We start from the raw sequence: 288,358 nt of genomic DNA, 5'->3' as shown, positions 1-288,358 counted from the left end.
TCAGAAAGGGCGATGGAAAAAACCCTCGCTCTCCAAACTGTGGGAACAATCCAGCTTGCAGCGCTGTCAGATTGCGACTATAGAATTTCATAGTTTCAGTCACGTAGCTAGGAAGCTGCGCAGCCTCCTCGTTGCCATATCGCAGACTCTCTAATGTAGACGCGAGCCCTTTGATATCTGCATACAATTTATTTAGTAGTTCTGCGTTGACCTCAAACGCAGGTTTCTGTTCGCGCCCGTCTGGCGAGCCGGTGGACAGCAGCCGCCGGTGCAGGTCAACGTTCGAGCTGTGTCTATCTCGACTCCGCCGAGAAGGGAAGGCGGCGTCACAACCGTTCACCTCACACGGATGAAGCAATTTTAAATGATCATTTCTGTAATGCATGCGCAGCGTGAAGTGGTTTTGAAATACTTTCCCGCAAGCGGTACATCTGTCGGGGTTCTCGTCGTCTATTGGGATTTCTAGATCGTTGATATCTGACCTGTCATCTGTCCTATCGCTGCTGGCTGACGGGGACCGCGCCCTCGCTAAGCGCTCTTCCAAAGTATGCAAGTCACTCCCGCTGTCGCTCGGGGTATACAGATCCGACCGTAATCTAAGACCTTCGCGGACTACGCTAGGGGCACTCGACTCATCGTCCGATTCACTCTCAGCTTTAACACGCGTCACCGATTCCGAGTCCACAATAGTTTCCTCACCGTTCTGAAATGGCTCCGTGGTTTCAGGTTTTTGTTTTTTGAGCGATAAAGGTTCCTCCTCAGCACGACTGGAGCCAGGAGTTGACAAGTTTCTAAATAAATCTGCGTGATATTCTTCATCAGACACGTTATATTCGTTGTTTTGTGAACACCGGGTGGGGTTGCCGCTCTTCCTCTTACGTTTGTTAGGAACGTGGGCAGACGTCTTATCGTCCGTAGCGGTGGGGTCAGCGCGGCTGTTTACACTATCAGGTTTCACAACAACGGGTTTGGTATCGTCTCTGTTTTTATTCACACTCAAGTCTTCAGGTTCATCTTCGTAGTTTAATCTTTCCACGACAGGTGAAGTAGTCCGTTCAACAGAACGATCTTTATGTTCATCATCGGAAACATCATCATTAATTTCACTATAATTATTAGACTCTTCTTCGTGCACAATATGAGGTTTGGCAAGATCTAGCACACTACGATGATGATCTTCTGCATGTGGAATCTTTCTGTACATTTTCTCAATTTCACTGAAATTACGGAGGTCGTCGAGGGGTACACGTGGAGGTAGTGGTGTCGGCCCCGGAGGCCCGGCGAGTGGAGGCGGCAGCCGAGCAGCCAGCTCAGGCGGCAGCAGGCCGGGCGGCGGGATGGGGAGCCGCGCCAGGGCGGGCAGCAGCGGGAACGGCTGTGCAGAGCGACCGTCATGTGCAGATATTTTACGTCTCACATGCGGCGAGTGTAGCTTCGGGTTCGGGTTAGCACTGTGTCGGTTTCTCGACCGTCGCGAACTGAACATCATGGTGCATCCTTCCACTGTACACTTGTGCATCTCTCGCAGGTGCACCGCCGAAAAATGAATTTTCAACGCGCCTTTATCGCAAAAAGTTTTGAGGCAGACGTTGCACTGAACTCTTTTCTTGCCAGTTGCGGGGTTGACGAACTGGACACCGAGACCGAGGGGCCACGGGGCCGGCGGCGGGTCGCGCCTGTCCGGCGGGTACTCGGGCGATCGTCGCTCGTCGCTCTTGTCGTCATCTCGGCCACTGAAGCTGGCGCCGAGCTTGCGGAAATCGAACTGAGGCGCAGGTTGAGTCACTCGAGGCATCATAAAATAGTCCAGGCCGGCCGGCAAGCCGGGAACCGCACCGTACTCTTTGGGTTCCATCACGTCACTGTCATAATATGCGCGCGTAGTGCGAAGCGGGTGGCGCGCGTCGCGGCCGCTTTGCGACTGAGGACGTGCGACACAGGTGACCGAGCGCGGGCGGCAAGCGACAAAGGCCAGCGGTGCGGGGGTGCGAGGGCGGCGCGGCGGGCGGCAGCGGGGGCGCCGCGGGGGCGCGAGGCGCGGCGGCCGCAGGTGGGAGGAGCGAGTGCTGGGCGGAGCGGATCGATGCACGGTGGGGACACGCGACACTCGCGCACTCAGCCACTGTAAACACTGGAGAACTAAAGCATCGCATGCCGTTACGTAACTAGGCGCACTGCCACATACGCCACTATTGCACATAACCATACACGGACGATTGCATACCGACTCAGTTCCGTGTTTAATTATAGAGATGTCGACCACCGCACTTCATGGACGAACTAACCTGATTTCTAAGAATTGGACAATTTCATGGAACACACTCAACCAGCTGAAACTCATCCACAAACTGCCATTACACTACTCACATAAGTTACAAATATTTCCCTCAGTGGAACTACACTTCACAACAAAAACATAAACAATATAGGTTTCTGTGAAATACCTACTTCGTGTAGTTGAGGCGAAAAGCGTTTCTCGGAAACTGAAACTTGAACTTGTACGTAAATGAGAATAAAGTAGGCTGTTCACATGTGGCTTGAATTAGACACGTTCAGGGCTTATGAGCATTTTTATAAAAAATCTACTAGACGAGTAACTCCCTTGGTTACTAGGTACTAGCCCTACTATTCTTAGCTTACTGAAGCTAGGAACTGTCCTAGACCGGGCAAACTATACTTATCTACTGAGGTCACCTTCCACTACATAGGACGCGGAGATGGTAAAATTGACTTTATTATTATTGTACAAAGTTGTTATATTACTGAATACTTTGATATAAACATCCTAAGTATTCAAGTAAAGAAATTACCTGTAGATAGGTACGAAGATACCTATGTGTAACAATAAAAATATACATAAGCATAATAATATAACGATGTAGATAGAAATAAGTAAGTATATTTTGTCAAAGGCAAGTTTGCAGGTACCTATTTAGGTACCACGATATAATTTATGTTTATTTTTTTTACTTATAAATATATTTCTGTAATGTTCTTGTGTCTAATTAAGCTAGTTCTTTCTAATCAAGATAATCATAATTAGTTTTTTAGTAAAATGATAGTTTGTTGTATTTAGCATATCGACAATATAAATCTTTTTTTACAAGAAAAGAACTACCGAACAATACGTTTCGGGTTTAATTAGGTACTAAATAACTTAGCAATTTATTGAAACTTTCGGTTTACACAAATATCTCAGGTTTCGGACTAGAGTAATTTCCTATTATTTGAGACTTATAACGTAATCGGTGAATGGTGATGGTAAATTAAGGAGTGTATTATCTCTTTAATGGCAAAGGATCAATAATAATTGTTATGTTTCGTTTGCCTCTGTTTTTTATACTTAATTACCTAATCATTATTATAATTTCTATCTATTGGGGACTCACAATTAATCTGTTTTTGTTTCGACTTATTTTATTTTGGGTAATTAGTTAAATACCCTTTAATATGTTGTCAAATGAAATTATTATTTATATAAATTGAAATTAGATGGTTTTATATATTGTTTGGTTTCTACATATCGCCTAAATTATTGCACCTCTAATTAAGTCTAAGTAACGTATAATCAATGACATTATTGTAGAAATTATATTTTTTGCCCATAGACTTATTTACACACTTCGAACCTAAGTACAAAGAAATTCCTAGGCATTTACTAGAATAATAGGTTTGATTTATTTATAACTATTGTAAAATAATACGTCAAACAGTACAGTACCAATCAATCCAAAGTTACCTCTAAAAACTACCACCAACGCCATCTAGTTTCACCCAACGGAACTAAACACACATCAATGAAGATCCTCGACTCGGGATCACGCATGTCAATAAATCGTTGTTCTATATTTGAAAACATTTTGAATCTATCGTTTAAATAAAGAACAAACATGGCGGTTGTAATAAAATAACGGATTTACCAAAGTTTTTTTTTTGTTTGATCTTCAAGGAGATTTTTGTACAAATCAAAGTTGTTTTGAGTTCGACCATCAAACGGTTTCAGTCGATACGTGGTTTCTTAGTACATACTTTATTATGATTAAAATTATATTGTTCAGCTGTTAAATAAAATAGAATAAACTGTACGGTTACTTTAAACTTCGTATGGGCCTCATCAATCTAATAAATAGGTAGTTGCTTTTGCTCAATAGTAAAAAACGCGACAGCCTCAAATTCAATAGACACTTAAGTGTGACAAAATTTAGATATAGTCAATTGGTCACCATTTTAAAGAAATTATTACGCACCTGGATAGAAATATAAATAACGGCATAAATAACTGCTTGATTTTAACTAAAACCTATAGATCAATCTAAGTTCTTAACATAAATACCGTATAACTAAAGCAAAACCAACGTGAATCTAAAGATTTGAGACATTAGGTATATCAAATCTTTGAATTTATTAAACAATTTTTGGTAATAGACTAAATTACTTAGGTAATACCTAATGTTTATTATAAAATCTAGAAAAATAGAAAGAAATAATGTTAGGTAGGTATGGTACCAGATTCATCAAAATCTTTAATCCAAAACCACTTTTCCATATCCCTCGACAAAACTTTACCTCTTGCCTCACTCACATCCAAACCGAAACTGCTATCAATTATCCGAGATCCGAATCAAACATTCTTCTAGAACAAACAAATACTCTGTAAACGGCCGCTTGTGTCAGATTCGGTCCAATATCTCTCATTCGCGGGAAATAACCGTCAGATCGGTTCTATCGTCTGTTCGATGTCGTATCGCGCTCACTCGATTATTTTCCATCTCGAAATCTGTTACACTCCACTATCGCTCCTCGCTACGCGCAAACATAGCTCTTTTATTGTTTGGTGTAAGTTGTAAGCATTTGAATTATATTTGCGTTGATTAATAGAACTGTTATTTTTGTAACGAAAAAATTATTAGTATTATTCTCTTATGCAATTAGAAATAGTTTTGGAAGTCTTGTTGGAATTCCATTTTCTTATTAGAGCCTGTTAGTTATAATAATTGAGTTTTATATCTTATTAGACAATTTTGTTGGAAATAACGATTAATAAGATTTGTTGTAACCTGTGTGGGAGAGCGATGCCTCGACACGAATGGGCCGGTTCGACCGAAGTCCACGGCCTCACAGAAAACTGACGTGAAACAACGCTTGCGTTTTGAGTGAGATTACCGGAAACCCAATTAACCTACTTCCCGATCTTCTCGATCTCCGATTCCCCGACAACACTTAAATTCCTAACCCCCAAAACGCCAGCAAGGCACTTGTAACACCTCTGGTGTTTCGGATGTCCATGAACGGCGTCGATTCCTTACCATCAAGTGATTCGTCTGCTCGTTTACCGGCTTATACCATAAAAAACCTAATAAGAATTAGACTAAAATCATTACACAACACGCCCGTAGGATCTATGTTCACTACAAACATCGCGTGCTCGCTACCCCGCTGATCGCTTGTATCTTGAGCCGAGGTACAGTCACCCATATTATACTCTCAGTTTCGCGGTACGTAACATAAACAAGATCTCTTTTTGTCCTAAGTGATCCGCCTCTGGTCAACGTTGATTTTTATATCAGATTAAGAGGTTTTTACACTACGTTTTTATTTACGTCAGTATCTAATAATGTTCTTTTGAATACATAAAAAAAATATAAAATCTATTTAAGTAGTAGTAGTAGGTTGACATGAAATGTTTTGAGGCTAAGGCAAGTTGAATAATTAGTTTTGTTAGGTATTTGCATTGGTATGTATCAATAATTACCTACTAAAATAATGAAAAGTCAAGGTAATGAAAATATGACGGTCAGAAAATACCTACAGTTTTATTTAAGCGCTGAGCGACAGTTAAAAATGTCATAAAAAGGTGCTCAGCAGTTTATTAACACTCAATACTGTCTTAGTACCTATCTAATGAATGAAATGCAATAATAAACTGAGCACCTACCTAGTAATATTTTAATTAAATACGCTATCCATTAATATCTCGAATAACTTAAAGTTTTGAGTTATAATAATTAGTTTATGAACTGAATAACAAAATAAAAGTGAATCTCCATAATGGATTACACTAACGCGCGTAAACAAGGTACAGGTAGCGACATCTGTTGCGGTCGTTAAGAAGTAAACTTTAGGTAAAGTTTTATAAATTTTGTTTTCTACGCAGCAGCCGTAAATAATTCTGTATTTTGTTTCCATAAAATAAAAGTTCTTGGGAAATCGTATTGGATATTCTTAATCGTAGTGGTATTATTTATAAATAAATGGCTTTCAAATCAATCATTCTTACTTAAATACTGTATAGGTAGTCAGTCACATAATTATCAAAGGGTGATGCCAGATTTTCTATGAAATCTGGTCCCACCTTCCAATAGCTATGTGTTACATCATTGGATAGGTAATTTTGAGCTGAACAGAAGTTACTATGCCGCCAAGTTCCAAATCTTAGTCCTTTCAAAGTTATTCTTTATTAAACAGTTTTATCAGTACCCAAGTAATGCTATTTTACGTGATTATTGCATTTATGCTTTATACACGTAGTGTAGAATTTTTATAATTTAGGACTCAATTAGCTTAATATATCTAAGAAACACCTGATTTTCCTATTATTTCACAACTTATTACAGAAATCAACTACCAAAAACGCTGTCACTAAACCTGACCAGACGACAAGCACCACTAATCTACAACCCTCCTAACCCAATCCGACCGACATATTTATTTTGAAGAGCGCCGTATTTTGTTTGGATTAAAAATATTTTTGGCAGCACTTGCACACGACACTGTACTCGTACAAGTATCGCCCTGTACAAAACTGGTCAGTCTTAGATTCGGGCGATATACACGGGCGATATACACAGTACATTGTATACTGTATACTTTTTCCAAGCCTGTGACGCACGTATATCGAATGGAATCTAGATATATCAGACCACATTACTCTCCCCGTCCAAATCTCCTTCTTGAAGTATATATCAATGTGTTTACCCCCAATAATTATCGTGTGAATGGCATAATTATGTTTTGTATATGTTTGACGTGATTGGTTCGTTTGTTAGTTTGTTTAGCCGCCGTATGTATGAATGTGGATGACGTCTTTGGTCCAAGGTCATTGACTTGGTGTGTTCAGATGCGACAAGGATAATATTTGTGTTTGTTAGGACGTCAAGTTAACTGTTAAGTTTTAGCTGTCAAGCTGATGATTAAGTACGTGGCGCTGTGATCGGTTTTCGGGTTGAGTAAGTTAATGTTTGGTACATATTTCATTTTCTATTCTGAAATATGCTGAATGAACAGAAAGCACTAAATTTGATTTTGAAATCTGCAATCAATAGACACTAGCAATCGATCTACTTATAATGAAAATACCTATTGAACACTTACCACCGTACTAAGAGCCATTTAATGGTTACTTAACCCAGTCCTCAGCAGTAGTTTTCAGAACAAAATCTACTACTACTACTACTTCGTTAATAACTAAGGAATAGATTAAGTAATCATTAAATGTGTCTGAGTGCGACAGTTAGTCTGCTTTAAGGTATAACACAATATTCTAGACTACAATAGTAGTATAGTAATATGATTATGAATAAAAAAACTACTTCTACCGCAAAAACATCATGTACCAGAAGCAAGAGACAAACAAATAATTTCCATTTCTCTTCCAATACCAGTAATGGTGGAAGTGTCTTGAAGCCAGTAAGTATGTAAGTTACACTCATACATAACACTTTCGTTGAACACGGCCGGTCAGGCACGAATCGCGTGCTCGTATACAACATCCGGCTGCGCAGTGGCCACCGGAAATTGTTACAAGTACATATCTGTGGCTTCAGGGTTCTGTGTGTAGTAGAACTTGAAGTCCTATGTCCCCTAGATGGGACAGAGGGCGTCCACAGAGGCCGCCAAGCAAGCAGGAGTAGGAACGAGGTGGTTTTTAGTCAGTAAGAGTCTGACGAGACACTCTCTCTCGCGTCACCCAAGGTGGAAGTAGTGATTGGATGATTAGATAAAAAAAGGGTTTGTGAGCTAAGTATTGAAAGAGGTGATTGGGAACTGAGCGGTGATTATGATGACAAAATTTAACAAGGGGCAGTTAATGTTCGTGATAATGGCGAAAAAAGTGAATAAGGAACAGCTAATGATCTTTATAGTATAAAGCCCTAAGTCTTAACTAACTGCTGATGACTACCTAGCGGGTTACCGGCACTCCGGTTCGAAAAGCAGGAGTAGGAACGTGGCTTTTTTTGTCAGTAAGAGTCTGACAGTCTCTCTCACCTGATCCAAAGTAGAACAAGGCATTGGATAATTTTCAACCCTTTTAAAAAAAGTCTTAACTAACTCTGTTAGACGTGTGTTAACTATGAAATCACATTTTCATGAGTCCAAATTTCAATTTACGCATTTCAATTGTCGCAAAAAGCGATTGCTGAATAAAAAGTTTCTCGATTATCGTGTCAAGTAAAGTGTTATTTGGATTCTAATTTTTAAAATTCCAACGAAACCGAAAAATACAGTTAATATATAAAAAATCAGTTTCAGTATATATTATATCAAAGTCACTTCTTAAGTAGGTAGAACGGAACCGATATACAATTTTTCAGCACATCCTTAGCATATTTTTACATGTTCAAGCGTTACACAAATATCGTGTACACTGTCATTAAAATCAAGTTTCCTTCGGCAAGACATGTTTATTATCTCGTGGAAACCACGAAGGTTATACTGAAAATATTGGAACTGCATGAAACATCTGAAACTTCCGCTAACACTAGCGATCACGATACACTTAAGTAATAATTACGAGGTTTTAATATCTGTATTTTTTTCATAATGTACATAAATTATTAACTTGTCTTAGTGTTCATAATATTGTTTTAGATCCCTTATTTTGGCCTGTTTTTTTGCTAAACCTAAGTTAACTCTATTAATTATAAGACTATAATATCTTTCTTGTTCAATTTTCAAAATTATAATATTTTGATATAAACCGAAAGAGGTATGTAAGACGCAATAATAGCAATTGACGGTCCATCGTCTCTGCCTACCCCCATGGGAGGCAGGCGTGAGATTATGTATATACGATATTTTAGAATATTTATTAAGAGGAACTTGGATTGCTTTGTAAACCGTATTTCTGTTAGTTATTTCAAAAACATTTTTGTAGAACATTGTGTTATCATGGCGTAGGAGTTGAAATACTCTTCAAAACGAATGGTGATTTCACTAAAAGGATAATTTTTTGTTCTATTTTTTTATTATCTATCTAATTTTTATAAAAGTAAACCCACCGCCCATCGTTTCCGCATCATTTAAAGGTCAAAAGCATCTCTGAGTTACTAAGGAGCCAATTTCTATTTTGAGTTTGACTGGCATTTTGCTCATTTACTCTTTTTTTTGTATTTCATTTTTATAGAACAGTAGGTATCTAAGTATTCAGAACAGCCCATGAACGCTCGTAACACTATAGAAATTATAAGTACGTTGGCGGCCTTTTAAACGGTACCAGCTACCATATTATTGTATCGTGTATGTCTTATTTTTGTTTATTAAGGTCCAACTATCCACCGTGTCTGCTACTACTACTCAATACAAATGATACGTTTTATTGTTCTAAGGCGCGAAAGCGTCCCTTTTAGTTTATCTGTCACGCTTTCTCTCCTAAACCACTGGACCAAATGTGATGAAACATACAAAGATTGTTTGTAAACAGTCGAATTTCTAACAGACTGTTGTGTTCGTTACATTGATATGGGATTCAAACCTAATCTTAGATGTACTGATGCAATTCAAATACATATGTACCGTATATTAATGAATAGGATTAACTGTGACGGACACCTTTTCCACGGGTATAAAATAAGTAAAAACCGCAGGCCACAGGTGTTGAAAGAACCGACTTTAAGGTCTTCACATTTACAGAGACAGATCAGCAGTATTTGACTTTCTGTGATAATTAACAGTTTGAACCCAGTTGTAATTGACACTTTGAGCCGAGCAGGTTATGGTAAACCCTCATACGGATAAGAGGTCCATAGTCCAACAATGTGCTGTGTCAAGCTGTTGATAAAGTGAATAGAGCTGGAAATGTTTTTTTTTTAAAGGAACAAGCCGGTAAACGAGTAGACGGATCACCTGATGGTAAGCAATCGCCGCCGCCCATGGACACTCGAAACAACAGAGATGGTAAGCAATCACCGCAGCCTATGGATACTTGAAACACCAGAAGCGTTACAAGTGCGTTGCCGGCCTTTAGGGGGTTACGGTTAGGAATGGCGTTTGGGAAGAAGGAAATTGAGCCTCCGGTAACCTCACTCATACAACGCAAGCGTTTTTTCACGTCGGTTTTCTGTGAGGCCGTGGTATCACTCCGGTCGAGCCAGCACATTCGTGCCGAAGCATGGCTCTCCCACAAATAGACCAATAGACCAGTCGTAGATTCCCAAAGGCCGAAGATTGAAGACGAACTGAAGAGTGTTAGAATGAAAATGCACCATGCGGACAAACCCATATGCGTAGCTAGTAAGCTAATATTATAAGTCATATCCAAACTCTTTGTTCGTACAACCAAGTCAAGGATACATCCTCGCGTGCTACCAGCCACGATAATAACGCTCTGATTGTCAAGTGGTACGGATTTGGGCAGCCATACTTGCATTTATGTTTTACACTAGAATAAATTATGATTATGTTAACATAATGCGTGTCTTTAATTGGAGTTTCTGTGATTTTTGTTTGCCTTGTTATTAGATATTTATTGTTGTTTTAGTGGTTCGGTTTTTTGAATTAATTAGTTTTGTTTGGTTTTAGGTTCTAGAAGGAGAATCTTAAGGCTTGATGATGATGGTAAGGTAGAATATACCAAATAATAGAATATACCTGTGCGTTCCGCGCGCTCCTCAAATAGCCAACAAACAACCACAGATGGGGCCTAGTAGGGCTCATGCCCGTCTCTGGAAGAGGAGCGAAACCGAGGAGCTACGGACTATCTAGCGGGTTACCATGGCTTCGGCTCGAAGAGCAGGAGTAGGAACGATGTGGTTTTTAGTCAGTAAGACTCATCCAAGGTGGGAGAAATCATTGGGTGATTTTCCGCCCTGAAAAAATAAAAGAGTAGAATATATTTGCCCTCACCCACCCATTTGGTATCTCTTTTTTGATCTGAGAAATCAATCATCGTGTAGAAAAAGAAATAGAATTTTTAAATGCACATATTAGAAACATGTGACTGATCAAAGTCACCTGATGGCACATGACTGCAAGAATTTTGAATGACAACAAAAGATTTGCGTTCTGGGCTGAATTCCAGATTTTTGTTCTATTTACAGTCAGTTTTGACATCATGAAAAACTCAATGATATCAAACATTTCATGAAATTCAAATCCGATATTTCATCCTCAACATGACCTGTGAGTTTAGTTTGACTATCTAGAATTTTCCTTCAAGAATTTGATCATAACCGACGAGCATGCACGAAAATACTGATGATTGTTGATGAAGCGAAAGAGGTATGTACGAATTGAGGCAATTGGCCTTCCATTGTCTCTGCCTACCCCCATGGAAGACAGATCTGAGGTCATGTATGTATGTAATTTGATCATAATTCAAGATTTTTTGAAGCATTATCACTTATCTACCTAATTCCTAATACATGACCTTATTAACTCAAGCAAGTCAAAACTGGTCAGATTTCATTCAACAACAACAACAACTAACAGCGAATTCACGTGTTAAATTAACATAATAAATCAATATAATCACAATACATTATGTACACAAAAACTACGAAACCATAACGTCTTTAATTTAAACAGAATACGAAGTAAACAATGATTAATTGTTCGTCATTCGTTTTCAAGCAACATTTACAAAGCCCTGACAAAATCCGCTAGCAAAGGAAACTATATATCACCCAAGTATATCAGTAATATTACGAAATTATCGGCAGTAAAACGATGCCAAATGAAATCGCATCCTTAGCCATAGGACCTCCAAAAATAATGACAGGACAATCCGCCCAAGTAACTTTAAAACTGATGAAAATCTGATAAAAATTAAGAACCTTAAGATAAGGTGGTAAGGTTGTAATTAAAGTTGAAACTAAAGTTAGAAGTATTGTGTTTATTAAGTAATTCGGTGCGCGGGAGTCGAGTAGTGTAACGCCCCTGCGGATGCTACAAGTAAAAGCAATGATACATCGCGGATTTCGTCGCGTTCTTGGTGTGTTCTGCTTGGAGCTGAGTAGTTTGAACATAAATATTATATTACATTTTATCACCAATCTTCTAAAGATCTTCTTCTTTCTTAAATAACGTATCCATTAGGTATTTTAAGTTATATGCTGAAGAGCGCCGTCGTCGATGTAAAATCCTTTTCAAATAAAAATAATTAATATGCTTTCTTGCCGTTTAAATCGGTAAACAAGCAGACGGATCACCTGATGGCAAGCAATCGCTGTCACCCATGAACAGTCGAAATACCAGAGGTAATAGAAAGACGTTGCTGGCCTTTGGGGGTTAGGAATTTTAGGATTGTTGGGGAATCGGGGATACGAGTAGACAGGCTTATAAATGTGATACCCATAAAAACAACATATTATGTTGTTTTTAGATGTGATGTGAGCTTGAAATTTTCTTTCTAACTAGGGTAACCACTGTTTTAACCGGGGTTGTGAAACGTGGAACATTTCAATTTCTCCTCTGGTGAAGACGTTTTCTTGTCGTAAATGTTTCTTTTTAATAGAAAATAGCGATCCAATACAACTAGTTATAGAAGGAGCACATCATTGTCGAAGCGAGGACGTATGTACACACAGAGGAAGTGATTCAGGCGAGGCCTGCTTGTTCAGCGAAGCAAACAGCGGCTTGCGCAATAACCCGCGCGCACACACTCCCGCGCACGCGATCCAACGCAACGTATATTATGTCCACTTGTCTTGGGCTTGTGAGACGGTGGATGAAAACGGTATTTTCTTCGTTAGGTATAACTACAGAAAGTAAACCCATAAACCAAAGATCGACATTACGTTTAGCTTATTGTATTTAGGCATATACCTACATTTATATGGCATCGAGTAATAAACATGTCGTTATTTCGAAAGAGACCAAAGTTAATGAAAATTCCTTAGTAATTTTGTTTCTACCTGCACTTACTCTCACTTGAATTTATGCCTTTTTCAGCGTTGATAAGTCTACGTTTGGCCCTCAACCCGCTTAATATTAGGACGGCGAAGCGAAGATGTGTCTCATGGGAAGCATGGAAAACGTACATCTAATAAACAAAAATAAAAAACATATCACAACTTACAAAATAACCGCCACGTCGACTGGAGACCGACGCTTAGCGAAAGATGTTACTTCAACAGTTTTCTTTCACTCGATTTCTTCGCCTTTCTAAATATCTTCAAACCCTCTTACTAAACACAAGTTCAGCATATAATTCGCGAGTAATGCAAGAAATGATCACCCCAGACAATGACGGTGTGTTCAATGTGCCGATGCTGTGAAAATTTATTGTTTCTGCTTGTGCCTTTTAAGAGGTTTCGAGTCGTAAACGTTGGAGACGCGATTTTAGGTAGCGATCCTGTGGGAGATATGCTAGCTATAGTTTGTTTTACTAGATCTCGTGAGAGTTAAATGTTAGTACAAATTAGATCACACCCTTGAATACTAAATCGGATATAGAAAGTTTTTCATAATATAAATCACATGTACTTAATGATGCGCTTATCTTAGTACCTATACTAAGAACAATTTCAGGATATGCCTATATTGTTAAAAAACTAAAATTTCCAACAGACATAGCAATCGAAATTCCTTCCACATATAGGTGAGAAAGTACAATGGATCACGAATAAAAAACTTCTCATAGAAACAAAAACTAAAATATTAACAAACTGAAAACAATCTCCTATCCTATCTATCACTACTCTGCTCACCCCAAATTCATTAAAAGGTTTGTCGTAGAAAAGCTCAGTCACTGCTGTCATTTATTATGTCGCGTTCAGTCGCGACATTTCGACTTTTCATTTAAAACGTTCAGTCAAGTCATTAACTGTCGTTAGTTAATTTTATTTGTGAAACTTTGTGTTAAGCCGTCGATCATTAGACGCTTAATGTGTATGTGTTGTTTTGGTTTGGAACAAAGAGTGGGTAGGCAGAAGTGTATGTGTGTCGTAGTCAAAATTGAAATTGAAAATATCATGTGCTTCTAGAAATCTAATACTGAAATGCTTCTCAATTTACTACAGCAGCAGCAGCTACGCGGCGTCTGTGACTCGAGTTCCTCTGTGACTCGAAACTAGTAAACCTTTTCTCCATTAATGTACGTGAGTAAACCGTGATTTTTAGTGAATTTAGTATGTCTCACGATAGTTATTATAATAAAGAAATATTCTCAGCAAGAAATTGTCAAATTCTTAAAATAGAGAACAGATCTTAAATCTCTTGTTCCTAAAAACTAGCTCAGAGTAGTTGTTTTAGTACAGTACTCACTCAAAAAACCAACAACTCCAAAGAAGATTTCACTCTGATTTCACAAATAACATTATTTCGTCTCTTACAAAAACAAAAGGCAAAAAAGTCGCCGTCCAAGGGTGGTATCCACTGACTCGAAATAAATGTTTTAATGACGAACATTATGCAAACACATTAAGGGTATCACCCTCTACGGCCATCGGATTGGAAATTGGTGCGAGTTAGAAGAGCGAGCGATATCTACTTAGAAAGATAAAGAATTGCTACAATATTGAAATTCATAAGGTTCTCTTATTATCTATAAGTATTTTACTATAGGGTGTATTAGGATAGGAAAACTTAAAGTTGGTTACCTAACTCTGATAAAGATAGACAAACAGCTTCTTCTGTATTATTTATTACATTTTTTATGGCATAAGCCGGTAAACGAGCCTACGGATCTCCTAACCGGCCTTTTGGGGGTTAGAAATTTAAGGGTTGTTGGGGAAAATCAATCTCCGATTGATTCACATAACGAAACATTCTCAATATGGTGCATTTTCTAGAAGGATTTTCCAAATTTCCTTCTCTACTGCCAAGTACAATTATTTATATGACAATTTGAGAAGATTAATGGAAACAATTTTTTCCTTTTATAATTCACATATCTATTGTGATGAAGATACGTACACGTTCCCCGCTCCGCTTATTGCCCCGCTTCATTATTTTCACTTGCACTACGGAGCATTTTTCCTCACCATCTTGCCCACTAATGCATTCGAAACACAGCAGTTATGACGTAATGCCTTCGAAAACGTCGTAATACCGTGACTAAGCCGGATTAAGGCCGTTTGGGGACGTTTAAATTAAAACGGCTAATTGATTAAGGAAAAATGTGTATTTGTATTTTTTTTAAGATAGCATTCGCGCTGCTATTGGCGACTCGAATTTCGCGCCCATCAGTTACATGAGTAAGTCGATAACATAATAATTAATTTAGTATTTCTCACGAAAGTTATAATAAAAAGATAGCATTTGTTACAGAAGATACGGTAGTATTTTCAAATTGTGTTCGGTCGTCGCCAACTATATTAAGTTGTTATATTAAGTTTACACAGAGAATAATGACTTTTATTATTTCCTAATCCTGTTCATACGATATTCATTGGAAGCTACACTTATTTCTTTAATTTATGACATTTCAAAAGTACCTATTTATCGTATCCTAATAAATATTCTACAAACGATCTGTAATGACTGCTTTTCTCTTTTAAACATCTCACACTCAATTTCCAACATCGTTTTTATAGCAAAAAATACGACATAACCAAGAATAAAAATAAAAACGTAACTTCCAACCATTTTATTAAGCATTTCCTGAAAGTAACAGCTCCCCTTTTCCCTTTCATTTTCCAACAAAAGTATTGTGACTGAAACCTCCTATTCAGTCATTGTTCGATGACATTCACAAAAGCCGGACTTGTCGCAACAAAACCGATCAACAAGTTGTTTAAAAACCCTTGTTATGCTTGTCACCATAACAAGAACTTGTTAGCAGAGAAAACTAAACCTTACATCGAAGAAAATAAAACTGAATGTATAATTGTCTTGTGTAATGCTAAAAAGATCACAGTCTAAAAAGATTCTTACAGTTATGAAACGAAAATGTTGTATGTTAGAAATTTTGCAAGTAATTTTTCTACTCTGTGACTCGACTCAACCCTCTATGCGACGCGATGGGTCAATAACAGAGGGGTGTTAAAAAATTTCTTCGTCGAAAAAAATAATAATAACACAGGACTTATCGCCTTCACACTGCGGTTCCGTACATAAATAATGATAAAAGGAAATTAAATCAAAGTCTTATTAGAATATTAAAAGTTTTTGTGGGCGTTTTTTTAATGTCTCTCGCGGTGTTAAGGGATGCATATTTTACTCAATTTCGTAAATGGAAAGTCGGTGTGTTAGTCAGCGGCTATTAGAGGGTTGTTTGTAGGTTTTTAATATTTTTTCTTTCGGATATTAAAAAATGCATTTATTAATTACGAATTATGACATTTATGGTGTCGTTAATTTTAATAGTTTTTGTTTGTTTTTTGGCTAAGACGTCGTAATAAATTCATTTTTTTTAAAAGTATGAATTGGGCATTGATTTTGTACGTAAATTATTATTAGAATGGGTTTTCTTTAGAATCTCAATCTTAGCCAGATTACGCTGAATATGAGAATTGTGAGATCAACAACGCCATTACCAATCAATTTTATCCCTAGTTGTGGATGGACGTCTACTGACTGATTTTTTTTTTAATTTAATAGTAGGCAAACATAGCAGCAGGTCACCTGATGGTAAAATAATACCAGAGGAGTTATTGATGCATTGCAATACGCTCTTTTTTAAGTTTTCTTTATCATCAATGATGAAGAAACCTACATTCAACTGAATCTGTTAAACACTTAAATCCCTAAACCGCAGTCCGCAGTCCGTATCTAATCAAGACCTAAGTCCCAGACTACCCAATAACCCAACCAATAGCTCAGCAAAACCATTGAAATACAAGACATTAATACATTAACCTGTAAGGTAATCTAGGCATACATTACACGGCTAGTTGTACTCGTATCCCCGGTAGAGGCCGCTGTCTAGTGCCGGCCATGCGTCTTGTCTTTACTGGCCAACCGCGCCCCGGATGTATCGTGTCGTGTGTAGTTGGAGGCGGTAGTTTTGATACTTGTGGCGGTTGGAATATTGCTGAAGAGGGTTGTTAAATGAAGTGACTGTTTAAATATAGGCTTATGAAAAGCCTATATTGAAATTGGCTATTTCATAAGCCTATAAGTAAGTTCTTTCTAAAAGTTTTTTTTTAAGTAATTTTTTATAGATCTTACTGACTGACTACCTCGTTGGTCGAGTGGTCGCAAGTGACTGCTGGGTGGGCCCGGCAAAGGGTCTCAATTCCCAGGACGGGCAAAGTATTAATGGACTTTTTCGGTTTTTAGAATATTTCTCAGTAACAGCACAGAGTCTAAAATTTACCTAAAATGGTAAAAAGTGGGTGTACTTTGTATAGCGGCATTACGTGCCGTAATGTGCACCTCTGCCTACCTCTTCAGGGATAAAAGACGTGACGTTGCACATTATTAATAAAATATTAGCAGTGTGATTTGACGTCATTATCCCTAGTTGTAGGTCCTAGACCCAAGTAATTGCCGCATACCTCCGAAAAAGTATCAAGTCACCTCCATCCTCGTATACCGCAGGCAACCATTAGGGAAATCTGCGCGGCAGCGAGTACTGTTTAATTTATACGCGGGAATATTCTTAAACTATCGGTTTTGTGGTCACTGTGGCGATTCGGCCTTTATTTATGTTCGGCCTCGGCTTCGGCCGACGCGAAGCCGAATTAGCGACCACTCTCAAGGGATTGTACCGCTCTATTTTGTATTTGGAAATGCTTAGAATTAGTTTTAGTAAGGTGAAGTTTTGTAAGATTTAGATAGTTCGGTTAATAGGTAGAGATTACTTTAAAAAAATACTTCGTATGGAATTCAGTTTCAATTTCACGTACCTACCATAAGCATCTCTGTTTTTGTTCTTAGCAAAGCAACAAAAATATGTTGTGGTAAAAAAACCAGCCAAAAACTGACGACAATTTAACTTCACAAACAATATTCCCTATTACACTTTTTTACCAAATAGCAAAACCAATATTAACGAACACCCAATCCCCCAAAGCCCCCACCAAAACCTGTATTACGAGAGACCTATCCCAATCTGATTACCATCCCAATTTACACATTTCGGTCACAATTCATATTGGACGCATAAAAAACCAATTTCGAGGCGAAAAAGGCATAAAGGCCAATGTGTAACATACGAGGCATAATATCAATTTGCCTTTCATACAATATTCATGACGTGACGTACAAAGTCATATAATTTATATGTTAGAAACAAATTCACGAACGATTTGGCTGAGGTAAGAAGCGGAATATATTCACGGTGCGCGGTCTGGTGGGCAAGCAGAGCCGTATTATGCATGCGAGGTATATGCCACTCTAGGGGGCAGTTACTTATGCCACGTATATCTGAATTTGAGAATATTTTACGCGGAGGGGTGGCAAAGGATTGTAGCTTGGATAGATTTTTACCTTGTTTTTCTAGTGTTGCTTTTTAAAATTTTCAAGTGATTATTGGTTCTGACCATTGACTAGTTATATACATATTTCTTTTCTCTATAAATATGTGCGAAATACAACCAGGTTTTTAGAATAAATATCTTATTCAATGTTAAAATTTTATTGATTTCGGTGTAATATAATTTTTCCTTTATAGCTAAAAAATACATGCATTCTTTCTTAAGTTATCCTCATGCTCCTTTAAATTAATTTTAGTTGAGATGTTTTCTCAAAATAAACAAGCACTCACACATATTTTCCTTATACAAACAAAAAAAGCAGTTACAACCTTATTCGCGCAGCCCTAAAGTTTCGCACGTGGATTTTCCTGCTCATTATAATTCGCGACATACATCATTCTTGTCAAGGTGTCACGCCACATTCGGTGCGTGACAACACACGAAATATTGAGGCAATTTTCTTCTTTCTAACATAAAAAGAAATTCGTGGTTAATTCAGTACCGTACCTATAAGTGATGAGCATGAGTGAGCAAAGTACTTCTTTCTTTGGGTGAGTATTAAAGGTATACTGACAGCACGGTAGGTACGGTGGCTGGGCAAGCGGCTGCTGGGCTGTGGTGTAGCTGGTTCGATTCCCACACTGAGCAACTCTTTGTGTGATCCAGAAATTGTTGTTTCGGGTCTAAGTTTTAAAGATTTAAGCATACAAAGGGAGATAGTGTTTTATACTATGTAGTGAAGACTTAGTTTATGAAAAATAACCTTCCAAATATACTATGATACTATATCTAGCCTCAATTTTCCTACATGTAACCGTAGATAACTTGTAATGGAAATAAATGTATATATGTGATTGGTTCTGATTGGTAGCCCGAGGCCGGGCGTTGATCAAGCGATCGCAAACACTGACCGGCCCTTTGACAAGGATTCGGTAAACATAAATATCATTTATACTGGTAATGGAACTGATTGAGGACCGGTTTTTAGGAGATGGGACTTGGATGGGATAGGTTTGTAATAGGTTAATAGAAGAGGTTATATTAGGGACTAGGGACAAAATTAAAATCAATACAATAAAATATACGTAAATAACGGTCTACACACTTCTTTAACAACGCTCCCGAAAAACGCTACAAATAAACGTTTTTATTTGTTTTTATAATTTCAATCGTTATTTTTCTCGTGTTATTAATGAAACGTCAGCCTAAAGAAGTTGATTACAAATATTATTACGTCGCGGGCGGGGCGCGTGCATAAAATACACGTTGAATTTCGTTTTTTTTTTTAAATATACACTTTTTTTACACGTCACCTGTTTTTTTTTTTTTTACAGGGGGGAAAATCATCTAATGACTTCTCTCGCCAGGGCAAAGCGAGAGGGAGTGTACTTGACTCATTACTGACTAAAAACCAACCCGTTCCTACTGCTGCTTGTCGAGCCGGAGCCCCGGTAAACCCGCTAGGTAGTCCGCAGCTCCGGATTAAGCATCAGCCCTACTGGGCCCCATCTGTGGTGGTCTGATGGCTCTTTGAGGCGCGCGCAGAACGCGACGCGCCGCACGCACGGGTCTGGTTCTGGTCGGGCGGCGAGCTACCCTTGCTTCGCCGTCCGCAGACCCGCACTTTACGGTGGCCGGAGATCGTCACGCGATCCCCGACGCCCGGAGTGTCTTAAGCTCGCGTCGGTTAGGGCGTGAGGAAGTTCGTTCCCTCACGCGTCCCGCCTCCTCCTTAGCTAGCATAACTGCTTCGCAGAAGGAGGAGACGGCATCCCAGTCCCCCTCGCTCCGCACCATGGTCTGAACCAAAGCCGGACGCGAGAGGTCGCCGTCGCCGATCACTTCCCTGAGGGCACGGTGGTTTTCAGCCCACGCAGGACAGACCGCAACCGTGTGTTCCACCGTGTCCTCCGGGCGGTCTTCGCAGTGATGACACCCGGGCGTTTCCTCCCGCACAATCAAAAACAGGAACCTACCGAAACTCCCATGTCCGGTAAGCACCTGCGTCAGGCGGTAGGTGAGGAAGCCGTGGCGCCTCTCTAGCCACTCCTCAAAGAGGGGACTTACCGCTGCAATGACAGCGAGCCCAACCGTCGCCTGTTTGCGGCGTTTGGTAGCGTTCCGTTTACAGCCTGTATATATAAATTATAGGTAGCAGTTGATATTTTTCGCTACTAATTAAAACTTCAAGAAAACGTTGTACTTACTCATTTTTCAAAAGCCGTCGACGCCCTTACTCGACGACGCGACGCGCTGATCACTTACCATCAAGTTATAGTACTTAATAATTTGCTTTCTACGCGAAAAAGTGTCTTGATGCATTTTCATCTTGATATTTTTATAAACTTATCTGAGTTTTAAGTCAAGATTAACACCAAGTCGCTTCATCTTTCACTACCAATACAAAATAAACATACATTTCTGGCCTTTTAAACTCTTTAATATGTTATCAGTACTGGTGTACGAGTAACACATGCGACTACACGCAAACCTTACCACCAAACTATCGAAGCAGCACACTAAATGACAACACAACCTATTAACTAAAACAAAGACTGTCTCCTCATCTATAAAACAGCACATAAACAAGAGCTCTCTTTCTTAACTACGAGCAACTAAATTAGCAGTAAAGTAAAGACTCGGAGGGGACCGACAGAGGACTGAATAAACCATGTGGGATGTTCCCAGGAGGCCGTGAGCGAGATGAGTCTCTAATAGCTAAGCGACAAATGGGTTCCTACTCATTATAGTTTAGTTGTTGTCTTTTTTAGGACCTCTTCGGTCATTATGGGTATGTCTTACCCACAAGTTAAGAGTTTCTAGTAAAAAAAAATATTTCCTTAGTAATATTAATATCACAGTATAATGTATTGGCTTCTATAAAGCAGCTATAAAGTTATGCATATTTTTTACTAATAAATAAATATACTAGCTTTTTGTAAAATATTATTGGTAAACACCAATAATATTTCATTTTAAAGGGTTTTAGAATTAGAATGTGAAATGATTACCAGCGATTGCAAAAAAATGATGAGATATATTTATAAGAATAAGTTCTCCAATGTCTACATGGACATCCAGTTCCAGATTTCTATTCGACCTAGATATTGTAAAATAACTTGACGTCACAACAAAAGACGTGACGTAACGTAACGACACATGTGATCATTCCCACGGAATGAAGTAGATAATAGTTTTTCAGTAGACTTTCCTTATCAGTCGTCTGAGGGTGCCTTTTTTCTAGTTAAAAATGCAAGTTTGTTTTTTATTTAACTAATTGGGAATAAACTGTAGAGTTGTAAACTTTACTCTCTTTTCCCAATTACCTACAGTATGTAAGTACTTTCATGAGAGGCTGTACGATCTTTCTTTCTTTTAAATAAACGTTGCCCCACACTAGTATTTTCTCCTGTGTTGTGGGTGATTTTACAAACATACAAGTTCACATACACATGACACCCAGACTCGAAACAACAATTTGTGGATCACACAAAGAATTGCTCCGTGCGGTAATCGAACCCGCTGCACGTTGCACGGCAGCCAGTTGCCCAGCCACCGCACTAACCGTGCATTCACTTCCAATTTTTATGGAATTCAATGTTGTTTATATCGAATGTCGTATTATCAACTATTAACTCATTATTATTATTACACTATAAGAGCAACAATTTTTCGATACTATATCGACATCTGTAGTGGTAAAAAATATAATTCACAATACAGACCATAGCAAGCAAACCCATAACCATAACCAAAAACACAATAACAACAAACTGACTTTCAAATTAAACTTTCAACTTGTGCTTACCCACTTAATACGGGGCTACATAACAGTGGACCCGTCCTCAGTCGGACGTCAAAGTTGGGAACAACGTTCCAACACTTTTAACCCCGTAACTACATGTTTGTAATTATTTCCGGTGAATGAGCACAATGCTTGGTTCAAAACTACCGTATTGACGGGGGATGGAGTTCCGAAGTCGAGATATGATGGGGTGTTTGGATGTGGTTCTTTTATTGCTAATTTTGAAGAAAAACAGAACTCGAGTTACCGCTGGTACATTAGATAATTTTTACGGTATAAGCCCTTTATCGAGCTGACGAGTTACTTGATGGTGAGCAATCGCCACCGTCCATAGACATACGCAGTGGAAATGGTTCAAGTTTCGCAAGGACGCTAATACCTAGTCACTGTAGAAATTAAATGTAATCGGTTCTTACGACGCCAGAAATAGATTGCGAGTGAGGAAAAATATCTTTTCAAATTATTCTAAATAAAACTAGGTACTGTGTCTTACTTAGTTCTTACAAAAGAGGTCCAAAAGAACATAACCTATCCATTCTCCCTCCCACATCGCAGTAGTAGACGGATTACAATTGAAGCGTGTTCCGATACATTTTCACGTAGAGGGTGAGTAGGAAAATGCCCTCCGTTGCGTTTTAAACTAAAACCAACACTAACTAAAGCTGTTATGAGTTTAACTACTGCCAGTTGGCCCACTAACTAAAACTATGGAACACTCACTTTTTATTATTAGTACCAAGTAGGTAATATTGTGGTAATGGATTTTGCATCCTTTGTAAAGTGGTCTCAAGTGTGATTGCGAAGCAAGAGGTCGTATTAATATACTTAGAGAAATATGTGACTACTCATGGACAAGTATTTTCTTTTATTAGCACGTTAAATATATGTATAGTTACGTAGATTTCATAGACTGATCTTAATCGGACTATTTTATCGAAACTTGAACTCATTGGATGATGTTAGGTGCTACTAATGAGTTCCTAACATCAGCTATATCTCTTACACTTACATTTGTTACTGATGTCATTACTTGTATGCAAACTTATCCACATGTCGACTAACCACTAAATATGCATTAAAATTAATACAAATTAGTAACAGTCTAATTACACATCATCCCGAAACGATAGTATCTACTTACAAAATAAATAAACAACTTACGTTTGCAAACAGCTCAATTATCCATTCATTCATTCACTCACCGCCATATTGAACGAAATGAATGAGCGATACTATTTGCAAGCTATCGCCTGTCGATCTTCTGTCGCTGATCTACAATTATTGCCCATTTATGCAAATTCTATCCACAATGGCTACATAATTTTATTCAAAAGGTATGTCCAAAATATTGAATTGTACAGGACTACTCTTAACATCCTTTTCTTTTAGTTACAGCTTATAGACGAATTAATTCTCATTTTACAAAATAAATATTTGATGACGGCATTATCAACTCTATCAAATTAATTTAGAACATACGACCTATTTCAGTAACAACTACTCTGTTATAATATAATGATTTAAAGATCAGCTAATATAGAGAATCAAGTTTTAAATGATATTCTCCCTAATTTTTTTAATGTTCTTAAATATGTTTATTGGGATAATGTAATTAAAATGTACGTCACATTTGACTACAAAAGTATAAATATTAATTTATAATTTAATTTAAATTATAAGATAATTGTGCGTCCATTATAGAACAGTCATTGTCAGTTATCCGCGACACCCACGTAAAGAGATGAAGACGTTAAGTTAAGCTGAGCAGACAAGTGTAGTAATTTGCAGACGCTGTATTATTGTATACAATTAAATAATTGTGGGCTGAGTCATCGTGAGAATCTTGTAGCTCTTTACACACATATAAAATGAATGTAGTTGCTACAGGCCTTTCTTCCTAACTTTGAAGATGCTTTTCTATCTGTGAGGATGTAATAGCTAAGCTGTGAAACCATGTGAGCGTTTTCAGTGATACTAAGCTATGTAGAAGTGCGAGTACATTGTACTCTCACTTCTACATAGCCGTCTTCTACATGTGCCGCCGCAAAGTAACTGCAAGAGAAAGGTGCGCAGTTCGAGTATCCAATGTATAGTAGAGAAGCCATCTATAGCATTTATCGATAGACCATCCATAGCACTTATCCATAACTCACATATAAAGCACGCATCTTTCCATACAAAAAACATATCTGAGTTAAACCCGTTTCCACCAGTGTTTAGCTATGTGTACCAATGAATATGAATCAGGAAACACAGACTCCGGCAAGGAGTTCCACTCCCTAGCCGAAGTCCTAGCATACCACATCAGTGTCGGAAAAGCAGCCTAATGGTGCTATGAACATTATTTTATTTCGATACTACATTATATTATACAGTTTTCATTAAACTCTGTATCATAAGTTAACAAAGTAAACTGAACCCAATTAGGAATACACGCATAATAACGACTCTAATATCTGTACCAATAGATTGTACCAACTTCTAACTTCCACCAAAATCTCGAGAAACCTTAACAAAAACAAACAACACTTCATTTGTATCTAAATCACCTTTACGACAAAACTTCATTCAGGGAAACTCAATATTTACATAGAACTCGAAAACACTTAACCCCTTCGAAACTGCGTGGGGTTTTTTCGGCCCCTATTCGCTCAAATTACCTTTAACCCTTCGCAGTGGAAAGCTGTAAAATCTCGAAAAACTCCCAAAAGACATTTCGAAGACAACTTCAAGGACATAATTCATAATGAAAAAGTTAATTTTCACGGAGCGAAAACTCATTTACATATTTTTGAGTACGATGTTCAATTATTTGAGTGTGCTCTCTTTCGTAGTGAGCCCTAATAGCGGTCCTCTGGGCCTCGTTCCGGACGGTAACCCTTTCGGAGAATTAATTTTTCTTAGCCAATTAGCGAGCGATGTTAAGAGGATATTTTAATATCGATCTGCTTCTTGCTCTAAAGTTTTTGTTATTAAGATTCTGGAAGCTAATGTTTCATAGTTTCATATCTAATGTAGGTAAGTAGGTATATTAGGTATACCAGCTCAAGTAATTTGGTCAGCTACGGATTGTGTATAATGATTAATTTTATTTAAACAATTCCAATAAAAAGGAACTAAGGTATTTAAAAAAATATTATCTTGATTAATTATTACGTTTTTCGGCTTACTCACGTAATTATTCGACGAGGAAATCGATTACTTTTAAGCCATGCTAGAGGCTCATATCGATGAGTAGCATTCCACGATACACGACATACATCGCCACGTAATAACAAAAGTTATAATATAAAAATAAACTTACTTACCAAAAGCTTTTTAATATAAAATTATATCCAGATTTGTGTAATTTTCATATACAAAACATTAACAACAGATGGCAGACTGAAACACCCATAGTTTAGTTACATAGTTTAGTTAGCTTCACGATATCTATCAATTTGTCACACCCAATCATTTTAATGTAGACGCGTGCCTCAAGCCAGGTCACAATATTATCTTCTAAGAAGCGGCACTCGAGACCAGTGTGATAGCTATCAAGGGCCATAGAACCACATCATACGACCGTGGATAATGTCTTACTTTGTAACCGAAATCAGTAAGTACGTACTTCATTTCCACGGTGAATCGAAAATGAAAGTGAATCTAGAATTCTAGATAGATGCTGTTGTTGTGGAACATCGACAATGTTAATATACTTATTTATGTTCAAACTAATAGCTTAAGTATGTCGAACTTTATTCAAACTTTGAACAAAATGAATGACTTTGGTACTTACTTTAAAGCTCTATAAACGAATGAAGTTTGCAAGCACATTGTGTCATTTCTTTATTTTTATGGTATAAATCGGTAAACGAGCAGACGGATCACCTGATGGTAAGCAATCGCCGCCGCCCATGGACACCCGAAACACTACACGTTGTTGTGTTTCACGTCGGTTTTTGTGAGGCCGTGATATGACTCCGGTCGAGCCGAAACCTGCATGAAAAAGTTATTCAGAAAAACAAATTTATTTCGACAACGACAGAAAAGTTATTTTTCGTCTTTTCAGTACAGAGAACAGAAAATAGAAATGTTTTCACATATTTTTCAGCTGGAAAACTGGAAACATCGCGAAAGTAGACGCAAGTAACAGCATCCGAGACATCGCAATACAAAACACGCTCTATTCGAAATTTCGTGAAAGGGCTCTTTTGGGCGAGCACTCTAATTGAGACCTGTCTACAAACGACCCACTCAGACAGTATTGAAGATCCAACACGTATACATTTTAATAAATGTATCGTCGGTGAATGGATCCTTTTATCAAAAAGGAGCTTGCTTACGTAATGTAAAAAATATACAAATTAAGTGTAGGTGGTTGAATGGGCCCCGAGCGAAAATAAATGAATGGTTTTGAGCGCGAGCAGTTGGAGGGTTAAGTACACAATATTGGCGCATTGAATTGAGATGTTACTTAATAACACGGTAAGTGCTCGCCGTAAAGAGGTCTTAAAGTTTAATTCTTTTTTTTGGGGCTTTGTAATTATGGTCGTTGTACTTACTTAGCAGCTCGTATGTTCGTGTATGAGACTGGGTGTATTTAATAAATATAATTATTACATATAATAGCAGATTTTGGACAGATACATTTTGAGGTGATGAAATTTATATTATAAAAGCAAGCAAGCTTTTTTGCCGACTCCTAAAATAGAAGGTTCTCAGTTTGACCTGTATGTATGATAGTGCGCGATTGTCTCGCGTTTAGCTGAACCGATTTTGACGTGGATTTCAGCGTATTATTTTTCAGACTTGGCGAGAAAGTTTTAGATATTACCCAACTTAAAAAATGGAGGTTAACACTTTAACTCTTTGTAGGCTATTCTTTGTTGTTAAAACAAGTTTTATTAGTAATTCGAGTGGGGAAATGTCACAAGATTTTGTAATGTAAGTTGTAAAAATTCATCTCAGATTAGCTATATTAGATGTGTTTTCCAAAACAGATAACAGAGCGACAGGATGTCGGTACATCCTAACATATTAATTCAGAAACCACAATACTTGTAATTTTCCACCAGCCCACTACAACGAACATAAAAATCGCCTCAAAAAAAAAAGAAGGCTCCTGACCTAAAAAGGTTCAACTTCAATACTTTTTCAGGGAAGTGAACAAAGGCGAGGTTAGTAAGGAAGGCTCCCCCCACCCCCATTTACCCCCCAGCCACCCCCAAAAGGGGGGGTCAAGATGCGCCAAGCCTTGTCGTTTATATACATCATTATGGTTTTATATCGTACCGTGGCGTTTAGGGAGGGATCGTGGATAAGAGTTAAAGATATTTTTAGACTCACTGATAAGAAGGGGTGTTAATTAAAATAGCTGTTTGTTATTTAAAATAGAGGCGATTATGTTGAATTGAGGAAAGGTTATTAAAGATAGAGTTTAAGGATAAAGTGTTTCTATAGAATGTTTCTTAGAAAACTTTTAAAGTTGTACACACAACGTTTTATTCTGTGAGTAATTGCGTATCAAAGCAGAGGTTTGATTGTCATACAAAGTGTGCATCACTTCGCGATATATGAAATGTCATCAAGATAATTATTTTGTAGCGTAAAATACTTTTCTTAGTGAAGATTGCTGATACTTTAGTAAGCTTAGATATACATACAACATAATAAACGTAAACTAAAGTCAAAGTAAAATATTAATGCTTATGACAAATACTATCTATATATTAATACGTGATGCAAAAACTTTATATCACTTTTTACGAAAATTGCGCGGACGTAGGAGCATAAAATTTGGTACACTTATAGTTTATGTGTAGGAGAAGTGCAGAACGCTAATATTTTTCAATAATAATGTTTATAAAGTGCATTAAATCAATAAATAAAACATTACACACACATGCATAGTATCTGATCGTATTTGACAAAACGTCAAAATTGACAGACATTGCGATGATATTCTCACGTCTTATAATTATGAATAGAGTTTTATAAAAGAGTTTGTTTGAGTTTGAGTTAAATAAAAATTATCCTTGAACGTATGTTAAGTGGTATTGTAAATTAAATCGTATATGGTCGAATTTCGGCCACTAGGCGACCACTAGTAAAATCTATTACATCTATGTATCTATTTAAACAAGCAAACAAACTCTTTCGAAATTCATTACATACTTATGCATTCTAGTATAAAGTCCACCAAAAGCCATCTTACTTACATACATACATACGTAGTACCTACATTAGAATAATACTATCTACAGCGTACTATACATACTATAAAGATAAGCATCACATATACGACATTAAACCTTCCACTAGGACCCAAACCACCACGCCTTTAAACTTTTTATCACCACTAAAGCCTCCCACTTGCGTAATGTCCTCGTAAAAAACTTTCCAGACTGTCGTGTGATTGGTGGAAAGTGTCGCATTGGGCGTGGCTGCAGGTTTTGTCGCCAATGGGCGTGGCAGAGGGAGACAACGTCGCGTTGTCACTGCGGAGCCTTAAAAAGCCTCCATCCACCCTCCGAGGGATTATGTACCAAGTCTTATGTGATCGCAATGTGGCTTTAGAGGGTGGATTAACTTAGAATGTTGTAGGTGGTTTCCTAACATTAACTTTTATGTAACCTTTAAGTGAAGTCTTGTAAGGTTCATCCCAATAAAAGCTTGTTCTAGAAAGGCAGAAGTAATCCCATTGTTACCGACAAATCTTGCACGCAAACTCGAGTCTAAAGATCATAACCGACACGGAACAATCAAACTTAGTCTTTCATTAGTATCAAATAACCTATAAACAGATGCACCTATAATCAATCTAGAACTTTCTGTCAATTAGTCCATTATACTAATCTAAAGCAATACATCCAAATTAACTCCCTATTCAGCACAAACTATGCAAACCTTATACACCTTAATAAAAACCCATCTAAAACTCGACGTCCCATAATACGCTACGAACCTAAATAAAAGTAAAATAAACATAAAAATAGCAACATAATATCACCGCCCAAGGAGGTGGGGGTATTTTGGGGGGGTTTTGGGGTGCGCGGGGAGGGGGGGGTGTGGTAGCAAAAAGCTCAAGTGCAGGAGGCTGTATCGATCCACGGACGGCGACCGGCGACATGGCCGGGTCACATCGGAGACTCTAACACATGCTGGTAAGCTGAGCGGGGAGCGATTAACGGGGATTATGATCTGTGATCACTTGTAATAATATAGCGTACGCTTAGATTATAATTTTATTGTAACTTTCGCGAGACATACTAAAATAATAGTAGTCAGTAGCAGCGCGACAATCGCCGCGTCGTGTGTCGCTAAATGCTGCTCATGAATATGAGCCTCTAGCATGGCTTGAAATTAGTCGAGTTCCTCGTCAAAACAGTACGTGAGTAAGCCGATAACAGAATAGTTAATACACTTATAGTCGTATCTGCCAATGGCCTCATAGCCAAAAGCCTCGACCAACACCTGAGTAGGCTAACGTTAGACGGTTGGATCAAGAGCCTGATGCAGAAAGCAGTACTTCTGGACACGGCGCGTATTGTCCGGAAATTCCTCTCTCTTGAGCCCTGACCGCCGGTAGCTTGGATTTCTCCCGTTACTGGTGGGCTACTGCTTTTTATATTTTTAAATGTTTTTTTTTATAATTAAATATTTAAAAATGTAATAATCAAGTATAAGAAATAAATACACTTAGATTATAATTTGTGATCACTTCCTATTATAATGTACTCTTGTACAGTATACTGTTTGGTTTTAAACTATAGATGAAGAGGTTCATAAGCCTCGGTGGATTTATTTATAATGAATATAAAAATGATAGATACAATTTAAAAAGTAACAGTAACGGCTGCTGTGCGACGTGTAGCGGGTTCGATTCCCACACGGAGCAACTCTTTGTGTGATCCACACATTGTTGTGAAAAATCATGTGTAAGTGAAACGCATTTACGACACAGGAGAAATAATATTGTGCGGCAACGTTTTAAAAAAATATATTGCACTTGATTTCTCATCAGACGAATTACGTCTGATGAGAAATCAAGTGCAATATATTTTTCAATATATATCATATATCATATCATATATCATATATCATATCATAAGACGTAATTCGTCTGATGAGAAATCAAGTGCAATATATTTTTTTAAAACGTTGCCGCACAATATTATTTCTCCTGTGTCGTAAATGCGTTTCACTTACACATGATTTTTCACAACAATTTGTGAATCACACAAAGAGTTGCTCCGTGTGGGAATCGAAGCCGCTACACGTTGCACAGCAGCCAATAGCCCAGATATTACTGTTACTTTTTAAATTGTAAGTGAAACGCATTTACGACACAGGAGAAATAATATTGTGCGGCAACGTTTTAAAAAAATATTGCACTTGATTTCTCATCAGACGAATTACGTCTTATATAGACTTATTCCTCATGTGCAAAACGTATTTTTCACAAGGAGTTGATATAGACCCCTGGACACGCAATGATTCAAGTTTCCTTGTAATAAATTAAAAATATATATCACCAAAAAGATTACCAAAGCGATGAAACCCGTATAAAATTAAAACAAACAGCGATTTTAATTCGGAACACCTTCTTCGCAGAACTACTGCAAGTCCGTTAATAATTACCGGAGTAAAACTACCTGGGAAATGTAGCCGACTCACCAAAAGGGATGAATTCAAGTTTAAATCTTCCTTTAGTAAGCGCTGAGTTGGCTTGAAAATACTTTGGAATGAGGCACTATCTGCTATCTCTATAGAACTTATATACAACGTGTAACAAAAAGGGGGTATACATATCAAGTACACGGCTTCTAGATAACATAACAAACGATACGGTAAGGGATTTTTAAACTCATGTTTTCATGGTACCAAGTTATGAATTTTTCAAATCGCGCCACCGCCTGATTCAAAATTAGTTAGACAGGTACTAGGCGATTAGATTGACAGAATAAATGTTTCGTAATATTAGCGAGTGATCCCTGTAGTGTTGTGACACGTTTGTATGGTTTATAATCAAGAACATCTTTGTAAAGACAAAGGATTATTTGTATAGCACTTAACCGCCGCGCTGATTAGAACTTGTAAACTATAGACCAGTAAAACACTAAGAACTACTAATGTTCTATCATTCCTTTTAGCTATATACGTGTTATGACATTAAAACAAACTCGTTCAGTATAGCAACAATAGATAATATAGAATGGTTGACGCGGTGACTGGGCAACTATCTGCCGTGTAACATGTAGCGGATTCAATTCCCGACCAGAGCAACTCTATGTAATCCACAAAGTCTAGGTGTCATGTCGATATGAATTTGTATGTTTGTAAACGCACCCACGACACAGGAGAAAATCCTAGTGCGGGGCAACGTTTTTAAATAAAAACCCTTAATAACTCAATAAATAAAAATCACAATCAAACCACTCTACAAGACACAAGACAAACTTCAACAAACCGATAAGTCAACAGAATGAACTGCGAAAACAAAGAACAAGCGTTAATTCATTCCAAAATAGACAAAAGACGCTGTCACTAAACAAAATAAAATCCAACGACACCGAGGGGAATCAAACAGAATATTAACAGAGCTAATACACGACAGGAGAAGATCTTCTAAATCATTCAGCGCTCGCATTTTCTTTGGGAATGATATTAATAACTGTTTTCTTCGTCTCCTCGGCAATTACATTGTTGTCCGTATCACTGCTCTCGATTGGTGTCATAGAGTAGGAAGTGTAGATGCGACATTGTTCTGAAGCAATCCTATTTTGTGACACAAGGTTAAGACTATGCCAATCTTGCCATAAGTTTCATGTTTTTTTAAGGCGGGAGAGTGATGACTTCTCCCGCAATGCGCGAGCCAAGAAGGAGTGTCAGACTCTTACTGACTAAAAACCATCCCGTTCCTACTCCTGCTTCTCAAGCCGGAGCCCTGGTAGGCAGTCCCCAGCTCGGTTAAGTTTTATACTTGGTTTGGACATCTCAATTTGAAAGTTTCCCATTTCTCAGAAAATTCTACTACCCAATCTCTGATAAATATTGTAGTTTCTTAGATAGTAGTATAGGTACTTAACACCCGTGAAAAAGTAGGCATGACATCAAACATATTCTACATCATTGTCATCACACGGCTACTAATGCTAGACCAACTAGGAACAGCTAAGAAACCAAATCTAATACGTTTACACAAATTCATACCTAACAGACCCTCTGTAGAAACACAATAGCAACTGCTTACTCTGTGCCCCTGCCTCAAGAGAGGCTAATTTGACTCGCGACAACCGGGCGATTAAATTTTAATATTTGAAAAGCCAAGTCGAGACGCCACGGGACGCGATGGGGCATGTCGCTGTTTTTACGACTACAACTGTACAATTCTGTAGAGCTACACCGTATTCGCCATTACTTTTTACGCGCCTTTTTTCAAATTAGGAACGGAAACAGGTGTAATTCTTTTTTTTAGAATCTTTTGTTTTATTTTTATTTATTTTTTATTTGTGTGTTGGTTTCTATTTTTAAAAATTTTGTGGTAGTGTTATGTTTTTTGCATTAAAAATTTGTTACTTATCGTGTGTAGATAATTAAAGAACTTAATTTTCTTAAATTGCCCTTGTAGATGCTTCTTGGTTAGCAGTCCTTTAACTTTTTAATAGAAGAGTTTGCCACAACAACATAAAAAAACCATAACCTTAAAAAAAAGATCTAATCAAAAACAAAAATGGAAGTCGTCCCATTAATTCACTTCCGAACGGTAAATGTTCAGTAACAAATATTTGGTAATATTTCGCCAATTACTCGGGGCGAGTGCCAAATAGGCATGGGGTTCGAGTTTCGTAATAAAGAATACCAATCGGGAGGTCTCTAGGGAGGGCCTGACCTCCTCGGAAAGGGGTGAGATAAAATACACGTTCGATGGCAACGCTTTAGTATTTTTTCAATTAACTAAATAGGGTTTGTGGTTTGACTCGTTTCCTTTAGATGTGGGAGCTTTGAACTGATTTGTAAGAGAAAAAAGGGTTTTATTGTAAAGGGATTCAGTTTTATTGAAGTTTTTTGTAAATTAGCTGACAGGATAAAGGCGGGGCTTTGACGGAAATGTTAAAATGTCGTACTGGAGGCTGTTCACGACAAAATTGACGTGATTTTACATTACATTACTTTTATAAAATGTAATAAAACTTAATCTGTAATAGGGTTGAGCCTAAGCCCATATACTGGACACAATTCCAGACTCCAGGACTGACTTTTGACTTTAATCCTATTATCAGTACAACAAAAAATCATCTTAAATACAAAGTAACAAACAATACTTTCACATATTCCTTATTCTGGAAGACTTCAAAAGATGATAGGTAATAACATTTTAAATATAATGTTCAGTGCGTTTTAGGATGGTATGGGATGCTTAGTGCGGGTTAGCATGCGATACACATCCCGGGGCGGGCAAAATAAAACATATCCCAAGGCGTAAAACAGGTAGCCGGCAATCATTTCATTTGGTCGCAACCGCAACGGTTGGCAAGTCTTGATACTTGAAAGATAACTTTAGTAGTGATTTAAGTCATGTTTGCTTCATGAAATATAAAACGAAGCGCTGAGTACAAAGAGAGAAAATGAAATTCTTCAAAAATTTAATCAAAACTAATATTTATCAAAAGCGATTAGAAGCTAATCACAATGAAAAAAAAATTAGTGAATTACCTATTCACATATCATCTATATACACGTCGAATTTAATATCCATACACAAGGGTAGACAATGCACATTTTTTTATGGTAAAAGCCGGTAAACGTCCAGACGGTTCACCTGATGGTATGTAATCGCCGCCGCCCATTGACACCCGAAACACCAGAGGCATTACAAGTGCGTTTGCCGGCCTTTTAGGGGTTAGGAATTTAAGGGTTGTTAGGGATTAGGAAGATTAGGAAGGAGAAAGATTGGGAACACAACGCAAGCGTATATTTCACGGCGGTTTTCTTTGAGGCCGTGTTATCACTCCGATCGAGCCGGCCCATTCGTGCTGAAGCGTGACTCTCCTATACTTAAAATATGTACCTATAATGTCAATGATTTCAAGTATCAACCACGTTTACAACACAAACCCAGCAAGCAGCCATCAAATGGTTGTTTATTGAAATTCGGCGATTATTTTAATAGGACATCCGGTTAAAACGCGATGCGTAGAACATCAGACTGTAATGGCGATACACAGAAAACCGCCAAAATCTTTCTGTATTAGAATAATAACATGGTTCGCGAAAATCTCAGCTTTCATTCTGCTCTGTAATTAAGAAATTAGATGGTTTGAGCTCTAATCTCGTATGCTAATGTACAGGTGGATGTGCGATACGCACTCTTGGTAATGACCAGATGATTCCCACCTTAGGTATGGTTTTGCACAACTTAATGTGATCGGTAGGGATCGGTCGGTGCACAATCGGATATGGAATAACCGAAGCAATGATTAGCTTCAATTCGTTTGATGAATCAAATTCGTTCAGGCTACTGTTTTTTTTTAATGGTTATCTTTTTGGTTCTTTTTAAAACGTAAAGCACAGGATACTTGGTCAATGTGGAATATTATGGTCTTATAGTTAGCACAGTTAGATTTTCTCGTTAGTCAACGAAGTTACATGCTAAAAAAGATTAAGAGACAATGAAAAACATTGAAATAATAGTATAAAAACTTATAAAACTAACAACAACCATGTAACCGACCAAAAGTTTATGAAACCATACATATTTGCAAAGCGTTCAACCGAGGATTTTTCCCACCGTTACCAATCTTCCCCAACCGGACTAGCTTCGTCTGAGGAATTCCCAAAACGCCCGAACGTGTCCGAGATCCCTCACAGGGGTCTCATGACCCCTCTACTAGTGTGCTACATACGAATGAATAGATTGACAAACTTTCTATGACTAAAATTATAGTGTAGAACATTTCTTTTCAGTCTATTTCTATTTTATTTTATTTTTATTACTAGAGATCCAACTGCTCACATAGATGCATGAGGTAATCAGGGTAAACTATAAAAAACTAAATACGTTGAGAATCTATGCGTAACCTAGAACACACAAGATAATTCATTTAAGTAACATCTACTTTAGGCATACTTGACACCAAATTACAATACAGTGTAACTAATAACACAGATTACTGTTTAAAAACACCCACTTTACACACTAACCTTTAACTCTAGTCTTTGTGACAAATCTGCATGACCCAACAAGAAAGCTACCCATCCCAGAGCCCTCTACATCGTCCCCACAAAACCCACGTATGTGTCACCCGTCATTTAGATTGTCGCTTTTCATCACACGTTGAAGGGGACCGCCAGAATCTGTATTGACCCTTACAACTGGCATTTTGTTGCAAGTGCCCATTATTTTTTCCTACCCATAAAGGTTATGGTAATGCCATTCGGATGGGGTTAGTGCCAGGGTTGGAAAGTCGTGGAAAACAGATGTTTTCAACCATTTTCACTGTTAGTATTGGTGTAGATTGCGATTTGAAGGACATGTTGTGAATAGAAATGGTTGAACTTTGTTTATTGGTGATGTTTCACAGTTTGGTTTTGGTGAAGTTGTGTTTAGGAATACTGCTTATAAAAGAACGTCAGGTATTAATAGTAATTATAATTACGTGTCAAATGCTCTGTGAGTCTCTATAACTAAAACGTGGTTTGACAAAATATATGTAGCTTAAAATTGGTACCATAAATTAGTACCAGTTTTTAATCGTAGGCAGCAAAAAGTCCTTTTTTAGGTAGAACGCAATGTACAAACAATTGATTTACCACCGTACTCAGCGTCATTTAATTATTACTTAACCCAGTCCTTGTTTTCGATATAAAATCGATACTAAATAACAGTTTGAGTAACATTAAATGTAACTGTTTAACATTAAATATAACCACAGTTAAGTGAGTAAGCCGATAACATAATAATTAATTTAGTATGTCTCACGAAAGTTGTAATAAAATTAACATTAAATGTCTCTTAGTGCGACAGTAAGCCCTACAATGGTCCCAGAGATTAACATTACACTATTCTTATACTTATCTCTCCAATACAGAAATAGAAAAACCGAACATTATTACAACGTAATGTCGTAGTGCAATAAGTATATTTTCTCCAAGGGCCGCGAGTTTCCGCGAGTTATTGTACAAACTTATCTCTTGCATAATGGATATGCCCTGATAGGTTTCCGTAAGTGATTGATAGAGTCCGTCGTTTGGTGTGCTCTGGGTTCGGTTGGGGGATTTGGTATTTGTTTTTATTATTCTCTTTAGTTGTGGTTTTTGGAGTAACTTCGCGTGTTATGTAAGAAGAGGCCTCTACTCTGCTGTAATAAAATTACTGATTTATTATTAATCAGTCATTTTATTACAGCTCAACCATAAATAGGTACTTTTAAAATGTCAACAAATAAAGAAATATATAATAGTCTGTCAGTTCGTTCCAAAGGGTAGTTTCGAAAAAAATAAACTTATAATAAATAAAAATTACCATTATATTCTTTATTCTTTTTTATTCTTTAAAAAAACGTTGCCCCACATTAGGATTTTCTCCTGTGTCGTGGGTGCGTTTACAAACATACAATTTCACATGCACAGGACACCCAGACCCGAAACAACAATTTGTGGATCACACAAAGAGTTGCTCCGTGCGGGAATCGAACCCGCTACCCGTTGCACGGCAGCCAGTTGCCCAGCCACCGCGCCAACCGTGCAGTCAAAATGATATTCGACTTCAAATCCAAATAAATCAACGTTTAAAATGATCTTATTCAAAAAGAAGTACAACTCTTCCCATTTCATATTTCTTTCAAATAATATTCAAGTAACTTCCCATCGTTGACTATTAATACCCTTAGACGACTTTAAGGGCGTAATATGATATTTATGATTTTGACATACCTTAAGCATATTTTATAATTCTACAACATACTTAGGTACTCCTCATCACAGTCACTAGAAACTTTAAACCTTAAGCAATTTTATAAATGTTTTATATTTCTGTAACATACTTAGGTACTCCTCATCACAGTCACTAGAAAAATTTAATATCATTCCATTATTGTCTCATCTAGCCACTATCATTCAAAATGTTCCCAGTACCAAACCCTCACCCCTTACCGGGCACAACTCTGATCAAAAGTACATCTCCATTAAAATATATCAGTAGTCATGGTATGACGGATCGGTACGCTTTGTTGTGCTAATGTAGCCTCAGTGTTGCCATGTTAGCCACCAAATATATGGAAATAAAGTTTTTAATGTATCCGCGGCGTATCGAAGGACCATTGGGAGTTTCTTATACCAGGAAGCAGATTTGGAGATTATTTTTGGTATTGTTCTTGTGTTTATTGAGAAAATTCGGTTCTTATATGGAGAATCTAGTTGTGTCTACATACGTTTTTGAATATTTCTATTAAAGTAAGTTATGGTTTTGTAAGAATATTATCATCATCATCAACAGCCGAGAGACATCCACTGCTGAACAAAAGCCTCCCCTTAGTCCTCCAAGTAGAACAACAAGCCGCCACCTGAATAGAATATTATAATGAAAAGTAATTAGAGTACAATGAGCGGTCTTGTCACACACGGCAATTTCTTCCAGGCAAACTCTTTTTAAAATGATCTAGGAATGGGTAGTGCGTGAACAATAATGCAAAAGGGAAAAAAACAATACCAACTAAAGATAAAATTTACAAACTACACTAAAATGTAATCTATGGCACTCCAGAAATAGTAAGCTTCCCAGTGATTTAGTTGCCCAATAGTTGTTGCCTATTTCTAACTGAAAAACATTGTATAAGTCCAATTGCATCTCTATAAGAACTATTCACCCCACAATCCTAATCAATTCTCAAACACATACAATAAAGATTCATTTCAGATTCAACCCCACAACACTACTTCTATCAGTGCATTACAATTAAAGCTGCCATCTTGCCACGTCATCGCGTCACGATTGTCGATGACAAATGATCTGTCACCGCTGGGGCAGAAGACTGCTCGAAATTAATGCTCTCCCTCACGCCTCGTTTAAACTGCTCAGATTTGGAAATGAGTGGTTGGTTGTCGAAGATTTAGATTTTGAGAAAGAAAGAAAGAAAAACAATTTATTTGAAACCGGGCCTGATGCACCAAAGAAAAAAAACAATTGAAATCTAGTTAAGTTTATCCAATGATACTTCTTATTGCAGAGTGTGTCCCATAGATAATAATCTAAAAGTGCATAAACATAATATAAACATAAAGTGTGCAACCAGATGCAAATAAAACCAAATAAAAAAGGCACACAGCGTCACAAATTCTAATCCACAAAATTGCCATTGCTACGCAAATTCGATAGAGGTTAAAAAATTGACACCAAATGCTACAAACAAAAAGAATCGAACCGCGATGTAAACAGATTCCGAAGTCAATTTCCAAATTGCACCGAGTCGCGACTATAAAGTCAACCCTCCTTAATCCAATCACACCCCGGCCTTGTCAACGTTTTGTTTCCTCTTTTTGATAACCTGCCATCGTAACAGGAACTCGCAACTAACAAACAGGATCCCCTCTCACTAAACAACACACAGAGACCAAGAGCAACGAAGGAGCTCTAAACAAAATGGTCGCCGAAATAAAGGAACGCTCAAAAAAGGTTGAAATTGTTTTTGAAAAAAGAACACACGAAGAAAATAATCCATTTAGTCGCACGGCGCAAATGCCTCTAACGTTAAGGGGATGCAACACTAAAAAGATCAAAAAAGTCGTTCGCATTCGGAACGGGATTCTATTATTTGGACCAGTCAAAGCCGGGGGCTCGTTTAAAATGTACTTAAATTCAATTCCTATTTCCGTTTCGGAAATGTTTTACTTTTTAATTTTTCGTATTCGGACCGGTGGGTTGTTTTGGTTCATTCATAGTTAACGTGAGTGATCTTTTGTAGGGGCTCTCTGTGAAATTGGAGAGGGCTGTTTTTCGACCTTTTTGCGAGATCAAAATTGCCTCTCTCGTGTCCTAGTGTCTCTGACCGTTCTACTGTGATTACTACTTTTTATTTCTTGTCCAGATTGCTTTACGTATTGGCTTTATGAGTTTCCAATATCAATAGAGCGTTGCATTGCATGTTTACTCACAAATGGATGTTTATTTGGAACTCTGAATAGGAATCGGTTTGAGTGAAATATATCGTTGTAGTATTTTGTTCGAAACATGCTTATCTGGTTAATAGTTTTCAGGTCGGTCAGAGCAATATATTGTTTTGTAAATCTGTTTCAATAATCTAAACCAATAGGGTAGATTACTATTTTTTATTTTAATATCCGTCTTGTAGATTATTTTCAAATATTAGACACGTATTTTTTATTTTTTTACGATAACAAATACTTTTGAAGATATATCGATTTGAAATATCGCGTGACGTCACTTCTATCTAGAAGTGATGAAATGTATCTACATTTTATGCGTAGAAATGACGTATTTGCACCCACTCCTAAACTTTGATTAGTTTTATATCGAAGTATCTTGTATGACAAAAAAAAAATCGTGTCTAATATTCTTTTGTTACCTAACTGACGGACTAAATAGGTTTTTTATTTTCACTATCCCTTTTCTATACAACTTACAGCCACCAAAACACATTCACTAAAGCACAAAAACTACACGAACATTTCCTCCACCTCTAGTTTTCAATTGACGGCAATTTGATTCGGATCTCGTTCCCCAATACTCCGTATCAGTGGAAAACACTTTAAAATCCACTCGATGTCCCCCCTCGTTTCGGTGAAATGTGGCTCCTCGACCGCCGTGACATACATTCTAATAGTTTTATTGGGGGAACATTGGAAAACCTATAAGAGCCTGGTTTTATTTGAAGTTTTTTTTTTGAGAAACAATGAGAAAGGATCCTCGGTAAATCGTACGTAACCAAGCTAGAACTTTTTTTTAGTGTTAATGATTATAATAATGAAATGTGTCTTTATTAAGTTTGTATAATATCTATCGTGAAACATAATTATTAAATGAATTAAAAATACTGTAAAGACACATTTTGTGAGCACGAAGTGTCTCTAACTAACACTACTTTTTTTTACTAGGTACTTTTTCAGAAGTGAGTTGAGTGAAACTTCCGTAAGAAATGAAGGATCCTCCGACCAGCCTAGGTGATTGTGCCTGGTGGGCTACCCAGCTGTTGTTCGTTGGGATTTTCTATCTATGTTCATTCGCAAGTAAACTTCACGTGTAGGATTTATGTCGTCATCCGTTGATTTGCTCGTCAATCGTCTATGTGTGGCTTCTGTCATCTATCACTTGTCGCCTCATGTTGTTAGCTCCTTGTAAATTTACAGAAGGGGAAAATAGCAATTCCAAACTCTACTGCTAAGAATGTTGATGGCAAAAGACTCAAACCTTCTGATAAGCAATTACAAGCATTTTAAATTATATTTCTAATTCTCCTATCAATCCAAATACCGACTTTCCAGTTAAATTTTCTTCCAAAACTCCCCCATTTTATACCACGTACGGGTCAAGTGAACACCATGTCTAATCTAACGGAAACCATTCGCGAAACATCACTTAAAGGAATTCCGTGTTCGGAAAAAATCCGGAAATTCTCAATTGAATTTCTAAGGAACGTCACATACGGTAGATTAGTGGCGGTCCGATCTCGATACACTTGTGCGGCGAACGTTAATCGTGTGTAAGCCGATGGGGGACAGAGGGCAAACGTCCAAATTGAGTAGCTTGGAGAATTTTTAAAGAGGGAGCGGTTTTTGGAATTACTGTTGAGTGGACTTTCTTGAACATTTATTTGAGGTAAAATTGTGTGTAGAAAGTAAATAAATACTTACTTCTTTTTTCTGTAGGAACTTTTGTTGCATTTAAAAATTATGGATATGTTTCTATTATAACTTTGGTAAGACATGCTAAATTTAATATTATGTTTTTCGGCTTACTCTCGTAATTAGTTGACGAGGAACTTGACAAGTTTCACGCTATAATTGCCATAATTGCAAGCCATGCTAGAGGCTCATATTCATAAGTAGCATTCCAAGACACACGACGCGGCGGCTCTAGTCGTCCATACTCTAGACTCTAGTCGTTTAGATAGTAGTAAATCAAGTTCCTCGTCAAATAATTACGTGAGTAAAAACTAAGATTGCTTTACATTCAAGTTTAATAAAAGACAATACGTTGTTTAATAAAAAGGTAATCAAGCTGTTTAATAACTTTCCACAACAATTTTTCGATAAACATTAATTTTTTAACAAACAGTTAATGAAATCTCCTTCCCGAAACATTAATTTAACGCTAACCCGATTTCCATTAAAATGTTCATAAATTTATTAATGTGACAACGATGATGACGTCAAGCGAACAAATTGCCATAAACAGGACTTTGTGTCTTCTAATATTAAAAAAAATATAAAAAAACAATTTTAACTTTACACCCGTCAAACCGCCAACAAGAGAAAACCAACCTTTGTTACTAAGAAATAAAGTTACAATTTCAAATTCTTGATCTTTATGAGTCTTAATATAAGTTTGTAAATGTTTTAGGGTGAGTTTGTAAGGTGAAGTCGCATGTCTATGGCTTTACATCGCGACAGGAGGCCAAGTTTCCCTCGTCTACCCCAATACATGCAGCTAATATCAAATGTACCTTATCCTGGATCCATTCTCGTTACTGACTTTACATAAATTATAAGGGTAATAACATGTCTTAAGTACTTTTAAGTTCTGTTTATGAAGAAAAAAAATGCTACCATGTAATTCTTTAAAGTCAGTTTTCATTCCAACCTACCTACCATCACACTTCTCACGTGATTTAAGCGTAAAGAAGAGAGAGAGACGTGAGTTACTTTCGTGTTTATATCATTTATTACCCACTGCTTGACTCCTATTGGTCATAGCGTAATGTTTACCTTATATTCTTCCTCAATAAATGCACTATCTAACACAAAAATAATTATTGAAATCGGACTAATAGTTCCGGATATAAGTGCGTTCAAACAAACAACCAACAAAACTCTTGCTATGTATATTAGTATAGATATAGATAAATGACAACAATATAATAACTAACAATACATTTTATTTAAAACTTTAATTCAAATAATCAAAGGAATTTTCTCTTTACCCATCCAATGTACCATAACAAGAATACCAGGAGAGCATAACATTAAAGGACTTCTTTCTTCCCTCGTCCGATGTTTGCCTGGCATCCCGCAAATGTCGTGGCTTTGCTCCGAAACGTTGAAATTTTCACCACGTAAACTTTTAAACAGATAATATTTCATACTTCTTAAGGGTTGTGATCCAGTACGAGTTGTGCTATAAACGTTTATGTATCCTTCTTTCATTTAACGTTCGTTGATCTTTTTTTAGGGGGAAAATCATCGTATGGATTCTCCCGCCCGGGTGAGACAAGAGGGAGTGTCAGACTCATACTGACTAAAAACCACCCTGTTCCTACTCCTGCATTTCGAGCCGGAACCCTGGTTAACCCCTACTTTATCTACAGCTCAGGATCGTGAACGTTTGTTTGTCTAGGATAGGCTGTAAAATATTATCTACTCAGTTATATCATATCAGCGTCATATCATATCTTATTATCTTATCTTTAGTCACAGGTGTAATACATACTTACATACCTGTAATTAGCTTATAAATCATCAATTAGATGCAAAATTTTACTCTAAACCTTACTCAATACATAATCCAGTTTATTAAAAATTATAAAAAAAAAATAGCATTGTAAAAAAATAAATTAAAAAGAAATGTATTGCCGGTTAAACTCTAGCCCAAGCTATAATTAAATAAACCTGTTCATTCAATGTTATAAAGCTCCTAATTTCTAGCTACACACAATACTAATAATGCTAAAATATAGCATATACGCCTTACATATCCTATCCCAAAGTGTAACTCCGACTTAATATTAAAATAACAGAAGTTCCCCAGCGTTTTGTTTGTGGCATTCTTCGCTCGCGTTGTGAGCATAAATTAATTTTAATTTTACATCTCTGTCGCCATTCTTGTTTTTGTTTTCTTTTAAAAAAAGAATCTTTGTCAACTTCGGATTGTGGTCTTTTGTTTTATACTTTGCATTCTTTGTTTGAATTTTTGAGATGATTCATTTGTTTATGACAAGACTATCGCTTGAAAATACATAGAATTGAGTTTGCAAGGTCAAAAGTAATTATTTTGACATTTCAATATAATAAAATATCCCAAAATAATCTTACTTTCATTAATTAAATTGACGATATACTTATTTATTATATCTGTTCTATTTGACGCAAAAAATATGACGTCATAAGTTGCTGCGATCTCCTACAAAATTCATAGAAAAGTAACGTTTTTGACATTTCGATAAAAGTATTAAATTTGACAAGGAAAGTACCGTACAATTGTCTGCTATTCTTTGAATTTGTGAACGAGGCAGCGTATACTCGACTTGAAGCAGGAAAATGTCTAGTACTTATATTTATTTACTATTTACAAATTATTTTGCTATTTTGTATAGAAGCACTCTTTCAGATTGTCAGTACGTATATGTGAGGACCATGGAAGATCAAAGGATCCCTCAGAATATTAACATAGTTCTACTATTTGTGTTGCGCGTTGCAATGTCTCTGCATTATTCTCACATATACAAGTATATACAATTACTGATTGGAAAATTGTAAACATATGTTTTTTAAAAGAGTAACGAATAAAGTTTCTTGCTCATTCTTCTCCATTCGAAGCTACACTTTGGAACGAGCACCTAGCTTCACTGACGGACAGACTGACAAACTATTACCTACTTATTTCTTTCGTTTTTTGACGTTTTAAATACACACACACAACTTCACGCCTTTTATCCCCGAAGGGGTAGGCAGAGGTGCACATTACGGCACGTAATGCTCCTATACAATGTACACCCACTTTTCACCATTTGTGTTTTAAGTCCCATGTAATGGGGGGTGAGCCTATTGCCATATTCTGGACACAATTCCAGACTCCGTGCTACTACCGAGAAATTTTTCGCAAATCCGAAAAAATCACAGTAATACTTTGCCCGACCCGGGAATCGAACCCGAGACCCCTTGTTCAGCAGTCGCACTTGCGACCACTCGACCAACGAGGCAGTTTACGTTTCAATTATACCTAAGTAAATAGTTTAATTGGAATAATTGATTTGACTTTAATTTCATTGTAATAGATTTAATAAACCGCTGAAATAAACCAATAAAACTTATTCCTAACCAAAAAAACATCCCAACATTTGACAGCTCACAAACTAATCCGTATATGGCGCTAGTGTGGCGACATCCGGCGGCGATGACGACCGCTCGCGTCATTTCCGTTTCCGCAGGGAGGATATAAATAAACGGAGCGTGTTTCGCACTTTGCGTGAAATCAATCGCGCGACTAATATGCGACGCGATTTATTTGTCTTTCGCTGAAGCGTTCAGCTGTCGCGTCTGAAAACATCTTTATCCTGATTCATGTTTTGCAAATGATTCTGATATAAGCAAGTGTAAAATAACAGTGTTGCAATTTGGAGGAGACGCAGTATTACTAAAGAAGAAAACTTACACATGATATCGTGTGACAAATCTAGACTAATCCAAAAATTTGAAATGACTGCTTGGTTGACGCAGTGGCTGGGCAACCGGCTGCCACGTAACATGTAGCGAGGTCGATTCCCGCACGGAGCAACTCTTTGTGTGATCCACAAAGAGTTGCTCCCTAAGACACAAGAGACATTCCTAGTGTGGAGCAACTTTTTTTAAATAATGTGTGATATGTTTTGAAAAATTTTAGGAAATGTTGCTGAAGACTACAGAAGACCCTGTCCGAATCTAACAAAAAAGTAGCCTTAAACACAAAACCACACCACGCAATCTCATATAGAGTTGTTGAGGTAGGAAAAACCATTGCAACAACTCTAAAGAAAACTACCATCCCTACCACAAACAACAAAAGACTTCATCAAAACAGAATGACATACAACACACAACACACACACACACACACAGACACATACACAGCACCGTAAACACAACACAACACAACTAATCAAGCAAAACAGAATTCGGCAAAAGTTTACCGTGACGCGGCCATCGACACTTTATTTCCTCGTTTACTGAACAAAATGACAGACCTTTCCATCACTGGGTGAAGCAAAAATACAATAAGTGTAGTTTCCTTGTCCTATGGACCCCGGTGACCCAAGGAGGTCGTTTGGCAAGCCAGCTAATGAACCAGCCATATTGGCAGGGCGCGACCAACTTCGTGATCGGAGGTTTGGTTGCTGGAAGTGGCTTGGTAATCTTGTGAAAATGAGGTTCGTATAAAATGTAGTTAAGATTATTAGTGGTCATCTATTAGACTATAGCCTAGCCATAATCTTCCCGCTGTGCATTCAGGTTTGATCAGCTTTCAAAGTTCCAGTTAAATAAGGAAGTGCTCCTATCTGTTCCCTTAAACGTATAAAATGCAGTTAAGATCATTAGTGGCTGTAGCTGTCTATTGGACTATACAGCCTTCAGTTGCATAAAGATATTTCCAGTAGTGTAATTTATTATACGTTGGGGATCCAAGACAGTCATTCAAGTCCAGGGACGCGCTGGACTAAAGTGTATCAACCATGAAAATGGTTGTATCTACTGTAGATCCTGGCTAATAGGAGTTGCAGCTGTATGGGAGGTTAAGGCGGGATTGTAATAAACAAAGTATTTCACACCGCATTTGCTACTATACGAAAAAAATTAAACGATACGTTGATACTTAACTACTAGTTTCTATTGACCAGACACTGCCTTCGTTCTACCACATCTAGTTTCTCTATATCAGTGTATGCGGGGACGGTCGGACATTGGTTAATTACGTGCGATAGTCGGCGGCTGCTCACGAGAGAATGATTGCCGCTCTGTAACGATGCTCCTCACATACACCAACTCTACGGAGACTCTTAAAACAGCGGACATTTTCAAGATAATTAGAGACATTACCTATGTTCCTTATATTGATGTAGGTTCAGAGATCACAATTCATTATTTAAGAAAGAATGAAAGAAAGACAAAACATTTATTCGACAGAAGACACGCACACAAATGAAAAGATTATATAAAAAACACACACAAATACTAATATAATACAAAATAATAATAACAATAAACGTGAAAGAGTAACTATACAAGAACGAAGAAACAGTGAAAAAATACTAATACAACTCGTCGAATGCTATCGACGACTTTAAAACTAAAGCAAATAAAGTAGCAAAATAAATTAAGTTTAAAAAAACGTTAATGTTTACTAGTAACTGTACACTACAAAAATCATGGTCTAACCTGAAATAACTCAGAGTTATTTTATGACAACTTAAACTATTCCTTCAAGTCTGGGTAACTATAAACTACCAGTACCAGTACAAGTAAGTAACTATAAACAACTACAGTACAGCGGTAAATAATCCAATAAACAATGTGAATACTCCATAGTATCATGACTGCAAATAGTCCAAGTATAATCTGAGTTTTATGTCTTCATTTGAAGCTATTACTGGTCATAGGTACTAAAAGAACAAAAGACAAGAGACACCGCAAGCGACAAACTTGTATACAAAACCTTACAAAGATAACACAAGAGTCATGTCAAACTTTATATCCACCATTGTAACAGAATGTATCATTAATCCTTTTAAAATTAACTTTAATAGGAAGACAATAAAGTGCATTCTCGTCTACAGAATTAAAAGAAAGTGTCCCTTGACTCGCTGTCTTCATAGCCACAGAATGGCGGCACGTACTAGGTAATGTCATTCGGCATTCGACACAACAACTAGTTTATGGAGGCATTTCGTTGTCCACACAACTGCTCACACCAGCTTGTTGTTCCCTTATACTTAGTTAATAGATGTCTTATTCGCTGTTACTAGTTAGAGATTGTAAAGGTAATACTTTTCACAACAGTGTAAAGATCTTCAAGAAATGTTATCTTGCCAGTGATATACATATATGAAATGGTTCTGAATTTATTGTATTCAATGGAACTTATAACAGTTTCATTAAATGCCGTATTATTGCCACCTCTGCCTATTCCTTCAGGGATAAAAAGCGTGATAATAAGAGAGGGTTCTGTCCAGAGATGAAGAAAACAGTGAGAATTTCTAAATCTATGATTTCTGTGATTCTATGAACTCGTAGATTTTCGTGACACAAAATTTACAATAGTAAAAAGTTTAACTATAATCTGCTCACGACTGTTGCTGTTTTAACGACATGGATAGTTTTTCAATAGTTTAGTAACAAGAATGAAATTCTTTATAAACCCTGAATCAAAATACAAACAAATAAACATAAATCATTCCACACAAATAAACAACACAACCAAAGACAAAATGACGAACGCACCGCCCAAACACGTATGGCATAAACGTTCGTTAAAATTAAATTTTAAAAAATTACACCGAACCCATTAACAACATGGAACAATTATGTTGGACAGAATATTCGTACAACATCAATCTAAAAGATCATTAAACTCAATTCCAACGGATCACATAAGTCACCCTCAGGCGAATACAGGGAACAAGGTACCCTCAATGCAAGAGACCAAGTGACGAACACATAAACATTTGTCACTGAGTGGACTGTCCAAGTAATTGCGATTCAGCTTACACACCCACCAGAATCTCTTGACCCCTCACTTCTGTGCCAGAGAGAAGAGAAAGGGGTCGTCTGACTCTGGTCTTCATATTACTTATTGGTGCCCCGAAACGTTTAACCGATCCCGTTCTAAATTTGAACAAATAATTTACGAACGGTCACTCTTGACACCGCTTTTAGATAGGGTTAACAGTAATTATGTTGCGAGAGTTACATTGGAAGTTGGAAATCACTTTAGCTGCCCCTAAACTGTAATTGATCTACTAAAACTACACTGTAGGTACTTAAAACGTAACATGAAATATATGAGATATTAACAAACTTATCTATCAAATCAAAATGCAGGCAAACATAAACCCTATAGGTAACCTTGAATTATGAACTGAATTCCAATATTTACTACGAAAATCCAATCACTAGATAGTCTATATCACCATCGATTGATAAAAAAGAATAGCTGCGACACTCCAAAACATTCAATGATTACTCGAACTATTCCTTAGTAACATTTTTGTACTAAAACAATTGGTAAGGTCTGGGTTAAGTAACCATTAAATGACTGAGTTCGACAGTAAAGTAATTATCATAATTAACACTCTTATTCCAATAAAAAGACAAACGAAAAACGCCCTACACATCTATTTAATAAGACTCAACAGAAAAAATACATGCAAAAAATGTTTTTGTAACAAACACTACATAAGTTTGAAATGTACGAACATTTTTCCAATGGACTTTTTGCAGCTGTATCAACCCTACAAAGTCGATGAATAATTTGGAGTATGTCCCGCGAACGTGGGCCGGCTGTGCTCATTATTGATGGGGACCTCGTCACAGCATCCCGGCCGCTATAGCAGAGTGAAGTTACATTAAAGAAGGTTCAGATTAACATTTAGCTTAACTATCTAGAAAATACATTTTAATCAAGTTTAACGCATTTTTGTCAATTTTTGTTTTTCTGACCAGTTTTTTATGGTATAAGCTGGTTAACGAGCATATGGATCACCTGATGGTAAGCAATCGCCGCCGCCCATGAACACCCGAACCACCAGGGCATTACAAGTGCGTTGCTGTTGGGGAATCGAGGATTGGAAATCTTGAGAGGTCCCACCAGTTTTAATTAAGCTAGGCTATTCTGTAATTGTCAATCAATTCGAAACATTTGAAGTTAGCTCGATCGCGGTCCGCTTTGTCAAGAATAACCGCGATCACGACCAATGATAGGCAAGAATGCGATCGAACTCACTTCAAATATTTCGAATTGACAATTACAAAATAGCCAGACTGATTTTGGCTAATCCTTCAATTTCGAACACAATATTGGACTTTTACGCTGGAGAAAATCCTCTATATAATGTAACTAATATGAAACAAGCTAAATTACTTTTAATGTACCGCTTAGGCTTCTGTCAAGTCTGTGAATGTCAAGTCATATCGGGGCTCATTATTGAAATCTTTTTGTTACCTTGCAATTGATTACCATGTATAAAGATAGGTTAAGTATATATCAGAAAAAAAACTATATCTAGTTATAATTAGTCGTTTGAGCTCATTGTTAGTAAACCAAGTTCTTTATAAGTAAATAAAAATAATCAGTACTTAATTTTTGTTCTAAAACTTTAATTTCTAAGTGAGACTTCTGCTCTCCATCGCAGCAGTAACCTACAAAATCGCCTAAAATCAAAAAAATAATAGCTGCATAAAACTTTAGCAAGGTAATGTGACCGCCATAATCTGATAATACCTATAATTTCCGCTCTTAAAGATCGTTAAGGGTGAATTTAAATAATTTCCCTTAGCATAATACATGGTATGTTTTATTTAAAGCGTTACATCGGTTAGGTTCTACAAAAAGTATAGTATAGTGACCTTTTTCATTGAATATAATATGCTGCACAATGTCTTTTTTATTTATTTTTTTAATAAAAAAATGTTATGGACTGGTGGTAGCTTTAAATGCCATTTATTTATCTTAGGTGTAATTTCACTACATAGTATAAAACAAAGTCGCTTTCTCTGTCCTTATGTCACTTTGTATGCTTAATCTTTAAAACTACGCAACGGATTTTGATTCGGTTTTATTTAAACGAAAGCGTTTCTCAAGAGGAAGTTTTATATTATACTAGCTTCCGCCCGCGACTCCGTCCGCGCGGATCGGTCTCGCGCCAAATACGGCGAGGCCTACAAAAATTAAGGAGATCCCCTATTGAGCTACTGCTGTTGAGCTCGCGTTCTGTAGAATAAAACTGATAAATAAAGTGTTTTTTCTACGTATTTTTCCAGGACAAAATGCCTGAACATACAGACAGACAGACAAAAAAAAATTAATCACATATTTGGGTTTGGTATCGATCCAGTAACACCCCCTGCTATTTATTCTTTCAATATTTTCAATGTACAGAATTGACCCTTCTACAGATTTATTATAATATGAATGAATGAATGAATGTTTGAATGAATGAATGAATGAATGAATGAGTGAATGAATGAATGAACGATTGAATGATTGAATGAATGATTGAATGAATGAATGTGTTATAAACGTAAGAGTCGACAAATATAATCAGAAAGCTCCGAACTGCTAAGCTATCGGGAGATATACGTATTATTGTGAGTCAACCATAAGAGATAGACACTTGCTGTCGTGGAATATTTTTTAAACAATCTTAAGGAGAACATTTCCGTCATACATTATTTCTGTGTAGCTTTAACTATTAAGGCAGCACACGCAACGGAAGCTCAAAAAATGGAGTAAGTTCTCCTGTTTTCCCAACATTTCCCTTCACTGCTCTGCTCCTATTGATCGTAGCGTGATGAAAAGTATACTATAACCTGCCCAGGAGTATGAAGAACAATTGTACTGTGTTTTTTATTTCTATAAAGAACATACAGACAGACAGACAGACAGACAGACAGACAGACAAAAATTTTTCTGATTGCATTTTTGGCGTCAGTATCGATCACTAATCACCCGCTGATAGTTATTTTGGAAATATATTTCATGTACAGAATTGACCTCTGTACAGATTTATTATAAGTATAGATAGATAGATTACGCGAAGCTGGGGTAGGTAGTGGATTATAAAATGAAAGATGGAATCGAATTAAATTATCAACATTGATTTGTATGCAGAAGATCGTCTAAGAAACTCAATCATTGCTAACTTATAGTTGCTCTTAACTTCTAACTCAAATATCACCCAAAACAAAACAAAACTAGCAAAAGATTGCCACGTCCGAATCACGACGCGGGTTGCCAGGATAATTAATGTGAAGACGTCGTTACGTGTCTTGTGGACGACCCCCCACTTCCTCACCCCTTCACTTCCCCCTTAGAGACCCTGGATGGTGACCACAGACGTCGTACCAGGAGTTCATAACATTAACTATGGTGAAACTAAACTAATTGCAAATGAAGATTTTGTTTTGGCGGCAAGTCGAAGTCCAGATTTAAAAATCGAATATGACGTTCATAGTGACATTTGTTTTTCTTTTTTAATTTAAGGTTTTTTTATTTCTTGCCAGTGCTAGCATAGTTCGTTTTTGTAATTAAACTCCTTTCTTTGTGAGTATAATAAAAAGTTTTGTTCTCATGTTGATCATTTGACGCAAGTGTTGGTCAACCTGTAGTGCAATAAATATTAAATTGACGTAGTTACCGGTAAAAGTAAAAGTCCTCCAAAGAGTTCCCCACATACATATATTACACCCCCACGCGTGTCCGTGGACCTCTCAGCAGGGCTCCATCTGTTCTCCCAGTAATTACAAGTGCGATTGTCTTGCGTGACCGATAAATAACCGCCATATTTATTTGGGGCCAGTGACAAAATTATTTGCGGATGGCAACCCTCGTGTTGTTTTTTTTTTGTTGTTCGATGATGCAAAGGTGCTGAGCTTTTGCGTTTAGTTTTGTATGATTATTTATTTTTATTTATTAATGTTAAGGAAACTATGTCTTATAGTAGTGTTTAGTATGGTGGAATAATATTTAAAATTACAGTGAATGATAATAATCAAATCATGGGTTTTAAGGCTAAAGGGTAACTTATTTCTACGTAACGTACTGGCTCACGCTGCTTAGTAATTTTATTCTCTTTGCTGCACTAAATATTCCTACATGCCTTTCACCTCATGAAGAAGTCTTAACAACACAGACATTAAGAGACCTCCTAAACAAAAATGATGGCCATCCATAACAGCACCTGTAGGCCTTAATGTTAAATTAGGTGATCCATCTAAGGGCAAGGGCGCTAAGGGTCCAATAAATTACTTGGGGACACTTGGGATAATAAACACGGACCGAATGGCCGTACCAAATAACTTGTTAGGAGTGGCCCTCCCTCCCTCCCCTATTGACTAATTACGCCACTTTGTTTTAAGCCACCGGTGAACGAATGAGAGTTTGTTGGCGAACTTCTAACAGCTGACGAATTGTGGATTCCAAGTTTAAATGAGATGCTATTGAACTTTTTTTTAAATTGGGTGTTAATTTTTTGAATGTTTTGTTTTATTTTTAGAAGTCGCTGGTTTGTTGACTGTTCCATTGATTTGTTGATAACTGTTCCGCGTATTCCATTTCTGGATATTTTGACAATATAGAGCTTTTGTAACACTTTTTTGTATATCGTCACTCTCACACGCCGTGCTACTACTGAATCAAAAAATCTAAAATAGCCTAGCAATACTTCGCCAGACTTGGGAATTGAACCCGAGACCTTTTGCTCGGCAATAGCACTTGGAACCACTCGGCCAACGAGGCAGTCTTATCTAACCTAACCGTTTTTCTGTTTACTCCTACTCCTTTTTCAGCAGTATATTTAATTATTTTGTTTTCCTATAATAAATTGTTACGCTTATAAATAACATGAACTTTATCTGTGTACTTTTAAGTCATCCTCTAACTCGTCACCTAACCTTTGTACCTAGCAAAACATTCAGCATACTTCCCTATCCTATTCCTCCACCTAATGCATACTTAACCAAGTACGACGCGAGTACACAATGCATTAATTCCGCCAACAATGCACAACTTGCAGTATTGTCACCTCGGCGATAAGATGCGGTGTAGCTATCGCCGCTGAGTGGCCATCCTTGTACTACAAGGAGGTTCCCTTTGCTCGGCGCCCGCGCAACCAACGGATTTATGTGCAACTTGCCGCCAGCTACGTAGATTAGACTGATAGATGCGATCCAAGGAGTTGTTATTCGATAGGCTTTTTGATAAGTTCGCTTTTTGTTTTTTTGTTGGGTTTTTCGATGTAGTTTTTTATAATAGGTTTTTTTTTAAGGGGGACAAATCATCTAATAACGAGACGAGAAGAGACGAGATGGAGTGTCAGACTCTTACTGACTAAAAACTACTCCGTTCCTACTCCTGCTTTTCGAGCCGGAGCCCCTGTAAACCCGCTAGGCAGTCCGCAGCTCCGGATTTTATTATAGGTAAGGTTTTGGAGAGATGATGGGGGATGAAACTAAGACTTGCCACAAGGTCGTGATCCAGGAAGAGGTAAATGGATGTGTAAGTTTTCAATAAACCACCGATTTTACATCAGTTATGAGTCCATGAAGTGGAGTATGCTATTTCTGAGATTTTTTTTCCTCAAAAGTTTCCAACGATTATTTTTCCGGCTTCGACGAATCAAATACGGAGAGAGAGAGGTTTGAGATCAATTACTAGACAAATGCGCTTGCAATCAATCGACTTAAAATCGAATACCCAAAAAACTAATACAAACACTGCTCATTTCCTCAACACAAAACAAAACACCAATAAAACAAAAGCATCAATGTACAAAAAGTAACAAAATTATAGTTAGGGTGACAATATCGCGAATATTTCTCCATACAGTCCCGCGTTATCGAATTACGATTTACAATGTTGACAATATCTGTTGAAGCTCATGTCGCCTTCGCGTATTTTTATCTTTCTCACATTGTCGTCGTGAAATATCTTCTGCGAATAAGCATGGACACCCCAGGGTTTTGTTACAAGCTTATTTAAGATGGTTAGTTGACATATTTACTGGTTTATGTTTAACACGAGAATAATTTAATATTCGGCTCGATTCGCTTTTTGCTCACGATGTGGATAGACTGGGTATTTATTTGTGTTTGGTGATTGTTAGTTGATTTTTAAGTTGTTGGTTGTGGATATCTATTGAGGGTTTTTAGTTTGATATGGTTTTTAAGTTTCCATTATTGAAAAGATAGTGTAAGTTTAAATTCGGGTGCTGTCATCGTAACTACCAACTGTAGGTACAATTTTCTGGTGTCGAGGAATGCGAGAAAGCTAGCGGTTACCAATTTCAGCAACATACAAGATAAAAATCATATAAAGCCATTGTTCTAAGATAAAATTACTTCGTAAGTGCATCGTACCAATTGACGGTCCATTTTTTTTAATCGTTTCTCCTATGTCGTGGATGCGTTTACAAACACACAAGTTCAGATACACTTAACATCCAGACCCGAAACAACAATTGGGTGGGATTTGAACCCACTACGCGTTGCGCAGCAGCCGTCACTCAGCCACCGCGCCAACCGTGCAGTCATTGTCTCTATTGCCTTCCCTAATGAGAGACAGTCGTGAGGTTACGTAAGTGTGTACAATTGTACATCATAACATTTCATATCCTAAAAAAAACAATAATCCAAATCGAGAGTAACACACATAAAACGAAAACGAGTACAACTTTAAGTATCAAATCACTCTCAAACTCTCAATATCACTGAGAGGTCCCAAAAAATCGCCATCAACCCATAAAATACGGTCATAAGTTTGATCCGTAAACCCGGTCCACTCATAACCGTGTTTTACGCAAACATGTCGTTTGTGTGAATCTTTCAGTAGCACGATGTATACCGATCATGGTGTTCTGTGGAACATACTGTATGTCCTGCTAAGGACACGGACGGATTTAGGCTTTAAAAGAAAAATAAATGTCTTGCTACACTTAAAAGAAAAAGACTATTGTCGTAAACTGGGCACATGTATATTGATATCCCGAAGTAGAAGTATATATATATAGAGTATTGAGAGAGCAGTTATCTATTTTCACCTCTACTGCCTCGTTGGCTGAATGGTCGCAATTGCGACTGCTGGACAAGAGGTATCGGGTTTGATTCCCAGGTCGAGCAATTCGACACTGGGATATTTTTCGGTTTTTCGAAAATTTCTCAATAATGGCATAAAGTCTGGAAATATGCCCGGTTATAGGCTCACCCCTTATTACATGGGACTTAAACACAAATAGTGAAAAGTGGGTGTTCATTGTACAGTGGCATTACGTGCCGTAATGTAGACCTCTGCCTATCCCTTCGGGTAAAAAGGCGTCACGTTTACGTTAAAATCTTATTTTATCACTACTAATACATTTCAAAAACTCATAATAAAAATATCTTGATTTTCTTTTCTTTTTCTTCAGCTCTCCCAAGTCCGTCACCACAACCATCAATACTAACGCCCACCCCAAGAGACTCGTAGTCGCAACGAAAAATCATTCCAACGCTAAAATATCAATAAAACACAAACGGCAAGTACTACACTTGGGACTCGTTCGCTTCGCTCCCGAATTACTAACGCGTTTCAAGTGCGGCCCTGCCCTTTAGTAGGACACTTTATTTTTTTGTAATAGCCATGTTGGTACATTACGGGTGTTTCATTCACTCATGTTGCTTTTTATTGGTGGGTAAGGAAAAGTCATTGCGTGCGTGTGAGAAATTCTGAAAAGATTGTTGACTAAAGCTTTATCTTGTGGTTTTTTAATAACAGTCTAACAAATGTCAGGGTACGTGTAATGTTTGTGATGATGACGCGTCTGAATTGTATATTTTTCTCATATAATTTTATTCGTTTAGAACTATTTACACAAAAGCAAAAGGTTAAATGCGTGTCGGACTAGAGCTGTTACTAGTATGAGATACTTATTGTGTATCTGCAGATATCTATTATTTGACATTAGTTGTATGGAGTTTTTGTCAAAAATCAATCTTAATCTACAATTTCCTACCTTCCCTATTTACCAATACACCAACAACCCATAAATTCCTAATCCAGAAATAGTTAAAAAAAACAGATTTTGAAGTGACCTATGCTATTTATTCATTTTGGCCGTACGTTAGTTTAAACTAACTATCAATTTGACTTAATTTTCCATTATTTCAAAAGTTTTATTACTTATTACACAATATTAACCTAATCTCCGACAAAACTGTAACGACAGCAGCCATCATTCAGTCCACAACCCACAAAAGTCACTCAAAATACATCCCTGTGTCCTAAATGGGACACTTTATTCTTGTAACGACCATTACAGTCACATTGCGGTTTACATCTGCCCGTGTCTTTTTATTGCCATAACATTACATACAGGGGTGGGAGGGGGGAGAGAAAATCACTCGCATCGTGTGAAAAATTCACAAAATTGTTTCTGGAATTTTCTTTGCTTTATTGATATGGTTTTGGTGTTATCATATTTTATGATTTTAGCTGTGAGAGGACTACGCAAGGTGCGGTTACAATATCTCTGTTTGGAGTTTTGATGTAAGATATGTTATTCTAAATCTTTACTTGATAATGGCTTGCGTTAAAAAGGAGTTATTTTATAGTCATACTAGCATCTAATAGCGGCTTCGCTCGCGTTTCCGTAGGATAAAAATTCACCTACGGGTTATTCCAAACCATTATCCACCTCTGCTCCAAATTTCAACCCAATTCCTTCAGCCGTTTTTACGTGATTGTGTAACAAACATACACACAAACTATCGCACACAATAACTTGCATTTAGCAAGATACAGGTAACTGTACTTATAGGACCAACACATATAATCTAGAAAAATCTGTCATTAAACTTTATTTATCTCTTACTCCTTATAACCTACCAGTAAATTGTCACGGTCACTGCAGTTTGCAGACGCCTGCAATGCAGTCGTTGCAGTTCAAATCTATGTCGTTAATTAACCAACCAACGGAATTACTATCACGGATCTTGGCAACGGAAGCTAGAGCTATTTATCGTTTACTAAATTCTTCATCTACACTTTATTAGCTTTTTGCTAGTTATATTGTTAGTCATTTTACTGGATAGGATAATGGAAGGTAAGACTCTTTCACGTTTCGGGGAGATATTCTAACTGCGTGTTTCGGAAAAAATTCAAGTGCTCTGCAATATGACTAGCAGTATGATGAGCAGACAGATCATGTGATTGTAAGCAATTTAGGCGTTACAAGTGCGTTACCGGTTTTTTGCGGGTTAGAAATTTAAGGATTATTGTGGAATGGGGAGTTGCAAATATTGAAAAGGCTCCTGTAACCTCACTCACACAACGAAACAAAACGCAAGCGTTATTTCACGTCGGTTTTCTGTAAGGCCGTGGTATCACTCCGGTAAAACCAGCCCATTCGTGCCGAAACATGGCTCTCCCACACTTGAATTGTTCGGCAAACAATCTTAAAATAAATAACAAAATATGGACCATCCTTATGATAATTTTATTTACCTCTACTTAATCTTAGCTCATCCTATATTGAAAAACATACAAAAACTAACGACAAATACACCTTTACCCTTTCATACAACAAAAGGCAATGTTTACGTTATTTTCCGTAGGTTCGATGTCATTGTAAATCGAGGCACAATGTCCCAATGCGATGTCTTCCCTATCTCAAACAGCGGCGGGTCGCTGAGAGCCTATTTATTGGAGGTAATTAAAAAGAAAACAGACAAAAGGCCCGCAGCTGACTGGAACGTGCCGGGAACACTAAGTGATAGGGTTGGGGGAGCTATCGATGGTTTGAAGAAATTGATCTTATGTATGTAAGACTAACAGTACAGATGCCACTGGTAACAAAAGCTGGTAACTGGAGTGCTTATGGGTAGTTGTATTCCGTCGTTGCCGATGGCTTGCATCACCGCTTTGCACCAAGCCCAGTGGCCTTTTTTGAAGTCCGTTTAAAAAAGAGATCTAAAAAATTACATAAAATGTTAATTTTGACTCTTTCCAGGTTTTGTTTCATATATTCGATTAACTTTCAATTAGGAATGATAAACGATTAAAGATATTAGAAACAAACCGTTTCTTGACAACAGTGAAAATATTTTAGTTTCTTATTTTACTTTTTAGCTAGCCACGATTAGCTTATTGTGTTGACGTTATATTTTTATTTAACTCCACAAGCCGTTACACCATAGTAAAGGACAGTGTCAGGCTTTTAAAATAAATATCAGATCATTATCGATAACATGAAAATCGATCACTTCTACACATCACTAGCAAAAGATCACAAGTCGGTCGTGCGAAAGAGGACTTTTATCAGTCGCGACCGATACCAATACTCCTAGATCCCTACACTTTATTTATTGCCACCCTATACATCACCACATTATCAATCCACCCACATTCGTCCTTATAACACTACACATAAGGGCGATTTTAGCTTGCAAAACTGCATTAAAAGCTTTGCAATAACCTACCAAGCGTATTTTTCATTTAAATGCAACCTTATTCTTTGAACAATAAAGATGATATTGCTCTAATTGAGAGTGTGATGTAAATTTGTAAGAAATGACCCCTGATTTAGTGAAACGTAATTGACAAATAAGTCATTTTTCATCGTCAAAGTGCTATAAATGGTCAACGTTGACCAGAGATTGATTATTTTTTTAACACTTCGTTTGTGTTTAACAATGTGTGTGGAACCAATTGCTGACAGTGGTCAGATAAAGGAAAGGGGTCTGAGGGATAAGTGGTCCATGTATGTGGGTGATATGCTTGAAGATTTTAAATGTATTTTCTCATTACATAACTGTCTGACTGCCATTACATAACTGGATATGATTTATGAGTTTTCTGTGATTTGTGCACTGTTAAAAAATACTCCTTTTTTCTTGGTTTTGCAATTCATCGTTCCTGAGCTCGCGATGCAGCTTGTTTATTAAAGTACCTACTACTTTTACAGTTGATCAGCATTCGTTCTGTAATTATTTTATTTAAAACGTTGCCCCACACTAGGATATTCTCCTGTATCGTGGATGCGTTTACTAACATACAAGTTCACATAAACATGACACCCAGACCCGAAACAAAAATTCGTGGATCACACATGGAGTTACTCTGAGCGGGAATCGAACCTGCTACACTATTACCTAGCTACCGCCATACGTGCAGTTAATTACAGTATATCATCATCAAATAGATGGCGCTGATATCACTTTTCATCCCCTCTGACAAATGAAATAAAAACCGACCTCGGTGTTGAGCTCTGCGCTCAAAATTCTCACTTGGAATATAGATCAGTCGTGCAAGATGTACAGCACTGTGGGGACTGAGATATATCAATATGTTACCCGACACACCTGACTCCTGAGTAAGTTGCTCACGACTTCAAGCTGCCAAACTATTTGAGCGCACTCTTAACTTCTGAGTTCCGCAGAATACTTTTGATTTATGGTTTTCAAAGTTTTTATGTATGACAAAATGTTATAATGCTTTTTCGCATTGGAATAACGTTGTGGGATAAATTTGTAATGTTAAATCGATAAATTTGTAATATCTTACTGCCTACTTAATACATGTCTCTGAGTACGGCAGTAAGATATTATATATAATTACTTAACACATTGAACGCCGTGGTGGTCACCGGTGACCGACGTTAGCGGAAGATTTGCCTTCAACAGTTTTCTATTAGCAGTTTTACTGCCAATAGAAAACTATTTTTAGCAACGATTTTGTATCGAAAACAATAGCTAAGGACTGGGTTATGTATATAATCATTAAATGACTCTGAATGCGACGATAAGTGTAAGATTGAGGTAACCTATTAATGCAATTTAAGTAAACTTTTAGAAAATGTATATTGTACGAGTATTAGATTTCTAATTCCATTTTGAAAACACATTTCTCAGAAACTATCAGCGCTATTAGCAGTATTTAAATGAATCAAAAGCACTTTCGTAGTATTATCTGTAGAAACGATTAGTTAATACTATCTTAAAGACATTGATTCAAATGCTGTAGATAAAATTGTAGCCAGCTCTTATATCCTCGTTGGTCTAGTTGTAATGAGCAAGGTTGCTGAGCAAGAGGTTATAGCTTCAGTTTCCTGTGATATCCTTCTATATCAGTTTTTGTGCGTCATCTTCACTTATAAACCTGAAAAGCTACTACTGGACAACTGTACAGAAAGGTTTGCCTCATTCTCCACATAAGGCAGGAGTCCAGGCTCAAATTGTTCAGAGAACACACACACATTAGATACACACATCTCATCAACGGAGAAGGTTTCAGCATTAATCACCACGCTTGCTCAATGCGAGTTGGCGATTTCCGATTTATAAGCTCAGGTTTCCTCACGATGTTTTCTTTCACCGTTTGCCAGTGGTATCTAAACATGCTTAGAAAGTGCACATAACTTGAAAAAAATCACATTGCCATTGATAGCTTTCGAAACCGAGCCCTCATGCATGAGGAGTATTGAGGAGTGTCTTAAACCTCCGGGCCACCGGCCAGTCATTTTGACCTTAGTCTCCTTCCTTAGTCCTTAGATTTATACAAGTCGTGAGAAAAATAGTATAGTGACATAAACTCACCCGTTACCAACACCGACAAAGACTAAGGATACTGAGAGGAAAGGTAAAGAAAAAGAAACCAACGCTTTAAAGAAGTGCAGTCGCCATTTTGATAAAAATCTTCACACGTAACGAAATGTATCGCATAAATAATAAAAATTGCGATCATAAAGACAATTGATACGTTATGAGTGGAGCCGTGTTGGCACGACACATATTTATGGTTAGTGGCCCTCATCGACACGGGTTCGATACCCGGTTCACGCAAAAACGCGTCCAACACATCGCGAGCGTAATATAATGTGAAATGATCGTTCGTAATGTGTGTACGGTGCAAAATATTGTGGTACCTCCGTTTCGGAATGGAAATGGCTCTACTATAAGAAAACTATTTAAGAATTTTTAATAATTTAAAAATAACTGTTATTGATCCTTCTGTATTCAAGATTTCTATCAGTAAATAGAGGCACAAAAGTATTCATTTTGATGACACAATCATGTATTTTACTACTGGAAGCAATCTTGTTTGTCTCCAACTCACCATACCATGAGAACGTAGTATTATGAACAAACAATTAGCATCAGTGCTATTCCAGTAGCAGCCGTGTCTATGTCTAGTACCTTATAAAGCAAATAAAGGTAGACAGATCGATTATTAAAACTTGTTAATACCTATAAAAGTGGACAGAGAGGTTATTGAAATTACTTTAACCCCTAGTCTGTTGATATATGAGACACATTACAAAACACATTGTGCCTTGCGTAGACCTGCGTTCTGACTTGTTCCGACTTACAATAGTTACACTTTACTTGAAACAATTATAAAGCAGAGCCACCTTCCAGGTTATCCGCCGTCATCGTCCCACGGTGAGGTTACTTTATAGTCATGTCATATCAGTTAATGGCGCGCGCCTTTGTCGTAGCGCCGCCGGCTGCCGGGCGCGTACATCAGCCGTATCGGCGCGACATCGAACCGCGCGGAAAACTGAGTAGAGCAACATTCACGACGTTTACTTTTATTTTATTTGCTATGCGGTTTTTTTTTTAAGAATTGTAAGATTTTTTATAAGTGACGGATTTTTCACTATTATGAAGTTACTACAACACAATCGTCAGTAAACGCGGTTAGTCGAGATATTGCTCTAAGCAGAGGTCGATTTCAAACTATTACTACTATTTATAATTAAACTAGCTGACCCGCGCAACTTCGTTTGCGTGTATCCCGCTACTTCGACAAATACAGTCAACGCACCAACACATATTGGATACTAATTTTCAATTCACAATAACTTCTCTTTCCCTTAACCGCGTTTAAAATATTAAAATGTTTTTTGGTTTCTGTGACTCTTCTTTGATCGCCCCCCCTATCAGTTTTTGGAAAAAATATTTAAGTAATGTACAGATTTTTTTTTGTCTTATATGTATAGATCAAAGTCGTAGTACCTACTTTTTAATATTATTTATAGGGACGCTGCCCCTGATCTGTCCGCCGGTACCGTGCCGCAATACTAATATCGTGATATCTCCTAAACTATATGTCTAAATAACACACTGTAAACTGCAAAAATAATCTAAATTAAATGCTCGTGATGATGAACTTACTTATTATGATAAGGATATATGTATTATTGGTTATATCACCAGTTAAACATCACCCAACGAATTAAATGTTTTTTTAATACAGAAAAGTAGTTTTTGTGACTTAAATAAAAAAGCTGGATATATGTCATCGCGGACTTTTTTGTAGAACTAATAAAGACCAATGTTTTTGCTATACATTGTTCTTACTTGTATCCAACGGTATAAGCGGCGCACGCACAAATGCAATCTTCAATTAGATTTTTTTCTGACTTCTTGGACATAAATCGCTATAACTCAGCTAATATAGTTTCAATGTATTTCAATTATATATAAAAACCTGTCGGAGAAAATACTCTTTCTATTAGTGAAAACCGCATCAAAATCCGTTGCGTAGTTTTAAAGTTTTATGCATACGAAGGGACTACAGACAAAATGGGCGACTTTGTTTTATACTATGTATAGATAAATAAACTATAGCTACAGTTATTAAGCCTTGATCCACGCGAGACACAATGTTTTTTCTACTGTGTCTTATATACAAAAGGTTAAGGCTTCAGCCGAACTTGCCGGGCACCTAGTTGAGAAAAGGATCATATCAGGAAAAGACATTATGACTAGCATGTAAAAGGCCCTTGCAAATCCTAAGGATCTTGGTAAGTGACACCTCCTCTCTTTACTTTTAAGGAAGGCATAGTCCAGTAAATACCTGTCATGGGCGATTGATGATGATGAATGATATCACTGATCTGTCTCTCGGTATCCTTGTGGTTCAGTAATCAGGAATTCTTCAAACAAGCGGACTTAAAACTTAAACCAATAATTTGGATCTGTAAATCATAATTTTAATATTTTTTCTGCGCAGGTAAGCTCATAAAACTGTAAAATTAATAATAAGAGGCAATAAACAGGGGTGTCACCCAATAAATTAAGCGCGACATTCGCGACAATGTTACACTGTGTTCTTAGAACTTGAGACCAGGCAACTAAAGTTAGGGTCACCACGCAGTTTCTGATGGCAAGTCACAATTATTTCCTACTATAAAATTAAATATGAAGTCTGTTCTTATGGTAATCATGAAATGAAAATATTGAAATAAAAAAATCTAAATCCTTGAATATTTTTAAATTCCACTCTTAAAATTGTGCATAAAAATTAAGGAATAGATGATCAAGACTAAAATATTGTCTGAGCGCCGTACAAGTCATGTCAAGCCATGAATGAAGTCGGTTAATAAAATATCCCAACGAAAACTTCATTGGGATATTAAATAAGTCAGTTATCACCAGACAATAAAATTATTAGTATCTATTGGTAATAAAAGCAAATGTTATTAAAAAAATAATAGTAAAGGGCAAACTTGCTAAGTTTCAGTTTGTGATGACCCTACGAGCACCTCTCCAGGCGACTTACTCACACTACTTTATGTGACACTTTATTAGAACTTTAAGGACATATAACAAAGAGGAATATTCGGTTTCTAAGAACGATTCTGTCAACGACACATATATTAGGAGCTACATACCTACATATACCTTCTACAAGGAATATATGGACGTCTCCATACTTTGTACACATTGTGGCGGTGACACATCGAGGAAGGAGTCAGGTGACCGAAATTATGACGTCATACCTTAATACCATCTCTCAACGATTCTAAATTAAACTTTATATGGTAGAGATAGATTATAGCCTGGTCTGGTAGAGATAGATTATACATACAGTTAGTATTTTTATCTCGATTACTCATTGAGTGTTTACAGATCTCTGGATACCTCTATTCCTGCTGACCTCAGCAATAACAAAAGCGTCTAAACGTGGCATTACAAGGCGTAATGTGCAGTTGCACCTTTACCTACCCCTTTGGGAATAAAAGTCATGAAATTGTTATATTTTATACAAAACAGAAACACTATGACTTACAAAATATAGATTAAAACAGTCTCCTTACTACAATCTTACACTCAACTAAACAACTTGTCCCAACACTAATTGAAAACAATTTAACGTCAAGACAAAACCGTTTCACTGCTCCGTAATACGTAATCCAGAACAGCTCTGGCATAAGTCAATTCCCAAAACTAATTAAGTAAATAGAGGCCAAGTTTGCAGCTATCTATGTTAATCCCAAACTATACAATCTAAATAACTTTAGAATTAATTCGTGATGGGACAATGAGGGACAATGGCTAATAAATATTAATATCGGTCAGGCATAATATCTCGGACATGAATAAATAATTGTATGACCACCGTGCAGTGTAGTGTTGCGAAAATTATCAATTTCCCGGTCGGTCCCGCTTCCCGCGTCCCGGGATTCAGACAGACAACCCTTAACTTCGGGACTGTTTGACTTTGTAGGGTTGGCGCTGATGAAACTAAACAATTATTTGACAAAGGATGTGTGAGTTTATTATTATAAGTAATGTAAGTACATGGATAGATAGTAATATGTATACCCCTAATCATATTATTTTTGTTCATCATAAAATAGTAAGACAAATACAATAAAAAGAAAACATAGTAATAAAACTCCAAATAGTATCAATGCAGCAACATACCTTCTGTATAATGTGTAAGACAATGGTCCAACTTCCGTACTCAGATAAACTTAATGATTACTTAAACTATTCTTTAGTAACGATTATGTTCCTAAAACGATTGCTACGGACTGGGTTAAGAAACCATTAAATGACTCTAAGTACGGCGGTTACAATATAAATAAACACCACAAAATGAATCAAATGTACCAACCATACAATAATTCTTGACTTCTTCCTTCTGTACAAAATTGCATCAACAATACAACAGCCCTACGCATCAACCCTACGCCAACCCCTTCCCTCCGGGTCTCATATCAAGTACAACATAAAAGCAATTCAGCAAATTGTTATTGACATGTTAATAGTTTGAATGTCGCGATGTCGCCGGTAGCAGGGTTAATATTATGATATGTTCCACGTTAGGGGTTATTAAGACCCGGGCGGCGGAAGGTTAAGTCGTTGTAAGCAATTATTTTAATTGAATTGTTGGTAATTTTGTGTTTGTTACGAAATTTGTGTTGTTTTTGATCCAGTATTCTCATTCTTAATGAGTTAAGATGCTACGGAATTACGTGTGGTAAACATAAGTGTTATTTGAATGGCATGCAATATCTTTAGAATTCGTCTTGTTGTTGCTATCAACATTTTAACAGGATAAGTAGTAAGACTTTATGGGATATTAGGAAAGTAAGAGAGAAATGATAAGGGTCAATCTTCCAAACGGTGATTCGTGTGATCGCTCTGACGCTTTTCAGATTACTATTTGAATATTGATATTGTTTTATATATGTTCAATGAGATACATAATTACCAGTAATTATTTACATCTAAAAAGTACCAGAGTGAATACGCCCGTTTTGGAGATTGACCCAGAAACGTGTTAAAGATAAAAGTAATTGTAAGCCATTTTTTAAATCATGTTTTCCTTCCATGTAATGTGCTATAGCACGAATACTCAAACGCTACTCAATTTTAAGTTGTACTTAAATATATCTATCTCTGTCATGTTATAAAGAATTGATAGTGACAGAACTACATTTGAGAGCGTCTTAATATTGAGTAGCGTTTGAGTATTCGGGCATAAGATTTTTAAATAAAGAACAGAAGAATAATAGAACAGAAAAGTGAATATAATACTGTCTTGTTGTCTTGTCTGTCTATAAATGTATTACATTTAAAATAAGGAAATCAAACCCCATCAATACCAACACACAAAGGGTTACACAAATTAATAATATCAAGTTCATTTTTCGATACAAAATCAAATTATTATAATAACACAACCCTTTATCCGTTTACGTAACAAGCTTCCAATTAGCCACGCAATCCTGTTCCTCCAAGCTATTCCGCAAATCCTCCACTCCTCAATTCCTCCGTTATTCCTCCGTCCGCTAAGGGATTGTAGATGTTAGACAATTTTGAAGATAATGAACACAGCCCGAGGACATCACTAGTGTTTGTGCTACGTGCCATCTGTCACAACCCTACGATGTAGTGTGGCTATGATTTAGTTTTGATTAACGAGGACAAATAAATGCAAGTTTGTTTGTTGATTTTAGTCGTATTGAGTTTTTTACAGTGTCTGTGTTTTGTGTCACATGCTGGTTGTATCCGTATCGTAATATTGTATTACATATTTTACATGTTCGATAATAATTAACTGTCGGTAAAAGAAACTTAATTTTTGGATAAAATATACAGAAATTAACAAGATTTTTAATTTATTTTACTTTTTAGTTGTAATTTATTTTTCACTTAATACTGACGCAACTCTTTAACTTTCTACTAAGCAATTCTTTAACAGATATCTTCATTATCAGTAGACACCCTCTTGACTGCTGTACAAGCCTTTTCCATAAGGAAAAGACCGAAAAGACTTTGGAACTTATTATGTACCCAGTTAAGTATAATTTTAAAGTAAGTCCACTACTACATAAAACAGCCTACTCGAAATTCTATGTTCATTATCACGGACAAAAACCCAATATGAGCAGATGGCATGGTCACCGCGGCGACTCTGTATAAATAATTCAACTCATTAGGGATCGATTGTGACCACTCCACGATGCCCAATAGCTTGTACACTAAGTATTACAATATGTTTATATTCCACTAGCTGAACCAGTCTCAAACATTTTTTTTCTTACCTTTCAAGCCTTCCCTGGAGTTCCACAAATCATTCTAGACCAAAATTTGTCAAATCGGTAAAGCAGTTCTCGAGTTTTGGCGATATAAGTAAACATATGGACAATTATGCTATTATTTAAGGCTAAACAGATTTTTTTATGTCCAAAGCAACTGAGATATTGTAACTATGTAGCAAGAAGCGGATACTATTGGTTCATCTAAAGTCTAAAAGGCCCACATTATCCTAATACAGAGTTATAGGTACGTGTTTTAATATTTAAGTAGGTATTACTACAGTAAAGGGAAATTATCTAATCAAAATCTAGAATAAGTTAAAATATTCAAACGTAATTAGTAGGTACTTATGTAAGCACCGTTAAGTCTGGAGCTCTGTGGAGGCTCACTTGTAATTTCCAATTATCCGCCTATGTGAATGTGAACGCTCTAGCTATTTAACAAAGCCATTTCTCTAGACTGGCGTTTATAGCTTATTGTCTGTTTTCAAATCGTTCTAGTCAGTTATAAATCTCTAGGCCCTAAACTGACCATTCCTTCTTGAATTAAGTAGATGCTCGTTCATACTTTTACAACGTTCAAGTTAGTGTCCAATGCTTGCCGTTCAGACGAACGAAAAACAACAAAAAATCTGCGTAACATGATTTATGCGGACAAAACGGCGTCTTACAAAATCTCGAGCCGTCATTTAGACCCCAGACAAGACATTTAATTACTCGTAATTTATCGCCGACACTAATCCGCGAACTTGTGGCCAACAAGAAAAAATAACAAAAAATCTATCCCCTTGATTACAAGCTGCCACGTCGTAGGATTTTTCCTAAGCCCTCATTTTAATTAGTCACGTCGGTTTGTACGCGTTCTCGAGTGGAGAACATCCATTTTCTTAACTACTGTAATTGCCCCCACCTCTGATGTTGCCAGCCGCAAAATTTATTGCTTAATTACCTCAAGAAAACGCGTCGCGCTCAACATCCCCGACAGATGTTTTTTATTCGCCGTGGAAAAACAAGAACGGTTTAAGAATGACATTAATTAATTCTTAATGAAATTCATCTTCACCCTCGGCTTGTTTTAAATTAAACGCTCGATTTATTACTTGTACAATTTGTCGCGAACACCAGCCCTCGTAATTAAAACACGACCATCAGTTATTACATTTATTAGCGACACAAAATAGTTGTAAAAACTCCATTTTATATTACAGACTGACACTAAAATAAATACTACATCGATATTAAATGCTGTCGAAGGTTAATAGCTTCACGTGTTTAGACGTTTGTGGCTATTTTTTCAAATTGGTTTCTTTTGAAAATCGAGCCAGAAACGGTGACTTATTTATTTTAATATTTTCTTTGATACGGTTCGTCGACTGGTCCGTGTAAAAGAGGTTCGTCGTACCGAAAGTACGAAGTATCTGCTCGAACTATATCTGGATAACTCTTATGTGAAATTGGTTCATTATAGGAGTCAGCGCTATCGTGGTACTGGTGGCTGTTTATAAGATTTCTGTTTGCATTCATTGAAGTCTTGAATTTGTCTTCTTTTTGAGGTAAAATCGGTGTCGGTGTTACTTTATCTTCCACTTTCTTGTCTTTAGCTACAGTACCTGCTCCGGCTAAGTCTCTATAGTTCCTCTCGTCTTTTCTCAAAGGAGCATAAGGATACCTGTTTCTAAATCTATAGTCATATCTTCCATTCCTCGCGTAAACATCGTCATCAAAACGCCTGTAGGGGTCTACAGAATATCTGTACCTCAAATCCACACTAGGAGGAGTACGGACAACTTCTGGTAAGTGAGCATAGTAAATAATCCTTTTCGGCTTTCTAGGTACCAGGTTATCATAAGGCTCGTCATATCTGTCCACTCTTGGACCGTAGTAAGGATAGTAGCGTCTTCGATCGATCATATCATAGTACGGATCCCTTCGATACAGATCATCTGGCACTGGGTAGTATCTGTCATCATAGAAGAACCTTCTAGATTCTTCTGGAACTGGAGCATTGTAAACAGCCTGTCTTGGAAACACTGGTTTGTACTTATTCCTATCTCTATCTCTCTCTTCATCGGGCCTCACGAACTCTGTTCTTATTTCATCGGTTCTTGTCGACCTTTGCACAGATTCTTTGTCATTACGAGATTCTGAAGCTTCAAGTGCCTTGTTCTGAGTGACGAAGTTTACTCTTGGCATTCTAGAATTGATCAAGTCGCCCGAAGGTTGAGGTGGAGTAAGGATATTGTCTCTTTGATCCCTTTGTTCTCGTTGATCTCTTTGATCTCTCTGGTCTCTTTGGAGGTCATCATGACCGGGTATGGGTAGTTTGATCCAGTTCTCATTGGACGCTCTAGCTCCTCGTCCAGTTGGTTTGTCAGTCACTCTCTCTGTCGTTTGATACAGAGGTAAGACTTCTTTGACTTCATTAGTAATGGATATTTTAGTGGTAGGATCTTCTGGCGGTAAGGGTCCAGGTATCCAAGGTTGGTTCATGTTCATATTGGCGTCTTGCCGATGAGACTGCATGTTGTAGTACTTCTCTTCTTCGATAACTCCTCGTCGACCTCGAACGGAATCAGATTCTCCGGTGACCTGGAATTGTAAAAGCAGGTGTTGTAACAAACATGATGTGAGTCGAGTAATAGGTTTTCCCGAACATTTCACGTTATTATATTTATTTGAATTCTTAGAAGATATTCTTTGAAGTATCTTACAGATGGCTCAGTGCACGTAGGTGCACCATGCGCATAAGTGCACATAGAAATGGTGGGCAAAAATTGTGTGGTAAAAAAAATACAGATTAACATGTTTCTAGAAGAGTTAACAATGCTCTCTTTATTAGCTCTTCTATATTATTAAATAAAGCTATCTTCATTCAACACTTTTGCCCAACATGTTTCACATCCAAATTCCTCATAATCCGCTCCAAAACTTATTTCTAGTCCTTTCTGACGCGAAACACCGACATTCTAAAACACATGTGTGTTAATCAATTCAAAGATTTTTTTGCATTTAGCAACATATTGTATACAAAATAGCGTGTATATTGGAAACAGCTGTAGGTTTTTCCAGGTGGGCTGCGAAGAATCTAGTGGGCGGTAACTCTGTGACCTGTCTGCCTTGTTGTAAACACTGAGTCACGAGTCGCTATGAGAAACAGTACTATTCTGTATCTACTTCGATATTAACTAGGTACTTAAATTAGAGAAACCTGGCTACTGATGACTTGTGTGACCTGAATTGTATGATTTTGGTATGGTAATGGTATGGAATGTTGGCTTTTTTATAATATAAGCCAGTAAAAGAGCAAACGGATCACCTGATGGTAAGCAACTGCTGCCGCCCATGGCACCCGAAGCGTTACAAGTGCGTTGCCAGCCTTTTGGGGCTTAACAATTTAGGAAGCGGGGATTCTAAAGATTGGGATGCGGGGTCTCAGGTAACCTCACTCACACAACGCAAGCGTTGTTTCACGTCGGTTTTCTGTGAGGCCGTGGTATCACTCCCATTCGTATCGAAACAGGGCTCTCCTACACTTAAAACTGGTAAGCGATCAGCGCCTCCCATAGACACCCACACCCACAACACCAGAGGACACACAGGAGCGTGAATGAATTGAGACGTGACACACAAAATGTGTAATGAAACATAATTATAATTCGGAAACTGGATTCCATTCGCATCTTCGTATACGACTAATATGAGAATAGCACCGTGGCACATTTTGTTTATTATTTCATCCCGGCTTAGGTTAGCCGGTCGCTACTGATAGAAACAAGAGACCGGGTGCGAACGGCTATGTATACAGGGTGACAAACGACGTATTCCTCTCGGGAGGTGATAATACAACTAATTTCCTACAAAATTAGTCCTGAGGTCCTTGGGCAAAGTGGATAGTTTCTGAGATATTCAACATTTTTGGTTTTAAAAAAATCCCGTCGGTGTACAAAAACATCAATAAATAAAAAAATACTTTATTTTAGTTTTAATCGCTTGCTTTATAACATTTTGTTAGAGATTTATCGGTTTATGGCCGCGTGTGTCTTGTCTGTTTTGAGGTTATGTGTCTACAAGTTTGCGTCAGGAACCTTTTAAAGGTTGCCAGTCTTAGTGCCTACTGGCTGACTGCCTATTGACTTCCGTATGTAATGTCTCGGGCTCGATATTAGACAAAATAGGATCGTGGTATTGGAATTTACGATTTCAGGATTTTTTGTTTTAATCAAATGTTGGGTCTGTATATAACACTTAGCATGATTATTAAAATTGGTACTTAACCAACATGATTAGAAAGATACTCAGTATTAATTGACTTCTTACGAGGAATACCCCTAAAAGGCCGGCAACGCACTTGTAACGTTCAGTGTTTCGAGTGTCCATGGGCGGCGACGATTGCTTACCATCAGGTGAGCCGTCAGCTCGTGTACCGGCTTATATCATAAAAAGTGAGATATGTATAACAATAACTTACTTCGGTTTGTTTCTCCAAGTCATGCGGTACTTCCATGGGGAACACGACTCGGATGAGCACCCCGCACCACAGCAGTATAGCCTTCGAATTCCACATCGTTGGTACTGGTGTTATTGTTCGCTGAAATGTAAACAAGAATGGTATATCAATATGGACTGTAAAAAAGAAAATAATACGTTGTAGGTACAATGTAAAGAAATTCTTCTCTCGCACTATTCCTATTACGAAACTATATTCTAGATCAGGGTTACTCAAACTGTGGGTCGCGACCTAATAGTGGGTAGCAAGCAAATTTTTAGTGGGTCTTGTCTGTAGAAGACGCACTAACCAACCGTTCTGTATTTGATTTTTCACATTGGTAACGGTTTAATTCCCTGAAGGTAGGTCCTGAGTTTGGGAACTTGATTTAGATAGGTCGTAGTCCAGATAACTTTGGGAACCACTGTTCAAGATTTCTTCGACAACAAGCTTGGTATATCTAGGCTGGGTGTCGAGGAATCGATTTCTGGTTGGATTCAACAACATTTTTGTGATTATAAAACTTGATGAGAAACATATTCGAATATTTTCACATTTCCAGCCCAGTAATACTTCGCCCGACCCGGGAATCGACCCCGGGACCCCTTGCCCGGCAGTCGCACTTGCGACCACTCGGCAAACAAGGCAGTAGGTCACTTTAAAAATTTAGCATATAAACTAAAACTCTAGTAAACTAAAAACCTAAACTAATAAACGAAAAACTGGGCAATACAGTTGGTGCAGTGACCGCGGCTGGTCGGAAGTGTGATGAAATCGACGGAAGCGTGGCGGCCGAGCGTGACCCTTATCTGCGCCAACATGACCAGTGTCCGACCAGTGACCGACCAGTGACCGACCAGTTGGACGACCTCGCCTTTTAGCAATACAATTTTCACTGAATTTCCCATTTTGTTTAGTATGTTTTCATTTAGATGTACCTTATAATATTCTATTGTGGATTTAGCGGACAGATGTTCTTATTTTTGTGTCTTGCCCCACACTAGGATTACCTCCTGTGTCGTGTGTGTGTTTACAAACATACAATTTCACACGCACATGACACCCAGACCTGAAGCAACAATTTGTGGATCATACAAAGGGATTCGAACCCGCTACACTTTGCGTGGCAAGCGGTTGCCCAGTTAGTAGATAGCATCAAATGTAACACCTAATTTCTATTAGTTGTACTACATCAATTTGTGCATTTAAGTCCCATTTAGTAAACCCTAGCAACCCCTTTGTACCTACAAAAATCCATAATCTATGCTATCACTGATAATTTCAAGAAACGAACTACCCAACAAAGCATTTTCTTGCGTTAAAAACAATGAACCTTGAGATAATTCGTGTGAGTGACAGGACATTTAACAAAAATAATAAATACATGGTTCTAGTACAAGCAAAATATAAAAAATCATATACATAGATATATGTTCAGATATTTCGTAAAGCACTGCATTTATCCGTGTCAATAGCATGATGTACAAATGATGATGACTATCATCATTTTAGAGCAAGGACGGTAAATCATCGTTATTGCCACATAATACCCATGTGCGTATGGAATGCTCGATACATAATTTGATGTCTAATTTCAATATCGCACTTTTGTATATAAATGTTGTAATATGCGATGGATATTCAAAACATAGGTACTTCACTGTTGAAAAGTCTATTTACAAATTATAAATAAGTACCTATGAGCTCTTCCCATCGTCGCACCACCAGATAAACAGCAAAACGCCACTGCTATATGGTGGATATCCCACCACACGAATGAAGTATTGCGTATTCTTATGATATAAGTCGGTAAACGAGTAGACGGATTACCTGATGGTAAGCAATCGCCGCTGCCCATGGACACCCGAAACACTAAAGGCGTTACAAGTGCATTAACGGCCTTTCGGGGGGCTAGGAATTTAAGGATTGTTCGGGAATCAGGGATTGGGAAGACGGGTGACTGGGAAAGTGGCTAAACGTCGATGCATCGCCCATATAAAAAAACCTGACATGTTAAACGAGATTTCCTCGCACTTCATTTCCGATCTGGTGAAAAGTGGAAAGTGTAGGTTTTCTAACACTTCGAGAATTTGATAGCAAATAGTTAAGGTCCCAATCTATCTATACTACCAATTAGGTGCACCCATATTTTCCACTGATAACGTTTTAGTGGTATGTGGGCGAGTCTATGGCCGTTGCCTAAATTAGGCTGTAGAGGAAATAGCACATTGTAGTGTTGAATAGCAACCTGACACTAGTTTCCAGCTATTGTAAATGAATTCAATAGTTTACAGTTGTAATGGAATCGTCAAATGATTACACCTATGGGAAAATTTGCAAAATTCCGTGTACCTATATCTATTTCCAAGTATGGGAGGGCCATGCTTCGGCGCGAATAGGCTGGCTCAACCTGAGTGATACCACGGCATCATAGAAAAGCAGGGTAAAACAACGCTTGCGTTGTGTTTCGTTGTGTGAGTCGGATTTCAATCTCCCCAATCCCCAACAACCCTTAAATTCCTAACCTCTAAAACGCCGTAAACGCATTTGTAGCGCCACTGGTGTTTCGGGTGTCCATGGGCCGCGGCAATTGTTTACCATCAGATTATTTCACAACTCCCAAAATCCGCCAAACAAAGTCGGTGAACCCCGAAAATGACCAAAGAAACCACGACAATGACCAATGACCCACCATCCGACCCATCTGACAATGAGTAGAGGATCCCATAACCGTTTATTTGGTGACAGACGGCATGTTCCGGTCGACAGAACAGCACAATTGTATCGATATACCGTTATCTATTGAAGGCTCTCTGACCTAGTTTAGGGCACACCATTAGCCCTGGTCATCACTATTCAAATAGCCTGGGAACCGCTTTGTGGGTGAAATCTTGATCGATTTTATACGGTGATACAGTGTGTATGCTAATCGATTGATTGAAGTCGCGGAAGTAGGATAGTTTGGATTGTTTGGCTATTTAGCTAGTGTTTGTTTTCGTCCTTGCGTCTCCCCCAGTTTTATAGCCAAAAACTTTCTTCGATAAAAGGACTATGCAACATAAAAATAAATATTCAATTCGGACCAGTAGTTCCGGAGATTAGCGCGTTCAAACAAACTAACAACAATACCTGAACTCTTCACATTTATTATTAGTATACATATAATTATATAGATTTCAAAATCTACTTTTAGTTTAAGGCTACTTAGCAGGAAACTGTTGACGAGGGAAAAATCAAATCTTCCATTAATACTGGTCACCGTGACCTATGCTGTGTTCGAACTTTGATGTATTAAGACTACCATGATTAAATTCGGTTACAGAAGATTAATTCGCTCATTATGTATGCTATATGCCTCTAGTAGGTAATGAAGGGTAAGTGGAAGACACACGTGGTTTCCAAACACAAATCGCTGACCGACGACGCCACGTGGTTATGTTTAGGTAGGTACCTAATTAGACTGATAGTTGACAGGGACCCTCGTCTTAACTAGAGTGCTATTAACTTCTTGTCTGTCGGTATATGAGACATAATAGAAAAAATATTGTGTCCCGCGTAGATGTACGTTCCGATATACCCCGGGTTAGTAAAGAACAAGCTAGTCATTGTTTGTGTTGTTCATAGATAACACCAGTACCCTTAACCAACCAATCAGAGTCTGTTTTACGTATAACGAGATCGAAACAAGAGCGCGTCTGGCGCTCTGATTGGTTATTTCATTCGCACCGTCTAATCAGAGCGCCGAAAGCGCGTTCGTTTCGTTATTGTTCAACATGAAGCAAACTAGCTCTCGTTTCGATTACTTTAAACGTAAAGCAAACTCGTACTAAGGGTACGGACTACCAAACTTGACCAGACATGTTGAAAATGAATGCTTCGGAAGCTAAAAATATTCAATGGACAGCACTGACAATCATGAAACTCAAAAGCGACATTTATTTCGACAGATGCTCATACGATCTAAGCTCTAACACCACTCAACCTAGTTGCACCAACAATTTACAAGTGCAATAAACACATGTTTGTAATCTGATCTATTTGACTTCATCATCGGCTCATCCAGATCAAATCGTCAATCAGATCAGAAAACCAATATGGCTACTAGTATTAACTAAATATATGCGAGTTTAATCGCAATAACACATTTATCTCCAGAGGTATAGGTAGAGATGTAAATGCCAGTACACATCAATATACCAATTACATATCTATGTTATTAGACACGTAACAAGTTTTAGAAATCAAAATTGCAGATTGCAGGACCCACACGCACTCCTCCATGGAGTAATGTTCCACCACACCGCTGAGGTGTAGCAAGGGCGAGATTTCCATAAGTCCGCCAAAACCCAGACCTACTAAGACCTAATGTGTCTTTTGTGGGAGGGTAGAGAAAATGCAATTTCCCTTTCTATATTTCCTTCAGGCGTCACTTCTTCGCAAGGAGACACGCATACACGCAGAAGATCAAATTTAAATAAATCTGTCTTATCCGCCTGTTTTTTTTTTCTATGTGTTTTTGTTATAATTCTTACAATAAATTGTAATATTAATTAAACTACTTTAAATAAATAATTACAATACCACACGTTCTATTACTCATCCAAGTACCCACCACACACACAGAATTTTGATTTAATCATCAGATAAACCAATTCAAAACAATGAAAAATAACAAACAAAAAGTTGAAACCAACCAACTGAATAAATTATTAAAATAATACAAATAAAAAGCTTCACGAGAAACAAACAAAAACAAATCCTTAAAGCAATGCCACCCCAATTATTATAACTAAAAATAAAAATAAGTCCTTACCTTCGCATAATCCTATGATCGTCAGCAGCCACCTGTCGCAGCACAGTTCGCTGGTGTAATGGCTGTAGGGTCCTACACTCCTACTTACTCCGGTCACGGCACACGACCGTATTGTTTGTGGACACAATCAAACACCGTTTCCATTGTCAACGACGAAAATCTATGTGATACGGTTGATGGGAAAATGTTTAGTATTGTTAGTACGTATTGAGAGTACAGAGTGTTAGAAATAGGAAGGAGATGGAATATCTAGTGCTGTCTCAGATTTTGAAGTTCTTTTTAATCAGGCATTTTATCAAAATTTTCTTCCGTCGTAGTTGAGTTTACAAACACATATCTTATTAAACACATATGTTATCGCCATCGCCCAGACCTGGATTAACCATTTATGAATCACACAAAGTTTTGTCCGGGCTGAAATCGAATCCACAACCAGCATTAGTTGATTGCTCAGCCACTTTATGCGCCTAACGTAAAACTGAAAAAAATAGGTACCTACGTAACATTGAAAATCTTGAAACCACTAAATTACTTCCGGAACTGCAGACTACTTACCGAGGCTCCGGCACAAAGAGCAGGAGTAGGAAGGGGGTCGTGTTTAGTCAGTAAGAGTCTGAAACTCCCTCTCGCCTCGCATGGCGGTAGAGGACAATGCATAATTTTCCCCCCTAAGAAATCCACTAAATAACTTACCTTACTTTGGAGTAAGGTAAGTTATTTAGTGGGCATGCATAAATATGCAATGCATAACATGCTTGGGCATGTTACAATAAAAAAGGAGCTTAAGTAGGTAAAAGCTCACTGAATAATAATATTTTAAATAAAAACATCAATGGAAACACATACGAATAACTGTAATTACTTTTATAATGTTTGGCAAACAATGTGCACATACGACCGTGTCGCCTGTCGCGCCACCACGCTCTCTGCCGGGCCCCATATCTGATGGCGCGCAGATTACAGATTATCTAACATTTTAGTTAAATTCCCATCGTGTACGGAAATACACACATAATACTTTTCATATTATTTATGTTGTAATCTGATTATTTGATTGTTTTTCTATTGTTAATTCCGGGATTGAATTTTGGCTGCATATTTTACTAGCTATTCATTATTATAAAAAAATATTATCTACATAAGTTTACATAGCATTATGACCTTTATTGCCCAAAAGTCAAAACAAGATGCATCAAATATTTGCCTATCATTCATATCATTAGTACCATATATGTATATGTAGTACCTCAGAGAGAAGCCCTTTGCAAATTACCAGGAATTTCAGAAAACATCAGTCGATAAATAATTGTAACAGATACCCAATGAGCCAACAAAAGCTGATCGTAGTCATACATTAGCAAACTTCAATTATTATTCTTAATGCAGCCAATAAAGACTAATTATAGTCGTACATAAAGCAAACTTAATGCCGTATTATGGCAGCCTCATGTAAACATTTAGCATTTTTACTTTTGTTGCAGGAAGTTCGTTGACGCATACGATCATACCATATTCGCAATTGTACACCTTTGCATTACTCATCGAGTCGCTATCTATGACGAGATTAGTTTGTACTTTACTACGCCTTTCCACTAGATTGATTACGTTTTATTTGCACTATTGCACCATCTTAACAAGATGATGATAACATGATAAATAAAACGATTAAAAATTGTGAGTAAAAGTTTAATATTAAAATATCAATGCTCCATATTTGGTTTAGGTGAGACAATAGAAACTTTGCATACACGACAGAAAGAAAAAACCAAATAATTGATATATAAAACGTTTAATACTATTATTGTTCAGTTTTAAAATAGCCATTAATGAACTTAAATGCACTCTTGTGTACAGACGAAACAAATTGTGATAAATAATAAGAATATACGTAAAGTAAGTAACATTAGACAATATTTCGTGTTGGAACTCTAAATTAAGGCATCGTTAGCACTAGATTATGCGAAAGCTAAATCGTATCGCGGAACAGGTATTTTAGAACACCGTATAGTTACACGATAATTATAAACTAGGTATTTAATACAGTTCCAAATTGTTTTAAGAACTAAATCTATAGTTGTGATACTCTTTCGGGTTAGGCCTGACGTTTTAACTTGTCGTTCACACATATTCTTACTTATTTAATGATTATAGTATTTTTTGGATGGATTCGAGTACAAGGTGTGCTAATGTGCTTGGGTAAGCTAGCGTACTAAGCACAACAACCTAAAACTGGCCAAAGTATGTAAACCTAACGCTACCTAAGTTCTTTACACATAAACATAATCAAATGCTAGTGAACTGACACATCTTTGTCACTGGGCAGTATTGTATAAACAATAAATAGTATTCACTATTCAGTAAAACGTATTTTATTCTCTTTACATTGTAATAATTACAATTACGAGTTAAATAGTAAAATTCAGAATGACGTAGCAACTATGATGCTACAGCTTGCTACGTCATTTTGGTATTTCAAATGAGCTTTTTTTAAGTATCCCATGGTAATGTCAGTATGAGTATGTAATGGCTATAGATTTAGTCCTTGCACAAGTAAATTAGAATGTTTATAACTAGGCTAGTGTTATTCCATGCCGGCCATCTGTCCGGGCGTGGCCGGTTCGTTGCCGCCCTTCTTCTTGGAGCCAGACACGATGTCGTCAATTCTGAGGAGTAGGATCGCTGTCTCCACCGCTGTTTTGTATACCTGGAAGAATTATTGGAGATTAATTGGAGATACATTTTGTTTTGATTCGTATTTAACTTCTTTTTATAGAAAATAATTATGTTCAACAGACAAGTATGATATGAAATGAATTCCAGTGTAAACTGCCCAGCCACCGCACCAACCGTGCAGCCAAATAAACGAGACGATTACTGCTGCGATTTTAAACAATCTGCGCCACCTATGAACTAAGGACACTCAAAACGCTAGAAAGGAATTAAACAACGTAATTCTGTTACCAGCCTTTAATTTGAGGGTAAGCGCGATTGGGCTTCCAATTATCTTACTTACACCAACATGAAAACAAACTTTACAAACACTCTGGCCATGGTATTATCTCGATGAAACCGACCCGAATATACCAAAGCATGTCTCTCCTGATACATAGTGTTAATAGAATAATTTAATACATTTTACATAATAATTACCTGCAGTTTAACAGCTAGTGGTTCCCAGATGCCCTTGACGGCCATGTCGACGATGTCGCCGGAGTCGCCGTCGATGCCGGCGGTGCTGCAGGCGGCGGCGTGTCGCGCGCGCAGCGCCGTCAGCGTGCGGATCGTGTTCGCGCCGCAGTTCTGCGCCAGCGTGCGCGGGATTATCTCTGCAACAAGAAATAATGTTAATTGTGGTCGCGATACCTGACACTTGAGTACATTCATGCAAACATATACAAATTGTTATCCTTATAATAACAAAAAAAAGAACAGAGAGGTAATGTTGTTTCAGTTTCTGTAACTCTTATAAATTGTAATAATGGAATACTCATAGTTGAAGATATAAACACAAGCATCAAGCACTAAATAAGGAAAGGAACAAAGGATATTGGTTCCATCCCAAATTCAAGCACGCAAATGTCTAACTGGGACAAACCCTCAACCAACTTAATTTATTGTTAAGGATACCTTCGATCTCATTTAACCACATAATATATTTGATAATCTCTCCATATCAACAAAAATAAATTGCTGTGTGTTAGTTTCGCTAAAACTCGAGAACGGCTGGACCGATTTGGAAAATTTTAGTCTGGATATAATTTTTGGAAGTTCAGGGTTTTAGTCAAGATTTTAAAGATGAGAAAAGTATGTTAGAGGCAGAACGAAGTTTGCTGGGTCAGTTATTGACAAAATATATAAAGTAAATGTTACCTAGTGCCTGTGCTACCGCGCGGTACGGCGTGTTGTGCGCCGCGTTGGCTGAGAGAGCTTGCGACACGGCCATCTCCACCGCGCCACCACCCGCTACTAGGCGTGGGTTCAGTACCTGTAATACAAAGGACATTCAACATATTATGTAGTTATTTTAAAACATTGCATTAAATTAAGTAAAATAATGATTAACTAGTTTATTACAACGGTTTACAGGGAAAATATTTTGAAGAAAACCATTAAGTTAGTATGCAACTGCTGTTAAATTGATTTGAACTATAATCTTATAATAATATTTATAAAAACCATAAACTGTTACTGCCACATTTAAAGACATTTAATAACTACTAAAACTATTCCTTAGTTAACGACTTTGTTCCGAAAACAATGGCTAAAGATTGGTTGAAGTAACCATTAAATTACTCTGACTACGGCGACTATTTTATATTAATAATATAAAAATATATATAAAATTATGAATAACTGAATAATTAAAGGAATTCAGAACAGATATCTATGTATGTTATACATAATTACTTACCAAGTTCTTGGCAACATGGAGAGCGTCCTGTAGATTCCTCTCAATCTCGTTAAGTACATCCTTTGACGCGCCGCGCAGTAAGATGGTACACGCCTGTTACAAGAGAAGAATTTACCTTGTTGTTATCACAAATTATTCATGTTCATAGTAATAAGAAAAGCAGTTTACAAAGTCAGGAATGTTTGCTCTGAGAATACATTTTCGACCAGTTTGCTCAGTTTTTTGGTTTCCCAGTGTACTTACTGAATAAGAAGACAGCGTGATGTTGATCTTATCAAGGGTCTCCTTCACACATAATTATGTGAGTTTGTAATAATCAGCATGCCACTTGGTGTCTATTTATATTTATACTAAATTGTACAGCCCCTTATATAGGCTAGGCATGCGGTAAGGGCTTAATTTTTACAACACTAGCAGGAAGTGAAATGGCAGTAATGAAGCTGGCTAAACATAGGTGCAGTGTAACCACACTGCTAAATTACTGCCTACTCTAATATATTACTAGCTACTCCCACGCAGCTTCGCTCGCTCTCCTCAGCTCCTATTAGTTGTAGCGTGATGTTTTATAGCCAATAAGCTTCCTCGAAAAATGGACTAACTTCACGTCGACCTAGTAGTTCCAGAGATCAGCGCGTTCAAACAAATAAATCTTCAGCTTTATGATTAAACAAAAAGAAAAGTATAATATAAGATACTTCTTACCTTAGGGTTCTTGCACTCGGTAACAAAGGTGAAGTACTCGTCTCCGATCTTCTTGACCTCGAACTTGCCGGCCTGGGTGCCCACGTCCGACTCCTTCAGTTCCTCCGTGCGGTTCACGATGGTGGCGCCGCATGCACGGGCCAGGCGGTTGTTGTCCGTTTTACGAAGTCTATGGAACAAATATAGAGATATTTTAGAATTTATGTATGCTGTATTGTTGATTTATGTTGTTTTATATGCAAAGCCTGTTTCTAGCTGCAGTTGCCTCTTATGGCCGTTATCTCGCCTGATAGTAAATAATGATGCGGCCTACGATGAAGCACGTCTGTAAGCAACCTACTCACTCAGGGTTTGAAGATACCCAGGTTATACCCAACAGAAAACACAAAATCCGGTAAAGAATTCCACTCCCTAGCAGTTCGCATAAGGAAGCTTGAAGCGAAGCGCTTCGTGTTTAGGTTTATTCAATATGCTTATAAGTTTCGGATGCATTTTAGTGGCAACCCATATTTATGTTAGCTCTGATTTAAAAAAATAAATAATTTTGAAAAGCGACACCTGTTATCTAAATGCATTTTTTGCAATCGACTTTACAAAAGGGCGAGGTAAGGAGTTAGCGAAGGGCGCAGTTGTTGTATGTATTGATTTTAAAATTCGCTAGATGGCGCTGTGTAAAAGTTACGCCGAGTTTCTTAAAATGGACATGAGCGCGAAGGGCGTGCTACACTGGGTTATAAAAATAAATGTGTAAATGAATTTTAAGTAACTTATTAACTTAGTCAATCTTATTAGAGAATTTTGTTCTTTATATTCATCATAAGTCATAACTGGATTAAATAAGATTTTAAAAGAATTTTAACATTCAATCAGTTTCTATTTTAATCAAGGTACTGTGGTAATGTTTTACCTGCGAATAGCTGTAATGCCGGCCTTAACGAGGTAGTGTTGCGCGAGGTCAGAGATTCCCTTCTCGGTGAAGACAATGTCTGGCTTGAGGGCGATGATCTCCTCACACTGACGCTGAACGTGCTCCTCTTCCAACTGAAGCAGTCTTGTGAAGTCCTGGACGAGATTAATGAATTAATAAGTATAATGAGCAACTAACTAATCAATTAAAAGTAAGAATTTTGTTCTGTTTCTATGTTAGGTTAAGTGTACATAAATTTGTTTTAGGTGGGACTTTAACAAAAACAGATGATGAAACATGTTTCCATGGTCATGAACATTCATAACATCACACTTCTAAGTTACTGTAGTTTTAAACTGTTACCTAGTAGTAGGGCGATTTTTTTGAACATTTATTTAACAAATCATTAATCTCTCGCGTTATTAAGGATCATGGTAGCATATCATCCTTATTTTGATTGGATTTGTTGAGAGCAGTGTCACAGTTTATTTTTTGAAACCAAATTTTGAGTTTCAATCGGCAAAATTGTTAACTTTTGGTGTGGACAATGACGTCATTAAGGGTGTTTTTTAATGCTCAATTCTTCTCCGGAAAATCACCCCGTAACAGGATGGATATAGGCTCTTGATTATTATGATACTGATGATTATATTTTAGGTACCTGTTCTCCTAAGATCTCAATGTTGGTCTGGCTCTCTCCCTTCTTGTACTCCAGAGGGCAGTCAAGCAGGATGATGCGCGGGTTCTCGATGTAGCGCCGCATCTTGGCGTGGGTCACATCCTTGTTGAACATCACTCCGTTCAGTACTTTGGACTCTTCAATTGTACCACCTGGGATCTTCTCTACTTTGGCATAGCTGGAAGTTTCAAGTTAATGAATATTTGTTATATGCATAAATTAAAAAGAAATTGTTCAATATGTTGCTTGAGTAACTTGGAGTGTGGATGGATGAACCAACTAGGCTATATAAGTTTCTCTCATTAATTATGGCTTCTGCCTGCATCCTTGCAATGCCTACTAAAGCCTATTTAAGCAGAAGTTAAGTTTCATTGTCAGGACTCGAAATCCAAGTACACAAATACAACACATTTTGAGACTCTAAGCAGTAGAAGTTTTAACACAGCAATTGATTAAAAGGTAGAAAAGAAATCAGATATACTAATCTATGAAGACTTACTTTTTAATGTCTACTTCAACTCGTCCATTGTCATTGATGGTGACTGTGTTCACTGCATCCAGTGCAATATCCACAGCAAGGTCGGCCCAGCGACCAATGTACTTGGTACCCACACAGGAACGGATCTGAAATACAAATGATGTCATCATAAGCTCTAGAACTACATAATGTTTTTTTTATTATTTACTAGGTGGCCCGGCAAACTTCATATTGCCTCCTCCATTTTTTTCTCACCTTTTAAACCTTTTCGTAACCTGGCAAATCTGGGTCCAGCTGTTCTCAAGTTTAAGCAAGACAAATGAACAGCAATTTATTTTTCAATAATATTATTTTATGTAGCCTACGCTAAGATTTATACCTCAGCACCTCCCATCTGGCATGCAATACAGTTGCAGCCAGATGTGAAGTCACCATGAAAAAAATACTTTTGAGCACAAACCTATTGGTAATAGAGTAAGTATAAGATGCAAACTAGTAAGTTTTCAAATGAAGTATACAGCAAACAATGATACTCACAACTTCCTTTAACTTGTCTCTATCATTCAAATCAATGGGTATAGAAATCTTGTCCTGAAGCAGTTTGACAGCGTCTTCCAGGGCCTGTCTGTACTCCCTGATGATGACTGTTGGGTGGATGTTCTGGACGAGGAACTGCTCAGCAACGGCCAACATTTCTCCGGCCAAGACGATGACTGAAGTGGTGCCATCTCCAACCTGAGGTAAAATATTGTATTATATTTATATTAATCTAGTTGTGTCAATGTTTTACAAATCACAGTAGGAGATTGTAAAGCAGAATCTATAGTCTTCAATTTTATTACTTTTCAATGTTAGTCTTGAGATGTTTGTCACAAAAATCTGTCAAATTCACTTTAAACAAAACATATGTTTAATTTTTATATGAAATAAATTTAAATAAATTTTCGCAATAAATTATTGCAAAAATTTTGTTAACTACATCTAACAAGAATATCTTTTCCAGTATTTATTATATACTGGTCATACTTATTTCTAGTTATTATATACAGAAACTTATCTAGTTATTAGTTACTTCAAAGAAAACACTGAGAAAATTTTAGTTTCTAATTTGTACTACTACTACTAAACTTGATCTGTACTTTAGTTAATATTCAATACTCCCACACATAAGTTGACATGCACAATGATTCATAAATTAGGTACAAAAAAAAAGTATTCCACCAGTGGGGACAGTTTGGTTTCTTATTTCAAATAGCCATAAGTTTACCAAAAATTGACATGTTATACTTTTTTTGTCTCTTTTTCAACGAACAAAGGAAATAAATCTATGATTCTAGAGTAACAACCATTAAAACACAAATTTTTCTAACCTCTTCATCTTGTGTTCTGGCGATTTCAATCATAGATTTGGCGGCCGGGTGCTGCACGGTGATCTCACGGAGGATAGCATTGCCGTCGTTGGTCATCACAATACCTCCCATCGGGTCCATCAACATTTTCAACATAGCCTGAGGCCCGAGGCATGTTCGAATAACGTCGGCTATCGTCTAAAATACACACAATAATAAAGTCATTACTGCTATATTCGACAGCTTTCAATGAAAATTTTTCATTTCTAATACATTTAGCATCAATTCACCTTTCCAGCATTTATATTCTCCAGTTGAACCTTCCGGCCGGAGTCACGTTTTGTGTTTTGGCCTGAAAGAGATTCACCACTGTTGAATGGAAATCACAAATTATAACGATAACATCACATCAATTAAATCTTTATACTTACTGAGCACTAAAATAGGTTGTTGGCCGAACATTTTGATAGCACTTTTATTATATTAAATTCCGTGAATCTAAAATATACTTCGAGAAAACCTACGAATTTTAAGAGATTCACGAAAATCGCGTGGTGACTGAAATGTTGCCAGACTGAATATATAATTATAACTTTAAAACTTGAAAAGTTCGAATTTTGCAAAATCAATAATCTTATTGATTTTAGTCCGTTATAATTATAACATTCAAAAATGATTTATTAATTAAATATTTGGTTTTCAAAATAGTGAAAACTTAATAATGATAAACCAAAGAATAGTACAATATCTTTTTTGAGCACTGGCAATTATTAAAGCGCTGTCAATTTTTATATTTTGTTACTAGTTAAAAAAAGAGTCAGTTGTCAGCGTTAAAAAAGAGACAAAATGGAAAATCGTTTTGCAATAGTTTTAATTTTTCACAATAACTTATTTTTATAATCCATTAATATTGTTAATATTTTAATTTTGCTGTTTAGAGTCTTTGAAGTTGAATGTAAAACATTGATCAACTTACCAACAATAGATGGCGGTAATATTTATTCATATTATTCTAATAAATAGATGGCAGAACAAACTAAATTTTAAAATATTTGCTCATAGATGGCGCACTCAACCAATTTATTTTAGTCCAAGCAACAAAATGTGTGATCGCAGTCTTGATTCTACGTAATAAATATTTATGTATTAAGTTGGCATAATATTATGATTTAAATTTTTCTTCAAATAAAAATTCTAAATTGGGAGTACAGGATCATCGATTTCCAAAATTATCTCGTGATAACATTACGCTTTCAAGGACCAAGCAGCAGACAGAGGTGCACTGTTCTTACAATGTAGGCAACACACAACAAACTTTTGAGTAAGCCTATTGCCACATTATTTATCTACAGACATATAACACTGAGTAGTAAAACCAACGGGAATCGAACCCAAAACCCCATTGTAGTAAATATAATTGTAACCACTCGACCAACACGAGGCAATTCTTTTTAGGATTAACAGTATGTTTTTTTTATGATATAAGCCGGTAAATGAGCTGATAGATCACCTGATGGTAGGCAATCGCCGCCGCCCATGGACACGAAAAACACCAGAGACGTTACAAGTGCGTCAGCCTCGGGGTTTAGGAATGTAATAGTTATTGGAGAATTGGAGATTAGGGAAGATTTGGAAGGGTAATTAAACACAGTAATTGATACAGATAATTTTAATATGAGGATCAATTTTAATATAATTTCTAACTAGGTTCGTAGGTACATTTAAATATTATAGACAGATATAGAATTAGGTACAGTACATACAATTTTTATACAGTGACTAAATAAGTAGGTACAATCAGTTGCAAAATATCTGTCCGATCCAGCTAACTATGTAACTGGAGGTACCTAGAAAAAGTAGTACTTTCTCCACTGACAAACGATGAAGGAAAATATCGTGAGGAAACCAGGGCTTATAATTTCTGATTATAAGTTATAAATCACCAACCCACATTGTGCAAGCGTGGTGATTAATGCTCAAACCTTCTCCGTGTGAAAAGAGGCTTTGGCCGCCGTGGCTGTGATGATGATTTTTAATAGGTACAACATTCTTTATTGTAAGTATGTGACTAGCGATACACACCATGAACAAACATGAAGATTTAAACCTATGCAGATCGGACAGGATTTATTTAAATAGGCATAGCATTTTATAAGGATATTAATTTATTATATTTAAAACTAGAAGTAATTTAAATATTTATAATCATAATATAATACTTATTTGTAGACTAGACATTGAGATCATTTATTTGTTATAGTATTCATAAAAACATTAAAATATTTGGTGCAGAGAGGTTACCTAAGCGAATTTCGTAAATGGTGCATTCGGGATGCATATTATTATAGGATATATTTTATCACATTCTACATATATGCATGTTATTATATCATAGGTACTTATTATAGGCCCAAGGCATGTCTGCTTATTAAAGTCGGAAATATAATAACTAAAGGGAAATATGATAATTAACCATCTAGGTAACATGACTATTTGCATTCTTCCGACTTTTCTAGGCTAGGCTTTCCCACCAGAGATGTGCTATGCTACGTTGCTGTGCGTGCGGCGCGTCGTCGCGTTCCGCGCGCGCCTCAAAGAGCCATCAGACCACCACAGATGGGGCCCAGTAGGGCTGATGCCTGATCCAGAGCTGCGGACTACCTAGCGGGTTTACCGGGGCTCTGGTTCGAAAAGCAGGAGTAGGAACGGGGTGGTTTTTAGTCAGTAAGAATCTGACACTCCCTCTCGCCTCGCCCAAGGCGAGAGAAGTCATTGGATGATTTTCCCCCTAAAAAAAAATAAATGTTACGTTGCTGTAGGTGCGTTTGGTTTCTAGCAGTGATATTCATTGGCACACATTGCTTAGCACTGGTGGAAACGAACTCAACTAAGCTATGTTTTTTTATATGGAAAGATGCGTGCTATGTATGCGTGCATATATCTGGTGGAAAAGCACCCGAGTCAATTTCAGTAATGTTATGGGACTTCGGAAATTAATAAAGGTTTCATTAACACAGTGGTTCCCAACCGATGAACCGTAGATTAGTAGTGGGCCGCAGAAGACGAAATATTGTCCGCGAAATAAAATAAAACACATCTTGTGTTTTTTACAGAGGTGTTGTCTAGTGTTTTCAATAAATACGACGTTAGAGCTAGGATAAAACTTATGTCAAAGGAGACAACTGAGAAGACCAACAGATTTCCCAATCAAAAATCACCAAAAAATCACAATTTTTATGAGAACGGACCTTACGATTCTAGAACAAATCTTGAGAAGGACCACATAGAAAAAGTAATAAATACTTAGTAATGTAACAGTGGTCCTTAACCTAACAAATGTTATAAAAGTTGTCCGTGATCAAAGGTTGGGAACTCCTGCATTAACATTGTTTTATCCTTTCGAAATATTTTAAGCGAACTGCTATACGTGTAGCTAATTATTTTTAAATTGATTACATTTAGATAAATCTTCCTAATCTATAATATCTTCATCATCAACATCTGACGACTCAGCTTTTGTGTCATCATTCTTGCTGACTTTGGCACTGTCTTTGACATCTTGCGTGCTATGAACATCTTCGTACACACGTTTCAGATTCCTCATGATGTAGGACGTCCCATTCGCATTGCTCGCTACCTTCGCACCAGTATGCTCGAAATACTTCTCTGTTTCTGGAACGCTGCTTGAACGAACTGGTACAGAGAAGGCTGACACATGTCGAGGTCGCTGAACGAAGTCTCTAGCAAGCCTCTTGTCTAAACTTTCATCCCTAGTAGCCTCCTGTGTATTCTCCACGCCTTCAGCTAAAGCCCTCTTCCTATCGTAAATGTGTCCAGATACACGCAGATCTATGAAGAAATTCAAAGGATCTACGCCGAAACCTCCAGGATTGTACAGAGGTGGATACCACATTGGTGGTGGAGGAGGGAGAATTAGGTTTGATTGGGGTACCGCTGACGTCTCAGTGCTTCGACCAACGCATGGAGAAGGCTTTGGAAGTTCTTCTGTTCCAACGTCTACATAAGAAGATTGCCGACCTGGTGGGCCAGGGCTGCTGCTAGGCTTGGCCTGCTCAGCCTTCGGAGATAATTGGCGCGGTGATGGCTCACGAACTCTAGTATGTTTGTCCACAGTCAGCTCCAAAGGAACCTCAGGCCGCGTCTCTGGTTCTTTCTTCTCTTCCTCATGCTTAGGCCATTCACGTCGCCAATCGTTTTCATTTTCAGCGAAATATTTGTGCGTTCGGCGCTTGAAGCGGCGATGGTAATGTGGTGGTCTGCAGCCGTGACGTGCATTTACAAAGGATCGAAGCATTTCACTGAAGAAGAACGCATGTGGTTGCAGCGGTAAAGCGCTGTAGAGGTAAGGTGGAGTGGCTGCTAGAAGACGTGACACCAGTTCTGTGTTCCTCAACTCCCGTACATGAGTTTTTGGTCCCTCGGTAGGAACCTTCTCTTCTTGCACGGAGCTCATCCTGCAACAATAAAAGGATCCATGTTTGAATGTAAATCAATTCGCAAATGAGCGACTGAACCCTGTCGGGGATCGTGATGTGAATGAGATGCGATGCACTTGAATGAGGGGAGGCTGAAGCCGTTTATATTGTGCGATTCGAGACTTCACGATATTTATAAAATAAGTTTGTGCATTTTTTATGTAAGGAATATAAAAATAGAGACATTAATTTCTAACGTATAACTGCGTAATGTCAAAAAACAATACTATACATATAGGGACCCTGGTTCTTTCTTTGTAAAAATGACTCCCTAATATCTACAGCTATAAATGCAGATATGTGAGTAATAAATTAAACATAACAAATGAGCAGTATCTAATGATGAAAACTTATACACATCAACTACCTACATTCCAGCCTGTCTCATCCACAGACAAGACACAATATATACCAATCAGCACTATCAACTAAAACCTATCACAAAACCATGACCATTCGAAGAACAATAGCATTAATCTGAATACGATTCCTATTCTAAAGATAAAATCGCAGTCGTGCGATGTAAACGCGCCAATCTCAACTAAGCGTGAGTGCGGAACGAGTGAACGAGTGAACGAGACAGTCGGCCGGTGATTATCGCAGCTCTTCGTCCACGAACAATGCGTCCGACGCTATTATGTCTAAGTACTGCATTTGTGTTGATGAGATACCCACTGCGACTACGTACTTACTTCCAAGCAGAGGATACGCTTTGTCTGCTCTGCAAGATGGGATTTATACTTTTGTTGATGAGATGCTTTCGCAAAATGATCTCTAAAAACGTTTAATATGTGTTAAAATACATTACAAAGTTCCCCAAAACAAACACTATGTAAACGCTGCGTAACTAATAGAGAAAATAAACCAGCGTAAAACAATATTGGTTACACGACTATTAATCAACAACATGTTAACTAGGAAAACAGTGACGCATGACGTCACAGCACGCCATCAAAATAGAACAAAATATTCCAAATTCAAACTGGCTCTACCGTTGCGAGTGATATAGTGACTAGTGACGTTCTATATCCGCGGTGTCGGTTCGTCTGTCCACATCGATTTTTCAGCTCATCGGTGTTTTATTGGCAATATTCGAATGACGATACATCCGCATTCCGATAGCTCACTGCGGATTTGTTTTTGGTTTCCTTTTTCGATGCAGCCCGCTCGACTGAATATAATTTTAAGTCTCTTTTGAACGGAACGCTGGCATTTTCCTTCAATTTAAATTCGTCTGGTTTTTTCGAACGACTATTGGATATTCGTTATTAGCATTCGGAAGATATTAGCTACAGCTTATTTGTTAAAAAGAGTTCTTTAAAGCCTTTAAAAATCTCCATAGCTACAGTCGGTTCATTAATCGATTTATTAATCGTAACTCGTCTCTATTGAATCAACAACAAAGGGCTTCTCTAATAAGGGTGGAACAGGAATTAAATGTCACATTACCATATCACTGAGTTTGAAGAGAAAGCGATATATCGGATTTGCAACAATATAGCGAGGATGGGGAGGCGGGGAGATGTTCACAATAAATTCAGAGTGGTGTATATCTATTCAAACAGTTGATGCGAAGCGTGAATCTTACGTACGCGACGATGAGCAAACATGACGCGCCACGGCCCCGAGTGTACGTTTAAATGTTCGCTACTTTTTTTTAATACAGACAACACAGGATTCGTTACTTTTTTTATGAATGAGGTTTGTTCTTGGCTGAATGCTGCAATGTTTTGTCTGTTGTTGATATAATGGGGATAAAAAGGGATTGCATGTTTTTGTTTTCTGGATTTATTCACATAAACAAATATTGTATTATTTTATAATAAAAAGAGCTTTTTGTTTCTTTACAAATGCAAATAGGATAGTATGTTTTCAATGTGTAAAGAACAAATATATAATCTTTTTCCAATGATTCCTAGATAATATCTGGACCGATATCCCACAATCAAATCAAACTACTCCCATCAAGCTAGGTTAGATACAACTTGAAAAGTAGCTCAAACACAAATCCCTCACAAAACCCGACAGCGTTGAATTAAACACACGAATTCACAGCGAGAGAAAAAAATCCAAAGCCATAGTAAAAGTACATAAAAAATTCAATTAGGCGGCTCAGAGCAACGCGTGGATTTTAGCGACAAATTCGCCCAACATTCAGCCGTAGGTAAAACCGTGTTAAATTCACATTTTTACCAAGCAACATTTAAAGGAAATTAAACCTTAAGTCTTTGTAATAAAAGTGGGGAATAATATGGTTGTGGAGGTGTTTCGTCACACGGCAGCGAACGTTAATTTCCATATTAAAACCGTCACAAAGGAAGCAGATTCAAAAACCGCTCCGCGGGCGGTGTTTAAGCGAGGATGTGTGAAGAATATTGATGCGGTATTTTAATGCTGTTGCACCCGTGTGACATAGAACTAATCTTGAAAAAAATGTTTTTTTTTTAATAAACGTGGTTTAAATTAGTAATTTATAAAAAAATGGTAAATGAAAACACACCATTTAGAAATGGCACCAGTTAGAAATGGTATGTTTTCATTTTTGGGTGATTCACATTGGAAACAAAAAAAAACAAAATTGATGGTCAATATTACGAAAAAAAAATTAAATATGATTAAACATCTACTCTTCTTATTCTCATATTTTACCAATCACCAATAAACAACCAATACAACAAATAAATACAATCAACTTAAATCGAAAATCACAAACAACACAGCCACAGCCGTATCCAACCCTTCGAGACTCGAGAACGCAAACAATATTGCTCGCAGATACCGGCGGGGTATGATAATCGCGTCAAAACGCACGTGAAGTGCCTCTGAGGGGGTAGGCAGGGAGCCTGGGGAGGTGCTAAGCCGATGACGGCTTTAAAACGTACAGATTATCCCGACAAGTGCTCTTTGAAAAGGTATGATTTATAGCTACCTCATTGTGAACGGATTAATTTCTTTATAACCGTTTTATTGGATGCTCGGTTATGTTTGAGTTTGGACAAATTGATGGATGAATGCTGTTCGATTTTGTGACTAGTAATAATGTTGCGGTTCATTGACAATCTTGTGTATGGTTTATGTCTGAGTTTAAAATAAAAATGAAGAATGTCTGAATAAGTTTTAAAACTTAAAAGTTGATGTATCTAACCAAATCTTACGCATATTTAGATTTTTACGGCTTTTACACTTCAAACACAGCTTCCAGACTCCAGACCGATCGTAATCTGTTTTTTGCGACATTAAAAAAAGAAAAAATAAAACAGTTTTTCTTTTTTTAAAACGATAGTCAAACATGGCTCTTTTTAGACGTCCGTCATTGGGTTCCATTTACAAATAAAAACAAAAAATAACAGTGTTTGTTTAATGACTGGCAGGCTGGCACTGCTTTTAGGAGATATACTCATATTATGTAGTTTAAGCTACATGGTAATGGTTTAGGGGAATTGATGTTTTTTAAAATAATGATTAGTTTTGTATCTGACAATTTTTTTTTTTATTAATATATTATACGAAATTGATTAAAAGCTTTTATTTCTTTCCTTTTTTTCTAAGCGATAAGATCATCTAGATGGTATCTAATAGAATAAACCATAGAAAGGTCTTAATTTTTTGTCTCCTTTTTTCAGTGTTTCATAGGACATTACAAATACAGATTTGCAATAACCCAACGCCACTGGTGTTTCGGGTGGACGTGTAAGGCGGTGATTCCTTACCATAAAAAAATACCCATTACCAACCAACTCTTGGAACCCGGAATCACGGCCCACTAATCAACCAGACCAGTCGACCAGAAAGCTGAATGTACCCAATTTCCTAACCAGATCCATCTACAGATAACGATTTTTAGCGAATGAATGAACGAGCGAATGTAATGACGCTTGAATGAAAGATCGGGGAATGAAGTGGACTTTTTGTGGTGGTAATGTATGGGTGTAGGTGGACGGAGAAATCACATTTGTTTATAGATGAACGGTGTATTTTTTATTGTGTAGCAATTTATGAGAGAGACTTGGTCAGAACATTTGCAGAAACTGCGTCAATGTAGTAAAGAAAATTTACAAATAATTTGTATCATACCTTAGTGCGGCAAAATGTAGTAAACAGACAAATAAATAAAATTGCACCATATAGTACTTTTATCAATAGATAGTCTAATTCATCATTAACAGCATATTATAGCTTAAAAAACATAACAATCCACCGAGATTACCAGTATAAAATAAAAACCGGCCAAATGCGAGTCGGACTCGCACATGAAGGGTTCCGTAACAGCAAGTAGATGACATATTATAAAAGTTATAAAATAACTTGGTTTTACATAGTGTTTGTATGAACGACAAAGTTATATTTGCGGTTTTTGAAAATGTTTTATTTCTTAAAAACTAATAATGATATCTGGTTCAAGAAAATTATTTGTCATCTTTACACATTATTATTATTATGTTACTCTTGTTTATTGATGAACAAACACTCACACGCGTGTGAAGCCGCTAATTGTGTGTACTTAGTGAGTTATTAATTAATGAGAAAACGACGCGACGTCTCGCGTCTTCTCTACGCTTAATTAAAGACGGTATTAATGTAGTGTGATGTGATTTGTTTTCGTTAACGTAAACTTGTAGCTGTCGAGAGAATAGTTTGTTTTCGGAACCCTATCATAGAATTAGACTCGTCTCAGTCAACAAGTTATTTGTCATCTTTACACATTATTATTATATTACTTTTATTGATGATCCTGCACTACCACTTTCTTGAAGCCGCTAATTGTGTGTATTAGTGTGTTATTAATTAATGAGAAAGCGATCGCGACGTCTCGCGTCTTCTCTACGCTTAATTAAAGACGGTAGAGGGAGTGTTAGGCTCTTACTGACTAAGAATAGTTTGTATTCAATCATAGAATTAAGGTGCTTTTCCACCCGATATGTGCTATTTAGCTATGCTACGGAAATGTAACATAGCTGTTACACTGTTGCTGTTAGATGTAACATAGCTGTTACATCTATGAAAATATGCGACCGTTTCCACTAATACTAACATGCTGTAACTGTACAAGCAAGATGCGCAGCTCGAGTATGCGATCTATCGAAAATAGGGAAGCCATCCATAGCACACATCTTTTCTTTTAAAAAAAACATAGCATATCTGAGTCCGTTTCTACCAGTGCTAAGCTATAAGTACTAATGAATATGATTGGTGGAAGCCAAACAAGATCAAAACTAATCATGATACGTATCAAGCTTGATATACATTATGTATTTCGCATAAGGTGATACAACACGATCTTCCAAATTATAAATAAAATCTTTTTTTATAAAACAGTTACTCTATTACTGAGAAAAGAAATAAAATAGGTTATTTTCTCTTCCAAAACTGGAACGTAATCTCAGTATATAAATGTTTTTATGATGTGCGTTTCTCTGCCTACCCCCGCAGCAGTAGCAGTAGCTAATAATAATAAAAGCGTTATCGTATCGCTACACAATGCCACGCCGACGTTTACATTTCGTCAAAGCAATGCACATGGAGGTTCGAAGGTAGGAAAATGTATTTTATAGTAATATTTTAATATTATGTTGGATTTTACCATTATGATTTCGTTTATTTATGACTGTAAATAAAGAAGGAGAAGTAGATTACGTATAGCAAAATAAAATACATACAAATGTACATTCCTTACTATTTTATAAACAAAACTATAATACAACTATTCAAAATTAAATATTTAGGTACGATCACTAAAGCATTTCTTTGAAAACATAAGTTTTAAATATAATACCACATCCAAAAACTTTATACATCGCTGTTAGCTATTCAAAACCGCGTAGCGCGGTTTCTTTGTGTCGTAGGCAATAAAGGTACGTGCTACAACGCTACGCTGCTACGCCGCTACGCCGTAGACAACACAGCTACATACCGCCAGAGACAGTTTCATGAAAACTTTATATATTTTCTTTTAATATTAGCTTTTAAAAGTTAAATGTGTTATTAATAAGTACGTATATTTCCTTTTTTCACAAGCAGAATCTACTAATCGCCTAGCAATATCAAGTAAAAAAATCTATTTTCTGATATACGAGTAGTAATTACATCAAGACGTTTTTACATAGCTTCAATGACTGACTGACGGACAATTCATTTTGACATTTCAAAAGCGCCTAATTTAGGATTAACTGAAATAAATGCTTTGACTTTGACTTTGAATAATTTACCTGAATCCATAATAATAATATTATATGACTAAAATATTACCAATACTTCATAATTACTAATATCTACGTTTAAAAATAAAACAAAAAATATCTTCCTCAAAATCTACAACACTGTGAGTTCTTTTTTTTTTATTTCCTCTAAACATTTAAAACCTATTTCACATCAAAATTACTGGCCGATGTTATCAACCGCAATTCTTTTCTTCTTTTTTCAAATTCGGAACGCGAATAAAAATGGCGATCTCTCGGCGGGAGTATCGTGTTCCGACAACGTCACGGATCCCGATATACCCGATAGATGGAACATGCAAACCCACTCTTGTATTTAAATCGTTACACGACAACTGATTCGGTAAACGTATTTTGATATCACAACACGTGTGTGGATAGAAGATTGAGAGTAACTTTGTGTGTAGCAAGGGATGATCATATTCTTTAGGGCTCGATTAATAAATTATGCGGTACCCAATAACTTGAAAATGCTTAGTCTGACCATAAATACTGTTAGACTTAAAAAAAAATTACATTTGAATTTCGAATCTGTCATTTTTATACGATTGTTAATTGCGTTTTCTCATTTTGGCGCCAATACATTGTACAATATTTTGCTATAATAAAATGGAGTGGGGTGATAAAGAGAACCGAATCACTGTGATTGCATTACACAAAGTAGGTATGGAGCCAAATGCAATTTTTAAAACTCTCCATACACTTGGTATTAGTAAAATGTTTGTGTACCGGGCTATTAATAGGTACAATGAGTTTCTGCACTATATTTTGACTAGAATTCCTATGCCTAACTCAACTTTTCAATAAAATTTTGCATGTAAGCCACAATTTTTGTAACACGTATCACAAAATTGGAATAGCAGACAGACACACGACATGTTTATAAATAAAAATATGCGAGATATCGAGTCTCGATACTCGAGTCGATTTGATGTCGGCGATACGTGTTTCCGTGCGTCGATTTGTTATATGAAGCCGTCTGATATTTGCAAAACATTGCGTACCAACACATACGACTAGATGTACGAATGTGGAGGCAGACAAATATGTAAGAGTAAACTTCTTTCTTTTGATACATGCCTACCAAATACCGGCTTGACTGACTTTATGTAAAGTAATCAGTAGATACATTATTGGCGTCTAAAGATATCAAGTCTTGTCCTCCAGCTAGGTAGAATGACGATATCCGCAAGGTAGTGCATCCTCCAGCTCCATGGTTGGATGCGTAGAGCTAAAGATCGAGCTCAGTGGCGTGCCATTGGAGAAGCCTATGTCCAGCAGGGGACAAGAACAGGCTGATGATGAATAGACATGTGAATGAAAAACAGCTAATTTTGACTTTATAAGTCGTAACGTTACTCATAAACCCCATACCATTAAAGCTAATACCTTTGAAGTCAGAGAAATTCTAAATGTTTCTCGGAATCATCTTAACAAAATGTGGTATGTAACTAAGAAGTAATTAAGACATACAAAACTTTTACCTTATACATTTTTACATAAATCTCTTACACACACACACACTCGTGCATGTTCTAGACGGTTAACCGTATAAGTCTGCGACAAATCCGGGTAAATCTAATGAGCAAACATTGGCTACAAAATTGAGACTTGGTTTACTTAGGGGGAACTTACCTGTCTGCAAGAGGAAATTTGAATGAATTAAATATGTTATGCAGGAATTTATGAGAGAAAAGGTTCTTTTAAAATTATGGTTAAATCGTTTGGTTTTTTTTTGGGAGTATTTTTCAAACCCGTCAATTTGGACTACATTAGAATGTGAACGAAATTAACGAGATCCTCGTCAGTATTCTATGCAAATCCAAAAAAAATATTCCGTAAGTCTTCATTCCTTTTTTACTCGATCTATACACTGTTCTCGTGAGAGATACCCACATCACCGTGCAAACTGGAGAAACTATTAAAATGTTCACATTCATCTATGTAGATATGTTCAGACCACCAGCAATTCCGTAGTAAATAGACTTTCAACCAAATCTACCGAATATACAGTATAAACCTATGTAATACGTAAGCTACCAAAATAAATAATTCAATAAAATGTTGCTGAATTTCACGTAATGATCAAACTGATTCGATTTTGAAAAAGTCACAAAAAATAAAATTAAGTCACGCCAAAAATAGAACTTTTTGGTGTGACTTTTTATTTTTGCTAAGAACCCATGGGACACCTACAAAATAATAAAATTGCATTAGAATCACGATTACTTTGAACTCATTAAGTAATACAAAAATAAGCTAAGATATTATCCATCTGTAATCTGGGGGCACGGCAGTGCCCCCGAAGTCGAGCAAAAAAAAACGGCACGGCCGTACCATCCTTTTCTCGAAGCAATTCGGGCCTTTTTCGACCCCCTATAATTCGGTTGTGGATAAAGCAAGAAACCTGAATCTTCAGTAACTAATCCGGCATTGTATAAACACGGAATATTTAAAATTTCAGTCAATTTGAACCAGTAGTTTAAGAATGACAACTTGTTAAAGTTTCTAAATTTTGTCACTCACTGACTCACCGATCATCAAAAGTCCAAGGCACTTCTAGCAGACTTAGAAGCTTCATATTTGGAATACATATAGAGTTTAGTGTCTTAATCATGTGAAAACTTAAATATTTTGTAATTTCGGTCCAGTTTTCCAAATACACCAACTGCATCAATAACTTTGTAATCCCATATAAATATATGGGATTACAAAGTTATTTATGCAGTTGGTGGTTGGTGGTGGTTATAAATTTAATAGGTGTAGATAGGTACCTACCATATGAGGCAAGGGATATAGGGTGGGTAAGAGTGTGTTATGAATTTTCAGGATCAACCTATTAATTACAATATGCGTTACTACGTCCAGACTTGTCAAAAATTGAGACATCAAAGCCTCCGAGAAAAGCCCATAGAGACAGGGAGTGGGCTTTGAGAAAAACTGTGGCTGAAGCTCAAGAAGTAGTACCGGAAAAGAAAAAGAGGAAGACTACATATAAAAATAAGAAAATATCATAAGACCTTTAACAAAATTCGTTAGAAGTAGATGGTATCAAAAATAAAGGCTCTACAAAAAGAAGTGAGATCCCATCAAAAACATCCAGTAAAAAACCCAAGTCTCGCAGCTCAGTCTTTCTACCGTCAAAAGTTGTGAGATCCATGTAATACCAAGTCGGTTAATCTATTTAGTGTCTACTTGAAGGACCTTTGTCTTAAGTTATTACATAAGTTATTATCATGCCAATATCTAAAATATTTAACGTTTTAAACAAATAGATCGACTTGGACATCGCTTGATTTGATTATTAGTATGTATCACACTACACAGCACGACGGGCCAGCGACCAACAGGAACGAGAGTTTCAATCGCGTGAGGCGCGAGAGACTAAAGAATCTAATATAATATTGTAATATTCATTTTGTTTTCATGCGATGTCCAAGTCGATCTATTTGTTTAAAACGTTAAATATTTTTAATATTGGCATGATAATAACTTATGTAATAACTTAAGACAGAAGGTCCTTCAAGTAGACACTAAATAGATTAACCGACTTGGTATTACATGGATCTCACAACTTTTGACGGTAGAAAGACTGAGCTGCGAGACTTGGGTTTTTTACAGGATGTTTTTGATGGGATAGAAATGGTCTGTGAGTATCTCTAAAGCCCCCAACACACGGTCTCCAGCGGATGACGCGACAGTCGCAACGCAAACGCAACAATAGCGCGGCGACGCGGGAAACGGTTGAAGCACGCATTGTTTCACGTCATGTGTAAATAGACAGACGTTTGGTACGGATTTATAAGTGAGAGTTGGATTGAATTTCTAGAATATATTATTGTTTTATGATCTAGAACTAATACATGCAAGTGTAGCATCAAAAGTTTATAGTAGAAAATTAAGAATTATTAAGTAATCATTATAATATTTGGAATTAAGTGTTTAGTGTTAATCGCCAACATAATATACTATACCATCGTACTAATATTATAAATGCAAATGTGTATTTGTTTCTTCTTTACGTCAAAACGACTAAAGGGATCGAGATGAAATTTGGTACAAGGATAGAATATGTTCTGAAAAAACACATAGGTATTTTTATCTTACGGAAACGCGGGTTAAGCCGCTGTCAGAAGCTAGTAAATAATATATTGATTCCTATGAAATAAACCCATATTAGCGAGATTTGTTCTCATAAGAAACGCTGTCGGCATTTAACAGTATTCGCTTAAAACAAAAATGGCATTAACATTTTATACATAAAATCTGCAATGTTGTAAACAGTTTTTCTCCTCACATCCGTGGAGGCAGTGGACAATGAGTCCCGTGCGACTGTTGCAACAATGGACCGACGGCAGCTCGGGAAGCCGGCGCTGTATTGTGTGCGGCGCGGTGACGCGTGCGGACCGGCCCTCGTGTGCCGTGTGGTAGCGCTTTAACTTCAATTAAAAGGGATATTTTGTTATGTGTAGTGGTCAAGCTAGTGTGTTCTTTATTTTAGCTGGCTCGGTGAATTTCGTAGCTGCGTCTAAAAAAATTTTTTTTCAGCAAAGAACTTCTTAAAATATTTCAAAATCAAAATTAGCCAAATCAGTCCAGCCGTTTTCAAGTTTTAGTGAGATTAACGAATATGCATTTATTTTTATAAGATATTTCTTAAAATTGAAACCAAAGCCCGGTGTTTATTTCTTTTACTTGAGGTTTAAGTAAAAAAGAATATTTACTTAAGTGATTTTAATGAAGATAAGCACGAATTTTAGATTTGCCATTACATGTTTGTCAACTGTGTAAGATCTCTGATTATATGTTGTTTATTTATATTGGTTTTCTTATCTTTGTTTTCCACATAATTGAGTTCAGATCATTAAAATATGCCACAACAATCAAAGCCTTTTCAAACAAAAGAAGTTTTGTTTTACCATCGAATGAAAACTAAAAAAAAAAACAGCAAATGTAGATGAACATGGTAAACCATAATATTGACAATGGGAAGCCTACACCAGGGGGCGCCACGTACACAAAGAATGAATGAAATCCTCATAATGCTTTAAAATGATCGTGGGGTTTTTAAATTGCATACACTCCACATGCCTCTCACTGGGAGAAAAGGGGGATCTAGGAAAAAATGGTATACAATCAATATCACGAAATATTTTGGTTAGAAGTCTATTCGGAATAAATATTTCTGTTTGTATTTGAAGTTTAGTGAATTAAAACTATATTGGGTTATTATTATTACATGTCATACAATCTTTTAAAACACGGAATAACTTTAGCTGCTACGCTAATATTACGAAGCTACACCTGGGCTAGATTATGTGTTGCTACGAAAACGTAGCACTTTGCTACGAGTGTCGTAGACCAAAAATGATGTTCTTAAATTATGTACTAGATGCCATCCGTCTTTTAGGACAAATCCTCGGTTCGTACAAAACACATCCTTCTACAGAGCACTGTTACTTACCTAACTTACTACAGCAGTGCTACACAATTACTACAGCTGTGCTACGGAATACTACAGAAGTGCTACGCGATGCTACAGCAGTGCTACGCGATACTACTTATATAGTATAACTATATAGCATAGTTACTACATCGTAGCACTTGATTCAAGTATCATTGTTTGAAGTGAAGGGTTTGTAACGGAAACTCACAACATAATTGATATTACGTAATGGGTTTTGAAGTTGTATATGCTTGTTGGAAGAGTTGTTGGTGAGCGAAGAAAAATTAACCACCTAGGCAGTAGACACGGCAAGGGTGATTGCTTCCGTTAATACGACGTCTGTGTGTTTAAGTGTTTGTAGAAGGTATTTGAGTGAAATAAATTATGACGACATTATGATACAAAAATACATTATAATTAGATGCCGTAATGTGCACCTCTGCCTACCCCATCGGGGATAAAAAGGCGTGACGTTGCGTTAGATACGATTTGACTGCTGTACCAATTACCAAAAGATACCTAGAAACCTTTTGCGTACCACCCACAATAAAATGATCCCACATTTAGTTAATTCATAAAACCCCAATCAGTCGCTGAACAAAATTAGCGTCGCATTCAGACAAAAGGGGCCAGTGAATGCGACAATTGTGAATACCGTCAAATCTCATCTGCAAATATCTGAAGTAAATCTTAATCCGCATCCCCTGCCCACCCCTTTCACCACCCCCGGCTTTTGTCTACCGTTAATAACATGAGTTTAACCACTGTGCAGTGAAATGATAACAATATGCTAGTTGATATCTTCGTTTAATTGAATGATTTCACTGTGAGTAGCAAAATGGTTTCCGCCATTTTAAATGTGTTTGATAGTGTAATGTGATGTTATTATAGTTTAGGTTAAACGAATAAATTGATATAACTATGTAATTAATAGCATTATTTTATTTATCTGAACTTTAAACGATTTAATTACAATTCAATATTCTTTACTAGCTAGCCCGGCAAACTTCGTACCGCCTTAAACATTTTTTCTCCTTTTAAACCTTTCCTGGATTTCCATTAATAATTTAAGACCAAAATTTTCCAAACCTGTCCAGCCGTTCTCGAGTTTTAGCGAGACTAACGAACAGCAACTGATTTTTATATACATAATCTCTATTGTCTTATTATTTTCCAACCAAACCGTTTTGATAAAGACAGTTTAATATACCTATAGAAGTCAATTATTATAAAAGTCAAATACAAAACATTCACACACACATACTCAAAGAAACACCATAGCATAGGTACTACATTCTTATCTACCTACCTGATACATAATTCAACTACAACTAACAACAGAAGTAGAACAAACTACAAACCAAATTCACGTCCAATTTGAATACACTTTCAAACTTAAACTTCTGTTCCATACCTACCCAACATTAGGCGTCGAATCTTAAGATAGAGATATTAATTTAATGTAATGGGTGTCGGTACCCTGGAGATGGCCGCAAGTGCCCGCGGCTGGAGACGTGTGCTGTTGATTTATGTCCCATTGTCAAACAACCTCACTCAACTGTGCCAGTTTTCTATGTAATGATTTATTGTTGTGACTCTAAGATCGGGAGTTATAGGTCTGTATGAATATCTTCGTGTTTGTGGGTTATAGCAATTAGAAATAGAGTATAAGAGTAGGCTGCTCGACGTCGCCTCGTCTGTGCACGCTGCTCAAAATGAAGTGAGCTTTTCTCCAATAATTTACGTGAGTAAATCGTGATTTTTAGTTAGTTAAATTAGAAATGTCTATGCAAGATGGTACTTGTTTTGGTGGTATTGTAGTTGAATCATTAATTGATATCATCAATGCAAACGCCCGCCCGAATCAGCTAGTATAGCTAGGGTAATTTAGAACATACACATTATTATTGAATGTAATAAGGTAACTACTTTCTAAGGAATTTAAGAGGATACATACATCACATACTAATTATTAAAAATTACAATGCAAATATATTAAGCAATTTAAAGTAGAAATATGTATTTCCTTCAGGTAATAAAGAGAGTTTAAAGTCTATCATGCTTTAATATTCGTAAGAAAACAACAATCTTTACTTGTTGATCGTCCCCCACAGAGAAAATAATCAACCCTATCCCCTGAAACTCGTCGCCAAGAATTTATTGCTCAGCCATAAATATTAAAAAGTTACCGCATAAATCTCTGGTTTTATTAATAAAGGCTGTGCAAAGAGGTAAGTTTGCGGTGACGTATGCTAAGGCATTCTTGGTTACTCGCCGCCATCTTAGCAATAAATCAAACATTTCATAACTCATGCGCTCCTGGTGTTTTCTAAACAATTTTTGAAAGTAAATATTGTTTAGTTTGTGTTGTGCATCTAACTTTTGGGCCGTCAATCTTACATAGTCATAATATGAAACACAGGCTCATTCTAAGAAATATATTTTTAGGATAAGTAACAAAAGTTTTAATGCACGCTTGAATTAATCAGTTTACATCACAAAAAATGTCTGGAACAGCCCTAAAATATAAAATCCTTGTCAATAACCAAGCAAACACAATAAACAACGGATTAAAACTTGAAGGGAGCGCCCACAATAGAATTGTCGAGACGCAAAACAAAAATTCAATCGCAAACCGCTCCACAAAGGAGAACATTAGCAGATAAACTTCGCGGGAGGGAATAAAGTCTATGGAAAAACTCTCCACGGAAATCAAGGGAAGGCGAGTTTTGATTAATTAGCGGTATTCTTTTCGCTAAGACCGCCGAGACGCGCCAACTCCCGCCATTAATAAAATAAATAAATAAAAATGATTTTATTGTTTCTCAAACATTGTCATGCATACACGTGATTGAGACGTCCCCAGTAAGTTATAAAAATACTTGTGATGGGGTCGCCTCGCAACTTCCCTCTCTTACTTACTAATTTTACAATGTTGAGTAGAGTCCAGTATAATAAAGAAATAAGGCGAATGATTTTAGAAAAGAGAATTCGGCAGCTCGGTTAGTGTGCGTGTATGTATATGTGTGTGTGTGCATGCTGTTATGCAGTGTGCGTGTGCGTGCAGTTATGCAGTGTGCGTGAATGTGTATGAATAGGATAGGTGTGTGTAAGGGTGTGAATTTGCATCAGTGGATGTGGTTTGAGTAATTCTGTAAGTTACGTTTTGGTGTTTAACAGATTCGGGTTAAGATTAATTCTATTTCCTCATAACTTTGTGTTTTTAGCCAGTCCGTTACCGTCTTTTTGCAGTCATATAGTAACATAGGATACATATTCAATTTAAGGTTGAGTTTATTATATATATATGTCGATTGTGTGTTATACTGTCGTCTAGCAAAGACAGTACGAACCGTTGGGGAGTGGGCCACAATATCTTTCCGTCTCCTATCAAGATTTGCTGGGTTAAAAAACAGTGTTTTATGCAGGTCTAAAATTATGTTCAGAAGATACAATTTTCTAACAGTCAGCAGACCGCTAATCCTATAAAGATTATCTGTAGAGTACTTGTAAGGTTTAAAATACATGACCTTGATGAGAGACCTCTGTGCTCTTTCTACATCTAAAAATTTGATTTTTGTGGCACCTCCCCAGATCGGAATACAATATGTTATCACTGACTGGGCCAGGGCAACATATATTTTATTGAGTATCTGTGCTGGCATTATGTGACGCAGCGCTTTAAAAATCCAGATAAGCTTTCTAACCCTGGTCATAATAATTTCAATGTGAGGGTGCCAGGACAATCTTTGGTCAACTGTTATACCCAGATATCTAGTGGAACTCACTTGCTGGATGTTTTGACAATTACAATTAGATATCTGTAGTAGGTTGGCACACCCATGAATCACGATCCCAAAGTCAGCACCTGGCTGTGTCCTTTGATTAGGTGTGAAGCAGATAAAGTTAGTTTTATTTATATTGAGGGTTAAAAGATTTGCATTTAGCCAACTAGCTATTTCCTTTAGACCAAGTTCAGCAGTAACTTTCAAAGTATTCCATGATGTACCAGTAAAAACTACCGCAGTGTCATCAGCATAGGAGAAGATCCGCCCGCCACTGCTCCGAATATTACATAACTCGTTAATATAAATCAAGAACAGTGTCGGGCCGAGCACACTTCCCTGCGGGACTCCGTAGGTTATGTTTTCTTCGTCACTTATCAGGTTACCAATTTTAACTTGTTGTATTCGATCACACAGATAGCTTTTGAAAAGTGACAGAGCCACTCCTCTGATGCCGATGGTTTCAAGCCTGTGCAGAAGGATAGGGACAGAAACGGTGTCAAACGCTTTTTTAAGATCTAAAAAGACTGTTAGGCATTTGTTTCCTTTATCCACATTGGTAATGATTTCATTAGTCAAGGCCTTAACAGCATCTTGTGTAGATCGCCCCCGCCTAAATCCGTATTGAGAGTTGGATAAGATATCGTGTTTGTTTAGGTAACTGATAAGTCTGTTATTTAATAATTTTTCTATTATTTTAGAGAAACTTGTTAGTACGGATATCGGTCGGTAGTTATTGACATCGCTCATATCCCCCCCCTTGTGCACAGGAGTAATCAGTGATCGCTTAAAAGAGCTTGGAAATTTTCCGGTTGCAAAATATAAATTAGCTAATTGGCATATTAATGGTACAATAAAGTCCCTAGAGATTTTCAAGAACTTGGTCGGAATACCGTCCCAGCCAGGTGAGCTCCCAGAATCAAGACCCATCAGTATGCCATCCACTTCTTGTGGGTCGGTGTCAAGTAGTACAAATGAGGCAGCCTGGGAGTGTGAGTTTAATGTTCTGTTAGGGGGACCAAATTTGTTAATTATATCTTCAGCTAAGATTTTACCTATTTTTACAAAGAACTGATTAACACGATTTATTGAATCAAGAGGGTGCGGTGTAATATTTAAAAGATAAGCATTAGAGGATTTGGGGGATGTACATTGTGTAAATTCATTGATTTTTTGCCAAAGTTGTTTAGGGTTTTTCATTGATACTGATAATTGATCTCTTTGATATTTTCTTTTTAATCTTTTAATTAAGTTCACACAAAAATTGCGAAAACGTCTAAATGTGATTTTTAGGATTATATTATGCGGTTCTTTCCTTGATCGTATTTGCATTTTATTACGAAGTTTTATACAGCGCAATGCCCCTACTGATATCCAAGGCTTTAGTGTACGCTTACAACCAGAAATTAACCTAGTCGTAGTATTGGGAAGCAGTGACATTTTGATCGCATGTATCAGTTTATCTGCTATAAAATCCGGATCTTTTGACAAATCAAGAAATGTAAAATCAGTGCTTATTAGGCTCTTGTAGGAATTATCGAAGTCTATGATGGTTTTATATTTAACCTGAGTTTTAGTCTTTATTGTAGGGGCTATGTTTGTTAATACCATAGCGTGATCTGTAATAGATGTGTTCAAAATAGCCACAAAGGCCGAGTTATTGTTTTTGTCTATTTTGAGAAAAGTATGGTCTAGGCAGTTTTGCTCTCTCGTGGGTAGACAATGTCCTGGGAGTAGTCCGTGCACCGCTAACATGTTAAGATATGTTAACCTATTATTGCGTTGCTGAGCTATTTCTGTTGTTTTAACAATTAGGTTAATGTTTATGTCTCCCACTATTAGAATATTCTTTTGTGTCTTGATAGTCTCTAGGTGAAGGTTCAAAGAGTTTATAAAGTTATCAGCACATGAATTAGATGGGGATCGGTAAATGCCTAGGATGGTAAAGTCAGAAATAGATACCTGAATAGCAGAGGCATGTGTCAGTTTAATTTCTAGTACCTGAGCTAGGTGGTCATTTCTGACATACGCTACCACGCCGTCATTTTGGTTAAGTTGATTTATCGTGAAGTAAGAAGTGTAGTTATTAAGTAATGGTATTTGTCTGTTGTAATTAAGCCTGCACTCGGTTAATATCAAAACATCCACGTCACATTTTATTAACGACAAGTTCAACTGTAAGTCATCAAAGTTACCGTAAATACTCCTGATGTTTTGTGTTACCACTGTCAAATTGTGCTTATTTCGTTGCAAGTAGTTTTGTATCTGCTCAATGTTAATAATAGCTGAGTACGCGATTTCTGTACTGTCTAATTCCCGTAAGGTATTAAGATTGCTATCCATATTCGTATATGTGAGGCGCATGGTGCTTCATGTCGTTTACGATCGTGTATAACAGCTGATTAACAATTTTGTGTCGATATTTCAATATAAGTGTACGATAAAGATTGAGTGTATTGTAGGGTATGGAAAGTAAGTATGTGTGTATGAGGAGGTATGATGGTGTGTGTGAAGTGTAAGTGGGAGAAAGAGTTTCTGGAAGTGTTTTATAATATTGTATATTGGTTGTGTAAATAGTGAATTTTGTTACATTGTATTTGAGCCACACAAATTTAGTTTTTAACAAAATTAATTTAGAGCCGAACAACTTTGGTTCTTTCTCTGAAGTATCAATATAGAAACTTAGGTTACTAGTACAAGTACATGCATAAATAATGAACAAAAGAAATGGGATAAAGATTTTGACAAAACTTAGTCACAGGTTTTGCAACAATTGATGTACCTGTGCCTCACTTTTGATAATGATAGCTCGGGAGTTTTCATCTTTTTTTACGAAGACCCGGCCGAATGCAGTCCAGCAAAATTTATATTTATTTGTTTTTGCTAAGTCTCTCGCCAAGAAGAACAACCGGGCTCCCTTGGCAGTCAGCTGTTCTGATATGAATACGGGAGTATCCTCGTTACTAGTGAGCCCGAGGTGTTTTGCCTGGAGTTTTGTTTTGTTTTTTATGTTATAGGACTTTGTTTTCCTTAGCATGTCGGATTTTATTATTGATGAGCCAAGTTCAACAATGATGGGGGTGTTGTTTGTCCCCACCTTCTTTCCCTGGACCCTGTGAATATCCTTTATATCCTTCGTAACCAAGTCGAGGCCTATTTTCTTTGAGAGACATAAAACCATGTTTATTAAGTCATCACTCGTTTCCTTGGGTGCCCTAGGAACATTCTTCAATTCAATACAACTTTTTCGCGATGATCTTTGCAGATCTTCTACTGTGTCTTCCAGAATGGCTATGTATTCTCGGTCTTTCTTCGCTTGTAACTCAAGAGATTCTATTTTCCTTTGGAATTCTTCATTCTGAGTGGACAATCGCGCAACAGAAGCTTCTATATTAAAGTTCGTTTGTTGGATCTCCTTCAGATTAGCAGTAATCACTTTAAGTTCAGTTTTTTGAGCGGTCATAAATGATTTAAACATCTCTTTCATCTCCTCTTTAAATTTACAAAACTCTGTAGGCAAGTCTTCTTCTCGCATCCTTTTGCTGCGGACGGAAATATAGTTAGGCGGTGTTCTATCGTTGCCAACTTCAGCAACATTAGGATCCGATAGCGATTTATTTAATTGCGCGGAAGACATGTTACTAGGATTGCAGTACCTGTGGTTATTTCGCTCACTCTCTCTTCGTGCTCAAAGCTTAAATGCTTATTGGTTGTGATTCCTTCCAAAATTGTGATCGCACCGAGTCGCAGCTGTGTGTGCTTTAAGACGCCAGGTGAAAATAAATAGTTATGTATGCAGCTCCACTTTGCCCACACCTTTGGATCAGGCGTTTTCAAAAAATGTGTGTCTAGTTGAGGGTGGTAGTTTTTTTTTTTTTATGGATAATCTCTGGTCACTGGATTAATTTGTTTTGGTCGATTTAACTTGTTATTCACTGCACAAACGCCACTACCCAGATTCCCATAGGTCACCAGTCACTCGAACAGTCCACCAACACAAAGTTTTCACAATTTTAACAGTGTTTTGCATTTAAAGTTATTATATTTGATAGGAGCACTTTTAACATGAACCAACTGTCAGATCGCCGAGAGGGGAGAGGATTAATCCGAGTAAAACAATATGGCCGCTTTATTGGGACATATCCTGTTGCAAGATGTCTCGGTTGTTAACTTTATAGGGTTTCTTATTGTCGAATATTAATTCTGGTGATTTTATTGGATTTGAAAATTGTTTTATTTCAACTTGACGAAAATGATATCATATCAAGACATATCAAGACTAAAGGCAGACCACTTGTCTGCGGTTTCTAACCTTGTGTGTGTGGCTTTTAACCGGTTGCAAATGTAATGTAGATTATTTATTGGTATACATTGAGGATTGTGTCAATATTTACTTATCCAGTTATCCTATCTTGAGTATTTTTATTTACCCTACGTACAGTCAAAGAACATTGTCAAAAACAATCAAAAATAAATTCGTAGTAGGTACTTGACATTATGCTATAATTAGTTCTAATTCATAAATAACATTTAAAAGGAGATATTGCTACATGTATTGGTTAGTTCTATTGATACGTACCACTAACAAAAATGTATGGAGCCGTAAAATGATCTCCTGTAATCACCAGAAATTGTAATATCTAACTTATTTTACCACCAACACGGCTGCCAGCCGTCAAATCTAAGTTAAAAAGTTTTATTTGTTAAAATGAACATCACGCCGTCGCCATCTTTGCCGCCGCCGAGGTAATCAAAGGAAGGGGAGGAATTAATATCAGTCACCGTTCGCTCACCGCTAATTAATGACAGACTAACAATCCGGATCCCTTTCATTAAAATATAATTGTTTTTAAAACATTTCCCCTGATATTATTGTTTTAAGTTTCGTTTTGAAATGAGCGAATCTTTCGATTAATCGGTTTTTTAAAGTTCGACTGTAATAGCTTTAATAATGTGTAGATACTGTCCAATGCTGTAATTAAATTTCAGAAACACATAAAAATTACAGCATTGAACAGTATTATGCACGTTTAAACATATCCAAACCTACATTAAATATATGATAAAATATGTTTAAAATACAAGCATTCACTTCAAGTGTGGGAGAGCCAATGCTTTAATGCAGGTGATCTGTCTGATCGTTTACCGGCTTATACCATAAAAAATACATATAAACTACACCGTCCTGTTAAACTAAAATGTAACTAAAATGTTAAAAGTAAAGTTTGTTACAGTTCATTGAAAACAACACTCGATAGCCACTATTCCCTAATACAACATTCCGTAATGCAACATCTGCGTCGGTAACACGACTCCTGCATATGTCACACTGTGATTACACTCGTCAAAACGTCAACCTTCATTGGACGAAATTATTAGGTGTAGAATTGACCGTGTTCTGTGTGGTTAGGGGTGGTTCACACCGGCGGTATTGTGCGATAAAACGGTAAGAGACAGCGCCTATAGTGTTACTAATGTGTGAACTTCATTACATTGGTGTTAAAATGTATAGTATTTTTATTTGGTTTTATTAAAATGTGTAGGAATTTCATAAAGCATCAGCGCTTTCTGATAAACCCAAACTATTTTTTTTTAAACAGTGACGTCTATCCCGCATGCCTAGCGTTGAAAACAAAGTATTTTTTTGTATAGGTGTACCATGTAACCGCTTATATAGAAGAGTTGCAAAAAATCATTTAAAGATGCTATAAAAATAATTTTTTTGATAGTTTTGTTATACCACAAAATCTTTGCTGACCGTCAATGTACACCGGCCTTTACAATACTTAGCACATGAGGGGTGAATGGTGAATGATTTCAACCCCACAGTAATAATGATATTAGTTGTAACCTCGTATTTAGTGCTGGGGGTTGCATGCCCGGGAATTCATAAACCACTGTGTGATTTTATACATGTGCTATTGTACTGCTCTCTGTTAATTGTTTATATGCAAGTTTTATTGCCTTGATGAGTCGTTGAGCTTTGTCCGTAAAGGCGATCGATTGAGGTTTTTCCTAATGTACGTCTTAGTCATGGTGGGGTAGGAAAAATAGTTTTTCTTTAGTCAAAAATCTTTACTTTACCTGATGAAATCTCTACAATGTTTAAATCTTAGGCAGGAATATACCTAGAAAAAACTGTATGCACTAGTATAATGAGTACCTATGTCCGTAAGATGTTTATTTACGGAATAGGAGGCAGACGACGCGTCACTTGATGGTTAGCGATCAGCGCCGCCCGTGGACACCAGTCACCAGTCACAGGTGTAAAAGGTGCGTAAGTACGTTATATTAAATAAAGATTAAAATAATCATCTACATCCAGAATTTTCGCCTCAGAAATCAAGATATCCAACCTCCAATAGAAGCGGCTCGTCAAGAAGAAGAAATTGAAATGAAATTTACATCGTGTCGATAATATTAGATGAGATTGTAAGGAGTAGAGTCTGTGAAACTAGGACACTTCTTACACCTAGAAGAAACGTCACGCCTTTTATCCCCGAAGGAGTAGGCAGAGGTGCACATTACGGCACGTAATGCCGCTATACAATGTACACCCACTTGAAAAGGAAAGTCACTACGATTTATTAAAATTCAATCTCAAACAGCAATTTATTCAGTCAAAAACCGAGAAATATATGCAACATTCTTTATTATTTTTTCCGCATATCTTTTTGCTAAGGGCTTGTGAGGGGGTCGGTAATGGCAGTAATGTCCCCAAACCCTACAAATGTCAGTGTCGCGATAATTGGTGTGACCGTGGGTAACGAGCGGTACGCGGCGGGCTGTGGGTGGGTAAATGTCACACGGATGACGATTTACACGTTTACCCTATTGATGAGCGGCGTAAAAACAATGTAATACACATTAATCGTTACATAGCCATTTTCATGGTAATTTCATAACAGCTGGACCTACATATTCCCTACCAATGCATATATCACCGAGATGCTTAAGAACATCCGACTGCACGGTCAGTGCGGTGGCTGGGCAACCGGCTGCCGTGCAATGTATACCGGGTTCGATTCCCGCACGAAGCAATTCTTTGTATGTTTGTAAACGCACCCGCGACACAGGAGAGAATCCTGATGCGGGGCAACGTTTATTTCTACCTGATCCAAAGAAAAGTTTTTCCACCAGCGGTATGCTACGAAGATGTAATAGCTAAACTGTGAAACTATGTGACCGTTTCCACTGATACTTAGATAAAACGAATTAAACTTTTAGAGTGGGAGCAAATACGTCATTTCTACGTATAAAATGTACGTCACAAAGAAGCGACGTCACGAGATATTTCAAATCGATGTATCTTCGAAAGTAGGTATTTGTTTCCGTAAGTGTAATAAGTGTGTAAAATACGTGTGTAATGTTTTAAAACAATCTACAAGATGGACATTAAAATAAAAATTAGCCATCTAGGTACCCTATTGTTCCTCATTAAACCAAAAACCTCAGTACACAACAAGCTACATCATCTGCCGTACATGGTTTAAAGTTACAACAATATAATAATGCAGTACATGAATGGAATCTGTGCTACATTGTACACAGGGAGACAGGTTACGAACAATACATCCCATACAATGGCCACCGCTGACATTTCTATCAGATTATATGACATGCTATACGCAACTAATATTACCAACCACACACACATTACATACAACCCTTATTCACCATTTAATAAGGTTTAAATTCCAATGTTTGATGTGTATATGTTTTGTTGGTGGTTGCAAAATTGACAGGGTCGCGATACGCGTAAGGGTGGAAATGCATTCGCTGATTCTGTGCGCTATGCGTGCGTTTGAGTTGTGAATTATTGGATTAATAGGTTGTTGTTGATAGTAGGTATGGTAAATGATGTGGTAAGTTTCTGATGTATGTAATTATGGTAATACTTGAGGTGTTCATAAGATATGGAGCCTCACAAACACTGAAAGAAAATGATCCAACGATTGTACTCTTTATTAACAAAACGATTAGAAGATTAAAACATCAACAACTCCTACAATGTACGTAATATGAATACGATATTTGTTTATATTATAACTTTTGTGAGACATACAAAATTAATTACTATGTTTTTCGTCTTATCACATAACTATTCGACGAGGAACTCTACTAGTTTCAGGACATGCTAGCTAGAGGCTCATGATCATCGTCGTGGATCGTGGAATGCTGCTAGTCTTGAAACTAGTCGAGATTTTCATCAAATAGTTACGTGAGTAAGCCGAAAAACATAACGATATTTAAAATATACTGTGGATCATATAAAATAATGATCCACCGCCACGATCACTTACGAAAAAGACACACAACAGCAAAAACAAAAACAAATAACTCCAAAGAAACAAACTTTAAACAGAGTAGAGCACTCGAGAAAATGGGAAAAAATTAAAAAGTAATAAAAACACAAATGAGGTGCTTTCAATCATCCCTCTGACAACATTGTCGTGTGGAGGCGAGAGTCTCCCCCCCCCCTCCAGTGACGTCACATGAGATTAAAAAGTTTGACGGGCTCTCCCACGGAAATTAGCATTTTGCCCGTGGACTTCATTTGCATACTGTCCGATCTAATTTTTATCTCTTGTTGTTATTAATACCGAAGGGAATATTGTCATGTGAATTGTGAAGTGCTTCGCTAATTTTATTAATTGAGTTTACTTTTGACGGCTGTGTTTAAGAACAACTAATGTTAAAGTACGAAAAAGATGCATGCATTTATTCAGATCAATTTGGCATCAACACCGGCCGCATCATCACTTACCATCAGGCGAGATAGCGGCCAAACGTCGGCCCATTTAACATAAAAAAACCTACATATCGTTACGAAACATCTTAACATCGGATTTAAAAAGGTAAATACCTACCCAGGTACTGTGACACCCATGGCGACAGAAGTCATTGGATAATTTTCCCACCATAAAAAAGGTACTGTGGCAGAAGCTTAATGAAATAAGTAGATATAGTATTTTATACAAAGTGTATTTTCTCCGAATTGCTAACATAATGACAAGGACAAGAGTCCTCACAAAATTATTGTACGAAAAATGTAAAAATCATTATCCTATTTAAAAATCTTCTCATAAAAATATGGCTGACATTCCCGAGTCGTGTTCGTGTCATTATGTCAATACAGCCAAGGTAACAAGCATTTAATTGGAACTGCAGGATATCCATTACTCGGAACAAAAAGGTTTCGAGCAAAGTTAAAAGTCTGAAATGCGTTTTAGTTGTAGTATTTAACATTCAAATATAAAACGGATGAAATAAAATAAAATCCGAGTCGTAGTCTCGTTGTTTCTTTCTCAATATAGTATAAAAAACACATAGATTTGCCTTAGTTCCCTCTTTGGCAGAGGAGAGAATAACTTATAATATCTTGGTATCATTTTCAATGTTCCACTGCACGGTTGGTGTGGTGGCTGGGTAGCGAGTTCGATTCCCGCATGGTGCAACTCTTTGCGTTATCCACAAGTAGTTGTTTGGGGTCTGGGTGTGATGTGTATGTGAACTTGTATGTTTGTAAACGCACCCACGACACAAGAGAAAATCTTAGTGTGGGACAACGTAAAAAAATATTGACGTCTAAAATCGTCTTATTTTGTACAATAATATTGTTTACCTATCAATTGTATACCATCTTTACTATCATTCATTTCAAATTACGAACGACGGCCATCTTAAAAAAATTCAAACACAAACAACATTCGAAATTCAAGCAAGCCAGCCAGTTTAAAAATAATGCGCGTCATTTCTTCGCTATCAAAGTACTTTCATTGGCTGTTACATTATTCAGATAAAATTGAAAAGCCTAATTGTAAAATGAGAGGCAGCGACGGATCCATTGTCGTTCTTAACAAAAAATATGGAAAAAGTTCCCCTGAGACTGGAAAATAAGTAGAAAAGTCGTCGCGCTTCATTTTTTTTTTAAAGTAGCTTCACTTTTTCAACGTCTTTGTTGATGAAAATTTTGAATTATTTCTTTCGCAGATAGATAGATAATAGATGGACAGGTAGATAAGTATTTATTGGATAATGACACTGCTTGTGGGTAAATAGAATATCTTTAAAATCAGCTGTTATCTGTTTATTTTTATCTTCCGACTGAGTCAAAATCAAAACATTCATTTCAATTAATCCTAAATTAGACATTTTTGAAACGTCAAAGTCGAAACGTCGTGTCCGGTTCAATCTTTAAGTCTGCGATTCTGTCTAAATTTATAATCATAGCAATTTAACCCCAACAAATACAAAATGCATATTAAACTTCTTCCGCAAAAATTAACGTCATTCAAATTAAATACCTGAACTTATCTAACAATACAAAAGACAACGACCCGGTAATCGAACCGCGACCGACCGCTAGCACTAACCGCGTGACAGCGGGGCCGACACAGCTGTCACTTAATAATTTAATTGTGCATTTCCCCCCTTTTTCACGGCGAGCGCTTGCCGGCCAGTGTCGCTCTATACGTACCTAGTCTATTATTACCGTATAGCTATGGATTTACACATTTTGCTACCCGTGAATATTTTATATCTGTGGTGCACTGATTTTTATTTTTTATTTCTTTGGTTCCCAAACTGTTAGAACAGTTTTTCAACGTAGATAAAGTAATGTAGCGGTCTGTCAATAAGAAGATATACCTACATACAATGCCTATGTGGTAGGTATCACATTAACTATTGGCAAAACTACAAAAATCATCAGATTTTAGGCCCAATTACCCATTTTACTAGTCCCCTTCTCCAAAAACCCTTAAATTCCTAATAGGCGGCAACGCACTAGTACCTAACACCTTTGGTGTATCGGAATTCCATGGGCGGTGGCGATTGCTTTCCACCAAGTAATCCGTCTTCTTGTTTACCGGTTTAGTCCATAAAAGAAGATGCAAGAAAATAAATCAGAAGATACTATGTATTAGAGGAGAAGAATAGAAGCAGCCCTATACCTATAGATTCCTGAATAAGTTTCTACAAACAGACACCATAATAGAATATGAGATTAAGTAGTCAACAGTCGACAACTCTGGCGTGATCCATCACCAACGCATTGACCAAAAAGCAGCAATAAGAATTTAATTTTTAATCAATCGTTTTAGATAATATTCTCCAATGGCCAGGTCTGTAAAAATAACTGATTTGCTCAAACGTAGATAGTACTTTAACAACTAAACAACTTGTTTTAGTAAAGGCAGAATTCAAATGCATTTATCCATACCCCTATTCTCTCTAAAGATGTCGTAAGTGCTGATGATATGGTTGCGGACTACCTAGTGGGTTACCGGGGCTCCGGTTCGGAAAACAGGAGTAGAAACGTGGTGGTTTTTAGTCAGTGAGAGTCTGACACTCCCTTTCGCCTCACCAAAGGCGGGAGAAGTTACTGGATGATGATTGCTGATTATGGGACTACACATCTGACAGAGACCGACATGCAGCGTTCTCTTAATTGTCTGATAAACGCGATTCTTTGAAACCATCTCCAACCCGGCTGCAGCTGCCTAAGATTATGATAGATGACCGCTTCTTTTTGGTAGCATGAATATTGTATTATTGTAAATATATGTAGAAAAAAAATAGGAGCGAATTCTATTTAGGCGATTAGGTAATTATTTTAGATATCGATTTTTTTATTTTTTTTAACATTTACTAGATAAACTACTACTACATAAACTTTTCTTGTTTTGCCTTTTTTGCTTATTTTTAAACTCGTTAAAATATTAGTTTCTAGACAAAAATACCTTGTTTGCGAAATCAAATTAAATGCTTAGTTTTGGAATTCCATAATCGGTTTTTTAATGTTAGTAATTTGATTACTGTAAGATTATTGAGATTTATGACTATCACGGTGTACATCAAGTACACCTCCGAATTTAAAAAATACGTATTTTATTAAACGTCTACGAATCTATTAACTTAAATTTATGAACTTGGCTAAATTAAGTAAAATATTTGAGTACGTAAATCACTAAAATAATTACAAAACTGAAAATTAATGCAGTTTGGATAGTTTTACTAACTTTTATGGTACAGTAGAAATATTATACCTACTTATTAGTAGATACCTAATAACCACCATACTTTATTGTACAACATAGTTTTTTTTTATAATTTTTCTTGTAAAAAAAAAAACGCATCAAAAATTAAGACAGAATAAATGGTACGCACCTGTCCACTCCAGCTTCGCATACACACGTAAACTAACACACGGTAACTGACAATTCGGGAGCGTCCTTGTCGACGGCTCGGTGCATACTGGCAATAAATCCAGGGTTTTCGCGCCAGCCGCCCAGAAGCGGAGGCGGGGCTAATGTTGGGCGGGACGGGAATCCGCAAATCAGCATCGTTTCGACTTCTTTTCTTCCCATGCCAAGAAGCCTTGGTCAGCTGTAAGTGGGCAATGGAAGGTTTATGGTAGTTACCGCGTTCTTAACTTGTGGAGTACGTATCTACGTCGCTGGTGTCTTTATTGGGTAGACATGGAATGGCTGGGACGAGATTAGTTAATCTCTTTAGATTTACATTTGAATGCGGTTTTATTTGTGTTTTCTTTTCAAAATGGATTCGTTAGTGTAGATTTTTTCGAGATAAAACCTCCATAGTACAACATTTAAAAAATGTTGAAAAGTCGAACATGAATTATGTTCCAATTTTGAATTAATAAACCTAGTTATCATCCAAAGAGTATAATATGTAATTGTATAGTTATCATTCATGTCGCAACTAGTTCAACTGTATCAATTGAAGAGTTTTATGCACACATGGAGTTAATATTACATTTTCAGTTCCTTGAATTATAATTCTGGTCACTCTTGCTATTCCAATTTACTTTCGACATTATAAAAAAAGGATAGTTATCAACAAAATATGGTTGAAAAGAGAAAAAATATATATTAAATAGGTAAATAGGTATTCACGCTAATCCTGAAACCTAATGGCGTTATGATGGCGAATTGGATTGTGGTTGTACTTAAGATTCTTCAGACAAAAGTGCTTATGGACTTTAAATATAATATAATAAAATTAGCCAGATTTAGGATAGCACGAAACCATTTATTGATTAATCAAGATTATGGAAGAAAACAGCAAAAATTAGTGACGTCAATTAAACCAGTACTTATTTTATTATCTTTAGTAATATAAGGTCTTTTGGCAGACCCATCTCTTACCTTAAACATAATGAAAACTTACGTTTACTTAAATACTAGATTATTTACTATTTGATTTATACATAAAAATGGCTGTGACCATCATCAACCAAATTAATTTTATTAAACTCAAACCCTATCTCACAGCCCTTGTCCTGACACATTCCACCATTAGCAAGTGGTGTAAACCAGTACTGCAATCGAAAAAATATTGATAAACTTGTCAGTATAGAAATATCTACTTACTAAGGATGAATTTTGTATTTGTATACGATTTTTATTTAGATACCTAAGTACTGGAATTTGGAATAATAAGCAACTGTATGGTGTTTAGATAATGTTTATCTCCGGATAAAAAGTTATCGTTATCTTTGTCTAAATCAGATGAGAAGATATATATCTTATATCATAGGCACATTGTAGATATTATGTAGGTACTGATCTAAAATATAATAATATTTTCAATTAAATATTTTAATAGCGTAAAAATGCTCTATTGCCTAAACGTATTTTTGGGTTCGCTGTCATTGCCGCGGTAAGTCCTTTTATTGAGGAGTGGCTTGAGAAGCGCCACGGTGTCATCACATAGCGCCTGACACAGGTGTTTACCGGACATGGGAGTTTCAGTAGGTTCCTGTTTCTGATTGGGCGGGAGGTAACGCCCGGGTGTCATTACTGCGAGGATCGCCCGGAGGATACGGTGGAGCATACGGTGGCGGTGTGCCCATGGGCTGAACACCGCCGTGTCCTCAGGGTTGTGGTCGGCGACGGCGACCTCTCGCGTCTGTCATTGATACTAGCCATGGTGCGGAGCAAGGGGGACTGGGATTCCGTCCCCTCCTGCTGCGAAGCAGTCATGCTAGCTAAGGAGGAGGCAGGGCACTTGAGGGAACGAACATCCTCACGCCCCAGCTGTCGCGAAACACACTCTGGACGTCGGGGGACGATCTCCGGCCACCGTAAGTGCGGGCCTGCCGACGGCGAGCAAAAGTAGCTCGCCGCTCGACCAGAACCAAACCCGTGCGTGGGGCGCGTTGCGTTCTGCGCGCGCCTCAAGAAACCATCAGACCACCACAGATAGGGCCCATTAGAGCTAATGCTTGATCCGGAGCGGACTACCTAGAGGGTTTTAGTGAGTAAGAGCCAACAGCGGGAGAAGTCAAGGGATGATTTTTGCTACTCAAAAAGTTGATATATCAGAATGACTTTATTTAAGACACTGGTTATTTATTATTCATGGAATCAAAGAAAAAAAAACAAACCTGATCGTAAGTGGTAATACCGACCGTGGATACCCGCAACCCCAGAGGAGTTACAAGCGCATTACTGGGGAGGGTTTGAGAATTTAAATTAAATCAATAATCCTTGCCTACATTTTATTTTCATGTCCGTCCAAAACATTAGATTCGTATATTTTATTTTCTTTCAGAGTAAAATGCTTTCGACGTTATATTGATATTAAATATCGTGTGACGCCACATTTCGTAAATTTTATAAAGAACGGTGACGTAGCTAACTCATTACCCCCCTTTACCTCCCTTCCTTGTCTTCCTAATCCCCGATTCCCCAACTATCCTTAAATTCCTAACCCCCATAAGGCCAGCAATGCACTTATAACCCTTCTGATGACCATGGGCGGCGGTGATTGCTTACCATCAGCCGATCCGTCTTCTCGTTTACCGGCTTTTACCAAAAAAAGCCTAATAGATAATAATATAAATAATTCTCATGAACGCATCATATTGATATGATACAATATTTAGGCGCTGCAGAGTTATAGGGCCTAGTCCTGGTTAATTACAGCAAATCTTGAAGTATTGAACTTGTTTAGAAGTTATAAACCCATTCCTAAACTTATTGTAATTTAGTGCCCTAAGTAAATAAGGTGCCTATAGTACCTAGATATATCTTCAAACTCAATATGTCTTGATTATGAAAATAAGAATATACTAATTAACAACAATATTTATTATTACTCAGCAGTCCTTAAGTTGTGTGCCCGACTGGGTCCTTAATTGTTACCCACATAGGTATTATATAAGACCTATATCAGATTAGGGAAAGCAATAAAGTAGGCCTCCTTGAGTTTGAAATGGAACTCAACTACAACTCAGCAAGACGTTAGATTTCCGACTAAGTAAAATAATATTGATTCTTTCTCAATAATAATAGTTTCTGGTTCTAGAATTAAGGACCAATATCAAACGGATCCTGAGCTAGTGGTTATCAGGAATCTGTGTCGAAGCAGTAGGAATAGAGTGGTTTTTAGTGGGTAAGAGTCGGACACTCTCTCGGCTCACCATGATTTTTCCCCCATAAAAAGAACGTGTATCACAAACGATACGTAGGTGTGAAATTAACTAATACTTAGGTACAATTAAATCATCTATGCTCATATTATTGTCTACTTAGATTAAAAAAAACATTTTAAATGAAATTATAAATAACTAGCTACTTCTGCGCGGTTTCACCCGCCCTGCTCGGTTCCTATTGATTGTGGCGTGATGATTTATAGCCTATAACCTTCCTCGATAAATGCGCTATCCAACACAAAAATAATTATTCAAATCGGACCAGTAGTTTCGATTAGCGCTTTCAAACAAACAAACAAACAAACAAACTCTTCAGCTTTATAATATTATAAGTAAAGATATTAACTATTAACTATCGTATAATGGAATATAAGCTTAAGTCAAAGAAGTAACAACAAGGAAAAGTACCAACTTTCTAAAATTCTAATATATTTTTAGGTTCTGTAAATAACTGGCCTCTCGTCTAACCAAAAATCTTCAATGCAAACGCTCAATTACACAGTTATCTTTGTTTATTGTACTTTACCTACGGCTGATTTACTGACTGAGACAAAAAAATATGAAAAAAATATTATTAAGAATAAATTACTAATCCACATTAATTCCTTTAACAATATTCAACGATAAATAATAAAATATAAGTAAAAATTATTAGCTGAAATCAGAGCCCTCTATTGACCTATTATAGTTAACTTATATAATAATAGACAACCAGTGGGTTCCGTTACGCGATGCGTCATTTTCATTTCTCGTTGTGTGAACGCCGCGCTTGTAGACTCGAGTAAAATTAGAACGTTCGCAATCAATAAGTTGGTATCAAAGTCGTCGCAGATGGCGACACTGAAGAGTTGCGCACAAAGTGTGAACAATTAAACAACATTTAACGGATTTAAAAATAAATAACGACATAAAAACACTAGTTTTTCAATTTTGTGAAAGTATTTATTCTATACTAATAAATAACACTAATATACATTTTTTATTGTACGTAAAAAATAATTAGTAGTGATTATGACTACACAACAGCATTTCGACCGAAGCGTCAACAAGCGTCAAGTTTCGGATTGAGGCCGCTGCTGTACACCGCCATCTTACGTCCACCGTGTCAACTTGTGTTGGATTTGGTGCAGTAATTTTGTTTGATTGTGACGAGAGCAAGTTATCGAAATACAAACTATTCTGTTTAGCCGATATCGGTAAGTTCCATGAATAAAACACTACAATACCTATATGGCGGAAAATTTAAGTAAAATTTTAAATGTGAAACGCGTGTGAAAATCTAAGTGTATAGCATCAGTCCGACTCGATTAACAATGAAATGAAAATAATGTCTAGTGTTTTTGGATCAATAGTTACCGCATTTATTCGCGTGTAACTCTGATGATGCTAATTTCTAATGGTAATAAACTTATGTTTCAGCGGCCGGCGTGTTACTGGAACCGAAATATGCCATGAGAAATCGTAACAATGTCGGAAAAAAAGCAAGTGAAAGTTGACAACTGGGGAATATATTTCCTCCAAAGGCTGAAGCATTTCTTTAACCGGACTGATTATTGTGACCTGACGCTGCAATTTCAAGATAATGCCCAGCTAAAAGTGCATCGATTAGTGCTCAGTGCGTGCACTGAGTACTTCGAACTCTTGGAACGAACATGTGAGATGTACGAGGACTGTTTGGTGATGCCGGACGACCTGCAGGCGGATGTGATCGTCCCCATCGTTAACTTCATGTACACTGGAAATTTAGAATTTCAGGTGGATTTAGTGGAGAAGTTGTATCAAACTGCCCAAGTCCTGAATATGCCCGTTTTAACAAAACTTCTTGAGTCGCATCGCCACCTAGTGAATAAAACACCAGCTCACAGTTATAGTGCTAAAAAATTTACTAAACAAAGTGAACCCAAGAAGACTACTGGAACTGGAGGTGCAAAACGTTCCTATGGCAAGGCATTTGAGAATAATGTAGTGTACAAAAACAAAAAAACTTATCAAACCTTAACTAAAAGTGACAAGACTAGTAATAGTATTTACCGTCCACCATCACCAATATCTGCAGAACCATTTACTCCACAAAGATCTGTTGTGGAAGATCCTCGTCCTACAAGATATGAAATACCTGAAGAACTTGAGTCAGATAATTTATTTGACAATTCATTTAGCAATATATCATATACTTCTCAACCTTTGGTTGTTCATCCTGACACGGTGAAGAGATATAAAGCAGCTAAACGCAGCACTTTGTTTGGTGAACCATCAAGCTCAAAGAAAGTATCTGGTATGTCAACAGTTGACATAGTTGAATGTAAAAGGGTAGTATCTAAGGATGAAAGTATATTTAATGAGAGCAATCGTGACCATACTTTTAATGATGAAAATGATTTATTCAATACTTCCTATGTAGAAAATGAAAGAGATTCTAGCCAACTTTTTGATCAAATGTTGGACAATAATGGTGGACCCAAAGTTACAATAGAAACTAAGGATGGCAAAGATGCCTCCAATTTGGACCATGCAAGAATAATTAGTGAGCTTTTGAAGAAGTATCCTCATCTTGTCAAAAGTAATAAAAATATTAAGTTGAAGATTCTAGATCCTGTATCCAGCAAAGGAAAGAAACAAGCAAAGTCAGCTTCAGCTCCTAGCTTTACAGAAGCCAAGCCACTAAATGTGAAAGCAGATGAAGATGACTTTACCTATGAAACTGATGTTATAGATTCCAAACAGGCAGCAAAACTTATTGCAATGGGAGCAGAAAATGTTAAAGGACCTTGGATATGCTTGATCTGTGGTACCCCAGGAAAAGCTCTGCATTTCAACTCTTATTACAAATTCCGCCGTCATTTAGTAGATGTGCACCATGAAAAACCTGTGGCTAACATCTGTGAATATTGCGGACTTAGATCTTTGAAGAGGAACTACTTGCTTCACCATCTTTATGCTCAACATGGTGTTCAACCTCCACCACAGTATCACTTCCCTAAGTGTAATATGTGTTCTTATATTGCTCTTACTGAGGGTTTACTTGTCAAACACAAGCTAACCCATAAGGATATTAGAAACTTCCGCTGTAATGTTTGTTCTGTTGCATTTGCATCCTCTAGTCAACTACTAATACACATACAAAACACAGGTCACAAATACAGCTCTGAAAGGAAAAATAATTTACAATGTGTATACTGTTTGAAAATATTCTTGCGGGAATCAAACCTATATGCACATCTTAAAACACATCACAAAAAAGAAGCAAAGACTGACTGCATTATTGATTCTTCCGATGATGAAAAAGTTGATGATGAGAGGCCAAGATCAATTAGTATTAAATATGAACCTAGTACCAGCTATGACAATGATTTTGAAGAGATAGATTTACAGTTTCCCAGTCACCAAATATCAACAAGTGACAAACACTCTACACCTAGAAGACAATCTGTCACTAATGCAAGACAAAAGATTTTAAATCCTGGCTTTAGTACACCAAAATCTAACCAAAAACCTAAGCCAGGTAAAAGCAGCAGTAACTCTCAATCTCAAAATGATTTCTTCCAAGATGTAAAAATACCTATTGAATCCACTAATGAAGAGATTGTAGTAATAAACAATGAAGAATATATCATGAAAGACAATCAACTTATTCCAAGAAAAAAGACACTCAACCAGGACTTTATCCTAGCAGACATTGTTGAACCAGATTCTGTACAACCTACTACATCTGTTCAATATGCTAATGTTGAAAATGCTAATATTGAAGAGAATGTTCAACCACAGTCCAGCATGATATTAAAGAAATCTACAAATTTAAATCAACCAATACAAATTGTGGTATCAAATGAAGAAGAATATAAAGCTTTAATGAATTCAAACCATCCTATTCTATTTGACAATGGTGATGCTACGAAGACACTTACTGTATTAACTGCACAACATAATACAGGAATAGATACAGGTACCATAGATTTGGATAATACTACATCTAGTGAAATGATGATACTACCTAGTGAATATCCATTGAATGTCACTGAAGCTGTGTCTACTGATAACCCTAATATTGTGGTAGTATACAGTCATGATGACCAGAGTAAGCAATTCCAAATACTTTCCACAGGTGGTATAGGAGCACAGTTTGTGCAATCTTCTGGAATGATAACACAGACCTTCGAAACTGTAACAACTGCCACACCTGTAATGAATCAGGTGGAACAAAATTGGCAGAACAATATTGAGAGCTTGGAAAGTCAACAACTGCAAATGACTCATCAACAGCATACTGATCATAATGTGACTACTGGTAATTTAGATCACCTTGCAGAAGTGCATATGATTTCTGAACCACAAAAAGAAATGGCTCCAGATGGGACTGAAATTTCTTTAAATCCTACAGAAGAAATTATGGAACAAATAAATAATCCTACCGAAAACAATATGATCAGTGAACCAAGCAATATCTCAACAACTACTAATGAGACTAATGACATTCACACTGACCAAAATAATATTGTAGAAGCAATGCAAATACAAAATGTACTTGAACAACCACTAGAGAACACAACGCAGTTACCACCAGTATCAGAAAATATAATTCAACCGATGGACACAGAAAGTATAATTGAACAACCAATTGGTGTAGAAGACATGCAGGAACAATCAATGGAAACAGAAAATATAGAACAACCAATTGAAAATGAAAATATTACAGAGCAAGCTATTGAGACAGAGTATGTCATTGAACAACCACTTGAAGCAGATATTGTTATGGAACAACAACCACTAGCAAATGAATTAGAAATGCCAATAGACACTGAAAGCCAGGCTGAACCAGAACAAGTAATAGAGACTGAAGATAAAGTAGAAGAACCAGTAACAAGTGCAGATATTGTGGAACAAACATTAGAATCTGGAAATATGACAGAGCACCCAGCAGAAGATGAAACTGTTGTAGAGCACAGAGTACCTTCAAATATACTAGAACAAGCCATTGAAAATGAGAATATTATGGAGCAAACTCAAGAATTACAAAACATTCTGGAACAGCCAGTAGAAAGAGAACATGTTCTAGAACAACAATCTTCCAATGAAAACAGCACTATCCAAACAACTCCACAAGACAACACAGATCCTAAAAGTGTTTCTGAATATCCAGAAGCTGTTAACCCTGGTGAGAGTATTGAGAATGTTAAAAATCTAAATGACCAACCTGAAGAACTAATGGAATCACAAGCATATGATGATATTGTGGATATAAACAATCCCTCTCAAGAACAAAATGTAAATCCTAAAGAAACTGGATCAAAGATCCAAAACTTGGCACTAGAATGGTCAGAGGATGAATATGACATCACAGATAATCAGAATCATAATAACAAAACTGCTAAAATTAATGCTGATACACAGAAAATACCTTTCATCGATGATGGACCAGAATTGGAAGAATCAATAGAAAACATTCAACAAGAAATGCAGAAACAAATGGCTAGTCAACTTAATCAAATTGAGACACCAGATGTGGAAACTGAAGAAAGTGCAGTTTCCTCACAAGAAGAAGACTCTTCAAGCCAGGAGATGCAACTACCGCCATTAATAGATTCGCCAGTGCACGGTCCTATACCCAATCCTCAAGTACAACAGAAGTTGTCATCCTTACTGAATGATTGGGAGGACAATGATTCCCAAGAGGATATGATTCCAGACAACTCTACCCATGAAAATATTTTGCCAAAAACAGACACTAATAAGCCTCAAGACGTCCCGAAAAATGATAATATCAGAAGCTTGGTTAGTGACTGGGACGATGACGACGATAAAGAGTAAATAGTAATAAGATACTCCTCAAATTATGTGACTTAAGCTGACACCATCAATTGTATTTTTTCTCAATCTTTTACCTAACAAATTATTTAACATTTTAGCTACATCTATGTTTTATATTGAAATATTATTTTAGTTGTAAGTAGTACTATTAGCATTTTAAGTATAGCATATTAGTATATTATATAATTTACATGCATCATGTATAAAGCAACAAGTTTATTTGTGTATATTATGGTGTGCCTAACTTCCTAAATGATACTTCCTATGTATTCTGAAATAAAATTCATCATACACTAGATGTGTATAAAACATTTTACCTATTTTAATTGGGACACCTATTATTGTGTAACAAGGTATACCTTGATGAACTAATGTGGCAGGAAGTGCTAATACATTTATAGAAATGTAACCCCTATACCTATAACATATTACCCATGTCCATCCTACCAACAATACATTGTATACAAGAAAATAGGCAATAATATTATGTAATTGTAAAAAATAATGTTTTCTAAAATAAATGTATTTCATAAAATGTATAATTATGGAAATGATACTGAAAACCTTTTTAAGTTAATAAATAAATGGGTTCATAATAAATGTTTCAATTTATTTTTCCACAAATAAAACAACATTTCATATAAAAATACCATTTTACTAGATTTAAAACAATTAGCAGTTGCTAAAATCAACAGTATACAATGATTATAATCACATATTTGTATGATGTGCGCAACATTACATGGCAAATGAAGGGCTCCTTACTATTGAAACATTTTGGAATCTTAAATTTATAATGTGAAACAGCTACACAAGCAATGAAAGAAGTAATAATAGATATTTTTAAGTACTATTTTCATCAGGATGTGTGTGAATTCAAATAAAATAAATCATTAGTCCATAGAACTTAAAAATAATTTGCACATAAATAATATTAATTTACTACTTTTTGTCGATTTGTATTACACAAATAGTACCCAATTCTGACACACCTTACAATAGCACTAGTGATCAAACAATAGCAGATTTTTATATAGCACATAGTTTTATTCGTCAAATATAATATTCATACATGGACAACACAATTTAAATGCAGCAGTAGGCTCAATATTGATGATTGAAAGATTAACAATTTTGGACTCTAATACATGAATAACATCATATAGGTAAATGACATAAAGCTAGAAGAATTATGTCCAAATACTCAAACACCACTGAATTTTAAGACTCAAGTTTTTAAGTTTTCTTGTTACTATTAAGATTATGAATACAATATGTCTGAAATAAATTATTTGAAATTGAAATAGTTGATAGTAGCATACTATATATTCTTTAAGTACAACTTAAAATCAAGTAGCATTTCAGTATTAGGGTGATAGCAGCACATTAAGAAATACTCGAATTCAATCAACTTAACATTCATTATTATATTTGGAATAACAACAGACAGTCAAACGAACACAAGCAGCAACAACTTTGAGATTATTACATTTATTTGTAAGTTTATAACTTGACAATTATTGACAAATGTCTCTCACACTAAAAGCTATTTGCAATATTAACTGAGAATACTTGCAATAGTGAAAAAGTATCACATTATACTACATTATTTTCTCTAATTTAAAACACGCTACCTAGCTATTCATCACAAAGAATTCTAAAAACTATGAATGTGTGAATACAATGTTTACACTAACAATGAAAGTGCTTGCTCAATATGTTGTATAATCAATGTTTTTATATTCTTTACACTACAATGTAACACATACAATTTACAATAAACATAGTTGCAATAGTGAAATAGCACTTTGGAACAAAAGAGATCTTTCTATGCATTTCCAATTTTATTTGTAACTGAATATTAGGAGAATGTTTGTGGGATAACATTTTAATTTTAAATAACTGGTAACTACACTTGCAATAAGTTTATACAATCCAACAGTTTAGCTTACAACTTGTTACCATATCTAAATGAGGAGAAAAACTGCTTTTTATCAAGCTTCCTATCCTATCACATGGCGCATGAACGCATGTGCCTAATTTAGCCTTCCCACTGGTCAAAATCCATAATAGGTAATATATGTCTACAAAAGTAAACAAATATTGTATGAAATTAAATATTCACAGTTTAACTGCCGTACTGAGATGAGATATTCAATTTTGTATTTTATTATTTTGGTAAATATAGGTACTTAATTACGATTAATTCATAATAAACCATGGTCAATAATATATAATGTTTCTTTGAAAAGATATAAGTCAAGAGCATTCATATTAATTATTATAATCAAGTGAAATTATTCAATAAATAACATAACAAGAAACATCAACCAAACAACAGAGTCGATGATGGAGACATCTACGTAGATCTTTGAGTTTTTCTCCCCATTACAATTGAGTATATCAGCAATGTCTTGTCACACAAACAAGGTTCATATAAGGTACATCCCGTACATCAATAGTCTGTATGCTTAGCACAATGTCATATTAATTAATAACTTCAAAATTTGCCTCTAATGGAATAATATGTATTTACAAAATAAATTACAATATTTACATTAAAAATACAGCATGACTAATCATTGGATATGGAGACTAAAACATATTTTACCATGTATGCAAGAAATACAAAGCCTACCAACACAAACAAATTGGTCAAGATATAATACATATTAGATTGTTGCTCTGTTATCACTTCACCTGGGCTGGGAGCTGTGGTGTCCGCGTGAAGCATGGCCTCCTGCCGCAACTTCAGCTGCTGCTCAATCTCCTGGACATAATCCGGAAATAGCTCACAGAACATTTTGTTTTTTATATTTGTCTCCAAAGACTCCGCCGCCAAGCAACGTTTCTGGAAATCTGAAGTTTCAACAGATCCCAATGTTGGAGTTTTTTCTAACATGAAGCTGAGCAAGCCAGTGAGAATTGTAGATATTGACCACGCTGGGTTCCACGTATCGGGATGGAAGTCTGTAATGCTAAGGCACAGTCGAGTGTTCGTCTTGAACCGTCCGTTCGGTGTAATCATATAAATTGATGGCGGTTTGAAAGGAAACTCCCTCGGAAATATGATTTTTCCGTGGTAGTAGCCACCCTCGTAAGGACTTTTTTCTGGGCCTTTGACAACGTAATGCCATTCTAAAATATTTGATGGCACTGGTTCTGCCGTCACATATGGAACAGGGTCATTTTTCAGCCTAAGGTAATCTTGCTTCAGCCTGCTAGTAGCTCCTGTAACTTTGGTTTTAGCCATTTCTTAGCACAAAAACGCACTCATACAATACTGTAACGGGTTAGGTGAATATCACTGCTATCATACACTTATTATTTCTTCGATATAGCTTTGAATTACAATTTTTGGTCGATTAAAATCAATCACTAATAAATAAAATAATACGTCAAATGATTTGCAATCATACGATACGTCATGTCGTCCAAAGAGAATAATAAGATGTCGTCATTCGAAAATAGAGTTGTACTTGGTGGAGTACGATAGTAACTTAAACTTACTATTGTGAATTATTTCTTTAATTATTTTGTACTAAATATTAACGTCTAAACGTGGTAAATTAACAATTGATTATTTTATCATTTAGTTTTCGTTCATTAAATTTTTGTTTGTTCCAATTCCATATTTTAAAGTCAAGTTTCGACCCATACCTACAACAAACTTGCTATTCTTCAGAAGACGGAAAACTTGGTAGGTGCTAGGTGGGCTAGAGATATAATGCTAACTTGGGCTTCTTTTAAGTTTTTATAGACCAAATTGAAATAGATGAGGCGAAAAAGGTAGTGCCCAACGCCTAGTATGTACATTGCATAGTACTTGGGCCTCTATAGTTATTATTCTCTCTGAGTATGCCTATGCCTACAAAATTATTTCACAGAGTATAATAATAATTGGGGTAATTTACCTACCTACCTACCTGGCCTACCACAAAGGAAAACAGGCGTGACGATATTATGAATGGAGATTTTACTATTAGACTTTATTTTTTTTTGTGGGCGTCTCAGTCACCTACTAATAATCCATTGCAAGTGGTACTGAAGATACTACAAGTCAAAGGTGGAAAAAGGCATTAAAAAATATCTCAGAAACATTAAAAAATCTTTTTATTTTCAATAACAAACCCGTCTAGCATACATCAGTGTCAGCGTCAGTCACAAAGAGTATTAACAAATCAACAATACGTACTTTATGACAACAAAACATGATAAATAATAAATAACAACGACCTTAATGATTTTATTTTAATTAACATAATATTTTTAACTTTATAAATGTATATAAAAGTAAATGAGGGGTTTAGTAACCATGAAGTCAAAAGCTTTGGCGACAATAGTATAACTTAAATGTCCATCATCTACTTTTATATCATTAGTCATTTCTAAGTGTACCGAAACCAGTATATTAATGCACAATGAAGTCGGTTAAAAAGGTTTAATAGACTTCAAACGACATTAGTCAAAATTAGTCATAACCAGGAGAAAATTCTAGTGACCCCCAACATTTAGGGTTGAGCATGAGTGTTGAAGATAACGGAATTACCTTCTTATCAAAATATTGTCAATAAGGCTGAAAATCCTTTACGAAATTTCAAAACACAGGCTTCTTTGCTATGCTGGATATGCCAGTATCCAAACATTCCATCCCATTATATGTACCCAACATACAGTTTTGTCTATAAAATAGTTATAAATTCGAGTATTAAACTAAGTTACATTAATCCACGGTCAAGTGCCACAATTGAGCAACATACTTCGTATTTCATGGTTCAATTGTTTGAGCATCTCTTCGTCTGGGTTGTCCTGTTGTACTAGTCGGTCACGTTGCGCGATCAACTCGTTTATTTTCTCGTTCATCGGATTTTTTGGTGCGTTCCTGCAATTATAGATTACAAGTGTAAGTTAAGTATTTTTACAAATGATTATATTGTTAATTTAAGACAGTCAAGATTTTTAAAATTCACTTAAAAAGAAGTACTTACTTCAGATCATTAAACATGTCTAATTCGTCAGGTCCGGTCGGATCTGAAATAAACATAAGTAGTGTTTAGTATAAAATACACCCCCTATTACATGGGGCTTATAACACAAATGGTGAAAAGTGGGTGTACATATGTATAGCGACATTACGTGACGTATGTACCTCTGCCTACCTCTTCAGAAATAAAAGATGTTACGTTGCATATACATATGTTTAGTATAAACTCTTTGTTAAATCCATATCTACATATTCAACATGCCAATTTTATTCGTTAAAGAAAGGCTAAAACTAATTATTAGACTTACTTATTAAAGAATGCGTGTTGAGTGCGGGCGTGTTCGCCAGTATGTCCACGTAGAAATCGTCTTTCAGCTTCTTCAGATCAATAGGATTTTGGTTTATATTGATTTCCTCTTCGTCTTCTATTGTGTCAAGTCTGTAAGAAATAAGCAAGAGTACGTTCAAATCATAGTTTAAAAAAGTAATTATGTTTATCTAGTATTTTGTACAGCTAAAGTGTGTTTTACATTTTATCTAATAACTACAATATGTGTGTTTTTCTAGTAAATATCTATCGCACAGTTAGCTATCAGTCAATGATTAATTTAGTTATGTCTCACGAAATTTGTACAATAAATAATTAAAATTCGTATGAGTTCACCGCATGGTGTCGAGCTGCTTCCGATCCTGCTGCAGCTGCGAGAGCATCTGTTTCCTCGTGGCGAGCTTCACCAGGTGCAGCTCCCGCACGGCGCGCCCCCACTGCTCTTTGAAGAATGCCTTCGATTGCACCGCGCTGTCTAGTTTCTCTTCTAGGTAACGCTGGAAATATGAACAATTTTATTATTAGATTATAATGTTAGCTTGGTCGGAGCATTGGTAACAATCTTGACTAGTGATAATAAATTGTGTTGTTGTTATAATTGATTGTGTTTAAAAAAATCTCCCGTTATTTTGAAGCCAAAATAAATAAAATTGTTTACCTGTACCTACTTTTAATCCTGATTCCTAGATCAAAATTCGTACAATGATTTATTTATGCAAAGAATACCTTTGCGGTAGTAGTTTCTCTTCTAGGCATAAACAGACATAAACTCTTTATCTCTTAGATTAATCACTTTAGAACTCCTTGCCGGAGTCTGTGGCTCCTGATGGGTATTGAACCTGGGTGTCTTCAAAAAATCTCCCGAGTGAATAGGTTGCTTATGGTCCGACGTGCTCCATCGTAGGCCGCATCATCACTTACCATCAGGAGAGATAGCAACCAAAAGTCGACCCATTCAATGTAAAGAAATTACACCTTATTAAAAATTATAGCAAGAACAAGAATACTTACCAACTCCTGTATAAGACTGGCAGTTTGATCTTTCGTTAGTCCGGAGTATCGACTCTGCGATTCCTTTTCAGTATTCTTAATGTTGTTCTGAAAAACGGATAATAAAATATTATTTATTTTTTATTCACTCTTGCAATCACTCTATGTCCAACTCGGGAACTTGGCAATTATCATAAACTAGCGACCCACCCCAGCTTCGCTTGGGTGCAATGGTGATGTATTATACATATAAACCTTCCTCTTGAATCACTCTATCTATTAAAAAAAAAGCATCAAAATCCGTTGCGTAGTTTAAAAGATTTAAGCATACAAAAGGACATAGGGACAGAGAAAGCGACTTTGTTTTATACTATGTATTGATTCATAACACCCTATCAATTCTTATATCTTAATTTTCAAAAGTGTACCTTTTTTTTTAATCTTTAATAAATATATTGGAGGGTTTAATCACACTGACTATGTCACCCTCATAGGAACCTTAACAAAATATAAATATAAACATAAAAGAACTTAATATCTATTAATAAAAATATTTTTAATAAGTAAATACAATTTTCTAGCTTTGTCTGATAATGGTGCAGACAAAACACTGTTAAATTTGCCAACAACGTAATTAAGTTAAAAGTGTGACCTTGAAATACGCAGTTCCACTATGTTTCTGCAACTGTTCCATTTATTGAGCTAACTCCTTTATCGCCATGTTTTTGAAAAATTGAGCTGGTGGTTCACTGTCGTCCTCCATCTTAAACTATAGACGCCAAATTTTATGCCTCAACTCCTGCGTACTTGTCGTGTAGTGCGGACTCTAGAGCCTTCTTTGCGTCTACGCAACTATATAATATTAATTATAAAGATACAATGAGCTGACCTTTTATTTTGCAAAGGATAAAGATCATTTTGCCAATAGTATGTAATTTATTACCAATATGCTAGACACCGGGTAATTCCAGAATTTATGATATTTTTAGAATTTTGTAAACGGCAAGATTTAAGTAGATAGGTTCATGAAAAGTCCAATACAGCACGTTTATAACAGTTTATGCTCTTATTACTATTTTCTATTTGTATATTTATGTCATTTTGTGTCCTTCTAATGTCAATGTCCTATTTTATATCGTTTCTAATTCATAATATCTATCTAAAAAATCTAATAATAATAAAAAAATAATACATAAACCACAAAATCACGGTGCAGGAGACCAGGGTCACTGACTATGTAAGACAAATACACGTCACCAGTGGCGGGTTAAGTTAAAAGTGTACCTTGAGCAGTTCCACTTGTTTCTGCAGCTGTTCTACATTGAGCTGTAACTCCTGTATGGCCATGTCTTTGAGCTTGAGCTGGTGGTTCATGTCGTCCTCCATCTTCTGCGACGCCTGCCTCAACTCCTGGTACTTGTCGGTGTAGTGGGACTCTAGAGCCTTCTTTGCGTCTAGCAACTGAAATTTTATTTAAAATGGTGCTGAGATCCTTTTATTTTGCAAAGGGTAATAGCAAAGGCTTGACATGGGTTAAGAATGTATGATATTAGCTTAGTATTTTGTAAACGCCAATATTTCAGTAGATAGATTCATGAAAAATACACACGTTTATTACACTTTACGGTTTAAACTCTACGGTTTAAAAACTAAGACTAACCGAAATGACCGTGATGTTTTATTTATTCTCTAACAGAGGTCACATCATTTGGAAGCGACATACTTAAGCCGTCTTCAAGTAATTTCGTGTAAGATAAGGAGGATGACTACTGAGTAGCAGTACATATTTCAATAGTATAATAAATAAGACCAATTATGAAAAGTGGGTGTACATTGTATAAGCGGCATTACGAGTCGTAAAGAGCACCTCTGCCTACCCCTTCGGGGATAAAAGGCGTGTCGTTGATCTGATCTGAATTAATAAGTACCTTTTTCTCCCTCTCACAGTTCCTGTAGCCCCTAAGTCTGAAGTCTTCAGTAGCTCTGCTGAGGTCCGCCGCCAGGTTGCGACACTGCTCTATGCCCTTACTCAGTTTACACTCCAGGTCCACCTGCTTCTTCGACCACTCCTTAGCTAAGAGTTCCAGGTGATACTCTTCTTTGCGTTTTAGCTGGAAGTTCACAAATTAAAAGAGAGAAATAAGGGTAATGATTGTGGTTGATAGTACATACATGGTGTTAGGTGTATAACTTACGCAACATAATTAGGTTTAATTTTTTTTTCGTTTATAGCTAACGATTTTGTGCTCCTCGGATGGTGTTAGTTAGCCTATTTTTTTGCCTTTATGGCTAAAATTCTGTGCTCCTCGGATGGCGTTAGGCGTAGGCGAGAGGTCGATTTGTTCAAACTATTATGACTAACAAACCACCTCACTGGGTCAATTACAAGATACCTGGGTAAACATTTATGTTTTATGACTACTATAATACTAAATAAACCTTGGAATATACTCGGTATACTATTGAAATGGATATAATTAAGACAATGAAATGATGCTACATACTTGACATTTAAACAATTCCTGTTGTTTCTCCTTCCAGTCTTCGAGCTCATCGATAAACTTCTGCATTATGGCGTCGCGTTCTAACGCGGGAATCATCTTCTTTACCATTTCTGTGAAAATATTAAATAGATATCTTTTAATATTTCTATGAAATTGTTAATCTACAAACATTTTTGAGTTGGTACAAATATCTATGACGTAGTACAAAATCCTAGTGAGAAGAAACAAGATGGATGTGTTTTTTTTACATTACGTAGGTCACCGGTGACCGGAGTTAGCGGAGGATTGGGCTTCAACAGTTTTCTGATAGCAGTCAAAGGCTCGAATAAATGTATGAATATTTAGATTTCGTAAAATGATACTCTGATAAAGTACACAATAAATAAAAAAACCAAAATATGTACATACCTTTTGGATTTTTTGTGATACAAGTATCACTTATGCTTGTCTCCAATATAACCGTTCTGAAAAAAAAGATAGTAAAACTTATAGTATTATAGCCAAAACATCCAAGTTGTAGAAAGTTATGTAAAAAAAAATCTATTCAGTAATGAAAGTTTTTAAATTCATTATGATCTCAATTACAAATGCGTTGCCGGGTTTTTGCGGGGATATAAGGTTAGCTACAAATAATTTGATCTTTAATCTTTAACAATTGTTTAATGTAAACAATGGGTGCCTACACAAAGAACCCTAAAACAGGAGTCCTCCCACTCTTCTAGTAACCTATGGAGTTTCTTGCTCATTCTTCTCCTTAGGAATCTACACTTTGGAACAAGCAAATATCTTTACTAGAAGACTGACCGATAGACAGACATTATTAATGTTATTATACATATTTGGTTTGACATTCAAAAGTGACTTGGTTTATTTGAAATAAATAATTTTGACTGACTTTGACTACTTTTTAGACCAGACAAGATTTTCTTGCTACAACAGTTTAGGCAAAACTGGAAAGTATATTAGGATAGCCTTAATCGCCTTAAAGAGCTATCAGACCACCACAGATGGGGCCCAGTAGGGCTGAGACTGTACTGGACCCAGTAGGGCGGACTACCTAGCGCTAGTCCGCAGTTCCGGATCAGGCACATTTTTTTTATTTACCTATCACCCGCCTCCTGAGTACTGAGCGCAGGTTCACTGTTGGAGTCCCCGAGGAGATGGTCGCACTGCACCTGCACGTCGGCGGTGACGGGCCGCGCTCTTGACGTCACCAACCTCTCCTGGGACAGGGCCAGGGATTCACACATCTTCTTTATAAGGTCCGCTATCTCAGTGGACTGGAGGACTGTGTCGCCTGACGCGGTTTTGTACCTGGAATTACGTGTTTTATGGTATATTATTATTTTTTGATTCTTTTTTTAAACGTTGCCCCACATTAGGATTTTCTCCTGTGTCGTGGGTGCGTTTACAAACATACAATTTCACATGCACATGACACCCAAACCCGAAACAACAATTTGTGGATTACACAAAGAGTTGCTCCGTGCGGGAATCGAATCCGCTACACATTACACGGCAGCCAGTTGCCCAGCCACCGTGCCAACCGTGCATATTCATAAGACGCAAAAAGTTAGGAGGTTATACTACCAATTTTTTTATGTGTGTGCGTGTTTGTCTGTAATTACACATATATTACTAATCCCATAACCTCGTTAGCGAACACATATGCGAATGTCAAAACATTAGAGGGTGTCTTAATTACAAATTTCGAGTTCTTTTACAGACAGATTAGTGACAAGAAGTCGACATTAATGCTATAAACGGCTATTGCGTCATGGACTCTGTTTTATTGAACTAGACATATATTATAGATTGTAGTAAATATTATATGTTATAAATAGCCGAACAAGGGGTCTCGGGTTCGATTCCCGGGTCGGGCAAAGTATTACTGGGGTATCACGGGGTCTGGAATTGTGTCCAGGATATGGCAATAGACGCAACCCCATTACATGGGACTTGTAACACAAAATGGTGAAAAGTGAGTGTACATTGTATAGCGGCATTACGTGCCGTAATGTGCACGTCTGCCTTCGGGGATAAAAGGCATGACGTTGCTGCATTGTAGTAAATAGTATTCACCTGCCAGTATTCATAGCTCCTAAGTTAGTATAGGCGACCTGTCCCACATCATGACCGAGGTTGGTACAGCTTCCACTTCGGAAGTCGAGGTTTGGTTCATGAGGCACTGGTTCCTTCCCGCCAGTCTGCAGGCGAGAGGCACTGCGGGCCGTCAGGTTGTTGGGTTTCTGAAACAATTGGAGACGGGTTGGTTTGAATATTGTATTAAAGCCTTCAATAATTACATCAGTCAAATCCAGGGAAAAAGTCATTACATTCCTTTTCTAGGCTAATGGAACGTTAATGGAACAATGTCATTATTTTAATTTGGGACAAACTCTCTTATACAAGCTGTGAAACAATATCTAGATCTACAGACGAAATATAGCATGACAGCAGAAAAATAAATCAAGTCCTATTGTATCTCACAGACATGAACCAGAGTCTTGAATCCCGCAACAAAATAAATAAAAAGACATAGAAGAAAATGAATATAGTATCTTTTATGTAATGGTAAGCAATTTCCGCTGCCCATGAACACCCGAAACACCAGAAGCCTTACGTTTTGGGGGGAATTTAAGGATTGTTGGGAAATCGTGGCTTGGGAAGGGGAGTAATAAGGCTTTCTTTAGACAATAATATCTATCCTACAGTATACGAAAACCTTTAAATAAATAAAATTACCTGAACCTCCTGCTTATCTCCTAAATACTTGAGGCTCATTTCGACATCGACGTAGGGTCTCCTAGACCCTTCTCTGGCCGGGCCCTCGTCACAGCGCAGGATGAAGCACCGCTCGTGTATGCTGAGAGCTCCGTTACAGAACTTTGACAAAAAGTGTTGTATGTCTTCCGTTGGTATGAGTTTGCGGAGGTCCATGCTGCAGATACCTGAAAATATACGTAGTTACTTAAAAATGCCTAATATTATTTTTTGTATTTAGGCTATCTTATTTTTCGACCAAGATTTTTGTTTCTACAACAACGTCATCATGACAGGCTAGTTTCGTTCGGAGTTGCGGACTACCCAGCGGGTTTATCGGGGCTCCGGCTTGAAGCAGGAGTAGGAACGGGATGGTTTTAGTCAGTAAGAGTTTGACGTTCCCTCTCGCCTCGCCTAAGGCGAGAGAAGTCATGGGATGATTTAAGTAGGGATGGTCTACTTAATTTTCGAGCCTTTAACTAGCCTTTTTTGAAGGGGGGAATCTGTGAATGAAAGTGCAATTATTTTTTAATATTTAAAAATTACCCAAGGTATCCAATTTTCAAATCGAAATCTCAAGTTTTCCTAGGTGTATTTTTAATGCTTATTTTTTTTCAACTAGGTACATAGAACTGCTCACCAACATCCGTCTCCCCTGCCCAGACCCTGGTGACTAGATGCGGACAGTCCGTGAAGTACCGGCCCAGGGTCGCCAGCTCCGAGGCCAGGCGGAGCGACGTGCGCTGGTTGAACTGCACCGACAGACCATTCGCAGATGATGACGAGGATGGTGACATTCTGGGGAATAAATTAGGTAATTAGTATATTTTTTTAGGTAACATCACGCCTTTAATCCCCAACAGGGGTAGGCAGAGGTGCACATTATGGCACATAATGCCAATGTACACCCACATTTCACAATTCACGTTGTATGTCCCATGTAATAGGGGTAGGCAGAGACAATGGAACGCCAATTTCCACAATAACATATCTTGTATCATTTTTGTACATTCTTAGTGTTTTTTTTTTTTTATTAGGGAAGTCATCTAATGACTTTTCCCGCCTTTGGTGAGACGAGAGGAAGTGTCAGACTCTTACTGACTAACAATCCACCCCGTTCCTACTCCTGTTTTTCGAGCCGCAGCCCCGGTAACCCTCTAGATAGTCCGCAGCTACGGATCAGATATTCTTTGTATTAGAACGGAGTTCAGATTCATGGCCGATTTGGTAATGAAGCCGATTTGAATCACGGTTGCTGGTTGCACATTCAATATCTGTACTTATTAGAGATTATCAGGCATGGTCATTTAAGAGATTCTTTTAATATTATTTCTAAGTATACATACCGATCCGTCATGATGTTATGTGTGAAAACTGAATAAGTGACATAACAGTCCACTTCTTTGCTGGAGTTTCGGTCAGGTAACAACTGAAAGAACAAATGTTAGTTAAATACCTATTATTATTTAAACAAAAATAGCAAACATCCCTTTAGCATGTCTACACTTGAATTCCATACGTATCCATACTAGGATGGATCATCTATCCTCACAGTTCCCTATTAATACTGATAAATTTGTTTATACCAAGTCAAAATTTTCAACTGCTCCAATCACAAAGCTGAGAACAAACAGTTGTTTCCCAGCGCCGATCCGTATGAGGCCTTCATCGCACAGCAGCTTCGGCTGCAGCTCCGGACATGACGCAGTCTTCTTGCTTTCTGCTACATATTCCTCTGAAAATAAAAAATACACAATAAGTATATTTTTATAGCATAGGTCACTAAGCGAGAAGACAGATCTTTTGATGAAATGAATTTTATTTTCTTTCATATATTTTATTTTTGATACATTGTATAATTTTGTACACTTTCCAAAGCAAAACATAGCAGGAACTCTTCATGTATAGCAGCATTCCCGACAACCTCTAATAAATACTTTCAAATCAACCAACAAAAATAAATACTTTGACTTTGATGGTAAGCAATCGTCGCCGCCCGTGGACCACGCTAGGCAAAGGAGTCGCAGCGTTCCGTAAGTCAGTTAAGTATTAGGGATTCAAAATTATTTTAATTCTCATAATGTTTTTAACAGGCGTTAGGCAAAGAGCTGATAATGGAAATGACATCATAACATTATTTAGTGTTAGTGACCATGTTAGTTTAAAAACTGAAATAGGAACTTGCTAGACCAAGAAACAATCAAGTCAATTTAAGTCATATGTATGTAATACTCACTCAAAGTCATCAACATAGATTTGGCAGTGGGAGGATTCGATGATGGGTTTGCAGGAGGGTAGGCGACCTCATTGCTGTGGAACATACGCAGCTCATTGCGCTGGAAACAACATACAAAAGAAAAGGATGTGATAATATTTTACAAGTCTTCTGCCAGCTGTTGATTGTTATCACATAATCAACTCATTGGAGAGGCCTATGTCCAGCAGTGGACGAGTACAGGCTGATGATGATGATGAATCAACTCATAATGTCCTCCATCATACTCACTATAGGTTTAGTATTACCTAAACTGGTCGAAATAAGCTTCTTTCATGGTGAAATATAAAATTAAGGGCTATTTTCCCCACTTTCATAAAAATTACATGATAAAAACTGGCAGATAGTTTATAGAATAGTTGTCTACAGTGGCCCGTGGCTATCCATAGCCTTTGAAACTGTATATTATTAGTCTTACACTATTTCTAATTCATCATCATCATCAACAGCCTATTAATGGCCACTGCTGACCAAACGCCTCTTCTGACACGGAGAAGGTTTGAGCATTGGTCACCAGTTCACCACTCTTGCTCAATGTGGGTTGGCTATTTCCAATTAGAAGAAAGTTATTACCAAAAAACTTCATAGATAGGTAATCATGAAACCACTTATTACTTCAAATGAATTATCGACTAATCATTAACTTCCACATTCCATTGAATATAATTATTGCTTGTAAACTTACTTAACAAACAATAACTGCACTTAGTATAGAACATAAACAACATTGAATAGACATTATGTGATTACAGGCATGCAATGTAAAAACAAAAATATGAATAAACATGACCGTTGTTGATATGAATGGTATATTGTTATAATTACTTGTAGCATGAAAGGAAATATTTTCAAAGCAATTTGCATAAACATGAGTAACTATATTTCAAGTACTCCCTTAGTACGTGTTTGGTTTACGTTGAACGAAAACGAAACGAGAGCGCGTTCGGTGCTCTGATTGGCCGGCACGAATTAACCAACCAATAGGAGCACCAAACGCGCTCTTATTTTGATCTCGTTGAACGTAAAACAAACTCGTACTAAGGGTACTGAAGAGTAAGCACAAGTGACCAAGGAATTAGGAAATGAACCTTTAAGTAATAACTGATTTAAAATGATGTTTTATTTTGTTATAACTTGTAACAAAAAATTTTGTTAGTATGACTCAGGACCTACTTTGCAGTATATCATCGATGTGAAAAAATTTAGGTAACTTTCACATAAATGAAAGTGCATTTCACATTTGATTAGCACCTAACAGTATAACAATTGGTAACTAGAGAGACCTAGGAAATTTCGAAATTTATTGAGCCTAACTCATGTTACTGCCATGCAAGAACCATGACAAAAGAGTGAAGTGAAAGACAGACATTATACCGGATATAACCATACATGATCGCACCATTTACTTAAGAAAGTAGGCCTTATTTTACATCTCTCGGCTGAAGTTGCCTAGACACATATGAGTAGACATCTAGACACCTAGACAGATACTGTGAATGCTTACAGGAGTTGGCGTGTTAATCCTGTCTTCAATAGACAGGCTCATCAACAGCTGTGGATGGCAGCATTTTCCCTCCGACTTTACACCAAGCAGCCTGTGCCAGGAATGCTTGACCTGTAACACAATTAAAGTCAAAGCATTTATTTCAATTAATCCTAAATTAGGCACTTTTAAAAACATAATAAGATATGAGAAACTATGTATAATAAAATGTTACAAGTTCCAAATAATATATTAGTTTATTGTAAGCAATACAAATTGAAAGCTGTTCATTAATAGAAGTTTTAATATTTCTACTTGTGTACATGTTCCTTGAATATAACAAATGTTCCATTATGGTTATTACAGTTATCAGCAATAATCAACAAAGCTCTGATTGATCAGTATGGGCTTAATATTAGAATGTTATAATGTACTTACTATGAGAATACAAAACCAATTGTTTCCTACAATGTTATATCAAAGAACTGATTGTAATATAATGTACTGAGTAAGTATAACCAATGGTTCAAAATTCATGTTTTTTTTTAAATTTAGGCTTACTAAATAGTAGCCCTATTCACATGTACTAAAATCTGTTTAGGAACTTCCTAGCGCAGAGAATGAAACAGAATTTTTTTTTATAACAGGGGTGAAACCTTCAAAAATCGCCTAGCTTTTTGGAGAGAGACTAGGAAGTGTGGGATTTTACCTCACTAAAACCACCCCAGTGGCCACCTTCAGCACCGATAAGGGGCACCGAGTCCTCTTATTAGACCAGTTCCGGAGCCCCTATGGTGCAACACTTGTTATCACACATCACAGAAAATAACCTAAGTACTTACTTCTACAACTTTGTTGGATGGGCATGGTTGAGCTCCAAGTAGACTCAGAAGCAAGTATCCTACTTTATCCTTGCGGCCTTGAGTACTGGTTGAGAAGACTTCCACTTTGACCGGCACATTCTGAACTCGTAAGCTGCAATTGTTTAAAATAAGAGCCTGTTAAGCATATGTATAGAGAAAATTACCTTTTATATGTATAGTTGAGGTCCTGCTAGTGTTTTTTATATGCTATATTACGTATTTCGTTGTCAAAATATAATCATATGATTTTCTGTTGTCATATTACAAAACTATTCTAATGTTTTACAAGAAATGTTAGTTTAGAACACATTTGATATTTGTGGCAATCAAAATGTAACCAATACTAGGATTTTCTTATAAGAAACCCAATAAAATTGTGCAAAACAAAAGTGATTTGTTTACCTTCGAAACCTTCTTTTGTCAGCCTCCCAAACAAGTTCTGCATCAAAGACTGGAGCATGTGACGGCACAACAGGATCAGTCTCTAGCATATAACCATTTAGAGATCCACTAACGATAAACGGAGTCCGTAAAAACCCAAAACCAAGACCTAAAACATTCCAAAATAATTCAAATGATTACAGCTGTTTTGCAAAACATTTTGCTGTCACAAGGGAAAAGTGCAAAAAGACGTACCTTCTTTTACATGTAGGACTATTTGTATATTTGGTCCCCGTAATTCGTCCATCTATATTTTATTAGATAAATAACTAAAAATGTAAAAATTCAAATCAAACGCAACTGTAAACATTTCTTTCCAAAATCAAAGATGACATTAATTGTAATGTTGCAAGCGTAAAGTATATAATAAAACTAATTTTACTGGTTGCCAGCAGTAAATGAGAGGATAAACTTGAAATAATTAATTGTTCCGTAATAATTTAAATATGTAATACTACACTAATGTGATTATAGGAAATAAAATATGAATTCTTGGAAATATTATTTGTATTTACATATTAATTATCTGTCAAGTATACTCCATGTTACCGGAAGTAAAAAGTCCAGAATCTAAAACTTATTGAAATGGAAATATCTTTTAAAATAAAACGCACCTATCTTCTCAAATCTTGCAGGAAAATAATTGTATTTGATTGTATCTAGTTTAAATAATAACCGTACCATATTTAGGTTTGTTTGAAAGAATTAATAAATATGAAACATTTATTATTTATTTGTTTTATTTCCGGAAAATGACATCAAATTCCAACAACAGTTTTCAACTTCGAGGCTTGCATTAATTTCTATGAATAATTTATATAATTACAACTAAGTTTACGAATTATGTGCCACTAATTTTTATATTTTATATGTGATGCAAAATAATGAAACAATGAAGAAGTTTTTATACGAATACAAATCTAAGAAAACTTCACGTTGTAAATCTGAAACGAACACAGCAATAAGGTAAACAATGATCATTGTTCGTCTTATTATATTTCTTTCTACCCTTAATGTATGACCTAAATTAGAATCAGGTATTGTACGGTAGTAAGTGCACGTCGTATGGTTGACGAGCCGTCTGTGACCGCAGCAGACTAGAGTTGAGGAGGGCCGACGCTCGACGACCGGCGCGCATGAAGTGGATCACCGGAGCGCAACGAAAAGTAATTTGTACAAAAAACCAAATTCAACTCATTGCGAATGCCGCGTTGTTCGTGATGTTTTGTCTGACCGCACAATATATCGGTGGTCATTGTTGCTAGTCGTTTTTTATAACGATCGGACTTCTAATGCGCCGGTAATGTTCCTCGTGTACGGCTCCTCGCATCGACGAACTTTCTGTTTAAGTTTAAAAACTTATTTATGTTCGATAAATATTATTTAATTGCTAATTGCAGACGTCTCGTTTCATTGTGTTAGTTTTTTCCGAACAAAAAGTGGATACTTTGCAGGATATGGGTGTTTTCAAGTGGTTACGCCGGTGAGTACGTATTTTTATCAATCTATTTTATTTGTAAATATAATTTTGCACCTAGAATAATTTGTTTTAAAACATTACAAGTAGGCATTATCTCTTTATTTTGAATGAACGCAAAGTTATCATTTATTATTTATACCTACTTTTTTTACTTGAGAAGGCGCTTTAAGATTGTTTTTAAATACCTACCCATAGGCGCACGTAGCTAGCATCTAATACCTAAACATTTCGATCTTTGTACCTATCAAATGATTGCATGAACAGTTAGGTACTTTTAGTCCGTAATGTAGAATTGAACAAAAATGTCGATTACAATACACTATACACAAAGCTGAAGTCCCAGGATGATGTAAGTGGATCACCTAACGTTGAATCATTCGAATTGTACCTACCCACAATAGGTTTGATTCCAATCCAATAAAGGCCAAAGCTTTGTGTACCATTGCCAATACAAATCACGGTGAACGCAGTTAATTATTGCAACGAAATCTAGTTTGGCCATCGTTCCTAGTTTAGTCATTTCCTGAACTTCAGGACAGGTGTGTCTTATCCAGCTGTTGGTAAATATTCGTTATTTTTTATAATAAATTGATACGTAATGTCATTTGAATTAGGTTAAAAGTTACGACGAGTTCAACGACTTTTCGAAATAAGTTCATTCACATAATCATCTGTTTGACTGTTGCCTGTCTTGTAGGTACCAAAAATAATAGTTGATAACATTAATTATAACGTATCGTAATATTGTTAAAGAATTTAATTGAATTTTTATTCATTCGTGTCTCGTAGTTGTCTGTGGCCAGTTCGCAAGATTTTGATAAGAAATAGGTAGTTTTTTATTTACGTAAAAAGTGTTAAGTTTAAATGGCCAGTGTTTTAACTAAGATCCTATAATTTGCGGAAACATATCGTAAGTACATAATACATACCCAAGTGCTTTAGTTTTATTCCGGTTTGACTAACTGTAGTTATCAAATATTTCCTCAAAGCACTGTGATCTAAACAGCTAGCTACTCTTTCAGGATATTCAAACTATGCTTGTTACAGTTTTATTAATTTAGGTACCTACTTGTATTATGATTATTTCGCAATATCAAAGCAAAACATAACTAGTTTATAAGTTTGCCCATTGCCCAATATTTGCGTTTCTTTAAGTATAACGAAAAGGGTTCTCGTTCACGAAGCGTAGTCCAAATTTGGCTAACGTTAATCAGATCTTTGTACTACATGACGTAAGTCGCCCCAGGGGTCAAAATCGTGAATTTATTAAAAACGTGAAAGCGAAAGTTATCAATTTTCTTGCGTTTCATCTGAGATCTACGTGCCCTTTTCCTTTGGCATAGGCGTGATGTTAGATAGCCTTCCTTGAGAATTTAATAACAAAATCTGATAGACGTTTTCGATGTCCGATCATATAGTGTTGTATCGAGTTAGATTTTATCGAGAAAAGCTTGCACCAGTTATTTTATTCGGAACATTGTGTCGGCTATATGTTAAAAAATATTAATTAAAAGCGCGATTCTTAAAAAAAAACACAAATAGTTAACGGCGTCATTATCCTCAACCAAAAGTTAACAATTCTGCCGGTTGAAACACACAATTTGATTTCAATAAATTAAGCCGTGTCACTGCTCTCAACCAATCCAATAAAAATAAAGTTGATAAGCTACCACGATGCTTAATAACGCGGGAGACTAATTATTTGTTAAATAAAAGTTAAAGTTTCTTGAAGAAGCACATAGAAACTGTTTATCTTATGACTGTACCACTGTACCCGTCTTTTAACATTCACAAGCACAAGCGTGTAACGTCCGACTACTGAAAAGCTATTGTAATTTAAAATAAGCATCTCAAAATATCTGACAACAATATGAAGTATGCTCACAAGTCATAACATCTCAAATCCATGTTTTAGTATTCGAGAATTATTGTTGGGGCCAACAAAGAAACGGACTTTCTTTCATAGAAAATACTTTCGTTTATCATTCAAATCATGCGCAGGAACTCGAAAGAAATATGCCCATGGTTTTTGAGCTTCATTCACGCGCACGATTGAGCAATTTTGGAAAAGAATGCCTCCTAGTACATAGTCGTGATTGATGCCTCCATTAATTACTGCTTCGATTCGATCTGGAGCCTTTCAATGGTTCTAAAACAGTGTTATTGAAATTTCACTTTCACTCAACTTATTTGTGATAGTGATGTCTTGCTTGCTTTACAAATAACCAAAATTGTTGGCTGGACACCGACAGCTTCTTATTTATGTAAGCATTATCTTCGGGTCACAAGATATGGGTTTCGCGAAGTGCTTTCTAGTTTAATTACAATGTTACGCAATGTATTGTTTGTATCGAATCGAGATTATAAAATAAACCTTTGTTATTTATTACTTCCGGCGTATTGAAGATTATAATGGATGACTTTAAATTCTGTGTAACAAAGAAGTCTGCTAACTAAGCAGAAAGTTCGCGACGTTGCCGAACCTTTGTATGACCCAAGCTAAAATTACTTACTTGAAAGTCTTTAAGTGGTATCCAATAGGTCACTTGTAACTTAAATACCTTAATTACTGAAGTGCTTTTGAATCTAAGTGAAAACTAATAAGTTATATAATTGTAAAAATTAGAATTCAACCAAACCACTTAGTTTCGTGCCGATTCTACAAAGGAACATAATGATTCTGCGGGTACCCAAGAGACATACGTGTAAAATTGGTATAAATGGATACCACGTTAATAGCTCATTACTCTTTTAAATGTATTTTAAATAAGTACGAAATATAAATGAAATTCCTTTCTCCGTCCGCTTTCGTTGACAAAAACTTGGGGCGTGACAAAAAAGGAGTATCAAAATGGCAGACTCGAATGTCCGTGTTTTCTCTTTCAAAATTTTAGTACTAGACATTTTAGTGATATAACTACGTTTTGATAGACACGATCTATCAGTTTATTGAATCTAGGAGAGCTGTTTCACAAGAGATCAAATTGATGTCAGATATACAATGCCTGGGAACAAATTTTGCGAGCCTGATCAAATTGGTAATCGGTAAAAGTGTATCGATCGTCCCGCGTTGGTACTCATGATTATGATCGCCTCTTACTTTGCTCTCTTATTTGTAGAGTCCATTGTTTTTTTTTTTTTTGCCACTGGAAGTTATTTAATCGGGTCTATGTTGCTAAGCCTGTCTGAGAGATAAAGGATTTAAAAGAAAAAGCAGACATTAAAAATAAAATAACCTGAAGTAGTGCGTTCCGGCGGCGCCTTACCATTTTTTATAAGTCTAAAAATAACACCTGAAACCATAGCGTAACAGTTCAAATTCAATACAAAATTCCATTTATTTCGAGTAGATCTCGACGTCGCGTCGCCGGTGACCCGCGACTGTCCCACGCTTTTGCTGTCTGAATGACGTCCGAACCACCATTAGTTGCTGTTATTTGTACTTTATATTGTTAAGGTTTTTTCTCAGACCATTGTTGGTTTAACGCCTTGCTTAAAAAATGATTCAGAGTATAGGCCTTGCTGAGAGACAGCCGTAAAAAATGAGTGGCGATGAATGTAGCGATGATTCATAGTTTCGTTCTAAGACATGTTGTGAGCTTTACCAGGCGTTAGACAAGTTGTTTAAATAATCTTAACAGCATCCATTATAGTTAATACCCGAAGAAGAAGGCTTTTATGAGTCCTATGTTCTTAATAGGAAGTGATCATGTTAACAACTTGTTACTGTTTGCCAACAGGGAGCGTGTAACTGTAACGACACATCACAGCGTGAGCCCCATCCCCACAACACCTGAAGCACCGTGCAGTCACAGCACCACTCAAATTGGCACTATTCGTACAGAAGAATATAAACGTGATTTAGCAGAATTCCAGGCAAGACGATCCATAGGAAGTAAAGAACCCAAAGATACACCTGTCAAGAAAAAATGTGGTAGACATTCCTTGCCAGTCTCTTGTACCGACTGCACTGCAGATCACGATAACACTTTCAATTATGAGAAGAAGTCAGCCATTAAATATAAAAAGAAACAGAAACGCGCTCGAAGTACGACCCCAGAACGATCAGCCTACGGAGGTCTCCCGAACATACAGTTCTTATTCCAGAATCAGGTGTTCATGCCTGGGAATTTATACCCTACGACGTCATCTTTTTCTGAACCACAAAAATACAAACGCCAGTCACGTCATAGTATAAACAAATCTCCAGACATGGACATGTTAGTTCAAAAGCACATAGATTTTAAAGAAGATGACCAGACAAACTCTCCTCCAGCGTTCTACAAGAATAATTCTCTTCCCTTTGATGTAAAGAACTTCTTAGACGGTCACAAGAGTGACGACGATGAAGTTGATGGAGTAAAAGCATCGGGAGACGTTAATTTATCTAGTCAACATGCGCCTCCCAGTCCAAGGAAGGATGTCTCCGATGACAAGCTTTGGGAAGTGATGAGTGAGTTGAAGAACCTGGATCAGTGGGCAGACGAGCAACTGCAGGTCCAGTCGCCACACACTAGCAAGTCTGACGATAGTAAAGTATGTTCGGCAGGGCAATGGCCGACTGCATCCATTTATTTCTTAGATTTGTTTGCATCATTGACCTTAGTGAAATCAAGTAAACGGTATCAATTGGCTAGCCTGGTTTAAGACACTGAATGATGCAGATGACTGATTTGCTATTGTAAAACGTAAACGTAAATCCCCTAGTGTCTTAAATAACGTTATGGTCTGAGTCATTTACATTTGTTAATTCGGAAATGAGATCATTTAATTGTTTTAGTACAATTGTCTTACTTTTTAGAGTGATGCGAGTACATACGGGTTGCCGATAGCATGTGCAAGCAACCTCGATGTAACGGTAGAAAGGAATAAGACTTGGAACTACGGGAAATGGGGCGTGGTTCCCGTGCAGATAAAGAGACTGAATGGTGTCACTGTTGAACATGTTAGGAAGAAACGGAACACGGAGATAAACATATTGAGGTGAGATTATGACGTCATTTCTGTAGCAGTAAAGCCTTTTTACAGTCATGATGTTCTCATCACAATGGTGCTTTTGGAAGTCATTGTCCGTTTAATGAAATGAGGTAGGTGTGAGGTGTCACATAAACGTCCGAGTTTAAATTTATTGCATTCTCTTGGACGTAATGGCATCCAGTTGTATATGAGGAAAGTAATTCTCCTTCGAGTTAACACTAGTACTTAACATGGCCGTGAATATGTCGCCGTGTCTTATGCAAAGTTACACAAACAGTAATTATTGGCTGAGCAACCGAGTTGCAAGCAAGAAGTTTTGTGTTCGATCGTCGTTTTAGCTTTCAGATGACTACTACTTATCTAAGTAGCGAAAAGTAGATGTACTGCTTACTTCAAGGAATAGAAGGCATAATGCTCTTTCCGAACATATGATGTGTGATTAACTAAAAAATCCCGGTTTCCTCATGTACATTATTGGAGAAACACTTTACTAGTTTCGAGTCATAGAGGGACTCTCATCATGAGCATCGTCTGCAGACGCGGCGACTTCGCGCAGCCTACTGAGTAAAACGTGATTTTTTAGTTAATCTAGTATGTCCCACGATAGTCATTAAAAGGTAGTTAGGTTTAACTTGATAACCTCTTCCTTTTGTTACAATTGCAGAAAGTGTCGCCACCCTAATATAATACTTCTAATGGGACTGTATCCCGACATCCACAATAACGTCCATCTGATCTGCGAGAGATGTGTCGACTCACTGTACGGCATACTACATGTGCAGGTAAAACTATTAGAATATTTTCTTTAACATAGTATAACAATATATTATTATCATTATACTGTCAAATTACATGTCCTAAACAATAACATTTATCTTGTAAACTTAGATATAAAAACATGCCTAATATTAAATTCTGCCGTTTTAATACAGTTTGCATAGGACTTAATGAGGTAAGTCAGTCTGACGAGTATGACCCTATTTTGATTTGAAATATTTCCCATAAGTTTAAGTTAGGCAATATCCCTAAAACCTTCTCCAAAGTCTGGAAAATACTATGTTTAAAACCGCATCATCAAAATCTGCTCAGCCAAACGCGAGATAATCGCGACAAACATACGTACATGGGTACATATTTTTAGGTCAAACTGAACTCCTCTCTCTCTGTAGTCGGTTAAAAAGGTTCGATGTTCGTTTCTAAACAGTAATACAATTTAAAATAACATTCCCAGGGTCGCATTCTAAGCGCACAAACGGCAGTGCAGTATGCCCTGGACGTTGCAAACGCTCTGGTATTCCTGCAAATGCAGGGCTACCTGCACACGGAGCTGTGCAGCTCCAGCGTGATGATCACAAGCCATGATGCAGCCAAACTGGCTGACATGGCCGCCTGCACCAGGCTGCACAAGCCAGAAAGAAGCAACCCCAAAGACTATGACTTGTATTCGCCTGAGCCTCAGTATGTCAATATTGATGGTAAGTGATTGATCCTAGTTCCTAAGTTCCTGCTTGCTAGTCTACTAATGTAATATTATATGCAACGTCACGCATTTTTATCTCCGAGGGGGTAGGCAGAGGTGCACAGTACGGCAGGTAATGCCGCTATACACTGTACACCCACATTTCACCATTTGTGTTATAAGCCCCATGTAATACGGGGAGCCTATTGCCATATACTGGTCACAATTCCGGACTCCGTGTTACTAGTTACTGAGCTTTTTTGCAAATGCTGCTATTAAAAAGTTTGTGCGAATGTATGGATTTATGTATAACCTGGGTGTGGTGTATGTTTGTTACTCGTCCACGCTACGCAAGTCGTCTACGCAAGTCATACCTACTACTGAAAGTATAGTCTGGAGTAACATTACTAGTTTTTACTCTAGTGTCACGACGCGGGCAAAGCCGCTGTTATGATATGTATTATGTATACTTAAATACTTCAGGAAGTACAGTGCACTTATATTTTAATGATCTACACAAACAAAACAACACATTTGTAATCATAATTATCTGTGAGTACGGCGCTGCACGAGAACACGAGACGTAAAAAAATTAACGAGCTCCGTACAATTAAAATAAATTATAATGTCTTTATTTTAGTTGAGATTGACGAACATTCGTAAAAGATAGTTGATAGTTGATGCTGTTTATAATATATTTTTATTCGTCACGGAAATGCATTTACGCATAATAAAATAAATAGGATTAAATCTTTAAAAAATTGCTATAATTTGATTTGACAGTAAATTATTTATATGAATTACATATATATAAGTTTTAAAGTATCGTTTTTATTGCATTGCAAACTATCAGTTGTGGTGATAAATGATAATACTTATTTAATATTTATGTATTATATTTCTATGTATTTTTGATAGTATAAATAGGCTTAGTATACATACATACCTACATTGCGTTATCATAATTGTAAAGATAAGTACTGCAGTACATAAATTACGATCTTGATTATTTTATCTTTTACAAAATTAATGTAGGTGCAATAATAGGCTTTAAGTAGTTGAAAATAAAGTTGATATTCACAATTAAATTTTAGATTTTATACCAAACGTTTATTTCTGCTACACATTCGCCAACGTCCATACCATGTTGAAAACACCGGTTCTCGTCCGATCACCGAAGTTAAGCAACATCGGGCGTGGTCAGTACTTGGATGGGTGACCGCCTGGGAACACCACGTGACGTTAGCTTTTTGCATTTTTATTTAAGAAAAAAATGAATATTCAACTGTTTCAATTTTATAGATCAGAAATTAGAACCTTCAATAATAATTTTGGTACTTCCAAATCAATCTAACTGAACGCAGCCCTTAGTCTCAAACTTTACACTGCAAGTTTGAGACTAAGGGGGCCGTTCAAATACTACGTTAGCAGATTTAAAACAATTATTTACCCCTCATTCCCCTTGTCAGCAAAAGTAAGCAAAGCTTTTACCCCCTCCCCCCATGCTTACGTAAACATTTTTCAGATAAAAATGTATTTTTTATCTAAATTAATATTATAAAGGGGCAATATTTTTTTGTTTGTTTGTTTGTAATGAATAGGCTCAAAACTACTGGACCGATTTAAAAAAAAATTGAAAATGCGTTTCGTTTTCAATCATAGACATTGTGACGGTTGCCATTCGTGTAAAAAAGTAAATAACTACCGATGACGTAATCATCATCTAGACTCCCCTACCCTCCATGTCATCCAAAATAAGCAAAATAAAGACCCCCCACCCCCAATAGTGCTTACGTAATACTTGGCCCCAAGGGCTGCGTTCAGTACACCTCACTCTAGTAATTGTACAATCACGCAATGTTCCATACAATAGTATTTCTGCCTTATCATTTTGATTAAAAAAATAAGGGTATGACGTCATTTCGATGTAAGTAAACTTAAAATTCGGTTCATCGTATGCCAACGTCCATACCATGTTGAAAACACCGGTTCTCGTCCGATCACCGAAGTTAAGCAACATCGGGCGTGGTCAGTACTTGGATGGGTGACGCCTGGGAACACCACGTGACGTTAGCTTTTTGCATTATTTTTTTAAGAAATTGTAAAAAAGTAGTTTTTTTTTAATTTGTAAAGCTTTTGAAAACTTATCATATTTTATATTATAAAGTAAATTATTTTGATTAAAATGTAAATATAAATTTTATTTACCTGGGTGGTTTTCCTTTAACTTTAACTTTTATTTAACAAATCATTATTCTCCCGCATTATTAAGCATCGTGGTAGCTTATTATCATCCTTATTTTTATTTGATTGGTTGAGAGCAGTGACACGGCTCAATTTATTGAAACCAAATTTTGTTTTTCAATCAACAAAATTGTTAACTTTTGGTTGAGTATAATGACGCCGTTAACATTTTGTGATTTTTTTCGACATCGAAAACCACCCACCTACTAATTGTATTTATGGAGAAAGGCCAATTAATTACCGTCATACATGTATAGCTACCCAAACTACCAATTTTTTTGGTTTAAAATAACATATGTTTTATTTCTGGAGGAAATAAAAAATAGAACTGCTACAGATAAAATGTAAGGAAGGACAGGACTCGGTTTTGATATAACGCCGTAATATTTCAAACGCAATGCTTTATCAATTGGTATACATGTGACGTCTTAAAGATGTAATTAAACGTAAAATTCGGCTAAGCGTATGCCAACGTCCATACCATGTTGAAAACACCGGTTCTCGTCCGATCACCGAAGTTAAGCAACATCGGGCGTGGTCAGTACTTGGATGGGTGACCGCCTGGGAACACCACGTGACGTTAGCTTTTTGCACAAATCTGATATTTTTCCTGTTTTTAAAACAATTTTTATCGTAGTATTACTAGTGTTATTTATTAATTAGACATTATTTATTTTACATACTAAAGATTTTTTATACGTAAAACCGGCGATTTCTATAAGGCCAGAAAGGGTTCTGGGAATACCGTGTGACATCGAAATTTTTCTAGGTTCTCCCCCATTTTTATCACAATTTTATTTTATTTCTAGATTCTCGCCAATCAGACGTGGTGGAGTTCCAGCCTCTGATATCGGCGCATCCCTCGGAGACTTACATTTCATCTAACGCTGTGGCCAAAGAGTATAAAATATATGAGAACTCTGAGAAATACAGGTGGCATGCACCAGAGTTGTTTTTACCCAGCGAAGAAGGCTTGGTGTATCCATGTTCCAAGAGTGATGTGTATAGTCTGTGCCTTATACTGTGGGAAAGTTGTAACGGTAAGTGTTTTTGTAAATAATTTTGTATGGGAACTGTCTTTGCAATAGTGTTTGTTTGGTTGTTTCCTCTGGGAACTTAAATTGAGTAAATATTTGTTTTATTGTGAACTAAGTAAGTAAGTAAGTGTATCTACTAAAAAACTTATTGGGCCATGGTTTATAGTTAGTGTATTAAGATTCTTCATGTTTATAATAATGAAAAAATCCTGTCAAAGTAATAAGAATACGAAAAAAAAACAACAAATTATATGTAATCAACTATTTGTAACTTATGGTTGTCAACGTCCATACCATGTTGAAAACACCGGTTCTCGTCCGATCACCGAAGTTAAGCAACATCGGGCGTGGTCAGTACTTGGATGGGTGACCGCCTGGGAACACCACGTGACGTTGACTTTTTGTTTTTGTTTAATTTTTCCAGTTGTATAAACATGTTTTTCTTCTCAAATTGATTATTATTTTTACATTTTCCCCAGCGGCGATGCCATGGAAGAACCTCTCTTACAACAAGTTGAAGGAACAATACACGTTATGGAAGACAGGTATACCACTGCCAACAGATGGAACATACCCTGGGTGCTTACTTTCCTTACTACAATCTGGACTGACGCTCCAACGACACGAGAGGATGGATCTGGCTATGTTACAGAGTACACTGCAAAATGTTAAGGTAAGACAGTATTTTTTATTGGATAGGAGAAATGAGCAATTGGACCACTTGTTGATAAGCCATTAGCATGACCATGGAGTCCATGCACTTGCAAGTCCTCTGGTGATGCGGGGTGTTCATGCCGGACGGGACAGGCGTACAAGATAAAAGTTAAGATGAAGGGCTACTTCTTATGTATTTTCTATGAAGTGAGGGGATGGTAAAAAAAAGTCTTTAAATTCCGCGTGCGCAATACATCTAGATGAAAAACAATATTAGAATCACATAGAAAATTCATACTGGAATAGTACCAACAATATGTTGTGGTTACCGCAGTTTAAAGTATGTAATTCACCGTATTCAATGCTTTATAATTAACATTACCACTTTATTTGATAAAAAACAAGTGACGTCATAGAGAAGTAACTAAACGTAAAATACGGCCCAGCGTATGCCAACGTCCATACCATGTTGAAAACACCGGTTCTCGTCCGATCACCGAAGTTAAGCAACATCGGGCGTGGTCAGTACTTGGATGGGTGACCGCCTGGGAACACCACGTGACGTTAGCTTTTTGCTTTTTTACTTAATAAAAAAAGATTTTAAAAATATATAGCTATTTCATTTCTAGGTAAGAAATTAAAACCATTATTTTAGAACTTCCAAATAAATCTAAATAAACGTAGCTCTCAGTCTCGTTGTTACTCCTTACTCTTTACTTTAGTTATTGTACAATCACAATCTTTCAAAGATAGTGGCTTTACATTTTGATTGAATAAAATAAACATAACGTCTTAAAAAGTGACTAAACGTAAAATTCGGCCCAGCGTATGCCAACGTCCATACCATGTTGAAAACACCGGTTCTCGTCCGATCACCGAAGTTAAGCAACATCGGGCGTGGTCAGTACTTGGATGGGTGACCGCCTGGGAACACCACGTGACGTTAGCTTTTTGCACTCAAATAAAAAGATTTACTTATGTTTTTACATTAAAAAAATAATAATAATTCACCTTTATCTTTTAATTTTTACAGCGCAATATTGATGATCTTGGCTACATAATAATCCCGGCTCGGCTACCGACCAAGCGATCCACGTTCAGCTCAACGGCTTGGGACACAACTTCTCCAACAGACTCAGAATGTCTGAGTCCACAGAATATAGAACACCAAGCCGTTGTGCACAACGCTCGAGAAAGTTCCACAGAAAGCGAGAAAGACTGCACCAAAAGCGATGCGAGCCCTTTGTACGAAACTATAAGAAAGTCCCACGCTAAGTCCGTGGCTACTGCCGAAAAATGCTTCATATCTGATGACGACCAAAACGACCATGCCTCATTAGTAAGATACGAACATTTGCAAGAAAAGGAATACTCCAGTGCCTGTTCAACTCCCATAGCAAAAATTAAAGCTAGAATGAAAGACATTGGTACCCCAGGCACTCTACATAGGAGCGATTCCACTGAATACTGCAGCATTTTCAGCCCCAACCGCACTATAAACTTCACAAACGATGAAGAAACTAAAGACCGAAGTACTGAACGGCCTCACACAAAATTAAGTAGGAGTTTTACCCCAAAATCTTACAAACCGCTTCATATAAAAGTGCCTGATGTTAACTGTGATTCTATAAAACCACTTTTGAAGGATAGGAATAGTTCTGAACGCTCTTCCTATAATTTTGATATAAGGAACTACAGTTTGCCTAGTACGCCTATTGCTAGGAGCAATAAACTTAGGAAGAATGCTTGGCTGTCTGGAGAGTTGGGCGGTGCGGATAGGAGCCAGGACAAAACTAGAGAAGCCGACAATTGCGTCACGCCGGAAAAAGAAGGTAAGCTTTTTTAATATTTTTCTGAAAAGGAGATTGCACTTTTTTTGCTCTTTGTACAAAATATGATTAGCCTTTGCATTTTTGCAAGTTTTTTCTAACTTTTGATGGAATTTCTATGTAAAAATCATGTATTTTCGCAAAATAGAAAAGTTGGTTGTCTGGTAACTTAATAAATAGTTTATTAGTCCATCTTATGAATTTGTCAAATTATCGTTATTATTCAAACTCAATAATACTATACTTTGACACACAACTAAATTGAAATATTGGTTCCATATCCATATCCTAATACCTGAACAGCAAATCATTTGTTTTCAGCAGTGAATTCCACAAGACTTATTATATTCATACCACTATTTAATTAATTTCAGAACATAAAAATCTAACGAACTCATCCCTCGAGAGTGCGGCTACACCCATAAACACATCTGTCGAGAACCCAGCAAACAGTACTGGGAAAACACACGAACCTGAAGCGATAACTCCAGTGAATAGTTCTCCTGAAGTCATTGACCCTATTCGGGACGTATTTACTGGATTACGGAGGTAAAAGAACATTAGTGTTTTAGTTATGTTTTATTTATGGTATAAGCTGGTAAACGAGCAGACGAACCACCTGATGGTAAGCAATCGCCGCCGCCCATGGAAATCCGAAATACCAGAGTCGTTACAAGTGCGTTGCCAGCCTTTTGGGGGGTTAGGAATTTAAGGGTTGTTGTTGAGGAATATTGTGGTCGGTATTCAATCATTAGTCAGTGTCATGTCGTTATTGAATGTTTTAATTTTATCCCGGCATCACGAACTTTCAAAAATATTCAGTTGATTTTCCACTAAATTGAGATCAATAAGGCTTAAAATAGATTTTAAAGGTTTCTTTTATTGTTCATGATTAGATTTACTGTCGTTTATAACAACGAAGTTTAATATCGTTTGCCAATTAGACATACAAATATCGTGAGATTGAAGGAACACAATACAAGAAATACGTATTTTGATAAACTAAATAAATACATATTGTGATAAGATATTGCTATCTCCATCAAGTCTGTAGAGTTGACGAATTTTGCTCTAGCAATCGCCAACGTCCATACCATGTTGAAAACACCGGTTCTCGTCCGATCACCGAAGTTAAGCAACATCGGGCGTGGTCAGTACTTGGATGGGTGACCGCCTGGGAACACCACGTGACGTTAGCTTTTTGCATTTTTATTTAAAAAAAGAAAATATTGAACTGTTTAATTTTTTAGGGTAAGAAATTAGAACCGTTAGTCTTAATTTTGGCACTTTATAAATAAATCTAACTGAATGCATCCCTTAGTCTCAAAATCGCGATGTAACTCCTCTATAGTTATTGTACAATCACACAATCTTTCATAGATAGTGCTTTTGCTTTATCATTTTGAGTAAAAAATAATGAAGTGACGTAATTTCGATGCAACTAAACGTAAAATACGGCTGAGCGTTTGCCAACGTCCATACCATGTTGAAAACACCGGTTCTCGTCCGATCACCGAAGTTAAGCAACATCGGGCGTGGTCAGTACTTGGATGGGTGACCGCCTGGGAACACCACGTGACGTTAGCTTTTTGCATTTTTTTTTAAAGTAGTTATCAAAAAATATTGCCTAATGAACAATCGAAATCACCTGAGAGTAATGAAAAATGGCTACCTTTGTTTTAACAATTTTTTCGTTTACAAAGTCACTGTAATTTGAAGCAAACGGTAACACTTATGCCATTGTAGACTTAAAAAAAATAGTTGTCACTCTAACACTGCTTGTAATTTGCTATTAAATGGCTAATCTGATTTTTATAAAAACATGGACAAGTAGGACCATCTCTATGAGCAAAGTTTTCGGTGTAAAAAAATAATCTGTTCATTCATTAACATCCCTCATCTATACATATAATAAAATCGTAGAAAAGTGCTGTCTGTACATAAAATCGTAGAAATCTGTACATTGAAAATAAAAAAAAAAATAGCAGGGGTTATTGTAATGTCGATGTCGAACCCAAAAATGAAATTAACTTTTTTTTGTCTGTTTGTCTGTTTGTCGGTTTGTCTGTTTGTCTGTTTGTCTGTTTGTCTGTTTGTCTGTGTGTCTATGCGCGCTAATCTCAGAAACGGCTGATCCGATTTGGATGCGGTTTTCACGAATATATTGTGGTATGCTTCAATTTACATTTAGTGTTTGTTTCATGTCAATCGGTTCATAAATAAAAAAGTTATGTCAAATTAAACAATCAGGTCGAACACTATTCTATGCTTATACCATTAATCTCCGCCACTATTTGACGGATTTGGTTGAAATTTGGTACAGATATAGTTTAGAACCTTAGAAAGGACATAGGATAGTTTTTATTTCAAAAATCTATATCTATACATATAATAAAATCGTAGAAAAGTGCTGTCTGTACATTGAAATTCTAAATAAATTGGTTTCGTGGTATTTGTCAATTAATAAGTTTATTTGTTGGGTTTTCCTGGTTTTCTGGTTAAATTATTTAACGTAGGTTAAGTTTGATATCGATTATTAGTAGTTACTGTAGTTAGTTTTTTAATAAAATTGTAAGTCTAATTTCTTAATTAATTAGATAGATTAGATTTAAGTCGTTTCTTTTAAATTATTTAGTTTAAGCTTGGTTATTATAGCATAGAAGATAGGTTGTAATATAATTTCTTTTTTAATTGTTATAAATTCGTAATTCGTAGCTTTCTTTAGTTTTAAGTTAGTTTTCATCTTAAGTTCGGAAAGATTATAATATTTCTTTAGTTTAAGTCCGTTTTTAAACTATTTTTTCAATGCTCTAAGTGAGTATACGTCTATTAAATTCAAACGTAGAGCTCATTATGTTGATTTTTGAAGAGTTCCCTGGAATATCTTCTACATCTCATTTTTGAAGAGATTCCGCGAGATCGGGAACTATGTGGTTAAAACCAAAAATTTGCCGGAAGTCACTATTCCACGCGAACGAAGTCGCGGGCAAAAGCTAGTTTTGCATAAGTTTAAAAGAGAAATATCTAAATAAATAAAATGCAAAATAATATAAAACTAATAGGAATATAAATTGCAAAAAGCTAACGTCACGTGGTGTTCCCAGGCGGTCACCCATCCAAGTACTGACCACGCCCGATGTTGCTTAACTTCGGTGATCGGACGAGAACCGGTGTTTTCAACATGGTATGGACGTTGGCAACCTCTAAGTCGTATTTGACGTTTAGTTACATCGAAATGACGTCACTTCATTTTATTTACTTATAATGATAAAGCACTATTCATGAAACATTGTGTGATTTTACAATAACTATAGCAAGATTTCATCGCGATATGAGACAGGGCTGCGTTTAGTAAGATTTATTTATAAATTCCAAAATTATGACCAACGGATCTAATTTCTTACCAAAAAAATTAACAGTTAAATATTTTAAACATTTTCTTCTTCTTAAATAAAAGTGCAAAAAGCTAACGTCACGTGGTGTTCCCAGGCGGTCACCCATCCAAGTACTGACCACGCCCGATGTTGCTTAACTTCGGTGATCGGACGAGAACCGGTGTTTTCAACATGGTATGGACGTTGGCGAAAGAGGTTTTCAAATAAACCAACTTTTTCGGATTACGGTGTGCTTTGTGACGTCACCGTAAATTTCACTTACGTTATAACATGATAATAAAAATATCAATATGTTTTCGTTAAGGCGATCCATTCATTAAACACAATCGAGTATGTTTCATTGGTTATTTAAGTAGTCCACTAAATTTTAGCGTCGAAAATTTAATTTTATTCTATAAATTTGAGTCAAGCTGTTGTTACAATCCATTGAGCCCATAGAGAGATAGCGAACAAAGGAATATTTTTTATAAATATTTTTCACTGGTATAATCATATTTTTAACCGGTATAAATAATTTCTCCGCCTGCATTATTCATAGTTAAAATTTTATTGTTTCTTGCCTTGTAAAAGAACCTTGTAGCCATTTTTTTAACAATGCCGATACTAGCGCAGCGCTACGACTATCACTGGTATTACTACGAACTTGAATCCTTATCGCTACCTGAGTTCCGATTAAATGCACGCGAGTCAAATGCGATAGATGGCGTTAATTCATATTTTATCCAAATTAATTCAGTTATTCAAGCAAAATGCCATAATAATATTTTGCAAGTGATATAAAATTATCTCAATGGTATAAATAATCGACGTGCTATTTATGAGCTAAGGCTACTACTATGTATTACTACTGTAAAGATTAATTTTTTTTTCTGTGTTCCAGGGTAAATCCACCTCCAGACTTCTCGCCGGAGTGTGAAGACGTGAGAGATCGAATGAGCTCTTGTTCCTTGAAGTCCAGCCAGGATAAAAATGCTCTCACTAAATACAAAATTGAAGAAGATATCCTTGCCAACGTAAATGTGAAGCCATTGGTTGCGATTCATGAAAAATGGATTTACGAAGCGAATAGAAAAACCTGCCGGTCCATGTCCTTGCCTGAAGATAACAGGTAATTTCTTTTGTGACGTCATCTAAACGTAGATTAGATAGGTACCGACTATTTGAGTCTCACTGTCGCCAACGTCCATACCATGTTGAAAACACCGGTTCTCGTCCGATCACCGAAGTTAAGCAACATCGGGCGTGGTCAGTACTTGGATGGGTGACCGCCTGGGAACACCACGTGACGTTAGCTTTTTGCCATTTTTTTCTTCCTCATTTTCTCAAATGAGTAATTTTTATAACATTCGAAATAAGAGTTAAAATTACTTTGCTTGAACTATGAACTAAGAATTTATTAGTCCATGGTTGAACATAATCATTTATTGCCAAAAAGACTACTTGGAAACATTATCATCATAATAATTATATTATCATGCTTTACAAATTCTTCTTTGTATTTACTTCAGGAGCCAAATAGCAGCAGTGAAGCCGGCGTCCCACTGCGTAGACACGCTTCAGAAGTCCCTCCCACAGTTGAATCTCAAGAAACCGGGAACGAAAATATTCAGAACGCGTCCAGCTTCGCCCATCAACGGGAAAAATGGTCAGTCACAACTTAATTGTACTTTTTGACTGGTACTATGTGTAGATAGCAAACAAGCCTTTTAAACTGACATGGTTACTAACACTAACATTAGAACTTAAGACGGGATATTTACCATGTTTATTTATCCATGAGTTTCCGATATTTCGGCAATGTTGCAAGCGCTATGATCACGGATGAACTGATCTTTGATCCTGATCACGGATGAGTACATCCGTCCCCGATCCCGTCTTAAGTTCTAATGTTAGCAAACAAGCATGTAAATATCTATCTTACTTTCCTTCAAATGTATGCGATTTTTCAATTTACGGATATGATTAAGTAATTATAATCAGTTTTTGTTTTGAATGTAAGAATAATTCGTGGTGATTTGGTTGCTTTTGATTCATATAAAAACTAACTTGGCTACTAATTAAAAATACAGTACCCTTAGTACGAGTTTGCTTTATGTTGAAGGCTAGCCGCACACACTCAATAATATTGTCAATGCAAGATTGTCAATATCTTCATCAATAAAATGATCCCCGCACACTACACAATATTATTGTCAATTTTTCATGGTACAATCTGACTCAGTCGATCCGCAGCTAGATTCATGTGCGCACGTTGAACATAATGGAAAGAAAGAAAAAAGTCGTTGCATTGAGTATTGCATTAATTTTACTAACTAAAAAAAGGCAATCAAGAAAGAAACGATGGATTAAGGACTGGATGAGAAAAAAAGCTGGATTAAATCACTTTAATCTAATAAATGAAGTACTACTACTAAATTAAAAATTAATTAAAAAAATATTATAAGTAATTATTTATTTTTTTATTAAGTATGAATTATTTTTTTTCTTTACGTCTTCTCTTGTACTAGGTATTTGATTTGATTTTTTTTATAAATCTCGAGCAACTTATCAAGCGCATTATTTTTCTTAACTGTATCACGATATGCTTTGCAGGATGTATTCAATAATTCTGGATAAGTTTCCCATGTTTTAATAAACACTGACAAATAGTGTTTTTCCGTAAGGGTACTATTATCAACAGTATCAACACAATTTTCGCTTTGGATACTGTTTTCGTCTTCCATTTTGAACAAATAACACGAACGTCCGCCTGCCTTGAAATCTTTTCCTCAACTAAAATATTGCCGCGCGCCCGCACACGTCAATATTATTGACAATACCCCTGCCTCCCCCCGATATTGACGAGACAAAATCAGAATTTCTGGATAATCTACAATATTATTGAACAATACCGCAATACAGGTCGCACACACACAATATTATTGACAATACGTACTTTATTGACAATATTATTGAGTGTGTGCAAACCGAACGAAAACAAAACGAAAGTTCCGCGCTCTGATTGGTTGGTTCATTCGGACCGGCCAATCAGAGCACCGAACGCGCTCTCGTTTTGTTTTCGTTCAACGTAAAGCAAACTCGTACTAAGGGTACAGGACTTTACTCCTTTAAAAACTGTTTTGGATGCATATAAAGCTGTCGACCATTCATTTTCTGTTAATAATTTTACCATGTGACATGTTGGTAATATAATAAAATATTCCATTTGCATGCTGCTTTTATTTCTAATTAAAATTAACTAACCAAAACTTTCAACCATTTTAAATTTAAACGCAATCTATCCTGCTGCTAAAGCATTTTCGCTTTTATATCATCTAAATAGGTGTATAATAAATCCAAATTCTAAAAGTAAGTATCTACTAATATACATGTTATTGTTCTCTCATAATTTATTTATCTTCAACTTATAAATTATAGGTATTTGGGAATAAGGAATGACTAACTGAAATGATGTTTTTAAGTCCTATGACACCTATCATTGTTTTATTTTGTAATTATAATACCTACTTCCTAATTTTATGAATCATATTATTTAATCTGAAATATTTTCAGGCAATCAATGGGATCAATTTTGCCAGGCACGGGAGACGATTGCAAAGAGCGTCAACTTTAATCGTAGCCCCGACCTTCCACATCGCAGGATCGAGGTGGATAAAGAGTAAGTACAATGTTTTTCATTGTTTTTATGTAGTTGGTAGTATTTAACCCGTCGTTGCATACTGCAACGCAGATTCTACGCGCATGTGTAGCGCGCACACAATGTGTTTTCTATTGTGTCTCATATACAAACAAGAGGTTAATTATTTCTTCGTCCACCAATGAGCAATGTGCATAAAGACCCATCTTTTTTTGCCCGACTGTAAGAAGGGTATAGTTTTTTATTGTTTGGAACAAATGTATTGTCTGCTTAAATGGTGCACAATAGAGTTTTGTTATCTACGCTTCAAGCAGCGAATAATTACATTTATACACAGCCTATAGTCTCAAAGTAATACTTTTATTGATAAGCAATTATAATAAAAAATATGGATAATGCTTTATCTCTTTAAAAATATATCGGTGACGTCATAAAACTAAAAGTGAACATAAAATTCGGCTTAGCGTATGCCAACGTCCATACCATGTTGAAAACACCGGTTCTCGTCCGATCACCGAAGTTAAGCAACATCGGGCGTGGTCAGTACTTGGATGGGTGACCGCCTGGGAACACCACGTGACGTTAGCTTTTTGCATTTTTATTAAAATAATTGAACTATATTTTAGATAAGAAATTAGAACAGTTGATCATAATTTTGGAACTTACCAATCAATCGCACTGAACAGCCCTCAATCTCATACTCGCGATGTAACCTTACTATATTTATTGTACAATCACACAATCTTTCATAGATAGTGGTTTTACTTTATCATATTGAGTAAAAAAAATAAAACAGTGACGTCATTTCGATATAACTAAACGTAAAATACGGCTAAGCGTATGCCAACGTCCATACCATGTTGAAAACACCGGTTCTCGTCCGATCACCGAAGTTAAGCAACATCGGGCGTGGTCAGTACTTGGATGGGTGACCGCCTGGGAACACCACGTGACGTTAGCTTTTTGCCCTTTTATGAAAACTATTTAATTTTAATTATATTTTTGCGTTTAATATATGCTTTCAATTTCCACTATTATATAATTTTTCTATTTTATTACAGAACAACAGTCGAAAGCCAGAAATCAGAACACAAAATCGACCAAGCAACGGACACAAAGAGCATCGAGGACTTCATCAGAGATATGATACGGAAAGAGTTCCAACACTTACTACAGGAGCTAACCGATGACGCGTCCACGGGCGCTGTAACAATATCGAAAAGCGAAGACATTTTGAACAAAGGAGTCGCAAACATTATCGAATCTTTAAACAACAATGAAGATATGAAATCTAAGAAAGAACCAACGAGGTCTTTCTCTCGTGTCAAAATCAATGGGAATAACAAACCACTACTGCAGATTACCTTCACAAGAACAGGAGAAAATAGTCTGCAAGTGTTGGATAACTGTGTGAACGTCACTATCTGCGACCCCTCCAACAATAATGTCAGTATGAAGGATAAGATGAACCAGTCCTTGGACGACACGCTCACTGACGATATCCATGTCAACGCTCTGAAGAGGTGCCAGGCTTTCAATGCTTTACAGGTGAGAACTGGGCTAAGAATAATTTCTTTATGTTTTACGGCGGTGTTATTTTTATTAACATTTTATTCATTGTCAACAGGAAGCTAAAAGCACCGAGGACTTGTACATAGACGACGACCTATCAACAATGCAGGAGAACTTCGGCGGTAAAGTGAAACTGATACCGCTGCACGGCTCCCTGCACGAGATACTCTGCGAGAAGGAAGACGACTGCTGCCTCATCAAGGTCAAGCAGGAGAACGGCTGCGACACCATCTACTTCCGATGTGATAACTCCGACACCGAGTCGCGGGACGCCATCGACGGCTGTCCTCGCGACCATCTCCCGCAAGACACCGTCGTCTACAAGCGAAGCATATCACTCGTCGAAGAAAGAATACAGCGCGTTTTCCCCAAAGAGAAACGCGCACAAACTCCCAACCTCTCTCGTAAAACGAAACCCCCTGACCATGTCAGAATACGACCCAAATCGGAAGTATTTGTACCGAAACTAACCATAGAATCACGAGTTCTGAGCAACAGCAGCCCTTCCCTCGCTACTTGCGACAGGTCGGATGAAGTGGAGGTGAACATTGAAAACGTGCTGAGCTACCAGGACTCCTCGTCCGACGAGTGTATCAAGTGCCAACTGGAAGGCGACGACTTCGAGTTCCTGGAGAAGAAGATAGAGGAAGACATCGCGAACAGTAACAAGAGTTCGCTCGCCTGCGGCTGCCTGGCGAAGATATCGGAGGAGAACCTCGCCGCGCTGAACGAGGACAAGGACTGAATAATTCTGTTGATCCAGAATTAAGGTTTGTTTAGTTGTAAACACTAATGTTGAAGCCATAAGTACAAATTTACAATACTGCATGATGAGTCGGAGGCTCCCCAAATGTTGTTGTTGATCAATCTTCCGCAACGCTATTCGAAATGTCCAGTTTGACAAGTACAAAGTGGTTCGTTTTTGTATTGCTCTTTTATTGGTAAATCGTGATTAAATCGCTGATATTATTATCACAATTATGTTACTCATCCGTCCAATTTGTACTCGCATTTAGAAAACCCAAAGATATTTTCGTAGGTTTTCTTGTTTTAGATTTGTTCCCGTGTTTTTTTTTTGTATATCGTTTTAGTGATTATAGTGCAAGGCTATGTGATTTAGTGTAAGTGGCACCGATACATTCCACTGTTGTGATTTATAGAATAGTTGCACCTTATGAAGGTTTTGCCTCGTTATACATAAATATTAGCACTTTTAATAATATATCAGGTTATTTTAATCTTCGTTTCTATATTTTTAATTGTATTAAATACACCAAAGGTTAATTAGTTGCCTCGAATGGTACATTTCTATGATCCTTTGATTTTCTAAAATGTAAGTTGGTTTATAAAGAGTGTTGTGGTTTCTAAAGTTTCCATTTTAAAAGCTATTGTTACTCAAATGTGTGATTGATTTTAGATGTAACTGTTAAAAATAAAACTTTGTACTTAAACATTGCGGTTTTATTTTACAAAAATATAAGTAAAAATAGAAATAAAGCAACAGTACATGGCACTATAAAATGATAACAAAAAATACATAGTGCTTATAATTATATTACGTTTCACGTAAACTGGAAGACATTGTTTGTGTTGATTGGTTCCTTTCTACTGGATGTATTTTTATGATTGAAATAGATACAGAGATAATATTATTTATTCATCAATCTAATTGTGCCTCGAACGTTAAATTATTAACGCGCACCTTAGAACATAAAATACAATAAAATGCAGACTATTTAATACACTTTTAAACACATTCATAACAGAAAGCCAAAATAAACAATAAAAAAACTTTACTTACAGCAATTAAATGCAAAATAGTTTAACTTCTCAAAATGGCATTCAAAAGAGTATTAATCTGGCCCATATTTTAAAAAAAGAAAGGTAATATGTGGAGGCCAGCCATCATTGTAAAAAATTTCAACACTATTGTGAAATTTAAAAAAAAAAAAACATCTTTACTTATAAAATTGCCGTTTTGGACGCGGATATGCTGTTCAAACATGGCACTTTTGTAGTAAAAGACCTAAAAATAAAATCAGTAATCAGTTCTAATGGCTTATTTTTTCAAAACACAAATGTTAGATACATTTACGTGGTCTTCTCTTTGAGTTTAGTGATGACAGCCTTGACTTCCGTGTAGTTGTTGATGCCGTAGGGTCCGTTCTCGCGTCCGATGCCGGATTGCTTGTACCCGCCGAATGGAACCTGGTTGCTCAGCACGTTGTAGTCGTTCACCCATACTGTGCCAGCACGGAGCCTCTGTAATTTTATGAACAAGTAAATAATGAGCAGGGATTATTTAATAAGTTTTCATATAAGAGGATTTATGCGATGAGAATGATTAAAAAAAAAGTACTATGCAAATAGATAACACCTAATTTAATGATTTTCTTTTATCCATACTGTACCTCATTTGATAAGGAAAGTTTTGGGATTGTTATAAGAAACTGAGGTACATAGCTCTTGCATTTACATAGCTTGTTTGTGGGTCTACAACTCTAAACCAAAGAACAATCTACATAGATGAAAAGCATGTCGAAATACACCATCTTAATAAAAACAACAATAACTAGTCTGATAACAATTTACTCCAGATAAGTAGTTTAAACATTATGAATGGTTTATCGAAGAAACCACAATCGATCGATGATAGACCAAAAATATACACAATATGATCTAATATATAAAAATCAATTGCTGTTCGTTAGTCTCGCTAAAACTCAAGAACGGCTGGACCGATTTGGCCTTAAATTTTGTGGAAGTCCAGGGAAGGTTTAAAAAGTGAGAAAAAAGAAGTTTGCCGGGTCAGCTAGTATTATTATATGTAAGCAACATACCTGTACAACATAGTTGGCCTTGTCGATGTCCTGCGTGAAGACGGCGGCGGCCAGCCCGTACTCCGAGTTGTTGGCGCGCTCCACCACCTCGTCCAGCTGGGAGAACTTCAGGATCTGCTGCACTGGCCCGAAGATCTACACAATGTTTATAAAGCTCATTATTATTATTGACAATTAGAATAATCTACGTTTTATCTTGGCTGTTTAAGCTTTGTGTAGGTATACCGTATAAAGATGAGCAAATAACCGCCTACAAAATTATTTTGACTATATTGATCTTTCGAAAATGGACACCTATTCACCTACATTATAATATCGTGGTCCGAAAGTAAAATACATCTAGATCTGAGTACCAGACTTTTTGAACAATGAAATCTTTTACAGCTCTTCTTTTTTAAACAATAAATTAAAAGGTCTATGTTCCCATACCTCAGTGGTAGCAATGTCCATATGGTCCTTGACATCACTGAACACAGTGGGTTGCACGAAGTACCCAGTGTCGGAGCCCCGGCCTCCGCCCGCGACTAGCTTGGCGCCCTGCTTCTTGCCGCTCTCTATTAGGCTTAGGATACGATTCTGTTGCTCTGCATCGATCTGGGAAAATAAATACATTGTTGATACATAATTTGAACTATATTAAATTAAAAGTAAAGTTCAAAATTGGTTAATATGGTCGCATAAAACTAAAAGTGTCAAATATATACCTATGCTGACATTTGTAATTTTATTAAAACCGTAAATGTATGAGAAAATTTAATTAGCATTGGTGCTAAGCTGAATGCACAGATAAACACATAGGTGCCACTTAAGTACTCAAGTGCAGGATTAGATTAAAAGCATGATAAGCTATCAGTAAGCTCAGGATTGTGTAGGGTAACTTACTGATTTACTATATTTTAGTAACAAAAAATATGTAATGAATTCAATCGTCGAGTAAAACAAATGCAATTAGGGAATAAATAAATTATCCAATTAGCAGTTAATAATTAATTAAGGTCGCAAGGAGCCGCTGGACGTAGGTCGCTTCCAACCGGCCTATCTGAAAGTCATTGGAGGAGGCCTATGTTCAGCAGTGGATGTCTTGTGGCTGATATGATGATGAATTATCAGTTCCGTTTCATTACGTTTGCTTACGTAAACGAGAGACAGGTGTAACGTTTGTTAAAGATAGGTTATTAATTGCTCCCTACCTGAGGTCCCTGTTCGGTCTCAGGTTTGAAGGGGTCTCCTACAACACGTTTCTTGGCACGCTCCGCTGCCATCTCCACGAACTTGTCGTAGATCTTGTCCTCCACGAATGTACGGGATCCTAAACAGAAATATTATTATGTAGTATGATAATAATGATCAAGTAAGGTCTTGTATTCAGCTGATACACGTCGCACAAGCTGATCATGATTATGGACCCTGGCCTAACTCGAAAGTAGTTCAATAACTTCGTTGAACAACTGATAGAAAATAGTTGAACTATTTCTATACATAACTATGTATTACAACTTATAATACACCATATTAGTCAGAAAAATAATATTTATTGTTTACCAACAGTGGTACAAAAAAATAAGTCCGAAGCATTTGTAGTTGACTAATATAATTTCATTTGACTACGGTAACTAAATTATCAAGATTATTATAAAAAGATCTACATACCAGCACAGCAGCACTGGCCCATGTTGAAGAACAGCGCGAAGTGCGCCACCTCCACGGCGCGCTCCAGGTCCGTGTCGGCGAATATGATGTTGGGAGACTTCCCGCCCAGCTCCAGCGTGATGCGCTTCACCGTACCCGCAGAGTTACGCTGGATCAACTTGCCTACTTCTGTCGAACCTGGAGAGAAAAGATAAATCAATACATAGAGATGTCATAACTGTATTTTCCTTTAACATAAGGCGTGACACGAGGGCAGGATGTTACAAATCACAGCCCTCTCTATTTTCCATCTAGCGGTCCCATAGTACAAAAACGTATATATGACACGCTCAAGTGAACATACTACTTTTAGTATATAATCGAAAATGCTATCTTTATGTGTGTGATACATTATGTGTTTGTGTATATAACGTACATAATAATTATGCTAAACAATGATAAACGGATAAACAACATTATATGCTGTATCATCTTTAGATATTTGTAAGCTAAAACCTATTTCACTCTAAAATCCACTTATCGCCAGTTGTTGTAACTTCCATTTAATGCGAGGATTACGGAACTCTTGAAAATTTTTGGCCGACCCAGGAATCACACCTTATCTCACCAAGGCGCTTGTAACCATCCTACCAATCACAGTAATTTAATGCCTAATATAATAATTACCAGTGAAGGCGATTTTATCGATATCAGGGTGGTCGACGAGAGCTGCTCCTGCGTCTCCGTATCCTGGCAACATGTTCACCACACCTTCGGGGAAACCTGCCTCCTGTAGACATGATATAATAGCATTTTAGTAACAGATAATATTGTTAATGTCACGAAAGATACTGTTAAGGATAACTCAAAAAAATAAATAAAGACGTGATGATGTTTAGAGATGGGAAGAAAAGTACTAACTGGATGACCTGGCCTACGACATGCGTAGAGACGGTCTCACTATAAAGGATGCGAAACATCGCGCGAAGTGAAGAGAAAAGCAGTAAAGCGGACCACGGATTCCGAAAGTGACAAACCGGGATAGGATGATGACGTAAGATAGAATTCAACGACTCCACGTAGCTCATAGGAAATTATTTCGGTCCTTATAATGTTCTAAATAATTAGAATTCCTCACCTTGACGAGTTGTGCGAGGTAGAGCGCAGTGAGCGGGGTTTGCTCGGCGGGCTTCATGACGACGGTGCAGCCGGCCGCCAGCGCGGGGCCCAGCTTCCACGACGCCATCAACAGCGGGAAGTTCCATGGGATAATCTGACCGCATACACCTGGGAACAAATTATTATGTTAACTATATTATTTATTGTTGTGGAGGTCTCTCCTTATCGAGGTTGACCCGTTGAAAATGAGCATCGCGTCCTGCAACCCACTGGAAAAACGATGTTCATTGGTCCCCCACTAAATTTGGTTTCTAAACCTATATTTATATGTTATGAAGAAAACAATATTTTGTATGTTTCGACAGTTTCTCCTTTTTTATCTAATTTTGGAGATGTATCGAGTGCGCGCTTTGATGAAAACCGATGTATGTTAAACCTTACTTATTTACTTATTTGGTAAAACGTTAATATAGAATACAGTGCTAGATGCTCCTTCATTAGCTGAATCATCATCATCGTCATCAGCCGAGAGACGTCCACTGCTGAACTAAGGCCTCCCCATTAGTCCTCCACATAGACCGATAAGCATTAAATATGAACATTAGCTGAATACCAAACTTATATTCTTTTTACAATGCTTAATTTACAGATTTGTGTGGTGTACTATGATGTTCAATAATCCATTCAGCAGAACGTAGCTATGTAGAGCGGAATATGTACCTACTTCAACAGATACGGCTGAACCAACATGAATAAACGTAGAATTGCGCAGTAGGTAAAAGGTATATAGTAATAAATTGCTAGAATTAGCATGTACTTGACACCCTATAATAAGTTTATTTATTATCTATTTTTCCACATATACCTACAGTAGCACGCCAGTTTTTTATCTGATGCTTACTAAATAAAGTGATTAGTATAATTATATTATTATGATGGTGAAATTCAATCCCAATGCCTGGGCCTGGTGATAAAAGAAAGCTTATTGTTAATTATACCAGGCATATATCTAGGTGTGATCTAAGTTGCTTTGCTTGTGTTGAACTCAAGATTTTAAGCTTTGCAGCTGTTTTTGCAAACACTAGATGACTAGACAAACAATATGAATGACAAAACAACTAGATAAACAATATGGATGTAGAAACAACTTGACAAACAATACGGATGACTATACGGTTGGCGCGGATGCTGGGCAACTGGCATCCGCGGGTTCGATTTCGCACGGATCAACTCTTTGTGTGATTCACAAATTGTTGTTTCGGGTCTGGGTATTATGTGCATGTGAACTTGTATGTTAGATAAATTTAAATGCACCAATTAAAGAAAAAAAAAACATAATATAACAGGCAAAAACTGGATACCTATATGTAGATAAATACTATGATGACTTCAATGAATAAATACCTACTATTGAATACACACCACCCTTTTTTATTAGTGAACTAGCAAACCCAGCGAACTCCGTTTCGCCACCTGCTCTTTTATTGTTTTTTTTTTTTTAATTTTCTTTGCTATAAACATCACGGAACCCGTTACCTTTCCATCGAATGCAAAACCGTGGAAATCGGTTCGTGCGATCTGGAGTTATAGCGTCAGGAAGGAAAACCCGACTTATTTTTATATAATAGATAATACACATGATCGTGTGAATAGAATGATACATCAAAACATTTTCAAAGATATCAATGATATCAACGTGATGAGATGACAATAATGTTTAAAGTAAATCACACAACACATCAACAGCGATCTACAAATTGAATTATCTGAAATGATACGGCAATCTTGCAATGGACGGTTCACACAGCACACTACGTACCTACCTACTTATAATAGTTTCTTATCAAATTCATTGTTTGCTTATTTGATCAATGTTCAAACAAATCATTTACGTATTTATCATAAGAAGGTACCTATCTATAGACAGATTTCGTAATTTTATTTTGAAAATCTAAATTGATGACATAAAATTGTAATAAGTATAATAAAAACTTCATTTTATCCAGTTTTTTTGGGTAATTTTTTGCTAACGTCTGATGGTCTGATGGTCATCAGACCATCACTATATTATTATGTTATTGGTACCTAATGTGTCTACAATACTTCGGTGTCTCGGTTTTCCGCACAAAACAACTCTTTGTGTGATCCACAAATTGTCGTTTCGGGTCTGAGTGTGATGTGTATGTGGACTTATTTGTAACAGGCGAAAATTCTAATATGTGCAGAGTTTAAAAAAATAGTTGTCATGTTTGCGAAATAAATAATAAATAAAAGCTGCTACACATCCGCATGGTCACGTTGTATTATTCCATAAATGACATAATACGCGCTTGTTATCATTGTAGTGAAGATATTTATCAAGGTCACGGTCGAGGCTGGCTGAAAATAACAATATTACGAGTATTCATGTTATTATCGGAATTGGACTATTAGACCGGTTTTTTGAAACAGAGAAAATATTGTCTGTTCTTTACAATGTACAGAAAATACTTTGCAGTTATTAAGAATCAAAAAAATCAGAATTTTAACTAATTTTTTAAAACTTAATCTACCGGGTAGACTAAGTTTTAAAAAAATAGTTAAAATTCAGACTTCTACCGACTGCACGTAGTTGGTATACTAGAAAAACAAGTTACCTAATGTTCCTAAATCTGATATCTAGATAGGCTATAATATATATCTACACGTTGTTTATGAAAACTGCATTTATTCTGAGCCGGCACGAAGTAACTAGTTATCTACGTACGCTGCTACTAAATCCTAAACTAAAAATAAACATCAAATCGATTCAGTGTTTTGAACGGAGAAAACAGACAAGTGCAGTTATTTTCGCACTTATAATGTACAATCTAGGTACATAACATGTAATATTTATTTATGAAGAATTTGTTTGGACGGGCTAATCTCCGGAACTACTGGTTTGATTTAAATCATTATTTGTGTTGGATAGACCAGTTCAAAAAAGCTTTAAAGTTAATAAAACATCACACTATGATCAATAGAAGTCGAGCAGTGGGTGAAACAGCGTATTTTTCTTTAGATTTTCAACTTTACTGTTTCGATATAAAGTCGAAAATCCTAAAAAATCACAGATTGAAGTACTGTAGGTAATTATATCCTACCTATACTAATATAGGAAGATTTGAACACATACCGACAGGCTCATGACGTGTGTAAGCGAAGTAGTTTCCATCCATGGGTAGCACCAGCCCGTGGCTCTTGTCTGCCCAGCCCGCGTAGTACCGCAGATTGTTAATCACCATCTGCACGTCGCCGTAGTAAGCTGCTGTGTATGGCTTGCCATTGTCCAGGGTCTCCAGACTCTGTTAAAGAAGGTTTTATATTACTTGGTTGTTTTTTTTTTATGGAATAAGCCGGTAAACGACTCTGCGGATCCCATGATGGTACCTAAGCATTCGCCGCCGCTCAGTTGCGTTGCGTTGCCAGTCTTTTGGGGGTTAGGAATTTAAGGGTTGTCTGAGTATCGGAGATTCGGAAGATTAGCAAGGGTGTAATTGGGCGTCCAATAACCTCATTCACACAACCAAATACAACGCAAACGTTGTTTCACGTCAGTTTTCTGTGAGGCCGTGACGTCACTCCGGTCGAGTCGGCCCATTCGTGCCGAAGCGTGGCTCTCCCGCACAATATTCACAATGGATCCTTGTATGGCCACTATCTTAAAAGTAAGCGATGATACAGCCTACTACGGAGTAGGTCTGTTCATAAGCAACATATTCACTATGACCTTGAAGATACCCAGAACACTTTATGAAACACAGACACCAGCAAATAATTCAACTCCGCTTAATTTAAATAATAAAACGAATTGAAGCGAAACGCTTCATGTGCGTGGGCGGGATATACTCCATAAAGCGGTGGGCGCTAGTTGATGATTTGTTTATGAAGTTCGAACCATAATATTATGAATGGCATGTGATTTTATAGAGCTATGGAAGAAACTGGTTAATCACAGTATAAAATGCACGCATGACTGCTCAAAATGGGAGATAATAAAGTGGGTGAAACGCTTCAGTACATTTTAATGTGGATATCGTGTTTGAGATCTTGGCTTACGTTCTCGGTTCAGATTAAAATAATCTCTAATAAAAAGAAATCAAAACAATTCTGCTGCAGCGTAGCAAACATCACCACATCACTACATAGTATAAAACAAATTCGCTTTCTCTGTCCCTATGTCCCTTTGTATGCTTAAATCTTTAAAACTACGCAACGGATTTTGATGCGGTTTTTTTATTAGATAGAGTGATTCAAGACGAAGGTTTATATGTATAATACATGCAAAATGATAAATATCACCATTGCACCCATGCGAAGCTGGGGCGGGTCGCTAGTTGCGGATAAAAAGCAAAAACTTTATGACACGAAACATTCCAGAATGCCTCATCAGTTTTAAATCTCAACCATGCTGAGTTCTAGCAAAACTGGTGCTATTTATAACGTAGCTTCATAAGTATGTCAGGTATGTGTAGATACTAATGTAAAACTGCATACAAGTCGTACAACTTAAGAGTTGAATGAACGGGCACCGGCTACTCGACGAGAGTAGCGACGACTATGTCGGCTTAAATAGAAAATTACCTACTTAAGATACGATTGTAGCTTTAGATACCAAGATTGCTATCTAACCACAGTGACATTTAACAAGACTAGTTTCTGTATAAATAGTATAACTTCATTCTGATGTTCTAAATTAATTTAAATAAATTGCCGAATATTCCATGATCTCAAATAATCGCAATGCTCATTAATATAAGTCCCGGTTTAACTTGAAATTAGTAGAGTATGAGATCTTTACATGAATAATATTGCAATATACAATTATAAAACTTGTATCTTATAGAAAACTGGTATTTTAAACGTTAGCAACCAAAGTTTAGAATATGATAATTAATGATACCATATATTATCAAGAGATTGCTCCATTATAATAGTTATTTTTGTCTAGATATTAAAAATATTTGATAAACATGCAAGAAGAGTTACCTAGGAATAAGGTGGACAATTCAGTCCAATTTCAACTTTGTATACCAAAATATACCACTATCGGTTAAGTCCCCTTTTATCAGAGGTCACATTAAAATAAGATAAGATATACATAAGATGTTTATATACCGCTTACATAACGTTATCTCATTATTCTTAACGCTCAGGCTAGAAGAAGAAAGATTTATAGTAAAATAGAAGTTTGATTAAATTGCAGAATTTAATTATTTTTTAAATGACTTATGGCAAATGGCTGACTTTTTTACAATGGACTCTAAAACAATAAACAGAATGGTATAGGTAATAACTAGACGTTATTCTTAGCGATTATAAATTTATAAACATGTTTTTATGTTCCGTCTGCTCGTTTACGCAGGTAAGCAATCGCCGCCGCCCAAGCACACCCGAAACACCGGAGGCGTTACTGCGGTGCCGGCCTTTTGGTGGAGAATTGAGGATTGAGAAAATTGGGCCTCCAGTAACCTCCCTCACACAACGAAACACGTGAGATCGTGGTATACATTCGTGCCGAAGCATGGCTCTCCCACCGTAATATTTATTATTCTTTGTCAAAATTGAATAATTTAACCCAGTTTATAAATCAAATTTGCTTATAGTAGATGTCAAGGCTATACCTAGTTATTTATAAGTATTCGTTAAGGAAAATACTTGGCGGCTATTGCACTTTTAGACTTACAAACAGCATACAAAATAAACTGCATTCTAAGAATACCTAGTGTTGTTTGCAGACAGGAAAATTTACTTAGCTTATTACGGTTCAGGTTCATTAATTGGGCTATAAATAAGTACGTAAATACAATTATTAATAGCAATAGGAACTTTTTTTGAGGGGGGATAAGCATCCAATAACTTCTCCCGCCTTGAGTGAGAGACTCGTGACTAAAAACCACCCCGTTCCTACTCCTGCTTTTCGAGCTGGCACCCCGGTAGCGGGTGCTAGCATCAGCACTACTGGGCCCCATCTGTGGTGGTTTGTCTCTTTAAGGCGCGCGCGGAACGAGACGCGCCGTACGCACGGGTAGCAATAGGATGCTATAATAATTATGGATTGGCACCCGTTGGCACAGATTAATCGGTTCTATGTTGCCGTAGACCACCTTTATTAGTATTGTGGGTGACACTTTAATAAATTTACCTCCCTCCGCAAACAGACGCTATTTTTGGACCCAATCAATATATTGAGGCAATAACGCACCAATACTAATATTTGCTTCGGATATTGAATTGTTAATGCTAACAATTGATAACGGATAATTGGATTATTTTATGGGTTAGGTCGGCAAACGATCAGACGGATATGTACCTATCACCTGACGATAAACAATCAGTGCCGCCTCCCGCAACACCAGGGGTGACCGGGGGAGTTACAAATGCATCTTTGAGGATTTGGGGACTAGGCATGGGGGCAGGCCTACGTGCGGAGGCGCATCGCCGGGGCGAAAGTCCACTGCCGCGCCAGATTAGTGCGTGGCGGGATGAGCTCCGGCGGGATCTCATGGCGGAATGGAAGCAACGACTTCGCAAAAGGGCTGGGCTCGCTGTTATAGCAGCGGTAATACCCCTCTTTGAGGAGTGGCTAAAAGGCGTACGGCGCTATTATCTACCGTCTAGCAGGTGCTTATACACGGAATTTCGGTAGGTTGTTTCGGATTCGGCGGGAGGAAACGCCCGGGTGTCGGCATTGGAGGACCACCCGGAGGACACGTAGGAGCATACAGTAGCGGTGTGCCTGCAATGGGCTGAAATTTACCTGTCCTTAGGGAATCGGCGACGGTGACTATTTCGCGTCCGGCTTTGGTTCAGGCCATGGTGCGGAGCGAATACTAATATTTGTCTCCTCCTTTTGCGAAGCAGTCAATGCTAGCTACAATTGGAGGCGGATAATTGAGGGAACGATCCTCCTTTACGGGTCCTAGCCGCCGCAGTAGACACTCCGGGCGGGGGATCGCGTGTCGATCACCGGCCACCGTAAGTAAGGGTCAATGCGGACGGCTCATGGGTAGCTCGCCGCACCGAAGAACGGAGAAATGCGTACAAATGGCGCGTCGATTCTTTTGTCAAAGAGCCATGGGACCAGGACAAATGGGGCCCAGTAGGGCTGATGCCCGAAACAGCTGCAGCAACGTAAAAGGTTTCCGGGGCTGGCTCAAAGCTAGGAGAAGGAACGGGGTTTTTTCAGTCAGTCAAGAGTCTGACACTCCCTCTCGCCTCCCTTAGGCGGGAGAAGTCATTGGATGATTTTCCCCCCTCAAAAAAAAAAAAAAAAAAAGGCATGGGGGCAGGAGAATTGGGCCAAACGGCGAAACACAAACCTAACCCGGATCTCCGGCTCGAAAAGCGGGAGTAGGAACGGAAAGGGTTTTTAGTCAGTACGAGTCCGTATAAGGGATACTCCCTATTACTCAAGGCAGGAGAAGTAATTAGACGATTCTTCCAGTTAAAAAAAAAGCGTTGTTTCACACCGGTTTCTATGGGTCCATGGTCACGTCACGGCACAAATGGCTGCAACAACCGGGTGTGCCGCTGGTTGAGCCGGACCATTTGTGCCGAAACACTTGAGTTCAGTATGGTATGCTATTGGAGAATCATATATGTCTAGCAATGGCGGAAAATAAACTGTTGATGATCTAAAATCTAACAGTCTATTGCAGAGGGATTATGGGATCGGTTGGTAAAGTCATCATGTAAATGTGATAGACTCACGTTTTTCTGTCTGTCTACTGTCTGTGTTACGAGTAAGAAAAGATGATAGATACTCACAGCTAAGTAGTTCCTGTCCCTTTCAACGAGGTCAGCCAGCTTGCTAAGAAGGTAGCCACGCTGGGCGGCATCCATCTTCCTCCATGGGGAACCCAGTCTGTTAGGAAGAAAATTGTTTGTTCAGTATATTTTCTATATAATAACGAATATGAGGTTTTTTTTTCTTATAGATAGATAGATCTATGCCTAAGCGTTTTTTTTGACCAATTTTCGAATCACAACTTATAACATATAGGAATGAATTTTTAATAGGAAAGATGGGTTATCTAAAAATCACGGTTTACTCACGTACGATGTCACCGTATCTGCGCACGCTGTTCATGATGAAGAGTCCATTAATGTACGTGAGTAAACCGTGCTTTTTGTCGATTTAGTATGTCTTAAATAAGTTTCTAATTTTAATTATAAATGATATAACTAAGTTAAATACACAAATTCATAAACTTTAATTAAACTTCTGATGAACTTACTTGAAGGCATCTTTGGCAGCTTTAACAGCGATGTCAACATCAGCTTTGCCGGCTTGCTGAACATCAGCAATTGCTTGGCCAGTGGCGGGGTTCTCTGTCTTGAAGGTCTTCCCATCCGATGACTTCACCCATTCATTGTTGATGAACAGCTAAAGTATAAACAGCCTTATTGAATAATATTCAAATTAATATATTTTTATTATACGGAAATGAGACTGTATAAAAAGGATTATGCATTACTTAAAGATATTTTTCAAAATAATATTCAAATTTTCTTTAAAAATACAAAACAGATAGAAAATATAATTTAAAAAATAATAAACCTATTAGAATAGTTGTTTATTATATTAACTCCAATGTTTTTAATTTATTTCTTTATCTTACTTGTTTATTACATTTTTAAATATTTAATCAGAAAAAAAGCCATTTAATATATTAAATATAATTTACATATTAACTCCAATTATTATTACTTCCTTGTATATGTAATTATATTCTACTTAGTACTGTTAAATAACATTTCATCAAATTATAATATATTCTCGTTAGTTATTTATAAATATGTAAAAGGCAAATATATACTATATTCTCGTTAGTTATTTATAAATACGTAATAACTGTTATAAGGCAATGAGTTATCAAATATAAGGTGTTCTGAATGTATCTACCATGGCTTTAATGGGGTAGTGTTGTGTTTGAAGATTACAATAGTAAATATTATTGATTAAGTATTATTGATAATTAGTTTTTTTTCCTTATAAAAAATAATAGAAATACAATAGAAAAATTTATATTATATTAAAAATAATAAAAACAACATAGATAAGCGGTTCAGAATGATGATGAAAAAACAGAAGAAAATGCTGAATAAAACATAAATATAAAACTGTATAAACAATCATATATTTCTGTTGCATAATGTTATGTATTTGTGTTTATAAAAATAAGATGTCCTAGTATAAGAATTATGTTCAGAGCTCCTCTAGTCATACAGGATTTTCCTAATACAGGCATCTAACTTAGTGAGATAAATTTTTGAATTTTGAATAAAGTTTTATTTATTATTATTATTTAGTAAGCAGTATATTACTACAATAAATTTATATATTGAATACTTTTGCATGTATTTAAACCAAGATTAGATTTGTGTTGTGATGTTTACATACAAATAATTTGAAGGTAGAATCAAGTTGAATATTTCTAATTGGAGGCACAGACAGATATAAGATAACTGTACATTATACATTATTATTATTATTTATTTGTGTATGTGTATGTATACACATACATAAATAAATTCGGGCAAAAAAACAGGAAATCATTAAACTTAGATCATAATTAATATATTCACAGAAAAAACATAATACCTGATCTAGTATTGTAACCTTGAACTTATCTCAATTACATATTTGGGTACCGGAGCCGGCTTTACGGCCTTAAAGTGGTTACGAATTAGTAAAAAATATAGTTAGTTTGACAAAATATTCAATAATGTTCCATAAAACCAAAAAAAATCATACCGGCCGAATTGAGCCTCTTCGTTTTTCGGAAGTCGATTAAAAAAAAACTTATTATTGTATAAACTGTACTGTCGACTCTACCCGACTATTTGGACTTATAGACGAAATTATCATACAGATAATAATTATTTACATACATTCCGAACACAGACTTCTATTGTTGATACATAATACAAATTGTATAGTAAATAATTGGACATACCCCAGTGTAAAGAATCTCTGGCTTTGTTTGAGGTGCCGGTACAGCAGTGGCGAATCTCGCCTTTTGCTGAATATTTCTGCTTATTTGCCGCAACATCTTATTTAACTATACGTGCAAATTACTCTGTAATAACCCCACAACTGGCACGATTCCAAGTTCCCGCGCGACTGACAGTGACAATCTTTTACACTTGCTTGATTTGCTTTAACACTTGACAGTTAAAACCTCTCCTGCCAGTATACCAAAAATAAAATGTGTTCATCTCTAATCTCTTCCCTGCGTATCATTTAGTCGATTATAGTTGAATCGTAGATAGTAACAGTTTAGTAGTAACTACTGGTAACACCAGATTTACTGTCAACTGTCAAGCTGTCACAATTTGATCATTGTTGTTGACGTTGTTTGACGATGAAACACAAACTTTGAAATAGTTTGGCTTTAGAAATCAAATTTAAGAAAAATGGACTTTAGACGAAAATCAATTATTAAAGGATTATTTAAAGAATTTGATACAAAAGTATATCGTATTGTTACGTCTATTGATGATCAAATAGCGAAAAATTTAAAAGACGGTAATATTGTTACAAGGTAAATTGAACTTTGAACATTATTTTAGATCCGGTTGTTTACATTTATTGAAGTTACTTTAAGAGGATATTATTATGAATATATTATACAATGTTTAACACGTTGTTCCAGGCCCACAAGTACAAATGGACTATGGAGTTGTGTACTTTTACCGACAGTACTTGTATTATATTCAATACTGTGCAATGTCTCTGAATTATACATTTTAATGGCTTACCTATCGATAGGACTAGTAGCCTACAGTTTTCTTTTTATTATATTTGTTTCTGTTTCTTGCTTGGTGTTCAAAGATAATATTTATGGAGGATGTACAGCATCTACTCTGGTTTCGGCATTATTGTTGTATGCAGTGCAAGGACAAGGTAAATAATAAAAAAAACCTCCTTCCTTAAAACAAAGTTACAATATCCTAAATTTCAATGGGATAGACAACTCATTTTTATTTCAATGCCTGTCTTGTAGATTATTTAAAATATTTAAAATATTAAACATATATTTCTTATTTTCTTATGGAAATAAATACTTTCAAAGATATATCGATTTGAAATATCGCATGACATTACTTTTAGGTATGTTTTATATGTAGAAATGACATATACACTCCCATTCCTAACTCTGATTGGTTTTAGCTAGGTATTGTTATAATATTTTTTCATTATCTAACTGATGAACTAAATAGATTTTTAATTTATATACCCTGTCGTTATCCCTATTCAGAAAGATGTTTGTTTTCAGATTTAATGTTCTCTCTGGGATGGTCAATGGTTGCAGTGATGTCATACAGTGCCCTCTTGAGAATATCCCTCACGGTGTACCCTAAAACATTTACCATAGGAGAAGCCATGGTAGTCACACAGAGTATAGTGCTTTTTTGTGTAGCATCCCTTTGTAAATACTTTTACAACGTCACAGCAGAAGACGATGCTGAAATGAAATTAATTAATAGCGTTATCTTTGTAAGTATACTCTTCGTTCAAACCCCTCCCGAAAAGTTAAGATTGAAGTAGCTAGTAACTGGTTATATTAATATACATTCTCATGAATGAAGGATCCGATACTAAAACCTGGCTACGCCTATGAATTCTAGATTATTTTCGTGGTCAATAAGAGATGTTAAAAGATATAGATTGTGTAAAATAACAATCTCATGCCATAAAAAGTAAAGCCTGCTGGTTAAACTTGAACTTAATCGAGAACTCAGTAAATTTTACTTTTACTTATATTAGTAACATTTAAATGGATCTCAATGGATGTGACCACCACTATGCACACAAATCACAAAGAAACTTAAAAACTTTCCCACGCAATTCTCACCCTTATTACTACTAACGAAGAATTCAAAATCAATTCTCTCTCTACCTAGCACAAACAACTATTCTACTTATTTTCAGACAGTTTTATCAAGCGTGGGAATTATTGTTGCAGCAATATGTATTTTGGACGACAGTCAAAAAACTATGGCCGTTTTTGTTTACATAATCAGTGTGGCTGCAACTTATGCGTTGATGGTCTTACATGTTAAACTCGGACTTGATTGCTTAGTTAGATTAGCTGAGTATGTGCTTCTGGACATGGATAGAGTGAGTATTTGAATATTTTTCTCAAAACTAGTTTTCAGCTTTTATTTCTTTTTATTTGTGAATTGTAAATAATTTATTCATATTTAGTTTATATATTAATTATTATGTAATTCATTTTAATTAAACTATGGAGTTGAGTAGGTCTAATGCATGCATTTACAGTTCTATTTTCTGTACTGTAGGAGTAGACAATAATGTTTACTTTACTGTGTATAATAAAGAGACACCCCTGGTGCTAAATAATGACATATATTGAATATATTCCATGAAAAATATTTGTCACTTACGGGTACAGGTTCTATAACTTCAGTCCTTTACTCATAGCAAAGGTGGCTCATAGAATGTACACTTAATTGATTTATAGAACTATATCCTTATTGTAACCCATATTTACAGTGTAATTATATTTCCAGATAAAATTATTCATATTCTGGGTTGGCTGTGCCTTTGTGGCAGTCTTTGTGATAATGGTCCGAACTCATCTCAACGTGAAAGCCAACACCATTACTCGCAAGTCATTCCATATACTTGGGTCGTTGGTCTTCCTGTCTGGGATATTGTACAATATACGGCTCATGACGTTAGCTGCAGGAGTCGGACTTGGGCTTGTTATATTACTTGAGGTAAAGTATTAGAAACTAGGTAAAGTAACATTAGAACTTGAGACAGGATTTTTATCATGTTTATCAATTTTTATGAGTTTCCGATATTTAAAAAAAAAAATTCCGTCTCAAGTTCTAATGTTAGTATTAGTGACCATGTCAGTTTAAAAACGAATATGTTAAGTTACTTGAAATAATCATACCTGCGCATGTAATGCCCCAAGTGTTGCAAGCGTTCATAGGCCATGGTAACCACTTACCATCAGATGGGCCGTATGCCTTCTTGCCACCGTCGTGATATGTAATAAAAATACTTTTTAGATTCTGAGCTACACACCGCGGGTTCCATTACCCTACGAATCAATTCTTTTTGTGTCTAAAATGGCAACATTTAAAAAAAAGTCAGTACCTAAATTCAAATAACAGCAGTCTAAAATCTGGATATATTTGATATCAATGTTTTCTTATTATGTTATTATATTATGTTATTATGTTATGTTGCAGGCACTCAGGAAATCTGGTATAGATCCGATTTCATCATCACTTCAGGCTGCATTCAATGTGTATAGTGATGAAAAGGTATGTAGCATTTTTTCTCAATCGATTTTCAACTTAATTTGCTTTGAAATAAAGTCGAAAATATAATGTCCCAATCTTTTTGTAAGTTGTATTTTAAACTATTATCCTGAGAGAACAAATTAAAATTATACCTATCTTCTGTGCATCAGATTTGCAGTTAAAGAGAATTTTGAAAATACGAATGAATATCCTTTGCTTTGCCACAGCATTATTTCCGATGATTCGTTCCAGGATGTGGGCAGTTTCGCAATGACTCCAATCTACCTATACGTAGGACTGGCTTGTCCACTGATATTGGTTCCAGAACACCCAGGGTATGAGCTGGAACTGCTCAGCGGAGTGTTGTCCATAGGAATCGGAGACACGGCTGCTAGTTGGTTCGGTTCCAAGTTCGGGATGAACAAGTGGGGAAGTAAGTTGTTTATGTTATTACTTCATGATAAAACATGACTACAAATAATACTAATATGTCCACTAAATATTATTATGCAAATATTTTTAAGCCTATGGTAACACTGTACGATATGAAGGAATTGAACTCCTTGCCTTAGAATCGTGTTCTCACGCACTGTACACAATGAAGTTATCAAACTCCTTGGCAATCGTGTTATCACTCACCCCAGAATATACCAACGAACGAAGTTGTTTCTCAATTTTAACACAATTTTTACTTAAAATATCTGAAATTCTTATCGCCAGTATTTATTCCAGTATCCAATTTCATTTGTATGTTCTGTTGTTAAATGTCTTAAAAATAATTTTGCTTTCAGCTGGACCTAAGACATATGAAGGCACAGTGTTCAATATTCTATCTCAAGTTGCATTGATGCACACGATACAAATTTTTGGTATGTATGACTATAATTTGCATCAACTTTTGTCTAAGTGCAATGCAAGGGTGCAAATAGCGAGTTGTTGATATGGAGGATTAAGGGGGAGGCCTTTGTGGGACATTAAACTTCTTCTGGCTGATGATGATAATTCATATTTTACCAGTTTCGTGAACTAAAGGTTTTGAGGGTGTGGACTCGAAACCTATCAGCGCCAAATACCAATTTGACTTTTTCCTAGGTATATCAACTTTCTAAGATTATTTAGACACCACTGACAGACGGTGAAGGAAAACAGCGTAAGGAAACCTAGGCTTATAATTTTTTTAATTACAAGTTTGAAATCGCCAACTCGTATTTAGCAAGCGCAGTGGCTAATGCTCAAACATCATCCATGCGAGAAGAGGCTTTGGTTAGCAGTGGCCACTAATAGGCTGTTAATGTAAACTGAACACAGACCTTATTGCTCATTGGTACCTGTCATATATCACTTCAGTATAAAGAAGTCATACTTGCACTAAAAATATTAAACTTACAGTTCTTTTTAGTATTCCTTTATAATAATAATAAGAATTTATTTGCAGGTCTATTGAGCGTGAATAATGCCATGATTCGTGTGGCGGTTGCGGCGGCAGTGTCAGGAGTGGTGGAAGCCAAAATAGACCAAGTTGATAACTTAATATTGCCACTAGTCACCCTACTTGCATTTCAAAGTACCTTTATATTATGCTAAGTTGAGGCATAGGTAGGTAGGTACTTAAATTTAAAATAAATAGGAAACATTTTAAAAATAATATATCTTCAAATGTTGTACTATATTTTTGTAGTCAGTTTTAGAGCTTAGTGAAAAAAAATAGGTTTTTAAAAATCTATCCAGGTATGTATTTAATTTTTATTTTGTGAAAATTGTGTTTTACTATTATGGGGTTATTTATTGAAATAAATTTTACCTATGTATGTTGAGATTCATGTTCAAATATTTTATATTTTTATACAAATATGGGCATTAATGACACTGCATTAGTATTTTTTTTTATAAAATTATTGTTTGTACATATCTTTGAGATTTCATTACATTCCTATATTGCCAAAGAGTAACATTATTTTGTAAATAAAATAAAAAAAATATTTTTTATAAATAAATTATGTGGGGGATCAGGTTGCTCGCGTCCGTAGGATTTACCATCTTCTCCTAGGCCCACCCTACACGTGTCCCCCGGGTGGTGCAAAATGAGTGACAACGCCGAGTCTTGGGCGGCGGTAAATAACCCGATCAAGCAAGCCTAACAAGCTTGTCCTTGTTGAAGGTAGGAAATGACCCCAACAACCCGGCTCTTGCGGTCATGTTTCGCGAGGCTGGTGGTCTTGGCTTAATTGCCTGAACCAAGAGGAAGACAACCTCAATAATAAATAACCCCAATCCTAAGGTGAGGACTGTGCCGAAAGGATGAATGGCTGGAGGGAATCCAGTTCCGAACACCAACCTCAATGGACCCGGCTCACATTGTTGTATAGTGCCTTCACATGGGAATGGGCATTACCCCATGTGTGACCTGTTTAAATCGACCCTACTCGTGGGAATACTATGGAAAATAACAAACATAAACATATTTCCTCTCAACCTGAGAAACCTGATACTGAAGACTGTCCAGGAGCAAATAACCAGGCTTCTAAAGCAGATAATGGTACTTCAAAGAAAAAATTTATACAGCAAGCATTTCATCCTGCCTTGTTTATGGCGAGACCAAGAAGCGCTTCATTGGGAAACAAAGCAAATGATACTGCCGCTACTGTGCCACCCCAGACCAGCCAAGTTACGTTTACTGGTGATAGCAACATCAGTACACAGCCTCCAGATTGGCAACAAATACCCACAACAAGAGGTGCAAAAAGAAAGAAATTGTCTGATAGTTCACCTGAAATATCAACCTCAAATAGGTTTAAAGATCTTCATATCGACCTAACTGGCAGTGATGACGCTGTTGAACAAAAAAAGCCATCGAAACCGCCCCCAATAGTACTCTATGGAGTTAAAGATGTTAACAAACTCACAGAATTATTGAGAACTGCTACCGAACAAAATGACTTCACCTACAAGGTAGTTAATCAAAATCAAATACGAGTTAGCAGTGCAACAATTGAAACCTATAAAAAGTTAATTAAACTAGTACGGGAACATCATTTAATTGGCCATACGTTTAATACAAAAGAAGACAGGTGCTATAGAATTGTCATTAGAAACTTACATCACTCTACACCACCTAGTGCAATAAAAGAGGAAATCGAATTAACTGGCAATGTCGTTGTAGGCGAAATCATAAATTCTAAATATGGCTCTGACAAAAAGCCAACTTTTACTTTCTTTGTCAATCTGATGCTAGGTCCAAATAATAAGGCCTGTAAAGAAATAAAATACATTTACCACCAAGCTGTTGTCATAGAAGATCCCAGAAAGAAAAAGTCCATAGTACAGTGCCAAAGATGCCAGCAGTATGGGCATACAAAAAATTATTGTATGAGGCCCTATCGATGTGTAAAATGCGCTCAGTCCCACAAAACATCGGAGTGTCCAAAGGTCGATCGAAACACTCCCGCTATGTGCGCATTGTGCCAGGGACCTCATCCAGCCAATTATAAAGGTTGTGAAGTCTATAGAGAAATTTTATCGCGTAAAACATCCAGACCCACTCATAGAACACAAATAGACAAACAGAGCACAAAAGTGACAACACCCACAGAGACAAAGACTAACCAACCTGGCAAAGAAAATGTTGGCAAGGAATTATACTCAGAAAAATTGAAGGCTGTAAGAATCCGAAGAGATTCTTCTGACAACCAACAGGATTACTTATTGAGTAATTCTATAGAAAAAATACTCTTAAAACAATCAGAAAAATTCGATCTACTCTTCCAACAAATGAGCACCATGATAGGTCTCTTGACAACCCTAATCAACAAGATGACAAAATGAATGCCTTAAAGATAGCAACTTGGAACATAAATGGTCTTGCGCCAAATAGAGATGAAATGCAAATACTAATAAATAAACATAAGCTTGATATAGTTCTTGTCTCGGAAACACACTGTACCAGTTCCAGTAACATCAAATTTGACGGTTGCCACACATATCTTACAAACCACTCAGATGGAACCGGACATGCGGGGACAGCTGTTATAATTCGAAAGTCCATAAAACGCCACTTAATGCCCGAATTTAAAGCTGATTACCTTCAAGCTACAACAGTCGCTGTTACGGACAAGTGTGGATATTTCAACTTATCTTCTATCTAATGTCCGCCCAAACACAAAATAGACCAGCTTATGTTCAACCAGTACTTCGCGACTCTTGGACAACGATTTCTTGCCGGTGGCGACTGGAACGCTAAGCACAGCCATTGGGGATCTAGGCTTATTACAACCAGAGGCCGCCAGTTAAAGAACAGCATTGACAGTAACCACTTGACTGCAATATCGGCTTCTGAACCGACTTATTGGCCTACAGATCCAAACAAGGTGCCTGACCTCCTAGACTTCTTTATTGTAGGTGGGCTCTCGAGGCATTATTTTAAAGCTGAGTCCTGTCTTGACAGTTCTTCTGACCACACGCCAGTGTTCCTTACAGCCAGTACAACACAGATAGAATATGAGACACAAGTCACACTCAGCAATAAACGAACAGACTGGCAGGCATTCCGTGAGTACATTGAGGCAAATATCCAGCTAAACGTGGCACTTAAAACACCAGACAATATCGAGGAAGCTGCCAAGTATATAACATCTCTCATACAGGAAGCTTGCTGGAAATGTACTCCTGAACTGAAAAATAATAATGTCTCCACAAATCAACCCTTTCAAATTAAGCAACAGATCCTTGAGAAACGTCGTCTGAGAAGAGTTTGGCATCTGACAAGGCATCCAATGGACAAAACTGCTCTGAATAAAGCGTCTGCAAATCTTAAGGTCGAGATAAGACGTACTCTTGAGGAAACCTTGCAGTCAAAGCTAGAGTCACTGACACCCACTGCAACCACAAACTATTAGCTCTGGAAATTTACGAGGACATTGGACCAACCTCAAGTACCAAAACCGCCTATAAGATCGTCTTTGAATGCGTGGGCAAGAACGCAACAGCAGAAAGCAAACGCTTTTGCCGATCATCTCGCTAAAGTATTTACTCCCAATGAAAGTAGCGATGTTGATTTTGAAAGGAGCGTTGAGGATACCCTCTGCCAACCGTTGCAGCTGGACTTACCACCAAAACCAACTACAACTCCGGAGGTGTCGAGAATAATAAAGAGTCTTAAGGACAAAAAGGCGCCCGGTTTCGACTTGATAACAAAGGAGATACTAAGAGAACTACCAAAAAAAGCAGTAACCTTTTTAACAACTCTCTTTAATGGCATCCTGCGTGTGCAGTATTTTCCACGTCTGTGGAAAATTTCTCAAATAATAATGATCCACAAGCTGGGAAAACCAGCTCATGAAGTTACCTCGTATCGGCCGATCAGCTTGTTGCCCATCCTATCCAAGTTGTTTGAGAAAATATTGCCCATACTTGCTAGCAATCACACAATACCAGATCATCAGTTTGGATTCAGACAACAACATTCCACAATCGAACAAGTACACCGAGTCTGCAATGAGATAAGGAATGCGTTTGAGGAGAAGGAATACTGCTCATCGGCATTTCTTGACATCCAGCAAGCATTTGACAGAGTCTGGCACAGTGGGTTGCTCTATAAAATCAAACGTAGTATTCCTCATAGCTACTACCTACTACTGGCGTCGTACTTGTCACAAAGAATGTTCCAAGTCAAAGAGGGTAGTTCCACATCGTCGTTTCATGGCATCGGTGCTGGTGTCCCCCAAGGGTCTATTCTTGGTCCGCTGTTGTACACTATATATACAGCGGATCTACCAGAAGTACCAGGAGCAATAACCGCCACATACGCTGATGACACAGCCATTCTAGCCAGGAATAGAGATCCAGTTGCTGCGTCGGAAACGCTACAAAAGGGTCTTGATGAGATTAGCATCTGGTTAAATAAATGGAGGATAAAAGCTAGTGCCAACAAATCGGTGCATGTAACATTTACCCTGAAACGCGGTAACTGCCCACCAGTCACTCTCGACAGCAACAACTTAACCCATAGCGACAGCGTACGATACCTCGGTATGCATTTGGACCGTCGAATGACTTGGAAGAACCACATAAAAAGTAAAAGAGATGAGCTTAACATCCGCTACAAAAACCTGTATTGGTTAATGGGACGAAACTCCAAACTCTCTGTAGATAATAAACTCCTGATCTACAAAAGCATACTGAGACCAAGCTGGATGTATGGTGTCCAATTGTGGGGAAGCGCAAGCGACTCCAATATAAACATCCTACAGCGACTACAAAATGTTATTCTAAGATCGATAACAAGTGTACCATGGTTTGTGACAAATGCTGAGATACACGGGAACCTGCAAATCAGCACTGTAAAGGAAGAAATCCTACACAATACTGAGACATACAAAAGGAGGCTGGAACATCATCCAAATAATCTAGCAGTCCAGTTAATACATGCCAGGCATAAAACCCGATTAAAACGGCACTTGATCCTAGGACCAGACCAGGTCTAGTTGTCTATAATGAGTAGCTGTCTCCGCTGGGAGGCACACTCGGCATTCTACAACGCGCTTAACAAATTTGCTCATAGTCGGTGACTGATCGCAAATGAACACAGAGAAAAAAAAAAAAAAAAAAAAAAATATTTATTTTATTATAATCAATGTGTTTCATTTCTTACAAAAATAATAAATGGTAGTATTATAGGCATTGTTCATACATATATTTTGTTCACTTAGGTCCATTGTTTCAACATTAAAAATAAATAAAATATAGTGGAATGGCTTTGTACTTAAGTATTGAGAATAAAAAATTGGTTTAAGTTAAACATGCTCCAATTCTGTAAACTAAGAAATCCATCCTTCATTGTAAAAACATCAAATCATCCTTATTTTAAAATTATTTGTGGATTTTCACTTATTTAGCTATTCAATTTACATCTTTGTCCTATCTATAAGGGTAAAACAGGGTGAATAGACACAATAATGGGGTGAACAGATGTAAAAAAAAATCCCAACATTTATTCACCCCTCTTCTATATCTATTTACCCCTTGAATTCTATCTACCCGTTTACGGTAAGTATTCATAGAGTATATACGTAAACCAAGTACTTTGGTAGTGTTCGGTATTTTTCTTTATTCCTCAGCACTCTGGCCATTTAAACTTACATCTTCAGGTTCAGGCTTAACTTCTAAATCACCATTTTGCTCTTCCTTAACATCTAACTTAATTATTTTCGTTTTATCATCACTGACACCATTTTCCGAAGTAATCTCAGTACTATTGCGTTTATTTTTAATTAAAATCCTTTTTTTCTTTACCCCTTTGCATTTTGCTTTGTATTTTTTCTCTAGTGCTAGTACGTCGCGTCTATCGATTGTCCAGTCTATGATTGCAGTGTCAGCCCTTTTTATAGGGTTGTCATCTTCATTGTAAGTCGGTATATCTATGTTGAGTATGTTCATTACTTTTTCTAGTACATCATCTACATAGTAGTTGATTATGAGGTCTGCTTTGTTATCCTGGAAAGAAATGGGTTTGTTATTTAATTGAGAACATGATGAAGTGATGTAGGTCTAGGATTGAAGAAAACATTGTGTTTTTTAGTTAAAATGTTTAAAGTATTATTCAAGGTTATATAGGATGTAATTCAAAAATAAAAAGAGACTTCTAAAATTGTAGTTTTTTAGGATATCGTCCCATTCTTCCGCCTAGAGTGTCAAAGGGGAATGTCAGACTCTTACTGACTAAAAACCACGCCATTCCTAGCCAGCCACAGCTACGGTTTGGGCAAAATAGTTGAGTACTCACATGTTTTGTAGGCTGTAAATTACAAATGACTAGTTTCCCATCATATTTCACAGTCTCCAAAGGTAAATTGCCACTGGGTACTATTTGAAGAGTTGTTCCTAAGCATATACTCAAGTCTGCAATACTGAAACACAAATAAAAATCCTATTAGAAAGGGCACAAAGTTGATAACTTATATACAAGACTGTATTATTTTAAATAATTATAATGTACCTAATAAAGTAAATATTTAAATATACTTTTACATAATAAATAAATATTTATTTTAAATCCCTATCAAGAAGTAGAAAGTATCCCATTTACCTAGAATGCCATTCCGCCATGGTGAGATCATTCTCCGGCAGGCTATGTTCCCAGTCCAGAACTCCATCATACAGTCGTCCCCTGCATGGTCTGCCTGTCACATGTTCTGCTGCACATGGCACTCCACTGCACTTCTTACCCACTGTCTCAACTGGACTACTTCGCACAAATTGCCTGAAAGATGAGAAAACATGTTGATGTTGTGTGATAGTGATTTTATAATTTAAAAGTTTATTTAGTAAATTGATGTAATGCGGTGGTAATGGTGCCTACCGTTTTTGTTGCTAGCAGATGGTGCTAAAAAGTCTTTATTTCCAATGAATGTAGCTAGTCAAAAATTTGATGTCCAATGGTGTGATACTAGTTATTCCCTATTGGACGAAGAACTAGGATATACTAGCACCACCTGGTGGGTAAAAACATGGTAGCCCTTATTTGGAATAAAGTAAATTAAACGAACCACGATTTTGTGTTGATTCTGAACAAAAATGTAAGCTTTCATCCTAGTAAAGACTTTGAATCTTACATACTCTCGCTTAAAGTAAATTTTTCTTTAAAATTACACAAACCTTTTACACAAATTACATTCATCAATGAACATGTTGCCATGTAGCTCAGCCAGATGCTTCCTAGAGAGACCAGACTTAAGATGCAGACCATCAATGTTCTGGCTGACTATATAATGTACTTTGTTACATTCTACCAGCTTCTTGAGAATCATGTGTGTCTTGGTTGGCACCGCATCAGCAAAGGAAATGTTTGTTGTTGGTCTTTTACCTTCTTTTTCTAATGTCCACACTCCATTGGGGCCTCTGGAAAAGTTTGTGAATCAAAGTCAAAGGCAAATCATTTATTCCAATCTATTATATAAAAATATAAGTCGGGTTTTCCTTCCTGACGCTATAACTCCAGAACGCACGAACCGATTTCCACGGTTTTGCATTCGTTGGAAAGGTCTCGGGCTCCGTGAGGTTTGTAGCAAAGAAAATTCAGGAAAAGCAGAAAAACAGGGAAAATCATTGGTGGCGAAACGGAGTTCGCTGGGTTTGCTAGTTAAACCATAAATAGGTACTTTTGAAATAAAAACAATTAAAGAAAAAATATAATAGTCTGTCTGTCTATCAGTGAAGCTAGGTGCTTGTTTCAAAGTGTAGCTTCAAATGAGCAAAAACGAGGAAGAAACTACATTCGTTACTCTTTAAAAAATATAAGACATATAAGACTACCTCTTCAGTAGTTGCAAGAATTGTTATTATACTACTTAGTTAATGAGTAAATTATGCTTTAAAGAAATAGTAATATTTCAAATTACACATTTTCATGAATGAAACTTCACTTGTAATTTAAGTAGCTACTTAAATATTCACCTAAAATCTGGTATTCCCGCTGAAGTACTGATGCCGGCCCCTGTATGTACCACCACATGCTTTGCTTGATCTATTAATTGAGCTAAAAGTTCGCACTTTTTGTTAAACTTCTCCAACGAGTCGAATTTCTGGAAATTAAAATCAACATAAAACTATCAAATTATAATTTTTTAACACAATTTAATCGCAAAATGATCAACTAACTAACGAATTAATTACTATCATGTTTGATACATACCTCTGGAACTCCTAGGATTCCTTTATTCTCATACGGAGATAATCCGTCGGCATAATTACAAGACATTGTGTCTGATTAATGCATAGATTTATTTTAAATTTAAAGTATTTATTTGTTCAGTTTAGATTTAGATTACAAAACAAACATTTTGACAATTTGTTTCTTTCATTTTGACATTGTGATTTGCGTTCGCGACTTTGCGATATTACGACTTCGGATTTGTTTTCATGTTTTGTGTATGTTTAGAAAATAAAAAATATTACGGACGACAGAGAGATGAAGAAATTTTAAAATTATTGATAATCAATACTCATCTGAATATTTATCACGGACTTTTAGAATAAATCATGTCAATCAATAATCGACTAAGGATTTCGAAAATGTTGCCCGGTAAGGATTGACAGAAAAACGGGGACAACTCTAGTGTCAACTTCGATTTCAATCGTCGCCGTTCATTGACTTGTTTGTTGGCGTTTTTCATTTAATTTAATTAAAACTGCTCAAAATAGAGCTTTAGAAACATTTCTCGTGAGTTTTAATTTTCAACAATGAATCGTAGAAGGGCTCACGATGATGAAGACGGATACGGTAAGCAAGAGAAAATATTTATTTGGTATTTTGTAGGTTAGACTATCGGTTTGATGACCCTTCGTTAACTTTTGTTTTAGAGCGTCTCAATCGCAAAAGACGTCGAGTATCGGAGAATCAGGAGATCGAGGATAGGCTCGAGTCTCTGATCCTGAGGGTCGGAGAGAAAAGCAGCTCAAGCTTAGAGAGTAATTTGGAAGGTCTGGCAAGTGTCCTGGAAGCAGATTTGAGTACGTTCAGAGTGAAAATCTTACGTATCCTCACCGACTGTGCTATCCGCATGCCGGAGAAATGCACCATATACGCTACGTTGGTTGGTCTTCTGAACGCGAAGAACTATAACTTTGGTGGAGAATTTGTTGACTACATAGTTAAAACATTTAAGGAAAACTTGAAGACTGGTAAATGGAACGCCGCGAGGTACTGTCTCAGGTTTATAGCTGACTTGGTGAACTGTCACGTGCTGGCAGCTTCCTCCCTGTTGACATTGCTGGAGACATTAGTGGACTGTGCTAATGAGGACGGAGTGCCCCAAGTGAGGAGGGATTGGTTTGTGTTTGCTGTACTGTCAGCATTGCCCTGGGTGGGCAGAGAACTGTATGAGAAGAAGGAATCTCAACTAGATCACTTGTTAACTACTATTGACATATTCTTGAATAAGCGCAGTAAGAAACACTGGCCCGCTCTCAAAGTATGGTCAACTGACACTCCTCATCTACAGGAGGAGTACTTAGATTGCCTGTGGGCTCAGATAAAGAAGTTGAAACAAGATAACTGGTCAGAGAAACACATTCCAAGGCCTTACCTCGCCTTTGACTCAATTTTGTGTGAAGCCCTTCAACACACACTTCCAGCTATTCAGGTTAGATAATTTTTCAATATTATATAATAAGTGAATGATCTTAAAAACAATATCTATCAAAAGATTTTAGGCATACTTTTTTTTTATCTTATTAGGATTGTCTGTTTTGTTCACCTCTATGAGTTAATGTAATAATAGATTTTGTATGTTTACTACTCCTACTTCTACTACTTACTATTTAATGATGCATTACTTATGTATGGTTATCTATTTCCAGCCTCCACCTCACAATGACACAGATACATACCCTATGCCAAGGGTTATATTCCGTATGTTCGACTACACGGACTGTCCTGATGGCCCAGTACTGCCAGGTGCACATTCTATTGAGAGATTCCTTATCGAAGAGCACCTTCACAACATATTGGAAGCGTATCATTTGGAACGCAAAGAATGTGCAGCACAGCTCCTCTGTTTTCCTTACAAAGCGAAGATTCCTCTAGAATACTGTATTGTGGAGATAATCTTCGCTGAATTGTTTAATCTACCAAGACCGAGATACTTGGAGATTTGTTACGGATCTATCCTGATAGAACTCTGTAAGCTTCAGCCTTCGACAATGCCGCAAGTATTGGCACAGGCTACGGAAATATTGTTTATGAGAATTGATACAATGAATGTTGCGTGCTTTGATAGGTAAGTTGAAATATTATAAGGATGTTTATCTAATTAGAACAATGTGTTTAAAGATTAAATGTAATGTACACAACTTGTTTTTATTAGAACTTAATTAGTTTTGTTGTTACAAATTCATATCTGCTACAACTGCACCTAAAACATTCATTTTGAAGTGTAATGTTATGTAACTGTATATGTTCTACTTTCAGGTTCGTTAACTGGTTCTCGTACCACTTGAGTAACTTCCAGTACCGTTGGTCGTGGGAGGACTGGGAGGCGTGCACCCAGCTAGACATGGACCATCCTAAACCTAGATTCGTTAGGGAAGTCCTTGGAAAATGTCTGAGGTATGACCTAAAAAATTGTAATTTATATATTTACGTAATAGGAGGAGTTTGTCTTGGGAAATTCATATTTCATTTTCCATGTTTACATTTATAAGAGTTATAAATCTTGGCTTTGTGCTATAACCACATTGTTCTTCTTATAGGTTGTCATACCATCAAAGAATAAAGGAAATGGTCCCAGAATCATTTGCAGCATTTGTTCCTCTGAAACCGGAACCTATTTACAAGTACTCCATGGAAGGAGCAGGTAAGAAAAACAATCAAAATAAACGTATTTATAAAAATGTATTATACAAAAATATTATTAAACTTAATTTTAACTTATCGAACTTAAATATTTACATTCCAGCAGCACAGGATTCGTTCATGTTCTAGTACTTTAGTTTTTTTGATAGCCATAGCAAACTGAAAAATCTTATTATCGAAAACAATATGAAACTTTTTCACAATTAAGGAGATTTCCGATTTAGTTCATTTTAATTTACATTCTCGAAAAAGAGTTTCCAGTTATTCTCCTTGGCGGTAAATGCTTCTAAATTATTTGTATCATTACGCTCCACATTTAATAAATAGCTTTCATTGGTCACTGCCAGTGCTCAGAGATCAATGACAGACTGCATTTAAAGCTACAACACTGAGTATGAGTATTAAGTTTGAGACAACATTCAGTCTATTCCATAGCCATTAGTTCTAGTAAGCTGAACGGCCGGTCCTTGCCTTCTCGTGGTTCTTCATAATAATCCTCACTAGTTTTACTACTATCTACATTTTCTTCATCATTGTTAAATGGTGAATCTTCGTCGTCGTCTTCCTCCTCATATTCGTCTGCTATATTTATATTTTTGTCTTTATGTTTGTCTTCTAGGGAATACAGGAACTCTTCAAGGTCGTCGTCGAGGCTAACAAATTGTTCATGTTTCTCGCTTTGGCTTTGTTTCTGTTCATCCTGTCTCGCCGTTAAACTTTCGGTCTGTGTCTCAATTTCGTCATCCATCGTAAATCCTCCGAACAGGTCGGTCAGCATATCTTGTGCTGCTGACTTCTGTGTAGTACTGGATGTGGTAGTCATCGTGAATTTCTCAGGTTTATTTGTGACATCTGTTTCACTCGATGATTGTAAAGCTGCTTCAGTAGTTGTAAGGTTATTATGTTTCTTCTTTTTGCATTTTGTTTTATTCTTTGTAACGGAATGCGGTGATGCGACAACTGTATATTCAGTAGTTGTTGATGGATATTCTATATTATTATCATCATCGTCATTATTAACTGATTTGATTTCTTTTGTTATGGACGCAGGTGAAAATATGAATGCATCGTCATCGTCTGTAGGTTCTGTTTGATCTGTGAAATTTTCTAGATCATCTGCGTCATTGGTAAAATCTTGTTCTTCGTACGTAGCTTGTGCAGTTTGTTTCATTTTAAACTCAATATCATGCTCTGAGTGTTCCGTGGTGGAGGTGGTTTCTGAAAGGCTTTTCGTATTAACAAAGCCATAATCCTTGTGATCATCTTCTTTCTTATCAACATCTAGATTTCTGGGAGTGCTCGCAGGAATATATCCTTGGAATTTAGAAGCTTTTCTTCTTGCTGGATTTTGAAGGGGTGATTGATTCGTTCGAGTCTTATCGAGAGATGTACTTGCTGACCATTTGTCGTGATTCACCGATGTGCCCTTTTGCATCAATGTGGATTGTCTGAAACGGTTTTTACTCTTCGGTTGCGTGGTCACAACCGGCTGTTCGGTGTCCACGGCGGTGCTCGATGATGTCGTAGTAGATGTGGTTGTAACGCTGGTGGTAGCCAGCTTAGCGGTTGTCGTAGTTCGTGGCGTTGTGCTTGTTGTAGTCGGACTTGAAGTACTTGTTGTACTTTGTGCCTTATGTACTTTGGTGTCGCGAATAGAATTTGTCCCGCTGGTTGCCGCAGAGCTCGCTTGGGGAGTCAAGTCATCTGATGGTTTCTTAATAGGAAACGGTCGTGTTGGCTTAGGAGTTGTCGTCGTCGTTGTGGTTGTTGTTGTGGTGATGCGTTTATGTTTTTTAATTTTTTCTTGTTTGTTGAACTTTGGTGGCGGACGTGTACGCTTCTTAGGTTTAGGCGCGGGTGTTGTTGTAGTGGTCGTAGTGGTGGTGGTACTTGTTGTGCTCGTCGACGGACTCACCTCTTCAATAGAATCTTCAACTTCTTCCGAAGTTTCTTCAGTTAAAGTTGTTGACAGAGGTGTTGTTGTCGTAATAGCTTCGCTACTTTCCTTAGTACCTTTTTCTCTTTGCGATGCCATTGGAGTAGTTTTTGTGAAAGCTCCCAAAATATTAGCCCACTCTAGTGAAGTGTCTTCCATTGACTGACTTTGGGCAGTTATTATGTCTGGTGACACCGTGGTCAGGCGACCAGGTTTTATATGTTCATGCTTTTTCGGTGGTTTCTTTGCTGCGTTCGGTTTTCGTATATTCTTGTTACTCTTTTTACCAACATCGTACTCTTCAAAATCAGTGAAATTCATGTTTATTGGCCTAAACGCGCTGTCAGCTGACAAGTCAAGTTCGGAGAATTGAGTGTCTAGTACTTGGGGACTTGGACGGAAATCTGGAATTGTATGTTTGGATGGTTTGTTTGAGTGATTATACTTTAGCGGAGGCATCGGCTTGAAGGGTTTCTTGTCCATGGTGACGAAAACACCAGGCGGCGCGCTGTAGACGGGTGGCCTGACGTGATCTGTTACGTAACTTATCTTTACTGGCGATGGTTTTGGGTTGCTATACATTTTAAATGTAGTTACTACATCTGGCACTTTCGTTGTGTATTCGGTAGCATTGAACTTAGTCTTGACAGGAAATTCGATAGTTGGTTCTTTGTGTAGCGGGTAATTAGTGACCGGTGTCGGCAGTACCGCGGGTCTAGTTGTCTTGACTATGTTGGATGGGACATGTCTATTGTCCGTGTGAGGCGAGACGTACGGAAGGTTGACGCTGGTATCTGTGTACGGATGCTGCACATACGGCACCGGCGGTGGTGGGTTCGTGTATCTCGTGTATGGTAAAGGATAAGGCAGTTTCTTTTGATGATATTGTTCCCTTTCATCCAAGAAGCCGAATTTTGAGTGCTGTGGGTACAAATTAGGCAAGTACATTTTCGGTGACTTCGTCTTGTGCCGGTACAAAGATGTATCCTCATAACTGTCTTCATCAGAGAAAAAAGATGAAAATAATCTGTCCAATCCGCGCCCGTATGTTTGTGGACGTCTTATGGCAGGATTTATGTTTCTATGAACCCATATAGCACGTTGAGGTCTTATTACGTTACGATGGCCTCCCATGTCTTGATTTCGGGCTTGCGGGCGCTCGGTTGGTGCATTTTCCTTAATTGTGAAAGTTCTTACTGGGTTTTCATAAGGCTTTTTGACTTTTTTGTTCGTTTGTGACGTCACTGAAAATGTTAGTTCGTAAGTGTATTTCCCGGACCGGCCATCGCTTTGCCTCATCCGCTTCACTGACCAATACGCTTTGACATCTTTCGAGCAATCACTATCGCTACAGTTCTTCCACAACACATTATCTTCTATAAACTTGTAACCGTCCTTATCTTCTATCAATCTACCTTTAGACAACAATACTACTTCGGCGGGAGGGATAGGTTCCTCCTTCAGCCTTTCAAAGCGAGCTGATTTAATTCTCTCCCAAAGGTCGTGGTCATCTATATCCTTCGCCATCTGGTTTTCTGGTTTTTTATTTGGTGATATGTAGTCACCCTGCGCGATCAGCTGGTCTATCTTGTCTCTAACAAGGGTGAGGTACACGCTGTGCCTTAACGCATCTTCCCAATAATGCGCGGGCACCGCTGGCTCAGGTGCATCAGTCTTGATGATCTCCTGTAGAGTCCCTGCCGCCTCCTGCTTGTCGCTTGGCCAGTCGCTGAGCGGGATCGGTGTGGGTTTGAAGTGATCCTCATTTTCGGCACAACTTCCGTCTCTCGTCACCTGGAACGCGAACAGTGATCTTTAAATAAACATGAAGCTACCAATCGAACGCACATTAATTAACGCTCGGTGACGATTCATTAGAATTGTATTTTGCTAAAAAAAATGTGGATATTTCAGTATGCGTTTGAAAGTAAAATGGCGATGGGCGGGAAAGTGCGCCGGAGACGTTGGCGTGTTACAAATCGGTTGCGTGCCGGACGATCCAACCCCTCCGCGATGAGTTTCCAATTGAATAATTTCTGTGCACAACCATTTATTTGGCTTGAATCTTAGATACTGCATTTATTTTTCTTATACACATGCAGTTTGAAACTGGGATAAAATCATGATTTTTGATATGAAATGCGAGAATAATATTGACTGTTTTTGAACTGACTAATTCATAAACACTTATGGGCTGAAAAGGCTTGACAATAGAACAAACAGCTCGGCTTAGGGCTATTAAAATGCATCAATAGCGAGCATTTTAGTGAAACAATCGTTTATCAGCTTCACAATCATATTGTGCGTGAGATTTCATAACTACAAAACGATCTTTATCTCAAGTTTAGCAATTTCTTTGTATCCTCTAACAATAAACGCTCGTTCGGATTATAAATGGCTTCTCTGCTTGATCTAGACCTAAATATTCGTTCACCGTGGCGATATGTTTTATTGTAATCTAATAAATGCTTTTAAAAAATAAAATTTGGTATACAGACTTGGGTTAGTGAGCTGATGTGAGCTGACTTAAGTAAGTGATAGGTTTTATCCCACGTGAACGCGAACGAAGCCGCTAACAGAAGCTAGTCTTCAAATATACTCAGAAAAAATCCAAGAAGTAACAGAATTCGCCAATTGTAAATAAAAATATTGCAACCATATTTAACGAATATTCTAATATATATTATGCGTTATGAAAGTATCTAAAATACAGTTATCCATTCAATGTTTAAGCTCAGCATCGATTTTGTTACGCATGCATAATATTATCATAATATTTACTAAATTTGGTTAAAGAAAGTCTAAACTACTTAATTTTAGTGCCAAAATAATAAAACTTATCGGATATTACGTAAGACATAGTTTTCTATAGAAGTCAGTTTAAGATATATATTATAGTCTAACCATTAGGTTTACTATTAGTTAGATATGTTAATAAGATAGTAGAATGTATCAAGTTATTTAATACTTGGTGAAGTAATTTAACATAACCTACCTCAAGATATTTTAAAACACCGCCTATAGACGTTGTTTACTGATCGAGACTGACCAGAAGGTTTAGGAAAAAAGTAAAAGGATAATAATTTGTATATTACGAACAATATACTTTAAGAGTCCGACACACATCCTTATCATTCTCAGGGAGAGGGAACTTAATCAAGATTTCCATCGCGTTGAAAAACATTGTTTTAGACAAAATAGAAAATTTCAATAAGACAGTCTCCTCTGTATCCCCACCAATCCGGAGCTGCCTCCTACGACTACCTAAAGGGTCTACTGGGGCTCCGAATTGAAAAACTAAAAATCCTCACCAATGCACTCACAAAGACCAAACGCGAGTTCTTATGACATTCGCCAAAAATAATTCTGAAGAAAATTCTCAGCGAACCATAGCCTAACATTTATCACGTCTGTTCCCAAAATGGGGTCAAGACCGACTAATCAGATTTATGCACCGAATTATTTAATTAACCGCCGCGGTTCTACATTTATGAGACTTTAATGTCAATATACACTTGAAAGAACAAAAGTGTACAAAAATTCCCATTAGGATTCCCAGGCGTGGGCATTGTGTTCATGGCGCTATTTTGTACAAGTATTTTAATTAAACATTATTAGATATTGTGTTTGTACAAGTTACTGCTTAGTGCTTGGCTTATTTTTTGTAATAGTTGCATTAGAACGGGCAAAATGTAGTATCACTATCATTACATAGTATAAAACAAAGTCGCTTTCTCTGTCCCTGTCTGTGATATATTACGCATGTATTACACATATAAACCTTCCTCTTGAATTACTCTATCTATGAAAAAACCGCATCAAAATCCGTTGCGTAGCTTTAAAGATTTAAACATACATAGAAAGGGACATCAGGGACAGAGAAAGCAACTTTAGTTTATAATATGTAGTAATGATGCTTTTTACTACAAACTGCATATAAAATAGATAACATAGAGTATTACCGTATGCCTACATCCCGTTCCTATGTGAATTAACCTATTTATTATTAATTCAGTTTCTCAAGGTGTCAATTGCTACTGTTCATTTCGCTTAGAGGTTTACATGCAACATACATAACATCTTTACATTGTTTCTCAGCGACTTTGCAAGATACTGCACACATTTCGTTTACTTATTGTAATAATATAAACTTGTATCTACACAGTAACTTGAGTTTTCAAACAGCAGTATACCGTTACTTATGGAAGTTATGTCAAAATTCTATTTTTGGTACCTAGTTAAATCTACTTCTTTGGTCGAGTGGTCGCAAGTGCGACTACCGGGTTTCAGCTTCGATTACCGGGTCTGGCAAAGAATTAATGGTATTTTTCGGTTTTTCGAAAATTTCTCAGGACATGGTACTTATAACTTAAGTGAGTGTACATTGTACAATGGCATTAGTGTTATAATGTGCAGGTGCACCTCTGCCTACAGATAAACGGCCCACGCGTTGAAAAAAAAAGTTTAATCCAAAGACTGGTTATTCAGATGGGTCGTAAGTAAACCTCTCCTTATCTTGCGATATAAACAGGCGACAGTTTAATAATACTCGCATAGTGAAATCCAATAGTTTGTTGGTAATAGTTTTTAACGCAGAAATCGTCGATAGTGTTAGATGCAGTGTTCTACTTTACGTGGGAGTATCTCATCTCGTAACAATGTAGATCCAAAGGTCATTGTCTTACACTATTGTATAATTTGTTTAATAATCATATTGTTATTATTAATCCCAAGTTCGACCATGTTTGTTTGCTAAGGCTAGTTTCATAGTATGGCTTGTTTAGTCTTTAACTAATGGAGTTTCTTGCTCGTTCTTCTTCATTCGAAGCTACATTTTGGAACGAGCACCTAGCTTCACTGACGGACTGGCAGACTATTATTTATTTCTTTATTTGTTGACATTTCCAAAGTACCTTTTTATGGCTTAATTGGAATAAATGATTTGACTTTATTGTTTTGTTGGCCTCTTAACGCACGGAGATTTCAGCATTAATCCCCACGCTTGTTCAATGCGGGTTGGCAATGATGTTTTCCTTCGCGGTTTGTCAATGGTGTCTAAACAATCTTAGAAACCTGCATCCCCATGAATGAGAAGCGTCTTAAACCTCCGGGCTACCACGACATTACACAATACTATAATTAGGTAAATAGGACTGTTTTTGTTACCTATGCAAAATAGGGTAATTAAAACCTGATTTAGCTGCATTTTGATATACATAATAAGTAATTAATAGTTTTTATGTCAACTTAATGAAATGTCTGGTATTTCCTGAACCCATGAATATTGGAATAAAAACTTAGTTATGTAATTAAAGTTATTTTGTCATATTTTGATGACACAAATATGCATAAATTGATTTTTTTTGTTCACGAATATTTGGTTATCTGTTTTAATTCGAGTTATTTGTACATTGTACAAATTCCTACAGCCGTATAATTATTAGATACCGTATGTATAGATGGCATCTATTAGAATTTATTAGTGAAAAATGCTGTAATTACGTTCAGTGAAAATCAGTCACATCGTATCGCCGCGTTTTGGTCAATTAATTCCTTGGATTGTCGCTTAGTTTCTAATTTAAAAACATTTTTTTAAACTGTCAATCACTGTCTATTTCGTAACATATATTTTCTTAATTAAAAAAGCTGTTAAAATGCTAGAATTGACTGGATACACAAACTTCTTCAGTACAGTAAATACTAATCAAAAAGGCTTCGAAACTAGACACTAGAAATGCAAGATTCAGAGTAAAATTAGGCCAGAAAAACTTCAATTAAACAATAATTCCTATTAAATACAAAACTATTCAATATATTAACTAACTAAAAATCACGTAAATTAATGGTAGTTCAGTTTTAGTTCGTTTGTTGTTTTAGTTAATTTAGTAGGTCTCACGATAGTTATTATAAAAATATTCAATATCCCGATTTCCCAGAGATCATCCACAGTTACCATTCTTGAGAATACCTACTCTCATTTAATTAATGCACATATTTATAGACACTATAAACAAACTTAAAAAATAAACATATACAATCAAACAAACTGTAGCTTTGTTTACAAACTTCTTGTAAATAACACGTACTTTTATTTCATAATATTTTCACACAATTATGTAAATGATAAATAAATAAGAGAATACTCACAACGATTGCGATAAAAACGCATATTAATGCGGATCTCATATTGTTTCACTTCACGACACTGCACGTTTGTTCCACTGTACTGACTAGCACTTGTGCGGCGCGGGCGCACTGGCGGCGTCCACTGGCGTACAAGTTAACACGTTCAAACGAGCCTCGCATCCCACCCTTACTTACCACGATCCACGGTACGTCTTTCTACTTTTGTAGACAGATTTCGATTTCAAAGTTTTGTTCCAGTAATATTATATACAGACATAATATTTATCTGTATAAGCATTCTTTCAATGATACTGTCCTCTACAACCTGCTATGGGTAGCATTATCTTGTGATTATAAACGTGGGTGTGATAGAGGACATTCCGTCTGCTATGGCTCGCTTGTCATTCATTAGGTTTATTTATACATTAGGCACTGTTCTAGTCTCCCTATTCTTTGGTAGTGAGTGACGTTTACGACCTAGAGGTCGTAAACATCACTACTTCATACTAAAATATTATCGTATTTTTATATAATATTTTTTTGGATTTGATTTAAGGAACCGCCTTCAAAAGTTATATACCTAAATCTTTCTTCAAGTCTGAAAAATACTAGGTAATGTTAGGTATGCTGAAAATCGCGTCAAAATCGGTTCAGCTAAACGCGAGATAATTGCGCACATACATACATACATAGACAGACTATACTTTTTGAAGAGAAGAATACTTTTTGTTTTTTGAAGTCGGTTAAAAATAATTCTGCTTCCTAATCCGACAATCGTAACTTCGAAAGCAATAATACATTTTTCATAAGTAAAATGTGCTAGTAGAAAATTAATGTCGGCTTTACATTTACGATTGGTATTTAGCATTACATTAATGAATTATTAGTTGACGTTAATAGTGCGGAGTGATTTGTCTTTGACAACCTGTCTATCATTATCATCGACGGGATAGAATTCTTTGCTTACATACTTGCACGTGCAAAAAATGAAGAAGCTATTGGATTTTTTGGAGACATGCTTTCTGTAACAACATTAATTTGTAGGAAGAGGAATTAAAAGATTTAAGGCTTTGACTGGCAATAGAAAACTGTTCATGGCTAATCCTCCGGTAACGTGCACCTGCCCCGGAGCTGCGGACTGCCTAGCGGGTTATTGGGGCTCCGGCTCGAAAAGCAGGAGTAGGAACGGGGTGGTTTTTAGTCAGTAAGAGTTTTACATTGCTTGCTTCGCCCAAGGCGGGAGAAGTATGTATAGGATGTTTTTTGCCCCACAAAAAGAACTTGCACCGGTGACTCCCATTGCGTTTAATGTTTTAAGGGTAGTATAATGTAAACTTTTACTTTTTTTTAATAAAGGGTTTTTCAACAAGAACTTTGTTTTTAATTAGGGCAACACCAAGAACGTGGCAGTTTTTAACATTTAATTTTTGGCGGTATTCGTAGTAGGTGCTTTGGCAATTGCTACAATGAATTCAATTTCGCTCAAAGATTACATTAAAATAATTCAAATTCACTATGAAAATGGTCGTTCTGTTAAAGTTACATTTCGTAAAATTCGTCATATTTTCGGGCAACATAATCGTCCTTCTGAGATTGCTATCAACAGACAGGCTCGGTACAAAATGTGCCAACACCAACACGTATTCGACCGGGTCGTTCAACAGAAAACATCGCTGCCGTGAGCCACAGTGTTGAAGAAGATCAAAAGTTATCAATTTCACGACGTTCTCAACAATTGGGGTTATCCAAAAGCACAACATGGCGAATTTTGCATAAGGATTTGGCTTTGAAGCCTTACAAGATTCAACTGGTGCAGGAATTGAAGCTGACCGACCATTCAAATCGCCGTAGATTTGCTCAGAACAATCTGCTGTTTTTTCTCAAAAAATCATTTTTTCAGACGAAGCACATTTTCATTTGTCAGGGTATGTCAATAAGCAAAATTGCCGCATTTGGGCTTCTGAAAATCCTAAAGCAATTATTGAGAAGCCTTTGCATGCTCAACGTGTCACTGTGTGGTGTGCTATGTGGTCTGGAGGTGTGATTGTTAGGAAAGTGATTAAAAATTTTGATGAAAGAATCAACATCTGCCAGCGTGGTCCTGGTGGACATTTGTCAGATATCATTGTTAATTCATAATTGCCAAACTTTTCTCTTTTTAATACAATAAAAATTTTATGCATTTTCCACCAAATTCTTTATTTTATTTTGTTTTAATAAACAAAGTTCTTGTTGAAATACCCTGTACATGACATGTTTTACATGGGAAATTGGGAATCATCGCTTTCGAAGGAATGGTTTTACTGAAGGACCATCAGAGTGCCATTGTTTTAATTATTAGATTTTTTGATCAAATTGGAAAGCCAAGCAAGTTCTAGTTATATTTGAACTTGACTTTGAACTTAAAAGAAAATTAGACCTATGTAATAACCACATTAATTAAATTAACATAATAACATATGCGCACGTAAAATTACGTGATAGTTACATGTGTACGTGATAAATTCAGGCCGGCAGTCAATTATACGACGTAGGAAAGGAAAGCGTCGTGGAAATTTACATTTTCAGTGCATTTCGTTATTTGCGTGTCTGTATACGTAATTTAAATAATATCATGTTCTACAAATAGTAACTATGTATGTAAAATTTTATTCTTGTAATTAATTAATATTGGTGTTACTTATTTGATTGTCGCTTTTCTACCGTGAGTAAACTAACCACCATTGAGTAATTGTGTATGGTTATTTTCAACTATCGAAATACATATTAACTAATTACTAGTTCAAGTGTGGGAGAGCCATGCTTCGGCACGAATACCACGGCCTCATAGAAAACCGTGTACCGAAAACCGACCTGAAACAACGAAAATGAGGTTACCGGAGACCCATTTCTTTCCTTCCTAATTTTCCTAATCCCCGATTTCCCAACAACTCTTCAATTCCAAACTCCCAAAAGGCCGGTAGCGCACTTGTAATGCCTCTAGTGTTTCAAGTGCTCATGGGCGGCTGCGATCGCTTACCATCAGGCGATACGTCTGCTCTGTTCCATAAAAAAAAACAATAGTTTCATACAATCTATATATATAAAACTCTTCCGTTACTGAGTGACTGACTGACAGACAACGCACAGTCGAAACTACTGGTCGTAGACAGCTGAAATTTGGAATGTAGGTTCCTTGGGATATGTAGGGGAGCACTAAGAAAGGATTTTTGGAAATTCAACCCCCAAGGGCCCCCCCTTGGGGGTAAAAACGTTTCTATGAAAAATCTTATTCCTTGGGTTTATAAACTTGAAACTTGGCATGAACACGTACATAGGCAAGTAAATATGTTTGACATTATAATTTTTTTCAAACTACCCTCCAATCGTGATTTAGGGGTGCGATTGGGTGACTGATTTATTAACGCACAGCCGAAACCGCTCGGTATAGGAGTCTGAGATTTTGAACAGAGGTTCCTTTAGTAACATAAGTGAGCACTAAGAAGGGATTTTTGAAATGTCAACCCCCAAGGGGGGGAAACGGGATAAACTGAGCCGGGGCTACGGGAAAGTTCTAACGAGATACCGTGGCCCCGGAACGCAAAGGGCAACTGAAGGAACGAGGTGGGTTTTAGTCAGTAAAAGTCTGACACTCCCTTCCGTTCCACCCAGAGGGGGAGATGTCATTTGATAATTTCCCATCCTTAAAAAAAGACTTTGTATGACAACTTTCAGTCGTCTCTTTAACATACATAATTATGTACATACATGCATAACATTAATAACATCACGCCTTTAAATCCCTATTTTGTGTTAACACTACCCATACAAACAGCTAAAAGGAAACAAGTGAAGAGACGAAATTTGTCCGCATCCATTTTCACCTAAATTCTTAACGTTAATGAGATTTACTTTTTATTATCAAGTCAACCTAATAGCCTCACATGTACGTATAACTTCGTAAGAATTTTCTTTCAACTCCTAACCGTTGAGGAGTTGTACCTTCCATCATCAGCTCATTCACATGGGATGATGACTATTAGACGCAAATACTTAAACACGTTAACACGAATTACACGTGGGCGAAGCCGCGGGCGGAAAGCTAGTCAAATACATATATGTATAAACGGATGTTTTAATGTTTCTTTCAAAGTCTAAAGTAAACGTAACGTAACTTATAGAGTACTAAGTTTATAATGTCGTTATTATGTGTCTTGTATAAGTAGGTAACAATGGCATTCAAAAGGTTAATATTTACATTTAAAAATGATTCCTATGAATCATTGTATTTTATCGGAAACAAAGCGAAATTTCCACAATAATAATGACGAATGACCGAAATATTGACATCGTAAAACTGATGTGATGACATAATCATTGAACAGTAGTAAACACGTTAATGTTATTGTGTGAAGAGTGCATTAATTGTTTTCTGTCTCTTTCTACTCTTAGGAAGCATGTTTCAAAATCCATGTCCTGAAATTGGCAATACAACTACAAAAGGGGTCCTATTTATTTCACTGAAGATTGTGTTTTTTTTCGTAAACGGGGAAATCCTCCAATGACTTCTCCCTACTAGGGTGAGGCGAGAGGGAGTGTCATACTTCTTACTGACTAAAAACCACCCCGTTCCTACTCCTGCTCTTCGAGCCGGAGCCTCGATAACTCGCTAGGTAATCCGCAGGTCCATGTTGGGCATCAGCTCTATTATTTGTGGTGGTCTGATGGCTCTTTGAGGTGCGCGTGGAAAGCAACGCGCCGTACACACAGGAAAAGGTGTTTCACGCGTTAGGCGGGAGACACTCTCCCGCGACGGCTGGGGCGTGAGGAGGTTCGTTACCTCACGCGCCGTGCCTTAGTTAGCATGCCTGCTTCGCAGACGAAGGAAACGGCATCCCAGTGTCCCAGTTAAAGTGGTCACTTAATAAGTTTTTATTAATCATTCACGATTAGTTGAGCTGTAGATAAGCCTCTTTTATAAATAAAAGGAAATTATCTTCGCATGTAGGCTCGTTTTGTCGGCACATAGGGAAGTTGCAGTAATATCAACGTAACGTCCGTCAGTTAACGAGGTTTTAAATGCGCCATATTTTTAATAAAGTCTCGATATTCATCGAAATTGTCTGCTATAAAGATTAGTGATATAAAGAATAAATTATGCATCCATGAAAATGTGAAAGGAAACGAAATATAATCGTCTAATTAAAGGGATCATATATTATAGAAGGCTTGGTAAAGGGCAGCCTGTTTTAGATAGGTATTTATTTATTTATTTTGTGAAAACATCAACAAACTCTGGAAAACATAAATAAAATTCTAATCGAAAATATTGATTATGAATATCATGCCTGCTGTCAATAAAATGCACCAAATTCTGTCAGCGAGTTCCATCCACGCATCGTCTATGAATTGTTTGTCGCCAGCTAATGAGATATCATTTACGAATGCAACGAATCAACATAATAAAGTGCGTCCCCACTTTTCCAACATCTCACGTACAGTTTTTATGAACGGTGTCCATTGAAAAACAGCTATCTTCCACGCGAGGGGTGCCCGAGTGAAATTCCCGCTTTGCGTGCGCACTTTCCATCTCGACATTTCGCCATTTTTTCTTCACAACCCGCCTGCACGCGGAACGCTAGTCTCAAACTCGCCTTATAAAGCGTTCTCTTAAAACCAATCATACAATTTTTTGACGTAATTTAATACAGATAGAGTTGACAATTGTTTGCTAATGTAACGCAATTAGTTTGTCATTAATTCTTGTTATTGGTTTGCGTTGAATAAACGAAGAACATGAGATGTTATGCACGAACGAATAGGGAATCCGACTGCTTTCCTTGTTGCTTTGTTATTTATTATGATGCTATTTATTTTTCTGATACATTTTGTGATTAATGTTTAAATAAAGTGTTTTCCTAATTAAAATGTATTTCGGAAAAATACACGCATACTCGTATTGATGTGATGACGAAATAGGTGCCTCGAAATCATTTATGTTCGGTGCAGGTCGTAGACGTATTAGCGGTTCAGAAGTCTATACTATGAAGTTTGATTTCGAAGTATGATTGAGTCGGATCGAGTGATCATGGGCGTCCTTCCTCTGTATAAGGAGGTATACCATAATGTGTATTGTGTACACTCAGAAAGCGAGTTTGAGATCGCTGCTTAAAAGGTCTAGGTTAGGTCTTTGTTAATTAGGCTTTGAAGTCAGCTGCAGGAACAGTAGAGATGGTGATCTGGCTGCATTCTTATCCACGCGACCCTCATAAGTATACCTACTATAACTATCCAAATCGCTACACTACACACTCTAACCTGAGCCCACGGAGTTCTCATGATCTGTGTGCGCCTGCGTTCTGCGCGATAACCATTAGCTTGCACAACGCGCTCCGGTATTGTTCGGACGCTATCTCACACAGAATCTACGCTAATTATCGTCATATTGCTCTTAACTCCTGTTATATCGCTCGAACTAATGAAGGATTGCATGTTGTTTTGTTATTGCGTAATTTTGCGTTATTAATAGGAGAATGTTTAGTACTATTTTTGGTAGACTTTTGTCTTTAAACTGGGGACTATCTTATCTGTAAAAGCTGATATGTGGTAAATGGTTGAATATTTGAACTTGGGGTGTAAAAACGAGCTGCGGGCTCCGGCTCGAAAAGCAGGACTAGGAACGGGGTGGTTTTTAGTCAGTAAGAGTTTGACACTCCCTCTCGCCTCAACTAAGGCGAGAGAAGTCATAGGATGATTTTCCCCTCACCCATATAAAAAAAAAAACAAAAAAACGGCAAAAAAGCCCGAATCCAAAGCACTTTACTTACACTTTATACTGATGACTGACTTAGTCATCATCATCAGCTGAATAACAAGAGTGACTTGATAATGAAACATTACTTTTTACCATAAACTATATTTAATTGTCCCCAGCATCTCTGCCCGGCACTGAAGCAGCACATCAGCTAGTAGTGTGTGTGCGTAACAAGTGCACTCCTGAGGAGGCCCTGAATGTCCTGCGAGAGCTCCCGAACCCTCTCCGCGAAGGGGAACAACCGGCCGCCGCGCAAGCAGCCCCCTACAACCCGTTGAAGATTGACGTCTTCGTGCAAACCCTGCTGAACTTGGGCAGCAAGAGTATATCGCACAGCTTCGCGGCTATATCTAAGTTCCATTATGTGTTTAAGGTGGGTTGAAGATTTTCGATTTTCTGCTGAAGTGCCAAAATATTGATTTGTTAAGATTTTCATTGTTTTCTAGTAGGTGATGTTAATAAAATAAATATTTTAAATGCAAGTTTCAATTGTAGTCCGAAGCGAAATTGCTAAACGAATTTTCGTTTTTTGTCGAGGGGTAAGTGAGTCCACCGTATGAATAAAATAAGCTCTAACTTTATGACCTCTGAGTTTGTTTCGGCATTTCTTCTCAGAGTAGTCCGATGGGAAATGTTCGTCTAGTTATTTTAGAGATTGAAGAGTAATGTTATCTTGTAACCAATTTGCAAAAATAAATATAATTTATCAATTACCAAATTGTCTTATATTTTCAGATCCTAGCAGAATCTGAGGAGGCTCAGATCTGCATCCTACGTAACGTTTGGGAGCTGTGGCAGCGTCATACGCAGATGGTTTGCGTCCTCGTCGACAAGATGCTAAAGACACAGATCGTCGAGTGCAACGCGGTCGCAACCTGGCTGTTCTCTAAAGAAATGGCGCCGTTCTTCACACACAACTACCTTTGGGAGATACTGCACCTTACTATTGATAAAATGAACAAGCATGTCTCGAAATTGAGTGAGTTTCTTGCTTATTATTTTTTGTGTGACATATTTAAAGTCTTATTTAAGTCTAGTCAAGTAACATTTGGCTGATTACTGGGGTCGTAGGGAATGTGATGTGGATGTATTTTAGGCTTCTTTGAGTCTAGCCAATTAATATTTTGTTGATTATTGGGTATTACTGAAATATTGATAATAAATTACGTTGCATGTAGCTTATATATACGAAATGGCCAATCTATCTACTCTGAGCCGTATTAATTAATGATTCAGGATCATTAGTAGCTGGGGCCCAGTAGGGCTGATACACGATCCATAGCTGCGGACAACGTAACAGGTCTCCGGGGCTCTGGCTCAAAGCAGGAGTAGGAACGGTTTGGTTTTTAGTCAGTGAGAGTCTGGCATTCCCTCTCGCCTCACCCAGGGCGGGAGAAGGCATCGGATGATTGTCCCCCCTTAAAAAAGGATCATTAGTAACCGAGCATAATCATTTATCGATGATTTAATTTTTCAGGCGGTGAACTCCAGGAAGCGAGGGAGGCCCTGGCTAGAGCAGACTCCAGCAGCTCGGACTCGGAAGACGAGAACAACAGCAAAAAGAAGAAAGACCAGGATAAACCTACTGAAGAGGTACTATTTTATCATTAATCTTTTCTGTTTATATCTGTCAAAAAATATGTTTTTCGTTTGCGTTCTGTTAATAACTGGTCTACATCTTTTGAAAGACAATGAATGTAAAATATTTAAATGTGCTTAATTAAATATAGTTAAGTTAACTTAAGTTTTTAATTTGAAACTACAACTACATCTGCTGATTAAAACCAACTACAAACGACATTATGGGTTAGAGTTGAAATTGTTTTAAGGCTTTTTAGTTTTCTTTTTTTATATAAAACACGCTGTCTCATACTAGGACTTTCTCTTGTTCGTTTGTGCGTTTACAAACATATAAGTTCTAACACACAGACAGACAACGAAACAATATGTATCTCCGTGCGGGAATCGAACCCACTACACGTTGTCTAGCCAGTGCGCCAACGGTGCCGTGCCAGCCTCAACATTATAAACGAAATCATAATTAAATGTACTTCAATTACTAACACATTAAATTCCCATCTCCAGGCAGTAGAACGCATGGAGGAGCGCTTGGAAGCGGCCCACATGGACCAGAAGCGTCTGTTCCTGATCGTGTTCCAGCGGTTCATCATGATCCTGTCGGAGCACCTGGTGCGCTGCGACACGGACGCGCGCGACCCCGACACGCACTGGTACCGCAGTACTATTGGCAGGCTGCGGCAGGTCTTCCTTATTGTGAGTACTTTTTGAAGGTTTTCTAAAGGTTGCTTTGTTTTTCTTCTCTTGTATTAACATCTTCTGATTAATTTTGTTGCGGAAATTCTTGATTATAAGTTAAATTTTGTGTATTTTTATCCAATAGGCTCTTAAATAATTTTAGATCTGATTTTTGTTACTCTCAGTGGCGATTTTATGACCTACTTATTTATTTTACCTACCTACATTCCTACCTATACCTACATTCATACAACGGTGGACTAAAAGCCAATTTGGCATTCTTTAACAGTCAACCTTACAATTTTGTAACCTCACTAACGAGTACTTACAGGACTATTGATTTTATTATGCCACTTGTCAGGTTGGGACATCTTAAATGTATTTTTTAAGTAACCTCAAGGGACTTAATTTTACGAAGGCTTACTGTTACAGTAACACTGCGAAACAAATTCTAAAATAAAATATATTCCTTTCAGCATCACGAACAAGTTCAGAAGTACAGCAGTACTCTAGAGACGCTGCTGTTCACCCAGGACTTGGATCCTCACATCCTGGACGTGTTCCACCAGTTCATCGCCCTCACCGCATAGACAAACTAATAGACAATGGACTTACTGGTAAAACGTTACTGAGATCGGGGCAACAAATCTGCTAAAATGTAATAAACATTATAAATGTAATTAAAAACTTAAACTTAGCTAGATTTGGACCGAATGGGGAAAGCTGAAGATGGGTGTTATTACTTCAGATGAGTTTGACATTTTATTCCAAGTGACAGCTGTCAGTGTGACATTTTATTTGGCGGGAAAACGCTGTTTGACATCTTATCAATTCTGAAGATAAAATAAATGATTATTTTATATCTCTCGTGACGTAAGCGTACGTCAAATAACAAACTTAAACAATGTTTTTCTTTGTTTTAAGTTATTATTGTTTTGAAGTTAGTTCAATAAGCTCATACATTTTATTTTGACTGAGGAATCATCTCTCATTGTTTAGTCTGAAACTATCATTGCTTTTTTTTTAAGTCTCGCCTCATTAATAATTGCAGGAACACATGTATCTTATAATACACGTTCGAAGAAGCTTATCTAGACACACGGCAGTGTGTCCGCCAAGTTCGAGCAAAAAAAGCGACACACCGGCCGTGGGTTATATTACACGAACCATTTCGGGCCAAGTTCGACCCACCTATAACTCAAAATCTATTTTATCTACGCATAGGAAATTTCTAGTATCTGTCGAGATCTACTTACTTATCTATTACAAAATTTCATTAATGTACCTATTGTAGGTCTTGAGATATTGACGTCAGAAAATCGCTATTTTTACTATACACTCACTGACTCACTCACTCATCAAAAACCTAGACCACTTCCAATGGTCTTATTGACTTGAAATTTGGCATGGAGGTAGGTCTTTAGGTCAAGGTAAAGGAAAAAATCTGAAAATGGCCAAGTGTGAGTCGGTTTTAAAAATAATGAAGGTGTAAATTCATACCCCTAAGGAACTAAAACAAAAAAATTATCTATTTCTTCCAATGGTCGTACCGACCTAAAATTCGTTACGAAGGTTTGTATTTAGTCAAATTAAAGTTAAATAAAAAAAAAAAGAAAATAAACCTTACAAAAATAAATGAAATCCCACCCAAAACATAAATGTTCTTCGATAATATTGGAATGCTTCGCCTATAAAAAAAGTGAGATCTAAATAAGTACCAAGTTCCATACACAGACCTCAGTTAAAAATGATATAACTTGGCAAGTTTTAATAGAAAATTATATACTTGACTCATTGCGTTTAGTAGGTTTATAACAAAGTGTGTGAAAACTTGCCAACTTGTTATATCATTTTTAACTGAGGTCTGTGTATGGAACTTGGTACTTATTTAGATCTCACTTCTTTTATAGGCGAAGCATTCCAATATTATCGAACTTGGCAGCCTTTCACATTTATGTTTTGGGTGGGATTAAATTGACATAGTGTCTATGAAAAAATCGATTCGTAATATTTTTGACATAAGTGGAAATTCGTAAGGTTCTTCAAACTTCAAGAAAAGAGCGTGTTTATTTTTAAAATTCCGTCTACGCACTTGTTACTCCTCTGGTGTTACGGGTGTCAATGGGCGGCGCTGATTGCTTAAGATCTGGCGATCCATTTGCTCGTTTGCCTCTATTCCATAAAAAAAGATTCATACAAAATGAATGAATGATTATGTGTTTGAAAAGGAGGTCCGATACGTCCCTTGGAAGATTTGTAGTAAAATGGTCTTGTATGTTAATTCTTGAGAGCTTGGGATAAAGAGAGCAGAGTGTGAATTTGTGGTTTGTGTTAGATTTTGAAATATTTATGTATTTGGTCCAAATTCATAGAGACGGTCCATAGAAATGGTCATTATCAGGGATGAGGAACTTTTAGGCGGTAATAGTTCGTTTCCTACTATTTCTAAGTTCTCACCTAAGGCAGTTGTCCCACCGGCAACGATGAACGAGTAACGAGTAGAGCTAGAACTAGAAACGAGTGAAAACGAGTGAAAACAAAAACAAACAAGTGAAGCGAGCACTAGCCGGCAGTGTGAACAGTCAGCGATCAACTGTTTGTATATGCATCTCTTTTGTTTACACGGAAAGTATATCTATTGTACGTTTCTTGAGCGAGAAAATAGCCGATAGTTAGTCGTTCACTCGCCGTTGGTGGGACAACTGCCTAATACGTGTGGTAAATATTTAGCACATAAAAACAAGTAAAATCGTTATAAAAATAATTTCTCTTGTAATTTTTGTGAGTGTAAAGCTATGTAGGTACAATCGGCGAATTTCCATCGTGACCCAGTAACACGATAAATAGTTAAAATAACAAAAAATATGATTGTTATGTATGACTATGGGAACTGTAAATCTATTTGTCGATTGTACTAAAAATGTATGCTTTGCACCATTCAAAAGATCATAACCTAATACTAGACTTCTCTGTAACTTAGACCATAGATATACCATAAGTAGTAATTATTTATATTTATAACCTCGATACAAAATAATGGTGCGTTAACAGTTATGTGATAAGTGTTACGGAGTTTTAACATTTCATAATATCTCTCAAAAACCTATTTTCGACCTAGTGTCACGGTAACATTTTGCCTTGGCAACAACACACAGTTAATTCTTTAGGATATTGTCACGTGTAAAAGATTTTGTTCCATGTTTAAATATTTTTTATAAACTACTCTATACACAAGGTTTAAAATCACGCAGTAATTATTTCATTGTTCATTCGTTGCATTTTTCTGGCGTAAAATAATGATTAAAAATACACCAATTTGCTCATAATTGTCAAATAAGACGCACATAAACAGCATTGCCTTATTTTTGAAATGAATAAGTGAACAACCAAAATGTATTGTATTTTAAAACTAACCCTTATGTTCATTCGACTAAGATGAAGTCGATAAAGACTGGTTTTACATCAATTGAGACAGGACACTATGCTACGTGTTAAGTAATATATGTATTATTTTTCATGTAAATAAATTATATTTAAGTTTCAATCGGTTTTGTTTTATTCAAATTCAAACCCTATGTAAAACTACGAGATTCCAATATTGTCTGCGTTGGATTCACTGTTTGATTCAACTCCTATGATTGTGAATATGTGATGAATGCAGACTATTTCGTTTCGCATTTCTACTAAAATTCCTATTGGTTGAAAAATAGGATCCATTTGAAAATAAACATCAACAAGAATGGAAATGACGCAGTATTTTTATTAAAAAAATACAATTTATCAGTCTTATTACATATTTAGTATTAGTATAGATACAAAACAAAATAATTCAACATTATATATAAAAAAATATTCTTAACTTTGTATAATTAAATCTAGTTGTTCAAATACGATAGGAGTTCCTCTACATCCTTCTTGGAGCCGAGGTAGCATGGGGCACGTTGGTGTATGCCAGTAGGAACGATGTCCAGGATCGGGATCTGGCCGTTGCTGGCCAAACCACCGGCTTCAGTCACGATGAACGACATTGGATTGCATTCGTACAGCAGACGGAGCTGGAAAATAAATTACAAGTTGTTATAACCATAAAATGTGTTTACACAATATCCTTTTAAAGCATTCTTGACTTCTGAACGTCACGTCACGTCTTCTAAACTTCATATCCATCATTAGGAAGCTCTTGTGACAACGTATAAAGCGAGACGGTCGTTTTGAAAGAAAAATATATATATAAAAGCCCCTTTGTTCGCTATCGGTCACTACCGTATACTAAAAATGTTTAATCAATTTTAATAATTATAACATCTTATCTGGAAATGGTAATATGTTAGTAAATTGTACTATTATCTATCTCACCTACTTCTATTTGGTATTGTACTACAATCATCTCTTTTATTCAACTAACAAAAAGAGAAAGATCATTTTGGATTGCAACTGTATGAGTATTATATCTGTTACTATTGCTAAGAATAGTTATTTCGTAATTGTTTACCGTAGCCACTAATTAAACTGTGCCCTGTCGATATCCGATAGACATGGGGTCAGTATTATATTGTGTCTCAGCTCTTATCTCTTCGTTGCATTACTCACTGATTTCTAGGGCAAAGGTATTATTTGTGTACATCTATGTTAGTTTACTGTCTACCCGGATTTTATTTACAGTGATTAATACTACTAGCAAACCCGGCGAACTCTGTTTCGCCACCAATGATTTTCCCTGTATTCCTGCTTTTCTTTTAATTTTTTCCTAAATTTTCTTTGCTATAAACCTCACAGAGCCTTTCCAAAAAATGCAAAACCTTGCGTTTTGGAGTTATAGCGTCAGGAAGGAAACCCCGACTTATTTTTATATTATAAAAGATTAATATTGTTTTGTGAGCTTTGCAGGTGTCCTTAAAACATCTAGATACGGTTATGGCTAGTTAGACGTAGAAAAATGGTAGGTAACCAAGAATGTGATGTCATGCTGAGTGTATTGTGGAAGGCACACGGCAGATGTTTCATGTATAGTACTGACGTCTAGCCGACTTTGTTTAAGATTCAGAGCCGACCCCAATACTGGTTGGGAAGAATGCCAAGAAATTCAGATGTATCTAGATGCTTTCTCAGGCTTCTGGATGATACAGTTAGATGAATATAGTTCAGATTTGTGTACTTTCCAAACACCATTTGGTAGATATAGATATTTAAGATTACCACATGGCACTTCGTGTTGTCAACTCCTTCCGTAGACATGTTATTTTTGACGTAATAAGTGATAGGTAGGTATTTCCCTTACATTACTTTCATTCTTATTCAATAATATTCTGTACTCACTTTTCCATTGGGAGCGGACTTCGTGGCTGGGTACATGAAGATGCCGCCATATTTGATAGTCCTGTGAACGTCTGCCACCATGGAGCCGACGTAACGCGCTCCGTAAGCCTTCCCGGTCTTAGGGTTCTTCTTATCTTCTATGTATTTCCTAAGTCCTGCTTCCCATTCAGCCGCGTATCCTAGAAAGTAAGAGGTCGGTACGTTTTATTATGATTCCATATATTAATAGATATAAAAATAGGAGCCCACCAGTAGTGGAAGCATGGTTTAAGAAGCTACGAGTAGTTTGGCCACTTTACCAGCACTTTAACTAACATAATAGGTAAGTAATAATTATTTTACTGAATATTTTTTACAGTTAAACAATGTTAACAAAGTATTTTGCTATGCTATTAGTTTTAACAACAATAGAACTAATAGGCATAACCTTTCGTCACCAGGCCGGTACTGGGTTAAGAAATAGGTTCGTCGATTGTACTTTCATACATGATAATTATAACTTAGTTTTCTCAATTAAAAATGTAATAATATTTAAGTAGATTATTATTTATGAAAACGGATAATAAATCAAAGGTCAGTTGATGAACTTTACAAGATGTTGAAAACACACCCACTAAAAATAGCGATAAAATATATTTAATTCACGATATTTTTGCTACCAACCTAAAGTATAAGTGTATAATAAACAAAATACGTATTGCTGTTTATCGTGTCCTTATCTCTTTATCGCAATGATTTTCAAATCACAACGAAAAGTACTTAGCGAATGACGAAATCGTTTATTTGAAGTTTAAAAAAGTACCGATGCTTTTATAACTTGAAATTACTTTCTACTTTATTTAGGTTGATGGTTGATAGGTACTAATGCCGAGCTAGTGGTCGCAAGCGCAACTGGCAAGAGTCACTCATAACATTTGTTTAATGTAGGTATTGTTGACATTGTAGTAAATACCTATAGTACAGTGTTTCCCAGTCTTTTTCAGTCCACGGACCATTAGGAAATCAAGCACAGTTTTCAAGGAATCCGTCTACCCTATTTATGTATCCTAGTTTAGTCCTGAGCCTGACCCATACATACACTACTATGTTACATACTAGACAACAGGTTGGGAAACGCTGCTAAAGTATACAGTCATCTTTAGCTCCCATTTCCAGGATTAAAAGTTGTGCCATTATGTATGTACCTATGTAATAAGACTTACCTTCATTAATAGAATAGATATTCCCCTTCTCAGGTATCCTCATGTTGGGGTCGGTAAGGATAAACTCTCCGATGGAGGGATCATACATGAACCCGTTCACCCCCTTCCCCTTGCCTAGAGACAGGACCATCATGGTGGCAGAGCCGTATAGAGCGTAACCAGCTGCCACCAGCTCACTGCCAGGCTGTAAGGCATCAGCTTCTACTGGGTCGCCAGCAGACTTCTTTCTGTAAAACAAAACAATAGATTACGGTTTCGTTACCCTTAGTAAACGTTTGCTTTACGTTGAAAGTAATCTAAACAAGAGCGCGTTCGGCGCTCTGATTGGTTAGTTTATTCGAACAGGCCAATCAACTCTCTTGTGCTAAACATTGCTTATTGTATTTTACGGTTTTCAAAGAATCTATTGAAAGAATGCAATGCAACGTTATGTTTTTTATCCTCGAAGAGGTAGGCAGAGGTGCACATTACGGCAAGTAATGCCGCTATACAATGTGGGTGTATATTGGCTTTTCACCATTTGTGTTATAAGTCCCATGTTCTCACAACTAGTGAAAAGGGTGAGCGTATTGCCATATACTGGGCACTATTCCATACTCCGCGCCACAACTGAGAAAGTTTTGAAAAACCGAAAAAACCCAGTAATACTTTGTTTGACTGGGGAATCGAACCCGAGACCCCTTGTCCGGCAGTCGCATTTGCGACCCCTCGACGAGTCTATTGAAACACGGGGGTAAAATCGAGGCTAATTTATTTATCTATTTTAGCTTGGCTGGGCTTTTGTGATTGGCGTAGGTAGTAAAACAATGAAGTAAGTGCTGTGTGCTGTCAATAGACGTTCATAGGTTTTATTGCTTACAATTTATTTTATTACTGAAGAGTACAATTATCTTTTATCTAATCTAATACAAATCCTAGACAATATTGTGCAATGCAGTTATTTATTTGTGTAAAGTCTGGTATGTTAGTATGTACCACTTTACTAACACCACATATCGTCCTTACTAATATCTGTGATGCGTTTGTTAGAGAATCGCATAGCAGACTTAAGACACAGTACCTACATACTATGTACCTGACGATTATGATTACAAAATCAATTGATTCGGGATATCTACTATTATTCTTCTTTCTGTCTCTTTCTCATTTCCTTTAGACGGGTACTTATATTCAAGAATGGATTAAAGCAAACCCTCTCATGTGGAAAAGGCCTATAATCCAGTACTGCTAAGCTATTCTGTAATTGTCAATTTGAAACATTCGAAGTGAGCTCGATCGCAGTCCGCCATGTCATTGGTTGTGACAATAATCTCGACCAATGACGGGTGAGAATGGATTCTAGCTGGATTGTCACTGGCTGTTGATGATGCTATGGCCATAGATGGTCTTGGATGTATATACTTACTTGAAAATAGCGAAGATGGACCCGACGGACACCAGGCAGTCGATGTTGGAAGACCCGTCGAGTGGGTCGAAGCACACCACGTATTTACCACGCTTATCACTTTCGACCTGGGAAATTATACAGATTCATTACTATTGGAACTTTACGAGTTTTTTTCGTGTGGAAGCCCCTATGGTGTTCACCTCACTGGTGTGCCAGTAGTTAAGTGGGCGTGTCGGACTAAAACTCACGTAGGTACCTATTAGATTCTTGAGCATTGCTCTAAACGGAGGAACGTCCTAGGAAAGATATAACTGTTTTAAAATTCCTAGACCTTGAATTAAAGTTGGTAGAACTTTAATTCAAGGATATCTTTCCTAGGACGTTCTTCTGTTTAGACCAATGCTCAAGAATCTAAAAAGTGGTGTTTTCCAATATAGGTACGTAGTATCCATTTTCCACTAGTTATAAGTAAATTGTGTAATAGAAGGCGATCCTATTACCATCCACCGAGTACAATACACACACTCAATATAAGTCTTAATCGTCTGTTCTTAGAGTCTAAAATTAAACCAATTTGCACGATATTCATATTCATTTTCTAGATCTTGTTATACCAGTTCTCGGCCTTGGCATTTTTAGGAAAAGGCGGAAATAGTAAATGCCGCATAGATACGCATTCATTTACTTATTGTTCGTATCAAAAATATATACCTACCTATTACTAAACGATTTTTTTTATTCATTTTAAACGTGCAACAGAAGAAGCGGTATCATGGTACGGCCATAGAGCAACGCGGGCCTCGTACCGTACGAGGTCCGCGTTGCTCTATGGGTACGGCATTCAACAAAAGGTTCTTACATTTACATTTGCAGTCATTTGTGTAAGTACCTATATTATATATCGTCACGCCTTTTATCTCGGAAGAGGTAGGCAGAGGTGCACATTATGGCAAGTATATGGTTTAAGTATATTTTCGAAATAAAATACCAAGATTCAGAGGGAAATTCGTACGAGTTTCTTTTGCGTTGAACGAAACCGAAACGAGAACGCGTTCGGCGCTCTGATTGGTTCGTTGTTTGCAGCCGGCCAATCATAAAAGCCAATTTGTACTAAAGTTTGGTTATAATATTCGTAAGTAAAATGTTGTTTACTCAAGACATTATATCAGTATTCAAGTTCGTTGTGAATTGTGATATTTGACCCTGACTGATAACGACGGCAGTCTCTTATATTTATAACTCAATTTTAAGAAAAATAATAAAATTAATGGCAGGTCAGATGATGTAGCCACTGCTTTGTTGCTAACGAAACATGGATGTTTCTTTGGCAACAAAACAGTGGTAACAGCAATCGACAACCACCTATTTGTATTAGGTCTTTTTTAAGGGGGGAAAATCATCCAATGACTTCTGTCGCCTTGAGCGAGGCGAGAAGTGTCAGACTCTTACTGACTAAAAACCACCCCGTTCCTACGCCTGCTTTTCGAGCCGGAGCCCTGGTTAGCCCGCTAGGTAGTCCGCAGCTCATTTGTATTAGGTCTTTCCTAATTCATTGTCATAGGAATGAAATTTATGAAAACTTGGTATATTTCTGGTAAAAATATATCGGTAATCCTGTCGGTTGACCAAAGTACACAAGTCAAAAGGTTAACCTAAGGCACAGCATACTGCATAAGGTAGACCCAGACGGTATTATCTGTAGGTAACTCCATAATCTAGAAACGTAATTAAATCGCTTACCTAATCCTCATTAAGACTCCTCATTACACTCATAAAGTTAATTAGATTTTACTGCTCTTTGTTTGTTTACTAGATCCTATACTTGATTGATAGTTAGGTACACTACAGTTCCTATTATAAGATTAGTTCAATTCTTAAACCTGCTAAATTTTTATCTATGTAGGTAAGTACTGAAATTATAATTTCTTAAACTTTTCCTCCGAAAAACAGCGTTGTCATCATATTTTCAGCCACAAGACGTCCATTGCTGAACATAAGGCCTCCCCAATGAAGTCGTATTAAACATCACCAAACCACACCTCAAATTATAGGTTACGTAACTACAAATGCCCAATTAACACCCCCCCCCCCCTTCCTAATTCAAGATTCCCCAACAACCCTTAAATTCCTAACCCCCAAAAGGCCGGCAACACAATTGTAACTTCTGGTGTCCATGGGCGGCCGGAATTTGCTTACCACCAGGTGATCCGTCAGCCCGTTTACGGCCTTATAACATAAAAAGAAAAAAGAACTGCGATTCCAGAAGAACATACTACTACTTACGGCTAGGCTTGGGCTTAGGCTACTTACTTGTATCACAGTAGGGTTCTCCTCAGAGACCAGCATGCAGGCGGTGAAGGAAGACTTCAGCATGTTGATGAAGAGGTCGTTGGACAACACGTCCAGCTTCTTGACCTGCTCGCCCTGGACATTGGTGTCGCCTGATATGCCGTGCCTGGGGATAAATAAAGTGTATTTTAAGAATGGACTTTTGATAAAAATAGGTAAACTCCAGTAGAAGATCATGACTGGCAGTGTGGGTTCTGGTGCCGAGTGGGCCATGTTGACTGCACGTCCAAACTAAGCCTGGTATTGATATGGATCCCCCGCAGGAGTCTGGGGGTTGTAGGTCTACTAAGGAGAGGCGTACTGGGCCAGGAGGAAACCCAACAGGTCTTAGATCAAATTTTAGTAAGGTATTAAAGAAGGCAAAGCGTCCACACGCAAGGCGAGATGTTGTTATAAAAAAATATTTAAATGTAATATAATAATGGTCTTTAATATATCCTGGTAATTTTATCCATACATATCGACTTTGCACTTAATTCATTAATTAATTAATTTCATTTCTTGTTTAAAGATAAAGGCCATTTGATGCTAATCAATCCGTTTTGATTAAAACAAGTTGAACCGGTCGTGGGTGTGTCTATTACGTATTGGTCCGACTTTGGAGGTGTGGCAACTGGTAAAAGCAATACTGTAGACATTTTGTTAAGCAATATCTTTGAGTGCTATCGCTCAACAACACTTTTTAATACCCCAATAGAATGTTCGAGAGTTTGTTTTTACAGACATCATAATATTTACTGCCATTGTTACTTGTTCGCATTACAGCACATTGAACAGTTCAATGAAGTGCTAAGGTCGAATTCTTATCATTTGCATAGTATTGTTGACATTCACTGTGTAAGAAAGCTGATAAAACTTGTGTTCAAGACTTCATTTTGGTTTGATGGTCGCAGTATTATTTGTGTTAGGAATGTGCGTCTGTCTGAAAATAATTAGATTTCTGAGCATATCTAACTACCTACCGAGACCAAAATAGTTCAGAAATATTATATATTAATCCATGCTTTTGAGCTTAGGTACTAGTTCTCTAAAATGGGACAACTATAAAAAAAAAATATACGTGTAATTAAGACCCTGAAATTTAACTGATGAAATGTCATGGTTATCTGTGTGCTTTCCAGCTCTTCTAGTCTTATAAACAATCTCTAAACCAACATAACAACACACTCTAAAATTAAACTTAATGTAGGTAGGTAGAACTTAAAATGCAATGCTATCATCAAGATATCTTTAAAATGAAAGTAAACACCTCACTGCGATAGATAAATAATGTGCAACACCGGCTATATCGGCCGGGAAAGTTTTACAGCAATAACATGTTTATAACAATTTATATTACGATGAGTTTAGAATCAAAATAGCAGTTAGCTAGAACAACTAGATGTATGACACATGTAATAATAATAACAGTAACAGTTATAAAAATACGAACAGTTTAGCGATGCCGGCTTTCCTCACGGCCGACTGGATGGCCTTGACAGCAGTTTGGATGGAGTTGAGGAGCTGCGTCAGGTCGCCGGTGGCCGTCGGAGCAGTCCGCTGCTGGTGGAGCACCCACCGAGTCAGCGTCATCGCATTTACATCGAACGCCGGGCCTTGTTGAGACATTGCGATATACAAAATACTAGCACCAAAAACACGTGTAACTTTGTCAGCTGACGGCGACCGACTGACGCGGATGGCCGTGCCTCCGTCGAAGGTTGCTTATTTCACTATTTCGTAGTCCGAGTCCAAAATGATGTAAGAAACGGCTAGTTTGATGTTATGTTTACGACAATGCTGACTCGTTATCGGACGTAAAAATGGGGGCGTGTATGATGGTTAGTGATAACAGTCGAGGATCCATAATATGCTTTTGGAGCGTGAGTTTATAGTTTTAACATTGATGTGTTTTATTTGAAATTGATGATTAATATATGATAGTGTGCATGATGGACTGTATTTCACGGGCCTCTGATGAGTGCTCCTGTGCTCCAGCTGGTTATTAATTGTACAGCAAGCACAGTTTGAAATTAATTTATTGGTTCGTGTCGTGACTGCTCGTGTTGATGATAAAATAAATGGTATGTTTGCAAAACCAATACGAGGTAAAGAAGGAAGGAAACCTATTTTAAATTTAATTTGTGGAAAATATGTTGAGACAGAAAACTATTATTTTTGGGTAAGTGCAAAAAGTCAACGTCACGTGGTGTTCCCAGGCGGTCACCCATCCAAGTACTGACCACGCCCGATGTTGCTTAACTTCGGTGATCGGACGAGAACCGGTGTTTTCAACATGGTATGGACGTTGACGGCAGTATTCGCGAATTAGTTATTTGATATCAAAGCAATGACGTTATAGTTTTTCTGGGGGCACGGCAGTGCCCTGCCAAGTCGAGCTTATGTCTTTCGTTTTTAGAGACCTTTCGACGAGTTTCTACGTTAATTATTAAATTAAATCCTACCTACTATTATAAAATGCGAAAGTTTATGAAGATATAGGTAGGTATGTTAAAAGATGATTACTTCTCACGTAAACAAGTAGGTAAGTATTGAACAGATTTGAATTAATTATGGCACAGAGATATATTACGAGATTACTCCGCTGCCGGTATCCATATAATTATTAGTCTAGCGCTTGTTACCTACTTCCGGAGCTGCGGACTACCTAGCGGGTTTACCGGGGCTTCGGCTCGAAAAGCAGGAGTAGGAACGGGGTGGTTTTTAGTCAGTAAGAGTCTGACACTCCCGATGACTTTCCCCCCAAAAAAATAAATAAATATATAGGCGCTTGTTACTAGGCGGCTGTCTGTAGGTATCTTTATTTGGTTACAAAACATACATAAATAGAGGTTTTGCTGTTTGCTGACCTTTTTATTATTATATTTTTTACAGAATCGGACAATGACCCCAAGAAGACGAATTACAGTTTTCAGTTTTCCGCTATTATTTAAATCTACGTAGGATTGGGTATGCCATGCTTTGGCACGAAATTACCGGACCAGCTATAGTGACATCATCATGGCCTCACAGAAAATTGGTATGAAACAACGTTGACGTTGTATTGTATCAAGTGAGGGACGTTATCCTGGACTTCTCTCCCTCCGCCAAGGAAAGTACGCACCGTGTCTGCTCACTTTTCAAAATGTTGTAGATATCTACTGTCCGTGGATAGCTGCAGTGGTCACATATCATCAATTAGGTAGTCTGCCTTCTCATTTGCCTCATTCCATATAAAAAGAAATTACTCCCTGCAGTTACCGTACCATTTACCTATCAATCAACAAACGAAAAATTCGGTTTTAAGTTTAGCGTAAGTTACAAATGTTAAAATTAAATTGTAGCATTATTAATTCAATTGATGCTTTATTCGGTGTAATATTTACTTGAAATAAAAAATATTTTTGTGATAAACGACAAAATATTTTGGACTAACAAAACGCACCGCGCGCGTGTTGTGGTGTTGCAAGAACAAAACCAAAGTGCCGCCTTAACTGACAACTCTGACAATCTGTCATTGTCAATTGTCATATATTTCTGATTTTGCTTGCTGTTGTCTGTTGAAGTAAATAAACATTTTATTCAATGGCTCCCAAATTAAAGTTTGCTGATGGTAATATAACTATTACGACAATTAGAAAAGAAACAATCTTAAAATTTGTTATAAGAAACCATTTTTTCTAATGTAACACGTCCTATTTTACAATTACAGGTGAGAAGGTGCTTTGTTTTCATGGACCGCTAATTTACGAGGCAAAATGTCTCAAAAGTTCTGTTACAAAAGATAAACACGTGAGGTACCTCATACATTACGCGGGATGGAACAAAAAGTAAGTTTTATCTTAATCATTGTACATTGATTGAAGTATTGATTATGTAAAGCTATATAACCTGTTGGATGTCGATACGATCATAATTTGTGCAATTTTAGCTGGGACGAGTGGGTCCCGGAGAGTCGTGTGCTGAAATACAATGAGGCTAACGTGCAGCGGCAGAAGGAAGTCCAGCGAGCTCATTCGGCACAGCCAACTAAGACTAAAAAAAGTAAGTTTGTGTCCAGATATCATAAGTGGTTTCTCTATTGTCTATTGTAGTATCAAATTTTTCATTATTTCAATGACTCCGTTAACATATCTTTGTGATATAAAGTCATTACAAACTAAACCATACTATTATAACAAATTGATATGATAGCAATTATCACATAATAGTTCATCTTATGGTTAAATATTCAAATGTCTGCTAGACTAGCACTAGTCTAGCAGACTTTAACTAGTAGTCCCTGTAATGAAAGAGAATGCACAATATTCAAGTACAATTTAAAATTTAGTAGCATTACAGTATTCGGGTGTCAGTAACTAACTATATTTGAAGTGACATATTATATTAAAATTTATTGCTACATCCTATCTACAAAAAATTCCAGCTCCTGCCAAAGGCCGCAAATCAGAGCCAGCAGCTAGTGCTACACCAGCACGAGAGGAATCCAGGGCTTCTACTCCTGCAGGTAAATAGTTTGATGGTACATATGTATATCTTTACACTACAAAGTGTATCCGGAGGTTCAGACTGCTTAGTGGGTTACTGGGGTTTTGGCTTGAGAAACAGGAGTAGGAACAGGGTGGTTTTTAGTCAGTAAGTGTCTGACACCCCTCCAAGCTTTGTCCAAGGCGGGAGAAGTCATAGGATGATATTCCGGCCCAAAAATTATAGGCTCATCCGCTATTACATTTCTCACTTTTAATTTTTAGTATTTATTGAGAAGTGTAATGGGGGTTTTTGTACCAGTCTATTCAATAAAATAAATATACAAATATAAATGTATAAAAAAATGGGACTTATAGCACAAATGGTGAAAAGTATGCCGTAATGTGTACCTCTGCCTACTTCCTTGGGGATTAAAGGTGTGAGGATGCAGTTAAATTATTTAAGTTTCTGTGTCATTCCAGGAAAGGAAGTGGAACCGACTCCTACTCCAGCGAAGGCGACCAAGACACAGAGTAAAGATACTCCAGCGGACTCCGGCTCTGATCAGCCTAAGTGAGTTCTGTTTTCTTCATAATTATATTGGGATAAGGCTTGTTATGAAAGTGCTTTTAGCGGCCAAATTAATTATCGATCTTGGCTTATGCATTGTTAAAGTATTAAACAACTAGGTAGTATTGAACTAGTAGACTTTACTACTATTTAATTGAAGAGCATTCTCATAAAACTAATTTCAAACTTAGTTTTTAAATATTACTGCATGGTTTGCACACTCAATTAAGAGCATATCACAGACAAAAATATATAATATTTTAAATATTTTATAATATTTTACATGGATTTACTTCACTAATGCAGTAAAATTAGAGTTCAAGTTGCTAGAGAGAGATGTTGTCTTGTGGTAACATAAAATCTTGTAAAAGTAACAACGAAATCTAGTAGATGGCGCTAGTTGTAGCGTAAATAGCTTGGTGTTGGGGTTTTTGAATTAGGGGTGATTAGATACGAAAGAAGTGTGAATAGATGTTGGAGTATTTTCTAAAACATCTATTCACCTCTCTTTTGTGTTTATTTACCCTTCGAATTCTGTTCAGCCCATTTTACCAATGGTAATTAGGTAATTATTAATTAATGTAATTTTCAATGCAATTTAGTAAATGTGCACATTATTTTCCGATTAAGTCAAATTCAAGATTCTAATTGATAATTTCATATTACCAAATGTGTAGGTTAGGTAGATATCATTAATAAATAGATTTCTATTAAGTAACTAAAATCATTTATAAATTAAATTACCAAATAGAATTTAATTGAATAAAACTCGGCTTCATTGAGTGTGTGGTCGTCACTTTGCCAGTGGGCTGCCAAGCAGAATATTATTGAGAGTTTAAGTTTTCCAAAGTACTTTATAATTGCCGAAATGGGATTTACAAGTGATGAACAGTGGGTGTTATAAGTTTAATAGTAATTTATGTGCACATTTCCTTTAATATGGTTCATTGCATGCTTGCTTTTTGGTAATAACTTTGCTTGTTTTGAAATTTTTACGTTCTTTGTTTATTATATTATGCTGCATGGTTTTTTATTATTTTTATAATAGCATGCTGATTATGGTAATATTGTCATTGAAAAATAATCCTAACCTGTACCCCTAGTACGAGTTTGCATTATGTTGAACGAAAACGAAACGAGACAGCGTTCGCGTGCGCCGGCGTGAATAAACCAACCAATCAGAGCGCCCAACGTGCTATTGCTTTGTTCTCGTTAAAAGTAAAACAAACTCGGATTAGGCACTCTGCATGATGTAGGACTCTTGACGCTGGAAAAAGGAGATGAAGATATTCTAACATTCTCAGGGCTGATTGCATGTTCACTTTTTTATTTGCATGATAAGAATTGCATGAGTTATTTACATGTGTGCCTGTATTTTTTCCTGCATTTTGCTGTCTTTTTGCATGTTGCTTAGTGCATTTTCTACTAACATACTTTTATGAAAGTTTATTTTATGATTTATAATTATCTTAATCCATATTCTATTTCATACTTAGAAATCAGTAGATTAAATATAAACTTATCCAAATTACAGGAAGAAGCGCGGCCGCCTAGACCTGTCCATTGAATCTGAAGAGCAGTACTTAGCGAAGGTTGAGGTGAAGATCAAAATCCCTGAGGAGCTGAAAGTGTGGCTGGTGGACGACTGGGACGTGATCACACGCCAGCAGAAGTTGGCCATCCTGCCGGCCAAGCTCACCGTCTCACAAATAGTGGACAACTACCTAGCATTTAAGAAATCTAGCAAATCTCACAACCAGGCTAAAGAATCCGTACTACTCGACATCACAGAAGGAATCAAAGAGTATTTCAATGCAACCCTCGGCTCCCAACTCCTTTACAAGTTCGAGAGACCCCAGTACAGCGAGATTTTACAAGAGTACCCTGACACGCCGATGGCCCAAATATATGGCTCCATACATTTGTTGCGGTTGTTCGCCAAAATGGGGCCAATGTTGGCCTACACGGCTTTGGACGAGAAGTCCCTGCAGCATGTTCTGACACACATACAAGATTTCCTCAAGTACATGGTAACCAATAGATCTACGCTTTTTAATCTGCAAGACTATGGCAATGCAACGCCCGAGTATCATAGGAAGATTCAGTAGTTTTTAGTTGTTATTAAGATGACTGTTTCAATAAATGACTTAATTCTTAAACTTTTTTGTCATTCGTGTTTATGTCCATGAGAAAAAGAAATGTATGGATTGCGTTTCTTAAATTCTTTATTTAAAAAAACTGTTTTCGGAATCCAGGTTACGATTACAAACTAATTAATTGGCAACAAGAACATGAAGTAGGTAAGCGTGCAAAAACATAAAATTTTATGTGTAACCGATATATTGGAAGTTCACCTTTATAACGAGATCAATTTAATAAACGAAAATAATATTTATTATATAAACTGTGGATAAATAATCGCTTAAATATTACGTTTTAATTGCTACAAGTTTGTAAATGCCATACAAGACTGGTAGCTGGGCCGTATGAGTCAGCGCGGGAAAAACTTGCACCGCGCCAAACATGGCCGCTCGACCCTTATTATTACATTGACATATCTACAGTTACGATGCTATCGTAACAATTTAAGTGAAATAAAAACAATTTCTCGGATTATTAAGTCGTTATTCTGATTTTTGATTACATTATATAAGTTACAGGTATAAATAAAATATAGTATTTCATCATTGTTGTTATACTTAGTACCTGTGTCGTTGCTTGCCTGACTTATTTAAGTGGTAGTACGACTTCACATATTGTATTGAACGAAGGAATGTAAGAAATATGAGAACCAGGTTTCTAAAGAAAACTCGAGGTTCCTTCGATGTCCAGCTTGTCTTCAGATACGAAAAAAATAACTATGTAACCGTGTAATTTTCCAACTACATACATTAGACATTAGACCGCTACACTTTTCTAAAAAATCACTTCTTGTAATGCACGTCCTTGTTTATTGTCCTTTAGCTACGTATTTAAAAGCATTCTTTTACCTATGTATTTAAAATAACTATCATCGTATTCTTCTTTTGTTTCTTTAAAACAACATATCTACTTACCACATGAATTTGTATTCTTTACGCAAAACATAGATGGTCTTACTGCATTGCACTATATGTCAATCATTCAAACAACTGTATATAACCTATGTTTACAAATAAATAATTAGAATTTGATTTGTCTAAGTTATTTGAGATTAGCACATGCTAGTTTGCCTTAATCAACTGATCATTTACATGCCTGAAGGCCTATAGAACCATAAAGAAAATATTTTCATCGCTTAGTCATAGAATAGTCCACTGATTGGCAAGTCGACGCGCCACATGCCTATTGCCTAGTTGTCCATTCCAGTACAATAATACTAAATTAACTATATAAAGCATTACAAGGCTCTAGAACATATGGCTGCAACGTATAATGTGTTGCAAGATGGCAACAATATGCTTGAGTAAACAGGATACGTTTCGCGAATACACGTAATTATGTAAGTGGGAATGACAAGTAATGTTAATTAAATAGGCGCCTTGTACGCGACTTGTCATAAATTGGAAAATTCCGTGGTCCTATTGTAGCTGTATATAGTATACAGATATCTACTGTATCTAGACGTTGAGGAAAGAATCCTACATATTCGTTATCTAAGGAGGTACCTAAATCTGCACTAACTAGTGAAGTTTATCACATGGTCGTTACTTAATTTTTTTTGCCTAAATCGATTCAACAACAGTTGTTATTGTATGCCTATAGAATTTCTGTCACGTAAGACATGGTTCGAGAAAATGACATGGTTCGAGATGGTGGCTAAGAAAACTACGGGATTAGGTACGTTTCATGCGATTTGCAGATTATTGAAGCGGATATTAAATAAACCAACTAACTGCCGTACTCAGAGACATTTAATGATTACTTAAACTATTTCATTAGTAACGATTTTGTTAGACAAACAATCGCTGAGGACTGGGTTAAGTAACCATTAAATGAATCTGAATACGTCTGAAGTAGAATTTATTTCATTTTATTTCCAAAATAAAATGTCGAATAAGTGTTAAAGTTTTAATTGTGATTTAAACGCGAACAGACAGGCGTTAACACTTCGTACTTGTGAAAACGTTATCAGGGTCTGCGAGTGCCTTAAATGGTAGAAAAGTTGCCGTCGCATGCGCAGTGGTCGCCGGTCGGAGGTCGGCGCCGGCGCGGCCAGGCATTAATTGTTACCTGCAACATTATGCATTGTCCACTGCACTTTTATAGCAGTTTATCAGTACCTACGTATCGTGGCAAGGTCTGGAATATGAATCATTTATGATTGTCTTAGATGTTGTTTTTATTTTTACCTTTTTTGAGAAGTTTCCGGAATGTGCAGGATTATACTGATTAAGTACGTGGAAGTAGATGGTAGATTTATTTTCTTGATGTTGTTGATATTTTACTAATTTGACAGAGGAGATTAGGATTACTTCCAGTTGATCTGGAGCTGCGGACTGCCTAGCGGGTTTATCGGGGATCCGGCTCGAAGGGCAGAAGTAAGAACGGGTGGTTTTTAGTCAGTAAACCTCTGAATATCCCTCTCGCCTCGCTCAAGGCGGGATCAGACGTTGGATGATTTCCCCCTTAAAAAAAATGGGAAGGAGAGCTGTGACGTCAGCTAACACTATTAGCAAATCTTCCTAAAACTAAATAACCCTGCCTTCCTTACAGGTTATCTAACTACAAAATCACCTCCAAGCTACAAAACCAATCACCTCATTGTTAACATTATCCTATCCTCTGCATTCCGATCCAACGCTCGTATAGTATGAAAATAAAAAGCTGTAGGCAACTCGATTGTATGTTATGATGAAACCGAGTTATTTCAGGCATGCGCCGGAGCACGCTGCGGACAGAAATAGTCGTATGTTACATGTGCTGCCTGCATCGCTTTCTACATTCATGAACCTTGGTTTTATATACTAAACTATATTTTAGCAGTATTCATGAAGAGTTTGAGGAAATTATTGGGCTGTAGATAGAACTATACCTACCCTACCTAAGTTTCATATTCAGTTAGATGATAGATTTTGGGGCTTTGATAAAAAACGGGGAGAAAGACTGAAGAAAAGATGTATTGATTGATTGAGGAATAGCATGAGAATTGACTGTGTTTAACATAATTAGGTATTAATTGAAAGAAAAAAATGCAGAGAGATTGTCTAATTATTGTCCTAAGTAATTGACGTTGATTATTTATCAATATTCATACAGCATCATACAGTAATGATATTAAAATTAAATTATTTTAATCGATACCTATTGTTCTCCAACTACCTATGCACAATTGTAAATGAACATGAAACTATTTCTTTTATAAGCACCTACTTATCTAAACAATGCACTTGTAGATTTTTTAATAATTATAATTATTTTAATAAACAATTCGGTGACTTGAGTATGCGATTATTCGGAGGAAGTACGAGTTCACGCAGCTCCAATATGTTTTATATTTTTGTAGTTTAATGAACACAGACGTGTTTGGGCGAAAGACGTCAATGATCTGCTATTACAGCCGCCATTTTAGATGCGTTACTGTTTCGTTTGAAATAGCAATAAAATAGGAGTTTAATAGAAGCTGTGATTTAGAAGATCTGGAAGTTTATGTTTGTTTTGTAATGTTAGCTATAAGATTTTCCGGACCTGGGGACTTCCTAGCGGGTTTACCGGGGCTTCGGCTCGAAAAGCAGGAATAGGAATGGAGTGGTTTTTAGTCAGTAAGAGTCTGACACTCCTCTCGCCTCGCCAAAGGCGGAAGAAATCATTGGTTGATTTTCTCCCCTCAAAAAAAGCAATAGGATTTTGTTTGAAACGTCTGTGGCAACTCCAGATTTTGCCTTGAGAAATCGATAACCCTAATCATTGTGTTATTTCTGTATTCTTTACAAACCGTTGGCTACGTCTGTGGGTAAATCCCATGCTCAATAAGATCAACAACCCAGCCATGTTCTAAATTCAAAAGAAAATACGTGAAATCTGAATAAAATATGATAACATGTACGATGGTACCTACTGGATGACACGGACTTAAATTAATAACATTCCAATACAAAAATATCAATACCGCTATTACACATATTATTAATAACAGCCACAGATGTGTAAATTCAATAACAATCTGTAGTATGACGAGACACGAACGTATTTCGTCGTGTGAGCTGTGACCTACTGCCTCCTATGGCCTAAAGCGATGTAAGCGACATCTGTACAAATATATGTAATACATTGCATCAACATTAATTTTCTTTTGAGGTGAATTATGCAACGAAAGTTTGATTAAGAGATTCGGTTGCATCTGGTATTTGGGTGGATGTTTAATGTGCATTCATTAATTATGTGTTGCAAAAACTATTCGTTGAGTTTATAATATTAGGCCTGACCCAGTAGGATTGATGCCTTATCCGGAGTTGCGGACTACCTAGCGGGTTTAAAAAGGGATCCGAAAAATGCAGGAGTAGGAAATGGGCGTTTTTTAGTGAGTAAGAGTCTGACACTCCCTCTCGTCTCGCCCAAGGCAGGAGAAGTCATTGGATGAAAAAAGTTGAATATGATGTTGGCTTTAGATGTAGGTATTAGGTACCTATGAGGCAACGTGCCTACCTCTGTTGTTCCTACTCATTATAACAATACTCATCGGATGGGGTGATCAACTTGAGACTTGAAAATGAAACCTTTTATGTACATAATGGTCTTAATGACGATGTAGTTCCTTCAATGCTTCATCGTCACTTTTCCTGTGGCTACGTCATATTGATATAATAGCTAATTCTGTCCAATGATTTAAATACTTGAGTCTTGAACATCCACATCCCCGTAGTCCAAACAGCGTATTTTCCTACTACATAGTTTATCGAAATACTTTTTCAAAATGTCAAAAACGATAGCTTTTTGTGAACTTTGGATGAGATTGGGTGTGCTGTGAATTCATATTGGCTTTATATAGTGATATTAAATGAAATTTATAACAATTTTTTAAGAAATTATATGAAATAGAGTGTGTGATGTGAGAGTTTAGAGTAAACTTTAAAACTCCCCAAAATGATTTATAAAAGAGACTTAAGAGTAACAACTTTAAACTCTCTAATTTTCAATACAGTGCTCATATTTGTACTTACATAGGCACATTATGTATTTACGTAATATTTAGCTAGTCAGCCTTATTTAGCGGACATATGGTTCATCATCATAATAAGAGTTCTTAACGAAAAGAAGTGATTCATCAGACTAACGAAGAACATTTTGACTCACAATAGGAAGTGGGGTCAAAAAAGAGTTGCACAATTCGTCGCACACGCATCGAATTGGAATTCCAAATTTTTAACCGTTTTGTTTATCCAGTATGTACTTATGTAGCAATTTCTCTTTCTAAGTTCTTAATTAACGGTGCAAAGTGCCAAGCGAATACTGAAGACATAGACTGACTGTAGTAATTCATTAAGTTCTTTGACATCAGTAAACCTTATATCTCAGACATTTCTAACCTACTCACTTCCCGGAATTAATAAGAATTTTCACACAAACTCGATTAAAATAAGAACGTCCACCCAAACCCCACTAAAAAATAAGAATGTGTTTCAGATTATTGTTGCGACTCCGGTACCCCGGTAGTTTTCAACAATGCGGCAGAGGTAAAGGAAGGTAGTAATATTAAAAATAGGAAGTAAAAAAATGTGCGTTATTAAAAAATAATAGGTGAACAGTTGAAGACTAACGTACTTATGTACCTATTAACAAGAAAGAAAGAAACATTATTTATTTATCTAATTAGCAACCTAGACCTCGTCTGTGTGTCAGGTCGCGTTGGCGCACACGCGGCAATATCGAGCCAACTGCTTACTCCTCAGCGAGTGTGATAGCCTAGTTACAAACTAGTTTTATTTAATGGAGCGCATTAAACTTCTTGATAGCATTTTATTTTGAAGGATAGTTTGGAAAAAAATGGTCTAAGTAGGTTAATATAAGCTATGTAGGTATGTTGTGTGGTGACGTTAAGTTAGACATTTGTCGCTACGTTTGCCACAGGAGTTTACTAAAGGCATATTTGACAAACCTTCTTTTTATGTAGAGGAGTCACAGGCTCTTTATAATGAGGTACTAGAGAAGGTACGGCGTCACGTCTTTCATAGAGCTTGTCACCACCGGAGCTTCTCCTCTCTTCCTCCAGTTTCTATTGCTTCTTTACTTGTAAGCTATGGTACTCTTTGCTAAAGTCATTTTATTCGTTATTGTTGTTCAGTTTAAAGCTGAAACTATAAAACAAAATTCGTTAGAAACATCACCTAGCTTTGATTCTGTGTTCATCACTCCTTACTAAGAACGTACTTCTTATTAAAAGGCATTCTAGGAAAACGTGTCTAAGTTACCTACGTGTGGTTTATAATTGACCAAAAATATACAAGAAGTAGAGCAAAATCAATGCCGATGACGCTAATGTTGGGAAATTCCTTGAAATAAGTTGTTAGTTGTTCTATATTAAACGCGTGATACAGTAAGTTTTTCTTCTAAACTAAACACTGACGTTGGTGCTTATAAATGAATGTATGACGGTTAGGTTTGATTTAGACATATTTACTTGATACGGTCATTACACTTATTGTATCTATGATATCATTATAATGGTTATAGTTTTAAACAATATAATTTATGTAATGGCTGCCTCGTTGGTCGAGTGGTCGCAAGTGCGACTGATGGACAAGGGGTCTCGGGTCTATTATTGTTTTTTTTCGGTTTCCTGAAAATTTCTTAGTAGTAGCTCGGAGTCTGGAAATGTGCCCATTATATGGCAATAGGCTCACCCCCTATTACATGGGACTTATAACACAAATGTTGAAAATTGGGTGTACATTGTATAGCGGCTTTAAGTGCCGTAATGTGCACCTCTGCCTACCTACCCCTTCGGGGATAAAAGGCGTGACGTTGCGGAAATATATGTAATACCAAAACAAAAGAGTATCTAATCCACTGCCCGTTACCATGAACTTGACTATATTAGGCCAATAACTTCTTAAAACACCTCCAAACATAATGAACTACACCAAAAAGGATTTAATTGACAAACAAAAACAAACAATTTTGGACAATAATGGTTTTCGATGTATAGATAAGCTGGTTACAAGCTATGTCTATAGTGAAGGTCACTTAATTGTAATGTGAACTATGGTAAGCCATGTACCCAGTCCTTTACCCATCTGGGTCAACTGTTTACATAAAATGGCACGCACGCGTTGACTCATCGACTGACAGCGAATTATTTCGAAATTAATTATTTATCAACGTTGTTTCTTTATAATTTAGGCACGTCATAAAAATACCTGGAGCTGTTTCTATGTGGGTTTTAGTTTTATAAAATAGTTTTGAATTAAGTAAGTAATTTTGACGTCTTGTCTATGATTCTTGTTACGCTTTATTTTTTTTTTGTAGGCGGCCCTATTCATGTTCTAAATTCAAAACCAGTGTGTGTTTGGCGCCAAATTAGCGAATGGTAAAAATATAAATTAATTTTTTTTCATCGCATCAATTAAATTAAAGTTAATGAAGTAAAATTAAATTTAGATTTAGATTTCAGCCATGATCGTCCTATTGCAGGGCAAAGGCCTCCATACCCTCCTTCCACCTCTCTGTTTAAACCTAAGTATAACTTATTTATTAAGATGACCTACAGAAAATAACTGCATAAAAATAAAACAAGGTCGGTACAGCAGCCGGTAACAAATTCCCTTCATTAGGATGTTATCAGCTCAAACTACATGACGAATTCAGAGCAAGGTACAATTGTGGTTATATGTACCTATATTTACCTTAAATACAACGCAGGTTATTAGCTTGTAGGTATTCTACCAATGTCTCAATGACACATTGTTTTTGATAAGTATTTACAATACATGCTGTTTTAAGACTTAATCATAATATCTAAATGCAGTATTTTAGAGTCATTAAATGGTTATTTAACCTAGTCCTTAGCAATTGTTTTCGGAACAAAATAATTACTAAGGAATTGTTTAAGTAGGTAATCATTAAATAACTCTGAGTATGGCAGTAGATGTTTCGATGGTAAAAGTGGTTGAAGATATTTATTGTTTTAATAAGTTGTTACCATGCTAATTTATTGAAAATATGAACGAAACAGGAACATCCCGTTTTTCAATAACTTAATAAGTTTATCTTAATATAGTGTCTGTAATCGTCTCCTATGTGTACCTACCTTAGGTAGTCAAGCACCTAAATATTTGTTCTCAAATATATTTGCATTCATAAAATTATTCCTACTTTAGGTTATGGAGTATAACAACATAGATATTTTTCTCTTGTTGCATTTATTTCGTTTTGTCATTCAAGAATTCCTACATGTGTTCTTTTAATCATACGATAGGACATCCTAAGGGGTTACCGGGATTACAGCAGAAAGCAGGAGTAGGAACGGGATGGTTTTTAGTCAGTAAAAGTCTGACACTCCCTCTCGCCTCACCCAAGGCGAAAGAAGACATTGGATGATTTTCCACCCTAAAAAAAAAAAACACTTAATTACTAACCTAAAGCTTTGAATGCTTTATTAAACCTTTTCTGCTTACGCCTTCTGATATGTGGTATAGTATAGTTTTAGTATTCCTAGATTATAACGTATAGAAGTACACAGGTTACCTACTTGTAATAGGTACCCACAATAGATAGGATTTAAAGCCAACAATTTCTCTTGAAGAAGAAATTAATATTGTTTAACAAAGACAAAAGTGTTTATTCCTATCTTTAATTCTCTTAACATGAACTATCCAAATGTTTCTCACCAAATGACACCTTATTTATCAACATCGGTTCAGCAGGTGACGAGACGAAGTATTTACTTCGCAAATTATGTGTAATTATGTCAATATTTGTTATTACAGCGCCTGTCTGTTTTACTTGCACGACAAAGAAATTGACGGAAATTGTTAATTAATCATTTAATTCTGAACCAGAGAAATAAAGATTAGTAACAAAGTCATTCTCGAAAGCATCTATTACTACGAAAAACTAAAGAAACTCGTCTATTTTAGTTCTTCTAGAAGAAACCGTTCAAATATCTGAACGGCATACCCTTATAAAACACGTCAGTAAATTAATAATATTGTATGTCTGATGACCCCGTTAACTTAAATCGGGCACGGCCTTGGAAGCATCCTTTAATCATGTTAAAAAAATGATGTTTTCGAAGGCTTTTCCCCATGAACTGTATTCTTGGAGCGGGGTGAGACGGCTGCGCCTCATCTCCTTTCGCGGCGGTAAGGCGACACCGCGAGAACTCCCGCGACTCTCGCCAGTCGCACCACAGCACGCGTCGACTCGACATGTAAGTACGACTACGCTCTGACAGTGCCCCATAGTGTACAAGTGAAAAAATATACAAGTGTTTTTTTTTTTTTATAAAGCCAAGGTGCATTGATCTCGGCTCATACTATAATCCATTGTCGGTCCTGGTAAGTAGGGTGGTAGTGCAGTGCTTATCGTTGTTATGGTGCATTTATCGGTAATTTGCAATGATGCGGTCGTTTTTCTTAAAAGCAAAAATTATGCTGAACTCGTTATACCGTTGGATTAAATGTTAAGATAAAACATTTTTGCTTATTTTCGATCCAGCGACTGGATTTAATCTTTACAAAATAATACGTTTTACTGCATTTTTGCAAATAATTAATAGTGTATTAATACATTTTACTTCGACCTACGATACGTCTCCTAACATGCTGGCAGTTTTGTAATCATGTCCCATTTCTATTTTTGAATATCGCGGTGCTCGGTTTCATTTTCATTGGCCAATAGGAGCGGGCTACGCTGAAGTTTTCCCGCGCTTTTGGCAAGTTGCCAGTTGCCAACCAATGGCGTGGAAGCGCGGGATGTGGGGGCGGCTGACGAGCATGCGTGGTTCGGTTACGCGCGGCCTGTCAAACTTCTAGCTACTCTATTTTATTATTTTAGCTTTTATTTTTAGACTACTTACACAGCCAGCTGGTGTTCCATATCTTTGGAAAAAAAGAATAGGTACACCTGAATTGTTCTTTAAAAAATATAATAGTATTGTAGTTCCTATTTTCCCAATAAAGTGCTTAAATACTCATTCTATGAATAGTACCGGATTATGAACACTTTCATCTCAATCACTTACCATTTCAGTGACAATTACTTGACATTCCGTCCCCTGCAAAGACAACAATTTCTCAATAAACATTGAAACACTTGAAATACCGGAAAATTGATGGCCGCCTTGAGAGTCGATTGTTAAGAGAGACAAGGTCATGACGAATTGTAATTATCGTCACCATAAGTTTGGAGTAATGTTAATTTTACTATTTAAATTGATTAATTTGGAACATTGTAATTATTTGATCAATTAATATCCCGATAACAATAAAATATTGGTATGTAACTCGGTCACAAAAAATATTGGATTTCGAATTACTTTTGAATTTTCCGATTAATCAAAGTCAAAGTCAAGGCATTTACTTATTTCAATTAATGCTAAATTAGGCACTTTTGAAACGTCAAATTGAATTGTCCGTCAGTCTGTCTTGTACGTGCAAGAAACTCAAAGAGATGAATCCAAATCTATAGGAGGCTAGAAGTCATTAGAGCATGGTCCTACATGTTTTCATTTCTGGTTTCCAATCACGAAAACAGATATTGAAAGAATTTGCAAATTTTCCAACAGAAAAACATGTGCTATTGAGATTCCATTCTATTTTCAAACTCACAGACAGCTCTAAGATTATTCTTGACATGAAGAGCTTCCGTGAATTGGGTTTTTGGATCAGAATCAGTGAATATTAAATAGGTTACTTACCATCGTACTCAGAGTCATTTAATGGGTACTTAACCTAGTCCTTAGCAATTGTTTTCGATACAAAATCGTTACTAAGGAATAGTTTAAGTAATCATTAAATTTCTCTGAGTTTGGCAGTTAGAATCTAAACCCATTAGATGATAGTGGCGTCACGTACCTACTCTAATCATCTTGGCCCATTGCCAAAAACTGTTTTCTGACGTCAGCTTTACTTCTAAACAATAGCCACATAACCTTAATATTCTAATTAAATAGCATACAATGAGCTATATTTTATAATCGCTCAATGCCACCTAAGGCTTCTGTATCCTTAATCTTACAAGGTCATCTGTTTGTCGAGCTTTTAGCCTTTTTAAAGTTCCTAACTTAGAAGTTGACTTTGGGTATTTGATTCACAAAGATCAATTGGCTAGTAGATATTAAAGAAATGTGGTTAAATTATGAAGAAAGAGGTATGTAAGGTCCGTAGCAATTGGCGTTCTATGGTCTCTGCCTACCCCATGGGTGACAGGCGTGAGGTTATGTATGTATGGTTAAATTATTGTTACTAAAGTTAAAACAAGATTTTTAGGACCTTAAAAGACAGCAAGGGCATATAACACAGTTAAAACAAAACAAGTTTATTTGCCCTTTACAATGTTTAATATGTGAAAATCTTTATGTACAGTTATTTTTCTCAATTTCTTTTTCTTCTCATCAAATGATCTCGGTTGGAATGTGAATGTAAACTTTAATGTATTACGACGTTTGTACGAGCAATATAGGAAACAAAATAAAACACAGCATTATCTCAAGAATGCAAATATAGTGGGAATGCGTTTATTTGAACGACGCGTGCGCTTGCGCAGCGACATTGTCGTGACAATTGCAATTGTTTGATGTCTCATGAATGTCATCTTATTGGACTTCAATACCTTTGTCCACAATAACAGTACATTTTGACAGAACTTGTTTTAAATTCTTTAAATTACTACAGATTGCAATACAATCACATTGTTTTATGAAGATACTTTAAGTATGCACATTCCATAAATAGAACATGAAAAGAATGTTATTTGTTTATGATTACTAATAATTAATAATCTGCATAAAACTATTATTGATCATAAACTATCTATTTAACTTTAAAGTTCATTCAAAAACGACATCAAATGTCAACTGAAAGACCACAATAATCTAAATTACAGATTACTTTAACAATTTGCCAAATAATAATTACCTCCTACGACCAAAAATTGGTCACAATATCTTGACTTAAACCGGTTTGAAAAGTTCGTCTGTAGTATTATGTATCGTAGTTATGGGAATGCCATTAATGCTGGACCGTTGACCGCGTTGACTGGACCCTTTGAAATTTATCGCGAAACATGACTCATGTTTGCGAATGCTTTTCTTTTGAATCACACACGACATGGTACAGGATTTTGCGAGATGATGCAGCCTTTGGTGTTAATGTGTAAAACAAAGGATGCAAAGGGAAAGTTTTTGTTATCTGATCTCAGCTTTTTATTTTGTTTGTTGACACAGTCTTTTTGGGAAACCAAAATCAATCAATTGAGTCATAGTCACAAAAGATACTTGGTAAATACTTCTGCTTAGTATTACTTACTAAAATCCGGAGCTGCGGACTACCTAGCGGGTTTACTGGAGTTTCGGCTCCAAAAGTAGGAGTAGAAACGGGATGGTTTTTAGTCAATAAGAGTCTGACACTTACCGGGGCTCCGGGTTAAAAAAGCAGGAGTAAGAACGGGTCGTTTTTAGTCAATAAGAGTCTGACATTCCCTCTCGCTTCGCCAAAGACGGGAGAAGTCATAGAATTATTTCACACCCTTAAAAAAAGTATAACTTCTTATAAAATACCAAAACAATAGCAGTTGTGACACACTTAGTTAAAGTAAGGCTACCAGGGCACGTATGTATGTATATTATCAAGCATTAGAAGTCCGTCATGTTTGTAGTCCGTAGTTCTGAATCCGAATGATCCCTTACGAAGGCATACTTCATGTAAGGAGAACGGTGACCCGACAATGTACATTTGGAACACATAGACAATGGGATATATCGGTACTTTTTAAAATCGCTTGTTCGTGACACGTTGTGTGTAACGATGCTGTTCGAATTTTAAACAGTTTCCGAAAAAGTTCCGTTTTCTTGGCACCTCTGATAAATGAGAATTTTTTACCTATGTGTATCAGATAGGCTTACTATTTTATTAAATCTCTAAACATATTTTGACCTTAAATGTCCTAGAAAAATATCCAGTTCGAACTATGTTTCTCGATAAAACATTTACGTGTGAATCAGGCTAATCAAGCAGCTGTGTAAATTCAACGATAGTTCTATTTAAGATTAATCACAAAACTATGATAAGCCACGTCCACGTATGAGTGATAGTTGCACATGCATTTAACAAAACGTGATGGAATCCATGACCTGCCCAACGTACCTATGACAAGCCGTTCATCAATGAATTTATTATAACCAGTACCCTTAGTATGAGTTTGCTTTACGTTGAAACAATAGCGCGTTCGGCGCTCTGATTGGTTGATTTAATCCAGCCGGCCAATCAGAGCGCCGAACACACACTCGTTTCTATTACTTTAAACGTAAAGCGAATTCATACTAAGGTACTGATAAAGTTTCACAACTATCGGTTTTTGTTTTTCTATCGGTTTTTAATCAGTGTGAAGCGTTACCGTTTCGTTGATTGCCGGTAAAGTAACGTGGTTCCAAGTATTAGAGGTTCTTAACCTTTTGTCTGTGGCGATGACTAGAAAAACTTAATGAGTTGACTTGTTAACTGATTCCTTTAATCGCTACTCCTATTTAAAACTTTATCGGAAATGTTGTTCACGTATTTTAATGACTGCTTGTATCTAATTGTTACTGTAATATTAGATAGGTACTAGTTACTTCTGTTTTTAGTAGATATACTGTACTAGAGTTTTGTACCCACTGCTTGGCTCCTATTGTCATAGCGGGATGTTTTATTTAAATCGGTCCAGTATTTCCGGAGATTAGCGCGTTTAAACAAACAAACTCTTTAGCTTTATATATTAGTATACAAGTTTTTGTATCCATGGGCAGAAAAAATAGTTCGTAATTTTTGTTTCATAATTTATTACCAGCTCAAGAAACTGTTCAATAATAAATCAAATATAAATTGTTCAAGTCTAACGAACTCTGAATGAATGGGCTCCTTTAGAATGGAAGTGTACCACGACGTAAGCACGACTAAATGAAAAGTAAATCCCTGCACTCAAGATCAATGCACCCTCCGTTCCATAAATAGCCGACTTCGTTGCACAAACTTATTGACTTATAAGAACTTTACTTGGTCATATTTGTATGTACTCATACATCTTTATGATTTCCTTAAGCAAAAACAACATTTATTATGCTTGTTTCTGATCATATTTCTGACTTATTCCAATGACGATGACGGTCTGACAAAGGTTCTTTATTTTTGTGGTCACCGGAAACTTAATGCCAACGTGCCTGCAGTTTTTCCGCAGAATTCTTTATAAAAAAGGTGTTTGTATTGGTGACTAAGATTGCAATTAAAAGTAAAAAAATATTGTCAAGTCAATGTTTAGCGTAAAGATAGCAAGGTCATTAAAGTCTAATTGAAGAATTAAGCCTTTAATGTAAAGTTGAAAGATACAGTCTGGGGCATTGTCATACATAAACACTACTATTCAGAAAAGCTACAAATGACAAAATCAAACTAGGTATGTGTGTAAAGATCAGTTTAAACAATTTCGTATTGTTACAGCTTTTGCATCTAGAGGAGTAAACAAAAACAAACCGCCAAAATGGACGCGATCAAGAAGAAGATGCAGGCGATGAAGCTGGAGAAGGACAACGCGCTTGACCGCGCCGCCATGTGCGAGCAGCAGGCCAAGGACGCCAACCTCCGTGCCGAGAAGGTACGCGACACACTTCACCGTTTATGGCTAAAGGGCGCCGTGTGCACATTATTATTATTGCATTTAGTCGATTATTGGCAAATTGATTTATTGGTCGCAGCTCTATTGAGGACATGATTTAAAAAAATATATGTTCCATATTCAAAATTGGAATGTCATTCTGACTATGGCGACGAACACACTTTTTTTTAAACATAAAATCTTTTGTTTATGTAGATTAAAAAATAGAATTTTGGAGGGAGTAAACAAAAAAATTTACAAAAATATGTCGGTCTGTTTTTAAGTTCATTCAAAAACTCAAGTCACTATTTAACCACAAAACTGATGACGATACAAACGAAAGTCATCACGAATTCGCAATATCAAAATTATTTGTTTTAGACCTATGCGTAAATATTTTTTGCTCTTGAAGTGCTATAACGGGTTCTTACATTAAGTAGTCGGTGTCAAGTATGAAAAATCATTTTGTTTTTACAACTGCAACGCAGGACACTGAACTTTATAAAAACATATTTATTAAAGAGCGTTGTCTGTCACTTATATCTAGTTTCAAAGTCAATTGAATATCGATTACAAATGAAGGGTACACGAAAAGAAGGAGCCCATCGACAATTTTTCCATTTTGTATTAAACTTTACCAATGACCTTGTTTTTAAACGGCCAATCTAACTACGTTATCTTAAAAATGGAAAAAGGGGCTGATTCCACGTTAAGTCCATATAAAAATATCCAACATTAGAATAAAACGCGCTCATTTCATTTCAAACCAAATATAAAGGCGCTCATTGTCTATGAAACAATGTTAGAACGCGACCATTGCACCGGTTGTAATAAAGAACGCGCTCAATAGTGGCCATTTTGTTTATTTAATATGTTATATATTTAATATTTGATATATAATATATATTTAATATTTATTTATTTAATATTTAATATTTAATATTTAATATTTGTTTTTATATTTAATATTGTGGCCATTTAATACTTTGTTTCATTTTACCTTATTATAAATCAATAACATTTTTTGTGATAACCATTTCAATAATATACAAAAAGGAGCTCATTGCGACAATGAACACCTTCTTTCCAGTTACATTTGGGACTTTGGCAATGAAAACTTAAAGTGTAATTTAATAACTAAGTTAATGAAAAAAAAAATATCAGCAATTGAGAAATATATGTGGGGTTCATTGTGTACATGATTAAATATGATATTCTATGTACTTTTTATGAGAAAATTGAGATTTTAGGTCTAATTACTTGATTACTCAAAACAATGAGAATGTTAATGAGCGCCTTCTTTTCCTGTGCCCTTCAAATTATATTATTGTGCTACGTAAAGGTACAATGTTATTACAGTGACAACTGCTTGCAATACTTTAACCATAGGTAATGTAAAAAAAAATAATCAACATTTATGGAACCATTTAAAATAGGTTCTTAAAAAAAATTAAGTATGTTAAGAACAATTTTAATGCAAATAAAGTAATAAATTATTCAGATAAAAATGAAACAGCTGTAAATTAAAGCATTCTTGACCGATTATACAATTGCAAGGTCGATTTTAATTATTTAATTTTAAAATTACACCGGCTTGTGTTTTCGCTTTTCGTTTTGCTTATGACGGGAGAAGCCTTGACCACGGCAGCGTGTCAGGGCTAAGGACGCCAGCCGACTACTTAGATATATTGAATTATCTGTACTTATGTAGATATGCATTATGTGCATACTCTTGCATTTGTAAAACTATGCCTCTTTATATATAGATACAGCTTATACAACCTATTGTAAACCTTAACATCCTTGTTTTAAAATCAAATATCATTTAAATGTTGAAAGGAAAAGATTATTTGTTTCATTAAAATAGTTTTGGCAAATAAGAACGGATGTTGCAATAAACAATTAAAGAATTGCAAACGTAGGAATGTGCATCAATCATAAACATTAATGTTCGGATACCGAAACAATAAAGTAAATTACGAATCCTACATGGTCAGAGAATTGGTTGCAAAGAATATTGATAGGTGCAATTTTTTATCATTTAATTGCATCTGCACTTATCCGTTTAACTACAAAGATACTTAACATTTGATCAAAGGCAAATAAGACGTAACAAAACAATACAATAGGACTATTTCCCAAGTTTACTTCTAAAAGGATACCAATTCCCACGGGCAACCTCAAAGAACTACGTCTTAATCCTCTTAATCTCTATACTAGGCTGAGGAGGAGGCCAGGCAGCTCCAGAAGAAGATCCAGACCATTGAGAACGACCTTGATCAGACCCAGGAAGCTCTCATGCAGGTTAACGCCAAGCTGGAAGAGAAGGAGAAGGCTCTTCAGAACGTGAGTACTATTTCTTTATGGAGTTGTCAAAATAGTCTTGTCGTACAGTGGGCCTGTGGCTACAGTACCTGTTTCTTCGGTACCATACCAGAATATTAAATGGGAATTGTAGCATACCATAGAAGAGGCTTATGTCCAGTAGTAGGTCTAGAAAACGTAGATGATTAATGAACTGGACATAAGCTTTTGGACAGCAGTGTAACGGTAAAACGATGGGTGACTAGGGATAGAAGAGAGGTGAATAGGTACAGGGAAATTCTTCATAGTATCAATTCACCCTTCTTCTCTCTCGATCCCTATTCACCCCGTTTTACCTTTACACTGCTGTCCAGAGGTTTATGTCCAGTTCATCAAACATCTAGTTTCTTTAGATCTATTGCTGGATATAAGCCTCTTCTATGATATGCCACAACACTCATTTTATATCTTAGGATATATTTATATATTGCCTGCATGTTGGAATCCATTGGTAGAAATTATAGGAATGGTTATATTATATACATGTTTGATTTACGGAGATAATTGATGCTTTTTAATAGTGTTAGTCATTATTTTTAGGGATTGTGTCTTAATAATTTAGAAGACAAAGTGATCGTTCGTCGATCAAATATGCATTCTTATCTTACCACCGCAATCAGAGTCATTTAAAAATCTCAACCTAGTTCTTAGTAATTGTTTTCGGAACAAAATCGTTACTAAGGAATATTTTAAGTAATCATTAAATTGTTTCTGAATACGACTGTGAGACATTTTATCTAACTGCAGTCCTTTATAATACCGAACATGTAGATCTAAGGTAGTTGAAGAATACAATAGAACTACGATTGAAACTCCATTGAAGGTCTATTATATACTTTATTCAATCATCCTCGTGTCAGAGCACAGAGTAACTCTAAGAATATGATCAAAATATAATAACAAATCACTGACAACAAGCTAAATAAGAAGCTTGGATTTAATTAGCAATTCGATTGTAAACAATTGATGATCTCATTCCAATAATGAATAGTGCACAATTAATTTGGATCACGCATGTGTCAATAATTAAAGAGACCATATTGTGAGCCAAAAACCTTGGTCGATTGGCAGACAAACAAATGATGCGACTGATATTAAGTTTGAGGATGCCTATCAAATGAGTAAGCGAGGAAAATAAATCAGCGATACATTTTAAAACAAGATAAAATAGCAATGCTGTTTTACTTTTAAACAAATATAAATGAGGATAAAGAAATCATGTGACCTTGAATTGTGGAGAATAAAATTGATGATTGTAAATGATTTCAATAGTAAATAAACTGCCGATGTTTGGGGTTCATTTTAATATCTTGATGAAAAAGCAGAATTTTATAATGATCCGGATAATATAAAACAGAAATGAATAGGTAAAGCTAGTCAGAAATTGCAAAATCTAAAAATCGAATCGTTAGAAAACACGTCATCTGAGGATATCTCGCATCTATCAGATAATCATGATTCAGAAAGAAATTAAATGTGTAAACCGAACGCTGAATAAATATTTAAAACAAATAAGAAAAACTGATTTATGTACATATTTGTTTTTAGCCTTTTTTTCTTTGGAATAAGTTCAACGACATCGGATATCCACAACTTCATCGCCATTCACATGAAGACATCAAATTATCATACTTATGTTTGTTTCATCGAACACGTGTAACACCAGATGCCGTGTGTACCGGAATGCCGCGCTCTAGGGGGCTGCGTTCTGTGCGCACCGAGCTATTTTCAGCGCTCGACACCTAATATGGGCCCGGTGCCCGGTGTTTCAGTAAAAATAGACGCTGGACTCATTCGATACGTCAGCTCGCCTACATCAGATAAACTATGGAATTTACCAACAAATACTGTTTTAGAACAATAAATTCCTATGTATTCAAGATTTATTTGCGTACGACTGTACCTAGGTAAAAATATATCTGTTTTAAAAGAAAAAAATATAAATTATTGATTTCCTACAGTATGGTATTAAAACTTGTTCTTAAACAAATTTTAAATATCGAAACATATTCCCTATATTTGAAATTCCCGCGTCTAACGATAAACAAATGCGCCGCTCGGTAGGTAAAACAGTGCAATGAAAACAAAAGATGGCAGCAAGTTAGGTGCGACTACAGCGCCACCGCGGTTTGTTAGGGCAGACTGAGAGATCGTCAGTCAACATGGCCGCCGGCGCTGCGCGGCCGGTCGGACCGCGCCGAGCGTAGTTATGTCCGCGTCCGCGCCCCACGCCCACGGGCGCACCCCCGTGCGGCGCAGGGGGCACCAACACCACCCGCGGCTGAGGGGCGACCGCACACCCGCCCCTGTAGCGCCCGTAAACACAGATCCGTCCAAACAAGTGACCTTAGACAGTCAAACAGACGATGTTGTGCCTTGTGTCAATAGTGTTAGTGAATCTCAAGAAGTGACAAGGACGAATAGTGACGATGCACTTTCGAAACAGAATACAATCGAGGACTATGCGAATATTGACGATGAAATTGATTTCGAAACTAGAATTAAGGACCCCGAGTCGCTTGGTTCCTCGGACGACGAATTTTCGTTCCGAGAAGAGCGATCGGCGGGAGACGGAGCCGAGTTCGTTGCGACTGTCACCTCAGATATATCAGATGATGACCCTGAGACGGCAGAATTGGCGAAACTCAGGTGTACTAGTGAGTGTACAGAAGTCCTAGCCGAAAGAGAGAATAGGCGGAGGAGAAGATGTGCCGATTATCCAGGGTTAGCGTTCGGAAGTTCCATATTTTCCTCGGACACTATGATGAAATTTTCCATCATAAAGAATGAGTTGCAGAATATCAAGAATACTGCACTGAAAAGGGTAATGTCCTTTGTTATTTACGCTTCTGTACGGTTGTGTGAGTGAGACTGGCATGGGCCAAATGCGCAGAGAACTATTTTTAATCACGTAGCGTCGGGAAAGCGTTGAATTTGCTCCACGAAGCAAGGCAGAGGTAGTATATCCCGCGCGTGGTGATCAGCTGAGTCGCCGACATTCCATTTGACATGTTTACTCGGACGATTACACATGGCGCCACTAGATGTCGTGGCTGTCGATAGACGCACGTGGCCTTAAGCTGTCGGCCCTTGCCCTTATTTTCTGATTGAATCCAATTGCTTATCGGGTTATCTTGTTTGAAGTTTTTACTTCCCACGTTTACATTCACTATACAATTTAAGATTGTGTTATTTATGGTTCAAATATTTTGCCTGTTAGCTATATTTTCTTATTCCTTTTACTACTTCACTATAACGGATTCTAATTAGATATTATTACGATACGACAAATAAGTAATCAATACTTAAATTATTTGACAAAATGAATAGTTTACATAACACCAAAATTATTGATTTAAGAGTTCAATAAGCCAAGAACACTAGGTTTAGTCAATAGCCGTGTTAGTGCTGACTTGTTAAGTCTATAAAAGTATTGTTAGCACGTTTCTACATTCCGCGTGATATTACATTCTATTCTTTACAACTTTCTAAATTATTCATGAACAATACGTTGCGGTGGGCAATCGTAATTACAACGCGTAAAATTTTCAATTGATACGAGAACGTATCGTATGAATACAACGTAACAGGTTACCGGGGCTCCGGCTCAAAGCAGGAGAAGGAACGGGGTGGTTTTTAGTCAGTAAGAGTCTGACAAGCTCTCAAGTCATTGGATGATTTTCCCCCATTTTAATGTTTAATTGTTTACCTACACGGATGTCGAGCAGTCTGTTTACGATTCCATTTTGTTATTATCTCACTTGGTAGTAATACAATAATAATTTAGTTTAAAGTACACAAATCGTTAACGCTGATTGTCACTTAGTTACGGAATACTACTGGACGTATTTAGATGGTAAATTGGTAACTGTACTGTTCTCAAAACACCTAAAATATGTAAAGAAACCACAATCTCGCGAAAACCGTACTAACTGTAATTGGAACTTAAATAAAATCACACGTAGATATAACTAAGCATATAATATTTTTTAAGAAAAAGGAAAGTAAATTATCCAAGTAAAACAGTACGTGATATAGCTTGTTAAACATAGGTAATTACTGCCAAAATTGCAAATAGACAGGCGTCAGTTATTTAACAACATACTTCTCGTTTTTTCACGCTTCGATGTGATATAATTGAGTTTTTAATGCTTAATCTACGTGATTATACTTTGTTGGATCTATTATTCTACATTCGTTTATTTGATTACATGTTTAACATACGTACATATCCTCACGTCTGTCTCCCATGGGGGTAGGCAGAGACAATGGAACGCCAATTGCTACGATTCTTACATACCTCTTTCGCTTCATCAGTCTTTTCATGCATGCTCGTCGGTTAAGGGTAGTTTTTAATTTGGCCCTTCTTTAATATATCGTCAATCTGGTCGTTTTATGTCGGTCTAGGGCGTCCTTTACCGACAGCCCCATTCATATCCGCCTTGTATATTTTTTCATCTGAAATCTGGTTTCATACATTCTTTCAAGTAATAGCTATAGTATTATTCAGATTTACCAAAAACGATAATTACATTGAGAGGCAGATTCACACCAAATATTGAGTGTGACTGAATAGGTAAAAGCTAAAATACGTTGATCACCGTATTATGCAAGTGTTCTTAATTGCAATTAGTCATTCTATGTAAAAACTAGTCTGTTGCCCGGTTTTAACTTTCAATTGTATTAATGTAAATTGGACTGCACGTCTGCTGTTTTTTTGAACTAAATATTGGTTTAACGTTTCTTTATGCTTGTTTTTGAGATTCCTTAGTCTTAACTAAGATACTCAGAGTACCTTTGAGTACGTTTCTATAAGCTTTAACTGGCTGATATATCATCTTCTATATGTATAATAAGTGTCAATTAAACTAACGTTATCAGATATTAAGAAAACAGGCTCTAATACAACAACAATATCACGCTATTTAATAGTTTTTCTAACTACGAACTGACAAATGTCTTGTTTCAATGCAATATTTTAAAAGAAATAATATAGGAATTCGTGTTCGATGCGTATTTGGCCAACTTTTTCTTCGATAGATGATTACTCACAGGTATTGCATGCATGTTACTGTGTCAGTTTTGTTTTGCAGCAGTTTATACACGACGTGTGAAATGATACCATTTATTCGATATTGAATTGTTTCTTTAAGCCATATTTCGTTGTAAGAATTCACATCAACAGTCAGCGGTCACTGCTGACCAAAGCCTTTTCTCTCATGGAAAAAGTTTGAGCATTAATCACCACGCTTGCCTAATGCGGGTTGTCTGAAGTACGAATTTTTTAGGAAAAAGTCACCAGCTCCCACGATATACGTCATAGCAGCCGGTTACCTAGCTACAGCATTAGTCGGCTTGTTATGTCATTCAAAATTATTCATACAATAAGTAAAATTATATTCTAGAAATTCAACAAAAACTTGTTTGAAATTGTCATTAAACAAGTCGTTGAATTCTATAACTTTAATCAAATCGGATTTCCTATTATATTATATTTGATTATGATTAATTTTTTTCATAAAATTAGAAAATTGTGTGTGCTCTAATCATCTATTTGTTATTTTAACATTAGATACCTTTACCAACGCCCAACTGGCAGAACAAGCGTTATAAATATGATATTTCATAAAAACGAATTAAGTGCTCATAAAGTAAATTAATTTCCAATTTTCAACATCGTTAAAAACCGACCTACCAGTGTTAATTAGATCGAGATTCCACAGTTCAAACGACCTATTTCATTACTGTCTGCCTATCATGATTGTATATAATGTGCCTACAAGTTACGCAAGCTATCAATAGTTGACATATGTCCATATGCGTCACAGCTATTTAGAGTAGTTCATGTATCATAACAGGGGTATGTAATTACATGTGCCGTGATCACGCGCCTGCCCATATGTACGCCTGTAACCTTCAGGTACAATAACTTATCACACATTGACCATATGGTCAGTGACGGACAGATGACCAACTTTCTACCAAGTATAAATAAGGAATCTTCTCATTTAGGGGATATGGTCCTTGACTTTTATGAGCTTTCTCAATCAGCTGCAGGAATTTTAATTAACTTGGTTGGTTACGAAATGCAGATTAATTGAGATAATGAGTACGATGCATCGTGCTTTTTAATGTAAAGGATGATTAAAGAGAAGTTGATATAGGTGTAAATATTATTCGTATCGAATGATTCAGTTTCGATGCGATAGAAAAGTTTGGTATTGAAGTCGGCGCGTTTTTTGCACGTTAGCAAAAAGAGGACAGATTCTAAAGAATAAAAGATCCCGCATACCGTGAAGCTGAAAACGGCAAGGTCAATAAAATTAGTGCACATATTTTGTGCTTGTTCTCTGATGTAAAATGAGTCACCTTAGCTGGGGTTATTGCTCACTTAATGTCGCATAAAATTAAAATAACAATCGAGAATTAGAATCATCTATTCATATCCATTGTATTCAAAAAGCATAACGACGGGTACCACTTGGTCGGATATTGTAACAATATGTCTACATCTTTAGAGAAAGAAAAATTGTGTTCAAGAAGATTGTACGAACTATCGATGAAATTACGTAGTCAGTAACATAGCATTGCATAAAATCTGGCTACCTAGTACCTGTGTAGTGCAAAAGTCTAATTTGGCCGTGTTTAATACCTGAATTTCACTTTAGTTATCATTGGCCTCGTCTCAGTAGGTTCGGTTTACTGTTTTACCGACTTGTATTTTTTGTTGCAATCGCTCGGTTACTTAACGGAATTTAAAACAGGCACATACTTTCCAAATGACGTCATACAATTTCGGCAGCTTGTGTAAATTGTTCATGTTCGTCTGTCCTATCATTGGCTGCCGGCAACACCCGCTAGTTGCGAAATTTCGCACTAGATGGCGCTGTTATTTTATTTTCAACTCGTAGTATTTACTTTTTTATTTCATTATTTTATTTACAACAATTTGACAATTTGATTAAGCCAATTCATTGGGTCTACCTCTCTTTCAAAATAAACGAGCTCGTCCTATTCATGCTAGTCTTCAAATAAAAGTTTCCCATGATTCGAATACAAAAGCGGTAATAGCCCTACACTAAATTTAAAAAATACACTTCCGTAGTGTTTATTGTATAAGGTCACTCTACCGTTTCGCCCATCCCACATTTTTGGGCTTTCTTCCCAAACACCGCTTGTGACCCTACAGGATGTAGTTTCCGACGAACACTAACAGGTGGAGCTACTTGCCCTGCAGGCAGTACGGTCGATTGTGCTTATCGCGATCGTCGTGTCCGCGCGGGTGACGTTTCTGTTCATGTTTCGCTGTCAAAGTCATTTGAGAATGTCTAATTGTGTGAAATATTAGTGTCTATACTTCGAATAAATAGCTCGTGATCGTTAACTGATTAATTCGTCAGTGTTATAAGTCAGAAACACAGCTAATTAGCACAGTAACGATAAAGTTGCAGCGTCTAGGTTCGGTGGCGGCCATTTTCTTTGCCGGCTGTGTTCATTCGTGCCGTGCCCATCTCGACGATACGGGGCAATAACGAGCGGGGCCAGTCAGTTGGCATTTTCGCGAGTAGAGCGGAGGTGTCTCTAGTTTTTAGCATTTAAGCATTCAATTTAAACACAAAAGTGCATCAAAATGACGACAAACATGCAGCAAGGAACGATTCTGGACGTTTTGAAAAGAAAAATGCGCCAGACAAAAGAGGAAATGGAGAAATATAAGGACGAATGCGAGGAGTATCACAAACGTTTACAAGTGGAAATTATGCGGAGAGAAGAAGTAAGGAAACGTGCTTTAAAATTGTGCTGTGAATTTTGTGAATTGTTGGTTTCAATGTGTACTTGTGTTGGATTCATATTGGGACAAAATATGAGAGTTATCAGTAGTCTTGTACTATCTACCTATAGTGAGTAATGTCCGGCCATACTTAGGTGTGCAAGCAACGTACGCATATTGACCTCTCTTTCGGATTCATCTCGGTTTAATCTCCTAGAAAGAGAAGGCGAATAATTATTTCTTTGCGTTGAACACGGTTCCTTTTCGTCGACTTTAGTGTTGTTCCCAAAAAGTGTTACTCTTATGAGACATTGGGGATTGAAGGTTCCTTGAAATGTGTCTTTACATAATTTTATTGGTGCTCGGGTGTGCGCCGGTTTCTGTTACACGTAACAGGTTTGGTTGCGTTGGAGGTCGTATACCGGTCTTTAGTGGCACATGTAGAGCGAGCCGGCTGGATTCGTGAAGCTTAACACCCTTTAGTACATTCCTGTTGTTCGGACGTCCTCGAAGGACCGCTGGCGCCGCGAAGGCGTGTCCGACTTGCTCGCCGTTATCGTCGTATGACGTAACTCGACAAGCCAGTAATGCTCCTATAGATCATAAACACCTGCAAATAGATGATTTGACAATTGAACGTTTTCATCCTCATGTATGTTCGAATAGGTTATTGATGACACACTAACTTCACGTTCCTTAATGAGTGTTCCGTATCTATGCTGCGCTATGCTAGCGATATCTCGTAGAACATTACTCGTCTTATCGTCTTAAGTGTATCAAAACGATGATAAGAAACGTTAAATTGAGATAGCGTGAAAGAGTAATTACTGAACGTGGAAAAAACGAACTTTATAACAAATGATTTTCTAGAATTGTAAATAGAAAACGTTTAGTTAAAAACATTTTTGTGACTCAGTGTAGGCGTGTACTAACACTGGGAGGTGACATAAATAGTTGAGGTCAATTTTAAAAATAATGCTTAGAGGAAACGTTTGAGGAAATCTTGCATTGTCATAAATTCCACAAAACGCATACAAAAATGTGTTAAGGAAACCATTCAATATACATCTATCCATAACAATACTAAATAGCCTGTTAAAATTAGAACTCATTTACTTAGATACTCGCTCCCAATGTCCTTGTATACCGTGAAACATTAGGTACTCCGATAGATAAAATGTTTGGTGTAACAAAACTGCGTGGGGAATTACCAACAATAATGAATTAGCTTCATTGCACCCAACATGGCATCCGAAATGACAGTCCCTTCGCGTGACGGTGTTGCGTTACAATTTATTGAGCTTGCAAGGGCTAGTCTTTTGTATTCCACGTTTGAATAGACACAATGCCACCGCCCTAACCGATCCTACAAAACTAAACAATATGTTTTGGTTATCGGTGAAAGTAAACTGTGTAAAGGGAATATGCACCTGTGGAGTTCAAAGTCCACCTACCGTGGAACAATCATTAATAATATAGTACAAGAAATGATGTCCCATGCTTTCTGAATTCCATTGATCAAAAACGAAAGGTCGACGAACTTTCTATAAGAGGCTTAAATCACCGGTTTTAAATAGACTCAAGTAAACGTCAATTTGAATTATACTCTAAGTTCAAGGTGACGCTAGACTACTGCTCTAAAACATAGCCGCGACTGGACACCTATTTGTCTTGTGCTCCAACAAAAAATATGTATCGAAATTATATATTTCTTGTCGATCGAGACGTTAGAAATGGAAGTTTTTATAAACTTTTTATGAGTCCACACTTACTGACTCGAATAATTGCTGTTAATATGTGATGCAAAGAAATGTATTAGAATGAGGTTGATTTAGTTGGCGAGGCTAGTCATGACTATTATTAGCTGCCACGCACTGATGACGACACAGGATAAAAGGAGGAGAAACTGGGACTCGGGTGTGCTTCCTCGCGGCAAGGACGCGTGATGTCATGAGCGTGCAGCGACTGAATATAAATAAAGTAACGCAAAATGTGTCCCCATGCCTTGTGCTTTATTCTCGACACGTATAGTGTTCCAACGTTTAACAATGTCTATTGTACATTGACATTCTTACGGCCAAAAGTACCTGTGTTATGGTCACCAACTTTGGACACCTCAAATGCTAGAATATTCAAGTATTTATTATGTTGCTTGCACAAACTTGAAGAATACGAGTCGTTATTCAATATTACATTCCATTCTACTGATTATATTTATATCACATTTTCCGTAACATTTGAAACCAACAAATAAGTTTTATTTTAGTGAAAAATCTAATTTTACTCGTATCAAATTAATCTAGTTCCGGATTATGTTGATATCAAAAATTCAAAACCTATAAACAGATATTGGAATTATGTAACTGTCGGTACTTATAAACATGTGCAGTTTCTAAAAATAGTTATGAACAACTTATAATCCTACTTGTGTGGCTAATACTAAGCATAACCAATTCTTCGAATTCAGAGATTACAAATATGTCAAGCGTGAATGTTTGATGGAACTAATTTAGTCTCCTTTCGACCCTTTGTTTTAGATTAAGTGTTTACAGTATTTTTTACACCTTTGGATTCCAACAAGGCTGCTAAAATAATAGGAATTTTGTTAGAAGTCCAAAAAATATTTTAGACAAATATTGATTGAGTTTTTTTTTGTGACACAGGCTGAGTCCGAAGTGGCTGCCCTCAACCGACGCATCCAACTGCTGGAAGAGGACCTCGAGAGGTCCGAGGAGCGTCTCGCCACCGCCACCGCCAAGCTCTCAGAGGCCAGCCAGGCTGCCGATGAGTCGGAACGGTGAGTCCGACACATAACACAAGCCCGCTTCATTTAATGAACGATATAGGATGTTACGCTCACTCGTTATGAGTGCACGTATACAAATAACCCTAGACTGCTCCATTATATACTCGTCTAGGTTCGAATCCTTGACTGTGTTACATAGTTTTTTGCCTAAAGATGATCTTTTTTTGATTTTGTAAGTTTGACACTAGATCAATACTACATTTAACAATGAATCTATTAGGAAATCTGAATTTGAAGAAACTTCTCAGTGCTAAGTACATTGACTTGTAATTAGTAATCACATTCGTAAACATTACATCACCTTAGGTGATAAATTGATATGGGAGGGATTGAACAATCCGGCCGTAGCAATATATGCCAACGACATTGAACCCACATACATACTGTACCGACGTATTGAGTGGCTTCTTCAAATTCTCAGCTAAATTGGATTACCAATAGAGAACAGAGCGTCTATTTTTATATTTTGTTGTAAATATTTCTACTTTTATATAACTGTGTGCATGATTGTTTCTATTGTTTTTATTTTTACGCCCATAACCACCATATTCTTGAGTATTACAACTGTTTCTACGAATCTTTCTTTCCTAATCTGTTTTTGTTTAAATCCATGAGCCAATTTTCAAATAATTTGGAAATCGCTTATTTTCAAATAAGACGATGAAGATAAATGATTTTCCAAAGGGATGTATTAAATCAAAATAGCCACATACACCACATAACGAGTGTTTTATCGATGTTATAACACGCATGTGTTTGACCCCGCACTAACCAGAATACGGAAGGCGTTGGAGAATCGAACCAATATGGAGGACGACCGCGTCGCCATCTTGGAGGCACAGCTGTCGCAGGCCAAGCTCATCGCCGAAGAGTCCGACAAGAAATACGAAGAGGTGAATGCTTGTCCAACGTCAAAATCCAATAATATACTCCTGTACTCCGTCGAACGAAGCTTCTTCTACATGAACCATTCCGAGGCGATTTAAACAATCCTAGCTCTGATCATTGCCTGTGAGAATGTGAATGCTAGTGAGAAACTTCTGTTCATCAATAACGTGTTATTACGTCGCCCTCTGTACTATTAAAATTAACATATTTTAGCACCCTAGTCGTGCCGTGATAATTAAGTTATAAGCAACAGTGAACGGAGGGATGATTCAAATATTCATATTACTGTGGCACCTCAACTTATGAAGCGTTAAATATAGACTTCCATTAAAAGATAACAGTTATTTCAAAGCTAATCTATGACATAATTAATATGTAGTTGAAAGACAATATGATCGTGCAATCGATTTATAATGACGGTCTGATAAATACATTTGAAGAGTTTTGGTGTCAAGCTGATAAGAATATTGGTAATAACACAAACTGCATTAGATTTAGGTACATTCTGAAACCAGACAATCTAGTTTCTAGAATATATAATTATTATAATACAACGAAATGCTCATATAAAAGACATCTGGATTGTCTGGTTTTAAATGTTAAAGTTCCGAATATTGCAGACGGTAAAGTTTTGGTGAAGCTTGAAATAACTCGAATGATCAGTTGCAATCCATTAATAAGGATGAGTAAACAAAATTCCTAATGAGAACCGTATCGAAATCAGTTAGCAAGACTAGCCAGTATGCAATGTTCGGAATAGAAAGAGTCGTTTAAAGCAAATAAAAATCCCGTCGTGGGTTTATGTTTGCCACTTTACATTGAAACGGGCGATAGACTAAAACATCGCTGCCCGCGGCGATGAGCTCACTATTGCTCGGTTCACATTATATTTCAGCTGTCCGGTTCCAGGTTGTTTGTCGCTTTATGTGTTCCTCTCTAGCGTGTTCGTTACTTGCATGTCTTCTAACAAATGGGTTACCCTTGACAACGCCCCCACCGTTAAGATACCATTCGATCATGTACTAAAGTTGTATTTCGTGGTTCAGCGCCCGTAAGGTCCTCGAGAACAGGTCGTTGGCCGATGAAGAGCGTATGGACGCCCTGGAGAACCAGCTCAAGGAAGCCAGGTTCCTCGCCGAGGAAGCCGACAAGAAATACGATGAGGTCTTTATATGGGAGTTTAGATGTCGTTTGGTTTGGCTTTTCTTGCTTGCAATACGCATGTAATGAATATTTCATACAGATGCCATCTGTTGCATCGTCTTGAATAATCGCATCGCCATTCTTCCATATTCGGTCAATCGAATCAAAGGCGAAGTTGATATCAACACTTGTGTTGTTTCCTTATTTACTGACAGTGTTGTTTTTCAAAATAACTCCATTGTTGTTTTTACATATGTTTTCCTCCAATGACCCTTTATTAAATTAAATTCAAAATGTTCCCTACTAAATGTTGAGGTGTGAATTTTCCAAGTGATATTAACCAAACCCTGCAAATTAACTCGTGTGAGCTTGATTTCGAGTTCGTTACGTCATTGAGCAAATAGTCACGAAAACAGAGCGATGATTCTCGAAAGTGGTGTATTATCGCTTCATGATTAGATATTGCTATCCATCTACGACATGTTTCCTTTGAAGACGTATTCATCATACGTTGATGCCAGATGTTAGCGAGCCAATAATACGTCCTAATTCCCCTGACATATGACCCTGCGTGGAGAAGTGAAGGCAGTCGTAAAAGTCAGCGTCCCAAGAAGGAATCGTATCGCGCCTGATCTTGCTCGGTTCGCCTTATATGGCGGACTAGCCTCCTTCGTCGCATATGTCGTTACATAAGCATTACTTCCATATAAGTAGGGTGTACTTGCTCAAGACTACGCCGTGACAGACATTAAACCTTAACGAATGACATACATGTTTGTTGGTGTCGATAAAGCTGTGATTACTGGTTGTTTAACGTAGTGTGGTATCTCCAGGTTGCTCGTAAGCTGGCCATGGTTGAGGCTGACTTGGAGCGCGCAGAGGAGCGTGCTGAGTCCGGCGAATCGTAGGTTTCCGTTCCATAGCGCCGACGGGCCACTGCCGCGAGGCCGCGCTAACATCACGCCGAAATAAGAATGGCACGAATAGTTTGCGCGTCTCGCTCGGACATTGTTATTTCGGCGTGGCACGCGATACTGGTCGTTAGCGCAGTGGTCCCGACGCGTTGTTTTGCAAGTTTTCGCCTCCGTTCTGCATGGTTGTTCATTTGCATTCTTAACATTCTGCACAGTAACCCGATTTACCTACATAGGTATTTCTAACATCGGCTCTCACTGTTATTCTTATTGCATGCCCATTCTAGGTCGCGTTCCAGGCGGAAGCTGCTCAACAGGACATTAAATTAATTTGCATTGTCATGACATTAATACGGTGGTGCCGGCTCGCGCTGATTGGGCCGGCAGCACTGCTTAATTATAAGGACACGGTGCAGATCAGTGACCCTCGACGTCGCACTCGAGCGTCGCTGCTCTCTAGCCGACTAAAACAAGGGTTGCCCCATTTCATGGATATTTCTTATGCAAATGTTTAACTATCATGTCCATGTGTCGACTAAACTTCTGTCTTCAGTGTGTGTATTACTTAAACGTGGCTATAGGTTAGGATGTCAGGAAATATGTGTGGTATAGGGCAATTTTCGTTTTCAGATATGCACCGCATTACACCAGAATTACTGGCCGTATGCGTGCCGCACATATGCAAGCGCACACATCACCTAACGAATACGATAATGCACTAGATAGCACTTAGATAATTAATAATGTTTTATTGAAAAAAGTAATATTTTAGAACTAAATGTTTTGGGACAACCCTCGTTTATTTTTTAATTATGTGAGTTCTGACACCGCTCTCGACAGCCCCTGCTTTGTGTGATCCTTGCTGACTTTGTTGTTTGTGTTTTAGCTCCGAATCACTGCTTTGCTTTTTAGTTTTAGCAGGACATCACCCGGATCTTTATGTCTGCACTTAACTTACAAATGTCTGCACTTGATAAATACGTGCACACCTGCTACGGACGAAAGTCCATTAACATAAAGTGCGAGTCTCGAAAGAGCTCGGCAAACACTATGGTAGTAAGGTTTCATTTTGTCGACAACTTTCTACTTGTCACCTAGTAATCTATTGTTAACTCATTTGGTAACTTCGTTAAAAAAATTAACTAAAAAAAAAAACAATCATTTGTGCACATTTCCATATCTGTATTTGAAACACAAACGTTGACACAAAGTTGGACACTTGTATAGTTGTACGTAGCACTGCACTGCGAAGCGCGTCGAGAGCGGTGCCCGGCTCGGTAGCTTAGTGTTGTGTGTGTGTGCGTTGGCGTGTACTAACGCTCGGCTGGTAGGTGGCGCGCAAGCTAGTGCTGATGGAGCAGGACCTCGAGCGGGCCGAGGAGCGCGCCGAACAGAGCGACTGGTGAGTACCGCTTCTCCACACGCCACCACGCGTCTACTGGCCTCCAATACTATTCAACTCAAATACTATATTAGAAGACTCCTAAACAGTTAAGCCGAATATACGCGTTGGTTCGTGTATAGAACGAGGAAATGTCGCTGTATCTCCAGCTGTTACTATAAGGTTTACTCATGTTCAAGTGGTTTGTTTTGAAGAATTGTTTGATAAATCCATTACTAAAAACAGAGTAAACATTATTTGAAGGCTACTGAGGAGTTGTTGCTATCGATAGAAGATCTATTGATATCAGCAGTTCCACACGACATAATCGAATTCATTAATGAGTTTGACGAAAACTCCTATGCACGAGAACATGCTACACTTACTAAGACAACGTGTGTCAGTGAAAATGAGAAAGTCTTCGCTTGAAGTAATTAAATTGCAAATTAAACTGTTATCTGTATGCGTTTCCATTATTTTCACTGATACATGCTGATAAATTGTATATATCGTAAGTTGCTGAGGCGATGATAATTGTATCGCTACCCAAGGCTTACCCACTTGAGATTTGCGATTAAAAAGTCGGATACACCTAAATTCATCGCCTTTGCGACACACTGCATGATTGTTTGATAGCTGCTTGAAATCCTTATCAGGGCTGATTTGATCATTAAATAAACGTATAAGGAATTCAAGTGACTACTACACATAACTAAGAATCATATAATTAATCCTAACATGCACGCTTCTTTTTTAATTTACAAGTGCTTAAATTACTAAATGTAAGAGGACATGTTTAAATTGTCAAATATGTCGGTCACTGATCAATTGCCCCCAGGTTAATTGATATTGATTAGAAGCTGTTAAAATTTCTAGTTAAATAGAACAAGTATTCATACATAGTAACTGTAACTGTATCGAACTAGTTAATTTTTTTCATCTTGAGCATAATTTTACTTTGATTTCTATTATAAAGGCACTACCTATTTGGGGGATTTCAAGTTAAACTTTGCAACTCTTATAGTTTTAAAGAAATAAAAAGTAAATCAAAACAGATTAATTATAATAATTATTCAGAGTAGTTTCAATTCATTGACATTTACGGTTTTATGATTACAGTAGAAGTTGATTGTTCTCCTTTCTGTTCCTCAGCAAAATCGTCGAGCTTGAGGAGGAACTCCGTGTCGTTGGTAACAACCTGAAGTCCCTGGAAGTCTCCGAGGAGAAGGTATTTATCTGTGATTTTATACATTACCTCATAAGCTAGGAAATATTCAAGCTAATGAATTCTATTCTAGGGATGATATCGAAGTCCCTTTTGATAATTATGATGTTATTTCAACAGCAGATAATAAATTCCGAATGATGCACCAACCCTAGAAATCCCTTGAAAGTATCGCAGTAACTACCTACTCATTGTTTTGAATTCCATTGAATGAATAAGGCTAGGACGAAGCAGTTGGTCTTCCAAGTAAATGCTAATTGTATGAATGATGCAAATGAAAGGACGTGTGTGAAATGTATAGTGCTCTCCCCATAATGTGCGCCGAGTAACCGTGTGACGTTCTACACAGGCCAACCAACGCGAAGAGGAGTACAAAAATCAGATCAAAACCCTCACCACCCGCCTAAAGGAGGTGTGAACTCGAACGAGATCGGTTCATATAAGCGAGTGTTTACGTTAGCTTGCCTAACTGCATTCTGCCGCACACCTAATCTCTATCTGATTTACCATTCGAGTTACCAGTCTTCTGACTTTGGTGATGGTAAATAGGATTAAGAGAGTAGTTCGTCTGTGTTCAGTTTTCCTCCATTTTGATTTACCTCCTGTTTGCTGTTTGAATGTTTTTTATTTTCTTTCTTTAACAGTTAGTCGCTGTAATATAGATTTAGTGTACTTTTTATCCGTTTATTTTTTACCAAGTATCGCGCAGCGTTGTGTGACAGTACAATACTGCAACACTGCGCGATGCCGCATGACTCAGTTTTCGCTGTTTTGTGTTTTTTCGTTAACAAATAATACTCGCAGGCTACGCAAAGAGAAGAGACATACGAGGGTCAAGTAAAATTGCTGGACGCTCAACTGAAAGAGGTAAACTGACAGCCGGACCCGAGGACTTACGTAGATAGACGGTTTCGGTTGTAGTTGCGATTCATGTTCATTGCCATTCAGTGTTTTGGGGTAGTACGAGTACGCTGCGCCGTGGACTATAAAAATGTCATCCTGAACAAGTAATCACTAGTTTTTTCTTAATGTAGTGGTTCATGTGGACATTTTTGTAAGTCCAAGGTGCGGCTTCGTAAAGGCTACGTTCGTTGGTGTAGGCCCTAGTGTCGAGTGGCTGACGGCGGTTGGTGCTTCATCTATGTATCTATGTACAAGACTATCATCTCCTATTTCTGTACTTGTGTAATTAAATACTTTCATACCTACCTGTAAGAACTGCGCCCGTGTTGTGATTGTACGCTTTTTATTATTTTTGGCTTTTGTAATTGTTTTGTTAAACATTTCGCCGGATTATTTTGATTCATACTTAGAAATATCAAAGTCACCATCTAAGTCATTGCCTACACATTTATCTTTAAAATCTTTAAGCCTTATTTGGTTTTTGGGATGTTGCACAACAATTACCCTTCTGATGTAATTATAGCATCATTATCAACATTTCTTTCTTGACATTGTTCCAGTTAAATATATTTCCAAGCGTTACTTGCTTAATATTTCCGTATAGTCCATGATTAGGAATTACAATTGCTGGATCTAGCATCCAGAAATCCAGCTGGAACAAAATATTTTCTACTATACCAAAGTTATTCCTCTGTCTGCGTCTCACGGATGCCATTTTGTGGAAAGTGTACAGTCACAACATGGCGGCGGCATGTCGGTGGCATGTCGGTTGCTTGCCGTTAGTAATCCGTCCTGTGTGGCTAGGCAATGGCGTCTCGCGAGCACGTCGAGGATAAGATCCACAGCCTCTCGCAGAAACTATCGCAAGTAAGTTGTGATCAGCACCTGGGGCCCTGGTCGTCTGAAACCAAAATATAAATAAATAAGGAAAAAAGAGTGACACGTAGTGTTTACATGAAGTCAATGCATTCACCGTTACTCATACAAAAAGATGATTGTATCGATTCAGATTAATACACATTAGTCATGATTACATTATTTGATATTTATAGAAAATATATCAGGTGTTTCCAATAATATCATTGTTATCTGCTATATTTGTACTGATGCATCACAAGACGACCAGGACAACTTGTTGGTTATGGGAATTTTTCTATAAATATTTCACGACCATTTGTTATAATTTTGGGTATAATGGTATTTTCGTATCTAGTGTTGTATCTTCACCAATCAGCACTTAGCAGCTTTCGGTAAAGGTAAATTGCATGTCGATTGTGAAGCTTTTATTGTTCGTAACATAGTTTGATATTTTTTTTATTAATAAATTGTAAATAGTTCTTTTTATGTAAATTTAAATAAAGTTTTTCTTGCATTAAAAATTAAAAGTAAAGTTTTTTTGGGATTTAAATTCATTGCATGTTTGATTTACTCTATAAAACAGTCTATTTTCTGACCGTATGACGAAATCGCTTTCGTCAACAAAAATGTACCAATATTTTTTAGTAAATCAATTATTATGATAATATTGAAAATATAAATACTTCTAACTTGTATTAAAAATAACAGAAAATAGGCTGTTTGACATATGAACAGAATTTAAAATAGTGTTACCGATAATTCCAGGCTGAGGCGCGCGCTGAATTTGCTGAGCGCTCCGTGCAGAAACTTCAGAAGGAGGTCGACAGGCTTGAAGGTAATCTATCATTTCTTCTACCAAACAAATATATAAAACCAGATATATTTCCTGAAAGAGACACGTATATAATTGTAGTACTTGTTCAATTCGTAGCGACAGATACAAAAGTCAAAGTGACATGTAATAATGATATTTTCTGATGCTAGTTTTCCAAGTTTTCAAGGGTCTCCAGATTATTACAGAGTATACAACGTACAGCAGTTTGGTTAAGTTCAAATATTTCACAAGTCAAGTTAAAATAACATGTTTGATAATAACAAAAGCTTTGAACATTTCGCACTTATATTTTTGATACCATCTCAGCCGTCATTAGATCTGGCTTAACGAGTTACGATGCTGTACAATAGTTTTTGAAGCTTTTTCTGTCGTTTCTGCTACAATCTAAAGCTTATTTTTTTTTCTTAATTTCATAGTAACTGTGTTAGTTTATTTTTTTTCGTTGCTCACTAAATTGTTTTTGGTTTATCGTGGTCTATGCACACTATGGTCTCTTAGATCGAAATTATAGAAATGTTTGGTGCACCACGATCCAAAATCAATTTAGTGCAATATTTTTTTGTTAGCATGACTTTTTAAGTGTCTCCTATCTAATAGACTGCTCGATCCTTTGATGTGATTTTTTTTCTGTAATTTTTAGCATGGTTTTATTATTGATGTTGTTTTTGCCTGTGCTGTTCGATTCAAATGTACAAATCGGTAATCTTGTAAATCGAGTTATTTTGTAACAATGTAGAAAGTGGTTACCGATGGTTTGTACGTTTGGAGCGAACGGCAGTGAGTTGTGTGTGTGACTGACCGTGGCCGCGTCGCCCTTGCAGACGACCTGGTGGCCGAGCGCGAAAAGAGCAAACTCCTGCAGGAGGAGATGGAGGCCACGCTGCACGACATACAGAACATGTGAACTCCCGCCACTCTCCGCCCCGCTCGCCTCACTCGCCTCGCGTCACACTCTCACTCGCGCCAACCACTTCACTATTGGCCTGCAATCGCATAGTGCACGGTGTGCCCCAAAAGTTTTATTTAATTGACATGTTTCCCAACTTGTTTTGCAAAGAGACCTAGTGAGTCGAGCGGGCGCCTAGATGTTATTAGCTATAGAATAATTGCCAGCCGCTTTTTATTTGTAACTTCAAAATCGAGTGTTTGCTACGAAAGCACTGCCATGTGCAATTTTTATATTACATCCACAAATTACTAATATTTATGTCCGTATAGTTGAAACGTGTAATTTGTTTATAGTCATTACTTTACGAGCGTGCCTGTTATGTCAATGATCGATATTTATATGACGTATGCAGTAATCGCTTCTCTAGCACTCTTAGTGTAAGGTATAAATGATAATATCGACATTCCAAAAGGGTCCAAAAATGTTATACGTTTTGCAACCAACTAAAAGACATTTAGCATTATTTATAAAAATGCACATAGTTTTTGTACAATATTTAAATTGTCTATGTATTTGTAGAACAAATTAGTCGCTGTATTCTGTTTCGATATTGTTTTTCACTCGAGGGATAGTGCATACAATACGTGGTATGCTATATTTTTCATATGCACTGTTTGCAATTTATTATGAACTTAATTTACTTAATGTTAGTGAAGAGATTAGATATTTTTATTCAAGAGTGACGGTAATAAAATAAATAATGATATTTATAGGAATATTCTTGCTAAATTGGAAATAATTGATATTCTATTATGTTTGAAGAATGATTTTCTCGTGTCATAATTGAGTTTGTTGTTATTTATTTAAATTAATCGATGAATACGTATGTTGTCAGCGACACCGCTAGACCACGCCTGCACTGGGCGTCGTTTACAATTTATTTTGGGAAATCACACCGTTACCGCATATATGTAATAATTTAAAGCATAAATATAGACGAATAATAAGATCGTCTATGTTATTTCGTAACAACGTAATGTTAAGTAATTGATATCGATTAATCCTTGTAACTATGAGAACTTGAACACGGAGTCGTGGTTACCTAGAATAAATTCTAATCTACACTCAAGTGGTGAGGTGTAGCGGTGTCGTCGACAATTGACGAATGAATAAATGGCGACTATCCAAGTAGTGCGTACAATGTGCTGGCAATACCGCGGAGTCACGCCCGCCGGCCGCGCGTGTGACGGGCGGCCTGCGGGTCTGTCCTACCCATACACTCGTCCCACGCATACAGAACGTAGGGAGTCCGTCTTTTTAATGTTATCGATTAATGAATTGATAGATAAGTTCGTGAAAAATAATTTAATGATTTATAAGAGTATTCTAATAAAAGTGTTTATGAATATATATTATTATTTTTAACTTGTTGTGTTTTTACTAACTGGTGTGATCCCTTGTGACATCCCTTCGACTAACGCCCGATGACGATTCTATCAGCTATAATGTCGCAATCATTAAATGTAATATAAATTCATGTTCATTATCATTGAATTGAATTCCGTTGATCACTTCGGGAAGTTCGGGGCGAACCAAAATTATTCGCACAAAACGAAGAGAAGCTCGATCGCGAGCGGACACGGAGCATTGTACATACCATCGTCTGAGGCACGGGGCATGGACCTGCACGTCCCCGTAGACTAGGTCGTGCTAACGCCCGCATGCGACCTCTGCTCGAGCTCTCACGCGCCGACTGACGCAGATGACCTCATCAACGAGATCGAGCGGTACAACGATATCGGCGACGACATCGACGACTCCTTCGTGGAGCTCATTCCCGGCGTCGACCCCAACGACCGCCAGATGGCCGTCATCCGCGAGGCCGCGCGCAAGGAGTACGAGCGCCTGCACCCCAAGGAGCCCACGCCGCCGCCCCCGCCCGTCGAGGAGCCCGCGCCTGAACCCGCGCCCGAGGCGGCCGCGCCTGCACCCGACGGTGCCGCGCCCCCCGCAGACGGAGCTCCCCCCGCGGACGGCGCCGCGCCCCCGGCCGACGGTGCAGCCCCGCCCGCTGATGGTGCAGCTCCTCCTGCTGATGGTGCAGCTCCCCCCGCGGAGGGAGCCGCGCCACCCGCGGACGGAGCTGCACCTCCGGCTGAGGGTGCTGCCCCGCCTGCCGAGGGTGCTGCTCCCCCGGCTGAGGGAGCACCGGCAGCTCCTCCCGCTGATGGCGCCGCTCCTCCTGCTGAGGGTGCCGCTCCAGCTGCACCCCCTGCAGAAGGAGCTGCTCCACCCGCGGAGGGAGCTGCTCCGGCTGCCCCTGCGGAGGGAGCTGCGCCCGCTCCACCCGCAGAGGGTGCGGCTCCGGCCGCTCCAGCAGAGGGAGCGCCCGCTGCTGCACCCCCTGCGGAGGGTGCTCCACCCGCGCCCGCGGCGGAGGGAGCACCGCCCGCCGCACCCGCCGCTGATGCAGCCGCTGCCCCCGCGCCCGCTGCAGAAGCAGCCCCCGCAGCAGCCCCGGCACCCGCTGAAGGAGCGCCCGCGCCGGCGGAGGCAGCCCCCGCGGCGCCCGCAGCGGAGCCCGCCCCGGCCGCACCGCCGGCAGAGGCAGCTCCTGCTGAAGCTGCGCCGCCCTCTTAGGCTTGACGGATCTTGGCTCGTTACTTTCGGACTCTATTTACTCTTTTACCGCGTCCCGGGTTCCGTGGTCCCGGTGTAATTATAGTGCGACATCCTCTCGGAGTTTATTTTTTATGTTGACAATAAATGTCTCAAACTATAGCTGATGGAATTTCCTTCCCCGTTTGGTCCCCGCTGGACCTCGCGTCTGCATGCGTGTGATATTGGCAACTAACGGTAGTCGAGCCGCTGCGAGTGACCGCGCCGCTGTCCGCAGACGATCTGATCGCCAGCAAGGAGATGTTCCACGAGATCGGTGGCGAGCTGGACTGCGCGTTCGACGACCTCGGGCTGCGCACGGCCGCGCTGCCCGCCGCGCGCACCTGCGACCGCTGCACGTGCTGCCACTGACCGCCGCGCGCTGCCCGCTCACATGCATTTACGTTACGTTACGACCGCGTCATCATATTCTAGTCAATCATTAAAACTTAACAAAACTACTACGAAAGCTTTCTAACTGAGTTTGCATGCTAGACTTCAACGAATTGGAACCTTACATTATCGACGTAAAACAAAAGCAAGCTTAATAACCGCGCGACCGACGCATGGCTTCAGAATAACATGGACACACACATGTAAGCATTTAATTTTTTCTACCTACTGCTGCTAAGCTGATATAATAGTGCGCTTACAGACGGATTATTAACAAGCAGAACTTGTGGCACTTCATGTAACACTGCAACATTTGTCTGCTGTTAAACTGAACACGTCGACTGAGGATAAGCCCATCAGCATGATCGAGAACGTGCTTGCGCATAGCACTGCCGACCAAGTTGCGAGTTGCGAGCGTACAACACTTCGCACCGCACCGTCTGTAACCGCCTTTACGCTGCAACTAATTTTCCATACGACTTGACTTAGGAAAGTTTATTTTACAAATGGAAACAGAGAAATTGCAGGATAATAAAACGTTTAGTTGAAATTGTGTTATGTTTGGACACGTGATGTAATTGTTTGTCCGATACGCAGACGAACTTGTCGCCGAGAAGGAGAAGTACAAGGACATCGGAGACGACTTGGACACCGCCTTCGTGGAGCTCATCCTCAAGGAATAAACTGTCACGATCGGTTAAGTTCGGTAACGTTCGGGTCCGTCCGGCACGCGGCTACTACCAGCTCCCGCCATTATATCCGAATACATTTTGTATTTTACTTTATATTTTATACTCCTAATTTAAAGTATTAAAATCCATAGCTTTATGGCGGTATTTATTTTCGAGTAATATAATAAATTAATTTATTACTTATGTTTTTCGTTTTATTTATGTATCCTGTAGAAAAGTATTTAGTACCTTGCTTTGAATGTAGATAGTAAATATGCTTTGTAGATAGTAGTAGACCAAGTAGTTGCTGCTGTAGTGTAGTGTAGTACAATTGGAGTAGCTAGATGTGCACTAGTCTTATTTGCGAAGAGCATGTTACTTTCAAGTAGGTATATTAAATGAAACATTGCAGTACCTTTAAAAATGTGTTAACTGACTTATATGAAATGCAACAAATAGATATTTCTGGAAGGATAGGATGTTTAGATATTAAAGGTTCTATTTCATGATATTATTCTCAGTAACAGCACAGAGTCTGTTTATCTTAATCTTGTTAGATCCCTGTATGACAAATTATGACAAATAAGCTTGCCACTACTATTTCTTGTCTAGATGCTCTATGAAGCACTGGATTTTACTTTAAGGGTCTTTGGTATTCCTTTGAGTAATGATTATGAAGACTAGAAAATCTAGAAAATTCCCTAAATAATGGGGTTTGACATATTTAAAATAGTTTTTAATTACTCAATTTAGTAAGTCGAGTTTACCAACTATCGATGTAGTAAAGGGTTAATAAGACTGCTTTAATTAGGTAAGTAATGCGTTTATTTTTATCTTATGTTACGTACTGTAGTTTGTAGATTTCAACTTACTTTTTAGTTGCGTGCACTGCCTGATATCATTTCACGCAAAACATTTTATTTACATAAACCAGAAATAAATGCTACGTACAAATATTGAACAAACATCTCTGTAATGACCCTATAGTTGTGAAAATAATAAAAATAACTGTTTACTAATTACGACACGGATATGTTACTAACCAACTAACGTTACTAACAGACGAGGTGGTGGAAGAGCGCAGTAAATACAAGGCTATAGCGGAGGAGGTGGACCAGACGTTCGCAGACCTATCGGGGTACTAACTACACGGCGGCCATCTTGGACGCGCACGCCATATTGCGGAGAAATGGCGGGAAGACTGCGGGCGCACTGCGGTGGATTGTTGCTTCAAAAACGTGCCTATTATGAAAGAACAACACATGAAGTCTTACAAACTAATATCCAATTTAATTAATTATGAAAATAGATCAGTGTTCATGTATTGTACTTTATAATAGACTGTATATTCTTTGCACAGAACTCAAGTTGAGAATGGATGTCGTTTCAACGATAGTTCACTTTGAATGTTATGTTTTGCGGCACTTTGGATGTCTCTGATGAATTCTTAGGACTGCTTGATTAGGTACCGTTCGTGTTATAATGAATTTCAATAAGAATGTGATGAACTGAATAGTACCTAGTCTTTGGCGCTGTGTGGAATCTGTAAGTAGATAAACATTTCTTGAAATGTAATTGATAGAATGATGCGATTGTTGTTTATGTGTGGGCCAGAAGAGAAAGTCTCAGACAGAAGACTATGCATTAAACTATGTGATTGTTCTCTCCTCTCGAGAACTTATGCTTACCTTAGAGATTTCAATCGGTACCTGTAATTTTATGCCTTACCGTACTTAACGGTAATAAACAGTTGTTACTTCTTATCAAAACAACTTAATAATATAAAGAAACGGTTGCATTTTTCAAAATTAAGATGTCCAGTTATCATTGTTACCAAAATGTCTATTTGTATAAATATTTTTGAGACTTGTACAATTATGTAGTTTAGTGTCGACGAATATTACCGAACTATCATTGAAATTACTTTTTGGATACTTACTTCCATTGGTTTTTATGGATTAGTTTCATGTGGGGATGTCTCTAAACATTTTTCGGCTTATTTGCTCTGGATATGAACTATTAGATCTGTTAGATCGCCATTTGGCAAAGAATAAATGGAAAACAGTAGTTACATTGTTGTGTAGGGTTTAACTAAGGTAAAAGTAGGTCGATAAACTACCCAGATTTATGAAATGTGTGCCTGTGAAAAAGTATTAGATTTGGGTTGCCGAGGCATCGGCTTGAGGAGCAAGAGTAGGAACGGGGTGGTTTTTAGTCAGTAAGGGTTTCACGTACTCCCTCTCGCTTACCCAAGACGGGTACGGAACCCATTGCCCTAAAAAACAAAATGATTTATAACCTGCCTACATCAAAATTGTCACCTGAAAGATGTACGGGGCTACGACTCAGAAAGTAATTTTTAGATTAATATTTAGATATTCATAATGTCTAAATAGAACACGTTAGGCCATTCTAACTATGGACCTAAGACCTGTGTCTATAAGCTAAAGTAAAGTAAAGAAAAAAATATTGAAAGAGAACAATTTTAAAGTTTCGTGAATAAACAGAAAGGTGAATTTCCAACATTCAAAGTATATTTGCTTATACTTATATTGTAAAATCACTACGAGACGGTTCTCGTGATGTTTACCCAAGGAAAAGTACTGGATAGGTATGTAACATGAAACTACTGGTTTTTCCATTTACTCAAAGCGTTCGCCTTAAAAGTAGTCCAAAAGCTGTCGTAAACTGAATTTGTGCAAAGAAATTATATATAGAAAGATAGACACAGCTATTTTATTACTTCAAAGCTCACTTTTATGTAGCATTGAATGCGCCTAATAACACTGCCGAAATTATGTGTATATGCGCCGCGAATTTTTTACTACAGTTTTTTATGATACGTGTAAAACATAGTCTTATGAAAATGTGTAACGAGATTTTTAATTTGGGTTTAGGCTCTATTTTTAATGTCAGTCACACTTTGAAACACATCGATATTGTTTTCTTCCATCCGTAAATGTGACTTATCACAGTAGCATAAGGTTTACAGTAAACAATTGCCATAATATTGGAACTGATTTGTGTTCAATTCACAATCAAAGTGTGACTAGAAACATTCCATTTATTTATAAGTACCATACATTATACAATCAATAGATTTGAAAACTTTTGTACTCGATTATTTAGCTTTTAGATTTTGTACAAGATGAGTGTATCGTCAATTTATTATGTACCTTATTTGTATTTGTGTATGCTTCATACTTCAGTAAGTCCCTATTCTTGATTCCAGTAAGACTTTCATAGCTTCAGAAGAAGTACCTATCAGCGCTTTAAACTGTTCACTCTTGTAAAATAAAATTTATATGAAATTATTTATTGGTGTTTTATTTTACGTCGATGTGTGTGTGCAATTAATGAGGTATGGACTAAAAGAGCAGTTCTTTACAGACTAAGAACTGAACTACACTTGGGTGCAAAGAAATGGAACGTTTTAACTTTTTCATTACTTAATAAATATTTTCTGGTACAAGTATTTTATTAACTAGTAACGTATGTAGTATGAAAGATTATTTAATTAACTTTAAAATGAAAGTATTATTTTTTATAATGAAAAATACCACTGCTCCGTTTCTTTGCTCCCAAGTGTAATTTAGTAGATCTAGAAACATGTACCTAAGTATTAAGTGATAAATGCAACTGAGACCGACATTGCTATAACAAAGTTACATTAAATTGTAGCTATAGCATAATAGTTTTAAAAACATGTCTAATTAATTCAAGGAAACTGACATTTAGACACATTGGTTTTGATGTTTTGATCTTTAATAGGTTCTAAATATTTTTTGTATTGAAAATGCTACGAAATCTCGTAGTAACTCGAATGAATATTTATATTAAATAGTGTACATTTAACTATTTTTTTTACTATTTAAACAACAGCTGCTGGCACATAATTATTTAAACCTAACGAATCACTCCACGTTGTTAGTAAGTCAATATGTATGTAAGTCCTTAGTAATATAAAGAATATACAAGTAAGTATACAACGTGTAACAAAATACCCATATACATCAAGAAGCGCTGATGAATACAGGTTGAATAGAATCTCTACACGAAGTTTCAGCTTAAAATACGTTAAATATTTTTTTTTACCAAAATACTTGATATCGCATGGTTCTTGATTTCTAATCATACAAACATGTCACAACACTACAGGGATCACTCGCGAATATTACGGAACATTTATTCTGTCAATCTGATCGCCTAGTACCTGTCTACCCAATTTTGACTCCCGCGGTGGTGCGATTTGAAAAATTCATAACTTGGTACCATGAAAACATGCGTTTAAAAAACCCTTCCCGTATCGTTTGTTATGTTATCTAGAAGCCGTGCAATTGCTATGTATACCCCCTTTTTGTTACACGTTGTATAATAATATTGTAGGATCTACTTATCATTAGATTGACATTGATAAAAAAAGGCTACGTTGGTTTCTGTAGTCGTATTCAAGTATGCTACGTCGTGCTACGATTCTGCGTAGCAGCGTAGCAGTATAAGGTTTGCTACGTAAAAGGCTATATAATTATCTGTATTCTGAAATTGTTAAGTTAATAGATATTTTTTACGGTGGTAAAATCAATCACTGGCTTCTCCCGCATTGGGCGAGGCGAGAGGGAGTGTCAGACTCTTACTGACTAAAAACCCGCTAGGTACTCCACAGCTCCGGATCAGGCATCAGCCCTACTGGGCCCCATTTTTGGTGAAGTTAATAGTACTTTAAAGATAAAAGCCAGTACTGTAACTAAATCAATGTAAGTTTTTGTTTTTAATTTCAGTCGAAGTACTGAATAATTAATATAAGTTACACCTGGACTTTTACAAAATTGTTTATTAGACAGTTTTTTTGTAAAGATTGATAAAATATAAACAGATATTCTACGAAGAACAATGGACAGAATTATAACACAGTTATTAATAGAACCACCAACCTGTTGGAATCCCAGTTATTTCTCAATTCAATTTAATGAAACACTATTCAATTAGAGTTAAATATTTATCTGAGGTTTACAATTATATGCTTATTATGTAACTAATCATTTTTTATTTATTATGCTCTATTTGTCTTTGGGAACTTCTACCAGAAATTGTAAACAATTTTTTGAGAGGAGTACGATGCTTAAACTCATTTTTACCAAGTCATTAATAATAAGGACCGACTTGCCTGTAAAATACTTAACCTTACCAAAAATAGATGCTAAATAGTGTTAACCATCTATCAGTCTGCATGCAATATAACTTGGCTCGTCTGTCAATCCATCAAGCTCGCCCAGCTGGGCCACCTCGCCAGCCGCTACCCTAGTGACATTGACGAGTTGCCCTTGAACCGCCCGAGGGTATTTAGAGTAACAACTTGTCTGATTCTATCCCGCACACTGTCTAATGCTGTACCTGATAAAGTAGAACGAACATATAATATCAGCATCATTCCAGGATAGTCTAAATCCGTCTCTGTCGGTTAGACACCCGGTTTGCTTCCATAAATTACATGAGTGTTTCAGCTTTCCATTGATTGTGATTTATATTCAGAAATGGACATCGGATGGTGTACGGTGTCCTATTACCCGCGCCCATTCTATTCGTGAACTCAGATCGAGACAACTGAATGGAATATCCAACAATTAAACGCCAAACAAACGCAAATCATTAGTAAGCCAAACACCAATCGTTTTGCTGTTATTAGTTTTAGATGAAAGCCGCGTGTCGATCTCAATGGAGTGTGGTATTACGCTAAATATAGTGGGGTCGGGCCGGATGGCTCGCGGAATTTGGGAAATCTGCAACACGAGTGTAAGCGTCGCGTGAGCAGGACAGTGCCACCTGATCGATATAGCCGGCATTGACAGCGAGAGGTGTCTTTATATCAACGATCGATCAATCTGCTCGATATTCACATCCGCCGACGTCGTCGCAGGCTCGTCTGTTAGCGATCGTAGCAAAAATAGTGGTGTAGCTGTGTGTGGGAGCGTGACGGGTGGCGGTCGGCATGTTCGCTGCGATTGCGATGCTGGATCGGAATCCTGGATTTTTGGCACCGAAAATAGTCGGGTGGGAGCGCGGCGAAACCGCGAGGGCGGGCGCGGCGCAGTGCGTGTCGCTCCGCCGTGTGAACAGCCCGCTCGTGAGGTGAGTGCAGCGGGCGCTCCGCCACGCCGGCAGCTTGGATACTTCACCCGGCCTGCCGCCACACCGCCGCGGCCCAGGACTGTGCCAGACTGTGACACAAAGTGCCCTCGTGTGTGGAGTATCCAAGCTCCTGGATTTTGACTCCGGCGATCCTGTGCTTTTGTTCTGTGATACGTTGTTCTGTATTCTCTGGCTCGGGTTGGCATATCTGTAGTTAGTAAGCCAGTAAGTCAGTGTGCATTGAGTGTGAGTTGTTGCGGGTAGAGTCGGGCGGTGCGCGCGCGCGGCTCACGTTTTCCATGGATATGACTCGGGTTTCATCGTTCGCGCGTCCTCGCTGAAAATAGTGAGTCCCCGCGCGCCGCCCACGCCGCGCGCTCTCACCGCTTGTAACCTATTTGCGGCATGCCCGAACATCAGTATTTATTTAGCAAGATGAGGAAACTCGTCTCAATTTTTATTTAGCCTCAGTCGTGGCCCATATATCGTGTAATTAGGACGTTCGGTCCGCCACGCTCTTGTTTACTGATGTTCGGTTTCCGATTACAGCTCAGACTGGCCAGCGTTTGGAAGTTGCTGGAAAGTCATTGACACAATGGATGTCGATGGATGTTTAGATTTAAATCTAGGACTAGTACTAGAATAGCTGTTATATATTTAAATCACATACGTACGCTCTACCTACACATGTTTACATTCGACAACACATACACTTAAGATTTGACAAGTATAGGAAGTTAGAATAAATACTAGGTATTAGTCACTAAAGTAGAACATAAATTGTTGGCTAACCGAAGCATGGCACTAAAAGTTTTTACTATGTAATCATAATACCTGAAAGTGTTCGTAGACAGCTATTACTGAAGTCGACATTTAATGTAACAATGTAACTTTAACGTTTGCTACCTGTAACGATAAATCAGGGCGGAATTGAATTATGAGAGATGGCGGTAGTTATGCGAGCACGTCATTGCCGGCGCGCCTGAAACTGAAAGTTGGCACATCATCAAAGAGCCTACTATTACATGCAAGCTGAACTATCCCTGAAATTCAGTGTATAGTTACAATTATAGCTTTCTTAATAACTAAGTATTTTAATGTTTTCTTCAAGATCGTTTAAGAGTTTCATTTAATGGAGTGTCTAACGAGACTTTTTAACATAATGACGTAACGACTTACCACGCAATATAGATATCTGTATTTTTCGTCTATCAGGAATCAACTTACTCTAATTATTTAATTACAATGAGATGACGTCATCTATTGTGTTTCATCTGATACTCTCAGACCGATGTTTGGTTCTTCGACATTGCAAAAATTCCTGAAACATTTTATGTAACTTTGACACTTCGATCTCGGAAAGTTTTTAATGTTTTTATTACACCAGTAAAACGTTGATTAACTTCAAAATTATTTGAATACAACACAATATTTTGAGTTATTGTTTGTATTAACTTATAAACTCAGCCGACTTTACTTAGTAATTGTTAAACTTTAACAGTTTTGATACTTGAACAAAACAAGATTAGCCTCCAGGCGTTTGACTTTTGACAGATAACTATGTTCTAGATATTTAACAATAACTTAAGTCTAGATATCTTCTTGTTTATAAACTTAAAATTCGACAAAAACTAAGGTTCATAATTCATCGAAACAATCTTTCAAATGGACTTTTAATCGACACACGATGGAAATCGAGACGCAATTCAATAACGATATTTACTTAAAAAGAAATAGATTTCTTTTCGATTTCAAATAATTTCAAGTTCATCATTTGTTTTGTTTTTTTTTATGAATTAAGTGACGTGTTGCTAACGTATTGTTTATCCTTAAATAAATAAAAAATACACTGAAGACATAATTAAGTTACAAATTAAGGTACTTAATAATTTTATTGGAATGAAATGACGATTTTAGCCAAAGACTGCAACTCACATTTTTATATTGAATCTGTTGATGATGTTTGATTGCCACTTGTAGTCTTTGATTTTGTTATCTTTTGAAGTTTAACTGAGTTATGGCTGGAACAGAACTGACAAGCTTTCTCATAAATTGAAATCATCAAAGCTTTCATGTTTTTGAATGGTGGAACTTAATGAATAATAAAATCAATAAAGTACCTATAGGTTATACATTTCTTTGAAACTGAGAAACTTTGGAAAAACTACCATTGTTGAATAACGACAAACACGTTTCCAAATGAAATTGAAAGTGAAAAACAAACTACTCACATACTAAGTAGAAGTTAGTTTATAAAAGAGACAGAAGTTAACTAAGAAGAACATTTAAAATACGCACAGAAACTATCTACAGTGATCCCACCATGTTAAAGTATAGAGAATAGAGCCGTAATCATTATGATTATAGCTCTTAATATCAAAGAAATACAATCACATGTAAATAATACGGTAACAACGACCCAACATCCATTGACAACCAAGTTAGGTAAAACCGTAAACGATACATAAATTAGCGTTAGTTCTAAAATTCCTGGCTTATATTTAGTACGGTGCAACAGCTGTAGTGATGTGAAAACACGGTTATTTTAGTGAACAATATGTCGGTAGCGTTGTCAGTTCGCCAGCAACACGTCACCGCGCGGCAACGCGCGTTATTTTCGCAACTTTACCCGATCGCCGCGTGCGCAGGTTTCTGGTTCGTTTTACACAAATTTAATGGCCGCCAGTAATGGACGTTAAAATGGAATGTTTGATTGTGTTTTTGAATTTGAAAATGCTATTTTCAAGAAAACATGGGGTTTTAAAAGCGTTTATAACACTAATATTTTGAATTGAAAATCAAATAACGATGAAATGTTTGCTTTGGTAAATCAATCAAAAGCAAACGAAAAACCTCAAAAACGACGAACGATAAGTTTGTTAGCTATTTACTAAGTACATTTGCTGACAAATAAAAATGTATCTATAAACTTTCACCACAACGAAAAAAACTCAAAATCTCAACGGATACAGTCAATTACAATACAACGTTTACCAACACAAGAACACACACACATTGAATAACATTAAAATCTGATTACACACAGACCTATCTCACAATTCTTAATATACACAGCATCTGCAAGAAAAGTGCCCTTGAAAAGATCCCCATCATTGTTAATTTGGTCTAAAAATATTGACGGAACCCCATTCCTTTCTCTATTGTAAACACACTAAGCTGTCGATGCTCTCATCTCATGGACTAATCAATACAATACAGTGCAGCTGAGAATATATCGGCTTAAGTTAAAGCTTATTGGTAAACATAAAACGTTATGAAGTATTCCTGCTTTGTTGGTGAATTTTCTCCTTCTTTTCATGGTCTTTGTTCCAACTAGTTATAACTTCAATTTTCTTTCCAAAATCATCAACGACACAAATGATATTTGTACACATATCTATAGGTTGTCGTAAAATTATTTTTTCCTAATCAAAAGTTAAAAGTAAGTTTACGAATGAAAATTGAAGACTGCACGTGTAGCGGGTTTGATTCCCGCACGGAGCAAGTCTTTGTGTGATCCACAAATTGTTGTTTCGAGTCTGGGTGACATGTGTGTGTGAACTTGTATGTCAACACACGCACCAGCCAGGAGAAAATCCTAGTCCAAATATACCCTAATTTTAACAGTTATTAACTTAACAACGAGCTTTTTCTTATTTGATTATTGCTCATCAAAATGTATACAATAACTTTCTTAAACTCAAACACAAACAAAAATGAAATAGCATCTATCTAACGTACGTTAGACAAAGTATGTCTACACAAAGTATAGCATCTCCATCTCTCTCTCTCCACACGAGGATAACATACAGAAAGCTGATACATCCGTCCGTTATAAAAACAAATAAGCACATAAGAAACATACACCCTGTATCTACGGTCGTCGCCGACGCCAATCTATTTAAAAAGATTTACCAACCCGATACATTCTATAAAATGTGTAAACATGGACGTCATTCATGACATGACGTCAGACCATAGTTAAACACCCACTCTAGAAGCAACCATAGATACAGAACATATTTTTAAACGTGATGAAATGTCGAAGGGTTTTGGTAATTAGTCGACACGATTTGTTATTTAAAATGTTTGTTTGTCAAAAATTGGTGGAAAAATAATGAGTTTTTACTAAGAGAGAAACTGATATTACATGTCCTATTCAAACTTTGCGTTCTTATAGTCCCTAGAAATATTCCTCAGCATAGACCATCATAAAGTATCGACTACAAAATTATCATGATTATTGATCTGAATCGAGATAAAAATCTATCGCATAACGCCAAACGTATCTTCAAGAGCATTATTCGACCAATCGTTCAGTCGACTTTTCGTTAATCGACCAACTGTCTTTCGAAGTAAAATTATGGACCCTTAAGAGACATTAGTATTGTTAAGTTATAACTGCTAAAGCAGAAAGTCACTAGGTTAAAGTTAATGGAATTGTAATAAATAAAACAAGAACTTTGACGGCGCTTGTTAGGCTGTCGACACGGAGTTTGTTCTGCAAAAGTTGCTCGTATAAAATGTAGAATAGTTATTACATTCTATCTAATTTAAATATTTAATTGTTAAACAACAATTTTGAAAAAAAATATGTAAATATTTTTATGACAATAAAATATCTATCCAAGTTAAAATAATGTTTTAAAGGTTTCATAGGTAGAGTAAACAAACTGTTTCACTCTATTTGAGTGCTTTAAAATAAAGATTGATGCTACCCAAAATATAGACCGACATATCCACAAATCACATTTCCTACACAAATATTTTCACCCTTACGTCTCAAAATAAGGGTAAAGAACTCCCAAATTCCCAAAACAGGGGTCCTACACTAATATTTCATCAGAGTATGTGTGCCATATATTTGTAATTAGGTTGGAATATAATTTTGAATCAGGAACGTAGACCCAATAATTGTGCGCTACATCTGGCGACTTGGCACGCTGCCATATTGAATAGCTACAGTTTAAACTTTTGAAATTGGAATTGAAGTTCTTTATTTTTATTTTTATAGAAGTCTATGGAAATGTTTCTGGGTTGCCTGCTGTATGATGACGCAGTTATAACTTGTTAGTTTAATAAAAAAAGTTTAAAAGGATATTTTTTGTGATTGCAGATGGTATCGTATTTTATAACATATAAAATTACATATTTTCACTAACTTTTTACTTCTACTATTAAATAGAAAGTCGAGATGTAGTTTCGTTACCCGACGCTGCAGACTGCCTAGCAAGTTACCGGGGCTCCGACTCGAAAAGCAGGAGTAGGAACGGGGTGGTTTTTAGTCAGTAAAACTCTCACACTCCCTCTCGCCTCGCCCGAGCCGGTGAAGTCATTGGATGATTTCTCCCCCTAAAAACGACCTACTTTCGTTAGATAAAAACAGGCAAAATATCCTATTTCTACTTAATAGTATGTAAGAAAACTTTCCATGATTAGAAAAAGCGTACTAAAATTCAGTCAGGTATTAACTCACGTAGATAGGTCAAAACACTCAACTAGAGTATTTTGTTGACATCCAATATAATCTTAAGATCCTAGCGATATGAGATTTCCTCTCACGGCGCAGTTTGGAGTAGGAACACACAGCTAAACATACTACTATACATAACCACTATATCATGGCCTCGCTTTGTATGACCTTTTCCCACATTCGACGGTCAGTTTATACTGGTTTGCTTAGCTTGATGTGTAGTTCTAGGTACATACTAGTAGGTATCCAGTGCTTGCTGTATTGTCACGATTTCAATTAACTTTCCAGTTATATGTAGTACCGTGGCAGAGTGCTGGGGCTTTATTAAATCCCCAGCTCGTACACGGAAACTTGTTCACTGAATACTATTCAGTTTTTTATGTTTTTAGGGCTTATACCGTATACGTGATTTTGTATGATGTAGCGAAGTAACGAGAACAACTAGTATTAGAACTCGAAACGGGATATTTACCTTGTTTATCTGTGTCTATGAGTTTCCGATATTTCGGCACTGTTGCAAGCGCCATGATCACGGATGATTTAAAAACTTATGTAACGAGAACAAGTTAGTATAGATATAATAGACAAAACAACAAGTGTTTTGTCTATAGAAAATATGGAAATACGTCAAAACGTATTTTAAGAATCAATATCTTGATACCTACATAGATAAAAAAAGAGAAAGCCAACCCGAGCCACCTACATTTAAGCAAAGAAAAAAAACAAAAGACCATCGTCTAAAGTTCTGTTTTTGAAAACAGCATTTTCTTTGCAGGCCGTAACTGGCGTATTTTTTGACCGGACCGTTAAAGACACAAAGCCGCCACCATGGACGCGATCAAGAAGAAGATGCAGGCGATGAAGCTGGAGAAGGACAATGCCATGGACAAGGCTGACACCTGCGAACAGCAGGCCAGGGACGCCAACCTCCGCGCCGAGAAGGTAATACCAAAATATAATTGTATTTTGAATCTGATTGAAAAAGAGCAACCTATAGAGCTTTCTTGCACGTTCTTCTTCATAGTAATCTACACTTTGGAACGAGCAAATAGCTTCACTAGAGGACTGACCGAGTTTCTTGCCCGTTCTTCTCCATAGGAATCTACACTTTGGAACGAGCAAATAGCTTCACTAGAGGACTGACCGACAGACAGACGTTATTAATATTATTATATTTGCTTTGACGTTCAAAAGTGCCCATCTGAAATAAAAACTAATTTTGACACAACTGCTCATATTGATAACTCTGGGACTATTGTGCTAATATTCATTTGGGAGATTCTATCAACAAGTCCAATTGAAAACAAAACATATGTCCAGAAATTTCCATATCTATTTTCTTGATCAAATAAAAACCGTGGAATAAATAAAGCCAAAAAAATTGCGGTACAAAAGTATCCTGTCTGTCATCTTCAGTGTTAATATTATATTTATTCAGGATAGTCCCTTTTATCGGTTTTCTCGGCTCCGACAGTTTCTTTGGGATAAGCGGCTCAGAAGGTCGGGCAAAAATAAAAGATGTTCCATGTTTTTAACGTTTAACGATAAATTTACTTTTTACCAGGGCTCTCTAGAATCACGACAAATAAATCTGGTTTAATTTAATAGACTCGTTCCATTTTTACCCACGCACGAACTATTTTTAGTCGTTAGAGAGAAATGTTAAGAAAAAATTCCACAATTTCGATAAGTATTACAATTTCTTCGAACGGGTCTTATGTTAACATACATAATTTCTTGTTTTCACATTATGCTTGGGTTTCGGGTGATATTACATAATATATGGAAATTTTCCGCAATTCCAAGTAACGGATTTCCAATGTTTTTTGGGATTAGGACTACGTTAATGATTCAAGAGAGGGAGAACGATTTCAGAACTCAACTAAAGATTCGGCTCAAGAGAGGGAAAACAAGTTCAAGACTGAAATGAAGCTAAGGAATTTCTTAAGGGTCAATACTAGACCTATCACGTTTAAAAAGATTCTCCTTTCTTCTTTATTGTCATACGCTAGACAAACAGGTGATCTTATATTCCCATAAAGAATATTATCTGCATGTGTCATCAGACTGCTACTAAACAAAAGACACCTCCTCCTTCCAGGTCAACGAGGAAGTCCGTGAGCTCCAGAAGAAGCTCGCCCAGGTGGAGGAGGACCTGATCCTGAACAAGAACAAGTTGGAACAGGCCAACAAGGACTTGGAAGAGAAGGAGAAGACCCTCACCGCCACTGAGGCTGAGGTCGCTGCCCTCAACAGGAAGGTGCAGCAGATTGAGGAGGACCTCGAGAAGTCCGAGGAGAGGTCAGGCACCGCCCAGCAGAAGCTGCTCGAAGCCCAGCAGTCTGCTGACGAGAACAACCGGTAAGGTTCATTTAACTTTGCACTTTACCAACTCTCGCGCGACTTCACTCGCTACTCGGTTCCTAGACTTGGTGTGATGTTTATAGCCTCTTTGGATGGATTATTAGATTTGTGTCAAATATTTTTTTTTATTACCAAATCGACTTTTAAATCTCATACCCCGTCATCATCCCTATTCTATCAACCCCAACTTTTTCTTTTTATCTTATTCCCATGACCGTGAAATCTGAAAGTTTTCTGTAACGCAAGTCGTAATTTCGCCGTCTGTGTATGATTTATTAAGAACGCAACAGTTGGGTAACGTGCCCCGCTATAATTAGATACAAGCTCTGAATTTCAGATTAGCTCATGAAATATTACAAGTTCGTGAAAAATATAAGAAATGTTTACATAGTTCTTAGTAATGTAAATATGAAAACATCACGTTCTAATGTTTCCTTGAAGGAGTCGGTAGAGGTCGTGCCTTGTTTCATTACATAAACTTCTAATTTGGGATTTATCATGTGATAAATTTTTTTCCGAGGCGATTTTGTGGATTAGGTTTAAAAATCATGGTATATTAATTTAATCCGTGGCAAAGTTGTTGCCGATTAGCAGAAAATAAGTCATTAGGACTAATTAAATTAAAACATGAAAGGTGAAATAATAGTGCTCGATACCAAATTATATCAAGATTTGGTTATTGATGATTTGTGGGACAACACGGTAACTTAAACATTGTTTTGTTTGTTTCCAGTATGTGCAAAGTGTTGGAGAACAGGGCACAGCAGGACGAGGAGCGCATGGACCAGCTCACCAACCAGCTGAAGGAAGCCCGTCTGCTCGCTGAGGACGCCGACGGCAAGTCCGACGAGGTGAGACTCGAAAGCAGTCATTAAGTTTACCTACGACCATTTTTTCTTTTAAATTTATCTAACGTCACTTGGAGTAAGAGAGAAACACATATGTATCCCATCTACCACGTTTAGCTGTCATATAATTTAGTGCATAATTAGGAATGAAACTTAATTTTAATCGATCGTCATCAACATTTAAAACAGTAACATGTAAAAATTTCACAATAAATCCAGAGAAAAACCTCATTAAAACATTTAACATTATCATTGGACGTTGATCGAAATTACAAATGATGTAATTTTGATGCTCAGGTATCACGCAAGCTGGCCTTCGTTGAAGACGAGCTCGAAGTCGCTGAGGACCGTGTCAAGTCTGGAGACGCCAAGATCTCAGAACTTGAGGAGGAATTAAAGGTAACACCCGTTTTATATGAACTTAGCTTCATGATATCACATAAATTTCTAAAAGACTAGTCATGAACATGTTAAAATAAATTGTGAAGTATTTCATCATTGATGAGATTGCTCATTACAAACAAAAACAATAAATGAGAATTAACGCCACGTACTTGTGCCCCAGGTCGTAGGTAACTCCCTGAAATCTCTGGAAGTATCAGAAGAGAAGGCCAACCAGCGCGTCGAAGAGTTCAAGAAGCAGCTGAAGACCCTCACTAGCAAACTCAAGGAGGCCGAGGCCCGCGCCGAGTTCGCAGAGAAGACTGTCAAGAAACTGCAGAAGGAGGTTGACAGGCTCGAAGGTACGACTCTAACCACACACCAACATACTCTAGTAACCAACGAGATCGACTTAAATCTATCACTAAGATACAAACTAAGAAACACTTGAAAGATTCAACTAAACAAATCTAAATATCAAGTAACGAAATCTTCTATAATGATAACTTGATAACGATTCTAACAAAAAGAGAATACTATGGCTTCTCTTGATGCAAAAGCTTTTTAATCAAAACTTTTCTAATAAAAACTCATTATTTTTCTTTTAACGTTTAAGTCTAGAGGCGGGATAAAGTTGGTTCGTTTCGTAAGTTGTTATCAAATGACTAAATTTTACAGACGCATTATTCAACGAGAAGGAGAAATACAAGGCGATATGCGATGACTTGGACGGCACATTCGCCGAGCTGACAGGATACTAACCAGCCCTTACAGCACATAGTTTAAGTCAATACCGTCCGAATCACATCACCTTAAAGTCCATTTTGATACGCCACCTTGCATCGTCTCGCCCCTGTACAAGTTCATTGTTTAGCCCGACTGTAGATCGCTGTCAGAACGAGTTCCATACATTTCAGTCTCTTAAACTGTTTCTTCTAACGCCTAACCTGCTCGCTGCCTGCAGGGTTGTCGACATGTACATGTATATTATTATATGATATGTCCGCGACCCTGCAGGGGCGTCGTGTTGAGCCCTGCTTTGTCTGTTTGTGACTAACATGTCTTTCGCTTTGCTGCTACCGTCGCGGACCAATGCTTCCAAGGTAATGTTGGTTCTTTCATAATCTCTTAATTCTATTTCTATATAAAATTATCTATAAAGCTGTCGCTTGCGCCATAAATGTGTTATAAAGAACTTCCTAAAGAAAGTAACAAATCCTAATTACATACAAAATAAATCCTAATCTTATCTTCTTTAACTATCTCTTCTTTCTTCCTTTTTTAACTGATATATATTTTAGATTTAGGTTCCATTTTCAGGAAACCTTCCCCTATTAGTCTAGCATTCCTAGAACCAGTAGGGGGCTTGAAGGGAACTTTTATTTCTCTTTATTGACATTTTCATACACACTTTAAGTCTAAGAAGACTTAAACCGGATTTTATTGTTAAGAACTTAAGGAACTTCTTATTGTTAAGAAGTTTCATAATCATTGGAGATTGTTTGAACGACTTGAAAGTTCTCTATAAAGCCCCGTGTTCATGGACAAATAATTTAAGTTTTCTAACATGGTTCTATGTTAAACAGATGAGCTTGGAATCAACAAGGACAGATACAAGAGCTTGGCCGACGAGATGGACTCCACCTTCGCTGAGCTGGCCGGATACTAGACACCCACTCCTTCCACACATTCACACACACACAAACAACACACGTACACACACGCAGCTCGCTGCCACCGACACACACACACTTTACAAGAAAACAAATACGTTTGTACACGTGATGTAATATTTATTAATATATTATGTAAATTTATTTACGATTTTCAATAAAATTAATTTATAACAAGTTCCTTTTTTTGTTATTTTTTATTTCTCTAAAAAGAATGAAAATTTTCAGAACATGGGTATTTTTATTATAGTTCAAAGCCTTCTGATTTGTACATAAACCCAATTTGTTTCTAGAAATCAAATGATGTAGGGGAAAGTGGGGGAAACACGAACACCTAAGGGAAAATATAAATAACACAGTGGAATTAAATCACAGAGTTTCTTTAATTATTAAATTATAAACTTTACTTATCTAGCTAACGTATTACTAATCAACATCATTATTTTTTTTAATAAAATGTAATAAAATGACCGAAAAACAAAACCCTTAGTGTTCGGTTTTACCCAACTGATGTCGGGTAAAGCCGAACACCAAGTGGGGTAATCACGTACTAACATTACTAAGGTAAATTGTAGTTTTTGGAAC

General features: G+C 36.9%; 17 protein-coding genes and 14 non-coding genes across 81 annotated transcripts in view; 18 read left to right on the top strand and 13 right to left on the bottom strand.

Moving 5' to 3' along the window:
* Positions 1 to 2,215, bottom strand: part of LOC118274068 (zinc finger protein basonuclin-2) — a 2,852-nt gene extending 637 nt beyond the window's left edge. Inside the window, exon 1 of the mRNA XM_035591424.2 lies at positions 1 to 2,215. This exon is cut by the window's left edge and continues 637 nt beyond it. Coding sequence (XP_035447317.2) covers positions 1 to 2,206 — 2,206 coding nt within the window. The 5' untranslated portion in view covers positions 2,207 to 2,215.
* Positions 2,216 to 68,020: 65,805 nt separating this feature from the next.
* Positions 68,021 to 76,326, bottom strand: LOC118274008 (uncharacterized). Its single transcript, XM_035591323.2, has 3 exons — positions 76,172 to 76,326; positions 71,341 to 71,460; positions 68,021 to 69,461 (listed from the first exon to the last, which is right to left on the bottom strand). Exons 2-3 carry the CDS (start codon positions 71,434 to 71,436, stop codon positions 68,217 to 68,219), a joined length of 1,341 nt encoding a protein of 446 aa, XP_035447216.2. The 5' UTR covers positions 71,437 to 71,460; positions 76,172 to 76,326; the 3' UTR covers positions 68,021 to 68,216.
* A 1,618-nt stretch (positions 76,327 to 77,944) lies between these two features.
* Positions 77,945 to 85,295, bottom strand: LOC118274007 (T-complex protein 1 subunit gamma). Its single transcript, XM_035591322.2, has 12 exons — positions 85,129 to 85,295; positions 84,988 to 85,049; positions 84,719 to 84,895; positions 83,886 to 84,083; positions 83,370 to 83,494; positions 82,853 to 83,048; positions 82,192 to 82,346; positions 81,285 to 81,453; positions 80,583 to 80,675; positions 80,042 to 80,156; positions 79,322 to 79,497; positions 77,945 to 78,875 (listed from the first exon to the last, which is right to left on the bottom strand). Exons 1-12 carry the CDS (start codon positions 85,157 to 85,159, stop codon positions 78,753 to 78,755), a joined length of 1,620 nt encoding a protein of 539 aa, XP_035447215.1. The 5' UTR covers positions 85,160 to 85,295; the 3' UTR covers positions 77,945 to 78,752.
* A 2,709-nt stretch (positions 85,296 to 88,004) lies between these two features.
* Positions 88,005 to 117,006, bottom strand: LOC118274073 (uncharacterized). Its single transcript, XM_050707880.1, has 2 exons — positions 116,811 to 117,006; positions 88,005 to 89,172 (listed from the first exon to the last, which is right to left on the bottom strand). The coding sequence occupies exon 2, from the start codon at positions 89,169 to 89,171 to the stop codon at positions 88,170 to 88,172; it is 1,002 nt and encodes a 333-aa protein (XP_050563837.1). The 5' UTR covers position 89,172; positions 116,811 to 117,006; the 3' UTR covers positions 88,005 to 88,169.
* A 4,126-nt stretch (positions 117,007 to 121,132) lies between these two features.
* On the top strand, positions 121,133 to 126,507 carry LOC126913077 (centrosome-associated zinc finger protein CP190). Its single transcript, XM_050707876.1, has 2 exons — positions 121,133 to 121,298; positions 121,522 to 126,507. Exon 2 carries the CDS (start codon positions 121,570 to 121,572, stop codon positions 125,905 to 125,907), a length of 4,338 nt encoding a protein of 1,445 aa, XP_050563833.1. The 5' UTR covers positions 121,133 to 121,298; positions 121,522 to 121,569; the 3' UTR covers positions 125,908 to 126,507.
* A 34-nt stretch (positions 126,508 to 126,541) lies between these two features.
* Positions 126,542 to 129,355, bottom strand: LOC118273969 (ubiquitin-conjugating enzyme E2 J2). Its single transcript, XM_035591260.2, has one exon. It carries the CDS (start codon positions 129,158 to 129,160, stop codon positions 128,483 to 128,485), a length of 678 nt encoding a protein of 225 aa, XP_035447153.1. The 5' UTR covers positions 129,161 to 129,355; the 3' UTR covers positions 126,542 to 128,482.
* A 648-nt stretch (positions 129,356 to 130,003) lies between these two features.
* Positions 130,004 to 142,896, bottom strand: LOC118274224 (centrosomal protein of 120 kDa). The gene is made up of 20 exons (XM_050707878.1): positions 142,734 to 142,896; positions 142,500 to 142,647; positions 142,077 to 142,209; positions 141,256 to 141,366; positions 139,713 to 139,812; positions 139,063 to 139,211; positions 138,823 to 138,905; positions 138,117 to 138,274; positions 137,459 to 137,664; positions 136,796 to 136,962; positions 135,818 to 136,027; positions 135,122 to 135,177; positions 134,714 to 134,823; positions 134,138 to 134,320; positions 133,494 to 133,670; positions 132,231 to 132,317; positions 131,556 to 131,716; positions 131,200 to 131,330; positions 130,896 to 130,938; positions 130,004 to 130,789 (listed from the first exon to the last, which is right to left on the bottom strand). Exons 1-20 carry the CDS (start codon positions 142,783 to 142,785, stop codon positions 130,642 to 130,644), a joined length of 2,613 nt encoding a protein of 870 aa, XP_050563835.1. The 5' UTR covers positions 142,786 to 142,896; the 3' UTR covers positions 130,004 to 130,641.
* Positions 142,897 to 143,294: 398 nt separating this feature from the next.
* LOC118273931 (uncharacterized) lies at positions 143,295 to 166,794 on the top strand. 2 transcript variants are annotated; one of them, XM_035591155.2, is made up of 14 exons: positions 143,295 to 143,504; positions 147,759 to 148,554; positions 148,820 to 149,001; positions 149,660 to 149,777; positions 150,227 to 150,470; positions 153,508 to 153,738; positions 154,215 to 154,408; positions 155,423 to 156,221; positions 156,593 to 156,767; positions 160,494 to 160,721; positions 161,122 to 161,258; positions 163,166 to 163,271; positions 164,312 to 164,798; positions 164,878 to 166,794. In XM_035591155.2, exons 1-14 carry the CDS (start codon positions 143,413 to 143,415, stop codon positions 165,565 to 165,567), a joined length of 4,479 nt encoding a protein of 1,492 aa, XP_035447048.2. In that variant the 5' UTR covers positions 143,295 to 143,412; the 3' UTR covers positions 165,568 to 166,794. The 2 variants fall into 2 exon arrangements, with proteins under 2 accessions (XP_035447048.2, XP_035447049.2); XM_035591156.2 differs by lacking the exon at positions 143,295 to 143,504 and adding an exon at positions 143,584 to 144,021.
* Positions 151,584 to 151,702, top strand: LOC126913085 (5S ribosomal RNA). Its single transcript, XR_007707666.1, has one exon. It is a non-coding gene; the product is annotated as a 5S ribosomal RNA (ribosomal RNA).
* On the top strand, positions 152,413 to 152,530 carry LOC126913086 (5S ribosomal RNA). The gene has a single exon (XR_007707667.1). It is a non-coding gene; the product is annotated as a 5S ribosomal RNA (ribosomal RNA).
* On the top strand, positions 153,166 to 153,284 carry LOC118274413 (5S ribosomal RNA). The gene has a single exon (XR_004783470.1). It is a non-coding gene; the product is annotated as a 5S ribosomal RNA (ribosomal RNA).
* LOC118274412 (5S ribosomal RNA) lies at positions 154,016 to 154,134 on the top strand. Its single transcript, XR_004783469.2, has one exon. It is a non-coding gene; the product is annotated as a 5S ribosomal RNA (ribosomal RNA).
* LOC118274414 (5S ribosomal RNA) lies at positions 154,841 to 154,959 on the top strand. The gene has a single exon (XR_004783471.2). It is a non-coding gene; the product is annotated as a 5S ribosomal RNA (ribosomal RNA).
* Positions 155,220 to 155,338, top strand: LOC126913084 (5S ribosomal RNA). Its single transcript, XR_007707665.1, has one exon. It is a non-coding gene; the product is annotated as a 5S ribosomal RNA (ribosomal RNA).
* Positions 157,299 to 157,417, top strand: LOC118274425 (5S ribosomal RNA). The gene has a single exon (XR_004783480.1). It is a non-coding gene; the product is annotated as a 5S ribosomal RNA (ribosomal RNA).
* Positions 157,687 to 157,805, top strand: LOC118274421 (5S ribosomal RNA). Its single transcript, XR_004783477.1, has one exon. It is a non-coding gene; the product is annotated as a 5S ribosomal RNA (ribosomal RNA).
* On the bottom strand, positions 159,298 to 159,416 carry LOC126913083 (5S ribosomal RNA). Its single transcript, XR_007707664.1, has one exon. It is a non-coding gene; the product is annotated as a 5S ribosomal RNA (ribosomal RNA).
* LOC126913082 (5S ribosomal RNA) lies at positions 159,683 to 159,801 on the bottom strand. The gene has a single exon (XR_007707663.1). It is a non-coding gene; the product is annotated as a 5S ribosomal RNA (ribosomal RNA).
* On the top strand, positions 160,789 to 160,907 carry LOC118274423 (5S ribosomal RNA). Its single transcript, XR_004783478.1, has one exon. It is a non-coding gene; the product is annotated as a 5S ribosomal RNA (ribosomal RNA).
* LOC118274416 (5S ribosomal RNA) lies at positions 163,720 to 163,838 on the top strand. Its single transcript, XR_004783473.2, has one exon. It is a non-coding gene; the product is annotated as a 5S ribosomal RNA (ribosomal RNA).
* LOC126913087 (5S ribosomal RNA) lies at positions 164,093 to 164,211 on the top strand. Its single transcript, XR_007707668.1, has one exon. It is a non-coding gene; the product is annotated as a 5S ribosomal RNA (ribosomal RNA).
* Positions 166,269 to 180,591, bottom strand: LOC118273932 (aldehyde dehydrogenase, mitochondrial). The gene is made up of 11 exons (XM_035591158.2): positions 180,391 to 180,591; positions 178,669 to 178,817; positions 178,199 to 178,295; positions 173,565 to 173,733; positions 170,430 to 170,578; positions 169,979 to 170,081; positions 169,313 to 169,489; positions 168,853 to 168,971; positions 168,092 to 168,256; positions 167,663 to 167,797; positions 166,269 to 167,084 (listed from the first exon to the last, which is right to left on the bottom strand). Exons 1-11 carry the CDS (start codon positions 180,484 to 180,486, stop codon positions 166,914 to 166,916), a joined length of 1,530 nt encoding a protein of 509 aa, XP_035447051.1. The 5' UTR covers positions 180,487 to 180,591; the 3' UTR covers positions 166,269 to 166,913.
* Positions 180,592 to 180,783: 192 nt separating this feature from the next.
* LOC118274202 (dolichol kinase) lies at positions 180,784 to 185,532 on the top strand. Its single transcript, XM_035591636.2, has 9 exons — positions 180,784 to 180,978; positions 181,090 to 181,340; positions 181,714 to 181,934; positions 182,370 to 182,558; positions 182,972 to 183,181; positions 183,665 to 183,739; positions 183,971 to 184,151; positions 184,510 to 184,587; positions 185,154 to 185,532. The coding sequence occupies exons 1-9, from the start codon at positions 180,851 to 180,853 to the stop codon at positions 185,300 to 185,302; spliced, it is 1,482 nt and encodes a 493-aa protein (XP_035447529.2). The 5' UTR covers positions 180,784 to 180,850; the 3' UTR covers positions 185,303 to 185,532.
* Positions 185,533 to 190,318: 4,786 nt separating this feature from the next.
* On the bottom strand, positions 190,319 to 193,581 carry LOC118274203 (NAD-dependent protein deacetylase Sirt6). Its single transcript, XM_035591637.2, has 6 exons — positions 193,404 to 193,581; positions 193,166 to 193,293; positions 192,368 to 192,610; positions 191,799 to 191,972; positions 191,496 to 191,619; positions 190,319 to 191,206 (listed from the first exon to the last, which is right to left on the bottom strand). The coding sequence occupies exons 1-6, from the start codon at positions 193,467 to 193,469 to the stop codon at positions 190,820 to 190,822; spliced, it is 1,122 nt and encodes a 373-aa protein (XP_035447530.2). The 5' UTR covers positions 193,470 to 193,581; the 3' UTR covers positions 190,319 to 190,819.
* Positions 193,582 to 193,823: 242 nt separating this feature from the next.
* LOC118273997 (nuclear cap-binding protein subunit 1) lies at positions 193,824 to 213,800 on the top strand. The gene is made up of 10 exons (XM_035591306.2): positions 193,824 to 193,991; positions 194,072 to 194,853; positions 195,071 to 195,489; positions 195,681 to 195,818; positions 195,962 to 196,065; positions 211,039 to 211,292; positions 211,655 to 211,898; positions 212,397 to 212,512; positions 213,005 to 213,193; positions 213,652 to 213,800. The coding sequence occupies exons 1-10, from the start codon at positions 193,952 to 193,954 to the stop codon at positions 213,763 to 213,765; spliced, it is 2,400 nt and encodes a 799-aa protein (XP_035447199.1). The 5' UTR covers positions 193,824 to 193,951; the 3' UTR covers positions 213,766 to 213,800.
* Positions 196,085 to 204,314, bottom strand: LOC118273996 (mucin-5AC-like). Its single transcript, XM_035591305.2, has 2 exons — positions 204,148 to 204,314; positions 196,085 to 199,794 (listed from the first exon to the last, which is right to left on the bottom strand). The coding sequence occupies exons 1-2, from the start codon at positions 204,184 to 204,186 to the stop codon at positions 196,489 to 196,491; spliced, it is 3,345 nt and encodes a 1,114-aa protein (XP_035447198.2). The 5' UTR covers positions 204,187 to 204,314; the 3' UTR covers positions 196,085 to 196,488.
* A 3,113-nt stretch (positions 213,801 to 216,913) lies between the features above and the next one.
* LOC118274180 (fructose-1,6-bisphosphatase 1) lies at positions 216,914 to 225,118 on the bottom strand. Its single transcript, XM_035591610.2, has 6 exons — positions 224,862 to 225,118; positions 223,391 to 223,535; positions 221,099 to 221,205; positions 219,694 to 219,920; positions 218,492 to 218,670; positions 216,914 to 217,230 (listed from the first exon to the last, which is right to left on the bottom strand). The coding sequence occupies exons 1-6, from the start codon at positions 225,035 to 225,037 to the stop codon at positions 217,051 to 217,053; spliced, it is 1,014 nt and encodes a 337-aa protein (XP_035447503.1). The 5' UTR covers positions 225,038 to 225,118; the 3' UTR covers positions 216,914 to 217,050.
* Positions 225,119 to 225,602: 484 nt separating this feature from the next.
* LOC118274415 (5S ribosomal RNA) lies at positions 225,603 to 225,721 on the bottom strand. Its single transcript, XR_004783472.2, has one exon. It is a non-coding gene; the product is annotated as a 5S ribosomal RNA (ribosomal RNA).
* A 1,172-nt stretch (positions 225,722 to 226,893) lies between these two features.
* Positions 226,894 to 230,604, top strand: LOC118274222 (mortality factor 4-like protein 1). Its single transcript, XM_035591653.2, has 6 exons — positions 226,894 to 227,021; positions 227,121 to 227,238; positions 227,340 to 227,452; positions 227,835 to 227,915; positions 228,358 to 228,448; positions 229,980 to 230,604. The coding sequence occupies exons 1-6, from the start codon at positions 226,994 to 226,996 to the stop codon at positions 230,551 to 230,553; spliced, it is 1,005 nt and encodes a 334-aa protein (XP_035447546.1). The 5' UTR covers positions 226,894 to 226,993; the 3' UTR covers positions 230,554 to 230,604.
* A 9,034-nt stretch (positions 230,605 to 239,638) lies between these two features.
* LOC118273938 (tropomyosin-2) lies at positions 239,639 to 274,222 on the top strand. 46 transcript variants are annotated; one of them, XM_035591207.2, is made up of 10 exons: positions 239,639 to 239,792; positions 245,056 to 245,209; positions 247,430 to 247,555; positions 258,008 to 258,141; positions 258,926 to 259,043; positions 262,427 to 262,497; positions 263,629 to 263,704; positions 264,506 to 264,568; positions 266,228 to 266,297; positions 271,971 to 272,068. In XM_035591207.2, exons 2-10 carry the CDS (start codon positions 245,096 to 245,098, stop codon positions 272,051 to 272,053), a joined length of 855 nt encoding a protein of 284 aa, XP_035447100.1. In that variant the 5' UTR covers positions 239,639 to 239,792; positions 245,056 to 245,095; the 3' UTR covers positions 272,054 to 272,068. The 46 variants fall into 46 exon arrangements, with proteins under 46 accessions (XP_035447100.1, XP_035447072.2, XP_035447073.2 ...); XM_035591179.2 differs by lacking the exons at positions 258,926 to 259,043; positions 262,427 to 262,497; positions 264,506 to 264,568; positions 271,971 to 272,068 and adding exons at positions 260,085 to 260,202; positions 261,015 to 261,085; positions 264,051 to 264,113; positions 268,949 to 269,967; XM_035591180.2 differs by lacking the exons at positions 264,506 to 264,568; positions 271,971 to 272,068 and adding exons at positions 264,051 to 264,113; positions 268,949 to 269,967.
* Positions 274,223 to 276,634: 2,412 nt separating this feature from the next.
* Positions 276,635 to 287,950, top strand: LOC118273937 (tropomyosin-1). Of its 5 annotated transcripts, none has more exons than XM_035591170.2 (7): positions 276,867 to 277,034; positions 283,283 to 283,449; positions 284,609 to 284,868; positions 285,605 to 285,722; positions 286,017 to 286,118; positions 286,285 to 286,462; positions 287,687 to 287,950. In XM_035591170.2, the coding sequence occupies exons 2-7, from the start codon at positions 283,336 to 283,338 to the stop codon at positions 287,767 to 287,769; spliced, it is 855 nt and encodes a 284-aa protein (XP_035447063.1). In that variant the 5' UTR covers positions 276,867 to 277,034; positions 283,283 to 283,335; the 3' UTR covers positions 287,770 to 287,950. The 5 variants fall into 5 exon arrangements, with proteins under 5 accessions (XP_050563811.1, XP_035447063.1, XP_050563813.1 ...); XM_050707856.1 differs by lacking the exon at positions 287,687 to 287,950 and adding an exon at positions 286,779 to 287,202; XM_050707857.1 differs by having other exon boundaries at positions 277,030 to 277,201.
* Positions 287,951 to 288,358: the final 408 nt, after the last annotated feature.

The sequence above is a fragment of the Spodoptera frugiperda genome, chromosome 3 (genome assembly GCF_023101765.2).
Source record: "Spodoptera frugiperda isolate SF20-4 chromosome 3, AGI-APGP_CSIRO_Sfru_2.0, whole genome shotgun sequence".
NCBI lineage: Eukaryota > Metazoa > Arthropoda > Insecta > Lepidoptera > Noctuidae > Spodoptera > Spodoptera frugiperda.
Note: the sequence above shows the minus strand (reverse complement) of the source record. Positions and strands in the feature narration are given on the sequence as shown.

Excerpts from the sequence above, each read along its gene's own strand:
- LOC118274202 (XM_035591636.2), top strand. The coding sequence starts at position 180,851 with ATGGACTTTAGACGAAAATCAATTATTAAAGGATTATTTAAAGAATTT. Across the intron at positions 180,979-181,089 it reads GACGGTAATATTGTTACAAG|GCCCACAAGTACAAATGGAC; the intron begins GTAAATTGAACT and ends ACGTTGTTCCAG. Across the intron at positions 181,935-182,369 it reads TAATTAATAGCGTTATCTTT|ACAGTTTTATCAAGCGTGGG; the intron begins GTAAGTATACTC and ends ACTTATTTTCAG.
- LOC118274180 (XM_035591610.2), bottom strand. The coding sequence starts at position 225,037 with ATGTCTCAACAAGGCCCGGCGTTCGATGTAAATGCGATGACGCTGACT. Across the intron at positions 223,536-224,861 it reads AAAGCCGGCATCGCTAAACT|GCACGGCATATCAGGCGACA; the intron begins GTTCGTATTTTT and ends ATTTATCCCCAG. Across the intron at positions 221,206-223,390 it reads AGAACCCTACTGTGATACAA|GTCGAAAGTGATAAGCGTGG; the intron begins GTAAGTAGCCTA and ends ATAATTTCCCAG.
- LOC118274222 (XM_035591653.2), top strand. The coding sequence starts at position 226,994 with ATGGCTCCCAAATTAAAGTTTGCTGATG. Across the intron at positions 227,022-227,120 it reads CAAATTAAAGTTTGCTGATG|GTGAGAAGGTGCTTTGTTTT; the intron begins GTAATATAACTA and ends TTACAATTACAG. Across the intron at positions 227,453-227,834 it reads GCCAACTAAGACTAAAAAAA|CTCCTGCCAAAGGCCGCAAA; the intron begins GTAAGTTTGTGT and ends AAAAAATTCCAG.
- LOC118273997 (XM_035591306.2), top strand. The coding sequence starts at position 193,952 with ATGAATCGTAGAAGGGCTCACGATGATGAAGACGGATACG. Across the intron at positions 194,854-195,070 it reads ACACACTTCCAGCTATTCAG|CCTCCACCTCACAATGACAC; the intron begins GTTAGATAATTT and ends ATCTATTTCCAG. Across the intron at positions 195,490-195,680 it reads AATGTTGCGTGCTTTGATAG|GTTCGTTAACTGGTTCTCGT; the intron begins GTAAGTTGAAAT and ends TTCTACTTTCAG.
- LOC118274008 (XM_035591323.2), bottom strand. The coding sequence starts at position 71,436 with ATGTGGAATTCGAAGGCTATACTGCTGTGGTGCGGGGTGCTCATCCGA. Across the intron at positions 69,462-71,340 it reads ACTTGGAGAAACAAACCGAA|GTCACCGGAGAATCTGATTC; the intron begins GTAAGTTATTGT and ends TTACAATTCCAG.
- LOC118274224 (XM_050707878.1), bottom strand. The coding sequence starts at position 142,785 with ATGGACGAATTACGGGGACCAAATATACAAATAGTCCTACATGTAAAA. Across the intron at positions 136,028-136,795 it reads GGAGCTATGAATACTGGCAG|GTACAAAACCGCGTCAGGCG; the intron begins GTGAATACTATT and ends ACGTAATTCCAG. Across the intron at positions 133,671-134,137 it reads ACTGTGAGAGGGAGAAAAAG|TTGCTAGACGCAAAGAAGGC; the intron begins GTACTTATTAAT and ends ATAAAATTTCAG.
- LOC118273932 (XM_035591158.2), bottom strand. The coding sequence starts at position 180,486 with ATGTTGCGGCAAATAAGCAGAAATATTCAGCAAAAGGCGAGATTCGCC. Across the intron at positions 178,818-180,390 it reads CAGAGATTCTTTACACTGGG|CTGTTCATCAACAATGAATG; the intron begins GTATGTCCAATT and ends TTTATACTTTAG. Across the intron at positions 168,257-168,852 it reads AGACCGAACAGGGACCTCAG|ATCGATGCAGAGCAACAGAA; the intron begins GTAGGGAGCAAT and ends TTATTTTCCCAG.
- LOC118273931 (XM_035591155.2), top strand. The coding sequence starts at position 143,413 with ATGCAAAATAATGAAACAATGAAGAAGTTTTTATACGAATACAAATCT. Across the intron at positions 149,002-149,659 it reads ACGGAGATAAACATATTGAG|AAAGTGTCGCCACCCTAATA; the intron begins GTGAGATTATGA and ends TTACAATTGCAG. Across the intron at positions 160,722-161,121 it reads TCCTTGCCTGAAGATAACAG|GAGCCAAATAGCAGCAGTGA; the intron begins GTAATTTCTTTT and ends TATTTACTTCAG.
- LOC118274203 (XM_035591637.2), bottom strand. The coding sequence starts at position 193,469 with ATGTCTTGTAATTATGCCGACGGATTATCTCCGTATGAGAATAAAGGA. Across the intron at positions 192,611-193,165 it reads GCGGGAATACCAGATTTTAG|AGGCCCCAATGGAGTGTGGA; the intron begins GTGAATATTTAA and ends AAACTTTTCCAG. Across the intron at positions 191,207-191,495 it reads ATTTACAGCCTACAAAACAT|GATAACAAAGCAGACCTCAT; the intron begins GTGAGTACTCAA and ends ATTTCTTTCCAG.
- LOC118273996 (XM_035591305.2), bottom strand. The coding sequence starts at position 204,186 with ATGAGATCCGCATTAATATGCGTTTTTATCGCAATCGTT. Across the intron at positions 199,795-204,147 it reads GCGTTTTTATCGCAATCGTT|GTGACGAGAGACGGAAGTTG; the intron begins GTGAGTATTCTC and ends TTCGCGTTCCAG.
- LOC118273937 (XM_050707854.1), top strand. The coding sequence starts at position 283,336 with ATGGACGCGATCAAGAAGAAGATGCAGGCGATGAAGCTGGAGAAGGAC. Across the intron at positions 285,723-286,016 it reads CCGACGGCAAGTCCGACGAG|GTATCACGCAAGCTGGCCTT; the intron begins GTGAGACTCGAA and ends TTTGATGCTCAG. Across the intron at positions 286,119-286,284 it reads AACTTGAGGAGGAATTAAAG|GTCGTAGGTAACTCCCTGAA; the intron begins GTAACACCCGTT and ends CTTGTGCCCCAG.
- LOC118273969 (XM_035591260.2), bottom strand. The coding sequence starts at position 129,160 with ATGGCTAAAACCAAAGTTACAGGAGCTACTAGCAGGCTGAAGCAAGAT.
- LOC118274073 (XM_050707880.1), bottom strand. The coding sequence starts at position 89,171 with ATGAGCTCCGTGCAAGAAGAGAAGGTTCCTACCGAGGGACCAAAAACT.
- LOC118273938 (XM_035591178.2), top strand. The coding sequence starts at position 249,783 with ATGTCCGCGTCCGCGCCCCACGCCCACGGGCGCACCCCCGTGCGGCGC. Across the intron at positions 258,142-258,925 it reads GCTGCCGATGAGTCGGAACG|AATACGGAAGGCGTTGGAGA; the intron begins GTGAGTCCGACA and ends CGCACTAACCAG. Across the intron at positions 259,044-262,426 it reads CCGACAAGAAATACGAAGAG|GTGGCGCGCAAGCTAGTGCT; the intron begins GTGAATGCTTGT and ends CTCGGCTGGTAG.
- LOC118274007 (XM_035591322.2), bottom strand. The coding sequence starts at position 85,159 with ATGTTCGGCCAACAACCTATTTTAGTGCTCA. Across the intron at positions 84,084-84,718 it reads CCAGAACACAAGATGAAGAG|GTTGGAGATGGCACCACTTC; the intron begins GTTAGAAAAATT and ends ATTTTACCTCAG. Across the intron at positions 82,347-82,852 it reads TTGAGATCTTAGGAGAACAG|GACTTCACAAGACTGCTTCA; the intron begins GTACCTAAAATA and ends AATCTCGTCCAG.
- LOC126913077 (XM_050707876.1), top strand. The coding sequence starts at position 121,570 with ATGTCGGAAAAAAAGCAAGTGAAAGTTGACAACTGGGGAATATATTTC.